Here is a 229,079-nt window from a genome sequence, read left to right as displayed (position 1 = left end):
TTTCAATAGGACATCTTATCTTAACCACAAAAATTTGTGGAATGCAGGCCTCTTCTCCCGGAGCTGTATTTTTCCAAGACGCAGCTCCCCGTGAACCAGTGAATCAATCAGTCTGCGTTCACACTTTTAGCCCGAAATGCAGCATACCTTGAACTCCGTTGCTTGGAAAACACATATTCTTTCCACCAGCTGTCTGTGGAGCCTCTGGCTTTTTTCAGACGCTTGCCTTCTCCCTTGGAGCAGAGGAGGACAATCCACCAGCCTCTCATGCAGATGTCCGATGAATCGCAACCATCCGAAGGCTGCCATATGTTGGTATCATCAGCCCACAGGCAGAGGTACCTGGCCTCCCCCGAGGCAATTGAGCGAGATACTGTTGTTTACCGTCCGTCTGCGACTCCCGGCAGGCTAGGTAAACAAACCCGGCGATCCTCCTCAAACGTGAGCAGGACACACCCTCTGCTTCCTCCCTCCCTGCATTCTCCCAGGGAGGGGAAATGAGACAGACAGGAGTCCTCTCTACATGTTTTATTCCTGTCATTCAACAGTACATAGAAATGTGACTGTTCCCTTCAGACTCCATCAGAAGAGTCACAACTCCTCCCCTGTACTTCCAGTACAGGTCATATGACACTCTGAGCTAACATCCGGTGCTCAGTACAGAGAATAGGCTCCACCTTTTCTCCAACAGTACATCTACAAAACACAATATGCTGTTTTGCATTCCAGCCATCTGGAGCTGGCTTTTGCCTTGGTGCTTCTGAGGCTTCTGAGGTCTGCTGGTGGTACCTGCTCCCGGAGGAATTTATGTTTATACGAAATACAAAGCAGAATCGTGTTGGGAGGAGTAGGTGCTTTTATCAGACAAAGCAGATTGTTCTTTCAAATCCCAGCCTCCAAAAATTAAAATGCAGGTTTCATTCCACTTCTACATATACATATGGGCAATACATTAGGTGCGCAGAACTACTTATATCTGTGATACAAAGCTGTGAGCTGACAGAAAAGTGATAGCAGTTGAATCTGCAAAGAAAGAGGGGAAGGAAGTTTTAATGAAGCCAGAAATCAAGGACATCTTCCATGTGCTAATTACCTGAAGAAATTAGAATGGTCTGCAGTGCTGGCCCTGCCCAGGAAGCACCACTGACTGTGCCTCTGGTGTCCACACAGCGAGGGTGGACATCTGCGAGTGGGAAGCCACTGCACTTACAGGTCTATGGTTGAGAGCAGTTTTGGGCACCAGGATTTTTTAAAGGTAGATTTTACAACTGCCCAAATTACTCAGACATTAAAACCCCCAAAACAATAACTAACAAATGCAAAGTGTGCTTGATGCTTCAGTGTATGCTTCTCCACAGCAATCAGTAGTTCTTATCTACCGTATAGTGACAACTGTATTTACAGAATAATTTACCACAATTTGCCTTCCCAGGTTACTGCGCCTCCCCACTCTGTGGCTAGCTGACTTCACAGCCATTCAGCAAGAGGCTCCAGCACTCTGGTGGAATTCTGAGGGGCTGCAGCACTAGACTCTGGTCTGACTCTGCTCACAGCAATAGTTTAGTAATAATAATAATAATATAATAACTTATTACGTATTTATACCCCGCCCATCAGGCTGGGTTTCCCCAGCAACTCTGGGCAGCTTCCAACTGAATATTAAAAACACAATACAGCATTAAACATTAAAAATGTCCCTAAGTTTAGGTTCTATACTAGGGATATTTTAAGGGTATTTATAAGGCTGTGATAAAGTATTACCTGCCTGGAGATGAAGGTGAAGAAGAGGAGGTTCCAGCCAAAGAAAATAAGGTGTTTTTACCATGCTTTGGGAGGTTTAAGTATGGAAACTGAGCACATCCAACTGAGCAACTGCTGTTCCTTACATTGCCTGTCTTTAAGTGCTTAATAACACATATGCCTAACAAGCCTAACACCCTCCCTCCATTTTTCAAACTTCACATTATCAGCTTTCCAATGAACCACTTACTCTAGTCCTTCCATCTTGTCTGGATTCAGCTGCAGTTTACTTGCATTCATCCAGTCTATTGTTGCAGCAAGGCTCTGGTTTAGCACTTCCACTTTAGTGCTTCATTTGAATTTGGTGAAAAGGAGGAATAGATCTGGGTGTCATCTGCATACTGATGGTACTTCATCACAAACCTCTGGATGATCTCAGTAGTTTTATGTAGATGTTCATTAAAATGGGGGACAAAATGGACTCCATGGGATCCATAGCATAACTGCCAAGTAGCAGTCTCCCAGAGCATGCTTCTGGAACTGGCCACCCAGGTAGGAACACAACCACTTGAACACAGTGCCCCCAATTCCCACTGTAGTCAGCCCATCCAGAGGGATAACATGGTTGAAGGTCCTGAAACTCCCTGAGAGGTCTAGAAGCATCAACATGGTCATACTGTCTCTGCCTTTCTTCTGCCAAAGCAATCTAGGGTGCCCAACACAGCCTGAATCCCAACTGAAATAGATATACAAACACACATCCAAAAAACATCCAGGATTGAATAGCAGACATGAGCTCAAGCATCCAGTGAAACAAGGAATTATTAGCAACTGGCCAACAATCATTGAAATCTGCTGGGTGCAGAGTAGGTTTTTTCAGGAGCAGTTAAAAAACTACTTGTACCTATTTTATAACAGATGGGACCACTCCTTCTTGCAAGGGTACATTTATCATCTCCTGAACCCAACCAGTCAATCCCTTCCTGTTTGATGTAATGAGCCATGAGGGAAAAGGGCTGATCATACACTAAATGGGCCACACTAGTCCAAGCAGTTTCGAGTACACATGAAATAGAAAGCAGTTATCCAAGAAGTCTTCAGGCCTCAAAAACGGATATCCATCAACAATATAGGACAAAATGGTGCTCTGGACACTTCCATAGACTGATCTGATCCAGTTCCTGCGCCTGAATCACTTAATTTTATCCTCAGATGCTTTGCGAACATGTCACAGCAGAATTCTGAGAGCTATCTGAACATCAGCAGATGATGCAGATTGCAGAAGTCCCAAACCCCTTGGGAAAGCTCTGCTGGAGACCACAGTGAAGATGTGATGGTATCAGACAAAAACTGCTTCTTTGTCAATAATGAGAGTGCTAAATAGGTGTGATGATAAGGAGTTTGAATGTCCCATATGGCTTTTGACTTTTACTTGTTAAAAGGTCTTCATTGGACCTGACAATGTACCCAATCTATTATTACTGTTTTTAAAATCCCTAAAAGGGTACACCACAGCTTATTAGTACAACATGTAAGAATGCCACTTTTCAACATTTTTAACCTGTGGTTTCATGCACTAATTAATAAATCATGCATATGAATTGCTTAATAGTTATCCTAATTGAGGTACATGGCTGAAATTACAGAAATGTTAGAAAACGTTCTGGGTGGCCCAGCTAAGTGCAGGGTATCAGGAGGAAGAGGAAAAGCACGAAAGACCATGGATTCTTGAAATTGAAATACAGATTCCACATCAAACGTACGTTTGTCATTTTCCAGGCTAAGTTGTCAGGTTATATAGTCAACTTTGATGTGGATTCTGTATTTCAATTGCAAAAACATAAAGCCTATGGCTTCTTCACAGAGTGGTTTCACATAGCAAATCTGCCCCATTCCAGTCTCTTTTTCTTTTTAGTGCTAATTGAAATAAACAAAGCCTTCTCAACAAAATACCAGCACGGAGAATGTGGCATTAAATTTATAGAGGAAGGAGAGAAATGGCTTAGTTGCCCTAAAGGGAATGTGAGGCTGACAGTAGGAACTGAGCAGCGTGTTCAAATTATGGCAATTAAATATAATTGTAGATTTGGTTAATCTGTATCAGGATGGCATCATTCCACTATGTTCCTAGGAGCTTCTTCTATAATTCTTTGAGCTATATGAATTTAGCGAAGTCTCCTGAAGAAGTTCAGTTCCAGGTCTTAATATCTACTCTAATTCTGCATGTCAATTATGCTGCAGCCAAGAGTTCAAATAAAGGTCTGGGGATCTAGAGGACGCAGCTATCTCCATTAAAGCGCCTCTACTGTAAGCATATAGATAGGTCAGTAGACGGTTGATGGTTTGGTCTTATTATTTTTTATGAGCCTGCTGCTCTTAGACAAGACCCCTGTGTATCATGATTTAGATGTGCAATGGAATCCTCTTTGGAAAGGGAATTGCAAAGTACTTTAGCAAAAACATTTGTCTCTCCCTCTTTTTGGCTGAATCCTTTTGACCTCTATAATGCATATATATATACACATGCCTTTAACAATAGTGTGCTATATCTCATCTATGGCTCCTCAATGTTAAATTTCCATGCCCGTTTTTGGAAGTCACACAATCTGATGTGGAATCCTATTTAACTTAGGGATAAACTGGACAATTGTTATGTATTTTGCCCTTGTATTGTGGATCTTTTTCTTTTCTTTTAAAGAAATATCCAGCTTTGTGGAGTGGGATAATTTTGATCAGAAAAATGGTGTGGGGTGGGGGCAAGGGGAGAGAAGCTTTAGCTTGGCCCCACCATAGTATTGAACAGTACTGCCCCACTCCTGTGGAGTTTGCTGTGGGAGGAAAGCTCCCTGTGGTGCTAATTCTTCCCCTGCGCTTGCATTTTTTAATTACAAAAATAGCAACTATGAAAGGGCAACCTACATGGCAAACATCAGATCTAGTTCAGCCCTAATTCCAGGAACATTCTGAAAAGTCATTCTGCACAGGCTCAGTTGCACTCTTTTTTATTGCCTCCTTTCCCTCTTGGATCACTTCCCCCTGCCTCCTGCTAATCCTGTATTCCTTGTTTTACAGAATCCTGGCCCAGAATATGGCAAGAATGCAGAATGAGATCAAAGTCTTGTCATGCCCTCCTATCAACAGGATATTTTTTTCTACAGACAGCACATGCTCTTTATTTTAGTGCTATACCTGTGACTGTCTATGTGTCCACAGAATCTGGGTCTTTGGGTGAAGAATGCTTGTTACAAGCCCTTATGAGATAAGAAGTAATTACTCCCCTTGCATTTCACATGGAGTCAACACAAAATACATGACTTTCCAGAATGATTGAGATTTAGTATCTCTTCTTCTCAGAAAGACCTAAGCAAAGTAAAGAATTTACTTACCTTGTTAGGTGCAAAGAATGAAATCCCATGGTCCATGGAAAGTTGTCCAGGGACAACGGGATAGACTAGATCCATTCCCCCAATGTGTGTGTGTGTGTGTGTGTGTGTGTGTGTGTGTGAGAGAGAGAGAGAGAGAGAGAGAGAGAGAGAGAGAGATCTAGTCTCAGTGAGGGGGATCCATAATTGAAGCTTCCCTCCCGACCCCATTCAAGTGGCGCCCTGGCTCAACCCACATCGCAACACCAATGTTACTTGGACCCAAAACAGGCTGTTCCAGGAAGTGGCTTGGATCCACTGGTCATGCTGTTGAGGATGTGTCTCATTGTTTTCAACAGGAAGGGTAATTTTTTTAAAAAAGTTTTTTAAAAAATCAAACCCCAGAAATGAATGGAAGAATACAGGGCATTCCGCTGCTCACATTTCTGTCCTGCCGTTGAGCAGTTAAATTCCCTTCGTAATTATCCCCCTATCAGTGATAGGACAGCACCCCAAAATCCAGCCTAGACATTCTCCCTTAAATGTGGTGATATTTGTCTTTTACAATCAAAAGTGATTTTCAGTACTCTTATTAATTTCTGTCTAACCATGTGCACAGTAACCTAATCATCTCAATGCATCACTTTATAGGATATAGTAGAGAAGACTATAGTTTTGCAATACATCTCAGAGCCATTTCCCCTCTCTAAACTTTACCAGACATTGTCTGGTTTAATTTATTTTTATGGCTGGTTCCTTAGCTTCTGGCAAAGCAAGTATTTAAAAAATGAACATATGTTGCATAAAACGACAATGCATTTAAATTAGGCAAAAGTTACTTAGTTTTGACACGTGTTGCCAGCATAACCCTGTTTGTGCAGAATAAAACTATGGGTTTTTTGTTTTTTTAAACCACATTATTTTATTAGGTTTGAGTTCTTCCAGCACTCTGTGTTATGTTTAAAGTTACATATTGGAGAAAAAGAAGAAGGGGGGAATCTACAAATCAGTCATATATAAGTTCCAAGGCACATTTTCCCTCCTTGCATGTAGAACTCATATATGTTTAGGGATAAGTGCAATAATTTGTACAACACATACATTTTTGCTTTGTACAAGAGAACAGTAATAAGAAACTGGCCTTTTACCTGCAGACTTAACATCTGAAAAGGGACAAGAAGGGAAAAAAAACACAGAAGAGGAAAGAAGAGGAAAAGTCTTGGCAAAAAGATAATTCTTCCAAATGTTGTTTAAACATAATAATACTTGATCTGAGCTTAAACTGAGTGAAAGTTATTGGACCATTTAGCTCAGAAGCATCTACACTCACTGATAAGCAGCTTGCCAGGGTTCCAGGCAGGGGTCTTTCCTTCAGAATTCTGGCAGTGCCAGAATTGAGCCTGGGACCTTCTGCATGTGAATCATGCCTTTTGTCACTGGTCAAAGGAATGGCTCTGGTGAGCTGTGGCTGCAAGTAGCAACCTTAAGTATTGATAGCTGGTTAGAGTAGATAGTGGTCATGGGTTAACACAGAGACACTCTGATTCTAGGCTAGACTGTGATGTAGTTGTTAGTACTGACAATGACTTTTATTTTACTTTATTTGTTCTACAGTGTGCCTGACTCTGCAGTTGCATACCAAGCCAAATCATTGTTTTCTTTCACGCTGAAATAATTTCCAAGAGATCTTGGACTCTTTTGGTGTTGTTCACATTGAGCTGTAGTACTGGGGAGCAAAGTATGACTTCATTATTTTATGCTTAACTGCACTCATTTAAGCAGAAAGGTATTTTTTTAAAAAATAGCAAAATCAAGAAACCTAGGTCCTTTCACAACTTAGCATACAGTGGTACCTCTGGTTACGTACTTAATTCATTCTGGAGGTCCATTCTTAACCTGAAACTGTTCTTAACCTGAAGCACCACTTTAGCCAATGGGCCTCCCGCTGCCGCCGTACCCCCGCCGTGCGATTTCTGTTCTCATCCTGAAGCAAAGTTCTTAACCTGAGGTACTATTTCTGGGTTAGCTGAGTCTGTAACCTGAAGCGTATGTAACCTGAGGTACCACTGTACTCCTCACACAGAGGTCTTATCTGGATATAACAGTTTACAGAGGTAGCTGTAGTTGTCTGTTGGAGGAAAACAAAGAACAACAGAGGGTAAGATTCAGACTTCACATCTGGCAGTGGAAGCATCTCTGCAGCAGAGTCTTCCGGAGATGCTGCTTCTGATGGACAGGGGAAGTGACTTTTGCTGATTCATCTTCCTCCCTGCAGCTCTTGGTGGCATTGTCTACCCTTCAATTGAGGGACCTTTCAGGACAATGAAGGAAAGTGGCACTGAAGGGGGAAGGCAAACAGGCAAATGTTGTTTCCTCCATCCACCATCATGATCCTTCTTGCTGGATCTTTCCATCCATGGATGATGGAGTAAGTAGCTGAAAGTGAACGAGGGAAAACAAGCTGCTTGAAAGAAGAGGAGCACATCTTGGAGATCTGACAGATGGACGTAACAAAATGGAGTAGCGTATGGAAGTACTGAAATGAGCCTGAGCAGCATGTTAGTCGAGAACAATCAGATTCAAATTTGTATTGTTGAAGCTTCCATGCTGGTAGTTAAACCTTACAACTTTGTGATTTGGTGGATGAGTCAGATGGCAGATGAGAGCCAGAAAGTAGAGCGTAAACCACAGATGCAGCATAAGGAAAAGTGAAACAACTCACAATGATGGTTTCACTTGTGATGTGACTGGGGAAATGATTGTGACATTAACCAATACTCCAAAATATGTAAGAGAAACCATAAATAGCACCAGAAGAATCACAGAGTATTTCATTAGTCATCATTGAACATAATTAAATTCTAATGAGATTAAGAAATCTCATGTATGATAAACATTAATTATAATTGTACTTGAAGTCCTAGAGTCCAGAGTGAATCTGATGTAAAATGTAGCAGCTCTGTGAGGGGAGGAGAGAATGAATGGATGTCCACTTTTTCTCTCTCGTAGTAGCATAATCTATGTCTTGCCACTGAATCACATTTCCAGCATCCTGACATTTAGGGAAAACCTGAGCTTGATAAGCATATAATGTACTAATCTTTCTTGCCATTATATAGTAAGAGAGATGAGGATGGTCTTGGGTTCAGATTCCACTGACGTTATTATTTATTAACTTCTTTTTAATGACAATGATCTTGAAAACAGTTTACAATGATAACAAATAAGTTATTATTTATTAAATTTCTATACTGCCATTTAGTTTAGGATTACAGGGCAATTTACTGCATAAAAAACAAAAATACATTACACAGTAGCAAACAAAAACATTACCTACCCACCCATCCACCCACACCCAGCAGTTTTAAAGGTCATAGATTGTTTAATTAATCAAAGGCCTTGGATAAGAGCAATGTTTTTGCCTGGTGCCTAAAAATATGTAATGAAGGTGCCAGGCGAGCCTCACTAGGGAGAGCATTCCACAAGCAGAAAAGGCCCATTCTTGTGTTGCCACCCTCTGGACCTCTGGTGGAGAAGGTGCATGAAGAAGGGCCTCAGAAGAAGAAGAAGAAGAAGAAGAAGAGGAGGAGGAGGAGGAGGAGGAGTTTGGATTTGATATCCTGCCTCTCACTCCCCTTAAGGAGTCTCAAGGCGGCTAACAATCTCCTTTCCCTTCCTCCCCCACAAAAAACACTCTGTGAGGTGAGTGAGGCTGAGAGACTTCAAAGAAGTGTGACTAGCCCAAGGTCACCCAGCAGCTGCATGTAGAGGAGCGGAGACGCGAACCCGGTTCCCCAGATTATAAGTCCACCGTTCTAAACCACTTAACCACTACACCATGCTTAACCACTACAATTTAAAGCTGCAGGCATCAGTTGTCCTGGGATGGGGCACGTCTCCTGCAGAATCATTGCTGGATGAGCAATATTGTATTCTAGAGTCCAGCTAGACCTGATGAGAATGTTTGACTAGAAGTGTTTTCTCTGGCTATGGTCTGAAGATATACTTTCATTTATTCCATAGCTATGGCCCATATCCAGTGCTCTAGCTCTGCTCAAGCAACAGACTTCAGTGCACACACCTGAACTTCCGGCTCCTCTCTTGGCCCAATGTGTCTCCTTAAAATCAGCTCCAGAGAACTGGTGAAGTGCTGTTGCGTGAGCAACCCAACATAAAAGCAGCAGGTACAACCAGATTCCTGTTACCCTTTGCTTTTCAAAGCCACCTTAAGATTGGACTTGCACTCTCTTCTGTTTCATTAAGAGACAGTGCAAAGGATAAAGTGGTCCATACTTAGTATTTATTTTTCTTTCAGCAGAATGTAAGAAAACACACTGCCAGTTTCATAATCAGCAACTTTGTAGAAAACTAACTGGATTGGATCCTGACAGTCATACTTAGAGTAGATCCATTGATATCAGTGGTACCTCCTCTATATTCATGGGACTAAGTCTGGTTCCAACTCACCCTCATCAATGCTTGCAAAATATTTTGAGTAACCGAGGCAGGCATGGCTCACCGGAAAATTATAATAATAGCTCCATTCAGCACAGAACACCCAGGAGAAATGCTGAGCTCTGTTGAAATGCTCCAGTTGCATTGCATAGTGTCTGGAATACACTAGGTTAAGCTGTTCCCTCTGATGTTATGTGGCCAACCATAGTCTTATGGCCTATAAAATAGCTTGTGAAACAAGCTTGCTTTAACCTAGGAATGCAGGTTGCTCAGTTAGGACTCGTTCCAGTCATTACAGGTCTCCTGCTAAGATAGCAGTGCAAGATGGCAGAGTGTATGGGAAGCATTTAAAAAGATCTTTTGGTAGTCTTACCACAGGCTGGCTAAAAAAGAAGCCATAAAAACAGGCTGTATTATATTGATGCTGAGGCCAACATTTCTAAGCATTAAAAAAGGCAAAGAAATGTGCATGTATCATTTACAACCTGTTAGTACCTCCCCACCCCCCACCCCACAAAGAACATATGTATACAGTGTTCTTCCATATGAAATACTGTTTTTAAAAAGTTTTTTTATTAACAAATTCAGCATAACAAACCAACAATACAAACCATCTTCATTGTTTTCCCCCTCCCACCTCCCCAACAAACCCTCCCTCCCCCGCAAGACTTCCCTCAGCTCCTCTCTCTAATTTCTCATCTCATATTGTTATCTGCATATTATAAAATTGTGTACATCCTTATATTATCTATCTATTTACTACAGTCTATTTAAAAAGACAACCAAATGAACTGGACTCCTTGACAGGTTTTGAATAAACACACACAAATTTATTGGGTTAATATGGTGGATAGATAATGAAATACTGTGTTTTTATGCATTTCCCCCTAAACCAGCTTCAATCTGAATTGAAGAAAAAAAACCAATCTAGCTGCGTTTTAAACTGGTAAAGTGCACACTGCCAGAGATGATGCAGTTTTTCATTCTACCTGGGGATTGCTAATTTGTGTACCAAAAAAGAGTAACATTTGAGATTTATGCAAAATTTGAGATTTGTAGGGGGGGGAAATAGAAAGGGGGGGAAGAACTAATACAGATGAAAGCTTTGCTTAATTAACTGATTCAATATATTTATAGCACTGTTCTTAAAAAGTTTTGCACTATGGTGCTGTAATTAATGCTGTGCAGGACACAAACTTTAGCCTTCATACTCCTTAAGAGAAATCTACTGGACTACTGGCTGCAGACTTTCCCAGTTCCCTTTGCAAACCTGGCTAGAACCAATAGCCAGACTATAAATCAAAAGCAGATATTGCTTATTAATATCTGGAGGCTACCCTGTGTAATTCCAAGTGATGTGTTATAATTAATGAAAAGAGTAGTCTAAATTCAAATGTGTATCTGCTACCTATTGGAGTAATATACCCATAGTTTTTTATGGCCTATTAGATTATCAGAAGGCATCTGTAAAAGATCTAATCCACTGGTGATCATATAAATCTTGAAGGTTAGACTAAAACTTTCACCATTGAAATTTATGTCTTTATTACTATTGATATTAAATATTCTTGTAATATGTGTTACTTTCCAAGGATGCCTTGTTGCGTCTTATCCCCACTTTCTATTTGCAGGTGCCTTCTTGAATTTCACCTTGGGGCAAATGTATTCTATAGTGGAACAAATGAGTAAGTTCCAGTGAGTTCCACTGAACATTCTAAAGGTAAAGGTAAAGGGACCCCTGATCATTAGGTCCAGTCGTGGCCGACTCTGGAGTTGCCGCGCTCATCTCGCTTTATTGGCTGAGGAAGCCGGCGTACAGCTTCCGGGTCATGTGGCCAGCATGACTAAGCCGCTTCTGGCGAACCAGAGCAGCGCACGGAAACACCGTTTACCTTCCTGCCGGAGCAGTACCTATTTATCTACTTGCACTTCGTGGTTTTGAACTGCTAGGTTGGCAGGAGCAGGGACCGAACAACCGGAGCTCACCCCATCGCGGGGATTCGAACTGCCGACCTTCTGATCAGCAAGTCCTAGGCTCTGTGGTTTAACCCACAGCGCCACCCATGTCTCTACTGAACTTTCTAACTAACTAACTAACTAACTAACTAACTAACTAACTAACTAGTAAGCATGCTTAAGGATTTCAGCCTTACAGAGCAGTCCAGGCCTCAAGTTATGACCACCGGAATAGACTTGCTACTAGAATTCTGACATTAGTTTAACACCAATCCAGCACACTTAGGACTGTATCTAACAACACCATCCCATTCCTACAAGGACTTCTGCTTGCACAGGAGAACCCTTCCCTCTTCTCTTGCTGTGCCTCCTCTCACCTGTTTGGGTGATGCACAGAGGCAGGGAAGGGAAGTTCTGTTGTGCAAGTGGAGGTCCTATAAATAGGTGGGGCAACTCTGTTGGATACAACCCTTTTGGACGTTACCCCAGAAAGACAGAAGAAGCATAATGTACTTGCTGACTCTTCCACAACTTTGCCCCCAAACGTGAAGCCACTCTTTAAATCTCTGATTTTTGGAATGAAGCAGTGAAGACAAATTGTCTCTTTTGGTTCTTCTCCAGTTTGTTGGGTCAAACCTGTCTTGTGGCCTGCCAGGTTTGTAAGATATGACTCTTGAGAATGCTACATTTATTCCAATGAATAGCTTCATTCTCTATAGATGTTTGAACACTGAATAAAATATCACTTGCTTTTCTTTTGCTGATCCAGGTATTTCTGAGCATTAAAAGGGATAACTAACTAGGTATGCATATGTCATTTACAACACATTAGTCCCGCCCCCCTTACAAATAAAAGAGAATCTCTTTCAGACAGTAGTCAGGACTAATAGTAAGATTCCTTGTTCAAATGAGGCTGTGTACACCCTCCTGTTTACTCTGCACCCAGTGTGCTCCCACCACTGGTGTGGAACAGGGTGTGTACATGATGCTGGCCACAATCTGTACCTATCCTGTTTCTTTCCTATTCTTTCTTATGAAATTTTGTGTTTTGATGCATCTCTCATCAAACGATCTCCAATCCAAATTGAAACTAGCTGTGTTTTCAGCCAGTGATGTGTACACAGTATGAGATGCTGCAATTTAGTATTCTACCCAGGAATTGTTAATTCTTGTACTGTATACGATTTGTTGAAGAAGAAGAAAAGACAGAGAAGGGGGGAAATTAGTCTAAATAAAAGCTTTGCTTAATTAACTCACTAGATATATTTCTAGCATTTTTTCTCTGCTACCTGCTTACACTTTCTTAAAACACACACACACACACACACACACACACACAACCTCACTACAAAAATATCCTGACCTCTGTGTGTAACTGTAGCACTCATCCTACGTTAAAACAATCCCAACACCTGTTCCTTTGTCAGGTTCCACAAAGCTATTTGACTAATAACGTGATGGGGCTGATGGTAAAATAATCCCTTTTGCTATGTGAATGTTTTTGATTGAGTAGGATGCACCATGGGACATGCTGCAGTTTTTGCGACAGCATGAAATGAAGGGGGAAACGTTGGATAGAAAAAGAATAGAAATGTGTGTTGGGTGCCAGCAACACAACCAAAGCAAGAGTGAAAAATAAATTATATGTTTTCAGGGTGGGATTCTGTTGGAATAGGTTTATACAGTTGCATCTCCCACAAATTTAGTTTCTACTACATTATGTGCTTATGTTGCTGTGATTGATCTACTGGGTCTGCCCCTTTTATTTTAATCTTATACATAAGAGGCTGTTCATCTTTTGTAAGAACTGGTATCAACTCTCTGATCAGAAAGCTGTAAAGTGCTATGCAATCTGGAACACCTTAGATCTGGGTCAAACCACGTCACAACTTTCCCCAACCCCAGATCACTGGCAAGGGTGACCATTTGAACTGGGAGCACTTTGCTCTGAACCTCCTGCTCAACATCAATATCAGTAGAAAATCAAACTAAACTAGAACTTGGAAGTAGAACTAAGAAACCTCTTCTTTTGCATATACCAGGCCATACACCTTCAGATCTTCCAGTCTGAACTCAGCCCAGCTCAGCTATGTAGTGTGTCCTGCCATTTGGACAATTCTGAAAGAGAATGGATTAAAAGACCTAGTAATAATGATATTGCTACCAAAAACTGAGAACTCTTGTCTATCTCAGAGCCATATGTACAATAAGATCCAAATCTTATGAAGACCGTGAGTCTTCCCAATCAATTTCTTTTCCTTTTGCAAATTGTGACACAAATGTGCATCCTTGGTCTATTCCTGAGTGTTCTTTTTTGATTTGGCCTTTGAAATGCTTCTGTTTACTTTTTCTCCCTTCCAGAACAAGAAACACAAGGAATTAGATTGCTTATAGCAGCAATCCCACGATGAATCTGTTGAGCTCTTCCAATTTTGAGAGACTGGTAATAGGTGTTGAGATGATAAATGTGGTGGAAAAGTTTGCCCACAAGGGGGGAAAAACCCACAAGGTATTGCTTGCTGACTTGTTAGTTCAATCAGTATCTAGCAATGAGGAGTTTCTTCTGCATCATAAAAGGGCTGAAATGGTGACTTGCAAGTTTCTTATGACCTGGCAACCCACTTTTTAAAGTAACAGGGCCTCTTCTAATAGAGGTTAATAACATTCCATTCTGTCCTCCTCCACCTACTCAAAGGCAAAAAAGAAAATGAAAAGAAAAGAAAGCTGCAGGAGAATGTCTTCCTCTGTCCTGAAATATAGTGAAAAGTGGTAGGGAGAAAGGAATGCTTGTTGGGATAGAAAATGGCATGGTTCAGAATTTCCAATTATGGCAACAGAGGACAGATAAGAGCACTGTGTTCATAAGTAGTGTTCAAACAGCTTCTCTGAAGAATGGCAATGCCTCAGGTAGGCCCTCAAAAGCAAGACCTCACAAAATTATTACCGCTATACTCCTTGAAGAGCCGTGGCAATCACAGCAAAGAAAGAATGATTGCAACTTGGTTATAGCCAGAACAAAATCATTTGTAAGTGATTCCATTAACCTGCAGCTTCTTCAATGCAGGGTTCTTCCTTCAGAATCATGGCATGGGACAGAAAAGTGTTGAGCACTGTATACTGTTGGAGGATATCCAGAAAGTGGCTGAAGGGATGTGCCAGTGACACTCCGGTGACGTCAGAGTGTGGGCATGGCTAAGAGAACGAAGCATCGCTGGGTATGTGTATGAAATGCTAGTTCTTTATAATGTGAGGTGCTCAAGGCCAAAGCAAAAAGTAACATGGCCTGCCTGGAAATTTGATAAACAACTATGAAGTATGTTCCATTGTATTCTTCTTGCAAAGTTTTATAGCGAAGCATTTCTAATTACTGGAAGGCACTCTAGGGCTCGGATAATCAAATAATTTACACCTAGATGCTTTGACAGCACTCGGCCTTTGGCCTTGTGCCTAACACCACAATAAAGCGTAAATCATTACAGGGTGATTCACACACTGTCATGTCTTATTGCTTAATTAATTTGTCTGAAATCACTTTCTCTAAGAAGTCAAGGCAAATGGGATGTGTTGTATGCATTTCTTTAACAAAAGGATCAACACATAGCCCCCACACTGTCATGTTAAATGAAAGACTCTTATTTCAGTCCTTCATTATTAATTTTGGAATAAAGAATCTGCATAGCTGAGTTGAAACACAGTTACAAGCACCCATCATGCATATTACTCATGATACGATTACAGTTTTATTAACAGTATTTTATTATTTACTGAGATGTAAGATCCACCTTCTTCAGTGGGACTGCCCTCTGTGCAGGTGCTATTAGGACCAAAATTTTAAATTCATCCTGCAGCCACTCAGTCCTCCCCCCTGGCCAATCTACCGATACTCATCTTTCCCCACTTTCCCATGTGTGGGGTGGTCATGTATGCCTTGCCAAAAAAATGAGAAAAAGTATCACCAAAAACATGATACAGGGGGATGCAGATTTGCACAAATTTTGTTCAGTCTGGACACTGAGGTTCAGCTTTGAGGGCCTTCTGGTAGTTCTCTCACTGCAAGAAATGAAACTACAGGGAACCAGGCAGAGAGCTTTCTTGGTAGTGACGCCTACCCTGTGGAAAATCCTCCCATCAGATGTCAAGGAGATAAAGAGCTATACAATATTTGAAGTCAGTCCTGTACCAGGAAGTTTTTAATGGTTGATATTTTATTATGTGTGTTGGAAGCCTACTGAGGGGAACAGAAGCAGTGATCTGTGGGCCTGACAAGATGTCTCGGGAAGTGTGCTGTCTCCCCGGGGCTAAGATCCAAGATGTAACTGAACGACTGCAAGGAATCATAAAACCCACTGACAAATACCCCTTCCTCTTGGTTCATGTGGGAACCAATGACACTGCAAGCAATAGCCTCCAGAAGATCAAAAGAGACTACGAGGCTCTGGGCAGGAAATTGAAGCAATTAAATGCACAAATTGTGATCTCATCTGTCCTCCCAGTTGAACGACGTGGCCCAGGGAGAGAGGGGGAAATAGTGGAAGTGAACAGCTGGCTTCGCAAATGGTGTAAACAGGAACGGTTTGGATTCTTAGATCACGGACTGCAGTTTCTTGAAGATGGACTTCTGGCAAGCGATGGGCTGCACCTCACAACGTATGGGAGAAATGTTTTTGCCAAAAATCTCAGAAACCTCATCAGGAGGGCTTTAAACTGACTAATGTGGGGGAGGGAGACAGTGCTCCTGAAGGTAGGAGTCTATCAATTGATGAAGATGATCATCCAAATGTCATAGACCAAATGGAGCAAACAGCACACAGACCTAGTGGTGGGAGGAAAAAATCCTTAAATAAGAGTCACGGGGGAATGATTAATGGACTTCAATGTCTGTACACTAATGCGCAAAGCATGGGAAATAAACAAGATGAGCTTGAGCTCTTGGTACAGCAAACTAAATATGACATAATAGGCATCACTGAAACCTGGTGGGATAAGTCCCACGATTGGAATGTAATAATGGGGGGATACAATCTATTTCAGAGAAACAGACCAGACAAGAAAGGAGGAGGAGTGGCGTTATATGTCAGGGATGTGTATACCTGTGAAGAGATCCAAGATTTAGAACCTCAAAGCCAAAGTGAGAGCATTTGGGTCAAAATTAAGGGAGAGAAGAATAACAGTGACCTCATTGTGGGAGTTTACTATAGATCCCCAAGCCAAACAGAGGACATAGATGATGCCTTCCTGGAACAGATGGCCAAGCATGCAAAAGGAAGGGAGATAGTAGTAATGGGGGACTTCAATTACCCGGATATTTGTTGGATGTCAAACTCAGCCAAGAGCATAAGGTCAAACAGATTCCTCACTGGCCTTGCAGACAACTTCATTGTCCAGAAAGTGGGAGAAGCAACAAGAGGAACAGCCATTTTAGATCTGGTCCTAACCAATGTTGATGACCTGGTTAGTGGGGTAGAAATGGAAGGATCATTAGGTGCGAGTGATCATGCTCTTCTGAAGTTTACTATACAGCGGAAAGGAGCAGCCAAGCATACTAGGACTCAATTTCTTGACTTTAAGAAAGCTGACTTCATAAAACTTAGGGAAGTGCTGGGTGAGATCCCATGGACAGTAATACTAAAAGGAAAGGGAGTTCATGATGGCTGGGAGTTTGTTAAGAGGGAGATAGTAAAAGCACAACGTCAGGCAATACCAATGAGACAGAAACATGGAAGGTGCCTAAAGAAGCCAGGGTGGCTATCTAAAGAACTTTTAACTGAGTTAAGATTAAAAAAGGATGTGTACAAAAAATGGAAAAGGGGGGAAACCACCAAAGAGAAATTCAAACAAATAGCCAGCACATGTAGACACAAAGTCAGAAAAGCTAAAGCACAGAATGAACTCAGGCTTGCTAGAGAGGTTAAAAGCAACAAAAAAGGCTTTTATGGGTATGTCCGTAGCAAAAGGAAGAACAAAGAAACAGTGGGGTCACTCAGAGGAGAAGATGGTGAAATGCAAACAGGGGACACAGAAAGAGCTGAACTCCTCAATGCCTTCTTTGCCTCAGTCTTCTCCGATAAAGAAAACAATGCCCGACCTGAAGAATTTGGAGCAAATGATTCAGCAAAGGAAACACAGCCCAGAATAACTAAGGAGATAGTACAAGAATACTTGGCTAGTTTAGATGTATTCAAGTCTCCAGGGCCAGACGAACTGCATCCAAGAGTATTAAAAGAACTGGCAGATGTGATCTCAGAACCACTGGCAGTCATCTTTGAGAATTCCTGGAGAACAGGCGAAGTCCCGGCAGACTGGAGGAGGGCAAATGTTGTCCCTATTTTCAAAAAGGGGAAAAGAGAGGACCCAAATAATTACCGCCCAGTCAGTCTGACATCAATACCAGGGAAGATTCTGGAGCAGATCATTAAGCAAACAGTCTGTGAGCACCTAGAAAGGAATGCTGTGATCACCTATAGTCAGCATGGATTTCTGAAAAATAAGTCATGTCAGACTAACCTGATCTCGTTTTTTGACAGAATTACAAGCCTGGTAGATGAAGGGAACGCAGTGGATGTAGCCTACCTTGATTTCAGCAAGGCATTTGACAAGGTGCCTCATGATATTCTTGTAAAGAAGCTGGTAAAATGTGGTCTTGACTATGCTACCACTCAGTGGATTTGTAACTGGCTGACTGACCGAACCCAAAGGGTGCTCATCAATGGTTCCTCTTCATCCTGGAGAAGAGTGACTAGTGGGGTGCCACAGGGTTCTGTCTTGGGCCCGGTCTTATTCAACATCTTTATCAACGACTTGGATGATGGACTCAAGGGCATCCTGATCAAATTTGCAGATGACACCAAATTGGGAGGGGTGGCTAACACCCCAGAGGACAGGATCACACTTCAAAACGACCTTGACAGATTAGAGAACTGGGCCAAAACAAACAAGATGAATTTTAACAGGGAGAAATGTAAAGTATTGCACTTGGGCAAAAAAAATGAGAGGCACAAATACAAGATGGGGGACACCTGGCTTGAGAGCAGTACATGTGAAAAGGATCTAGGAGTCTTGGTTGACCACAAACTTGACATGAGCCAACAGTGTGACGCGGCAGCTAAAAAAGCCAATGCAATTCTGGGCTGCATCAATAGGAGTATAGCATCTAGATCAAGGGAAGTAATAGTGCCACTGTATTCTGCTCTGGTCAGACCTCACCTGGAGTACTGTGTCCAGTTCTGGGCACCACACAGTTCAAGAAGGACATTGACAAACTGGAACGTGTCCAGAGGAGGGCAACCAAAATGGTCAAAGGCCTGGAAACGATGCCTTATGAGGAACAGCTAAGAGAGCTGGGCATGTTTAGCCTGGAGAAGAGGAGGTTAAGGGGTGATATGATAGCCATGTTCAAATATATAAAAGGATGTCACATAGAGGAGGGAGAAAGGTTGTTTTCTGCTGCTCCGGAGAAGCGGACACGGAGCAATGGATCCAAACTACAAGAAAGAAGATTCCACCTAAACATTAGGAAGAACTTCCTGACAGTAAGAGCTGTTCGACAGTGGAATTTGCTGCCAAGGAGTGTGGTGGAGTCTTCTTCTTTGGAGGTCTTTAAGCAGAGGCTTGACAACCATATGTCAGGAGTGCTCTGATGGTGTTTCCTGCTTGGCAGGGGGTTGGACTCGATGGCCCTTGTGGTCTCTTCCAACTCTATGATTCTATGATTCTATGATTCTATGATTCTAAGCCATTCAGAGTGACTGGGGCAACCAAGCCAGCTGAGCTATTATTATTATTATTATTATTAGTGTCGTTGTAAACATATGCATACCTACTATGATTTAAATGGAAATGCAGTACATCTCACCATAGTGGAGAAATGCACACCTGCCCAGTTTACCTGTACAGGTGTTAATTGTGGACAACTTCAAGGTTCCTGCTCTCCTTCCACATGGTTCTTTATCTTTCAACTTGACTGGATATTGAAATAGAGGACTGTCCTCTATTAGACCTTCAGATAATGACCTCAGTAAAGTAAGACACATGACCCTCCTCACGCGCTTGAATGCTGCACAAGCTGCTTTGTAGGTCACTGTGACTATTGTGGATCTATAATATTGAGGTACCTGGAAATAAGACCAAGTGCAAGTACATCCACTTGAATTACTTGAGGGTTGTCCTCATGAGATGCAAACTGTATGCTACACTCATCGTCCACAGTCCAGGATATATATTTTTTTACATGATATTTATTACTTTTTCAAAATTTCCAACACAGCATTACAAACACAAAGAAAGAGAGAGAAAAAAAGAGAGAAAACAATACAAATAACAAATCAAGCAAAAACAAACAAAAACAATTTAAAAACACCTCAAACATTTTCAATATCTTATATTTCATTCACTTATTTCCAGCAACTTCCTCACACCTCCCTTTTTGTATTCCACTTCTATTATTTATTTCAGCAATTCCTTTCCATCTTACTCTGTTTTCTGTTCTATAATTATCTTAACACATTCTTGCCATACTTTTCCTTTAATTTTCTATTAATCCATTTATACTTAATTCCTTATGACATTTCTACTAAAGCCATGTAATTTCATTCCAACAATTTTCTAACATCCCTTAATTTTACCATATTTCTATAAATAGTCTTTAAACTTTTTCCAATGTTCTTCCACCGACTCTTCACCCTGGTCTCGGATCTTGCCAGTCATTTCCACTAATTCCCTATAGTCCATCAACTTCGTCTGCCATTGTCCAACACTTCAGTATTTTCAAGAAGCAACCCTTCTCTCAACCAGCAAAAGGCAGATGGTTCACAACGAAGTTTAAAGGTCTGACAGGGCAGGTCCACCTCCTTCTTTAGCATCCATCAATATCTTAAGCTTAACTCGAGGCTTCCTGCCCTGCCAAACAACTCTAGGAGCATCCCTCTGCCACCTCCTGAGACCCTCCATCCCATCCAGAGCTTGCAATGTTTGAAACAAAAGCAACATCCCCAGCAACACACAGCCCTCATCCCCACCACAATGACTCGGCCCAACAGTAACAACTTCTGATTTGTCCATATTTCCAAATTCCCCTTCTCTTCAATCCAACATCCTTCCCAGTAGTCCTTAAGCAGATTCACATTTTTGGCGGTCATATTAACCCCCAAATACCTCTCTTTCTCAACCAATGTTAGTCCTGTCGCCTCCTGAAACTCTGTCAAGCTTTCCTTTTCCAATTCAGATAGGGCTCTGGTCCTCAAATTCATCCGTTCTTCTTTAAGTTCAATCATAACAAATGTCAGCTTATGTTCATCAAGTTGTCTTTGTATGGATGGGACTCTCCTCTCCAGTTGTACCACCTTAAGTTCAGCAGCAAGGGTTTTTTCCCTGACTTCATCTGCAGTTTGCCGTATCAGAGTAGATTCCTGTATCAGTTTCTGGGTGGTTTCTGAATTGGTATTCACTTTTTGTCCCAACTTATTCAAACTTTCTACAATTAAATCAGTCTCAATATTTGCAACATCCAATTTCACATTCCTCGCATCTGTTTTCTTATGGAGTTGTTCCAGCGAATCGTTTATTTTCAATAATGCAGCCACTAAGGCCTCCTCTGTCGACATCCCGTCTGTTTTTTCCCTTCCGTTTGCCATAACACTTTAGAGATTCAAGGTCAATTCCAAAGTCTCACACTTTTCTTATCTTGCAGCTGGAAATTCCCCTAGCCCAGCTCCTATAAAGTAACCAATTTCAAAAGCTTCCACTAGGCGAAAACAGGTTGTATTTGTATCGGTCAATATGTCCTCTTTTAAACACAGTTTCAATAATCCGAAGTTAGTTTCAATTTTCAGTTACTTTCCTCCTTTTTTAAAGGCAGCCGGGAACAATAGAAACAATGTATTTCTCTTATTTAGCTAGCTGTCAATGAACGTTCTAAGCGCTGTCAATGAACATTCCAAAAAAAGGAAAAAAACACATCAGTCTTACTAGCAGCCCGTTTCCAGGGTCAGAGCGGCGGTGTTTTAAGCCTCTTCGCTCTCTCCCGCAGGCATACTCAATCCACAACTTCCCCCTCTCTTCTCCTGCCTCCAAGAGGGGGTTTAATGTTCTTTACCGTTGGAAATTTGATTTTTTACAAAAGACCTTCCAGGACTCCAGCTTGCAACTTCATTGCCTCAGTCTATTTACAAAAAGGGAAGGCGGACTTCCTGTTTTGAACCTCCCCGTTACGATACCAAATTAAACTTTTAGAGATCCAATTCTTCCGTTTCAGCTCTACTCACGGGTAATTACTTTAAAGTCAAATTGTCCACAGGAAAAGGTCAGCGCTCTCCGGCAACAGCTATGCGGCTTTGCTCCGTGGAAGAAGCAGACGATTCGATGCACCGCGCCGCTCACCCCACGTCGCTCCGGAGCCCCAAAAACCGGGGTTCCCCGCGAGTGGGGGAGGCGCAAAAGGTGCCCGCCGAATCCCACGTTCACAGGCTTCTCCCGCCTGTGATTTTAACGGGTCTCCGCCTTCGCCGTGGCGGCCAGACCCAGATTTCCACGGAGCAGATTCCTCCCGGTCAGAGGAATTCTGCCATTACTGGAGGCGCCTCCCCCGGAAGTCCAGTCCAGGATAAAGGCTATATAGGGTATGGTCCAGAAAAATCCATAGATAAAGGGAAGAGAGGAGAAACAAAGGAACACTGGAAGCTTCCTTATACTGAGTGACACCACTGGTCCATCTAGAATAACATTGTCTGATCAAGTGCTGGTTCTTTGGGGTTTCAGGCAGAGAACCATTCCCAGCCCTACCTGCAGATGCTGGGGATTGAACTGAGCACCTTCTGCATGCAAACCAGATGCTCTTAGCTATGCATACTCCCCACGCAAAAGTTCTGTCAAAGGATGAAGTGGCCAGCAGTAAAAAGGAAGTAAGAAGTGACTGATCTTAAAAGCCTTTCAAAGCGAAACAGTTTATGGAGGCGCTTACAGTTCAGCTGTGCTTCAGGTCTAAAAAACATAGGGTGATAGCCAATTATACTCAGGAGAGACCCATTGAAATCAATGGGCTGAAGTGCATTTATTAGACCCCCTATTATGCTGCGAGATCTATGCAGACTTTGTTTTACTTTTACTACATTGAACCGTCAGAGGGTGATGATCAAAAAATGGCATAGAGATGGGGGCATTTATTCCTTTCTCCCTGTGCCAGTTTCCCTAAGCAAGCCAGATACTAAGGTGTTACCCTTGTTGAAGAAAGCAAGGAGTTATTTTGGGCTAATTCTTTTTTTTACTGTACCATTTGCAAATATTAGTATCTCCAACCACTGCATTTAGTAAAAGCAAACAAACCAAAATGACATATTTCTCTACATAGTGTACAGTTTGGCCCTTAGGAATTAGGTTTTTAAGACAGCGTTTACATAACAGTTGTGATTATATAGTTAAGGCCATTAACAGGAAGGTGGGAGGAATGTTTCATGTGAGAGTCCACTGTCAGAATAACAAGCTGATGTCATACAGAACTGCAAATAAACATCAGATGTGAACATCCTTCAGTGATTATCTTCCTGGGATAAATCTAAACCAGAGACCTAGAATTTGGAAGCTTTTTATCGCGCAATCAGCCCTTCAATTGCCCAGGCCTCTTGATATTTTTTATTAACAGCATTATGAATGCAAACAACATTTTGGAGTCAGTAATAAAAAGACACAAATGTGCTCTAAGCTTGCAAGAGTCTCATTTCTTTCTATTATTTTTTTTTTAACTATACAGGTCAGAGGTACTGAGCTTATATTTAAAAATAAACACCTGCAAAATGTAGATGTTGGCCTCTGTTTTCCCTCTGTTTCACATGTCAGCTAAAAATTGGACATCTGGTAATAGTAACCCAGAACATGCTAGTTGGAAGCTTGATTATTTTTATAACTGAATATAATTTTTTTCTTTAAAGACTGTTCCAAAGTATAACAAAATGTATAAAAGCTACTTTTTAGAGAAAATCTCTCCCTCTCCCTCTCTCCCTCTCTCTCTCTCTCTCTCTCTCTCACACACACACACACACGCCTTAAAAAATTAACTCATTGTTAAGACTTGTTTTCTTTATCTGGAATAACATACCATGGTACTAACTATGGTGTGGCTATAAGCAAAAGATCTAGGTCTCAGGACATTCTCCTGCCAAGTTTAACAGTACAGTGGTACTTTGGTTCTCAAATGCCTTGGTACTCAAACGCCTTGGTTCCCAGCACAACAGGAAGGTCTTCACCTGCCAGCAGCAGGACGACAAGGAGGGAGCCAGTTTAGTTTCTCCAGGGAGGGAGTTCCAAAGTCTGGGAACAGCCACCAATAAGGCCCTCTCCTGCATCCCCACTAACTGTGCCTGTGAGGGTCGTGGGACCAAGAGAAGGGCCTCTCCTGGAGATCTCAAAACTCGGGCAGGTTCATATGAGGGAATACGGCCTTTCAGATATCTTGGAACTTAGCTGCGTAGGGCTTTACAGATCATAACAATCACTTTGAAGTCTGCCCGGAAATACACCGGTAGCCAGCAGAGCTGTTCTAGCAAGGGACCCTAGGGCTGGCTATGTCTGCTTGCAGTATCTTTCTGTGGACCCCACCCCCGTCCCAATGCATTATAATGTACGTTACAATATTTTCAACAAGAGGTTAAGCCTTTTTGTTGTTGTTTTGTTTTCTGGAGCATTTTAAAGAAGTTACATTTGTGATTTGTTTTTAGCTTTTTTATTCTTTTATGATACAATATAATTGTAATGGTTCTAGGGATTGCTCGTGCGTAAATCGGCGCCACACCTGGCTGGGTTGCCTGAGTGAACCCTTTCTGTCCGGACAGCCACTCGCCCGTGGCTGTCTCAGTCGCTGGCAGAATCCGTCAGTGGGCGTTTCTTGAACTTCTTCCAGCAAAGAAATTCTTTGACGCCTAGTCTCCGCCTACTCTCCCTGCGCGGAAGCCTTCTGTGCAGGGAGGGTGTGGGCAGCGGAGGACCCGTGTTCTCCCTGCTGGTCCCCAGCGAGGAGTCATGGAGCCACCTCGCCGATTCCCCCATCTGCCCCCCTTCTCCACTGGTGCTACGCTGATTTCCTTCCCCAGAAGATATGCTGCTTCTCTCCCTCCCGGGACGCTCTCCGGAATCCCTTTGGAGCCCTCCCTCTCCCCCTGGCTCCGATGGCAATTCCCTGACAATAATGTTTTGCTTTTATTGTGTTTTATTGTTGTTGTATCCTGCACTTACATATGTCTGGATGATGGGTGGTTTATATTTTTTATATAAAATAAAAATACATACAAATAAAAAAAACTACATTTCCAGGGAAAGATGCATGGGAAAATGTAATAACATGACCATAGAGTTATTAAAATGTAACAATTGTCCAACAGTTAATAAAGTGCTGTTGCAATTAGACAAATTACTGTTGGTTATGCCTATATACTATGCTGTTCAGTCACATTTAACCTGCAGAGATAGACTGGAGCATACAAAGAGTACAGAATTTTTTTTTAAGGAGCTAAATTTTTGCTTGGATTTATTATATCATTTTGATGTTGTTGTTTTAGTTATGGATTGTAGTGTCCCCCAAAGTGTGCTACTTTTGTAGTAAACATTTCCCTACTAAACATATTTACCTTCCTCATAGCTGTCCTTAACTGTCTTTATCCATCATTCCTCAATAGCTCATTTAGTGTTACAAGAATAGAGTTCAGGATCAAACCAGCCTCTAACAGAAACAGTTTATATTCTCTATTGCTATAAACCATTGAGGGCAAGGAGTGTTCAGCTGACGATAGGCACATTATATTCTGCAATAACTGTCGCTGTGATTATGGTTCATCTGTAAAAATAAAAATAAAAAACAAATGTATGACCAAAAGAACTTTATAATACCATAAGAAGCACCAGGAAGGGGAAAAAGAGATTTAAACCAGTACTATAGCAATGGCTACAAAGATCAGTTTCTCCACACAGCTAATGCTTACAAATTTCAATGCTTGCTTATATTTGATCTCAGTCCTGAATTTCTTGAAAGACGACACCAACTGTATGTTCAGCTTCATGCTTTCTTTTCTTTTTCCCTGTAGAACTGGGAACCATATGGGTGCAGGCCTGGGTGCAGTGAGCCCTAGGGTGCCTTTAGCCAGTTCAGTTGAAATTTAGAGTCTGTCCCATCCTATCACCCAGCAGCAATAGAACATTTGTTCCCTGAAGGCCTGGCGCGCTGCCAGCAGCAGGTGTTAGGCTGTCCTCTGGGAAGGAGGCAGCAGGCACAGGCATTGATGTGTGCCTGCGACAAGATGTTGCGAATCTGCTCTGGTAGCGGCGGTGACAGCATCTGGGACAGTGTGCTGTGAGTCACTATTCTGTAACCATTAAAAACCAGTTGCCGTCTCCTTTCCAAGAAAGAAATTAAAATCACACTCCAAAACAGCGCTAGCTGAACACAAACGTGTGTGTGTGTGTGTGCGCGCGCGCACGTGCACTCAGATAAGAAAAAAGTTACTTTATGCTGTAAATCTGCAGTCTGAGAAAAGAAAGCCACTAGACCACATGGTATCAGAGAGAGGTTGTTCATAGGAACAGGAGAGTTGTTGCAGGAAATTGCTGAAAAGCTTTACGGCTGCATGTTAAGGCAGAGCATTGAATGCATGTTTTGGCTAGAAGACTCTGCATAGAAAAGAATGGCTGAAATAAAAGAATACAGACCTTGGCTGCAATTCTAGACAGCCAAGGAAAAGAATGGAAGAGGTCTGTGCATAGCTTGGGGCATATTGAAAATCTTTTATGGAAGCCAATCGCCTAGCTGAACAGGCAAGCTTGTTCAGTCTGGTAGGTGGCTGGTTGCAGCAAAAACCTTTTCAAACACTCTGGCTCCCTTGTCCACATTTAATGGTCTGGGATCATGGTGCAGATAGCATTCACGAAGATTTTTTAAACTACAGAATCTTTTTTATATATGACCAACACCTATTCATTCAAGCAGCTTGAGCTGATATCTCCCTTTATGGAGAAAGCAGAGCTTGCCATAGCCGTTCATGTTCCAGTTACCGTATGTTCCATCCAGACTGGACTACTACAATGCACTCTATGGGTGCCCGCCTTTGAAGGCAGTGTGGAAGTTGCACCTGTTTGGTTGCTTGTGAAGACCAAGCAACCTGAGCAGATAACAGTGATTCTGAACCTGTTGCCAGTGTGCTTCTAGGTCCCATTCAAAATGCTGGTTGTTGTCACAACTGAGTTTGTTTTAGATCTCTCACATTCATGCCACCCGAACTCAGTGATTTGTCGGTTTTTATTCAGTGTATTAGGCCCAGAACTTCATCCCCTATTCTCAGACTCACTTCCTGCAAAAGTTAATTCAGACACTGGGATCTGCTCTATATATTCTGCTGTGAAGACAGGTGCAAAAAATAGTAATTCAGTTTCTCTGCAAGCTCCTTATCCTCCTCTAGCATACCTTTGACTCCCTTGCCATCTAAGGGTCCAGCCTCACTCCTAGGTGGTGCTCTGCTACTGATGTGTTTAAAGAGCTTCTTGTGGATGCTGTGCCAGATTTACCTATAAGCTAAACAAGCTATGCCTGAGGAGACTCTTGAGAGTCCCATGGACTGCAAGGAGATCAAACGTATCCATTCTTAAGGAAATCAGCCCTGAGTGCTCACTGGAAGGACAGATCGTGAAGCTGAGGCTCCAATACTTTGGCCACCTCATGAGATGAGAAGACTCCCTGGAAAAGACCCTGATGTTGGGAAAGATTGAGGGCACAAGAAGAAGGGGACAACAGAGGAACGAGATGGTTGGACAGTGTTCTCAAAGCTACAAACATGAGTATGACCAAACTGCGGGAGGCAGTGGAAGACAGGAGTGCCTGGTGTGCTCTGGTCCATGGGGTCACGAAGAGTCGGACACGACTAAACGACTAAACAACAACAAACAAGCTATAGCTTAGGGTCCCGCTCTCTTGGGGCCCCCCAAAAAATTAAAGAAAAAAACCCCTGGATGTACATTTCCAAAATGTAAGATAAAAAACAAAACAAAACAAAACAAAACAAAACCTACATACGGCAACAGTGTTTCGTGTTGCGTAGGCTCCTATTTTGTTATGTGCAAATGGCTTTAGATACCTATTAGGTCCATAAATTACCTGTAATAAATATAGGGGTTGCTCGTGCATAAGTTGCCGCCACTCCTGGCTAGATTGCCTTGTTAAACCTTTTCTGTCTGGACAGCCCTTCACTTCGTGGCTGTTTCAGTCGCTAGCAGAATCCGTCAGTGGGCGTTTCTTAAACCTTTTCCAGCATAAAAGCTGTTTGACGCCAAGTCTCCTCCTACTCTCCCTGCGCGGAAGTCTTCTGCGCAGGGAGGGTGTGGGTAGCGGAGGACCCGTGCTCTCCCCGCTGGTCTCCGGCGAGGAGTCCTGGAGCCCCCTCGCTGATTCCCCCAGCTGCCCCCCTTTATCCCTGGTGTTACACTGATTTCCTTCCCCAGCTGATGAGCTGCCTCTCTCCCTGCTGGGCCCTTCTCCAGCATCGCTTGGGAGCCTTGCCTCCACCTCTGGCTCCGATGTCAGTTCCCTGACATTACCATATAGCATATATTCAACACAAAAAACAGTGACAATTTGTTGTTGACAAAGGACAGCTGGACATATAAAGGGCCCCATTACCTTCAGTAGCTTAGGGCCTCTTCAAACCTAAATCCAGCCCTGTGTGGATGGTCTGCATGGTGACTCAAGTTACCTACATTGTGTGCTGGAGGAAGCTCTGCATGTGCTGCCTAGTGATTGCTCTAGCAGCCATTATAGTTCAACTCTGAAAACACATTAAGTTGTCTTTCTGTAGATATATCTCTAGCTCTCTTTTCGCATATCGGCTTTGAATACCGACTAAGCCTGGGGTGGGGGGGAGAATAGATTGGAAATAAATTAGATTGTACCTTTTCAATTTAGTTGCACAGACAAGTTGGCAATCTAGTTTGTATTTCAGCAACCCACTTTTATGTATCTTAGCTTAAATTCCTTACATCTTGTTGAAAGGCTTTGTTACTTTGCTCCAAGATGGGTGTGTAGTCTGATCTGCGCAGCAAAACCAAATGGTTTTTAATCTAATGGACATAATATCTGTTTAAAACCACATTTGTTTTAGAAAGCAGGCCATTTTGCTGGGATAGTGGCAGGCTGGATGTATAACATATTTTTCTTTCTTTCTTTCTAACAGCAGATCTGAAGAAGACTTCTATGTAATCCAACTGTTTGCTGTGATCATTTTCTGGTTGTCCTGCTCCAGAATCTAGATTAAACACAAACCTCAAGGCATTTAGCATAGGTCATTGAGCCAGTTCACACATTCAGACATGCTCCTGAATTTCCTACATACAGACACCAAGTGGTTCTCGCTTGCTCATATTCCTGTAGAAGAACCTGCATATTATTGCTTTTATTGCTGTCATGTAACAACCCATTTTTATTCATTTCTATTTTATTCATCTAATTTCTTTACTGCCTCTGTGTTCAAAGAATACAGAAAGTGGTGTTCAACTACTTTTTGGATCTACCATAATCACAAGCAATCACAGTAATTGCCTGTAAATGTATATCTGTGTCCTTCTGTTTCACATGTTATTTCATTCAAGGTCCAGGGTCTTTTACATGTATGAAACTGAAGACTCCCTCCCGCAAAAAGTCCCATTTGCTTTAAATGGGGATGATAATTTCTTCATGCTAGGCCATTTTCCATTTAGAAACACAGCTTTCAAAAGCTGCAAATACCCAGAGGGGATTGATAGGCTGAGGGCAGAGTGATTTACTGTAGCAAGCCACTAGAATGCCTGTTTAATGTAGCAGCCATAGTACTACCCTTTAAAAACAATCTTTGCTGTAAATCTCGAAGCTCTGGAATGGGAATGAGTAAACGAATTAAACAAAAATATTATTCAAAACGTAAGCAGGGTGTCTGTGGGATCCTTGTCAAAATATCCACACTACACCGTAATACTGTCATATTACAAACTATTGCAGGGTTTTAATAAAATAAATAAATTGGGGGCAACATGCTTGAAGGATGTTTTCATGTATTATAGAGTCTTCCCACTGATATTCCAATGGTTATGTGAACTTCATATATCATGGTATGATTCGTGTTAAATTGGTAGCTACTCTCTGCATATCATAACTGTAGCTGCTACACTTGGATAGAATTCAGCAAACAGTTCTATCCCTCTCCTTAAGTCAGGACCAAGTGACACCAGTGGAGAATGACAATGTTCTTCTCACCACTCATTTTCTCCTTTCACAGTACAGTCCTGTGCAGGTTTACTGAGAAGCAGCGGCAGAGCAAGCCGATCGGACCCCTGGGGCGCGCGTGCATGCCCTGTGCCCAGGGGTGGGGCCAGCTGCCCGTGGGGCAGGGCCAGATGGGGCAGGATGTTTCGTGGGGCCTCTGTGGAGTCTGCCTGCCTCCTCCCACTCAGCTGCCCTACAGCTGAGGGGGAGGCGGCGGGTGGACCGTTTGGGGCAGCGCGGAGCCTGCAGGTGCCCAAGCCACTGCTTCACTCCCAGGACTGCACTCCCAGGCACGCTGCAGGCCTTGCCGTGAGTGCCGCCCGCCATTTTGACACCCCCTCAGTGGTGGCACACGGGACAGACCACCTCCACCGTACCCCCCTTCCTTCGTCCCTGCTGAAAAGTAAGTGTTCAATGTGTTTAGGATTACAGACTCAGTGGGCTCATGGGCTTCAGCCAGGAACCAAATGATATTTATTTATTTTTAAGATTTATAAGGTTTCTTACCCTTCCTTCACTGCCACATCCCAGGCCAGATTACAACCATAAAACATGCAATAATAAAGACATATAAAATCATTTCTAAAATGCAAAAGTTTTTCCAAATGGAACAGAACAATAATGGTTCATCAAAACAAGTGACATGTGATGAAATAATGGGAAATGTACTATGGGATTCCCCCCTCCCAATGCATGTCCTGCACCCTCCCTAAAATAGCTCTAGAGGGTTGGGAGAACCTCTGTAACAGATTTGGGGGTGTGGAAAGGAGAGGGGACGGGAGAATGCTGAGCATGCAGAAATCCTTGCACTGATAGGGTGGAATGCAGCTTAGCTCTGAATGAACATTCCTCTGTGATATGTGTTGCAGACTGTGGAACCCACTTCTGGTACAGAAGGAATCTTCAGCATTTGTGCCAGCAATCAGCAAGAAGTATGAAGCTTATGGAATAACCATGCCTGCTATACCTTACCTTCTTGTTTTGCTTATTCAGCAGATCTGACTACTGATTCATCTGAAGACTGATGAATGGATATCACAAGAATGTGTTCCCCTGTGACGGGCTCCTGCCCTGTAGGAATGTTTACATCAGAAATCTAGGATGCCTTGGAATCAACTTTTTACCCAGTACCACCTAACCTCAGCTGAAACCACATTCTGAAATGGGTTCTTAAGTGGTCCTGGCCCTCACAGCAACCTTCAGTGAGAGACAACATGTATACCATCGTCTCTTGACAGAACATGAAAAACAGTTTGGAAAAGAGGGTGCAATATTGGCTACTTTTGGTCAATATTGAAAGCAAATGCATTAATATCCCATGAAACAGGTTCTGGAGTTGAGCTCTGAGAGGTTGTAAATTCTTCCAATAGCCAGAGTGAAAGGCCAAAGGTAGCCTGGAATGGATTGCCCAAGAGTGCTCCCTGCTGCATGAAGGAAGCTGCCTTGACTCAAAGCCAAGACCAATGGGCTGTGTTTATTTTGCTGCTCTGTGGAAAACTGCAGAGGTTGTGTTTCTGGCACTGAAAACTGGAAGACTACAGGGGTGGAAAAAGAACCCCCCAAAGAAGGTGAAGAGATGAAAATGTAAATAAACAACAGAAGCTAGTATTAGCTTATTGCCCATGTTGTATGTTTTTCAAAGCTCTTTCTCCTTTAAAAAAAACCCCTCTTTAAGATCAATAAAAGCTACAATTTTCCAAAAGGCACCTATACATTTGACAGGCTAAAATTGCCTCTGGCTAATCTGACAATGATTCTAATAAGCTCTAGTGAAAGAAACCTCTTCCCACTGTTTTAAAGTAGATAAACTGCAGTGATACCTAATCTGACCCCATGTTCATATCAGAGGAAAACAACTTTAATGGTTTAAAAACCTCTATCCACAATCAAATTTGAAGTCATATAAAATCTGAGGAAGGGAATTAATTTGTCATTTGGAGTATCAGATGTAGTGATTTTGTTGTTTGTTTGTAGACTGGTTTAAACATTTAAAATATTCTGTGAAAGATCACATGAAATACTAGCTTTGTGCCTAAATGTCCAATATTTGCAAATAAAGGGGAGGCAGTTGTGACTGAAGGATGTGATATTCACTCTTTTATCAACCCTTCTCCCTTTGCTTCACAATCTGCTAGTTAGGCCCTATTCAGGGTGACATCTTTAGTAGAGTGAGCGTAGTTTTCACAAAGTGCAGAACCTTTTCAGTGGCTGCCTTCATACTGTGGCATTTCCTCCACTAGGAGATTGGTTTGGGCCTGATGTAGTCTTCTTTTCTGGAGACAGGTCAAAAGAAGACTTGAAGCCCTGTTTGCTGATAGATACTTGATCTTGTCCCTAGTTTTAATTCCATTAGGTTTTTTTTAAAAGTGGATTTCAGTTTGTTTTTAATGATGTAAACTGTTTGGCAATTGCACATTGATGATAAAAGTTAAAGCACTGGCCTTATGTACATAGCTCCCTTTAATTTAACTACCCTTCCCTTCTACAAATGCCAAGATAAGAATGATGTGTTGAAGAAAAGGTTAAAGCTGTTTTTCTCAAGTTGTATTTTAATGCCTTCTCACTTAAGCTACAAGAACACTTATTTATCAAGTAGTGTCAGCTATGGTTCCAGTTTCTCACTCAGATGTACCCCTTGTTCCTTTAACATCAGGGCAGTGAGGCTCACAGGGGTCTCACTTGCAAGAACTCAAGTCCTGCTTTATATGGGGAAGGTAGGAAAATATACCATTTATAGCAGGAACAATGTGTCACGGGTTGTGTTAAAGCAACAAACTATGTCTCCAGGCCTGGATTCCAACATCAATCATTTTCTTTGGTTAAGTAGGAACATAGGAAGTTGCCACACGCTGAATCAGACCATTGGTCCATCTTTCTCTGCACTGACTACATCACCTGGTAGTGGTTCTAAAGACAGGAGTCTTTGTCAGCCCCGCCTGTACTAGACATATAGTACTGTACTGTACTAGACATATAGTATATTCTATTTTTGTTTAGATGCAAGAGGTGGGGGAACTAAACCAAGACAGTGTGGCCTAAAATGCTCAGGAACTTAGTCCATTGTTTTTGTCACCGATGGCACATGAAGTGAACCTGACAGAAATATTTAAATAGATGAAGAACATCAGTGTATATCTAAATACACACAGGTACATGCAGTGACACGCATTATCTGTAAAACCTCACAGTAGCACACGAACCACATGCAAATACACGAACAGATGTCCCCCCATCTACCAATATGCAAGCATACAGATGGTCCACACAAATGCAGACCACTGCAGCCTGCTCATTTCAGCGGCAGCCATTTTCCTTTTGGGAAGCAGGTCTCAACAGTGAAGCAGCTATCTGCTTTTAAAATTGTATTCTGGTTTAGGTGCATGTGAAGATGATTGAGGGAACAGACAAATAGTGGATCAAGAAGGCTGTAACTGTAGAAGGAAATGAGGAGCAGATGGGGCTTGTCAGCCTGGGAAGGTAGCCCATCTAGGAGATGGAAAACCCTGATCCTAAACCTCCACTGCCTTGAGTCTATACTCATTTGTGAGAAAGGCTTTGGGAGTAAACCCTGAGGAAAAAATCTGTACTCGTTACCTTGTGGGAGTACAGACTTTTTCTTCGGGAGAAGACTACGGAGTAAACCCTATCCAAATCTGGCGTGGAGTACCTAAGACATCTTGTATGCCTCCTTCTGGCAACTCCTGCAACCAAGCTAGTGCCAGATGTATTCTTGTGGACTACATCAGTGAGGCTGAAGAGTTCATTTCGGTGCTGCTAACACAGCAAAAACAATGCGGGAGACAGCAGTTATGAGTTACCAGTTTCTGCACCCACAGCAGGTGCTGTGATTCTCCAGTGGCTTGTCTTCACCCCCAGAGGTGCACTTAATTGTCTCTCAAGACAGATGAATGCCAACAATATTGTTGTAAATGCCTTTATGCAACTTTTTGCCTGAAAAGCAACCAACACGTTTTTAAAGAATAAATTAATGAGAACCCGCTGAACAGATCTGAGTTTCACCACTTGGCCTTAGCAAAACGAGTGGTTTAAATGGGAACTTTAAAATGTTAAAAATGATAGGAATACATAATTGATTTTTTTTTGTATTTCAAAATAGATAGCATCACAATAAGAAATGCCACAGTTGTCTTCAAGTTAATAAAGTTATTTCCTTAATGCTATATGGTAATGACTTTCTGCAACTGATTACCATTTCACAATCCAGGATAGGTGCTCTGCTTGTTGTTTTAAAGTTTTTAGATCCCCAAACCCTTTAGTAATTCAGGACCAGTTTACTGAAAAGACATACAGTACTTATATGCATAAATTTGCTTTACTGAGAGATTTCCTTGCATTAATTGTTATTGAATAAGGACATGATTGTAGCCATAAATCATGTTTAAAAGGATAAAGTCAAGCCAAAGTAAATGGCTATGTCATTTGCTTGTGATAAAGTACATAATAATGCATATATCTACTGTAAAGAGCTTAATCTATATGTTGCTGAGGAGTTTAAACATAGATCCAGTGGTTTAGTGGAACTGGGGCTCAGTTTAACATATTATAAAGCATCCTGCACACTACACCTTAAGAGCAATATAATAATAATAATAATAATAATAATAATAATAATAATAATAATAATTTATTATTTATACCCCGCCCATCTGGCTGAGTTTCCCCAGCCACTCTGGGCGGCTCCCAATCAAGTGTTTAAAACAATACAGCGTTAAATATTAAAAACTTCCCTGAACAGGGCTGTCTTCAGATGTCTTTTAAAGATAGGATAGCTGCTTATTTCCTTCACATCTGAAGGAAGGCCCTCAGCGCTGGATCTCATGCAAAACCAGGGATGATTCCAGGTAAACATTCTGCTCCAACATTTGTGTTTTTTTTTTAATGATATCTATTAAGAATTTTAAAATTACAGAAAAAACAAAAAAGAAAAAGAAAGAGAAAAAACAAAAGAAAAACAAACCACAATCAAACAATACAAATTGATAAAAATCAAAATCAAAAAATAACAACGAAACACGTAACAGAACACAATCAAAAAAGAAAAATAAGCCACAAAAAATTAAAAACAGATCCAATATTCTCAAATCCTTAACTGTCATTGCCTTCTTTCATTGACCTCCTCACTCCTCCCTTTTTTTGTATCCTAGTTGTTAATTATCACAGCAAATCCTTTCCATTTTTCATAATATTCTGTCATAACATTACCTTAGTCTATTTTAACCTTATCTTACTATAAAAAACCCTAAAATTTAAAACTTACATCTTATTTATACCAATTTCTCATAACCATAACATATTCTTACATAATTCTTTTAACATTTTTGCTAAAGCCAAATAATTTCGTTCCAACATTTATCTAACATTCATCAATTTTATAAAGCAATCCTAATTTTTTTTTTCTTCAAATTTTCTTCCAATCTTCATCCAGCGTCTCTTCCTCCTGGTCCTGGGTTTTGTCAGTCCTTTCTATCCCATCAATCTGGCGCATTAACCTGGTAATCTTATGTCCGAGGCCCTTAAGTCTCTTCCATGTCCCTTCCGCGGCTCTTCTTCATATTTATACCTGTACTTTACTTTGTCTCCTGCTCCTTTCACTCGTGGGAACTCCAACTTGACAGTGTTTTTGACCCTTCTCGACAAATCAGCCCCTTTTCCATAGTCCACACTAAACTCCATGTGGTATTTAAAAACATGTTTCAAAGTCCCTCCAGAATTAAGAGCCCTCACAATCCCAAACATCTTGCGGCCCATTGCCAGACTTGGAAAGTCAAAACATCCCTGCATAGGGGGGTCTATCCAACCCCCCATTTCCAAACCAAGCAAAACTCTATCTCTCCAAATCTGGCTTTTTCCAAGTTCATTTATCAGATCCAACAACTCATGTTCCTGCTGGGCCACAACTCCCTCCATCTCTGGCACCCGAGGTTCAGCAACATCCTCTTCCCTCATCTGATCTGTCAGAGCACACTCCTGATTTGATTCCTGGGTGGGCTCTATATAGTTACCCACTACCTGTCCAAAATTTCTGATCGCAACAGTCATCAAGTCCGTCTTCTCATGTAGCTGTTCCAATAGGGCACTTGTTTTGCAGAAAGCACGCACCAGAGCTTCTGGATACATTGTTCTGCAAGGTCAGAAGTCTGTTCCCACGATCGTAATCTGTTGCAGCTGCAGAGCTCCCCGATTCAGATTTAGTAACAGTTTCACAGGCTCCCTCTAGGGGAAGAACTTCTATTTGTTGTTAAATCTGCCTTTAAAAGAAAAGAACAAAGTTTCCTTTTCAGATATTTTGTCAATATTTGTTCCTTTAAAATGAGAAGGAGAACAATGGAATCACTATGTTTCTCTTCTTTTAACTATCTGTCAAAGACGTTTGTCTATGGTCATTGAGCTTCCCAAAGAACGTCAATCCTGACACCTGACTCCCAGGTTCAAGATGGTGGAAAATTACTTTTCTTTACACTCTCTTCTGCAGGTTTAAACAGTCCGGAAAAAATCCCCCCTCTTCTCCTGCTTCCGAAGGGGGTTCAACAATTTTAAATGATGAAAGTTAATCCTTTACAAACGATTTTCTGAACTCTAGTTTGCCATGTCTTTGCTTTAATCTATCTACAAGAAACGGAAGGCTGACTTCCTGTTTAGACCTTCCTGTTTCAGTGCCAAATTGAGAATAATTTCTTAGTCCAATTTTCCTTTCTACTCACAGATCATTATTTAAAGTCCAATTGTCCGAAATTAAACTACTCACGGGTAATTGTTTTAAAAGCCAAATTGTCCCAGGAAAAAGGCAGCGCTCTCCGGCAACGGCTGAGCGGCTTCGCTCCACGGAAGAAGCAGTTGACTCTCAGCACCGCGCCACTTGCCCCTCTTCGCTCCGGAGCCCGTAACTAGGTTCCTTTACGAGTTGGGGGGGCGCGAAAGGTGCCCGCCGAGTCCCATGGTCACAGGCTTCATCCGCCTGTGATTTTTCAAAGGGTCCCCGCTTCGCCGTAGCGGGAAGACCCGTTTTCCGCAGCGCTAGTCCCTCCGGATCAGAGGGAGTCTGCCATTACCGATGGCGCCACCCCGGAAGTCAACATTTGGATTACCCCCTCTTTTGTTTGTATTTTCAATGCCCATTTCTATAGCAACTCCAGCTATATGACCTTATTTCTTTAGAGTTTAAAAGCCAAAAAGTCTTCTCAGTATTACGATGAAAGCCCTCATGAACACAGGAAAATCAGAACTCTGGGCAGACTGGTATACAGGGCTAGAGTGAACAATAGATGCAGGACGACTTAAGCTAATTTCATATTACTGAAGCTTAGCCTGCTAGGATTCCTCAAGAAGCTTTTTATAAAACAGGGCTGGGCACTGGATTTGGGTTAACCCTGAATGCCGAACAACACTGGGAAAATTTGTGACAATCTGGGCTTTGGCCAAGTAGAGGTAAGTAGCAGGGGAAAGTTCCATTCTCACAATACAGAAGACAGAATTAAGGCGATATACTCAGTTGTGCCTTACATATCTGAAAATTACTTTTAATATTCTGTAAGTATACACTACAGAATGCATCCTTATGTTCTGCTGATAGGATAAATAGCAATTAAAAATGAGTGCTCCTTCGATGAATAGGCCAGACGCATGTCAACATAAAGTCCTTTTCAGCTACCAAACATTTGTAATCCTTATAGACTTCATTATGAAAAATTCATAGCTTGAGTGGATATAAAACCCAATACAGACATCTGAGTAAATGAAGAAGTTGTAGGGTCCCTTGAGTTTGGGTTGGGCCTCATGGAGAATCACTGCCCAAGTCTGGGTTGAAGGCAGAGCAGTGCACAGTCCTACTATATAATCAGAGGACACAACCAGGCTGCAAGAAACAATAAGTGGAACTGAAGAAACCGGAAGTCTATGAGGTCCACAGCCATGAATACGAAGGACTCAGATCCAATGGCATATGCATTGTGAAAAACACAGGAAGTCACCTTCTTGCCTCCTTTCCTATTGTAATGACACAATTCTGTTTATAGATTTGGTAACACTCTGTTTCAGAAAATCCTGGTTGAAACAGACCTAAGTGATGCTTGAGGAAGAGAGCATGAAAGCAGGCAAACAGCATTATAACAGTAGGCATATGTGTGTGTTGTGTGTGCGTGTTTTATGGAACGTAACAAATGAATGGCGAAACAACAACAACACACTAGACTAGAGTTTTGATTTCAGTAATTTTTCTCCCTGCATCTTATACACAGGTGCACAAGCTACTTTTCTTGGGGAAAAATAAATATAAAGACCATGACATTACGGAGAATGTAGCAAAATTTCTAAGATATGCCATGAAACTACATCACTATAAGATTTGAGAGAGACGTTTTAACCTTATTGTTTCTGTTTTATCTGAAAGCATCTTCTTTTATGAACAGATACCAACTTTATGTTTTGATTTATATACTTTTGTACCTTCTGTATACCAATAAAGGAGACTGAATGATGATGATCGCCCAATTGACCATTGCATAAGAATTCAGAAAAGCCCTGCTGCATCAGACCCATCTACTTGAGCATCCTGTTCTCACAGCTAGGTGCCCCTGGGTAGCCTGTAAGCACACTCCATCACTTATGATTACCAGCCACTGGAGCAGTCACTGATAGCCTTCTCCTCCATCATTCTTAGGTTACTCTGTGCGAGAGATACTTTGCTACAGTCATTTGCCGTTCTTAATTGCAGACGGCATGTTTATTTATTGTCAGATATCTGAAAAATAAGCAAGAGCACTTCGGATGAAGCACAAGAGACCAGTAGCTAATGAGGATGCAAGAGAAATGAAAATATTTATCTTTATTTTGCTTCATTGTTGGTGAAATGACAAATTCCCAGTGATCTATGGTTAAAATGCTACAGTCAGATTTACCTAAAATGGCAATTATACGTCCTGGTTTTTGTTTTGTCATGTAGCAGTCTGTTGTTACATCATGCTGTCAAGGATTAACAGGCTAATAAAATCAATTATGGAGCTTACTTGTTTACTGTGTAGACAGTGTGTTTAGATAAAACTACTAATTCTTGTTCTGTGATGTGATATATTTTTTTTTAATGAATGCCTTTCTCAAAATAAGAAGCGGTTGACATTAAACACTCATTAGCTTGTGATGATGAGGAAAGTTCTTTTGGCAAAGATGCCCCCCCCCCCCCCCGCTATTTTAGTCACTTACTGTAATTCATTTAAAAAAGAGATGCAAAGGAGTATAACTAATTAGAAAAAATAAGCTAGTGATGTAGTTTTCCATTATTATATTATTTTGTTAAATAGGCGAAAAAATGCTGCTCCTTTGATGCAATTGTTATCGTTTCAAAACAAACAAAATCCATTTGTCTGCCTTACACATCATTGTCTAACAGGATGCAAAATTGGGAGAGAACTATATTGACCATGAATTGAAATAACAGAAGTAAATGCCTTTCATTAGTGAAAATATATTGTATATTAGGAGTGGAGGACCAATTGGTTATTTTTCTTTTTAAAAATCCTCATTAAAATTCTTCAATGCTAAAGTGCAAATTTTATTGAATAAACACAATTTGTATGCAGTTTTGACTAATGTAAACCTTTTCACAAGAAACTTCTCCTAATCGAATTTATGTTCACTTATATATTTATTTTATGTGGCATTTCCCTTTATATGCATTTTTGTAAATATTGGGTGGAGAAGTGCATTGCAAAATTCCAGGGAAGTCTGTCATAAGCCACACAGAAACCTTTTGGCTAGTGGGGGAGGAGGAATGTGACAAGAGTGGGCAACCTAATCTTGGGGTGAGACCCAGTGGTAGGGGAGGTCCTGATCTGGAGCTGGGGAATGGACCAAATGGGTTGCTGGGGAATATTTCCACCTCACTGACGGCAGATATCCCAAGTGCAGAGGAGGGAGTGTCTGATATGGCCCCGGTCTGAGCTCCTGATGGTGAGGGACTTCCCACCTCTGGGGAGGTGCCTGAGACTAGGTCAGACAGTGTCAACCCCTCCTTCATCGCCAAGGATGCAATTTCAGCTGACCCGGCATGACCAGACCCAGCCTAACCATAGAAGTGTGTGGTTGCTTGCCTAGTCCCCAGTATGGGAGTGTTGTGACTGACTGTACCCACCTTGCTCTTCAAAAGGAGAGGTGAGGAAGTGGATCAAGTGTTGGGACAACATCTTAGCTTGTTCCTAGCCATGGACCTCACAGCTTTGGTTTAACCATTAACTTTTGCACCTGATCCATGTTTGGGTCATGAGTCCCTGAGACAGGACAAAGTGCAAATTTGATAGATTTGGTTTTAAACTAAATTGAATTCCCTCCATCCCTCACTTAAAATGGCTTGGTTCACACATCACAGTAAGTCAAAGTGTGGTGTACTGGGACCATGGCAACAAACCTTGACTACAGATTGTGGTTTTATGAAGGACAGAGCTTAACTATGATCCTGAGTTCAGACCCACTAATCCAAGCCTTGGCATATAACTGCTATGTTACCTTGATATGGAGAGGAGCCAAGTGACTGTGATTTCCCTGGGGGTCAGCACATTTGTGCAGCATGTTGTTGCAACCCTTTCCCTTCACACATCGGTACTTTAAAGCCAATTAAAGATCCAGTTAAATGGAAAACCTCTGCTTCTTAATGGTAGTGTAGGAGGATTTTCACTAGACGAAGTGCTTTTGCACTCAGCGCCTCCCTGCCTCCCATAATCCATGCTGGAGTGAGAGCCACTCCCCTGGGGGGAATTTGCAAGGGTGTTTTACCCTCTGTCATCCTTGCTTTTCATTCGCTGACAATCCTCTGCTGTTGTGGGGGCTGCCTCCATTAAGGAATGTGGAACCGGAAACCCAGATGAGCAGATCTTTAAATCCAGTGTCTGATCTTCAGATATGGCAACCATGAACTTGAAAGAAGAGATAAAATCATAGAGTTGGAAAAGATCCAAAGGGTCATCTAGTCCCAGCTCCTGCAGTTCAGGATGTGGAAGTATTCTTGAAATAAAGCAATCTGATTTATGCATATAAACTCACTCATTCATGCTTAGTAACACATGCCTTGAATGTATGTCCATAGGTAAAGGTAAAGGTACCCCTGCCTGTACGGGCCAGTCGTGTCTGACTCTAGGGTTGTGCGCCCATCTCACTTAAGAGGCAGGGAGCCAGCGCTGTCCGGAGACACTTCCAGGTCATGTGGCCAGCGTGATGAAGCTGCTCTGGTGAGCCAGCACCAGCGCAGCACACGGAAACGCCGTTTACTTTCCCGCTATATAAAGCGGTACCTATTTATCTACTTGCACTTAGGAGTGCTTTCAAACTGCTAGGTGGGCAGGAGCTGGGACCGAAAGACGGGAGCTCACCCCGCCGCGGGGGTTCGAACCACTGACCATGCGATCGGCAAGTCCTAGGCACTGAGGTTTTACCCACAGCGCCACCCGCGTACAGTATAAATTAATATCAGGGCTGCTTTTCATGTTACAAAAAAGGTGTGCTTTTGTGGCTGTTCCTTTTTTTTTGCCTCCAGGCTGGTGCAAGAGAAGCATGGATAAGACCTGGCACTGGTAGTTGGACCAGTTTAGGATCCAGCATATCTTTAGCTAATCCAGTCCCCCCCCCAGCCCCAGAAACACTTGATTTCAGGGGTTCCACTGGCTACCACTGGCAGGGATACTGTCAACATTATCTTCCACAAGACTGTGCTTTCAACAGGTACAACAGAGACCTCCACAGTGATGAAGCCCACCACTGGCAGAGATGGGTAGACAGACATATCCATGAAATCCAAGCACTACCCAGCATGGGGTTTCCGGTTGTAAATCTGTGAACAAAATACTGTCGGCTATGTATTTAGTCCAGAAACTTCATTGCTGCCAACATTTTCTCTTTTAAAGTTGCTGCAACTTTTTCATAGTTTTTTGGGTTTGTTTGTTTTTTTTTTGCAGATTGAGTAATTAAATATATCCAGACATCATTTTAACCCAGCAGTAGTTTTTTGCTATAAATGAAGCAACCTTAGATTCAACAGCTGGCATTCCCTTCATGCCAAATACAGGATCTCAACAGATTACAACATTAATTTTGTTGTTGTTGCTTTACGCAGAGCAAGGGCGGTTAATTTACAGCCTGCAAGCTGCACATGTCTCCACTCCACAGGCACTTTCGTGCAATGAGTGGGCTCTTGTTAGGATGATAACTGCTTTGCCACTTTATTGCTTTCAGGCTGATCTATACAATCATTACATTTCACACGAAAGCATTAACATTAAATGTAAGTAACATTTGGTGAATGGTCCAACAAACGTCTACATCAGAATTCATTATATATCACTCAGTTCTCCCTTCTGCCCATTTTATGGTTTCATACTTTGATGACTTGTGGCTTTTCTTATGCTTATCCTCTCATGTTTTGTTTTGTTTTATATTGTGATGACATAAGGGAAGTGCAGGTGATTCAGCTATTAGTTGACTATCCAACAGTAATTTGTGTAGGTTTATACAAAAGGAGGCTTTTTCAAGATGGTGCTAATTAGTGGGAATCAGTGAAAGGATGGTACTCAGGACCAGCTATCCTTAATTTGAAGAATGCTTCATGAGTGTCCATGAGAAAAGGAATACAGTGTTCCTTACTAAAATCTTCATTTTTGTGAGGCAATATGGCTTTCTGAATTTGAGAGCCACCCCAGGGGATGTTATAATGGCTGATTATACACACTGAAGTGCTCTTAATCTTCATGAATTCTTTTGAGATATTTTTTCACTGATGTGGATATATTTAATTCCAAGCCCATGAGTTCTACTGTTATGAAACATGGAGCAAAACTTTTCTGTATCCATTTTCTCAATGCCATGAGTAATCTTATAAGCATCTATCATGTTACCTCTTACTTGCCTTGTCTCTAAACTAAAATGCCCCCAATGCTGTAACTGTTCTTCACAATGGATTCGCTCTTTTCCTTTGATCATTTTCTGAACCTTTTCCAACTCTACAATGTCCTTTTTGAGATGAGGTGAGACAGAACACCCCTGCCTCTCACAGTTCTGGGGTACAATTTCCTTTTCTTCTTATGAAGCTGTGAACACTTTTTCAAAACAACAACAACTTTATAAAAATTTGATGGTGCTTGAAGGGTCCGTGTAAAAGCATGCAGTAAATGCTCTGAGTTCCAGTATTTGCCTTTTCTGGAGCTAGCTGAATAACTATCTGATCCGCTATAATGTCCTCAGGCATATAAGCCAGCTCTTTATTTTACCTGTTGGCTTCTGTACCAAGGAACAACTGCTGATTTTACCCATACATAGCTGTTGGCTGCAATGCATTCAGAAGCACTTACTTCTGAGCAAAACATAGTTAGGATGGTGTTGTCCGTAGCAGTATTTGATTAAGGCAGCAAAAGTGAAAACATGACTCTACAAAATTTACAGGCTCTCAAAAGCACTAACAATACAATTGCCCTGATCCAGTGGCTCTTTGTATTCACAGGTGCTAGGATACACACACCTGGATTTTCACCATGGATACAGACCTCCATTTTCACATTGTGGAGGAAGCATGTCTGTGTTCTGATCTTGTTGTACATGTTGAAATGGAATATAAATCTTCCTCAAGTGAAAGATGCATAGACTGGGGCCCTGAGGATTACAAGAGCTGGATTTATTCCAATCCCTTCTCCTGGTTCGGTTGTACAATGTTCCTCCTCTCCCCCCCCCTTCATTATTTCCAATCCCACTGTGATTTTAAACCTAGATGTGAATTGCACATTATCATGTTCAAATGCATTGCTTTCCACAAAGCAACCCCAGTCACAGTTGGATTGTTGTTGTTGCTGTTTAACTGCTACTGCAATACAAACATGGACTAATAACAGTCATTGGGAAATTGGTGCAAACAGAAATAGGAGGGATGTTTTCCTTCATTCCTTCGGTGTTGTCCCATTTCCTTTTTCTCAGAAAGCATACAGTCCCGATTAATGAAAAATTTTCTGGCTTCCTTTCAGTGTCTGGCTTTGGAACATTTGCTATTTGATATCTGAGATACGTACAACATGTTCACAGTGAATTCTCCGACTGAAAACAGCAGAGTTCAAACCAAGTCAATTAATTCACAGAGTGAATGGATTCGAGCCCAGAATCTCATGCCTTGTGGAGGCCTCTTTGATACTCCTGCCAAAAGATATCTGTTTATAAATGCAGTAAATGTAACTATTTGATACTTATAGCTCTTGCAGTCTTATGTGATCCCCCCCCCCCTTGTTATGGCTGATCTCCGATAATTGAGTTACATTTTGCAGACATTTCAGGCATTTTTCTCTCCCTCTGTAGTCTGCTTCCCCCCCTTTCTCCCTCCCTCCCTCCCTCCCTCTCTCTGGCACTATAACTCAGCCAGTACCTTCAATGGTCTCACATTTCCTCCCCCTGCCCCCGCCCTCGTTGCCTTGGATATTCTGCTGAAGTCGGGCATAATAAAGTCCCATCCAGTATCCATACACCCAGCCAGGCTCCTTCTTGAACCTGTTTTTGTTGCTTTGGAATCTGAGAGAGCCTGGCTTATCTGGGAAAGCAGAACCATTTAGGCACATGACCTTGATGAAAGCTACCACGATAAATGCTCTAAAGCACCCATAAACTCATTCATTTACATGGTACACATTTATTCAATTTCTAGTATGCAGAGGAGCTGCCACTGAAATTCTGCCGCCTGTTGGGCAAATCAGATGCTTGGAAATGGCAATTTATTCCTGAAACCTGACATAGGCAGATGTTCGGGGTGGGGGTGTGGAGAGGTAGGAATTAGTTAGGGAGCGGGTGGCGCTGTGGTCTAAACCACTGAGCTTTTTGGGCTTGCTGATTGGAAGGTCAGCGGTTCAAATCTGTGCAATAGGGTGAGCTCCCATTGCTCTGTCCCAGCTTCTGCCAACCTAGCAGTTCGAAAGCATAGCAGTGCAAATAGATAAATAGGTGTTGGGAAGGTACATGGTGTTTCCGTGTGCTCTGGCTTCCGTCATGGTAATCTATTGTGCCAGAAGCGGTTTAGTCATGCTGGCCACATGACCCAGAAAGCTGTCTGTGGACAAACGCCGGCTCCCTTGGTCTGAAGTGAGATGAGCGTCGCACACCATCGTCACCTTTGACTGGACTTACCTTTTTTTCTACCTTTAGGGATTAGTCAAAGTGCAATATAGAGGAAATATTACCCTGCCCAAGTGCAATGGAAAAGAAAGAAACCATGTGCCACAATGGCAGGGGAACTAGAAGACATGAACCTGAACACTAGAAGACATGCTGTGGTACACTTTGAGGTCCCAAGGAAGCATCTCAAAAGAAGCAGAGAACTATGTAGCCAGCTACAAGTATGGTCATTGGTATGCAAATGGTGCTATGGTGACTGGAAAGATGATCTTTAGAGCTAATCTGCCTGCCAAGGGCAGTATGGGAGGAAGCAGCCCAAATGTTGCTCTTAAGAGTACAGTTAAAAGCAGTGACCCCTCAATTGTGTTTTCTTATCCTAAAATGAGACAGAGTTAAGTTCCCTCCTAAGAAGCCATGTCTGTTTTTGATGGAACATCTGAGTCTCTTTGACCTCAAGATAGAAGATCTCACACAAATTACATGGGAAAGGGGAAGTCCATGTTTCACTACTTGAAGGTGGGCATTTTGAGTTCTTGCTCCCATGCTGTGAAAGAGAAGAAGGAAAAAGTTGAAAGTAGGGATTTGAGCCTCTTCCGGCCCTTCTATTATTTAAATCCAGTGTACATGGGTCTCTAAAAAGCTGAAACTGGTAGCATCAGGAGACATTAGCTGCTAAGAAAATTGCTGTGAATGCCTAGGTCTTGTAAAATTCCACAATAAGGTGAAGTTGACTTAGGCTGTACTAAGGCTATGTATATAGAGTGGTACCTCAGGTTACATACGCTTCCGGTTACAGACTCCGTTAACCCAGAAATAGTACCTCGGGTGAAGAACTTTGCTTCAGGATGAGAACAGAAATCATGCTCCGGCGGCGCGGCAGCAGCAGGAGGCCCCATTAGCTAAAGTGGTGCTTCAGGTTAAGAACAGTTTCAGGTTAAGAACGGACCTCCGGAACAAATTAAGTACTTAACCCGAAGTACCACTGTACTAGTGGCTTAAAATGCAGTGAAGTTGTTTACTGCTGCTACATTTCAAGACACATTTGCACACTCCTGAAACCACCCAAGAGGGGGCAGGGATGTTTTGACCTGATGCACATTCCCTGTTTTATTTGCCGGTCTCTGCAACCTCCTCAACTCCCATTCAAGACACTGTCATCTGTGCTTGCGCTGTCAACTGTCCTTTCAGGTGGCAACTGGTTAGAGTGAAAATGCATCTAACAGCAGCATTTCTCAAGAAACCACAGGACAGCTGTGCACTGTGGGCAACATCGTTCAAAAGCCAGTGATGGGAGCGCACTGGAGCCAGAGTAAATGGCAATTGGTATACAGCCTAGCAGAGGTATCTTTCCCCTGCCTGCTTAAAGGAAGAGGAAAGCCTATTAGAATTCTTCTAGCATTCAGACACAGACAATGGGTGATAGATATCCAAGGAAGATCCTTGCCTGCAGCTTAATGCCTGGGAAGTCATGGTCACAGTTCTCCTAGGACACTCTATTGAACTGATCTCCACAACAACAAATTAGGAATCCATATTGTTTTAATTACAACAGAAAGGTTACTGTTTAAATAGATGAGAAAAAATACACTGGAGAATTTGTGTTATTTAGATGAACTCAATGCATCCAAGTCAGTCCATCTACATTCCATGCCCTTTGACCGTAAATGTTTGCTGGCTTGTGGCCATTCATTTTTGCATTTGGCCCAATAACTAAGTCCATTCAGCTCCTCATCATGATTGCATGCCTGGGTGTAATGCAACTATAATGGCAATTGCAACACACTCTGGTTATGATGATCCTTCATTAAACACCAAGGATTTATTTCTGGAAAAGATCTGAAAGACTATAACATTCAGCAAGTTGTCATCTCTTAGGCAGAAGGTCTAGGAATCTGACTGGCTGAAATCGCACAGCAGCTAACATGAATTTCTAATGCAAAATTGGGCATTCTGCAAAGAATCATGAGTCAGATTCATTTAGAACATGAAGTGAAGCTTCTAGTCTTTGTGATTGCCAAGTAAAGCCTGAAAACTTGTGGAAACTTTCTGCACATGCAATTGTTTTTTTTTGTAGAGAACACCCTTCAATGTGGATGATAGCATTGGATGGAAAGAAGAAAAGAGCTATTTTCAAACTGAATGGACAAGCTAGCCAATGCAGGCTCTTCATTTTGCTTAGAGATACAGAAACTGCAAAACCAATGTAACTTTCATGTATAAAAAGAGCCACACGCTCCATCTTCTTTCTTGATATAAAAGTATGATAACAGGGACTCTATAAAACATGACAGAACCTTGACCTGATGGCATTTACACATAAAGCTTTAGAAGCCAGTGGTCATCTTAGCTGATATCTAATTGCACAGCCAAGTCCCAAAGTTTTATATAGCATTGTCTCTAGCCCAACAATCCAGTTGCTCTTTCTACTCATTTTCTTGAGTTGCAAACCATCTCCCACCCAGTCCCTAATAAACTGGAAGAGAGGCTGTCCAAATGAGCATAAATCTCAAATAAATACAGTGTAAGACTTTGTCATATGACAAATGAGTCTGCAGCATTCAAGAATTGAAAATAGTAATCGGATGGAGGCACAGGTACAGTGGTACCTCGGGTTACAGACACTTCAGGTTACAGACTCCGCTAACCCAGAAATAGTACCTTGGGTTAAGAACTTTGCTTCAGGATGAGAACAGAAATCGTGCAGCGGCAGCGGGAGGCCCCATTAGCTAGAGTGGTACCTCAGGTTAAGAACAGTTTCAGGTTAAGAACGGACCTCCAGAAGGAATTAAGTTTTTTTTTTTTTTTAAATGATATTTATTAAGAATTTTAAAATTACAGAAAAAACAAAAAAGAAAAAGAAAGAGAAAAAACAAAAGAAAAACAAACCACAATCAAACAATACAAATTGATAAAAATCAAAATCAAAAAATAACAACAAAACACGTAACAGAACACAATCAAAAAACAAAAATAAGCCACAAAAATTTAAAAACAGATCCAATATTCTCAAATCCTTAACTGTCATTGCCTTCTTTCATTGACCTCCTCACTCCTCCCTTTTTTTGTATCCTAGTTGTTAATTATCACAGCAAAACCTTTCCATTTTTCATAATATTCTGTCATAACATTACCTTAGTCTATTTTAACCTTATCTTACTATAAAAAACCCTAAAACTTAAAACTTACATCTTATTTATACCAATTTCTCATAACCATAACATATTCTTACATAATTCTTTTAACATTTTTGCTAAAGCCAAATAATTTCGTTCCAACATTTTTCTAACATTCATCAATTTTATACAGAAGGAATTAAGTTCTTAACCCGAGGTACCACTGTATAATGTTCCAAATTAGTTATACAATTGAGAGCAGGCCACAAAACTGCACTAGTCTTCATCCCCCACCCCACAAGTCCATTAGGAGGTGTTGTGGTTAATGTTGTTAGCTTGGATCCCGACAAAGTTAATTGAATCTTGGCCAATGGGATTGAAGTTGAACTAATTCTGTCGGGGTCCAACCCAAAATGAATAACCACAATTAGACCCAATGACATGGGAATTGGAGAAGTGATGGGGGGGCAGCACCCACTCACAGTTGCTTGCCCATGATTAAACAATCAAGAATGTTTTATCTGCATCAGCCCTGTAGACACCATATTTCTTGAAATGCCTAATGGAATACAAGGCTCATAAACAGGATGCATTTCAAACAATGCCACAGATTGTATCATGGTAGCTGTGGAAGTCCCAGGATCTCAGTACCAAGTTAAAGGGTTCACTTTGAGGAAATAAAAGCTTAATTTCATTATCATAAGGATGATTATATGCAGCTTTGAACTGCACTGTTTCCTGTTTATCTTACTCATGGCCTTGATCTAAGCTGCATTTACTATTTAGAGATAATTACTTATTTTTATTTTTATTTTTTTTCACAGTTAAGTGGAGCATTTTAGCACAGCTGAATTGCTGTGAGCCTTGGTGGAACAAATCTATTAGCGGTATGGCTTGAAACAATACACAAAAGAGCCCTGTGTGTGGTCTGCTCAACATGCTTTTCACTTCCTTATGTTAAACAATAAATCTCTGAGTCAGCTAGAAGTTGGGAGCCCAGCATCCAAGGAGAGCTGCATTTTATCTTTTATTCATTGGCAGGAGCATAGCTGTAGGAGGTATTCAAATCACACTTTTATTTAAACAAACACAGCTGGATCACATCCTCTTAATATAGCAATTCTCTAATGAAAAATAACAACATAGTAGTTATCTCCTTTCTTTTGTGCAGCTCTCAATTTGCTAAAATTAGGCAGGCTTCAATCCCATATAAAAATTGGCATGTTTTCATGACCAGAGCTCATAGCAACTAACTGCAAAATTATAATGGGGATGCAATTATAATGAAGCATGTGAAATGCATGTCCTTGTGCTGCTGTATGCTATGCAAGGTTATACGATTATGTTGTAATAACAACCCTTCCTATAGGACTTCTTTGTCAGACAGCTCATTCCTTTTACTTAATGTTGAGTTCTCCAGTTATATGCGAAATTGATTTAATATTAACTATGAGCATGATGTAATCCAGTGCTAGAAATCTGGAGCTCCCCTAGTTGAAACACTCCTATATGCTACAAAAGCTGTACACTCTGCCGGCTAAATCTTTGAGCAGCATTTGATTAGCACAGTTATTAAGTAATTGCAGATTACTGTGTGTAGTTGGAGACTTGGACTCAGTGTGCTCATTCAGTGCATCAACTCTCTGGAAGGCTGCCTTTCCCACACCAGGGATGAGGAACGTATGGCTTCCAGATGTTGTTAGACTCCAAGTCTCATCAGCCAATGGTGAGGGATTGTGGACATTGTAGGCCAGCTATATCAGCATGGCCACACACTCCCCATCCCCGCTAAGAGGTTGACACTGGTTCTCTGCCCTGCATGACAAAAATGGATTAGCTTGTGGTGTGTGCATTTTTTCCAGCAATCCAGTGTGTGGTGTATAGAAATTTAATAAATAATAATAATAACAACACAAAAATACATAACATAGTTAGAAACAAAAACAACACCCCCCACAGTTTAAAAGACCATAGATTGTATTATTATAGAAGATATAGATATAGATATAGATGGTAAGCTAAAGGACCCCTGGACAGTTAAGTCCAGTCAAAGGTGACTATGGGGTTGCGGTGCGCATCTCACTTTTAAGCTGAAGGAGCTGGCGTTTGTTGACAGACAGTTTTCCAGGTCATGTGACCAGCATGACTAAACTGCTTCTGGTGCAACAGAACGCCATGACAGAAGCCAGAGCGCACGGAAATGCCATTTGCCTTCCTGCCACAGTGGTACCTATTTATCTACTTGCACTGGTGTGTTTTCGAACTGCTAGGCTGGCAGGAGCTGGGGCAGAGCAACAGGAGTTCACTCCGCCATGGGGATTTGAACTGTCGACCTTCCGATCGGCAAGCCCAAGAGGCTCAGTGGTTTAGACCACAGAGCCACCAGCGTCCCTATTATTATAGAAGATATATTGTTATGTCAACCACACTTTCCTGAACTGTGAGAAGTCCACGGAAACAGCTTTAGGGTTCGTATGGTAGAAGGAGAAACCAAGAGGCTTTATGTTAGAAGCAAAACATATTGGAAGCAAGGAAACTCCTAAAAACAAGTAGCAGATCTGCTAATCCCACTTCACATTCCAAACAAGGAACTACACCCAAGAATGCTTCAGGTTTTAGACAACCCCAGCTAAAAACTTTCAGTTCTGTCTCAATTTGTGTCCAAATCCAACTTGCTTTAGCTGCTTCTTTGTCTCTCCTGCTAGCTGAAGGGTGTCCTCTCCAAATAAGGGGAGAGAGTTTGCCATCCATCAATGAGCATTAATATTATTTTACTCAATCCATGACCATCAATTAGTTGTCCACTGATTTGCATGTTCACAGTAATCAATACAGTCAAATTTATAGCAGCAATACCAAAACCTATCAAAGCGAGATGGATCATTGTGATAACCTTATTCAATCAGTTTGTATCCTGTTCAATACCTTTAGTGCCCTGTGGAGATATAATGTCTATGTAAATGCAGAATTTGAATAACAGCAATCTAGGATAGCAAACATGTGGAATTGATTGATTGGTTTGGCGTGACCCCCGCTAATTGATTTACGATCCACAATTAGCTCTTTATGCCCGGCGCGCTTCCTCCGAGCTGCGCCACTCAGCTCCGTCTCCAGTAGCTCTCCAGTCACGCCTCAGCAGAGTTGAACACAGCGGTGAAAACTGTCACGTAGCTTCACTTAGCTTCAGACAAACACACACAGAGTCCAGGTTTGTCTAATATCAGTTCTTTATTCCGACATTCCCCAGGAATCTCCTGGGCTCACCGCAGCCATGCCAAACTGCGACCTTCTCTCTCAGAGACCAGAGAGGAACAGAAACGTAACTCCTCCCAGCTCCTCCCAGCTCCTCCCAGCTTCGAAAGCTGACGTCAGAATGCTGAGGCATCATGGGAACAACTTAACCAGTTAAGTTCCAAACCCAACACCCCCTCTTGCCGAACCATTCTGACAAGACCTTTTTGAGTTCAACACCTTCCCTTTTGCCTTATGCCACTTCCCGGCATCTTTCCCAGGCACCTGTTGAACCCCTTCAACACTCCCAGAATCACACTGTGCGACACTTTTCCACGCACTTGTGACCTGATACCCTACTGACCCATTTGGGCCAGCAGTTGTGTCTTCTCCGTCAGATCCTTCCCCCTCTGACTTGACACCCTGTTTGTGAGCTTTCTCCATTACGCTAACCGGAGATGAAGCCTCACACCTGGACACTCCTTTCACAACCTTTGGAGATGCCCAAACCTGCCCTGAACCCTGATCTTGGACCTGGTCCCCATCACCGGGTTCTGAACCCTGATCTTGGACCTGGTCCCCATCACCGGGATCAGCCTCTGGCTCCCTTTCCTCCTCAGAATCAGACAGACATTCTGAGAGAAAATCAGGACCATCCCTGAGCCTTGAACACCCATCCTGTTCACAGAACTCAGCCTGCTTACTGACCAGCAGCTTGGTTTGATCACCCTCTGGGTATGCAAACTTCCACCCATTGGTTGCAGGATCATATCCACAGAAGATCATTTCCTGAACCTTTGGACCACCTGCCTCAAAGAGCTCAAAGGGCTCTTTGGCTACCCTCCCAAACCCGGGAAAACCATGTACCTGTGCACCCTTGCATGCCCTGCACCCTAGGGACCTCCCACATTTCCGGAGTTTGTACCCTTTTGTGCACCTGTGCAACTTTTGCACATGACTGGGAACCTTAGCACACTGCGCCTGTGCTTTTCCAGCATTCCCACCACCCTCCAGAGGTGACTCCAGAACAAAGAGATTGTTCTGCCCCCTTTTCACGTTGGCCACTTGTTTCCCCCCTCTGAAAATGGAACAGGTGTCATTTTCAAAGCAAATTTTGTATCCCTGCTTCATTAGAGCTGATACAGATAACAAACAACAATTCAGTCCCGGCACAACGTAGACCTCTAGCTCCTCCTGTAAAGGAGAAAAAGACATGTTAGCCACAGCAGAAACCGACTTTCTCATTCCGTCTGCTAACATCACAGTTGTTCCTGTTGAAACAGCCCTGCAGTTCCGCATTTCGCCAGCAGGCTCGCTTAGCAGGTGCTGACCAACAGCAGTATTCAAAACCCAGCGTGTCACCGTGTCCTGGCTGGAGTTGTTCTTCACAGTTGCCATAGAAGCAGTGATAAGAAAACAACCCTCCCCAGCGTCTGAGCCACGTCTTTCCCTTGCGTTCCCACGCTGGCCTCCTCTCCGAGACTGACTCCCATGGGAACTCAGCTGGTTGACCTTGGGACCTCCTTCCTGCCCAGCTGTCTCCGCTCTCCATGGGCAGCAACGACGAACTCCAGTGGAAAAACACTGCCCGGGGCTCCTCCCAGCCGGCCTCCTTCTCCTTCTTCCGGAAAAGCACTCCTTGCCAGCTCCGCCCCCTCTGGCCTGGCTCCCACTGCGGCTTTCTGGGAACCTGCTTTGTTGACATTCCACTCCAGCACGCACAGTGGACAAGCCTTTACACTTGCCTTTGGAATCCTTCGCCCCCCCGATCTGCTCACTAGCACTCCTTGAGGCTAAAGCATCAGGAACAGGGGCACCAGCCATCTCTAGGCTTTTCTCAATACTTTCTCCAGGGCTCTGGCCTCCTGCTGAAGCTTCACAGCAAACGCAGCAGCACATTCCCAGACAGCCCTTGCTCAACTTCTTAGAGTGAGCATTTCAAACGCAATGTCCTCCAAGACCTGGCTGCCTGCCATTGTCTTCCGTTCTCCCAAGGGGCCCAAGCTTACTTACAGATTACAAGCTCCTCCGGCACCCATCCGTGGGGAAACGATTCCTTGCTGCTCTCAGCTCCGCAGCTCTGCAGCAACACAGGCAACCACTTTGTGTCTTTCAGCCAGCTGCTCTGAGCTCCGCAGCTACTCCTTTTGCCTCTTAGCAACAGGCAAAAACCTCACCACCTCCTGCCGCAACTTCAAACGCATTCCGGCACTTCAAAGCGTTCCTGTGACAGTTTTACGATCGGTGATTAAGGGTCCATAACCTGTGGAATTGATTGATTGGTTTGGCGTGACCCCCGCTAATTGATTTACGATCCACAATTAGCTCTTTATGCCCGGCGCGCTTCCTCCGAGCTGCGCCACTCAGCTCCGTCTCCAGTAGCTCTCCAGTCACGCCTCAGCAGAGTTGAACACAGCGGTGAAAACTGTCACGTAGCTTCACTTAGCTTCAGACAAACACACACAGAGTCCAGGTTTGTCTAATATCAGTTCTTTATTCCGACATTCCCCAGGAATCTCCTGGGCTCACCGCAGCCATGCCAAACTGCGACCTTCTCTCTCAGAGACCAGAGAGGAACAGAAACGTAACTCCTCCCAGCTCCTCCCAGCTCCTCCCAGCTTCGAAAGCTGACGTCAGAATGCTGAGGCATCATGGGAACAACTTAACCAGTTAAGTTCCAAACCCAACAAAACACATATAAGGGTTACTTTGATTGCTTGTTTTAAACAATGTACACACTATTTAACCATTTATATACCACTTAACTATATTAGTCTCTTGCAAGGATAGAACACAAAAATAAAAATCAGTTAAGCCTTAAAAAAACAAACATCAGTTAAAATGCCTGCTAGAAGTTAAGTACTTCAGGAGGTACTGGAAGTTCAGTAGGAAGGAGGGCCTATCAGACTCAAGTTCCATAAAATTGGGCCTAGAATACTAAACACATGGCTCCTGGTGAATGCAAGCCACTGGAGAAAACTATTACTAACAGTGACTCCCCCAAAGACCTCAGTGATCAGGCAGGAATATAATACATTTGGGTTCAAGCTCAGTTTATTAGATCTCATTCAGTCTACCACTGCACCCAGACAGCAGTCCAGCTCATGCACAGTCTTCCCTGACTCAGGTATTATGGGTAAGTAGAGCTGTGGTCAGACATGGTCTCAACCCCAGGAATAGATGTCCTAGAATTACCACCTCCTCTGCAGTCAGGTACAATTTGGAAAGTTTGCTTTTCTTTGGAAGCTATCTGTACCCCAGGCTTGCATTTTAGTCTAAAGAACCACAGTGTCCAGGACTGAGACACTGATTCAAATTGGCAAGACACAGAGAGGGGCATGGTGGAACTGATAAGAAAAAGAGTTAGAACTTAGCAAGGTTCTTCGAAAGAATGGACAGACTCTGTGTGGCTCAGAGGCCACCCATTGAAGAATAGGAATGTGCAGGATGGCACCATGCAGAAGATATTTGGCAAAGAAGACAAGTCTTCCAGCAATTGTCCACCCACGACTGATGGCGTAAAAACAAATAAGTAACCTTGGCATTGACCTTCAGGAATACAGCCCAGTCAAAATAATTTCCTTACAATGACAAGTAAAAAGTCTGGGCACAGTGACAACTTGTAGATTTTGCCTATTGATGTGCATCTTCTTTGGAGACAACACTCATGTCTGCCAGTATAGCCTGTCAGTAAGATCTGTGTCTAAAATTATCATGATTCTCGCCAATGGTATGCAAACAAAGAGGAAGCGATTTAAACAAAGATTAGCACCCAACAATTGTCATCTTTAAGCTCCAAAATATTTTAAATTAACAATTCCACCATTTAATTTTTTTACAGAATTTTTGTGAGCTCTATATTCTTGCTTAACTTCACAGGAATTCTGTGATGTGGGTTAGTAAGATTTTTATTTTACAGGTAAGCATAAAAGCCAAGAAATAATGACCACCCCAAGCTTACACAGTGAGGCTGCTACAGAGGGGTGACATCAATCCATCTTTTCAGCAACTGAGCCACACTATTTAGTTAACCCCATAGCATTGGCTATGTTAACTTGATCCTTGGAAAATCCCCAAGAGTCTCATAAACTCATGTGGTATTCCAACATAATCCACTGTGGTGGGCTTGATGGAGGGGCACCATAATTGGACTTTGTGCATCCTATTGGTGGCCAAAATGCTGGTGTTCTCGATATGGAAGGAACATACTCCTCAGTACCTACTCACAGTAGGCTCTGCTGGAGCCTATTCTTCTCCTTTCCTCTCTCCCTCCCTCACCAAATGCCTTCCCCACTTTAGTTTTGTTCTTTCATTGAACTGCATGAAACTGCTAATTTCCCCTTTCCCCTTTATTATTCTGATTCATTGATTGTATAGCTGAGGGAAAACCAAAACCAAAAATAAAAAGCATGTCAAAAATGCATTGCAGGAGCTGATTTTTCATGTAATCTAAGTTCATGTGCAGCTTTTCACATGGTAATCTGTCGCTTTGAAATTCCCAAACAGGAACCTCGCAAGCAGGTCACTGACTTGCAAGCTGTGCAAGAGATCAGCCCTTTGAAAACCTTACATGTGATAATGTGCAATTTTTTGCCAATAGATAGGACCAAGCCGTATATCTGGCATAAAAATGGTGTCCTTTAGATGGGACTATGTAGCAAATACTTTGGGACCATTCCATTGGATCAGAATTATTTTTTAAAAGAAGAAAGATATTATTAGGCAGGAAAGTGAAAATGTTGTAACGGACTCCCAAAGTGTGGATGACCACGGCAATTCTTGGGAAAGTCACCTAAGGTCTGTGTTTATGTGAGGGAGGCCAAACACCAGCGACACCAGCGACTTGTTAAACTCACTGGCAGGCCAATGTTGTCTTGGCTGATCTGCTTTCCAATGTCAGACAAAGAGGAAAAGCAATTGGCATCGCTTCTGCTGCAGTAAACACTCAGTGGAGCTTTGCCTGTAGATTTAGGTCATGCTTGACCAGCTTCAAAACCGCTGGAAGAATTTCTGATGTTGTTTTGCTGCGTGGATCTGAGAAATTAGATGTAGGCAAAAAGCACTGCCGTGTGTGTTCCCGGTTTTCAATGTTAACCTACCTTACTGCTAAGGCACAGAGGTGGATACAGTCATTCAGAAATGGTTTACTGGCGGAAGAGTTTATTTTGTATGGATTGTTGAAACTCCACAAGAAAAAGAGCATAGAAGAACCCCTAAACAGAAAAAAACAACAACCTTAAGAGTGTGTAAGTGAAAGTGTGCAGCTGAAACCTTCTTCCTTTCCCCACTGACTCAGACAAAGCTGGCTCAACATCATCCTCTTTGTATACAGAACTCTCTGTTCAAGTGCACCTTTGGAAAAAATATGTAGCTGTGTTACATTTTAAAATTATGAAGTCAACATGCACGTCCCCCTCTATGGTTTTGGCATGTTGACCAGTTTTGCGCTAGCTTCAAATGGCCTAAAATCCACTGGAAAAAATGCCCGTGGATACAAAGAGCGAATATGAAGCATTCTTAAGGCAAATTCAACACACCTAATCCCACAGCCTTGTGAATTCATGGCTGCGTAACAGATACTGCACCCAGTTGCATCTATTTTTTCAGATTGCATGCCAAAAAGCAACGAGTACAAAGAGTAAGAAAGAAGTGCTTTTTTAAAAATTGGGCTTCAGCAAGGCTAATGGGGTCAGCTTTGGCCAACTCACCATTATGTTTTATATTTCAAGGGCATACTTCAAAACATGGTGCCGTACATTAAAAAAGAGTATCAAAATTTATTGCAGAGCCCAGTGTAAGAATAAGGTTCAGATCTGACCTGGAGGGTTGCGCCCAGACTCTGGAATGGTATGGGAGGTGGTACTGGGGGCTGCAGGGGAAAGGAGAAATTGGCCAAAATCACATCCTTCCCTTTCTACTTCTGGTAGCATGCTGAGCTGAGCTCCATTCAGAGCATTCTACCACAGGCAGGAGCAAATTCTGGATCCAGTTCTATATAAGTTGATACTTTGGGTAGAAGTAGCTTAATTTTTGTCGCTAGCTCCTATCAAGACTGGGCATACATAGACCATTGAAATGAATATCCATGAAATCTGCATTATGCTCTGTAGATGTTTCCAAAGACTTCTATAGGGCTACAACCCATGTGATATCGACTATCCATTATTGAAATTCTTTTTAATCAATCTTTATAGCAGGAGAAAGGGGCTCCAAATTTGATCAGACTGGTGATATTAGGGGAGGGGTGTTCAACCATTTCAGAGCTATGTGGATGGATTTTGATAGGTAAAATGGAACAGTCCCTCTGCTACCACTATTGCTCCAGTTAAATTCAGAGTCCCCTGTACTTGCTTAGCACTTAAAACACACACACACACACACACACACACACACACACACACACACGTGTGCCTACCAAGAGATTTAATAATAGTTCTCTTGGATCTTATGTGGTTTGGCCCTCAGTCAGGCTTCCATTCTTGATCTACATCATTCAAGCATTCCCTTCTGTTTCAGGGTTGCACGTGGCACAGTGATATATCAGGTTTTTGAGGCTGCCAATCTAATATTTTGTCATAATTGAATAATACTTGCAATTTTGTTAAACACTCAGTTCATTCTGTTTTTGTTATGCTTTCAGAATTAATAGCCAATTCAGTTTGGGACATGATAAATGACCATGTCAAACACTAATCACTTCTAGTTTTTGTTCCAACATATTCTGGGGGCAGGTGGGGGAGCATTCTCACAGTCTACACATTTTTCAAAATTCAGGAATGAAAATGGCACTTACCCAGTCCATAGAATGATATTCGTTAATTTTTTTTTAAAAAAAAAATCATCAGTACTGTTGGTTCTCATATTACTCCACAGTTCCCACTGTTCCTCTTCATGATAAAAATGGAGACACTGGCCTCAGTTAATGAAAGTTAGTCATACTAAAGTCCCATTGAGAGGTGGTAAATAACTTGCTTTAGCTGGGTTGGTACATTAGAATGATTCCAGCCATTTCAATTTAGACATAATGGGCTGCATCCAACCCATCAACTCAAGAGCCTTTGAGCTAGTAGATTGGTGAGTTTTAATGTTGCACAGCAAAAGGGTTCCAATGTAACAGTTGTAATAGCAGAAACTTATAATATGCAACAGATTGCACAGTCTAGAGTCTAGACTCTATTGTTTAACAAAGTTACCAGCAGACCAAGCATACCCTGAAGTTACTTTAACATAGTGTTACATTGAATACAGCCATATTTCTCTATATATACACTTCCTTCCTAATTCAGGAACTTCATAAAATGTGGAACTGAATGCCTGTGTTATCTCTGGAGGATTAAAAGTGTACATTTCACACCATGTTACACAAGCATGAATAGATCCTTTTAATTTCCCCTTCATGACTATGGCCTATAACTATTCAAATAATCAATTATCTACAAATTCTAGTGCAAAATAAACTGATCCACATTTTCTGGACTACAGGGTTAATGGGAACTTCATTAGCCACTAGCTCTCACATTTCCTGCATCTTCCAGTGCAGAACTTGGTAAAAAAAAAAAAGTATCAAAAGGCATCTACTTCAAATGCATCCACTTCAAAGGACGGAATTGGGAGTGTGCTCCTGGTTCTTCCCTTTCTTCCTTTGCAGTTGTAGATTGGAATGAGCTGTGTCCTCAAAGGAAGAGTACAAGACCCACTTGTGGAAGGGATCAGCTCCACTTAGCAGCTCCAATCGTGAGCTCCCAAATGGAGTCAACCCCGTTTGGCTTGCAATCAATTCTGAATTTAAATCCCATGCTAAATGCAAGGCCCAGATGCAGCAGGGATTGGGAGTTATGGCTGAGAGCTCCCGAGTGGAGCTGAGCCAAGCTAAATTTAAAAGGTGCTTAATGCAAGCCCTGCTTGCAGAGGAACAATATTTTTGATCGCTCTTTTGCAGCCATTACTATACCTGTCCCACAGCTGAAATCAGTTGTGGGGCAGGTGAACATGGCTGAAGTAAAAGATCCCTGACCCAATTAGGACCCCTGGATGGCCTAATGTGGCCCTTGAATCAGAGGTTCCCCATGCCTGATCTATTATGTGACTGCCAATTGATCCTAATGAATGGGTTATTATGCAACAAACTTCTACTATTGGGTAGTGGCGGGGCATCACAATGAGTGCCTGCGCTTCAAAATGTACTGCTGCACTGCTGACTACATGAAAATTAGTTTATCAGTTTGTTTTCATGTATAGCCATGGATATAATTCAATGGAAGTCAACTAAGCATAACTCTCAGATAATGCAAAGATTAATTCAGTTTAAAACAGGTTGAAGAAGTTGCTTTACAACCTACCAGGTACTAACTGTTTGGGTTGGTGATGTTATATTTTCTATACTTTGGTTATAGAAAATAGAACCAAACTCTATACTTATTTGGTCATTGAAACACTTATATAATGACAATATAAGTGTAACTTTTACAAACGACAACAGCCAGGTACTGATATATTCTAGCATTCTAACTCTATACATCTCCAGCATTCTAACCCTACACTTTAGTTACTACTGACAGGTAGAGGGCAAATTTGCATAATGAACTGTTTAAATATTCAGTTTTATCAGGGCTTCAAGGCACTATTTGTCCTCAGCCTCTTCAATAGCTAGTGACCCTAATGAAATCAACATCATTGTCAAATCAAATTAGTCTTCTTGTTAATTTCAGACAGTGATGTTCATCTTTTTGATGCTTTCAAACAACTCTTTGGTAAATTCTTGCGACATCATGCTACTTAAATATGCTAAATGAGTCACTTGTTCAACGCTGCAATTGTCAGAAAAATATGAAACTTTGCTCTAAGGTAAATATTGTTGGGTCACTTGAAATATATGCAAATTTGACATTTCTTAACTGATTAGCATATCCACACATCAAAGATTCCTATATATCACATCAGATATGTTTGATTCAGGAGAGTTAAGGTCAGTGACACTTGGCATACTCTTTCTTTTCCATCAGGCAAGATAGAAAATGAAAGGCATTTTGAAGGAAATGTGAGGAATGAAATTGTTTTGCTTAGGAGGAGAACATTTTGTTGCAAGAGGATGAAAATATGGTACGTAGCAGAGGAAGGCTCAGACATGGTTTACAGCACTTAGTCATAAAGAAGGAAAAGGTACATTGTCCACTGGGCTTTGAAAATGTTCACACACATAAAGAGAGAAATTCCAAGTGAATGCAAGCAGAGCAATCCTTGGGTCCCGTTACGCTAGAGCAAATGGTGACGGAATCTAGTCACAATCTGACGAACGTCAGCATCGCAACAATAACTATAGAAACAAAATAGAACAAACACACCAACATCATCTTTAAAAACTGCCACACATACCAGTCTTGATAGCAAGGTGATGTTTCCATCTTGGCCACAAAGAGAAGGGACTAATCAGCATGCCGCACCATGCGGACTTCATTGCCCTACCCATTCTACACCCTCTCACACAATGCACACACAAGCAAAGACATGCAGAGCTCTTCATGCAAAGGAAGACAGGAAGCTGCCTTCTACTAAGTAAGATCACTGGTCAGTTTCATCTGCTGTTGACACTGGTTGCAAACTCTGGGCTCCACTCAGGTAGGATTCAGCTAGTGTGCAAGCCAACTCTTTTCTGATGACACCAGTGGTTTACTTCCAGTGTTTTCCTCTCTCTTCCTGAGCCATGACCTTCACAGAAAGGAGTGAAGAAAAAACCACCTGTGCCCCAAGGCCCTTCAGCTTCCTATCCAGAGTACCATAGTCCCTTGCTATATGTTGAAAGCTGTGTGTGGCAGTATTATTTGTACCCACCTGGATAAGAAGGAAGGGGTTGTGGTCAGTGGGTTTTGGCAACTTCTCTGTCACATCTTGAATCTTTGCACCTGGAAGACAACAAACCTCCTAGGACATCCTGTTTTCTCTGCATACTACCGCGGGACAGAGTTCAAGCAGCTGTCCCTCTGCTGCTGGGATGTCCAGCACTGTTGGGGCAGGGCTGTCTTCTGTCAGATTACTCAACCCTTTCCTAATGTCAAGTTCAACACTCTCATCCCCTCTCTCTCCCTCTCTCTGACCAACGCCGCCAAGAGGTCTCCATGTGCTCATGGTACCCATGGGTCATACTCATGACCCCTGGCTTGTCCTATCCCCATGCATGGGATAATTCAAGAACTGCAACATGGTCAAATCTAAATTTTCTAAGAAATGCTTTAGATATTTAAGAGAGTAACTAACTTCAAATGTCTCCAATAGAGATTAAAAAAAAAAGAATATGTCACATGACCAGTGGCTTAGGTTTATTTTAGTTTATGTCTTGCTAGATTGTCATTCTGTTCCAAAGTTGTGTCAATCTTTTTCGTCCTGAAACTAGAGTGGGTGTACTGGGCGGTGGAACAAAACTTATATAAATATATTTATTAGTTTGGGTGGGTGGGGGTATGCTGTATGCCTAAGACCTCTTCTAATTCCTGGATCCAGCAAGGTTAAAATCTAAGCCAGGATTCAAATTATTGAAATAGCCAGACAAGTTTCTTGGTAATGGCCCTGCAAGTATGGTCCATTAACATAACAAAGGATGTGGCTCTGGGCCAGGCAGTCAAAGCATGGGTCCTCTCCCTCAACTTGCTGGTAGTTAGAAATACAAAAGTCAGAGTTGAGGTGTGTGCAAAGTAGAAGCTAGAACAGGGGTCAGCAACCTTTTACAGCCGTGGGCCGGTCCACCGTCCCTCAGACCATATGGTGGGCCGGACTATATTTTGGGGAAAAGAGAAGAAGAATGAATTGCTATGCCCCACCAATAACCCAGAGATGCATTTTAAATAAAAGAACACATTCTACTCATGTAAAAACACCAGGCAGGCCCCACAAATAACCCAGAGATGCATTTGAAATAAAAGGACACATTCTACTCATGTAAAAACACCAGGCAGGCCCCACAAATAACCCAGAGATGCATTTGAAATAAAAGGACACATTCTACTCATGTAAAAACACCAGGCAGGCCCCACAAATAACCCAGAGATGCGTTTGAAATAAAAGGACACATTCTACTCATGTAAAAACACCAGGCAGGCCCCACAAATAACCCAGAGATGCGTTTGAAATAAAAGGACACATTCTACTCATGTAAAAACACCAGGCAGGCCCCACAAATAACCCAGAGATGCATTTGAAATAAAAGGACACATTCTACTCATGTAAAAACATGGTGATTCCCAGACCATCCACGGGCCAGATTCAGAAGGCGATTGGGCCGCATCCAGCCCACGGACCTTAGGTTGCCTACCCCTGAGCTAGAAGCAAGGCTGGGGAGCTGGGAGACAGAACCATGCCTGATTTCTGCTGGGATCCAAGGCTGTGGCTATGGAAGAAGAAAGACCTTCTTGGGGTGTTAATGCTGTGAGCCCCTCTATCATAGGCTCAGGCTGTATTTATATGCAAACAAACCATATATCATGAAGACACCGCAGTCTCTGCTGCTGCCCCTTATTCTGAGGAAACTGAACTCTGGGTAAGCACCTGGAATCCATGGAATCCATTGCTCCAAGACTGAAGTGGTGGAAGGGGGAAAGCAGAAGCAAATCATTGATTGTTTTGGAATTGATCTGATTGCTTGAAGCACAGTAGTTACACATTGAACACTTCTGTACCCAAAAATGCTCCATTTGGTGGGGATGAATCCAATCAAAATGCAACTCAAAACAATGGATTTTAATCAGGTGTGAATATATTAAGGAAATTAAAGAACACAATATATGATCTATTTAATTATCAATACTTTCAAATCCGAATTTTTATCATGGTGAAATAACTGCCACAGTAGCCATTTTAGTTTGAAAGTCAGGGTGTGCGTGGACTTTACAAGATGTTCCAAATGAAAATAACATATTTTTTTGTTTAAATGAAAAACATACATTTTTAGAAATTATTGGAGCAGAAAGAGTGTCAGACACCACTAACATATGTTTATTTTCCCTCTTGTAACTGAAATATAGGCAAACATTTCTCTACACGCTCTGCTCTCTCCCTGCTCCCCACAATCTACATTTTGTATAGATATATTTACTCACACCCTGTGACCTCGCATACTAAGTTCTAAGGTGAATTGAATGGTTGACTTACTAGACCCCAGAAAATTAAGGACAAGAATGCTGATGGATCCATTTTTACTGCAGGGCAAACAGAACCACTATAATAAATTAGTTGTTGATGTTTGACAATAAATCAATAACCACTTTTATCTTCCAAGTAAAATATATTTTATTTTTGCCTCCCCTCTCCCCAGACTTAGGGCACTGTATAAAATAAAGATATTGAATGCATATTCTTAAGGCAAGATTTCCAAATGGCATCGGTGCAAGATTCACATTTGCAAGCTGCCCATGCTTTCCCCATATTGGCAATGAGTTTGACAAATGAAAAAAGTCACTAATATTTTGACACCTTCACTGCCCAAGCATGATACCAGCTGGCTGCGAATTCGGGTGCTCATTGTTCTGCTGTATTTTAAAGACTGGTCTACAGCCAATGTACTGGACCAGCTCCATTCATTCATTTTGAAGAGTGGGGTTTCAGTAACAGCCATTAAAAAAAAAAAAAAGGTTTGGAAACTGCTTCAAATTTAACAGCATCCTACAGATTACTGGAACTCAAGTGTGTTTTCCGACTCAAAGCCACTTCCTCCAACGCGAAATATTATTTTTCCATCCAATATATCACTAGCTGAAGGATTTATGAATTCAGAGTTATTTAGGTTGTTTTTTTGGTTGCTTTGAAACATTCTGCTCAATAAGCACAAGAAATAAATAGTTCTTTATGTTGATTAGTTGCCTGTCATGTGAATTCAGTCCGGAGTTTTTTGTTTTGTTTTGTTTTACTTTAAAGATGGTTGGGGTGGGTTATGCAAATAAACTAAACATATATTGCACATGTGGCTTCAGGAAAGAAACTGTAAGTTTGAATGGAAGAGTTGAATTACCATCAATCCATATTGCAGTTCAGTTGGAACAAATTCTTTTTCAGAACTGTGCTTTTCTGCTTACCATGTGCTGGAGGAAGGTGAAAGCGCCTTACAGAAGGAACATTTTTTTTCTTTTTTTGAATCGCTTTCCAGAATTTAAAAGAAAATTATGCTTACCTTGCAAAGTCTTCCTTTACTGTGCCTGCAAAGAGTTTTATATACCCCCCCCCCAAGTCAATAACCATATTTAAACCCTCTGGCTTGCAAACTCGCTGATTAAAAAACAGATTGCCAGCAGTCATCTGCTATTGTCTGTCTTCTTAAATTCTGTTTCTGGTTTAATTTACTTGATTGTCCCATACACTATTCATGAGTTCTATAATATTCCAAACTTTAATTTCAACAGATTAATTCTTGCTAATTATTCAACATATGAACCTGCACACGAGAATTCTACTGTATGTACCATCCTGAGGCACAGGCTGCAATGTCGAATCGTTTTCTGATTTCAAGTGGAAAACAAACTAATTATGTGGAAATATGATAATATATTGTGCTGCAGGGACCAGCCCTTTGTCTGTTTAGAAATGTTTGCTTATGATCTGCTCCCTGTGTTATTTCTTCCAGGAGGAGATGCCCTTTCTTAATGCATAAACATTATTGACTGGTCCATGATTCTTTACTTCATGTAAAGCTGATTTACATAATTTTATATTACTTCCATCTGATGGAAGCAAGCAAGACATCTAAGAAATCTAATAGTTGAGCTAGCCCCAAGCACTGAAGTGCAGAGATAAGGGTGAAGCCAGTCCTCTTCTAAATCCGGTATATTTTCTCTCTTGTTTCATGTCTTTCCCCTCCTTTTACGTCAATTTGCTAAGCAGCAAATTCTAGCACCTCATCACAATACTCTGCTAAATCAAAATCAGCTATCAAAAATGAAGTAATTTGTCCCACAATGATAGCAATCACTCTAGTGAAATAAAATGCTGAGTTTGAGTCAGAGGGCCAAGGATTCCAATGTCAATTAGACTAGAAAACTGATGTTAATTGAACTTTGATGGTTTATACCATCTGAAGGTCTGAGACATTATGAGTTTGGTGCTCATACTTTGGTGCTGTAGTTCACAGATATATAATGAACTAGTTTTAGAAAGGCAGCCAATTCAGAAAAACAACAACAACAATACTGTATTGAAGTTCAGCAAAGCAGAAGAAAGCAGAATTCAGGATACAAATGTTTTAGACCATATGTACAGAAGGTGCTAAATCTTAAAATGGAGAGAGTAAAGGGCTTCCTCATGCAAAAAAGTTCTTTAAAATGGGTGATTAGATGATATAATAATTTTATTATTATTATCCTGCCTTTTTCTAAGAACCAGGACTCAAGTTGGCTCACAAAAATTAAAACACAAACAAAACACATATAACCAAAACCAATAGGTTATTGTTAAAAAGTAATTAAACTATCCATAAACAATGTAAAAAATGAATCTACTAAATTAGTACAGCACACTGTGAAGAGCTCTTTCCTTAAAAGCAGTTGGTTCCCCAAAAACTACAGATTTTTTTTTAAAAAGTCTTCAACTGCCAACAGAAAGACAAGGAGGGAGACTCTAACCCACTGAAATTTGCAGACATTATTCTAATTAAAAATGAATTTCATTATGGATTAATTTCTCTCTTCTGTGCCTATGCAGTCTAGGCAGTTGGCATGATGAACTCAGGGAAACTTGGGCAATGTTGCTGCGGCTACCACCTCTGACTGGATTCTTCATGCTGATCTACTCAGTTTATAAATAAAGCCTATCTGATAACTATATGAAGTGCAGGGATAGAAAAAGATAATCACACCAAGCACACCACATTCGCCATATGCATTTTGGTAATTTTATCTTCAAGGAACTGGCCTTACTCATTATATTTGAATGTTACAGATGTGTGCTTGTTTTTAGTTGTAAATACACGTTTTAAGTTGTATCAACCAATTACTGTGCCCTTTGCTTTAGAAAACTAGTGGTTTAATTTGGTGTTTTCCCTTGCTGATTTACAACAGTGATTTATATGGCCTTAATTTAAAACCAATCAAGCTTGCTGCGAGGAAAGAAAAATATGGTTGTGCTGCATTGAGGCCCACAAACAGCAAACCACCTCATTTAATGCTAAGGAATATTACCTCCTCTCTTGAGAAGAGAAAGCTTGGTCAACCATCTTCAATCCACATACTTATTGTTATTATTATTTTTAAAGCTAGCAGAGGAAAATCACAGAAATAACTTGCTTTTCCTTACAGACCTTGATTCACTATTGTAGATATAAAGGCCCAGGTCAGATGTAATAAAAAATGATGGTTCCTTGCTACAAGCATGGACTGGCACACTCCCCCTCCCCTTCATGCACGAGGGAGATCTGATTGGGGTTCAGTAACTTGGTTTGTTATCTTTGGTACAGACCAATGTTTCCTCAGCTTGGACAAAACTGGAAACTTTGATTTAAAACAAACAAGGTGTTTCCCTCAAGAGAGGGTGAAATGGGGTATAGCTTAATAAGGTGGCTTGGCCTGCTAAAAGTCCTGGGGACCTGAGAATTGTCTTGGAGGGCTACATTCAGCCTTCAGGCCTGATGTTCCTGACATGTTTTAGATGTGTGCGGTCTTTTTAAATGTAATTGTTCAGAAGCCAAACTCATAATGGCTGTTCCAGTGATGCTTTTCATAGCATTTAAATAATTGAAGTTTATATATCACTTCAACTTGAAAAAAACCTGTGTTTTCCCCCTCTCTCTGCATCGATGGTTAGCATGTTTAGAAATGCACTAAAAACACAGAGAAAGGAAACCATGTTTGTGGTCCCAGGACACTCCACTGATTCTGCTATGGCCTAAAGCCATACTGTTCATGGCATACTGAGATGTCTGCTGATTTTAATCCACATGTTGCTAAATTAGATTGCGATCTGAATATGAGATTTCCAAGGAAAATGTGGGTGTTGCTGAAAGTGGTATTGGAAAGTGTAAGCAATGCTGTCCACTCATCTCTGGAGGAGCCCCAGATAACAGCCCTGGTGACTCCCTGCAGCTGCGTAACACTAGTATCTATGATTCTGGTTGTTCCAAGTCCCAGAAATAATCTCAAAGGCCCAGGTGTACTGGGGAAAGTTTTTATCCAAAGCCTTGTAAAGACTCCCATTAGATTGGCCAGATATCAGAACTTGACCCAGACAATTTAGACTCTTAACACATTGCGTGTTGAGGTCCCCAAGCCATCCCCTAAATAAATCACAATTCACACAGAATTTTTGTTTAAGGTTTTTGGCATAATTTTGGCCACAACTTTATTAAAATACATAATGTGAGTGGTTGCTTAGGCATTGGTTACAACTATCTGCCCCCGCCCCGGGACAGAACTTGTTGGGTTGAAATCACGACAGACGAGTGGTAGGTGTCATATGAGAGGCGTCTCTCCGGGGCAAGCCCCGGGAACTCTCTTTTATTGAATATTACAAACATTGCCACAGGTGTGCTTGTGGCTGATTGGTTGATACAAACACAAAGCAACTTGTTGCTGATTGGTTAACATAGGTACAAGGCGGGAATTACATATTACATTAATCACTGATAGATTAAAGACTGGGAACGGAGCTGGAACTAGACAGGCATGAAACCTCCTAATTAAATTATAACTAAAGATTGATATTGAGAGAACATAACATGAAGGAATACAACAATCACGTTCCGTAGATGTGGTCAGCAATGCATTAAGAACAGGTCAGGATACACTGTTTCATGAACTCAATGGGAACTGTTCAGAACATTCTCAGACTCTTGTGCAGAAGCAGAGAAAAGATTATGAGCGAGACTTCCCAGAATGCAAGAGTTATGTGCAGTAAGAGAACTGCAGAAAGAGAACTTCCCTTCAGAACTGACTACCAGATTCCAGCGAAAGCCAGTAACGGAAAACAATATTGGGGAGAGAATGGGTCTGAGCACCATACCCTCCCCCCCCCCTACATGCTCCCAAGCCCCTTGCCAGGGATTCTTACAAAAGTATGGCAAACCCCTGGATTCCTTTAACGGAATTCCCTTGCAGCAGCAGCATTGAAGGGGCAGGCACAGCCAACCCTTACCCCTCCATCAACCAAATTTTAACCAATGCCTAACCACAACCTTACAAGTTGTGAAGATTTGCTATGCAGTAGGCAAAAACCAAATGGCACCAGCTAATCTGCCAAATGAACAAAATTCCTACCAGGTCCCTGCCCCAAAATCAGACGACCCCATGACAGGCATAGCAATATCAAACACAACAGCCCTACAATTAGGGAGGGCGGGCGATCTGATGCATGCAGCAAAAGAGACTATACCCAGCTGCGTGCCAAGAATATATAACCTTCAGGCCAACCCTCTAAATTGTAACATCAAAATTTCCCCAACAACTCAAATTAGCCCAATCACAGTCATGGCCATCCAAACGGTCCCGCCCAGAAACCAAGAGGGGGTGTCCTGCTAGACCCCACCGCAACATGTGCTCTCTATGAAGGAGAACACGCTTTCCCAGACCATGTGAACTAAAAACTACTGTCCTGGTTTGTGTCTAGTGACACCTAGTGAGTCTATTCTCCATTGTGATTTGCAACAAGCCATTTAGTTGTTGTTTGCACAGAACACAGCAAGGCAACGTCCAGTGTTGGGGTTTGGAAAGGGAGGGGGCATAGAGCGCAAATACATTATCCACATGCTGAAAGAATCTGAAATGAAAATACATTAAAAATTTAACAGGCTGCTGAAAATGGTCTCGTGGCAGGGGAAAGAGGTAAGGGGGGAAAGTGTATTATTTTAATATGCACCAGACAAAGGCAGCCCAATGTCACATCAGCAAAGTATGCTGCGATCTTGGCTCAGAACCATGTTTGGTTGTTGTTTTTCTCCCTCTGAACAAATATCATAGCTTTAAGTAGGCCAAGGAAGCCAAAGGAGATCTGCTTAGAGTCAGTGGGCATGTGTAATGCCAGCATGCAGCGACTGTTCGTGACCTGAGTTTATGCAGCTGCTTGAAATAAGCAAGAATAACAAGTGAGAGACCACAAACATTGATGGAAAGGTTCATTCAAAATGCGGGCCTCTTCTCATTTCTTCCCACCTACAGATGCATGTGCTCCTGTACGACTCTTCTACGGAATTAGAAGGCACATAGGGGCTACCAGGGTGTGAAACAAAATTCGCTACAGTGAATACTGGGTTCAGTTCAGGTATAACAACCAGTGTCCCCCAAGCATCTGGAATGCTATTGGAGATGATGCTGGGATGTGTGCAAGGCAGGGGAACACCAAAAGTTGGAGCATCCCTTGATATAACCTATATATTTGCGTGGTTCAAAAAGCTTTGAACTGTGCATTCATTTTGTATTTTCTTTAAAGGTTTTTCCTGTATTGCGTTGCCTTGCTTTTTCAATTCCCAGACCTCATACTCATCATATTCTCAGGAGCAATTTACAGAAGTCTCATCATCACAGTCTCTTAGCTCCTTCTACAACTGAGAATGGGTTCAGCCAGCTGACATTCTTAATATGGCTTTCCCTGTTAACACCTGTTATGCAATCAAGTGATGTGTAATGCTAATAGATAAAAGTTGCAAGTTGATATAAATATGAAATACGTATTCAATGCTGGGATGAAAAAGCCTCTCTCACATGCACAACAAAGCCCAAGCTCATTTTCCTAATGGAAGGTATGCGAGGAAGAGAATCCCCAGTCCATCAAAGACATCTATTTGCACAGGGTTTCATGTACCTGTTTTTAAGGCAACAGCAAATGCTTCCCACAGTGGAAGCTGCATCACACAGTACATATGCTACTCCTGACATTCATAACACCTCTTTAAGGAAACACATGGCCCCATATGTCCCAGGAACTTGTTTGCATTTTGTAATGCTGGAAGAGGAAATATGTTTCATGATAAATGTTTTCCTCCTTTTTGTATGTGCAGAGAATTTGGTCTGCTTTATCCATACTGTGGCACCTCGGTTTAAGAACAGTCTGGTTTAAGAAGGATTTGTGTGCGCGTGTCAATTCTTGTACAAATGTTTGCTTATTCTTTCATTTTCATTTGCTCCAGTGACATCATTAAAATGTGATGAACTATACCGAACACTGATGTCATCCTTTTCTCCAAAAGGAGAAAGAAACAACCAGCGCAGAAGAATGGGATTGTTACTAAAGTAGTAGCAACCACCAGGGAACCAAGGATGCCAAACAAGGCAAATATTATTGTTGTTGTTATTCTGTTCTGGCCTTCCTCCCAAAGGAACCCAGTGCATGTTATGTATGTGTTGGTTCTCTAACTGAGTTCTGGTGTGAGAAGCTGGCTGTTGGCTTGTGAGATGTCAAAGGCAGAAAGGGAGGTGGGGCCAGGTATCCTAGTTGGATCCTGCCCAAAGATGGTGCAAAGAAAGAGGGAGGGAGCAGAGAGAAGGAAGTAGATGGGAGAGAAGTGAACCCCGTGGGGACTGTTTCCCATTCAGAGAAAATGTGTCAAGTGGCAGATGGAACTTGGTAGAGGGAAAAGGCATCTAGAAGACCCAGAGTCTGTTTTTCCAGTAAATCATAGATGGAAGAGCCTGGAACCAGGAGAAGGACTGAACTAGGGAGCAAGAAAGAGAGAACATCTGGAGACTGAAGAACTGAGCAGCAGCTGTCAGGCACCTTCCTCCTTAGACTAATACTAACCTGCCGTGCCATCAGTTGGTCTCTGATCTCGAGAATTGACACACACACACACACACACACACACACACACACACTTATTTGTTACATTACTATACTATCTCATCTATCCACCAAAGAGCTCAAGATGGTTTACATGGTTCTCTGTGACCCCGTTTTATCCTCTCAAGAACCCTGCTGAGAGGCAGTGACTGGCCTGAGGTCACCCAGTGAGCTTCATGGCTGAGTGAGGATTTGGACCAGGGTCGTTCAGGTCCTAGTTCAGCACTCTAACCACTGCACCACAGTATACGTCCCCCAACAGAGGGAGATGCCATCAATGAGATCCTCTAATCTTCCTGGAAATTGAGGTCCGACTAGGGGCATGCTTTCTTCCATCCTGAGATCCAGAAGGGGATTTCTGTCTTGATGCTCGCTGAAAAGAGGATCTCTCCTTTATGTTAAATTCACTGGTGAGTAGAATTTTTAACTGGGACTTCCCACTCCTATCACAAATACACAATCCACTGATGGGTCCAAATCATGGGTGCATTTTCCCTGGAACCAATGCATCTAGTAAAACAGCTAGTATCTTTCCAAAGGACCACTTCATAGATAAATGAAATTTATTTAACTTTCTTCATTTCAGTATTTTTGAGCACAATAAAGAAATGGACGAACCCCAAAGGGTGCAAACTAGTATCGATTGGGAAATCTCCAAAGCCATGCCTGAGAAATGTCTCACTAAGATTCTTTTTCATTGCCCAAAATGATACTCCAAGGAAGAGATTCAGTCTTAAAACATGCCAGAAATATGTACATTTTCTAATAAATATTGGTTTGTAGAATTCTGGGATCTTCTCACCTTGGCACTGTTGACATCATGCTCCCATGTTATCTAAACAATATCATTTTTAACACCATGAGATCATTCTCTTTGAGCAGAGAAAAACCATGAACATATTTCTTTTCGTTAAATATCCTCTATGTTCATAAACTATCCTGATATAGGTTCTCCTTATCCCTGCCCCACCCCTAGAATAGGTTTGCTTGTGTTGAAAAGACCTGGCCCTAGGGTACCATTTATTTTTAATTTAAAAAAAAAAGTATGAGAAAAACACAGTTCCCACATTTCATTTGGAATTGTGATTCATGAGCAGACATCTTTTAGTTTAACCGCACACTTGACATGATTGTATTATTCATTAAGGGTCCATGAATAGAGTCCTTTATGTCTTATTTTATTGTCAGTGGGACAAATATTTTATTACATAATAGGCTAGTGTATCTCATTTCCTTTGAAAACTGGGTGAAGTTTTCAGTGCCTTCAACTACAAAGGAAAAGAAGGTGTGGGGGGTATTCCACCAGGTGCCATTTAAAATAGTATTTATCGTTACTACATCATGACTACTAAATGTGCTACTGAAAGTAAAATGAAGTCACATATTAATTTCTTCTATGAACTGTATAAACAGAACTAATGGCAAATTACTTAGTCTTTGCTTTGAACAGTGGGGTTTATGAGTGGGAGAATGGCATAATTTGAAAAGAAAAGAGTCCACCAAAACCAAGGTTTACTCGCTAAGGAGGAGGAACATTGCAGCCTGGCCAGAGGAGCATACATTGTTCCTTCATTCTGAAGCCAACTTTGCTTGATTTATGCTTTTCCTAAAGGGAAAAATCAGGAACAATATGGTAAACACTTATGGAGACCTGGCACGGTATGAAGATAATCGTTTGTCCAGCAACATCTGAACAGGTCATATAACACAAATCAAATGAAAGGATTAAAAATAATAAGAAGAAAGACAGGAGTATTTTTGTTTTCCTTTTCAGGTGCTGCAAGGGATTTCTGGGAAATATTGTTTCTTCGCTGCCTTGAAGTTCTTAATACCAAAGCCAAGTAAAAATTTTGAAAATTGTTTTTGTAATGTTTACTCAGTGAGATCATTTTTTTTTGTCCTGATGAAATACAGGTGCAAAGACTAAACACAATGGTCCCAGTAGTCCTATTTCCCAACCATTTCCCTTCCCAGCAGATTTAGCAGCAATAGCAAACTCAGCCAGACAAGCATTAAAAAAAAAAAGGGAGGAGGGGAGAGCTGCAAAAATAGAGAAATCTTCCTGTTCTATATAATTTAAAACAAAACAAAAACAAAACTGGTCATATTTTATTTTCAAAGTCCACTTTCAGCCACCATGCAGGCATCATCTGGGTCCTAAGTGAGGCAGCAGACTCGAAGAGCGATTGTCAGTGTATGTGCCTATGTCAGCTTGCAGACCAGATGGTAAAAATGCCTGATTTTCATAGGGCTAGGAGGAGGTTCTCTTGTGCTCAAAAGAAAGGAGGCAGCACCCTCTAGCACTGAGACTTTGCTACCACTCTGGTGTCAGCAACTGCCAAGCACAAATCAAGAGCGGCAAAAGCCCTTGCTGAGGATTTTCAGACCCTACTTCTTCCCCCACCCCTCCAGCCCTGAAAAGGAAATCTTTCCCGGTTTCTTAATTCAATCACACATCCAACTGGCAACCTGACGTATCAAAATAGGAATCCAGGGAAGCTGCTCAAGGATGCAGATCAACAGAAGCTAATTAGCATTTAGTCACAGCCATCCTTAACTGATTGGCAGAACAGCTGTGGGGACCAAACAAAACATGCTGAGTTGCATATTTCTGAGGCCACCTGCCACTTGGCAGAAGCCAAAATAGGGTAAACTACCATTTCATAGTAGCTCAGTGCCGACCTTAGTTTTGAAGCAATTCTGAACAGACGTATTTGGCTAAGTGTATAATTAGTACTTGTTTCACCTGACACACAGTTCAACAATAGACCGTACAGCCTGCCGTACCTGTTAGTTTGACATGCTGATGTCTTAATTGAGATTGACAACTTGCTAAAGTGAGCATTTTTTTCTAGCCGTACAGGCAGGATCAGCCCCTCTTGAAATAAGGCACATTTATGCTGCATTCAAAATTGAGCAAGTATATGTTAACGGGTTCCTTTTGATGCAGGGTGAAAAAACTCGTTCTCAGAAAATACTGTTGGGGGCTCGTGTGGATAAATTGGGTAGAAATCAAAAAATTTAAAAGTGTGAAGAAGCAAGGACTGAAAATAAAGAACAGAGATATGGGAGGATGTATTTGGGAAAGCAGCTATAGGAAAAAGAATACCACCATTTTGGATACTGTAGGGATATGGTGGCATAGCAAAATTTAATAATCATGATTTACAGTTCAAGAGAGAGAAAATATGTCTGCGTTCCAAATCTCTAAACCAGGGATCTGGTTCACACATGTGCATAAATTATCAGGGTGCACACCAGCCACAAGATTTGATTAATATTTGCATCTGTAGCTTTGGGATTCAATTCAGTCTGTTTTGGAACCACTCTGTATTGTTCCAATTCAGCTCATTATGTCAGACCAAATGAGCTCTGTTAAAAACTTAGCACTGTTTTCTCCCCATTAACTATGAAGAGGGAACTAAAACTGATGTATTTACCCCCTTTTTTTTACAGAAGTGAATGGAATTTGCAGACATAAGAGCTTCTTCAGAATGGATTAATCCTAGAAAATTGTAGGCAGATACATTTAGGGATTTTCATAAAGGGCATATTTAAAATCTGATGTCTTGGTCACTCCATTTGAGGGTTTGAAGCCTGTACAATTTCATAATGATAACTGTTGTGGCTCACCCACAATGACAGATGTTACTGTTTAGGTGTGGGTAGAAATCATAAGGGGGCAGGAAGTGGAGGTTGGTGGGGGAGACACATGGGTTCCCTGGAAAGACTGGGGTGGGGAGAAATGTCAACACCTAGCAACAATGCTGTTACACCAAGGGTCACTAATGGAGGGTGGGCTTCTTCTTCCCCCTTATATTTGGGGGGATATAATCGATACTCCCCAAGGAAGAAAGACTTGAAATGGTTGGTAGAGGAAAAATAGTTTAGATTCCAGGAAAGACTAGGGGTAGGGAATGGACTTCCACAGATCCATGTGAGAAACAATCATATTTCAACATCCTTCCCCTAGATCAGTGTGTTTGGAGTTCATTGTAATGCCTGAGTCAATCTGGAGTTACAGCTGATTGTCCATTAAACCTCTTTATTTATCCCAACATCTGTTTTGTTCCTATACCATGAAATCTGAAATGGTGTCGCTAGGACTGAGCTTTTGCATAAGTTTTATTTATTTTCTCACATTTATACCCCACTTAAATCCAATATGTAACCCAAGGCAGCATGCATGTGGCTCCCATATAGGCACTGATGAGATCCAGACCTGCTTAGCTTCAGCAAGGCAATGGCTTCATATGCCATCAGATCATATCCCATGAGAAAGTTTTGTTTTTCATTCAGAATGAATATAATGCATCATTTGGTTTTAAATATCATTGCATTGACCCTCATGTTTGCTTCTGCCTATGTTACAAAGTATATGCAGTTGTGAGATCACAAGATATTGAAATTTACAAAGGTATGGACTTTCAGGTCACTGGGTGGCATGCAATGTGCTTGTTCTGTTAGCACACGGATTTATGTTTGCTCAATGGAAGTTTTCCCCGCTCTCCTCCCCACTGGAGGAGGAAGAGGGGGGCGGGGGGAGTGCCCCGCCCCTGGCAGCTGATCCCAGTGGGGTTCCATTGCGGCTGCCCCCCTGCCCGTGCTGGGTGCCCCGCCCTCGCAGGCGGCGTGCCCCGCCCCCAGATCGCACGCCACACCCCTGCGGGTGACACACCTTCCCCGCCCTGCCCCCTGCCCCCAGAGCCGGAGCATGAAGCTCCTCCCCCTGTGTGTGCCCCTTGCCCGCTCCCAATCTGCTCTGGAGGTTGTGGGAGCCCCCAGATCAAATGTAGTGGGCAAGTGAGGGAAGGGGAGGGGAAAGTCCCATTGCATAAGCAGAAATCCTTGCGCAGACAGAATGAGTCACTTAGCACTATATTGGATGCAACCCATTTGGTTAACAATAACTGTGGGCTTCTCTGGCCTTAAAGATGCTTAGTTCACAAAACCAAAACAGCTCACACAGGCAGAGGATTTTCTGTTACTGGCACATATTTTCCTATTGTATAATACAGTTCAAATATGAATCCCATTATCAGCAGCTTCTTCATTATGATTCAGTCTGAGCTTTGTTGAGGCTGCGACTTGGCAGTACAAGGGCTCCCTTGGAATGGATGGCACTCTAGCAATTAACCTAAGTGGGTCCACCATATAGAATTTTATTTAACCACTTAAAAAGCGTTGGTCTTATTATTGTAGCCTGCAAAATGAAAAGGCTAATCTTTGGAATGATCTTAATGAATGTAAACCTAGTTATTAGCAGCGGTAAACAAGAATCCATTTACTCATAACTTGTCATATCAGTGTAATAAATTAGCCAGGAACACATTACCAGTTGACAGTTTAAACAATGCAGGAGAACAGAAAAATCCAACCCTCTCAGGGCCCATGTGAAGCCTGCTGGCAGTTTAACAGACATTTGGAGATGGAAAGACATAGATCAACCTTCCTCAGTACAGTCTTGATAACTCTTTTTTCCAGCATGCACCAAAACACGACTTCCCGAAGGCTAATGAGTTCCAGATTTGTTTATCTTTGGTGGCTCAGGCAGATTCACAATCCCCCTGACCCCACTTTGCAGAGGTCATGTGATACTATTGTAAAACAGCAGAGGCAGGAATTTATCTCTTAAGTTGATGAATAAATATATTAGGTTATTTTAGAAAGTAACTAAAGGTCTTCAACCAATATTTGCTCCTGCAAATTCCCTTTCCCCAACTACTGAGTAAGTGTACTACAGGAAAAAAATCTCTCTCCTTCCATGTTTGAAGTAGACGTCACTCCTCTCTTTTTCTCCATTCCAGTTGCCATGGCTGTCACTGAGGATGCTGTGGTCCTGCCTTCATTCTGCTTCTACTTTGGTTTTGGCGTGTTTGCTTTCATATTCTTCCTAAGTAAGTATTGGATTACTCCTCTCTGCCTCAGTCATAAGACCTGACGTAGCTGCGGCCATTTCCCCCCAACCATAGAATCAGTCAATAGATTAGAATGTCCTTCTTTCCCACTTCAGTTTTGCCGGAAAAGAATAGACACGGGGCTGTGTTTCAAAGCTGTTTAATTTTGGTTATATCTCTTCCGTATTCCTGTCCCACACAGCACTTTTGCACAGCAGTAAAAACAACTGCCACCGCCATCTCCAATTACCACTACCCATAAACATTTAATTCCTAAACACGGCCTTGTGTTTCTTTAACAGCCCTCACTGCATCCTATGCATTTGAATGTCTTTCCTTTGCTGTCCTGACTCAATGGAGATTGATGATTTATATTCAGCGTTGCCCCAGTTCCACTACAGTGTGCCTTTCCCTCCTCATTGCTTCAACAAAGCCCCCTTTATAAAAGTTAATCACTTTCTGTATAAGCAATTCCATACTAGTTTATATTCTGTTGTTAATGGGGAGTGATGCTCTGAAAGTTGGTATCCATTGCAACAGCAGGTGTTAAGACAGAGGAGCAGGAAACAAAAGCATTTACTGCATGAAAAAGCCTAATAATAGACAATTTATTCACCTGGCTCAGGCTGCATTTGCATTTGAGATGAGTTCATTGTTATTTGGCAATCAGCTTATTGTGGGTCCCAGAAGAAGTACATGGAAAAATCCAAGTTGAGGCAATAAGGTTTTGCTGATATTAGAGTTACATTATACGGAATAGAAACGAAAAGCTCTGTTCTGGATTAAATACGTGATTTGCTGGTAAAACTTTCAATGGTTTTGAAAGAGGCTTTAGGACTCACCCATTGCCTTTTGAAAAAAGTAGAAATATTCCAAGGTGGTAGTTAGGGGAGCAATCAGGGAAGACTGAATCATATCATCATTTCTTGCAAGAGTGCGCACAAAGTACATCTGAGATCTCACTTTAGAGTTTGGGAAGCTCTCCAGTGCAGTTCTGCAGTGTGCAGCAAAATATGAGTTGGTTAAGTGTGTGGTGATTAGACAAGTAAACTCCATACAAAAAAGCAAAAGAAATCAATGAATTCTAAATGGAATCATTAAGCATGGTGGTCCACACTCTTCTAAGTATCAGAACTACCAGATGAATGCAGGCACCATATTTATTTCATTTCATATTTTTATCCTTTTTTTCCAAAAGGAGAGCCAGTCTAGCTGATAAAAGCCATGAAATCAGCATACAGTTATCACAGATAACCAACATAAAGAGAGTCTGGATCAGGCCAATGACCCTCCCAAATCAGCATCCTGTTCTCACGGAGACCAACCAGATACCAGTGAGACACCCACAAGCGGGAGCCAAGCACAAGAGCACTTGTCAACCTCTCCTGCAGTTTACAGCAGTTGATATTCAGGAGCACTGTAGCCTCTGATCATGGAGACAGTGCGAAGCTAGGACCACGGATAGCCTTATCCTCCATGAATTTGTCCAATCCTCTTCCAAAGTTGGTGGCCATCACCGTCTCCAGTGGGAGGGAGTTCCATAGCTTAACTGTGCTAAGTGATACTAACCAGTATCAGAGCAACAAGTCATAGTCCTAGAACCATAAGTATCTGGGAATTTATTTATTTAATGTTTTTAATCAAGTAGGAGAGCCAACATTTATTGTTCATCATGTCTTCCATTCTGCTTTGACATCCGCACTTTGCTAACACCAACAGTGCTGCTGCCTGAATCATTGTGGTATTGAATTCAATTCAATATTTTAATACTGGAAGCTAGCTTTCTAGTCCTCTCCTGGCTATTTAATAGAGTCTCTAGCTGCATTATTCCTGCATGGCAGGGGGCTGGACTAGATGACCCTTGGGGTCACTTCCAGCTTCTACAATTCTATGTTTCTACCTCTAAACAAGTTCTAATATCAAAGAGTGCATTTTCTTTTTGCTTTTTTGCATATTTGTACTTCTGTTATGTTTATTGTTCTGATTTGTTTGATTTACTTTAATAAAAAAAACCACCCCTAGTGGATTAAATGTCTACCCTTCTCTTCATAGTTGCACAAAATGTGTTACATCTATGCAATTTGACCTGCTTTGGAAACACTAGTTTTATTAAACGATGCCTACCTACTTGAATATTGTCCTTATTCCATGGTTATTGCTATGATTTATGAGAGAAATTCAGCATTGCACTGTTATGATCCTTCTGTCAGTGCAAGCATTTCTGCCAGACAGAATAATCTCCCCTCCCTGCTGTGTTGTTCTGTTTCCCCCCCAAACCTCACCCCAAGCTGACTTGGGGGGGGCATGGGGGGAGGAGAAAAGGGAAGGCCCTGTTGCACTAGCAGGACTTGTTGTGCTGGCTTCTGCTAGCACAACTGTTGGAGTTTAACCCAGCCCGGGAAGTATTGATCTGTCTTTCCTTTCCAAGAAGTTCCGTTTGCACCGCTTAAAGAAACTTTTACAAAAGTATTTTCCAGCGTATATATATATATATTCCTTCAATTCATTAAGGATCAGCCTCCAAACAATACATTCTTTAAGCCCTTTGGGTTCTTACCTTTGAAACTTGATATTGGAATTCGCACAATCCCTAACGCTTACGGCTTTCTCGCCATGTACAGAAATGCATTCCCATTAATCAAAAGAAAAGCTGAGTAAAGCGGTACAAGCGGTAGTCTCATTCAAGCAAATTAAAAGGCAGAATCATTATTAAATGGCAGTTCTGCTAAACATCTTCTGATGGAAGGAGTAATGGGGCACACTACACAGCATTGGGTGACTTTGCCAAAAATGTGACACCGAGCGACACAATAAATGAATGCATAAATAGTTATTGTTCAGAAGGGATAGTCATAAATCACCAAGCGAGCCACAGGACGTTTCCCCCCACCCTTTTTTCGGTCAGGCTTCAAATGTGATCAACCTTCAGCTATAATATTAGTAAGAGCAACACCCGCCTTTCTTGTTGCATTAAAAATGAGGCTGCCATGGAGAACATGCCATCTCCCCACAGTAGTATATGGTATGTGAAACCTGAAGCTCAGCAGTAAACTTTAGACCAGCCAACAGAATCTGCAGACAGGAGAGAATTTTTGAGGAATACAAGCAAGTATTTGGTTGTTCTAAGAGGCTATTAATCATAAAATATTTAACAACCCGTGAGATGGCAGTGTCACCATTGTGAAATTAGCTGAGCATTGTGATAAATAGGTATGTATGGACAAAATAAGTTGATCAATATAACTTTTCTGCAAACCCTTCATATCTTCAGTACATGAGCTCCTCGCAGTTGATCCTACTGATTTATATTGAAATCCTGTTCATGTATACTCAGAAATAAGCCCCACTGAGTACGACTTACTCCCCCCCCGTCCTGTTTTGGGGGCCAAGTGCCTCAGGTATTGTGTTCATAGGTGCCAACTCTGAGGGGCCCTGGGTTCTTTGCCACCCACAAAATTTCCACTGTGGGTGCCTAAGCACGTCCACAGCTGCAGTGGGCCCCAACAGAGGCCCCACCGGGGAGGGGGAGGCCCTGGCCCAGTTGCTGCCACCGGAGAGCCACCGGAGACAAGGTAGCGGGTGGGAGGCAGAACATGCATGCACATGATGGCGTGAGTGATGTCATGACATCACATCATGTGCGCGCGCCATTGGGCACCCACAATCTGGGGCCCAGGTCGGCGCCACTGGTCCTGTTGATGGCTACAAGGCTCCCACAATGTTCACGTAACCCCCTATCATGGTCTGTTTAGGTCATGCTGGCTGGAGCTGATAGGAGTTGGAGTCCAATAAGTCTTGAAGGCCACAGGTTCCCCACTTTTGCATAAGCAGTATAGTGGGAGACAAACATGATACATTCGAGGACTGTTTGGAGCTAAAGCCGAGAGGTATGGAGAGATCACTCAGCAAAGCACATTTCACAATGCACCCTAAGCTCCCACCAATACAAAAAGAAATACTTGTTTTGTAATGGTCTTGCGTGTATATGATAGTGGCTGTGGGTCGTCCAGCTTGGCTTGCCTCAGTCTGACTCCTGAATTGTTCTTAACTAATAGGATTCACACCAATTATTTTGGCAGCTGTTGCTTACTCAGAAAGCAGAGTCCCTCCTTTGTGTAGTTCTTTTGGAGAGAGGCTGTTTTTAATCCTCCAGACATGGATCCACTCCACTGCATCAACAGATGAAAGTAGCGATTCAGCTTTCACAAGAATGCCACTGCCTTGGAGTTCAAGGGACCAAAGGTGACTGGCGGTCTTTGTTTGAGAGCAATGACAGGAAGCCACCTGAAAAAATAATGGCATAGCTCTTTGTTCTAAGAGAGATTTTAAGGAAATGACTTTTTTCTCTCAGGATAGCGTTTATATTTTCCCCAAGTGTATATTTCTTCCTCAGTTACTCTAAACTAAAATTTAGTTATGTAGAAATTATATATGTGCTCTGCTTCATAATTTAGAATAAAAAAAGGGTGGGGGAGAATGACCTATGGATTTTGTGCATGATTCATTCAAAGTTGAGTACTTTATGTCCCCTTTGTTTTCAGTGGAAAGGTTAAGAGCATGCTTAACTTTGACTTCAAAAAAGTTTCACTTTAACTGTGATGCGCATTCTGTCTGTTTTAGGATTTGCTTTCTTGCTGCTGAAAATTTGGTATGATGATGAAAGATTCTCCTGCTTTCACTGCTGTTCTAAAGACTGCATGGCATGTTAAGGTACTCCCTGATGGAGGTTTTTCTTGTGGCACCCACTGCCTCAAATCTGCCTTTGAGATGCCCACCGCTCCTAGTTCAAATGGTAAACTTGGGACAAGCAGGTCAGTGAAGATCAGCTGGCTCAGGCCCTTAAAGCAAGTGGTACAAAACCCCCGGCTGCTTTCTATCTTGCATGCAATTCTTTTTCTGGGAGAGCACTTGCGTTTTCAATAGCAGAACGACAAAAGACATTCTGCAAGTGACATTTCTGTGCAATGTGGGTGCATTGATAGAAAAGCTGCCACCTGCCCGTACACATTAAAAATTGCCCAGGCTTGTGAAAGAGTGTTTTTTTTTTAAGCATGCCCTGATAATTTCAAATGCATAAATTCATATTTAAATATGTATAGGCTAAAATTCAGAACTGGAAGGCTAGGGCAAAATGTCTTACTCATCTACTACATGGAACATTTGAAGCATGGAGTATTAAAAAAATTGACTAAGAGTGCTTTGTTGTTTATTTCCATGTTTAATGGTTTTAAAAATGCACGTTAAGCTCAGTTACTAAGTTGCCGCTGCACTTCTTCAGGTAGTTAGCCTGAAACTAGGTAGTTTAGCTTGGATCATTCTCCGTGATACAGCTGGTCCCCCACCTCAGCTGCCTTGCGTGCTCCCTCAGGCAAAGTTAATTCTTTATCTGCCATGGGAATTGTCTGTGGTAGGGGGAGTGTCAGCCTTACTGAAGTTTTTTATGATGAGTCATGACATGCTGACACTCCAGTTCAGTACACAACAGTCAGAGAAGTGTATAAATTAGCTGTTGCCTTCTGGAGAGTAGCTTCTGGTACACAATTCTTTGAAGACTGTTCACTTCATCCTTTAATATTAACTCTCTCTATGATTAGGACATTATCATGATTAGCTCGCTGGTGTATTATGTGTATCATGCCACCTATTTACACATTGGTTGATAACTATTGTACATGTTTTTGGAGCGTCATTCAGTCACATGGGTTGTTCTGTTTTATCAAGTTCCACCACTTTGCTTCTGATAAGGTTTCTGATAAGGACTCATCCCATTGGTCCCTCTATGTCTATGACCTAGAGGTAGCTCTTTTTGACAAACTGGTTTTTTTAAAAAATGGACCAAGAAATTAGCAGAATTGCACCTCGTCCAAGCTGGGTGCATTTTTAAAAACAGGTATAAAGTTCTAAAAATAAACAATCCTAGCGAAAATCTAAATGTGTGTTTAGAGAGACACTGCATTGTACTACTGCCTGTGAAAATACTGGTTGAGTGTGCAAAGCCGCTATGTGTGAACAGGCATTTCATAAGTCAGCAGACAAGAATATTATTGGATGCTTTGTATAACTTGTTCTGAGCTCTTTATTGCACTGCAATGTAACTTTCTGCACTTGTTATGAACTAATTACTGTATTAAACACATATCCATTGTGTTCCTAGTGAACTTTTTTCTCCAAATGTGAAATCCTATGTGACCAAAATGGCTATATCTACACACAAGAGGGAGGGATCAACAGGCTTGGGAAAATCTCAAGTTTGATAAAGTAGGAAAAGTTTTTAGGGAGAGAAAACCACCACCACTACCACCACCAGAGGGGGGGAAAGTCATCTCTCCAAACATCCCAAGGAAGAGTGATCATACTCAAGAGTGTAAAGAATGTCAACTGACCATGGTGAAGGGGAGAACATAAAACGTGGGAGACAGTAGAATGGAATATTCTAAAAAAGGCTTTGGGTGGTTGGTTGGAGACCTGAACCAGAGCTCCTCACATTTTGTTGCAGATCTCCCTCCCTCCCTCTCATCTATAATAGCCTGGTGCTATTTGGACTGATAGTGACTAGTCCTCCTTGCAACAGTGGGGGATCAATTACAACGTTCAGCCCTTGAGGAAATGTGGAACCTGAATGAATTCTGACAGCTGTGATGGGGCAATCAGCCTGCTCAATTGTTTGGGCCACCAGAAGCAAAATGGCTAAGTTGTGCTAGGCAGGGAACAAAGAGAGGTAGGAGTGCAGCGATAGAAACCACCTACCAAAATGTCTGCACGCAAGCAAACAAGCACTTATGACTTGTAGTGATGGTTAGGTGTTTTTGAATGGATTTTCCAGAGTGAGGTGATTAAATGCTTTTAAAAGTACAGAATGGAATTCTGAAAACATCCTTGTCGAGTAGATGCTGTGAAAAACCTGTGTGTGAGAGCAGCACTGATTCCACAACAAGCTCCCACATGGAAGCAACCTTGCAGAATTAGGCTCAGATCCAGAGTGACTTCAGTGGACCCAGCAGTGCTTTCAGAAGTAGGCTCTCCTCTCATGGCTTGACATTCTGCTTCCAAAAGGAACTTCAGAATTGGCTTCTAACACAGCTAAACTTGCTGCCAAAAGGGTAAAAATAAAAATAAAAATACCATTAGTATTCTCAAACAGGGAGTGGACTTTGGATACATAAAGATTCCTTAAATTGGGTCTCAATAAACTATCCTGGTAAGTTTAAGATCTGCTACAAAATTACAATGGAGGCAGGGAAAAGAGAACATGAAGGCAATTTAATAATATCACACTGTTTCCCTTCATGTTGGCCTTGTTTTCTTAATGGTTCAAGCCCCATTAAGCCCTCAAAAGCATTCTGAAATACTTCTAACACATTCTAGGACTGAAGTTAGAATTTGTGCTGTGTGGCTCTTAAGCATATTTACTCAGAAGTTGGCCCCCCTGAGGTTAAGGTGGCTTCATGACTAGTAGGCAGGTTTTGGATTTCAGCCTTCACTTCTTGTATCTTTTCTGCAAAAGAGGTCAGCTGAATCCCTATTTGTCACGATTCCTTAATTATCATGGAGCCTCTAATCCAGGCCACAAATTCCTCACTGCCCATTCTCTCTGAGTCTGTCTGTCTCTCTCTCTTTTCCCCCCTTCAGAATGCGTATCTAATAGCAACCAATGACTTTTCCTATTTTCTCACTTGGAATCTGTTTTGGAGCTTGGAATTGCAATCTCACTTGAATCAGTAACATCTGTGAGTAGTGGGCCAGCTTGACTTAGACAGATTTCCTGCATTTTAAGGTTTTGTTTTTTTTCTTCCCCCTCTGAGGAGATTGCTCTGGGACAATTACATTTAATGCCTCTTATTTCTTTCCCTTGCTCTGGGTTAGCTTGACTTGAAGGATTTGAAAGTGACTTTGAGGAACATTACCACCATTTTGAAAAAAAGTTCCACTTTCAAAGCACTTGAAAAGAAAAAGTTTGAGGGGGATTCCTAAAGCTGTATTGCAGCTTGCAGGTATGGCTTTGATTTTTCCTTTTCTTGGCAGGCTTGCTAGCTTTCCATTCCCTTTCAGAAACATTATTGGGTGACTAGAGGACAGGCATTTAAAAAAGGAAGAAAGAAAAACTGTTATATTAGACAAGAGCAGACAGAAAAGGCGCTGCAATTTCACGCTCAGAATTAAGTAGGCACTTTGACTTAAAATGCCCGTTAGAAAATATGCTTTTCAGTACCAATAGCATGATTGTGTATTTTTAAAATATATACTGTATCTGGTGTTTACAAAAGACAGAAGAGCATTATTTTATTAAATTCAAAATATGTTGAGATGTCTCCTCTCTCTGCCATAGGAATATCCTCTAGCAACGTACTGCCCCCCCCCCGAAATTAAATGATTGTGCCTTGGCAGACTAAAGAAGGGTGTGTTTGCTGCTATCCAAACTGCAGCTTTTCTGTTTTGAAGACTTCTTTGTCGTGGCAAGTGATCTTCTTGTTGCTGGTTCAGCAGACAACAAAGGTGTCACTCTCCCTTTCTAGATGGCTGTTAATAAATTATTCATGCAACTAGCTAGGAATCTGGATTTTCATGTGAATTGCAGTGGCATTTTTTTCTTCTTCTCCTGCAGACTCCCACCATTTAAATAGACTTTTTTTTTTTTTACACACCTGCATGCTTCAGGCAATCAGGTGTTTAAAATCACAGATGGGCTGTTCTGCTCTGTCTCTCTCCCCCTCCCCTCCAGTCAGTTGCTTATCAAAGGAGTCCTGTGGATACTTTTGTCTTTTTATCCATTCTTGTGTGGGAATTCTACCCACCCCCCTAAACTAATTAGCATGAGGGGAAAGGGGACTCTAACGGGACTCTGCTAATTAGCATTGGGGATCCTGTAACTTGGCTTATTAATTTTAAACTTAAAAGATGCAGGTGCATTTTCAGCCTTGCTCTGTAGGAGAGGGAAGCTTTAGAACTCCTGTATTGCCCCTTGCAATTGAGAATAACTGGTGTGTGTGTGTAAAGTCTGTCAGCAAATTGTCTAACTGCTACTGGAACTGAGAACTGTGTACAGTGAAAGGACTGATTATGTTCATACTACTCTGTTTTCCCATGGCAAAAAAAGAGTGAGCCCTGCAGCTAACAACAAAAGGTGGGTTACTAGCAGCCTCAGTGTCTTGAGGAAACAGATATTTTGCATAAGAGGATTTTTAAAAATCCAGATTTGTGAAAGACACGTAACTGCTGTTTGAGTTGTTGTTGTTTTAAGTTGGAAGGTGAAAAGTGAACATTAGAAAGCATAACCAGTTTCCTAGATGTGGTAATGAAGTAAAATAACTGTATGATAAAGGTGGATAAGATGTTATGTTGTTTTACAGCAGCAACAATATATAGCAATTAGAGATGTCCATATCAGCAGGGAGCTGCACTGCACCTCATAAACGAGCAAGGCTTCTCTGACCCCTTTTGTACTGTAACAGGAATCATCAGTGTGTTGTACTTCCTGTTTTGGTGCTTCATCTGTAACATTCAAAAATGGAAAGTTGCCATCTTGTTCCCCCATATGAAGATACGTGTAATGTCTTAATGGAGGAGACTCATTGACTCTGTTTTTGAACTTTACAGAAGCAGTGGTATGCTTCCTGTTTTTAGCACTTAATGGAATGTGTGCAATCACCAGCCACACTCAGTTGATTTCCTGAAGGCACAAAGGCTTAAAGAGGTGGTGGGAATACACATGCAACTATTACCCACAACCTTCCCTTGTCTGGTGGACTGCTTTTCACACCTTCACGTGTTCAGCATTAAGATCTGCAGCGGGTTTAAAAATATGTTCAGTTCAGAAGCATCCCTGCAATTGAGAACTTTGCCTTATCAGAGTTTCCAAATGTGGGGAGGTTTCTGCATGTGTTCTGCTGAACACATGTGGAAACTCCCTTTGGGTGTGTGGAGATCTGAACAGTTGGCTGTATGTGGGGATGTTGGAACAACTACAGTTTTACTTCAACTCAAACACAGCAGGGACCTACCCATTCCTGACATCAGGCTTGGGAAAAGGTAGACTTGGTTTGCCAGAAATGGCCTGGGCAGGCAAATCTCCAAGCCCTCTTGGGCCTAATTTGGCTCCTCACTGCTGACTTAGGCAATCTATGATTGTCATAGATGACAACCTGTGTGTTCTTTGCCTTTTAAATGAACTTATGTGTTTTATATTTGGTCACTTTAAAAAATTGTGATACTTGGAGTTTATGCATTTGTATGTACATAGTTGTGTTTTGGAATCAAGATGCATTCATGCCAAACTCGGAGACTTATCTTCTGAAAACTAGGGGGATGGCCTAAAGGCCTGAAGGAAACAGATACATATATACACCAAAACTGTTTTCTCAAAATGTATTCTCAAACTCTCCCTGAAAGCCGAACAATGGGGGAAATAATTGACAAGGGATAAGTGCAAGATAGTAGGAACTCCCCACACTTATTTCTTTTAAGAAAAGATTGGGATTGGGGAGGATTTCAATTTGCTCCATAATTTGGAGTGAACTCCGCTGATATACATCTGACAGGCCATTCTTGGATCATAATATAGACATGTGCAGTGCTTTTTTTCTAAAAAAAATGTTTAGGGGTATTCTCATTTTGACTCAGGAAAGTCACCCTTTTATAGTTCAAATTGGGAAAAATAAATACAGTAAATGGACAAAAGTACAAAGATTCACAAAATGTTTAGGGGTATGCATACCTCTGCGTCTCCCCAGAAAAAGAGCACTGGACATGTCTATTGGATCACACCTAGCATGGTCAGCTCCTACACAGAATTAATTTTCTCAACACTCCTAGTCCATAAAGAATAGGAGAGCAATTAAATGGTTTTCATTTTTTGGGGTCTTGGTAGCATGTAAATTAGTTCTCAGAGTGGGAGGAAATGGGAGGATTCTACAAATTAATTATACTATAAAGTAGTTACAATTTAATACTCTCTTTTACCATTAAATCTTATGGAATTGTAACAACCTGTCTGCATATTATTTATTGTGGCAGTAAAATAAATGTTGAACAAAATAATCTCTTATATTGTCTCATAAATGGTAAAAGGAGGAAGTATTTTTTAAATATTACACCAATGTGTCTTGTCATTTATTTATGATAGTCGGGGAAGAATGGCTTGAGGAGCACACTACAGTGAAAACACCTCAGAAGGAGAAGGGCCTGCTGGGCTTGTCTTCATTCCTGCTCTTGTTATCAAATGGCGTGATAATGGAAAGAGGAAGAAATAAAGTCACCACCTATACAGGCACATCCTGGGCTTCCAGAAATAGTTGACAATATTTAAGCACAATCAAATAAAAATAGTCAATTGATGGGTCAGTTTAGTTCAGCCTCTCATTTTTCTCACCCTTTGTTAGGACCAGATAAGCACAAGCTATATCCTGGGTGGAATATAGCGAGGAACTGTGTCAGAGACAAACTGTGGTTCTAGTTGACTCCCAAGCAATGGACACCAGCAGATTGGGATGGTTGCCAGCCTTGCTGAATGTGGAATAATATTTGAAAGGCATTTAGCTGTTTGTTTTTTACCGATAAGCAAGTGTTAAAACAGATGCAATAATAAAGCTGAAGGACATAATGGAATTCATGTTGTCAAATAGCTTTAAACATGTTTTGAATTGCAGACACTGGACTAGCTCTAAATTAAGTCGGTTGACCTTGGGTCGCATTGATTTCAAGTTGATCATGACTTAAGTCCCATTAATTTTAATGGGAACTGAAAGTAGTTAGTTTAGTCTGGATTATATGAGTTCTTCCATCTTCCATTGTATTTTAATAAAGCTTTCCTATGCAGATTGGCCACTTTGAAAGGGGAAGAGTTTCCTCTGCTATTTGTTTTTGGTTTTGCTTTTGCCTTCTTTGTTGGAGGGCCTTTTACAGTGGCCTAGGAATATGCATGTTGCATCTGCCTTCCAAACCTATTTCCCTCAGTATGTTCTTTCATGAAAAGAGGCAATGACATTTCCCACTAGGTAGAGTGAGGGAAAACATTGCAAGTATAATGGAAACCAACTTTCTCTGCCTTCTTGAGTGTGATTGCATCCTCATTGTAACTGAGTATTCATTTCATTATTATTATTTAAACATCCTTAATAAGATTACCTTGCTGTTCACCCCACCGCAAATGACATTGTGTGTCTGCTGCATTCTGTGAGTTTTAGGGCACAATCTCAACCCACAACCCAGCAGAGGCAGGCGGGTAGAGCTGCTGTGCCCCAGAGACTTGAAGCTTTCTTCTGTGCCTCCTCTGTCCAAAGTCTATGAGAAATAAAATCCTCATTCCCCAAGTCGATAGGGAACAACAGCACGGGCAGAAGTCTTAAAAAAGGAATGATGTTGGCAGAGTGGAAGCAGAGAAACGTTGCATGGAAATTGGACCCAACTCATAGTAAACTTTCTCGTCGCGTGTCTTCTAAGCTACTGTTCTGCATTTGCGTTACCTCTTCTTGTTCAAGTAGAGTAACTCTGATTTCTTTGAATAACAGGGGAGCGTTTGCTGTCCGCTGAACACTGTCAATTGGCACATGTGAATCACTCCATTGTAACATCCTAGCTCCTGAACTGCCTTAGAGAAAAGCATTACTGCTAAGTAACTTCGTTTTATTTCTTGAAGATAAAATGAGCCAAAGCACATTTAATCCAAGGGATAGCGAAAGTTCTATTTCTTGAGCAAAAGAGAACAGTAGTCCCAAAATACTATTGTAGCAATTCTTGCTTTGAATGACTTAAAGGAAGCAGCAGCACCGAGAAGATGGAAATTATGAATGCTTTCGTAGCATTGACTATTTTTATTGTCCTTGAGAATCTTGAACCTCTAAGAGGAGCCAAGCTGGTCCTGGTGAATAAAGAAATCCACGTTGAAAGAGGACGTGCTGCGTACATAACTGAAAATGAACTACAGTTCAATATTTCTAACGAGAGAGATTCTTGCAAGGTAGAGGTGGTTTTAAATGAGCCTGTAACACAAAGAGTTGGGAAACTTACACCTCAGGTAAGTATCATTAGTCCAGTTTCTTATTGGCTTAATTTTTAATTAGATATGAAATGCAAGTCAGTTTGAATGGAACAGCCATGTTAGCTTAGCCGTTCTCATGTTTATGGCTCCATTGTCTCAGTTCGAATCAAGTCATGTCACAAATCTCAGTTTGAATCAAGTCACGTCCTTGCCCAACATTTACACACCATAAAATTGCCTCCTGAATATGAGCAAATTGTGAATGCCAATGTGTGGGCATGGAAAAACAGCTCGCACATGAGTGGTCTCACCCTGTTCTCCTTGGGTTGGCTCAGAAACGAGCAGAACCCCCCCCCCCACATCATAAATAACCCATCTCCAGTTCACAAGCCAATTCAACATTTGCAAATAACCTTCACGTTCACCCAATCTCCTTCTCTCACAACCCGCCTATTCCTTTCAACACAACTTTCCCATCTTGGACAGCAGAAGTGGTGCTCCAGGAACAGCAGAAGGTAACTCTATACCCTCCCTTCCCCTCTTCTGCTCAGCATCTTTTTTATGACCTTGGGGGGGGGGAACCCCAGTTGCACTTGGGAAACCTATTATTCAAGAGTAATAGGGTTTTGTAGGGTTTGAGGAATTGAGAAGCTGGAGCCCAGGGGCACTAAGAGTAAGGGGTTTAAGGGCTGCTGGAGGGTAAATGAATAACTCTCTGCCTTGGCTTTTCATTTGTGGTCCTGTACAGCTTGCCTCACTTTTGAATAGGGCTTTTACAAGCTTCATTCACTAGGCCTGAGCACTGAATTTTTGTGGAACAAGTCTATTTTGCTCATTATTTGTTTCTGTTTCTCCTGTTAGGTATTTGATTGCCATTTCTTACCCAATGAAGTGAAATACATCCACAATGGTTGTCCACTGCTAAATGAAGACCGTGTGATGTTGAGAGTATACAGGTTTTGCCTCATTTTCCTTGAATGCAGTTCTGCATATATAATTATTTTAGGAGGATACATATATTTGTTAGCATTCCAGGCTCTTAAACAAAGGGGTGCATATTGGCTTGCTATAGATAGCCCCCCCCAGGGCAAAAAGCAGCTTCAGGGGGCCATTCTAGTGGAATAATTGCATTAAAGCAAAGGGTTAAGGGCAGTCTCTTGTACTAGTTTTCTGCTTTAGATTGTAACCTCCAAAGCTTCATTCTGACAAACAAACAAAAACAAAAAACACACCACTATTACAAAGGAATGAACCTTTGACTATTTTTGTTGTTGTAAATTTTTGTCTGCAGTTCTATGTCATTTATCCATCCATAGCATTTTCTTCTGTCATTTCAGGAGTGGCTGCTGAGCCTATAAATAATTCTGTCAAAGGGGGTGGGGAGTTATTCCCCATAACAGTAATGGAGCTTTGCTTTTCTGGATTGGAATTTTGACCCAAACCAAATAAGGCAACCTCCAAAGCCAGGCATCCCCAAACTTGGCCCTCCAGCTGTTTTGGGACTACAACTCCCATCATCCCTGACCACTGGTCTTGTTAGCTAGGGATGATGGGAATTGTAGTCCCAAAACAGCTGGAGGGCTGAGTTTGGGGGTGCCTGTCCAAAGCACTTCAAGATCAAATCAGACTTGTTTCCAATATGCTGAACTGGGATCCGGACTGCAGCTTGTGTCCAATGCACACCCCTACTATCAATGGCTACTAGCTATGTTGGATATGTGCTGTCTCTAGTACCAGAGGCTGTTATGCCTCTGGTCTGATCCAGCAGAGCTCTTTCTGTATCATTATGTTTGTAATTTATTAACTGGTATTCTGTTGGAAAAAATCAAAGTATATATTCTCTGTGCAGAATAATAAAAACAGTCAAAAAGCTGATTCCTAGAATCAAGCAACCCTTAAAACTTTGTATATGGGACCCCTAAAATGTTAGGAGGGAAAGTTTTGTACTTACAGTCTTCTAAATTTCCATGCAAAGATTGTCACTGCTCACCAGGAAGTATTTGCCGCCTCTCTTTTACAGGTTTACAGAACTGGAGACCGCTGTAGAGATGTTTACTCTTCATATAGTGATAAGAAGCCCAAAACCAAGTCTTGTTCAGTTTGGACAAGCGTCTCTAGAAGTTCCAGAATTCTTTGGGATTTCTCAGCCAATTGACAGAAACATTTTGACTTTCAAGTACAACGGTTTAGGTAAAGCCTGCACAGTGAGGATCTTGTCGTCTGAATTACTGTTTCCTGCTGTTGGGCAAGTAGTTGTTGAGGACTCTAAAACACAAAAAAGTGAAGATGTGTCAACATACACCAAACAAAAAAAAGGTGATTTTTAATCTTATTTAACTCTCTCTCCCCTCCCCAGCTGTAAGCTCTTTCCCCAGAATTGCCTCCCTCTTTCTCACACTCAAAAATGTATTTCATCTTGAAACAGCTTAGCGTTGGCTTAGATGGAAGGCTTATTTCAAGCATCTGAGGGGACAGGGTGGCAGGATGGGACTCTACAGGCACCCTGTTGGGATATGTGAGCTTGTAGACACTGAACTGGCATTACATGGCCTGCGCTATGTACAGCAGATCTGGGGGGGGGGGGATCCCTGATCCCTCACCATTGTCAAGCATGCACGATTCAATCCTTTAGACCAACTGTCTAGTTAAAAGGGGACAGTAAGATGCTGGGAGACAACATTAATTGGGTTCTCTTTCAGTTGGAAGGAGAATGAAGAAGAATACATTCCCACTGTCCTGGTGGGAATATCTACCCATGAATTATGAAAGTTTTGATCCAGATTAAAGCAAGGATGTATTAAATAGATAGTGTTTTATTTTATCTAGAGATCTTCTGTTAACCCAGTCATTTAGATAAAAGAGGTTCTGCTGAATATGCAAATACTGTAGGTCATCACTACTGAGCTAGAAGTTAAGTCTTGTGGCACTTCAGGGCATCAGAATTGCCACTGGATTGGCCATGGTTCTCTGGCATGCAGATCTGTGTCTTTAGTGTGCACAACCCCCTGTTTCAAAGATTGTGTAGCTTAAATTAGAAGATTGTGTAGTTTAAATTACAAGGTCATCCAAAGTCTTCATTCAATATTCAGAATATGCAAATCCCTTAAAGGTTGCTTGTGTTGTTACATAAAAGAAAGATCATTTAGAAGGTTAGAAATAGTTTGTTCTAAAGTTCTGTTTCCCCCTCAGCTGGACAATCCAAACCGCCTTGTCCCAGCAATGGTGCCTGCCATTCAGGGTTAAAAGAAATACACCTTCTAAAGATGAGCTGTGAAGACTTTCTGGAGATGAGACTTAGGTACCAACACCTCAGTCCCCCATCACCTGATAAGGATTATATATCCATACAAGTAGAAATCAGAGACAAAAAGAGCAGATTTCAGCTACAGGTAAGGACAATGCAGCAAATCATATTTTCCACAAAACTTTCTGTTGTTTTTCCATACTCCCAACCTCCCTCCAAACAACTCTAGGATAGAATTACTTGCATGTTAATTTCCCTGGCTATGTATCAGATTCAGTACATGCTGATTGTGTGGCAAGATGGACACTTTATTGAACCCAGGAGGAGGAGGAACTAAATATAGCATCTCTCTCTCAGCGCAGCTGATGAAGTGACCCTGCTTCCCATTCTGCCCCCTACCTCACCCACTGCTGCACCTTAATGGGATGTAATATTACTATTACAATAGTATTTGGAAATTCAGTATAGTTCACGGATTCATTGCATTAGTCATGTATCCGTCACAAAATTTGTACTGAGAAGTGCAAATTTCAAAGGATGTCTGTTTTTTTCAGTTTGCATATTGGGAATTGGGTATTTTTGCCTTTTAATGCCAAGCTGAATTCAATTTCTCCCTAGTCCTACTTGGAGCATATTATTCCAGACAAATGACTACCAGATACCACAAAATATATGCCTTAGTACTTGCTCCAAATGTTCTAAAACAGACCCTATTGATCATTTCCTCCTCCTCTGAAAACCAGCCTTTTGAATCTGATAACTAATAGTTGTTTTCAGTAGTTATCTTTTTTTTTTTGTAATAATACCCAGTTGAACCCAAATAAAGTTCCTTGAACTACATTTAAAAGCAATATATTAATGCCCCTCTTCTGCACTGACTGTGAAGAGACATTTGGTTTCCTTGTTTGTAGGCAGAAAATGTGTGGATTCCTGTAAGGATAAAAGGGGCCATTCCAAACAGACAACCTCAAGCTGCATTCATGTCCATGTTCATCTTGGAGATAGATGAGTTCATTCTTACTCCTCTCACGACAGTGACTTTGGATGCCGAAGATGAAGAAACCCCGAGGGAAAGATTGCTATTCAACATTACTAAACCTCCTCCTCAGGGATATGTTACCCACCTGGATGACCACTCCAAGGCCATTACGTCTTTCACTTGGCAGGATTTGTATGATACAAAAGTTGCTTTCCAGCCATCTAATATCTCTCATTCTGAGAGACAGAACTATGAGGTGAGAGATGGGATGTAGCTGCTCCCCTCCCCTGGTGCTCACCAGCTAGTCTATGCCTACAGCTCAGCAGTCACAAAGGGACTGAATTAATCTTTTCTCTCTCGCTCGCTAGGTTGAGTTTCAAGCAATTGATAGCCTCTTCATGAACAGCTTCCCTATCATGGTCCATTTTTCAATTCGAAGTGCAGTAACAAATGCTCCTAGAGTTGCATGGAACACAGGTAAGGAAAATCCCCTTTAAGATTTTCTTCACAGATGTGGTTTTGCAGCAGATTCACCTTCCATGTGCTGTGATAACGCAGACATAGGATGGTACAAATAAATTTGATTTCAAAGAAAAAATCATTCTACAGTGGTAACTGGGCATATTTATCATCCATATGAAAGATGTGCTTTATATTTACGGTATAGTGGCCCCATCTGAACTATACATCTGAACTATACCACAACTTTAGTTCATTTGGGTTGCTGAGAGTTGTTTGGCCGTCCCCTATTCCCTTCAAACAGCTACAGTTCCGACAGTGAACAATCAATTCCCCTACCCAGGGAACTCTGGGAATCTTAGCTCTCAGGAGGGGGAAAAATGTGAGTTCCCAGGAATATTTGGGTGAAGTAATGACGCGGGTGGCGCTGTGGGTAAAACCTCAGCGCCTAGGACTTGCCGATCGCATGGTCGGCGGTTCGAATCCCCGCGGCGGGGTGCGCTCCCGCTGCTCGGTCCCAGCGCCTGCCAACCTAGCAGTTCAAAAGCACCCCCAGGTGCAAGTAGATAAATAGGGACCACTTACTAGCGGGAAGGTAAACGGCGTTTCCGTGTGCTGCGCTGGCTTGCCAGATGCAGCTTGTCACGCTGGCCACGTGACCCGGAAGTGTCTTCGGACAGCGCTGGCTCCCGGCCTCTAGAGTGAGATGAACGCACAACCCTAGAGTCTGTTAAGACTGGCCCGTACGGGCAGGGGTACCTTTACCTTTTTAATGACTGTTTAAAGTGGTATGATACTGCTTGAATTGTGATGGGGCCAGTGACAGGATTACAGTAACAACCCTATTATCCAAATATGACAAACCCATGTTACTATCAGTACTTCCAGATGGGTCTTTAGTGTGGAATTGGTGTTAATCATGCATGCAAGTTTTTCCAGTGCGTACACAAAATGCCAGCCCATATTTCCCTCCCAATTTAAGCTGGATTTACCTTTTCCAGGGAATATCTGACATCTAAAAAAAGATAACCCACAAACCTATTGGCAGTGACCCATTTGCAATATCTCAACAACCTGCTTGCAAATTAAACATCCCTGAATAGAATTCTGCCTCTTGCTTTTGTCTCACCATGTTCTTTTAACCGTACTCCTAAGTATCAAACCAGTTAACTTTTCTGAATTTCCCCCACAATTGCATTACTTTTCCACCTAGTGCAATTGCTTACGCTGAAAGCAAAGCTCACGGTGCCTTTAATGCTGAATTGCTCTATGAGCTCATTCAGAGCCACATGACTTCATTGTGTTTGAAATACCTGCTTATATAGGGCTTGACTTGTTGGAAGGACAGTCTCGTCCAATTACCTGGGAGTCTCTTCAGATTGTAGATAATGATAACCTTAATGCTGTTCAGCTTCTTGTGGTGGAAGGCTTATATCATGGCTGGCTCACAATCAGAGGTATGTAGCTTCTTGGTCTCAAATTTGTGGAATTTAAAATTGAAAGTTCCCATGTGTGTCTCCACCCCCCCCCCCCCCAGTAATGAGAGTACAAAATAAAAATTAGAACTTTTCAACCAGACCTTTGCTTGAAGCAAAATAGATGGTTTTATTGTGGTGGAAAGTGCATCCTTTTTTTGGATGTGGAGGAAAACATTATGAAGTTACTGCTAGAAACCAAGTTGAGCTTTAACTTGCCTAAGTGGCAAGACAGATGGCAATATTTTCATCTGTAATAATGTTCAGTTATTGATCTATTTCCTTCATTTGTAAAGGCACTCCACGGTGTCAGTATTTTGCAGAAGGCATTTAAGCACATACCAGGAAATTTAGGTTTGTGCAATTAAAGTGCTTTGTTATTCTAGCACAAAAAACCCACTTTAAAAAGGGAACAGACTTTTTGAGTTTAGGAAAGTGACAGGGAAATGCATTGAAAAGTGTGGAGTGAGTTAACGATTCATGCAAAGATGTATAGACATCCTGCAAACAAACCAGAACAAATGCTCAATAAAGACAAGATACAAACTAACCTCTGTGTAACCTTTGTGCAAGTAAGTCAGGGCTCCTACATGTAAGTAAATGTGACCTGGATTCAGTGGGTTGTCAAATCAAATTCTCCCACTACTTTTTCAACATGGGTATTAATATTATGTCAGCTAATATATCCATGCTACAAGCGTGTTATCCTAGGGTTATCAGATGTCCCCACCCCCAGATTTGCAAATCTGTCCCTGGACAAACTCCATCCCTGGAATGTCCCCAGATTTGCAAATCTGTCCTTGGGAAACGTGGCAGCTTCAGCAGCCTGGTGCCAGCTTGGTAGCGCAGTTGGCTCTGGCTGGCTTCAAGAGCTGCTCGCTGCCTGCTGCCATGGCACCCGCCATTTTTTCTTGCTGGAACTTCCGGCGAGGAAAAATGGCGGGTGTCACGGAGGCGAGCAGCTCCTGAAGCTAGCCAGAGCCAACTGCGCTACCAGGTTGACTCTGGGCTGCTGACTGCTGCTGCTGCCGTCACTGCTGAAGGGGAACCAGGGACGTCTGGCAGTACAGATATCCTGCCCCCTTCCCCCTTTGTTTTGTCTGATCAGGGGAGGCTTGGGAGTTGCAGGTGGGCGGCTGTTGCCCAGTTTTTAAAAAACTCTGTGCATTTATGTTTCACAGGTGCGAAAGAAGGGTGTTGCACCTTTATACAACATGCATGTGTGCTTGGGCCCAGGGTCTTTTGCCCCACCAACCCCACTACTGACTCCCTGTTGCTACTCAGCTTCAAAAAATAAAAAATAAATGTGTCCCCGGATTCACTGAAAAAAATCTGGTAACCATATGCTATCCAATCCATCCAATTTTGCTGCATAAAGACAGCATAGTACCAGGCTCCCATTCATTGGAGAATATGTGCATAGGCATCAAATTATATGTATCCAATCTATTAAATTGACTCGTCTTTAGGGAAAGAAACTATATCTAAACATAGGTAACTACAGCCATGCTGCTCCACTGTATTAAATAGATGTGTGTTAACCAGTAGCGAGAAGAACTGCTGTTTTTCTTCTTTCGTCTTGTGTAGGGAACAAAGGCTTCAGGTTTGCAGTGAAAGATCTCAGGGATGGAGTTGTCCGTTACCATCATGATGACAGTGATGCAACCAAGGATGACATAGTCTTCAGAATTTTTGATGAAAAGCACAGTGCTAGACACAGATTTCCTATTAACATTCTTCCAAAAGACGACACCCCTCCATTCCTAGTGAACAATCTTGTCATTGAGCTGGAAGAAGGCAGCACAGTTCTTATTGAAAACCATATGCTTATGGCTACTGATTTTGATTCGAGTGATGATTATATCCTCTACAAAATATCCAAGCCACCCAGTGCTGGAGAACTTATTAAGCAACACTTCCCAGATGGACCAGGTAGTGCTGGGGTTGGGAACCTCAGACCTGGGATCAAATGTTTCTCTTTTCAGCTCTTGAGTCCCTGACCAGGCCATATCCTGGGGAGACTCAGCCAGATGGGTGGGGTATAAATAATAAATTATTATTATTATTATTATTATTATTATTATTATTATTATATCCTCTCCCAAGACCACATCCCTCACTAGTCTTTCTCTATGCTCTCCTTGATTGCTTTTGTCTGGCTGAATATGCACTTGGACTGTAATGACCTTTTGCTTATATGGATGGAGGATGAGAATATGTGGGTGGGAATCTGTAGAAATCTGTCTTCTGATTGGCTGGAATGCACCCTAATATACATAGTAAGAATCTCATCCATTGCTCTGCCTACTTTTGCCACTGGCATTCAGTCCCCTTGATAGTTGCTGGTAAGGGAATGTGGCCCTCATTCTGAAAAAAGGTAGAGTAACTATGTCTATTAAAATGAAGATGCCATTATTAACCAGAACAATAGCAATATGTTAACAGCATATGTTAAGCCAGATAGCTGGTTGTTGAACCAGTCATGCAATATTTCTAGGGTGAGATTAGAAGGTATGGAAGGAGGAGACCCAGCTGAGGGCAAATCACATTGTTTATATTCAAAAGATGAGTTTAAAAGGACAGAACATGCCTCAAACATAGAAGTTCTGCTGATAATCAGTGCAGATGGCATTAGGGATACAAGAGCCAATGGTCTGGTTCCAATATAACACCTTAATGTGAAGGAGAAAAATGAATTTTCTGAAACTGGTTTTTGTGCTTTGTTGGATTCTCAAGGTATCCCTGTGTTTAGCTTCTACCAAAGAGATCTTTTCCACGGGCTTATTTGCTACCGTCATTTTGGAGGGGAAATTTTTCAAGACTCGTTTGAGTTTAACTTAGCTGACAGCCAGGAACCACCGAATCTCTCAGATCCTCAGGTAATTTGTTTCACAATTTCTCTTGAAAAACCAAGTTGCAGCAGAGGAGAATCCTAGAGTAAAGATCTAAATAACTTGATTTGAGCTCCATGGAAACATCTCCATGGATGTTTCTTCTAATTCTCATCTTGTTCCTTAACTTGGATGAGAAGTCAGCTCCCCACCCTGGGTCCAATTAAAAATATGGATGATCCTCTCATATTATAGTGCATACATGACTATGCATAAAGTATCAATATGCATACTATTTATTTTATTTTTAAAAGAAATTTATATACTGTCCTTTGTCAAGCAATATAATGTAAATACATATACAAAAATTAAGAAGCAGCGCTGTATAAGGTCAGAACCCAAAAAATCTCCATCCTTAGCACTGGACAAAAGTTTAGGGTTCTATGACAAATGTGTGTATCCTTTCACTACAAGAAGAGGTCCAGCCTGAAACATGCATGAACTTGTGATCTTTACATCTGTAGCAGGAATAATGAGTGCCTACCTTTTTAGATATTTGACATTTCTTCCATTCAGCTATTTCCCTGCAGGAAAACAGAACGAATTGTATCTTTCTCTCCTTGCCCTCTCCAGAAGCTCCAAAGCTCTGCAGGCAATGTGGTCAACAGCAAACGCTCTGGTTCTGTTGCCTCTGCTTAATTCAGATACCATCTATGTCAGGGGTCAGCAACCTTTTTCAGCCGTGGGCCGGTCCACAGTCCCACAGACCATGTGGGCAGCCAGACTATATTTTTTTTGGGGGGGGGGGGGAAATGAACAAATTCCTATGCCCCACAAATAACCCAGAGATGCATTTTAAATAAAAGCACACATTCTACTCATGTAAAAACACCAGGTAGGACCCACAAATAACCCAGAGATGCATTTTAAATAAAAGAACACATTCTACTCATCTAAAAACACGCTGATTCCCGGACTGTCTGTGGGCCGGATTGAGAAGGCGATTGGGCCGCATCTGGCCCCCGGGCCTTAGGTTGCCTACCCCTGATCTATGTCATGCACAGTCTTCCTGGTACTCCTCAGCCTGTATATCTGACAGTACCCTAGAAGAAGGTTTGAACAAAGATGTAGCCTCTTTACAGGGCCTTGTGTGTGTGTGTGTTAGGGTGCAAACACTGTGAAGCTTATGACACACAAAGTGAAGCTTGCAGAGAAGATGATTTCTAGGAGAACCATCTTTGCTCAAAGAAATGTTATAATTCATACCCTTTCTTCTCTTTTTATATTACTAACTGCAGTAGCACTGTTGGCTTCCTGAATTATTAATCAAAACAATTTGGAACTGACACTAAAGACTAAAGGTTATTTGGTTATTCTTCACGTTGGATAGACCACAAAAACAAACTATATGAGTACCTGATGTTACACTTAGGCAATCTTTGTGATTTATATGGTGGTGCAAGATGTTCTCAAGCAGTAAATGCTGTTTTTAAGGCATACATCCATGTTCTCCCAAGCCCTTTAATTACAATCTAAGCGCTTCAGGTTTTTGTACTAAGCTCTCCTTGCTGGGTTTCATGCTGCTTTTGTTTTAATTATGTTTTGTGCTTTTTTTTCTAACTGAGCTTTCTGCTTTGAGACATTTGTTTGTTTTACGGGTTTTGATTGCAAATTATATTTTCCATTACATTGTCTACGCAAACATCCCAGAGAACTTTATTGAATGGGTGGTATACAAACGAAACAGATCAATAAACAGGGTTTTGCGATTGTCTTATAGATTGTGATGATGCTCATCATGCCAGTGAAAGACCATTTGCCAGAAGAAGTCCCTGGGACAATAAGGCACCTTGTGGTCAAAGAAACAGAGATAGTACACATCACAAAGGACCACCTCCATTTTACAGATGCTGAATCGCCAGACAGCCAACTTATGTATACAGTTACAAAGCCATGTTTCTCTCCCGTTTCCCCTGGGTATGTAAGTCTCTATGCATCAACGAAGGAAGAAACTCTCAAAGGATGTATCTAAGCGAAAAGGCATTTGTGTGTACATTAACACTATACAGGTGTTCCTATCCTCAGGTGAATGTTAATTGTAAAACAAGTAGTCTCAGTCTCCATCAGGACGGATACCTACGCTGGGTAAATTTCACCTCTCCTTTCGCTTAACTAACCCATTTTGTAGCAAAAGCTCACCTACTCCCAGGGAGTGGAAATAATTCTTCTGTGGTACAGCTCCTGCCTGCAGCCACTGTTGAGGGAACTCTTGAGTACTCTGCTCTCTAAAGGAAGAATGACAAATATAGTCAATTTCGCTTCCTTTCTTCTCTCTCCCACTCCCGCCCCCCAGGCCTCACCCCTAAATAATAGCAGAACTGATTTCAGAAGTGAATTGGGGGTGGGGGCAATATCAACTTTCCCCATCAAAAGCAGTGTCTCTCTGCGTGACATGGTACATACTAAATGTTTTTTCTTTAGGAGAGATTTATGAACTTCCCACTTCTTAATCTCTGGAGGCTAGTTCAAGGCAAGTGACACTGGCAAAATGTGTTGTCAATGTCACTTCAGTTTGGCCTGAAGCTGTAGCAAGACTCGCTATCCTTTGTACTTAGTGCAGGGATAGCTTTTTAGGTAAGGTAATAGGAGAGGGTCCTCAGGAAAGGGAAACTGTATTCCACCAGGCTACACCTCCAAACCAACTGGGACAGGGGGACTACATCACACACCTGCAAAGGCTGGCTGAACTAAAATGATGATAGAAGCTTCAAAAATCACTACATACATATTCTTCTTAAAAAAAAAGAAAAAAAAGAGGAGACCTGGAAGATGCAATGGTTTAGGAGGAACAAAATTTGGATTCTGAGGAATAAATGGGTGTCATAGGGGTTCCCATACGAGAGAAAAAGTCTAGTGTGCAAATGTCCAAGAAGTCTTGCAACATGAACTTCCATGAGATGTGAAGCCCACTTTATTAGTTACATGGTAGAATTTTAACACTTTCGGCCCATATATTATATCTCTAGCAATTCATTTCAATTTGCTCTGAAAAACTGCTTTTCCACTATTGTATTTAATATACTCGCCCCAACCGTTGAGACTAATTCATACAGATGCGTCAATTGTCTTAGCCTAAAAGTTCATGTACCAATAAGTGTGTTTTAAGATGCTGTTGCAGTCCGTGTCAATTTTAGACATGTCTACTCTTTTAAATATATATTAAAATTTGTAATTCTCCCCTTTCCCTCCTGTTCTATAGGGTGTATGATGCAGGAAAGCTTATTTTCACAGACAGCATGAAAAATGTTGTGAAAAATTCTTCTATTCCTTTCCTGTCATCTTTCACACAGGTAAGTGGACCTAACAATGTCTTGCAACAACAGAAAGATTGCTTCAAGTGCCTTGCGATCTGTCATTCTCAAAGACCCCAATGGCTACAGTTATACAGAGCGTGCTTGGCGAAGTGTCCTGGGTACAATGATTCTTCAGAAATGTAATGAGGATGCAGACCTTCTTGGGAACTACGATGCAGCAGTAGGTTACAGCAGCCCTCTCCCTTTAGGAAGCAGGACAGGATAGCTATGAAAGGGCTGGGCCCAAGGCCAAACCAATGAGCTGAGTCCAAACTTCAGAGAGGTTTAGCCTAGAAGTTTCAGGTTGGACTCTGAACTCATCATGTCCCAACTTTGCTTAGATCATTGATCATCACCACTACAGGGGAAATTAAAGAATTCTACTTCCCAAACCTAGAACATGATAAGACTACTCACCTCACAGTGGGTCTGTGTAACTAAGGTAGAAGGGGAGTATCTGGAGGTGTTGCTGGACTCCAAGTCCTATCAGCCCCGGAAAACAACTGAAAATCACCAGGGCAATCCGGTTTTGATACGCTATGGAACCTAATTTACTGCTGCATTGTTTAACATGCTGTTGATGACATCTCTCAGCTGATGCACTAAGGGAGTGATATATGATTAAAAGACAAAATGAATTGGGTGGTTGCAGTAGCTGCAAAGTGGAGAATTAAATTTATGAGACTCACGCAATGCAATCACTTCCATTTCCTACAACCAGCATGCCATAACGCATATGAAAGTGGCATACATGCCCCCATTGATGGAGATGGGCCCTGACCCATTGTTTGTACAGTTTGAATTCTCTGTCAGTGACCAGCAGGAAGGAGTGATGACTGGTCTCCTCTTTAACATCACAGTGATGCCTGTGGATGATGAAGCACCTGAGGTATTTATCAAGAATCTTAATTAACTGCTTGCCTGTGATGCCATCTTAATGATTGTTAAGCTTGTAAAGCAGAGGTAGGGAACCTGTGACTCTCCTGAGTTTGTTATAGTCCAACTGCCATCAGCCTCAGCCAGCAGGACTGATGGTCAGGGATAATGGGAGTTGTAGTCCTGGAATATCTTGAGGAACACAAATTCCCCATCCATGCTGTAGAGCAGGGATGTCCAACAGGTTGATCATGATCTACTGGTCGATCCCTGCAAGGTTTTGGTCAATTGCGGTTGATCGCTGCCCCCCTTGCAGCCCTGGCCCCTCGCCCTGCCCTCCATTGTTGGAGAATGGAAGACAGAGTTTACAAACCGAGGCTGTCCCCCCCCCCCAGCGATCCTTTGGTGAGTTGCTGTTTCTCTTTGACCCCAAAATAATGCAAAAATTGGGTTTTCCCCCTCCCTAAAAAAAGCTGAACAACTTTGACCTGAACCCTAATAAAACGGGGCCTTTCCCCTCCCTTTAAAAAACTCCTTTCATAGAACTACTAAAATGGTATTAAAAGAACAAGAGGCTTCTCTGTTCTTGATCCTTCAGATTATTTTTGTTTGGATGGCAGACTTCAAATTTCCTAATTGTCGTGGTATTAGAAACTTTGTAGATCTGCTACAAGGGTACACTTAAACTATTTAAAACAACAACAACAATCTATTATTTCTGATAACTGTGAGACCAAAGATTGCCATCCATGCAGAAGCCAATGTAATTCCAAGTTCAAATTGTTAAAGACAACAACAACAACAAACAATCATGCGCAGATTGTGCAGAGTACTTGCCCCATGCTCATTCCTTGGTCACCCTGCTCTCCTGGTACTATCACTGCATTATTTGCTTTCCCTATTCACAAATATTTCATTTGGAAATACATAAACAGAGCAAGAGGCAGAGTTCATTGGGTTATGTGTTGTGATTTCTTCAGGCAGCTGTAGGAAGTAGAAAGATTTATAGTGTTAAATTATTTACTCTATTCCCCGAATAATACTTAAGGGTTCGTTCAAATGGAAAACGGTGTGTTCAACTTTCCTCCTTTTCTCCTTCCCCTTCCCCCTGCTCCTTTTTATATATATAAAAAAAAACCCCACCACCACAACAAACCCTATAAAATGCTTTAAGTACCTCGGAAGCCATTCTGTGAGCTGGTTTTCTCAAAGTCACCCTTCTAACTGTGCCCTTTTCGGCTTCAGTCACAATAATTGCTCGTTATGTAGGTTAGCTTATTTCCACAAATCCATAAGCTTCCAGACTTTAAAAACCACCACACGGGAAGAGAGCATTTCATATGAAATAGAAAAGCTTCTTTGCTGGAGTTTTAGGACAGAACTTAAAGGAGCTTCAGTTCTGAATTCAAGATAACTGGACCTACGTATCTAGTGTCTCTGCTTATTTTCTTTTTTTTTTTAATTCCTGGGAGGTAGCAATCTTTCCCCTTTTTAAAGAGAAAGCACCTTTCCACACAGTCTTCCTTGAGCATCACTGGGTAGCCCATGGCTTTCTTTTGCCTTCTAGTTGCCTCGGTACCTGTTAGGAGACAATAATATAAGGACTGAAAGATACCAAATCTTCTGTAACGAGTAAAACAAACTAGGAAAATGTTCTATCCTTCTGAGTTGGAGGCCAAGAGGAAGACGGGCAGCTCTGTATTTTAAATTATCAGTATATGAGATTGCTCTGTAAGAACAGCATTCCACGAGCAGCACGACGAAAACAAGTGCATCTTAAATGGTTTTCTCCTACCTGCTGTTTGATTAATGACTCAAGGTCAGACATATTATGGCTCACCTGCCAGTGTTAAATGCCTTTCCTAAAAGGATTGTCCTCCTGAGAGAGCTAGCATCCTTTTTAGCACAGGTTTTCCAGCTACATTCTGAAGGTAATGGTTAGACTTGCCAGCTGGCTTTTGGGAAATGCTGTAAAGTTCCAAGAAATGGACTCATAGCTTTTTGGACACAAACTATAAGCCAGCTCGAAGAATACTTGTTATGCAGTTACTCAATCCTTCCTAAGTTTTCTAGAAGCCTGAGAAGTGGGTTTGGCATAAGGTAAGGATTATGGAGGGGAGAGAAATTCACGTTGGTTCACATTTTAATATGAACCTAGCTAATTTCCACTTCCTAAGGCAATACAGAAACCCAAACACAGCTATCTTTTGAAATGTACAGATTTCTGAATTTTGCAATCCAGTTCTTCAACTGAAAAATGTGTAGAAAGTGCCCTTAAAAATACATATCAGTTAATATAACACACAAAAATGTAGTATATTAGGAAAATTGCCTGCAATGTGTATATTAGGCAAAAGAGCATACAAGTCTTGCTATTCACTCACAATGTGTTCTTAAGAAATCATCTGTGAGGCAAGTGTTCACATAACGAATCAACACTTTCTATTGATTCCTATGGGAGAATTTATAATGCATTTCCAAACATGGAATTTTGACCCCAAACGATGATAAAACAAGGGGAAACCCAGTAAAACCCTCTGAAACCTCGCAAAAGGCAAACAAAGGAGGAGATAATGCTATATTTGTCCAATCTTTGTGCCTCCCCCCATGGTTTCTGGCAAAATGGCTGCTATGGACTAGTAACACTGAAACAAGTAAGGCTTGTTGAAGACTGCTTATTTACAGTACTACATGCAGGTCTGGCTGAATCTGAATCTGTGGTGCAAGGTTTGGGTACTACTTTGTGTATAGCAAGGTTTGGGTACTACTTCGTCTTGTTTGGATAAGTGAATTTTCATATAACAAGCATTTGTATAGTGGGAACTGTGTGTATATTATGAGAAATGCACTCTAAAATGTTGACTTTTTGAGGACTTTTTTTTTTTTAAAAAGCACACTCATGCAGAAATACAGTGAAATGAGCTTACAGTTGGAAAAATGGAGACAAACCAAATTGACAGTTCCATCCATCCTTAGTAAGGATTGAATTCAGGATGAAATGAGTAATCTTGAGTTCTTCACCATGAATCCCAGCTAAAGGCCTAGCACACAGCAGTTTTTGGGTGGCTTCATTTACCATTTCCCCAGCTATAGTTGCCTTTACATTGCTATGCACACTTCAGTCTTTTGGGAAGGCTCATTAGTGGAACATAGGGTTTCATGTGTAAGAGATGAAGTCCAGAACCCAGCATGATTATAAAAGGATTTATAATATAACGGCTAGAAATAACTCAGAAGTCCTTGAAGTCTCTGGAGAGGCTGCCAGCTGTAGTAGGCTGTAGCAGCACCAGGTTAGATGGTCCAGTAGTCTGACTTAATATTACAGACTCCAGATTCTCATTGTTCTATAGTTGTATTGTGATTTTATCCCGTGTATATTGGCATGCTGTGTCTTGAAGTACTTGAGTGCATTTCGTGAGCTTATGACTGTTTTAGATTTTCACCAATCATCTGAAAATAGAGGAAGGTACCAGCGCATTCATCACTGGAGAGCATCTAATGGTAACAGACGTGGACACTAAGAACAGTGATATCCAAATTGAATTGAAGAAATTGCCTTTACATGGACACGTTGAGCTACATGGACTTGTTATGTCAGAAGGGGATAAATTTACCCTTTGGGATTTACACTCTTCCAAAGTTCGGTAATTTTAATCTTTTTATGTATTGTATATAATGGCTCGAGCCAGTAACATGATCCACTCTTCTTTTAGCTGTTGTTTTTTTAAGGATTACAACAGAGATGGGAAAATTATGGTCCATGGGCCAAATTAGGCCCACCAGGCCTCCCCATTTGATCTACAAGGCCATTTTGGGCAAGCCACACACACCAACCTACACGTGATGTCATACATGATGTCATCTGTGAGGCTGGTAAGGGTGGACCTTCAGAGGAACAATTGGGAGCTTAAAGTGAGCTCCCGATGGCTCCTTTGCACCTGCAGGGGGAAGTATTTTCAATTGAAATCTCTGTTAAATGAAGGAAAATCTCCATTTTAGCAGCAATTTCAATGGAAACCTCTCCTCCCTCCCAGTGCTGCTCCTTGAAGCTCTGAGGTTTATAGTGCAGGGGAGCTTTCAAACTGCCCCACATTGCTTACAAAAAAGGCTTTCGAACAGTGCAGTGCTGCTCTTTGACGTTCTATCAGTCGGGGCTTCAAAGCACAGCATCACCTGGCATTGTGGTGATGTCAGGTGATTGGCAGGTGGGCGATGCTGCTCACCTGTGAAATTTGCCCCAGCATGGGTGAGGAGATAAGGATCTAGCCCAGAGCCGGCCCACCAATGTGGCGGGGTGAAGCAGCTGCCTTGGGTGGCAGAAGCCCATGAGTCTGCATCTCCTTGGGCACCCCACCCACCCCAGCACCAGCAGAGAAGCAGCACCAGCATTGGTACCAATTTCCAGTGAGATCTCAATGGAATCTGCTGCCATCCTTGCCAAGTCATGCCACCACAGTGCAAACTAGGTAAGGGATGCTTCAGCAGGGGCAGGGCAGGGTGGCATTTCCTGTTTTGCCTCAAGCGACAAAATGGGACGTGCCGCCACGATCTAACACATCGGTCAGAAAAGGAATGCAGCATTTTGGTTTTAGAACTTAGCTTAAATGTAGAGGGTTTTTAAAGGGATGCTTACCTGCCACGACTGATCTTCCCACTGAGGAAGGAATCTCAAGGCTGCCCAGAATATAGTTTGAACACTGCCACTCTGGTCCTCAGTAATCAAATTAAAGAAGGCAAAGTCCTCTAACTCGGTGGCAGAACATCTGCTTAGCATGCCAAAAGTCCAAAATTCAATCCCCAGAATCTCCAGGTAAGGCTAGAAATGTCTGAAATCCTGGAAAGCCCTTGTCAGCCAGAGCATACCAGGCATAAGAAACCTTTTCAAGAAAAGGTTTTCTTTTCTAGCCCCATTCCCTTCTGGGCAACCTCTGGGGTGGGGTGGTGGTGGTCACATGCCGGGGGAGGAGGGCAGATGCAAAAGTTAATAGAGTAATGCTCTGTGCAGTAGGTTGGCTTCTGCACACTCTTGTCACCTGAGTTGAAGGGCAAATGCCAGCCAGGTGCAAAAGCAGAGCTTGGGGGAGATGTGGCCTGGGGGTGGGGGTGGGATATCTGTGGGGGGTAGTCTGGGGAGAAATTCGCACCCCTGTTTTAGACAATGGACCAATGGTCTAGCTCAGTATAGAGCAGATTCTCATGTCCCAAATCTTTCCTGTTACCTGGGTTTGTTTATATAGCTCCCATGTAGATGCATGTCAGAGTAAGCCAACAGCTGTTCCTTATCTCTGAATTCTCTCCAAGAAAAAAAAATGCATTGTGGTCATTGCCATATTCCCATATCGCCAGCTGATGTAACTCATTTAGCATCACTGAATCCTGCTAGAGCCGAGGAGATTCTCTCAAGTGGAGATGTGGCCAAGACCCAAGTGTGTCAAGGCTATGAGCTGTAAATATGGAAGTTGATGGCCCTTGTTCTTTCCCAGCTTGCTTGTTCCAGCCTCTAATGAATGAATGCCCAACTCCTCTGTAATTGTGTTTAAAAGGTATCAGCATGACAGTTCAGAAACCCTTGAAGACAGAATAATATTTTCAGCAACAGATGGATTTAACACTGCAGATGGAACACTGAGAGTAAAGGTAATAACCAACTCAGCAATGAACTTTACCAGCGTATAATTGAAAGGTATTAATCACGTACTGGCTTATTCAGCTTCACCAAGTAGGTTTTTAACTTTCATTAATCTTCCCTTTAGATTCACACCAAGTTCTCCATTTAGATTAGGTTTTATGCCTGGATTAAATAGGTTCATGATGCCTCTAGATTACCAAGTCAAGGCCAATTTAGTTGTGGTTGCAGTAGACCTACATATTTAAAACCAGGACTGTTGCCAGATATATAAAGGGGGGAGAAAGGAGAGGACAGGGAATGACTGAAGTTGCATTGCAATGGGGAGTCATGAGCTGAATGCTTCTCTAATGCATGCTGCCCCACCCTATGCCGAATCCCAGATGTTTGGGGTTTTTGTCTCAGTGGGGCTCCATATCATGCACAATGAGGATGCATTTTCTTGAAATTGGCATCCATACTTTCAGACATGAGTACACTTATGTGTGTAGAGAGGCAATTTTAATATAATTTGGGTCAATTATTTGTGGAATTCTGTTCCCTAAAAATCACACACATGTTTACATGGTAGATAGACAGTTCCAGGGCCAGCATGAGCTATGCTATGCGTTAACCATGTTGATTTATTTATTTAACAAATTTGTATACTGTTCGATTGTAAAAGAAGAAGAACCGCCTGTAAGCGGTTTACATCCACATAAATAAAACATGTTGTCAGGGACTGGACTGAACAGGAGGAATGGGAAATGTGCCCTCAGTCTGATCGGCTCCTCTCAGAAGAGGAGGGGGGTGGGAAGTTTCTCCCTGCTTGTCTCCAGCAGTTTCAGGAGGAGAGGGAGACAGGGATGATGTACAGCTGAATGAGGAAATGCCTAGTTGTGAGATAGTTGAGGAAGAGAGAGAAGTGAGAGAACAGCCAGCAGAGACCTCCCTGGAGAGTATGGGAGACCCTCCTAGTCCAAGGGCTTGCGGGTCCCTCCGCATTCAAGAACAGAATGTGGAGGGATGTGCCTCCTGTCACTTTCCGTAGGGTTTCAGAATGATGTTGGGGATGGAAGAAGAGGGACTCAGAGCAGCCAATGTCTTCTATGCGTGGAGACATGGATCTTTTGTCTTGCAACCAGATGACTAAATAAAAAACCATGAAATACAAACTGTTTGTTCTTCTTGTCTCTGAGGCTACTGGGGGAGGAGAGGATACTCAACGCCTGACACATGTACACTGACAGTTGAAAACGGTTGAAAAGATGGTTAAAGTAAACAGTAGCACTGAAGCGTATGCTGAAGGTGTCTGTAGGCAGGGGGTTCCAAAGTGTAGGTGCTGCCACAGTAAAAGATGGATTTCTTAAATGTGTGGAATGAGTATTAGGTGGCACCTGTAGCAGTGCCGGTTCCACAGACCAAAGAGCAAATAGGCAACCAGTCCAGGTCTCTGAGGAGGGTTGTTATATGTGACAGGGTCTCACTCCTGTCAGTGGCCGTGCTGCAGCATTTTGCACCAATTCCATCTTCTGGATCAAGTGCAAGGGAAGCCCTGTATCGAGTGCATTGCAGTAATTCCTCCTTGAAGTCAACCATGCCTGAACTATGATGGTCAAACTCCCCTGATTGCAACTGGTCAAAGGTGCTTCTAGCCATTGAGGTGACCTGGACCTCCAGTGACAGGGCTGGATCCAGAAGCACCATACCTGCAACCTCATCCAGCCAACAAGAGGCCAGTTTCTTAGGCACGAGAACCACTTGGCCAGAATGCCTACATCTAGTCAGGATTCAAGCTCAGTTTATTTTCCTTCTTCCTCAACTTTTGGTTTAAGACAAACTTCAGTTCCCCGCTGGTACAAATATGGGGAATTGTGCCCCCTGCCTGTGGCTACTGTGACAAACAGTGGCCAATAAAATGTTTGTTGGGGATCCATGCTACCACTGGCCTGGAAGAGACTTGACTCTTCAGAATAAAATATTGATGTTGATCAAAGAACTAGCGCAGTTGTAGATCAGCTGGCCAACATGAATGATGTACCAATCTAGCAAAAGCAAGCGCCTGGCAGATTGCAGTTTTTGCAAGACACAACTATGGAATTTTTGGATATGCCATCTTAATTGAGGGCACTAGTTTAAGACATTCAAACAGTCTCTTGGCCTTCCTTCCAGCCATGTGTTATGTCTCCTCTTTCTCCCTCATTCAAGATCATACCAGTAAATGATGAGCCACCAGAGCTGCAATCTGGTTTAAGATCAAGTCTGGAGTGCCTGGAAGGAGAGCGAGTCTTCATCACGGCTGAATACCTCTATGCAACAGATGCTGACAGTGAAGATTCCAGACTCATCTATATGATTGCCAGGGCTCCAAAGCATGGGGTTATTCAAAAGGATGGTTTTGTGGTGGAGAAGTTCTCTCAACATGACATCACTCAAGGATCCATCTCCTATGTGCACACAGGTAATTAGCAGCAGCAGCTGTGTTTACTTTCAACAGTCTCTTCCAGGTGTCCATGCACTTTACTAGGTATACCCTCTTATATTCCTTAATGAGTGCCTTTTGCAGACTAATCTTTGCTTTAAGCTTTATTATTTTGTACAGAGAGGTTTTCCACGTTGTGTTTTCATTCATGATCAATAATTTTATTTCCCACGAGAACATGCCATACTAGGAAACTCGGGCTGCTGCTTCTGCTCCCAAGTCTCTCATGCGGCTCAGCTGTCCACTTAATCACAGTGGTATACAGAAGACAAAGACTAGAAATGAGCTAAAACTATAAAATCAGAATTCATTGAGAAAGTCTGCTCGAATAAAAAAAAAAATGTATTCAGTAGGCTCTGGAAATTCAACAGGGTGGAGGCTTGTCTGACTTCAACTCGAAGGCAGTTTCATAAAATTGGGCCCACAATACTGAATGAAGGGGTCCTTGTGGATACATGCCATAAAACCAGTCATTGTGGATAGAAGCTGGGCATCTGAGTCACTAACAGTTATTCCCCTGAAGATATCAGTGTTTGTGCAGGAATATAAGGGATCCCTGAGGTATCCTTGACCCAAGTTGTTAAGGGACCTGTAAATTAATGCCAGAACCTTGAACCTGGCCTACTACGCAACTTCCCAAACACTAGCCTTATGTTTAGTGTGATGAATTTACTTATCTCTTTTATTCACTCTTCTATTTTGAGCATTTCCCCCCTAGTGGCGACAAGGTCTTTTTTTTAAAAAAATAGGTGCAACCCGCAAGCAACTTTAAAGGAACCTGCCTATGAAAATGCCACCTTGGTTTTTTTTAAATATCTTTTTCTTCAAAATCATCTGGTCAGCATATTTAGTTACTGATTAACTTTTTATTAAAATATGTGCGCAATTTAGCCAGAGGTAAGCATTTTAAATCTCATTAATTTTAGTTTCAAGAATTAAGTATGCCTTTAAATCTTTCTCAGGAAAATTAGTGGGCCATTGGAGCTCCTTCAGAATGGATGCGATTCCTTCTTAAGTCTGCCAGCACTCCGTAATGTATGGGGTGTACTGTGACCATAAGGATGGGTTGTAGCTGAGTGGCTCAGTTTCCTTTCTTGGTTGTCTTTACCCCACCTTTCTGCCTCCTCCTCTCTTGACCTCCTTCCCCTCTTCTGCCTAGTCCTGTTGAATTTGTAGCTTGTCCCTCTGGCAAGTAGCAAGATAATCGCCACATGGTGGTTTCATATATGGAAATGCAGGCTTGAGGTGGGATATCTATGCATAATGAGCACAAATCGTTTTTGTTTTTCATTTGTCTCTCTGCAGTCAGCACAGACGTTGTGTGTGTGCTTCCCCGAGTCTTGCACTACCATGCATTTCTATTTACAGATGCCGCATTTGTATATCATGCTGAGCCAGACCACGGCTTACAGTTGCCACACAAATGTGCTGACTCCCAGGGTGGAGCTTTCACCTTCTTAGCTCCTCCCTGATCCTCGTAGCTCAGTGTGGTGCAGGTTTTGCTAAACCAGGTTTTGACTTAACCAAGATCCCAGGTTAGGCTGATATGCTGATTTCTGCCCTCCTCAACCATGACCTGTAGCCAAGGTTTGCTCTTGGATACAGAATGCGCTTAAGGAGGAGACTGCTTAACCCTAGCTATAGCTTAGCTGCCACGCTGTGCTGAGCTAAAAGGGCCAGGGAAGAGGAACGTGAGTGCAAGCTCCTCTCTGGAAGCCAGTATGTATGTGCAGTCATGGTAAACCATAGTTTGGCTTAATGTGATGTGCAAAGCAGGTCAGAGAATAGTTGTGCTGAAAATACATGGATTTGTCCCTCTCCCCTCAAGCCGTAATAGCCAGCAGGACTGGGATTTCTCTGCCCCCTTGCTTACTCAACTATACTTTTGATTTTTACATACCGTATTTTTTGCTCTATAAGACTCACTTTTTCCCTCCTGAAAAGTAAGGGGAAATGTGTGTGTGTCTTATGGAGCGAATGCAGGCTGCGCAGCTATCCCAGAAGCCAGAACAGCAAGAGGGATTGCTGCTTTCACTGCACAGCGATCCCTCTTGCTGTTCTGGTTTCTGAGATTCAGAATATTTTTTTCTTGTTTTCCTCCTCCAAAAACTAGGTGCGTCTTATATAGCGAAAAATACGGTAAATAACTTTTGATTTTTTACATAAATATTCAGCCTGGTGATTTCTTTCTTTTCTTTTCAAGCTGTTGTAAAATAACGTATGTCTATCCTGAAAGCCACAGCCTAGTGCTACAGACGACTACAAGGTCCTTAATCTGCTCTTATGCGTTCTGAACTGTACTGTACAAGATGCCTGGTGGTGGTGTCATTTCCTAGACTTGTTTTGTTTTTCTTAAGCAGAAACCTGTGTGAGAAGGTGGGGCATGTCTGACCACTGTTTTTGTTTTTTTTTTAAAGAAATGAGAGAAAAAAGAAAACTGCTTAAATTATAAAGTCTAGCACTCTGTAGAACATAATTTATAGTGAATTAGATTTTGGTTTTCTGCTTGTATTGTAATGTATGCACAATGCATGTTAAACAAAGTGATAATTCTCATTGTTCGTCTCCTGATGCACTGTCTGCCATAAATATGATTTATTTAAAATTGTGCATTACAATAGAGAGCTTGCTAAGTGCAACTAGGCTTTATTTACTTTGTGCTGTGTGCTGTGCAGACTCTGCACCTTTTACTATAGGGTAACCTTCTGACAAGATGGGCATCTGTGTGATGTTAACCAGTGGCTGCTTTAACATAAATGGTGGCAACACATTTTATTACATATGTGAACCACCAGTTGAGGCTGCTTAAGACAATGACTCCATTTCCTGTGTGCAAATGTCTTAAACCCAAACCCATCCCCTTACCGCTCTCTTATTGTCCGCCATGGGGTGGGGTTGGGGAAAGTTACTACCTCATGCTTATTTTAAAGCTGGTAGCTTATTTAAAGCACCTTAATTTGTGTGTATGTGTTTTCCAGGAGGAGAAATAGGTCATAGTTATCTCACGGACAGCGTAACTTTGATAATCTCAGATGGAGAAGCTGGAACAGTGGATGGTTGTTGTGCCGAAGCAAATTTCCCACCACCTGTACCACTTCATCCCAGTTTTCCAGTGTATGATCTAAACATCTCTGTGGTGCCCATTAACAACCAGAGGCCAACCATTCAAACTGGTATGTATTTACTAAACCGCTTCTTCTCTTCAAAGCACTGAGGTTAAAATCTTGACTTTATCCTTTTGGGGTTCAGATTGCACAGTTTGCTCTTCACTGAGTAACCTAGAGCTGTTTAAATCAGCGGGAAGGTTGCTTTACGAGTTCTGTGGAATGTGGATTGCAAGCTGAGCCTTTCCGGTGCACAGCTGCATAAGTTAAACAGAACTAGTAGCTATCTGCTATGTGTGACCTGAACCTAGGTTCAAGCATGAGATTTTACAAACCTCGTCAACTTGTAGAATCAGTTTCCAATTGATTTATTTTTTAATAGAAAAGCACACACAGAGACAGACAGAAATGTTAGGTATTGCTTGCCACCACCTCAAACAGAGCCTGAAGAGAACAGCATTCCTCCATTCCATGCCCCTAAAATCTGGTATTTAGGGAGACACTAGCTCCAAGCTGTGGTTCCTTATTCTATCATCGTTACAGCTATTGACAGATTAATCTTTGGATCTGACTTAATCTTATGGCATTAAATTGAATAAACTAATTCTAATGTCCATGTGTTGCTCACTTGTAGGGTATTACTCATGTAAGGTGTTAATCTGGTGGTGCAGGTATAGCCCCTATGTGTGAGTAGGAGCTCGTTTGTTGGACTTCTACTTCAGACAAATGTGGGCGATGCATGGTTCTTTGAGGAAGTAGATGTGGCATTGAGGATGGGGCTAAGGGCATGTGACCATGTTGGTATAAATTTTTGGAGGGCCTCCCCAAATACCCCATACACAATATTCCAACTTCATCTTCATCACAGATGAATGTCATTCCTGCTACACACTAAGCCAGTGATTTCAGCTTGCTGGTCTATTATGACCCTAGATTTCTTTCCTGAGTAGTTTCAATAAATTCTGAGTCAAGTTAGAATTTTTGCCTTACTTTGCATTTAACACTTGATCTGATTTGCTTCTTTTTATTCTCTCTCTGCTCATTCACCCAATTTGCAGTTTGTTTATTTGTTTTAGATATTTCTAGGCTGCCTTTCAAGTCGATGGCCTTCCCAATGCGGCTTACATTAATAACAAATACACAGTTCCAATAAAAACAGACAGTAAAACATGCAATTTAATTTGCAATAAAACAGTCAGTTAATAAAATTAAAGGCCCACAGAAACCTCACAGCAGTTTACACAATCAAACCTTTCAATTAAAAGCCAAGGAAAACAGTTTGAGGTGTGTGTGTAACTCACTCTCAAAACCTAAACTGAAGAAATCAGCTGTACCTCTCTTAAAGGTAAATGTATAGGGAAGAAGCCACTGAGGACACTGTTGGGAGTTTAACCAACCAAAAGAAAGAACACAAAAGAGGTCTTGGGCACACCTAGGTAAAGGGTAAAGGGACCCCTGACCATTAGGTCCAGTCGTGACCGACTCTGGGGTTGCGGCGCTCATCTCGCTTTATTGGCCAAGGGAGCCAGCGTACAGCTTCCAGGTCATGTGGCCAGCATGACTAAGCCGCTTCTGGCAAACCAGAGCAGCACACGGAAACGCCGTTTACCTTCCCGCCAGAGCGGTACCTATTTATCTGCTTGCACTTTGACGTGCTTTCAAACTGCTAGGTTGGCAGGAGCAGGGACTGAGCAACGGGAGCTCACCCCGTCACGTGGATTCAAACTACCGACCTTCTGATCGGCAAGTCCTAGGCTCTGTGGTTTAACCCACACCGCCACCTATCTAAAAGTAAAATAAAAATCGAAACCCTTCAGGATTTCCCACCCACTCCTGGTGATGTGGACCAATCAATAATGTACAAGAGCAAGAGGCAGGTCTTGTGTAAAAGCCAGTCAGGAAGTATAAGAGGTTCTATTCCTCATGCTATGCTAATGAAGGGTTATTGGTTTCTACATAGTAGCAAACGTTTAAGCAGCCCCCACAACATTTCCCATGAAGGGGCTGGGCACCCACAAATTTTTGTGCTGGGGCCGTGCATACCCCCGCAGGGGCATGTTTGACCAATGTCAGCACACCCACCAGCACGCATGGCCCTGGGCACCCACGGTCCCAGGACCAAGCTGACGGGCCTAATGAGCACTTTCCAAAACAATACGCAAACTGAAACACACACAAATTTCAAAATTCAGGCTTCTCTAAATTTTGCAATGCAGCTCTGCAGTCAAGTAATGTGTACAAATATACATTTATTGGACAAAATGCATATATTAGTGAAAATAACACACAAAAATACATATATATATTTACTTTGCAAAACTTGTATATTGAGCAAAACCGCATACAAAATTGCATATTGGGAGAAATTCACTATGCAATGCTGGTGAATTTCCTGGATGACATCTTTTCCCCCAATGCAAATGGATATGGAAATGTGGATAACGGAAGATTAGGAAAAAGGGACATTAAGAGTAATTGAAAATGACAGATTTACCTATCTCTGTTCCCTGGTGTGTAGAACACAGTCTTGGGAGCTGACTAGTTTTTCTGGTTTCTGTCTGGGTGGCAATGGAATCCACAAAACTCTTGGGACTGGATGCAATGCTGCCTGCCAAAGTGGGGTTTTGCCACGTTGGCTAAACCTTAGAAAATCAGGATAAATGCAGCCCAAGATCATCATAGTGAGAATGACTCTGAGATGGTCTTAATGCAGTCTCAATATAATACTAAGTGAAATTAATTTTCACAATTAATTTATGCCCCGTGTTATATGAATGCACATTTTTTTTTCCAGTGCAGGCTGGTGTGGGATTTTTGTACTTTGAATCCTAATCCATAACTAGATCTCCATCTGGATCCATTGCTAAACACAGATGTACAAAAAAAAAAATGTTTGGCATAGGGTTTGCCTCTGAAAATCCAAGTACAAAATATTAGGGTCAGCATTTTACTGCGAAAGATGGATTTGGAGCACCCGAGTCTCTTTTGGACTACCAAAATGGAGTGTCACTGAAATTTCAGTATTTTAACCATCCATTTGAAGCTTCAGAAATCGAACATGAAGCTGGCTAATAAATTAGCAGAAAAAGATTCTTGTTTGCAGACAGTGCTGTTTTGCTGTGACTTCATTTGTTGCTCAACATCTTGGATGGTTTAGTTCCTAGTATTTGAAAACAGACAGCATCTAAACCAAGTTTTTCCAGTTAGTAGTGGATGTATTATTCACAGATAAAAAACAATATTTCATTCAACTAAGTATTTTGGCTTGCATTAAATTTAGCTTGATGTCTGGAATATTTAAGTTCTTTGGGGTTGGGGAGGGAAGGAAGGAGCAGTCTATTTCTGCTCCATTTCCCTTCTACATGTGTTCTCCCATCACATTTCTGCATTATTCTGTGAATTTTTAGAAATCTGGAAAAATGCAGTTAAATGCATTTAGCTGTGCTATGATTGTGGCAGGTCTCTGGTGAGGGTGATTCTGAGAAAAGTCAGTGACTTCAGCTCTGAACTAACTCATGATTTTATGTTGCTTTGCCCACCTCTGTCAAATGGACAATGATTGTTAGCACAGTATGCTGGAAAACGGGTCTCAAACTCAGCTCACAAGAATCTTGGTCAGAAGCTTTCTCACCTGGGATCTCTAACTAGATCAAGCTAGGGTCTTGCATGTTTGTACACTCGTACCTACACAATATGATATCTAGGAGTAAAAAAAGAACGAAGAAGAGGCATTTCTAGGTTACGATATAGTAATGTTGTTTTTTCCTGAGCTTCACACTGGTAAGGCACAATACAACTGAGATTGGAAATTCCATAGTTCCAATAGAAGGCTAGAACTTGGAAAAATTCAACTGGTGCGGAAGAGTGAGCAAGGTCACTGGTGACACAGCTCCATTCCATCTGTGCAGGCTCCCTCTTAGCAGAAGGAATTCAGCAACATGATATTTGTAGCTTTATTCATTGACTCATTGCTTCCCAATTTTGTAGTTCTGGGTTGTTACTATCACTATTTTAAAAAGCAGGTTATTTACACTTGCTTAGCAATGAAATAAAGCTGTTCTTTCTTAACTAATTAAGTGCAACAGTCATTTAATAAAGAAATTAAATGCAATCCTGCCTCTATGACAGCAAGGCATGTAGCTATCATGCCTGTCTCCAGGGCGAGGCATTGTTTATTGTCTGTAGCAGAAGCTACTAGTGCTTAGCATGTGTCAAAAAATTATGTATCCCAATAGTGGGCATGCAACTATAACTATTTATTTATTTATTTATTTATTTATTTATTTATTTATTGGTAAATGAGCAAACTGAGGTGAGGTTGGTGTTAGTTGATAGTACTGAGGTCACATTGGTTCGTTGAATGAAATCTAGAAATGAAACCTTGCTACAATCTATATAGGCAAATCCGGAGTTATGATTCACTGTGTGTATGTAGGTGCCAGGGCAGGAGTCTGGTGCAGATCATCAATAACTCAAAAGGCATCAATGAACTTAACTCCTTATTCAAAGGAATAAAAGCAGATCATGCCTAATAAGCACAGCAAATCTGTTCCCAGGAGGTCTTGCCCCAATGAGGAAGTTGCAAGAACTGAAGATTCTTGCCTTCCCACAGTTCCCAAAGTCTCCTCCTCTCCTGGGTCCTTCCCAAGCAACCTGAGGCTTCTTTGCATAGTCTGTCTTTGCTCTATCCTCTTCATACCTCTGCAAGTTCTGGGAGACCAGGGCGGAGGGGAGCTGGTCAAAGCAGGAGGGGGAGACTCCCTGGCTTCTTCAGCAGTGTGCCTCATCTCTGCCTCTTGGCCCCACTCCTCTCCAGCCTCTGCTTCCGCCTCTGCCACAGCCTCTTCCTGCTCACTAAACCATGTTATCTCTTCAGCTTCCCGCACCTCTTCCTCCCAGTCTGCTCCCTCTTCTCTCTGACCATGCATCATCATCCCACCACCAATCCCCTGGATTTGAGCCTTCTTCCCCTGGGGGTTCCCTTGTTTTCCACAAGCAACTAACTTGCCTATGGACAGTGTTGGAGAATTTGGTTCAGTTGCTAGCCCTAGAATGTACATACAAGCTGCCATCTTTAAATGTCAATTCAATCTCTGTTAAATAGATTTGATGCTTCCCTTTCTGACAGGGTGGTTGAGAGGGTGAATGATCTAAGAAAGTGTTATTCATCCCGAGACTATCAGGGACTGGACAGAGGAGGAATGGTGGAGGCCGCCTCCCCAGCCTTACCATTCCAGAGAAGAGGAAGACAGTATAGATTTACAACAGTGCTTTGTTGTAACAGTTCAGAGGCAGAAGAGGGGGAAAGCTGGGAAATGATGGGAGAGGAGCAAGAAGAAGAAGCAGCACCAGGGGAGAGACAGCTGACAGACTCAGTGTCTTTATAAAGCCTTCTCCCAGAACCTGGTGGGCACTGAAAGTAGGAGAGCAGAGAGCTCAGAGGCAGAAGGCACAGATCAACCACTGTAGGGATGACGTATAATGGGAGAGACGGAGGAGGTGGGGTGTCACTTGGAGCAACACCATTACTCTAGGAGGCTGCATTTTCAAGCCTCTCTCTGTGAATATTGAATAAACAACATTGGTAAGAACTTCCTTGTCTTATCCATTCCTGGCAACCTGCTGTGGGTGGGTGGGGTGGATTCTTTGAAGCCTTACAGAGTCTTACATATACTTTGCACATTACTTTATAATGTGCATTACTTTGCACATTATGAAAGCAATATGAATTTGTAAGAAATATTATGCTTCAAAAGGATTTATTTTGCGTATCATTAATTCTTAAATTACAAAATGTTGCTAACCTCCAACTTGACATTCCCTACTCATGGCTCTTCACAACATCTTGACCCCTCACTGCATTCCAATATTCTATTTGCGGTTGTTCATTTTGTGCAAATTGTTTCTGTGACTTGTCCAAGACTTTTACCACTGTCTTTTCTGCACTCCGGTGCATTCCTTATAAGAAGCATTGTATCTTCCTTGTGCAGAAAGCCTGGACAGGTGACTTGTCAGATTCTGTTCTGCCTGTGGAGCTGTGTGTGGGGTGAGGTCATGGAAATTATAACATTGCCCCATACCTCCAACCCTGTGGTATAGTCAAATTTTACAAAGGGGAGTTTAAAGCAATTTAGCTACATCATTGATTGCATCTATTTTGAACACCAAGCTATATAAACATCATAGAAATTGATTAGAGGAGAATAGTTTGGATTATGCAAATATCAATTGAACCCATGCTTTATAGCTTTCCACACCTGTCAGGCACTGTGAGAAGAATGACTGCTTAATGTTTGCTACCATCTAGAGATACACAGCAGCCCAATACTGCTGAGTAAGTTATCTTGAGCTGAAACTAGTGCTTTTCTCAGCAGCTACTGACTGGATCAATAGCCGATTATGTTGAGGTGCTAGACAGGCAGGCTGTGATGACTTAGCAGCCTCTTAGTTATGAACAAAGTAGAGTTGGGATTATTGTGGATAACATTCTTCTTCTGCCCTTTTCTCAAGGGGAGATGTTTGTGGTGGAAGAGGGGTCGTCAGCATGCATCAGTTTAAAATATCTGGATGCCTCAGATGAAGACACAACTCCAGAGGAGCTAACTTTCTTCTTGGAAACCAGTCCTCAGTATGGATACTTGGAGAACATTCTTCCTACACCTGGACATGAGAAGAGCAATGCTGGAGTTAATATAAGTGAGTTACAGACTTGTTGCTCTACTTCTGCCCCCCCCCCCGGCCTCAACACTCACGGGCAACAATTATGAAGGAGAAACTGATAAGTACAAGGTTAGACTCTCCCCCAGGCCCAAACACAAATATTGGGCCAAAATATGGTTTTGGTGTTTTTCATTATCCCTGTAGATACATTCCAAAGAACTAAGGTTGCTTTGAAATGATTTCTAGGCTGTCATCGCCTTTCTCTACATTTTCTTAAGCTTTTTTGGGGGGTGGGGGGGAGTATATATTTTAAGTGACTCTGGATCTAAGGAAGGAAAAAGCTTACGTGACTCTGGATCTGAAGGAGCCTTTCAAGAAACACACCCCACTCCCTCCCACAAAAGATTTATATTCAAATGCTTCCCACCCCCATCTGTGCTACACTGATTCAGAAAGTAGACCCATGCTTAACTTATGAGCACAAAATGCTCATATACAGGGTTAGGTAATGTATCAGAGAACTTGCCACTTCCCTAGAATCTCCTATGTTTCCACAGAAAGTTGGACAACGGATTTCCCCTGGAGTCCCCCGCTTCCATGTATAGGTTCCAGGTGTAAGCAGAGCAAGACTGTGTGTTTGGTTCCACCTTCCCCTCTCCTCTCTCTCTACTTTAGGGAAGATGGAGAGGGCAGTAGGCGGCAGAAGACTGCTACAGTGGCAGACTTGGGTGCTATGGTGCCCTGTGTGAAGCCAAAATGTGGTACCTTCCCAAAGGATGGGTAAGGAGGGAGCCTGCTTTGGGAAGGGGGTGTGAGGGCTCTGGTAGGGTCCTAGAGCCCCACTCACCTCCTTCCCAAAGCTGGTAAAGCGCCAACTAGGCTAACTTATGCTTTGAGAAAACATCTCCTCAGCTCAGCCCTAAATCTGCCCCTCACTGCAATCAGCACAGTGGAACCTTTCTGCAGGGACATTTCCTGCCCAAGAGTTTGGGTTTTGATTAGCAGAAGGAAATCATGCTCTGTGCACCGTTTTCAGTTTTCACAAAACCCTTTGCTGCCTGTTTCTCATTTCTGCAAAGTAAGGCATTTTATTTATTTGCTCATTTATAAATGCATTTATATACTGTTAAATCACAACACATTTTAAAGCAGTTTGCAACATTAAGAAGATAAAAATCATACAATAAAAGCATAAGAAGTTAGAAACAATTTAAAAAACTAATTTTAAAAATAAGCATCAATATTCTATTGTGGAGGGTGGACTCTTAATTACCTGCAATAGGCCTGGCAGAATAAAAAAACCTTTCGGCAGGCTTTTAAAAACTGGAATGGAAGGAGCCTGCTGGGAAAGGCAAGGAACTGGCAAGAACAGCTGATGTGTGAGCCCCAATTTGAGTTGGGCTTTGCCTGAAGGAGATTTGTATCCAAATCAAATTTGGCATATTGTATTATTTGTTTGTTACATTTATACCCAGCTTGCCTCCAAGGACCTGAAGTTGATGTGCATAGTTTTCTGCCTCCTCTCCATATTTTCCTCATAACAACCCTGTGTGGTAGGTTAGGCTAAGAGGGAAGTGAGTGGCCCAAGGCCAAGCTTCATGAGCTAGTGGGTATTTGAACACTGGTCTCCCAGGTCCTAGAGGGACGCGGGTGGCGCTGTGGGTTAAACCACAGAGCTTAGGACTCACCGATCAGAAGGTTGGCGGTTCGAATCAAAGCGACAGGGTGAGGTCCCGTTGCTTGGTCCCAGCTCCTGCCAACCAAGCAGTTCGAAAGCACGTCAAAGTGCAAGTAGATAAATAGGTACCGCTCTGGCGGGAAGGTAAACGGCATTTCCGTGTGCTGCTCTAGTTCACCAGAAGCGGCTTAGTCATGCTGGCCACATGATCCAGAAGCTGTACACCGGCTCCCTTGGCCAATAAAGCGAGATGAGCACCGCAACCCCAGAGTCAGCCACGACTGGACCTAACGGTCAGGGGTCCCTTTACCTTTACCTCCCAGGTCCTGGTCTGACACTCTAACCACCGCAGAAGAAACTTGAGAAGCCCCTTTCAAAATCCACTCCATCTGCACATGTCTCTTCAGATGCTTCTGGGCTGTTAATATTTTGTGGGAGCAATTCAGTCGCATACCAAAATGTTAGGTTTGTGTGCGTTTGAAGTAGATTGAAGTGCTCTTTTACCCAACAAATCCACTTAGAAAACAAAAACAAAACTGGACTGAATAATCAGGTTGTCCAACGGTGCCCTCCCTTCTTCCCAGTCTTAATGGACAGGAAGATTATATATGGCAAAAGCTGTTTTCTTATGGACACCAGCTATATGCAGTAGAGTTCTTCGCTGTATATGCAAGATGATTTACGTGTATACTTAAAATATGAAATACGAGTCTCGGCAAGGAATCAAGACTGGCCTTCACTTCTGTTGCATACACTCTCAGCAGTAAATGTGAAAAATAATAGAATGGATTTAATTCTCTGCTTTTAACACTTTGACTCTCTCCAAAGGTGTGTTCACTTTTCAGAGTCTCCAGGCTGGTTATATCAATTACGTTCAGTCAAAGCACGAGCATTTAGAACCCTCCTCTGATCACTTCATGGTGTCTGTTAGTGATGGCTTTCATAAATCTTTGGCAATGCCTTTCTACATCATCATTGATTCGGTAAATGATGAAATCCCAAGCCTGCAACTTAGGAACTTAACAGTAAGTCTGAGAACTTCTGCCACGGCAATTCTTTGCTTTCTGTAATCTATTTGCACAAAATGAAAGCCAGGTATAAAAACATGAGAGATATCGGACAGTGTTATAATAGGTGGACCATGGTAGACAGCAATTCATTGGATGTGCCAGGTATATCACCTCTGTGCAGATGTACTCTGCCATCTGTCTTAAATGTATGTTTCATGAAAGCTATTGGAAGAAATGTAGAAAATACCATAGAATATGCCAAAAGGTTTCCAATGTATTTGTCATTTACTGGGGAAGGGGCTCTGCTCTCCAACCCCTCCACAATACACTTTATTTGCTGAATTGTCTGTCTAGTCAAGAAAACTCCCAGTTTCTCCCATTTGTTTTGTAGCCTCGTTTTGCACCCGTTTTCACATTCACTCCCATGTCTGTGCCTTCTTCCTCCCTCCTTTTCTGCAACCCTCCTTTAGCACAGACCATCTCCTGTATCCTCCTCTTCTGATACATTGTAACTGCTAAGCACTCTTTTTACCTTCCACCCAATTATGTGTGGAATGTAATCCACTGAGAGCAGTCAAGTACAACATTCCTTGTTTTCCTAGAGTGGACATGCAAGGGAATGTTTGGTCCACCAGTCGAAACTTCCTGTTCCTCCTGGCCTGGAGCATCCTTCCTTGCATGTTACTAGTGGGTGGGTGTGACCTTTCCAGACCTGGTAAAAGGACAAGGCATGTTGCTACTCTTTCCTTTTCCACCACATTTTCGTCCTGCAAACTTCCTGGAATGAACTGCTGGCTGCCAGCTAAGCAGTCCCTCAGGTCATCTCCCTTATGGGGTAAACCTGTTTTGTAACTTTAAGCCTAAAGCCTGCCTTCTGGGATCACACTGTGCTCTGCCTGATCGTGTATGAATTTTAACAGGGAGAAATGTAAAGTATTGCACTTGGGCAAAAAAAATGAGAGGCACAAATACAAGATGGGGGACACCTGGCTTGAGAGCAGTACATGTGAAAAGGATCTAGGAGTCTTGGTTGACCACAAACTTGACATGAGCCAACAGTGTGACGCGGCAGCTAAAAAAGCCAATGCAATTCTGGGCTGCATCAATAGGAGTATAGCATCTAGATCAAGGGAAGTAATAGTGCCACTGTATTCTGCTCTGGTCAGACCTCACCTGGAGTACTGTGTCCAGTTCTGGGCACCACAGTTCAAGAAGGACACTGACAAACTGGAACGTGTCCAGAGGAGGGCAACCAAAATGGTCAAAGGCCTGGAAACGATGCCTTATGAGGAACGGCTAAGAGAGCTGGGCATGTTTAGCCTGGAGAAGAGGAGGTTAAGGGGTGATATGATAGCCATGTTCAAATATATAAAAGGATGTCACATAGAGGAGGGAGAAAGGTTGTTTTCTGCTGCTCCGGAGAAGCGGACACGGAGCAATGGATCCAAACTACAAGAAAGAAGATTCCACCTAAACATTAGGAAGAACTTCCTGACAGTAAGAGCTGTTCGACAGTGGAATTTGCTGCCAAGGAGTGTGGTGGAGTCTCCTTCTTTGGAGGTCTTTAAGCAGAGGCTTGACAACCATATGTCAGGAGTGCTCTGATGGTGTTTCCTGCTTGGCAGGGGGTTGGACTCGATGGCCCTTGTGGTCTCTTCCAACTCTATGATTCTATGATTCTATGTGTGTAAAGTTTCTTTTTATTGCTTATGAATAAGACTGTGGTGTCCCTGAAGATTCCCAGATTATGAAGCCTCCATCCCCTCCTATTCAGCAACCCCTTCCATACCCTTGCTTTCATCTTCACCCCACTCCTTCCTGGTTTACAACCCCCCTTTGCATTCCCCCATTTTCACCTTCACTCCCTTTTCCCTTCTTCCTTTCCCCAACTACTCCTTGCATACAGGCCACACTCTCCACTCCGTTTTCTTCACTCTCCTATTCTCAGCCCGCTTTGCACACTCCCTACCTTTTCCTTTCGTCCATCCATACACCCATCCTCCTTTTTTCAGATCCCCTTCGCACAGAGACTGTCTCAACCTCCTTGCCTCCCCCTCCTCTGTGTCTTCCTTCTGCAGATATATGTTACTGCATCTTTAAGAAAAATAGGATCTTAAGAGTAATCCTGTACATATATTGGTGTTTGCTTGTTAATAAAATAACTTCTTGAAATTACTACATTGGGAAGAATTCTGCACCATGCTATGGTGAAGGTGGGTGAATCTACACACAGGGGGGAAATGCTATAAATAAATCAGAAATTACATTGTTACAACAATAATGCAGTCAAACATGTTTTTTGACTAATGTAGCTGAGTCCGGTCTCATCAGCTTGCCAGACAGAGTGACCCACTGCTCTTGCCCCTGGGGCATGCTGTTTCTCACCTGGTCATCATGGTTTTTTAAATGAGGAGGCGGCCATGGGAGGGGTGGGAGGGAGGGAATTATTGCACTCAAACTGGTAACTTGTTTAACTACCAGTGTCCAATAGGAGTACATGCAGCTCAGACTTGAGTAGGAAATGGAATGGAAAGGAAGAATTAAATGATTAATGACAAATTAGACAGGAAACATGCGGGGTGAGGGGAAGAATTAGGATAATGAAATCCTTGAAACGAAGCAGATTTATTTTTGATAGTGCAGCTGCAGATGCGATTTCTTAATCCTCTGTCTCCAGTAAGCATGGACACCACCATAAACACTCCATATTTGCAGTGTGTGTGTGTGTGTGTGTTTCTTGTCGACTTCCATGGCACAAAATAAAAGCTCAGTAAATATGGGCCTCCATATGTGGTTCTCAGCTGGTGTAAGTCCCTGAATGAGAAACATGTGAAGGGAGGAATTAATGCTGCACACATGGTGGCTGAACTTGAAAGCAATAGAAATTGCACCTGAGAATATTTTACACTGGGTTATGGAACGTTTGAAGATGAATGGGAGCTTGAACCCTCCTTAATGTATTGCATCATTGGTGTTTCCAGGGGGGCAAGGGATTATAAATGTGTGAGCTTGACACATGAGAGAGATAGCACTTCCTTCAAGTGAACAGCAAACTGCATCAGGCTTAAATAAAACCACTCACAGGAAGATGAAAAGAATTTGAAGAGAACGTATCTGGACAAACTCCTCCTGTCTCAGTGGTTGGACTGTTGTTTGGCTTTGACCTGGATCCAAAAAGAGCTTAGTACCTGCTACCTTGCAGCCTTTGTAAAACTCAAAAGAGACCTACCTCACAGTTTATTGTAAGGATGATTGGGGACAGAATTATTTTTTTAAAAACCAGTTAATTTATTGTAATTGAAAATTGATTTATGTATAGCATAAACATTACAGTATATCATATTGTAATAATGGGGGGGGGGGGGGAAATGACCCTGAGTATCATTCTAAAATTGTTCGAAACATCTCATTTATCCACAAACCTTTTTTGGGGGTAAATTTTAGTATTAGTATTTCATTTTATAATGTATCTAAAACAGAGAGAACAATTATAACAACAGACAAACATTAAAAGATGAAAGGCAAAACTATGAAATAGGCATGTAGAATGAGTAGTTGCACATGAGTTAAAATAAAACACAAAGGCTATCAGCTTGAGTGTCTGATAAAAGATAGTTCCAGATTCTTCAGGCTTTTTATGAGGGTTGTCTTGGAACAGATGGTTCTACAGTGGTACCTCAGGTTAAGTACTTAATTCGTTCTGGAGGTCTGTTCTTAACCTGAAACTGTTCTTAACCTGAAGCACCACTTTAGCTAATGGGGCCTGCCGCTGCCGCATGATTTCTGTTCTCAACCTGAAGCAAAGTTCTTAACCCGAGGTACTATTTCTGGGTTGGCAGAGTCTGTAACCTGAAGCGTATGTAACCCGAGGTACCACTGTACTATATGTGTCATAATAGAATGCCAAATCATATAAAAAGTATATGGAGGCTCTAGTCATTATTAGGTGCGGTTTTCTTCATTATACTCCACAAACCTTAGGTGCATTCGTAATTCATGGTTGGCTTAAACAACCCACATCATTTTTTCTCTTTTCAGAAAAGCAAGTGTGTCCCAGAGCTTTATCATGTCTCATATTTTGGATTTGTTTAAACTTCCAGTATTTATTGTATACAATTGTAGGTTCAATCTTCAAGTGGAAAAGTAACACTCTTTAGCCTTCTTCATGTTCTAAACCAATTTTCTTTCCTGGAATATTTATTTATTGCTTTCAGGATCTGTTTTCGACATTTCTTTATTTCAAGAAAGGGGAATTTGTAGCCATCCATATGTTGAGGGCCTCCAACTCCCATCACCCTCAGCCGACTTGGCCAATGGTCAGGGGTGATAGAAGCCCTCTCCCCTCGGGAGGCCCACAGATTTCCCAGCCTGTTTTTCTTCTTCACAATCCTAGCAACAAAGGGAAAAGACTCCCCCTTGCTTTAGAACATTTCCAAATCTGGGATCAATCTGGTTGGCTCATTATAGACAACTTCACTGGGGTCCTATACCAATGAGCCGTCATTTTAACATGATTTAATATCATAGCAGTGTGAGTCTGTTGCAACAAAAGCAGCGAAGAGTCCAGTAGCATCTTAAAGATTAAGGTAGCAGCATCCAGTCATGTTCTCTCTGCCAATGGAAGGCACCCGCCAAGGCAGCAGTGAGATAGGAAAAAATTGTGACTCATCTTCCTTTCTGCAGTTGTCTATACACCCCAAATTTATTCCAGAGGGACCTAAAACCCTCCCGATCAGTTTTAGTGGTGAGAGGACTGTGGGGAGGATTGCTAAAAATGGCCTCCCTACCCACTTTCCTAAGGGTAATAATAATAATAATTTATTCTTTGTACCCCGCCCATCTGGCTGGGTTTCCCGAGCCACTCTGGGTGGCTTCCAACAAAGATTAAAAATACTTCAAAATGTCACTCATTAAAAACTTCCCTGAACAGGGCTGCTTTCAGATGTTTTCTAAATGGTTGTCTTCCAGGGAACAGAACTGAACACAGCCTAATGGATATATTATGGCATAAACCTTTGATCCAGTTATTATTATTTTTTAAAATCAAAGCAGACATGTATTTGTCTAAATGGCTCCCAGTACATTTCCGAGCACAATTCAAAGTGTTGGTGCTGACCTTTAAAGCCCTAAACGGCCTCGGTCCAGTATACCTGAAGGAGCATCTCCACCTCCATCGTTCTGCCCGGACACTGAGGTCCAGCGCCGAGGGCCTTCTGGTGGTTCCCTCGCTGCGAGAAGCCAAGTTACAGAGAACCAGTCAGAGGGCCTTCTCGGTAGTGGCACCCACCCTGTGGAACGCCCTCCCACCAGATCTCAAAGAGAAAAAACTTTTCTCTCCCCCCCTCTAAAAAGTCTTTTAGAAGATGTCTGTAGGCAGCCCTGTTTACGGAAGCTTTTAATGTTTAATAGATTATTGTATTTTAATATTCTGTTGAAAGCCGGCCAGAGTGGCTGGGGAAACCCAGCCAGATGGGTGGGGTATAAATAATAAATTATTATTATTGTTATTTTTATTATAAATTGTTCCACATGTAATGCCATGCATGTACATTGAACTGTAAACCTGAGCTCCATGTTCAGCCATACTTCAGAAAAACCTTCAGCTGTGTGTGCACATGTAGATTTCTAGGATTGTAACCCCAATGAGCACTGGGCCAATGCTTGCAATCTATAGTGTAAAGTCCTAGTAAAAGAATTTGTTTTCTTTGGCTAGGTTTTTAGAAAAGCAAACTAGTTTGGGATCACCCGTACGTGCTGCTCTTCCCAATTAGAGTTGCTGAAAGAAAGGAAGAAAAGCTCTACTTTCTAATGGAATTGAACCAACATACCAGATGAGCCATGTAACTAGGTATCTGAATTGTTTAGACACATTGGTTTGCTTCTTCATGACATGAAAGTAAACAATCTACAAATAGAGAAAAGAGACAGCTCCACACTCTGTATTATATGTTAGTTGAAGTGCAAAAAAACTGTGGTGGGACATATGCAGTATGGCTTCTTTTTAAACAAATATGTGTGCATATGTTGGGAAGCAGGCAAGGTAATGCTTTGCCAGAAGTTTTCTTGTTTATCCTACAACTCTTAGGCGAAAGCAGAACTGGTGCAAACTAATAGGGGGTATTCCTATGGAGCCGTCCATTTGCAGAGTGAAAACATTAGAACTGAAATGAATGTGGGATGGCGATGATGAGATTCTAAGTAATTTTCCCTAACTTGAATTTCCTTGGATATATTCAAAACTGATAACTGTTATGCATGCACTGAGGTGTTGTTTTTGAGGCAGGTGGAACTACAGTGCCCTAGTACTGCACTTGGATAGCTGATACCTTAGCATCCATCAAGAGAACTTCATTTAAGCAAATTCAAGATAAATCTCAAATGTGGACATTCAGTTGACACTTCATTTTCACATGGAACTGGAATGTTGATTGTCCGTTCAGATTCAGGTGTTGTATGATACTTTCCTTTCATCTTGAAAACAGAGCCTCCTTATTTGTGATGCAAGTAATCTGCCAATGGGCAGGACTGCCAGTTAGCAAGTCTGGATGAAACAGTTCCTCTTAGGGTCCTCCTGTCTGCATGCAGACATTCACTAAAGCCACTATATTAACAGGGTTATTGCAGGGCAATAAGCCTAAAAGATATATGTCCAGATAAAAGAAATAACCAGTCTAGAAGCTAACTTCTTTTGGGGCACATTGACTGTTCTACATCTGAATACTAGTTGCTGCTTGCTCCCCGTGATATATTTGGTGTTGTATTAGAACTGAAATGCTTTAAAAAGTAGGTTCGCTTAGCAAAGATTCTCTTGTTTCTTAATTCTGTAATTTTCAATTCTTTTTTCTTCTTTGAAATTCATGTTTTCCCCTAGGTAATGGAAGGTGACATTAAGGAAATGGGTCCTGGCACCATCAATGTTGAAGATTTTGACATCCCTCAAGGTGTGCTGAGATTCTACATTGCTACTCCACCTCGCCATGGTGTGATACTAAATGGAATTTACGGCAGAGATACTGGACGTTACAAACAACTAAGCCCAGCGGTACTCCATAAAGATTTAGAAATCCACAGCTTTACACTGGAAGAACTTAAACAAGGTTGGGGCATCATTTTATTGCCTGTCTTTGGAGAATATGAAATGCACTTTCATAGTTTATACAGGGATGTGTGTGTGTGTGTGTGTGTGTGTGTGTGTGTGTTGTACAGCTTGAAACTGACCTTGAGAGGGACAATGTATCTTTGTGAACTGTGAACAAGAGAACAAATGATATTCACATATGGAAACAGCCTGTAGAACTACGTTATAGGTCTACAGTTATAGGACAGTATCTGAGCAAGGTAATATCTAAACATAGTTTGCTCCATCATAAGGCAAAGTCCGTGACTGCCTGCCCCTGCCCCTTTCCACTCCCAGTTTAAAAAGCACTTACAGTCCTCCTCAAACAGAACCCAAATGTAGCCTTTTTATTGGGTAATAAAAATAGCACATGATATTGTGTGTCAATGGTCACTTTTTTCTTGTTTGCAGTCCACGCCACAGGGCTCACTCCTAACTGACACTGGTCAACTCCAACTGTCCATCAACCAGCAGGCGGGCTGATTGAATTTTGGGTACATGCCCAATGCTTATGCCAAACCTGCTTCATTTGTAATCATTATAGTTGTGGCCTAGCTTGATCCCAATACTTGTCTCCTATATTATATGTACTATTTTGCACACACATCCCACAACCTTCACTGTGCCTATGTTTCACAACCGTGAGATGAAGATGATGGGTGCTCCAAACGTAGCAATGGGGTGCTCTGAGCACAGCAGCAGACAGAACAGTTCTTCCAGGATAAAGAACTGTTTCAGTGATAAATTTTCACCAGCAAATTAATAGTCCTAAAGGTACATCAAATGGCCATGGATCAGCTATCACTCTAAAGTGTAGTAAGAGAAAGGGCTTTACAATGCAGCATCTTTGTCTCCTGGCTTATTGTTGCTTCCTATTCTTTTCCTTGGGGCATAGGGTCATAGCTTGGCAGCAGAGGATCTGCTTTGCTTGCAGAAGACCCCATGTTCAGTCCCCAGCATGTCTAGGCAGGGCTGGAGAGTCCCCTGCCTGAAATCCTTCATAATCAATTCCAGTCAGAGCAAATCATGCTAAGCTAGAATAAACCAATGGTCTGACTCAGTATAAGACAGCTTCCCATGTATTGCAGGGATAACTGGAACTTTCTCAGTGGGCAAGTCCAGCTAAAATTGGAAGAACTCTAATAGAACTGTGGTTGCAGATAATACAAGTAGATGCAAAATTAAAAGTAAATTTCTTGTAAGTGAATATGGAACAGATGCAGTTGCGAAAATATCAGTATGACATATTCCGGTATGCTACTTCTCACATGATGAATGGGGGCTCACATGGCTATTTGCCGAGAACAGCAAAAAAATAAAATCTTGAGTGGGAACAAGGACAAATAATTTATCAGGTGTTATGTAAGCATGGATGAGACTTGTAAATCTTTGAAGGAGAAAGAAATGAAATTATTTGTTTTGAATGTTTCACAATGATTACTTATAAGCTTCTCAGTTTGCTTTAGCAAGAAACTAGATTTATGTTGTATGAGCAACGGATGGCCTCTACTGGAAACCACAGTTCATTGCAGCACGTTGCTCTGAAAGAAAGAGATATAAAAATACTTGCACCCTCTAGTCCTCTGTGATACTTAAAAAACAAAAACAAAATGCAGAAGGCTCCTCCAGATGACCTGTTCAATGAGCATACATCCTCATTTGCTTATGGGTTTAGACTATGCCCAGTCTGCATTGATCATTTTTTCTGATTTATTTACAATGAGCATACATCCTGATTTGCTCGTGGGGTCTTTATAAATATGCAGGTTAATCATTTGTTCATTCCCCACTTTTCAATGTATTTGCCTGTCACTTCCCTAACTGCAAAAGGCTTTAAAAAAGAAGAAGTGGATTTGTTTTAGGGCAACAGAATGCTTCAATCCTCTTTAATTATGCAAACCTAAATTTCTGGTACATGCTTGAAACACCCCAGCAAAACCCCGACAGTCTAGAGGTGACCACAGAGAGATGTTTGTCCTTTACCAAGAGTAACACTGACCGAAATTCTTGCCATGGCAAAAATTATATAAGACTTGAACCTTGATTTCCTCAGCACTAATATTCTATTTTCCTCCTTGCTTACTTTAAGTTCTACAAACATTTCTGTGCAGATTGCACAGTATAACAATAACAATAACAATAACAATAACAATAACAATAACAATAACAATACCCTGCCTTTTTCCCTAGCAGGGACTCGGCTTACAGATAAAAATAATGACAGCTAAAAACATAGGGGGGGGGGAATAATTAAACATAAAAACCTCAATCAAAGATAAATAGAATAACTTACCGCAACTCTTAAAACGTAATGTTTTATGCAACATATTGTTTAATATGAAAACAAATGTGAAATCCCAGCACGTTGTGTGTTCCCATAATATTTCATCTTGAGCTGCGTCACACTGGCCAGTGACCAAAGCAAGTTGTGGCTCAAGTTTTCCCTGGCCAAGAGAGCTTTCTGAATAAAAGAAAGTTCATAGTATATTTGCTTGTCCTTTTGTGGTTAAAGATATCATCCTTTCTCTTGAAAAACAACAACAGAAAAGCACCCGTGAGCAAGAGACCCTGGCAGAGAGCTGGCAGTTGAATGTTGCACTCAGTGGCACCTCTGCTGCTAACACAACTGCTCACAGAATCAGCTTAGGAACTAGAAACAGCAGATCACATATCTCCTCAAGGTTGGCATCTGTGCCATGAGCTTACCAAGTATAGCAACGGAGCAGTGCAGAGTGGATGGGCAGAACAGAGCTAGAGGCAATCTGGCATTCCAGAAAATCTGGCATTCTTGTGGTCTTACATTGATATCATGTAGAAGGCCTAGGCTAGGCTTTAAAGAAGTTCAGCTAAGCATTAGCATTTGAACCAATGGTTATATAGAGATGGCACTTGAAATGGTATGCAGCATGGTAAAAACAATATTGAAAACATCTCTTCTAGCAATATAAAAAATTAAAGCCTCAGCTTTAACAGGTGCTCTGTCTGAGAACATCATTAAAAATAAATCCAGGTCCAGTTGTCTTCAGCCAGCCTCAAAGACCTTCTGATAAAGCCAAGTTCTAGGCAGCTAACAGAATCCCTATCAATACCGTGATAGCTAAGTATGTGCCTGCAGTTAGAGTGCATTCAACAGTTATGGGGTCACCAAACCCTGCCCTGAACTGTGTTTTCTTGAGCCCAGAAAATCCATCTCATCCCAGAATCCTGAGTGTCTCACTGCTACCTGCTCTATGTGCTTGTCAAAAGAAGATGGGAAAGTTTTAAACTGATCTATGGTGGATAAAAGCTACCATGTCAAGTGAGTGTCTCTTCAAAAGCTAAGAAACATCACTCTTTCAGAATCTTGAAAAAACAGGCTGTCCCCCAATGATCTATATACCACAGCTTCTATTTCTTAGTGTACAAAAACATACAAACTTACAAGTGGAGATCCAGAGTGCATGGGGAGTACAGTCTAGAAATAAAAACCATTAAAACAAAAATACAACATGGAAGTCTTCACAAGTGCAGGAAACAATTGTGCAAGCTCTCCCCACCTCATGGGTTTACTTTAGCCCTATTCATAATACTTGTATAGGGCTTACACACCCTCCCTCTTCCCCACTATATCACACTGGCTCTAATATTGAGCCATAGGAATAAGCAGGATATGAATTGTCCCAGGCACTCATAGTATGGCTTCATGGTATCTGTATTTCAAATGCCCATGCATTTGATAAATGACAGCATTTAAACCAGCATTTTCCCTTTCTTTCTTGGCAGTGCTTTGACAGTCTTCTGTGATGGAAGGAATGAAAGCACTTAAAACATTTTAGTTCTGCATCAAGGAAAAACATTAGTTATTCAGCTGACCTGATTGCTCCTAAAATATCTATATTTTAATACTCTTCCTTCAAATTCCACCTTATTTGCATTTTCTGAACATCTGTTCATACATTCAAGCTGCTTTGAAGTCATCCAGGATGCTCTGCAATTCTGTGACTCTCTTAATCGAAATGATGTCCTTTTCCATAAAAAGTCTGGTTTTGTTTTCTGTATGAGCCCAAGTGGGAAAGTTGAGTTGAATAGACCTTTTCAAAGAAACAAATGAGCCTCAAATGTTCATTTCACTTCCCACTGGTTGAGAATCTTGACCAACTCTGAGTGATTCACGGCTTTGCAGTACATAATTCATCCATTCATAACTTGGCAATTCATTATATTGATGTTTACACAACTAACTAGCTATGTAAACAGTGCCCAGTACCTTAGACACTTAAATATTCAATTAAAATAAAATAAAAATTGCAAACTGCAAATTTTGAATTAAGTGACCATATGTAAGCAGACTGATAGCTGAATGCTGGAAATTTGGCAGACAGGACAGGCTCATAAATGCATGCTAGCAGCATTCTAAATAATTTAATACAAGAAATATTTTGACATATTCATAACTGTATGGCATTTATTAAAAATAGGCCAACTTCTCTTTTGCATGATGCACTAATATTGCTAAGAGGATATAGTGAGTGTCCTGAAATAAGAATTAGAACTGTGTGTGGCTAAGCCTGGTCTAGATGTGCATCAGAATGAGATGGTAGAATACTGAAAGTAGTAGAACGGGCTATTGGCTGCAGGTGGGGAGTGCTGTTTCCCCCTCTAATTCTTTTTGTTTTGGACTAGCATCTAGAGTTAAGCAAGAGGGAGACTTTTTATTTTAATTTTTTTAAAAAAATACAACTGTGTTTTATACTCTGCATTTTCATCCCCCCCCCCCAATGCAGTTGTATCTCCTGATGTTGGAATAGAGTAACATATTGTTCTAACTCTATTAAACACAAATAACTTTTCACATTTAGGACTGTAGCCCAAGCACATTTTCCAGATATGTTCTGTTATTGTTTTTGGACTCAGTAGGCTTTCATTGTTCATCTGTAAAATCATTCATGCTATATACTCTGTACAAGGGGCCGAATTTAACCAAGTTGTTGCACTAGCAGAAGCCAGCACAACTCATCCCACTAGTGCAATGGGGCATCCCCTCCTCCTAACCCCCATGAGCCCTCCATGCCCTCCCCGGTCTTCTTTGGGAGGGTCAGGAGAACCCCTAGAATACGTGGAGGAGGTAGATGATGGTTCCACCTGGCAAGCAGAAATCATTGGGCTGATGGAATGATCTCCTTACTGCAACATTGAATTCCACCCAAGAACTGTACAAGAAAATGTTAAAACTTGGTTAAAGGAGGGAGCTGGGAAGCTGTCATAGCTTGCTGTAAGTATTTAGCTGAAAGACCTTTGTATCCAAACTTGCACTAAAATGTAGACACTTGCGTCCATCAGAGTTTTCCTAAACCAGTCCCTAACTAAAACTTTAAAAGCCATGTGAGTTAGTTTTTGCATTTTCAAGAACTCTTCCCTCAATGACCTCAGTGTTTAAAAGGACAGGAGGGAGCAGGATTTGTTATCAATAGAGGGCATGAGGTAACATAAACTCATGAAGTCCCATCTTCAAGTGGTGATTAAGGGTCACTTTACAGACTTATAGGGGTGGAAATGCACCCCATAGTTTACATACATCAAAATGTATTGGTCAACTGCCCGATTAATTCTGGGTTCTGTCCACTTCAAATTCTGATAATCCCAGCTGGCTAGCAATTCAGGGATTAAATGGGAAATAAATGATCTTAATGCCTCAAAAAGGCCATTTGGTGATATCAAGTTGTTCTTGGCAGTTCTGAAGTACCTTAATGGTATCCTGCTATGATTGTTTTGTTTGAAAGGAAAGAACATGTGCAAGCTGCAGGATAACTTAATCAGTTCCTTTGAGTTTATGTAGCTTTGATACCCTAAATTCCATTTGGATGTTGCTTGTCTTTAGAATGTGGCACTTGACTGCTGTGTTCAAAATACTCCGTTGTCTCCGGTACTTTCTCCGATAGGACTGATGCTTATGTACATGCATGATGACACAGAAAGCCTAGAGGATAGTTTCACCATTCAGCTGACAGATGGCAAGCACACAGTCCAAGGGACACTTTACATCTTCATCCTGCCAGTCAACGATGAAATCCCTCATCTTTCCAGGTTAGCTGTTGAAGTGACATTCTATGCAAAGTGACTTTAGGAGAGACAGGGGGGAAACATTTTATTTCTCTTTAATTGTTAACATGTTTGATGAATTGTTTATTGGCAAGAAGATGGATGCGTTGCTTGTCTCTTGGCAATTGTTAATTCTTTTCATTCTCGTTTCTTATGAAATTATGATCTTTTAATATAAATATTAAGGTCAGGATGCTGACATTAATTAATCCTCAACAAGTAGAACAAATAGGAAAAATCAAAGCTGTGTTTCATGGATAGTAGGCTGGCTAGACACAACTACAGAGTGGAATTATGATGTCAGAATGGTTTGGAAGGAAGAGGCCCGTTACGATTTCTAAAAATCACTTTATGCTATGGCAGGTGAATCTCTGTGATGTAATGTGTAAGGGCAATGCGTGCACAAAACAGATATGGACCCATAGGGAGGACATTGAGTGTTGTGGCTAGAGTGTCACACTAGGACCTGGGAGACCAGGGTTCAAATCGCACTTGGCCATGAAGCTCACTAGGTAACTCTCAGCCTAAGCTACCTCACAGGGTTGTTGTAGGGATTAAATGAGCAAAGAAAGAACCATGTATGCCACCTTGAGCTGCTCGGGGAAATAGGTGGGATATAAATGCAATAAAATATATTTAAGTAAATTAATAAATCAAACATTTCAAAGAAAGCTGCCTTTACATCAGATCCAGCATATTATTTGTAGTGAATTAGTACTGGCACATTTCGTTCATTTAAAAATGGCTAGGTATTTCAATGTCAGTACCGTAAAAAAAGTGTGTTGTTGTAAAAGTAAGTCTGGGGTGTTTTTTTGTTACCCAGAGTGACTTAACCACACCTGCCAACCCTATGGAGTAGGTGGAAAGGACCAAAGGCTGATTAAGTTGTCCTTCAGGAATGACTAATTAAACCCCAAACTGACAGTAGGAACAGGTGGGGTGGGGATGGGGTTGCAGTGCCAAAGAGAGGAAGCAGTGGGTGCCGCTGCCACCACCTTTCTCACTTGAAGAGAGCATGTTGTCACCTAACCAATGAGACACTCACCCAGTGGTGGAGGAGGCAGCAGCTCTGCTATATTAGGTGGGGCCTTATTTTTGGCTTTACAAATGCCTCTACCCTGCTGAATGAGGTGGAGAGGACTTCCTGCTTTTAATAGTAGGGGACATCTGAAATGGAGTGTACCAGGGATCTGCCAGACTTCCATTTGTCTCAAGTAAGGGCAGTGTTATACGTGAGGCAGAAAATACATTTGTACTGCGTTTGAAAGATGATGTTGGATTCTGAATCTGTGTGTCTCCTCCCCCGCCCCATGCAATATTTATTTCTCGCCCCTCAGGAACACAGGCTTGGAAGTTGAAGTTCACGAGAACAAAGTTATTTCCAGTGTGTCATTAGAAGTTGAAGACAAAGATTCTTTGAGGAATCAGCTGCATTATGTCATAAACAACAAGCCAAGATATGGACACCTGAAATTAAAGGTAATAATGATTCTCAGCGTTTTCTTCACATACAGCCCTGTCAACATGTGGTTGCGAAGCATAGGCAGAGCGAAGGTTGTGGGATGTGTGTGCAAAATAGTACATACAATATAGGAGACAAGTATTGGGATCAAGCTAGGCCGCAACTATAATGATTACAGATGAAGCAGGTTTGGCATAGGCATTGGGCATGTACCCAAAATTCAATCAGCCCGCCTGCTGGTTGATGGACAGTTGGAGTTGACCAGTGTCAGTTAGGAGTGAGCCCTGTGGCGTGGACTGCAAACAAGAAAAAAGTGACCATTTGACACACAATATCATGTGCTATTTTTATGAATTTTATTTCCACGCAAAACATCTTATATGTACTCATATGTGACACATGTGCATTTCTCTGTGCTGAGGAGCCAAACTTGTCAGTGCTTCTGTGTCAAATATACATTACGGTGATAAATATTCTTGCTGCTATGTTGAAGATGCTTAAACTAAAGATAGACATGGCAGAACAGGATGGAAGTGTAGAAGTGTGAGACTTCCACTCCTCTCCCCTTTTTAGTATGAAAGGCAAAAAGAAACTGTACGCACATGGCGTCTTTTAAGTTAACATATAATAATAGTGTCTGATAGCATAAAAGCAGTTAGCCTTGTCTCTTTCTCTCCTTTGCATTTGTTTTCTGTCCTCAAAAAGGTCCTATATATTAATGTCCTGTTCCGTTGCTCTTTGAGCCAACGCTCTGCAGCTATAGCAAAACGTTTTAACTGGCTTGTATATTGGCGTGCTAAACCACTAGGCTATAGTCTTCCTTTTATAATTAAGTAACTTGAGAAATCTGTTGGGATCAATAAATTTTGAGAACGCTTACATAAAACAGAATATAAAGTGGATAGTCTTGCCATCAGAAGCCCATAAAAGTCAGTCCCTTTATGTGACACCTCTACAAATGGCATTATGTCATTGCATAATATTAGTAGGAAACTAAGATTTTTGTGCAAAACCATAAAATGTAATGAGTTTCACATAATCTACTCATATAAACGGAAAAAAGAGTGAGAGCGGGGCTTTTTTGAAAGTGGACTTCCAGCTTTTTGGCATCCTGAAAACATAAGGAAATTTGGAAACTAGCTCAAAATAGAGATATGTTTCAGTAGCGGGCGGTTGATGTGATCTTTTTGCTTGGTGGGAACATGCACCTTGGCTGTTTTAACTGTTCAACTAGTGGTCTTAACTGGGGAAAGGGAATACCAAAAAGATCTGAAAATGGAAAATGGAAATAGTGCCAAAAGGGTTTTATTCCTAACTGAGCTAAAGTACTGTGTGTTGGTTTTTTGTGATCTCTAATAATGGAAGCTGGAGAATCCTTGCAGATTCCTGCCCCCACCCCTACTTTGGCATGAAGACTTGCAACCAGGAATGGGAGATAAATTCAATTTGGCTCCTTTCGTAATGCAAACCTGCGTAATTTGCAGTCCCCGAATCACACATACATCATTTTATTTGTAAGCTGCCTTTCCACAGCCAAAACCATGCTCAAGGTAGCTTACAACATAAAGAATTACATTATTACAAACATAGAAAGTAGTATAAACCACAAATAAAACAAAAAAGTGCATGGCTGAATTGAACTATTTCCACATAAATCATAAGATACAAAACAAAGATACAAGAAGTTAACATCTTAATAGCAAAAACCCACTACCAACAAACCCCCCAAACAATACCCCAACTTAAGATTCTGTTCAGCAGCCTCAGCTTTTGTAGCTGGAGTCAGTCAGAGCCCCACTCTCCCAGGTCAGTTGGGAAAAGGCCTGCAAGGCAGGGAGTACGTCTTCCGGGACTCAAAGCAATACATAAACTGAAATGTAGCTAACTTTTGAAATATACATTTCTTCAAATTTAGTGATGCAATTCTCCAGGCAACTATTGTGTACAAAAATTGCACATATTGAGAGAAAATGTGCTTAAAATGCATGTATTAGTGAAAATAACATTTTTTAAATGAAAACTTTCTTTTTAAAAAAATGCAAACTGATGCAGGAATGTGGAGAACTAGACTTAAAACTAGAAAAATGAAAGAAATGTAAATTTGCATTTTTGTCTATTCCCGCTCAGGTTATGTCACATGCATTTAGTGTAAAGGTAAGAACTTTGTTAAAAGATGCTAAAAGATTTGTAGCAAAGCATAGCCATTAACTGTGGCTTGGAATATGCTCAGAGCATAAAGTTCATGCCAATGCACTTATTTCTGGTCTTGGACAACAGCACTCAGCTTGAACTCTACACTTGTAGAGGGGCCCCTGTTAATTTATTTTATTTTATTTTATTTTATTTATGTACCCATCTGTTTGGGTTGGTATTTTATTTTATGTACCCATCTGGTTGGGTTTTCCCAGCCACTCTGGGTGGCTCCCAACAGATTAAAACAGAATAAAACATCAAACATCAAAAACTTCCCTAAATAGGGCTGCCTTCAGATGTCTTCCAAAAGTCAGATAGTTGTTTATTTCCTTGACATCTGATGGGAGGGCATTTCCACAGGGCAGGTGCCACCACCCTTTGCCTGGTTCCCTGCAACCTCACATATTGCAGTGAGGGAACCGCCAGAAGGCCCTCAGAGCTGGACCTCAGTGCCCAGGCAGAACGATGGGGGTGGAGACGTTCCTTCACCCACTGTCCAGTGTTTAGAAGGGTGCTTCCTTCAGGTCCCAAGAACATCTGACTAGGCAGCTCCTCAATCTGGACAGCAATGTTAGGTAGTTAGTCAGATACCATTCACTCAAGGGTGACTCAGGGAGCATAAAAAAAGGTAAAGGGACTCCTGACCATTAAGCGCCCAGTACAATGAGCCACCTTGAGCTTGGCTAGGTGGCCTCCTATCATCTCCCAATCACAAGGTCAAATAAATCTTGCTGCTGATCCTACAACAAAATGTCTGACCTCTCAATAGACCAGCAGGACACTGGTCACACCAGAAGCCATCTCTTGATCTAATGGCCAATGCACCATCTGGTTCTGTCAATCCAGCATCTCCTATCACATCAAGACATCCAGTCCACCATCTTCTCCAAGTCCTGCCCAATGGGCATGAATCAAAGATGATGAATAAATAGGATGCAGGGAATGGGGGTTAGTGGACACAAGGTGACATAGGGTGCACAGCAATTTGCCCCCATACCATTCCCCCTTTCTCCACCCAGCAGACAGAAGCCCATCTGAAGCTGGGTTTCAGACCTGCCAAAGAAGAAGAAAATAATTAAACACCAAACTTAGCAACAGCTAACCTCAAAGAAGTGAGACATTATCAATGCCCACCGGGGCTGCAGCTGTTGCTGTTCCAATGTAGAATGAAACTATGCCATTCCCAGAATGATCGTGCTCAGAGTCCAAGGCACTGTGAACAATAACCCCAAATTGGAATTCTGTAAAAGGAGCACCATTAGCATGACAAAATAAACGTCTCAGATTTTTAGAGCACATTGCACAGTCAGTTTTAGACCTCCTGGTGCCCCTATCAAAGAACACTACATCCTCAATGGCGAGGGCCTAACCTGATGTATTATTTGTTGGATGTGCCAGGGACTCAGTAGTGTTCAGGGCTCTGGAAAATGCCACCCAGGCAACTGCTGCAAATAAAGAAACCTCAAAAGGTGAGAAATGCCACCAAAAGGACCTGAAAATGGAAAAGAGTAATAGTGCCAAAGAAGGCTTATGCTTGACTGAGCTAAAGTACTGCATGTTGCTTGTTATATTTTTGTTGATCCCAAATAAAGGAAGCTAAAATATCCTTGTAAATTCTTTAGCAATGATGAACGTGTTTTGCAGTACTTGTTTTTTGCTTCTTTTAAACATATAAACTTTTAATGTGTCCGATCGGAAGAAATCCTGTTGGGTTTAGTGCTGAAATGTCACTAATTTAGCAAGAGGAAGGAAAGGGTCATCACAGTGAGGTGTGTTTACACTTCTGAATACCTTGGATAGGTGTCAGAATTAAATATGGTCTGTGAAGTGGAGGGAAATGAGTTCACAGCTTCTCCATCATTTCAGTTCACGTACATAAACTTGTTTAAATCATGCAGTCAGTGAAAGGGTAATCCAAGTAAACATTTCCATGAGCTGGGACTGCATCACAAGAGCACTTGGTGAATGGCTGCATGTGTCTGTTCACAGTAGCACAGTTCTGCAGTAATAGAAAGCTGTGTGTTGCCCCTCTGTCAAGTAGCCTGGAGGAGTCTAAGGTTCCCGAGGTTCCTCCCCCTGCTTAAGTAATTGGGCTCTTCTGCAGCTCTCCCCACACCTCATCCCTCCACTGGCAGAGATGCTCAGCTTTGAGACTGTAAACGAGCACAAATGACAGTCCCCACCAATCATTGCTGGACTGGCAGCTTATATAAGAGCTGGAGATTCCACCCTCTGCTCTCAACCAGGTCCTGATCCTGGCAGGTTCTTCTTAGTTTCTTCCCTTCCCAGCTAACCTCACATACAGCTAGCTAGAAGGTAGTTCTTGAGCTTGTGTCTGGCTCACCAGCTCCTCTCCTGTGGCCTTTGGGGGAAGATGAGGGTGGGGCAGTCTGAGAGCCAGCCAGGATCCCTGGCATCTGGTGTGATGACCTGCAGACCTCGGGCAGGAATGTCTGGACAATACTCCTTTCATGGTGGGGAAACACCATTTTGTGGTTCACCTTAGGTGCCAAAATGTGCTGGGCTGGCCCTAGCACAGACTGAAGAAGATCTCTTTGTTTTTGTATGAAAAAGCCCTTCAGTTCTCCACAGGGATTATATTTACTCATAAACCTTAAATCTGTCTGATATTACAAGACTGATTCATCTTTCTGGGTCTATAATGAATCCCACTTGGAAGAGATGGAGACACTATATGAATATAGGGCCACAACATTCGAGTGAGGAAAATGAATGTTTATCCATTCTGAAAGTCTTTCAAAAATTGCTTGCTTTTGGATAGAGAAACTAACAGCCATTAAAAAACAAAACAAAAAACTGAGCTAGTCACATAGCTTCAAGGGACAGACTTACTGCGGGACAACCATGCTGGGTTGCTTTGTTGCATGTATTATTTCCATGCTTTGTTCCTTTCAGTTTTGGAATACAGTAATTGCAATAATGCACAACTCTAGTCCTGAGTCATATGATTAGTCAGATCATAGATCATAGATGCTGCATTGAAATGAAATGTTTATAATATACTTAACTACTTGGAAAGCAACCTTGCCCAGGTTGTTATATACGAAGATGTATTTTCTTTTTTTACATAAATGTATTTTTATGTAACAAACTCTATATAAAAATGAACCTAAACGAACAGGGAGGTAGAAGTCCTGAATGTTCTATTTTCAAGTGGCAAGCACACTACTACTAAATGTGTGAATTGGGCCTTTGTTTTGTAGTCATTGAATGGGCAGCAGATTAAGTGGCCTTGATACAAAGTGAGCTGGTTTTTACATCACACCTACTCTGCTCAGAAATGACTGAGGCATAAAGCTTTTTAGCCTTATGGAACCTGGCTCATGCCTCATGTAGATGGTTGATTGCAATGTTAGCAGTATCAAACCCTGGCTGGAAAACATGCAATGTGTATGCAGATTGCATGTAGAACCCCTACATCAATGCCTGTTGTTGGAGAGAGTCTTTTATCTGCTTTCTAAGTGCTGCATTAATAAAAACCTTCTGGCTTATATTATGATGGCATCTAATTGTCTTGAACCTTCTCTTGGAATAAAACCAGCTTCTAGCTAGGTAAGCAAGCACAAGTTGAAACACCTGGGCATCAGCTATGAACATCAGGGTGTGCTACAATGGATCCATCTGCATCTCTTGGCATGCACCAGGGCTCCCCCCCCCCCCCGTGTGACAGGTTGGAGAGCAGGATCCAAGAAGAGACAGGTTGATGATGCTTCTCTAAAAGGCACACAGAAAAACACTGTTTTTTGGCGCACATGCTAATGGGTTAGGCAGGTCTGTGTGTATTTTCACAAATGTTAATGGTCAATAAATAACTAATGGCTAATTACCCAAATAATTTTGAGCAAAAGGGGTATAATGAAGTGTCCGTTTTATAGTAGTGTGGCAAGTCTTCAGAAGACTCAATGAGCCAATACACTGTGATGGGCTTGGAGAGGGAAGTCCTGGGTTCAAATCCCTACTCGACCATGAAGCTTCTTAGGTTACCATGATTTCATGAGGATAAAAACTGGAAACAAACCCACACAAACCACGAAATGTTAAGTACTGGATACAAATGTCGTGGAGAAACTAATGTTATTTCTCTCAAATAAAGTCAATCTGAAACGACTTGCAACACCTGTAGATGGTTTAAGTATATGCAACAAGGTCAGTCACAAGTAACTAAATACCACGCTAAAGGGTGGCTTCCTTTAGAAGGGTCAAAAAGTAGCTCAACACCCTATTCCACCAGTGAAAGGCCATAGCTCAGGGGTAGAGCATTGGCTTTGTACACAGAAGGTTCTGGGTTCAATCTCCGGTATATTCACATAGGACTGGGAATGTCCCCTGTCTGAAGTCCAGGAGAACTCCTGCCAGCCAGAGCTAGATTGACCAATGGTCCAGTTCTGTGTAAAGCAGCTTCTACACTGTATTCCTCACACTGACTCCTGCCACAGCCTTCAGACTTCTGTCTAGGCCCGTATTGTGGTAGCTAATGATGGACTGGCAGCTCCATCCCATTGGCTTCAGGCCTTGATGTCGGTGAGTGAGACCTTAGACGGTACCACCTGCTGCTGCTTTTTCTGTCTTTTACCATTCTGGGTTCCAAGTGTATGTAGGGGCATTAAACCTTGGTCAGCCCCAGCTGTTCAGTAGCTCTTAAAAGATAGCCATCTTCACAGCTGTTCAATATGTATATCTCTATAGCATGTGCAGCTTATGTGTGTGTGCATGCATTTGTTTCACCCACCCATTCCATGATGTTTTTCAGACCGCATCAGCTTGGAGCACTCTGCATCCTGGAATGAATTTCACTCAAGACGATGTGGACATGAACCGCCTCTGGTATTTCCATACGAGCGTACTGAGTCCAGAAAGTCACGACAGCTTCCGATTTTTTGTGACAGATGGGAAGAACAGATCTCCACCAGAAAGCTTCTATATTTTCATTAAAAGTGTGGCTAAAGGTAGGAAACGAGGGTTGGAGAGTTTGGGGTTTTTACTTTCAGTGTATTATTAGTTCTTTTGGGGGACCAAGCTGTGTTGCATAACTACAGAGGGGGGCGGTAGAAGGCCCTGTGTCTCCTTATGTGACACTGATGTGCTTTTAAATGCATGGGTGAAGTTTGTACGCCAGCAATCTCTAAAGGATGCCATCTCTTTCCAGGATTCTGATGAACCAGCTAATTAGAATCCAATCCATTATGCGCATAACTAATGGCACAAGTTTACAGATCTGTCAACTATTATGACTGCATTCCCCGGTGTCTGTTCGTGACTAGTGACCAAAAGGAAGAGTTCAGTTCTGAAACCTCTGAATGTGCAGAGAGCCAGGATTATATCCCAGTTGAATTTCAAAGCTATCAGGAGTCTAGGCAGTTCAAGGCTCAACGTTCTGAGGAGGTGTCCTTAGGAGATCTTGGAATCTTTTGCAGATGGGAGGAGGGATATGTTACAAGCCAAGCTGACTCCTCTCACTATTCTGTCTTGAGGTGGCAGGGTGAAAGCCCACAGAATCACATGAGGCCTGTTCCAACTATTGTTGCCGAGGCTTTTGGAAGTGAATAGAAATCACGTGGAGACACACAGGAGTCCTCTGAGTGTTAAATATTTCTAAATTTGTGCCAGGTGGCTTTAATTTATTGAACATAGGTTTTTGTGAAGTAGTGCTCCTGTCAGGAAGAAGATTGGCATAAGAGAAATGGAAGCAGCAAAATCTCAGGGGGTCTTCTTTGGCGAAAAACCTCTATTGAGTCCTCCTGTGGCTTGTGCTCATAACTGCTGAGGAAAACAGGGATGCCATCTGTAAACTGTGATTCATAAACACTCTGTCAATCTGCCACGTTACCCTGACATCATAAAATAACAAGGAGCAGTATTGTAATAAAGAGGGGAGGTTTGCAATCAACCAATTAAATACATCTAATTTATTTTGGTTACAGCTGAGGCTTTATTTATTAGTAAACAGCTGCATTTATTATAGAGATTTTTATTTTTATTTAATCCGGACAAGTCAGTGCCAACTGGCACTTTTGATAATCTATTAATCCTAAATAATCTTCTGGGCTTTTCATGTATTTTTTTAGGGGGTAGGCGGAAATAAAAATAATTCAAAATTAGACTACAGTATTTTAGCATTTCTTTTCAAGTCTTTCCATCAAAGCTGCTAGAATCAGTCAATGAGTTGTTGACATTTTATTAATTCATATTTACAAGGAAAGTGGGGTTTGAATCTATAAATGCTGTTCCTCCTTCCAACCCATGCCAATAGGAGCCTTAATCGAGCTCCACTTTTGTTTTTGTTGATGAGAGATCTATATGTGGGCTTAACAGAGCAACCCTGTAGTCACATTATACCTGGCCAGCAGATCCAGTCCTGTTGCACTGGTGGAACGGCCGCCATATCCAATTCAAGGAACAAAGAAAATGTACAACCCAAAGAAAATACAAAAATGGCATAAAAACGACAAGACATCCAAGCTTCCCTGGAAGCACTGTGAAAGCCTACCATCCAGGGATTGTGCCACAAACATTAAGCGGCAACACTGCAAGAGATGGTGTCTGTGTTTTCTTTCAATGATGTGAATCTCTGATGACTTCTCACTCCTATGAAAGCTTCCCCAAGGGGCATTTTGAACAGTACTTTAAAGCTATACAGTCATACCTCGGGTTGAATACACTTTGAGTTGAGCGTGTTCGAGTTACGCTCTGCGGCAGCCCGGAAGTAACGGAGCACGTTACTTCTGAGTTTCACTGCTTGCGCATGCGCAGACGCTCAAAATGACGTCATGTGCATGTGCAGAAGCAGTGAAAAGCGACGCGTGCATGCGCAGACGTGCCGTCGCTGGTTATGTTTACCTCTAGATGCGAACGGGGCTCCGGAACGGATCCCGTTCGTATCTAGAGGTACCACTGTAGTTTATAAGCACTGCACAGCAGCCCAGGTGCTCTCTGGGCAAACTCACCCACAAAACGGTGAGTCACTCCCAAGAAGACCTCCTTTCCCAGAGTGAAGCTGGAAGCACCTGCCCCACAGCCACTGAAAGTGGGTGGGTGGGCGGGCGGGCAGGCAGGCAGGCAGGCAAGGAAGGAGGTATGGCAGCCTTGGGAGGGGCAGGAAGGAGCAGAATGGCAGGCAGTGGGATCACTGTAAAATTAAATCTGGATCTCACATGCCAATCAAATTCAAAATATAAAGTTATAAATGTGACAAGCCCAGCTCTACCTAGCACAGAGTCAAATAAAGGAAATGCAAACTGAAATCTAGGAATCTTCCTGCAAACAGAGGATTTAAGATTGCAAACATTTGCATTTCACTATTAATCTAATTTTTCTTGCCGCTAGGTCTTTTTTTATGGTGCTATGTGTCAAACGTAACAGGAAGCAAGGAGTGCAATTCATTCTGAAGTTGTCCCACTGAATTCTCATTAAGCATTGTAAGCCAGAGCTAACCGTACCCTATAGATAGCACAGGGAGTCAAGACAATTGGAGTGATGCAGTTGCAGAGATGGCTGCTAGTCTGCTTCTTTCTCATTATCTTCGGCACACTATGTAATGTAAAGCTTCAGACTCTAGAATGTGTATCTCTCTCCCCTCACCCCACAAGAGCCTTTCACATTGGCCCTAGCTAAACCCATGGGGCAAGTCTGTTAGGAAACTGACCTGATACTGAGGTTACAGATGGAACACTCTATCATCAGGCTTACACTGTTTACCAAGATGGTGCAGAAGGTTTAATCTTTTCACCACCACAGTTTTGGGAAAACTGTTGGAGACTGCAACAAAAGGTTGCAGAAGAACAAGAAAAAGTGGTGTTTTTTTTTGCCAGGGCCACAGCATTCTAAAGCCTGTTGCTTTATGCTGAAAAAAGTAATGCAAACTAATTAAATGGTGAAAAATACAAAGATGACTGACTGACTTTAGGCTCATCAGCTCCAAATCAGCCTCAAAGATATCCGTATAGTTTAAAAAAATGAAAATTTCAGAACATTTTTCTTTGTATACTATCATAAGGTGATGTACAAATGAGTTTTTCCGATTTGTAAGCTGTTGGCCATCACCCATTTTTGCTACTGTGCTTTCTCACCCAGCCTTTTGTGCTCTCATTTTTTAAAAAACAACAACAACGCTTTCATTTTTTAAAAAAATACTCTTGTTTGCCATCCTAGGTACACTTATTCGTAGTTGGAAATGGTGTTTCAATGCAAACAATTTCAACTCCTGATCCTAGTGGGCCAGTGATCCAAACGTGGACTGCTTAGACTTGTTTGGCTGCCCTTTGGCATATAACATAAGCACAGAGGGAGATGATATGTAAGAAACGGGGACTGGGCTCTGCACTCATGCACAACTGCCTCCTCTCCCCTCCTCTCTGGTAGTAATTACCGTATCCCTTCTCTTAAGTTATCATGGCATAGTGTTGCTTATGCAGCAGTGCTAATCGAGCCTAGATTACCTATTAGGGCCAAACTAGGGAAGACAGTATTCGTGAAATCCATAAAGAACTGTCCAGATTGAGATGCTGGTGGGCATGGAAGAGTGTTTTAACCCCTTTCCCCCTTCAATCTGGGTCTCCGCAAGCACAAATAGCAGGTGCAATGGGGTCTGATCCTGATTGGGAACACAGCAAGGGGCAAAGGGGTTAAAGGCTTCCTACTTCCCTATCAGGAGCCTATACAGCTTGGGGTCAGGATACCGAAAAGATTGTATCAACCATTATATAGCCAACCAATCACTGAAGGAAGAGGGTCTTCTGCAGATACCATCTCATTTGGATCAGTTCCATAGGATGTAGGAGTTGGACTTTTTCTGTTGTTGCACCTACCCTCTGAAACTCCTTCCTGTTATATCTTATTTATTTTTTAATTCATTAAATTTATATTCTGCCTTTCCTTCCAAAAGAATCTATTGTCTTTTGGTCACCTATTGAAGAACTTCCTTTTCCAGCAAGCCTTTAACCTGGGTATTCTTATCTCTGTCTATATCTATATTAGATTTTAAATTGCTTTATATTGATGGGGTTTTTTTTGTTAATTGCATTGGAGTGTTTCATGCGATGCAATTTATAAATCACATAAATATATACATACATTAAATCTGGATTTGGCCCTCCACATCTGCTATTTACTTTAAAGTCTAGTTTGGATCTTAGCCAGGATTTGCAAACCACTTTAAAACTAATTTCTTTCAGATCCAAACTTGACAGGGGCATATTTCATGTGTCCTTGTCTTTCACCTATAAAGTGGGAGGCTGAACAAGTCTTTCTTTTAGAATAAAAAGAGCATGTGAGAAAGGGATGCTGAAGTTTTCCCTTCCAGTCCCCTCCCAACCTCCTGATCCTTTCCTCTTCAGGCCACTGCCTTGAGCACTTGTCTCTTTACCTGGCTCTGATACTGAGAATGGAGACAAGTGGCTGGTGCAACCACCTGAGAGGACCGAAGGCGTGAGAGAAGGAGGTTCAATGCTACCCGGGTGATCTCAAGACATTTTGCTGCCTGAGGCAAAAGGACAAGATGGCATCTTCCTCCCATGCCACATACAGAATCTGAAAGTACTGGCAGTTGAATTTTATTTTAACATTGGCAACAGAGCAACATTTCCCACTGTACTCGCTGCAGCAAACTAGTTTAAGAGGTGCAGAGCAAGTAAGCTTAAAGAACTCAGGGGATATGGCAAGGGGACTGCTGCTGCCCCTTGACTTCCCTCTCCTGAGACAGCTCCCTCACTCTGCCTAATGGTAGGGACGGCCCTGAGTGCCATTCTCCATGTTCTCCCTTTATTGTAAAAGTATGACACCCACCCACACCAATCTCCACTTTATGTGCGAATGCAGTAGACATGCAAAACAAAAATCCTGCCTACCACTGTCCAGTCAAGTTTGCCCCCCCCCCCCGATAAGATGAGAGCCCTTCTGAGGATTCGCTAGGCCCAATTTCCATCTCTGGTGCATCAATAATGTTAAATCCTGGTTGAGAGGAGGCAGAAATTGGTGCCAGAGAAAAGGGTGGTGGAGGAGAAGGAAGTACATGCGTGTATGGTCCCCTTTGAATCTCTTAACCAGTGTTATGTCTGCCAATTTTTCATGCACTTTGGGGACTTTAAGGACTGCAACAAATCCAGTAGCAGGAGAATCACCCTTGGCAAGGTTACAGCATCACATAACCCCATCAGCTTAAAGTGTCACGCTGTGCTTAGCACATTAGGGCATTTTGTCCATCAGCCCATGTGGGCCTATTAACTTAATTGTTCTTTGTTGAAAGTGACCCATTTGTGTGCGAAGAGACAGTTTGTAATAATAATTCTTCATGAAGGGGAGAATATGTGGCCAAATTGTGCCTGTACCTGTGTGTTAACCTCCCCCCCCCTTTGTGTACTCATGTGCATTGCTGAGCGTGCCCCCATGGGTGCTTATATACATTCTTCCCTAAACACAGAATCCCTAAGGAGGAAGGTACGTTCTGAAATCCCTTCCTTTACTCGTGTAAGTCTCATACCGCACAAATGAAGATAAAGATTTTCTTCAATAGCTTTTAGTTCTTATTTGGCACAGAGATCTTTACAGGCACCAAAGGAATCCTTTCCCAGCCTGGTTTGGCCAAAGTCTCTTTTGTTAATCCCCACAAAAAGCTTCGTCGCTGTGTTGCTCTTAACCACTTCTCTTAATGTCTGTTTCTCTGTGAGCTGATTTCACTGCCTCCCCCCCCAACCCAGTTCCCCCTATGGAATATTGAAGGACTGAGCCACCCCCCCCTCCGCAAACACATCCTATAATTTCTCTTCCTCCCCCCATGCCTGATGCTTTTCTCTTTCTCTCCCTGTTCCCTCTCCCCCCTCCCTTTTATTTTAGGTGACATTGTTCTATCCACCAAACCTGTAACTTTAACAGAGGGTGACAGGGTGACCTTGACGACAGATGTTCTTATGGCAACAGATGGCACTGGCAAACCCGGGAAGCTGCTGTATGCCATTTCTGTGCCACCTGTGCATGGTCAGATTGAGTACATCAATTATCCCGGCATGCCCATTTCCCGCTACAGCCAGTTGGATGTCGTGGCCCAGAAGGTTTGCTACGTTCACGACAATAGCCATGAGGCTAGTAAGGACTCATTCAGGTGAGAAGGCCTCCCCAATTATCTTCTCTTCTCCCTGCGCTCTCCGCTTGCAAAACCTGATTTTAAAACATGGGGAAACATATTTCAGGGGGCTAAATGTTAACATAACTTCTGCACGGCTCTTGGTGACCATATTACAATGCTGAAATGCCTGGCATGAAAATGCAGAAAGTGTAATATGTCCTCTCCTAAGTTCAGCAGCACATACCAGCCATTTATTATTATGTAATGTTTTAAGGCCCCCAGTCAAGAGTAGTGGAAGATGCGCACACATGGCATTGCAAGATTTTCGTATTGACTTTTTAATGAATTAGCATATGAATTCAGATCCATACGTTGCAGTGCCCCTCCCAGCCGGGGGGGGGGGGCAGCAAAGAGAGACTGCTAATTCTGTTACTGTTATGCTCCATCTGAAACTGTATCTGGGGTAGGGTTTTTCTTTTTTTCCAGTCGGCAGGGGGGGGAAATCCACAATATTGTCTGAAATCATTGGTAGAAGTTAATCCAGATGGTGGTGTCGTTACTAAAGAAAAGCATATGTTGGCTATTATGGTACTTAAATGTAATGGTTTTATATACCTCGAGTGGGCAGAAGATTGGGGGGGGGGGAATACAGCAGAATTTCTCTCTCTTTCTCTCTCTCTCTTTATACCAAGTACAGCAGAAAATAGATTTCATCTTCCCTTTCTGCTGAATTTCCCAACAGATGTGGCAAGTTTAATGGATTAGAAGCTCATTAATACCATCCTCCTGTAGGAAAGAAGCACCCATATTGCTTAAATCAGGAACAGGATAAGGACTTAATTTATAGCTCACTTGGGTATCGTCCTCTTCTAGGTACTTTGCTCTTTTTCACATACATAGGCGCTAAGCATAAATTATATGCAAACATGAATATTAGGGTCCTGACACCATTTTTTTTGTTAGAAAAGCAGTTTTGGAAGATGATGACAGAGAGCAAGGGAGCGGGGGTGGGGTGAAGATTTGGGGTGCTTAACTCTTTCCCTTCCTTTGCTGAAAGTTAGCAGCTGAAACCCTGCGGATGTGGAAAGCTGCCTGGGACGATTTAGGAAACAAGAGGCAGGGAAGGTGTTTTACTCTCTTCCCACGGCTTCCTCCCCCTCCTTTTCAATCACTGTCTCCTGTTGCTGCTTTTCTAAAAATAAAAATGGTGCTGGTCCCCTTAACTTGTTTCTTCTTCCCAGTTTAAAATCGAAAATTATTTATACTTCCTTTGCTACTAAATGGGCACTCTAACTAATTTTATTCTTGCAGTGATTAAGTGTGTATAATTTCCTAAGAAATGAGTTAAATTAACAAGGGGAAGAAGCAATCGGTAAATCATGTAAACGGTCTTTTTCTAAGTGAGGTTAAGACCATCATTAAATAAATCACAGGCCCTAAAGCATGGCCATTTTTTTCTTTTTCGTTTTTGGTATGTGGAAAATATTTTCTTCTCTTCTTCCTTACTCATTAAACCTTCTCTCTCTCTCTGCTATGTGTGTGTGGGGTGGGGTGGGTCAGCTTCATTAGTGTGCTGGCCAATCCTGGTTTGTGGCTTAAAAGGGTGCAGGTACTCTTCCTAAACTCTTAGGGAAGTTCTCCTCTGATCTCTCTCTCTCTCTCTCTCTCTCTCTCTCTCTCTCTCTCTCTCTCTCTCTCAGCTCTTCACCCCATTTCTTTCCTGCTTACCAACTTATCTTTCCATTCTTTTCCTGTCCCTAAACTAGCCACTATCATTGTTGCAAGGTTGCCTTGTGGGGCAGGTGTGACCATTGTGCAATCATAATGGTTTTGTGCTCATGATGGTATCAGGGTGATTATATGCAATCCTGTTTTCAGGGCTCCCCACCCCCCACCGCCATCTGCAAAAGCTTTGATTGTCTTCGAGTTAGTCCATGTCCTGTAACTTCCTATTGAGATCCTGTAACTTTTTAGACCACAAATGTTCTGGGCTGGGTTGTCCCTCTTTGGTGCATGAGTGCTTCAGGTGGCAGTAATGTGGTATCTTTGAGGAACCATCACAAAACAGCTGTTGTTGTTGCTTAGTCATTTAGTCGTGTCTGACTCTTCGTGACCCCATGGACCAGAGCACGCCAGGCACTCCTGTCTTCCACTGCCTCCCGCAGTTTCGTCAAACTCATGCTGGTAGCTTCGAGAACACTGTCTAACCATCTCGTCCTCTGTCGTCCCCTTCTCCTTGTGCCCTCCATCTTTCCAAACATCAGGGTCTTTTCCAGGGAGTCTTCTCTTCTCATGAGGTGGCCAAAATATTGGAGCCTCAGCTTCAGGATCTGTCCTTCCAGTGAGCACTCAGGGCTGATTTCCTTAAGAATGGATACGTTTGATCTTCTTGCAGTCCATGGGTCTCTCAAGAGTCTCCTCCAGCACCATAATTCAAAAGCATCCATTCTTGGGCGATCAGCCTTCTTTATGGTCCAGCTCTCACTTCCATACATCACTACTGGGAAAACCATAGCTTTAACTATACGGACCTTTGTTGGCAAGGTGACGTCTCTGCTTTTTAAGATGCTGTCTAAACAGCTAATAAAGCAGAATTGTTTGTAGACTGTCCACCCGAGCAGCTAGTTATGCTGCTGCACTAATGCACAAATATTGTGTCACTGGCATATTGCAGAATACACTAGCAACCACTCACCACAACCAATATGGAGGGGCCTATGGTTACTTATTGCCCTGTTCCATACAGGACTATGTCTCCCCAATCACTGAAATTAGACTTCAAAGAAGAGTTACATTGTAGTCGACATCTGAATTCATGCTGGCACTGAGTTAATCTCAACTCCTGCTTTAACTTTTGCTCTCTAACATGTGTTTGAGAAACATGTAGGCAAAGAGGCCTGGGTGAGTGACTGTTGAGGTGGAAAACAATTCAAGTCTAATTTCAGTGAGTGGGGAGAGATGGGAGGAGACCTTTGTGGGCAACAGGTGTGCCTACAGGTGGTTTCTTGGCAACTTCGGCCTTATAGGTGATCAGTAATGTAACTTGATTGAGACTGAGCTCGACCACCATCATGTCTAGATATGGCCCGCTGAGGTCAACTCTGGATCCAATGGGGAAATGGCGGCTGATATTTTATTTTGTCTGAGATACAATAGAATTCATTTTTAATCTCCCGGGAGCTTCCAAAGCAATTGGGCAAGCAAACCCCTGTATTTTAGAATACAGTGCAATTTCATTTACTTGGATATAATACTGATGGCCTACACAGATATGAAGTGTGAGTTTCTGAATGGAGCTGTGATACTGAGGAAGAGGGTGTTGAACTAGGGTTCATTCATGGGACTTTTGCCTTTGCACAAATTTGGAACGTATTAGAATTGCCTGTCTCCAGAGACAGACAGATCCAAATGCTCCTCTGATGACTCTTGGGGATTTCCCTCTCATATCTACAATAAAACCTGTGAAAACCTTGGTTGACTTTTGGAATGCAGAAATGGTGTGAGTGATGGACGCTATCCCTCTTGTGCTTAGTAGACCCAATCTACTCTCCACATCACACCTGATTTTGGCTCTTGGTATTTCAAAAGAGAGGTGTCCATACTCATATCACCCCACTTGCACTGGGAATTTCACATCTTAATGTTAGCTGGATGGGGGGCGGGGTGCAGTGGGAAAAGAAAAGGATTCTGAACACAATCTCAGCCACTCTTCTTATTGTATATTCCAAGACTCATTCCTTCTGCTGAAAACCATTCCTGAGGCTGAGCTCCACCTCTGACACAAAACAAGCCCTATCCTGATGGCCTCTTTTATTCAGATGTCCTTCTGCCTATTCAGAAAGTGAGGGTTTCATTGACATTGGATGATGTGGAAGGACACCCATGGAATTCAGACAGTTGTGAGATTTGGATAATTGAGGTTCAGATAATGGGAGACTTCATTTTGTCTACACATCTGTTCAGCGTAAAACTTACGCTCTCTCCCATTTTAAGATTAAAAAATAAATAAATTCCCAATTGCTCTCTCTTGGTAGCTTGGAAGCAAGCTGCTGCCATAATGTTGTCAGCTCTCAACCATGTAACTGGATCCAATATCCTTTCCTGAAATGGAGGTTGAGCACATGAAAGAGATTACGTGCTAAGTATTTGTAGGAGAGGACACCATCTGTATGGTCCTTCCAGTGCTCTGCATTAGATGATTTAACCAGGTACACAGGGAGGTCACTGTGGGGGTGGGGGTGGATATAGAAACATCTTTCCAGTGCCTACAAAGGGTTAAAAGGAGAGGGATTAAAATATCCTTTTATTTTTAATTTTTTATATATAAAAAAATGTGCACTCTAAATTAATTTCTGCTGGTAATCCTGATCGGGTTAAATAACTCCTCATTATTCTGCTACGCAGCTGAGGCTTCTCAAAATGTTTATCTTGTTTTGTAACTGGTACCTTCTGGCATATTCCAGTGCCAACTCTCGTAGCTCCTGCTATATTTCATTCTCACTATTTTTGGAATGGAGCTGCTGGTTCCAGGTGATTTAATAAATTGCTTTTTTTTTTTTTTTGGTGTGTTCCTTTTAACTTACCCATCTGCGCAACACATGCGTAACTTGCAATCTGTTGGCAGTTTGCAGAAAGACAAACTGTCAGAGCTGCGTGCATTTGACAACTTTGTTCCCAATTAGATTAGTGGTAATTTTAACAGATTTCAGGCCAGTCGGGAGAGTGGAGAGGGGGAGGGGAAAAAGAGAGAGAGAGAGAGAGGGAATGACACGTTATTAAAGCATCAATTTTGACAGACCTTGAGCACATAGAGCATCAGTGTAAATTATATTAAATGCTTTAATTAAAGCTATGAAAGATTTACCCTTTTAAGCAGTAAGTGATTGCACGGCAAATATAAAGGGAAAGTGGATAACAGTTTCCTAAATGGCTTATGCTGTTCGAGACAGTGCACCAGTCGCTTCCTCCACCGTAATCTATGAGTGTAATGTTGGAGGCATCGTTAATTATTCATAGCCACATCTATGTAGCAGATGTGATTAAAAACATGAAGAGTAGCAGTTGGAGACTGGAGCACTGCCTATTTCTTTTTAAAAAAAAAAAAAGCAAAAGAAAACGCCGTGGTTCAAGCTCCCTTTCAATACAAAGCTGCTTAAAAATTTCCAGAGAATATTTGGTGCTGCGGTTAGATATCTCTGGTTTCGTGTGCACGCACATGCGCACCCCATAATAAAGAAACTCTTATTGCCGCAGTACAGTGAATTCTTACTGAGGCTGTATGAGCTCCAGGGCTCACTTGAAGTTGCCCTATTCATTTCAGCATAGGTAGCAGATCTTACTTACATGTCTGTCCCTGTGATAAATGGATTGGCTCCTCTGTTGAAAGGAAGGTATCATTCCCTACACCCAAGAGCATAGACCAGGGCATATTGGGCTTGCAGCACTGAACCTTGGACTCCTCTGCATATTTGTTTGTTTAAGGTATTCATATACAGTGGTACCTCGGGTTAAGTACTTAATTCATTCCGGAGGTCTGTTCTTAACCTGAAACTGTTCTTAACCTGAAGCACCACTTTAGCTAATGAGGCCTCCCGCTGCCGCCGCACCGCCGGAGCATGATTTCTGTTCTCATCCTGAAGCAAAGTTCTTAACCTGAAGCACTATTTCTGGGTTAGCGGAGTCTGTAACCTAAAGTGTATGTAACCTGAAGCATATGTAACCCGAGGCACCACTGTACTGCGGAATTGTCAGAATTTGTTGCTTGGACTGAAGAGCAGAAGAGAAACTGGGTATCTAGATGTGTGCATCTTTGGGCACAGGGGCAAGCCGGGGCAGGACGCCCCGCAGGGCCTCTGAGGAGTCTGCCTGCCTCTTCCCACTCAACCACCCTAGAGCTGAGGGGGAGGCAGCAGGCGGACTGTTTGGGGCAGCACGGAGCCTGCGGGCGGCTAAGCCACTGCGTCACTCCCAGGAGAGACGTGTGGCTCGGGCACACTGCAGGCCCTGCAGTGAGTGCTGTCCAGCATTTTGTCACCCCCCTCAGTGGCCTGCCTCCACTGCACACCCCCTTCCTCTGCCCCTCTTTGGGCATTGGCTTTTAATCTATAGAGTGGTACCTCAGGTTACATACGCTTCAGGTTACAGACTCCGCTAACCCAGAAATATTACCTCGGGTTAAGAACTTTGCTTCAGGATGAGAACAGAAATCATGCTCCGGCGGTGCGGCGGCAGCAGGAGGCCCCATTAGCTAAAGTGGTGCTTCAGGTTAAGAACAATTTCAGGTTAAGAATGGACCTCCAGAATGAATTAAGTACTTAACCTGAGGTACCACTGTATTCCATTACCTTCTGTTTCGTTCAGTATAATAGTCACAAACATTATGTGACCGTACAAGAGCTCAGCCTATTATCAGGGGTGGGATAGGGACTCGACAGACAGACAACAGACAGACAGAAAACAAATGACCGAAAGATTCTGGGATATGGGGTATGTGCATGATGTATACGGCATACCATAGTGATGCATCGGAGCAAAGAAGGGCCAAGTAGAATTAGTTGGATATAATATGGGGGTACTGGGATGAGTGATTTATTTTGAGAGCATAATTTGGATTTCTACAGTTATAGACTACGGGTGGGGTGCAGCTCTCAAATCAATAGCCTAAGAACCAATGCACATAAAAGTGCATCAGAGCATCATGACAATGTGCCAACTTCACTCAAGGATGTTCCTTGATTTTACAAACATGGACATTTGTGCACAACAACTTTTGGTTTAGAAAAAGTTCTATTTTTATTTGTTTGTTTAAATATACTGCTTATTTATTGAAGTTGCTAAGCTGTCTTATTGTGAGAAGGTACAGTAGCCAGAAGTCTGAGCCTTCTGGTCTTTTGTAAAATAGTGAGCCCCTCATATCTCGAAGCAGGTCATGGATCTAGTCAGCCCTGCATTCTGGGTGGGGCTAATGGGTGCACTGCCATGCTTCACACACACCCTGGATTTTTTTTCCCCGGGGGGGGGGGGGTTGTCTTTTTAATTGGTGGCATGACAGACAGTGACAGCCTGCATTTTAAAAATGACAGCTTGTTTGAAGAAGAGGAACAATATAAGAATAGGACCCAGTTATTATGAAGAGTAGAGCAGGATTGGGAGTCTATTTGGCTAAAGGGTGAAAGAAAGAGATAACTTACAGTGAACTGAAAAATATGTACCCTAGATTACTAGGGATTTTTTTTCTTCAGGTAAAAGAGGACTGTAGCTACAGGTAGTCAAGCTTTTGAGCCTGGTATTCCTGTGACTCTCTCAAAAAAGTTCATTCACACCTGAAGAACAGCAAGGGCATTAATTTTCAAGCAGAAGGGTTCTAGAAATATGAATGGTTAGAGTATTCTCTATAAGCTGATGCCACATTCTGCTATGCTTTAGCATTTGATTCCTGTCATTTAATTCCTCGTGTTCATACTAAATTTTCTAGTAACTTGACCTTTACACAGCCTGCTATGTAAGTTAGCACATTCTCTGCATGGAGGAAGAGGGAGGGGGAGGGGGAGGGGGAGGGGGAGGAGAGCAGGCAGTGCAGACACACTCCTGTGGTGCTGCTCAGAAGTGGTGGAAAGGAGGTGTGGCGAGCAAAGGAGGCCCAATCATGCTCTTTTTCACTGTTGTGTTATGATTACGATTGCAATGAAAGCTATTACATATAAGAAAATTAATGTGTAGGTAACAGATCAGATGTCCATTCAAATCCCTTAGGCTGCAGTCCCAACCCTACTTACTTGGGAGAAAGCCCCATTGAATTCAATAGGTATACCTACTGAGTAGGCATGGTTAGGATTGTGCTGTTTGTTAGCCTTTTTTTTGTTTGTTTGTTTTTTGCTATAGAACCAGAGGAAACTCCAGGTTCTTCAAAGGCTCAGGTGAATATTTGTTTGCACCACACAAGAGTCAGAAGCTGTAATTGTAGAACACTACACTACACTATCAGCTCACTTTATTTTCTTACAGTAGCCCCTGGAAATGATGGTGTGTGTGTGTGTGTACTAAAGTAGCACTGATAGCAGACAACATTTCTCTTAATTAGCGCTAATGTGTGAGAAGTATCCAGAGAAGCGGCAGATAGTGACATACAGAGAAACCTGAAAGCAACTATAAGGAAATTAACCAGTGTGCCTGAAGATATGACATCTCCCAAGCTTTGTGTCCGAATAAATTCTTGGTTATTCGTTGAAAAGAACATAGTGAGAAAACTTAAATGGTGTTTCTGAAGACTAGCCAAATGAAACGTATACTGAGGGCAACAGAACAAAATGAGAATATCTACTGACAAAATGCTAAGAACCTATATTAAATCGTCGTCCTGTGGGGCACAGTTCTGTGTTTGGGTGCTGTATATAAATAATGGATAACAAGTAGCATTTAGAGTTTGACAGTAATATCCTGTCTACTCAGGGGAAAAGCTCTACTGAGGTCAATGGGGTTTACTCCCAAATAGGTGGGTATAGGATTACAGCCTTAGAAGATTCAAATCATTCCTTGCTTATTGCCAGAACAATAATTGCAACAACCCTGTTAGGTAGGTCACAGTTCCCTTCTTGCTGATGGTGAGTTGTGACTGAGAGATTGTGGTTCCCAGCTATGGCTGCCTAATGAGTTTATGGTAGAAGGAAGACTTGAACTGGGAACATCCTGAACTACAGTTCAGTGGAAAGGGGTGTGACTTGGGACCAGAGCACATGATCTGCATGCAGAACAGCTGAGGTTGGATCCTAGTCATCTCCAGGTAGAGGATCCTGTCTGAAACCCTGTAGAGCCTGTGCCAGTCAGAAAGAACTGCACTGAGGTAGACAGAATAGTGAACCTGACCCTTGGGATAATGTTGCTTCCTACATTGTGCTTCACAAACTTATTGATCAGTTTCCAAAGCTGTTTGCAGGATGCAAAAATAGAAACTATTTAATAGAACCTATTAACTCTGCAAATTCTGTAGCTTTCCTGCAGTTATATAAAGAGCAGTACAGTGGTACCTCGGGTTACATACGCTTCAGGTTACATACGCTTCAGGTTATAGACTCCACTAACCCAGAAATAGTGCTTCAGGTTAAGAACTTTGCTTCAGGATGAAAACAGAAATCTTGCTCCGGCGGCGCAGCAGCAGCAGGAGGCCCCATTAGCTAAAGTGGTGCTTCAGGTTAAGAACAGTTTCAGGTTAAGTACGGACCTCCGGAACAAATTAAGTACTTAACCTGAGGTACCACTGTATTGAAACTTATAGGCACTAAGGGATTTTTTTGGTGGTGAATCCATTGACACTGAACATTTACTGTGGTGGTGTGGAACATTCATAAATATTCGATCTGTTGCAAGAATGGAGCTCTACTCAGCAGGTTGCTTGAAACAGTCCCATGACACACACACGAGTCTTTACTTTTGTTGCCTTCCTCCTTCCATCCATAATAGCAGCATTGTTCTGCTGCCTTTTAGACACTGCTGCCAACACCAAGAGAGGCAAGTGAACTGAAGAGCTCCAAGCCACTGTGGGTTAGGCCTAACCCCACTCAAGCCTACAGGCCATGGATGAGAGACAACAGTTCTCTTAGGCCTTTGGTTTCAGTTGAGCCAAGTAAACATGCAACTTCATTCATTCATAGCTTTGCTGCCTCTCCTCCCCTGGCTTCTGACTCAATCTATTTATTTATCTAACAGATTTATATGTTGACCTTCTGTCAAGGGACCACAGGCAGTTTACAATTTTAAAATATTAAACACAAATTTCAAAATATAGAACAGCAGAGATCTCATGGGCTGACTGATTGTCCCTTCAGGAGCTGACAACATGAGCAATTTGGCTGGGCTGCTTTTACTTCCTCTTCTTTTCATTCAGTTCAAGCTTTTCAAAGTCTATTCACAGGACTGACATTGGAAGTTGGCATAACTGGGCACCTGCCAAGGTCCATTCACCAAGAATCCTCAGAGCCGCCTGACCTTCCTCTTCCCTACCACCAGTCCCCAAGACCCCTTGAACTTGCTCCTTTGTTGTTACTGCCCGTTCCCCTACCTGCTCCAAGGAGTAACTATTGGGAGGAGAAAAGGGAAGGACAAGTAACGTTTTGTCCTCCCCTTCTATGAAGTGGTACAAGTTGGCCCAGAGAGCAAAGCAAATGAACGAGCACACAGATACCTGAGTCAACTGAGAGCATCATGCCCAAGGGTGTCCTGAAACCAGGATCAGGGCACTGCCATTCAACTCTGTCTAATGCCATGTGTAACAATGGAACCATCTTTTAATAAATAAATAATCTTCCTCTCTTCTCTTTTTTTCTGAAATAGTTTTACCATCAGTAATGGTCATATGGAGAAAAAAGGCCTCCTAGAATTGAATATTGAGCACAACGACCAGATTCCGCCTACACTGCTCACAAACAAAGGACTCCATATTGTGGAGGGGAGTATAGGTTTTTTAACTTCCGATATTCTTAAGCTTACAGATGTAGACAGTCCAGTGAAAAACCTCACCTATATCATCACACAGTATCCACAATACGGACATTTATACATGGGGGAAACTGTCATCTACCCTGGCCAGTTTACACAGCTGGATGTGGATAACGCAAAAGTGTACTACAAGCACAATAGAGGAGGTGGACACATTGATAAATTCTCATTTATAGCTACGGACAAAGTCAACCATGGATTTTTGGTTAATGGACAACTGACAGATGCCTCCATAGAATTTACAATACAGGTGTGTATGGAAATTAAATATATTTCTTCTTTTTTCTAAACATGGTAAATGCACTCACATGAGGCAAGACAGTATTTTACCACCTGAGAGGGAAAAGTTGATGAATTTATCATATCAAACGTTATGGTGGGAATTGTGCCCAAACCATTGACTTGGGTCCAGAATATATCTTCTATCCATAAACATAATAAGAGTCTTCTGGATCAGGCCATCGACTCTTCTTCAGCATCTGTTCTCACAGTGGCCAACAAAATAAATGCCAATAGTAAGTCCAAAAGAAGGACCTGAGCATCTGGGAGGTGTTCAAAGGCATACAGCCTCCAACAGTGGAGATAGAAACTAGCCATTGTTCATGGAAGGTTTGAGAGTCAACAAAAGCTCCCACTGGAGGAAGAGGGAGAGAGCCAATTTTTGCAAATATTTTTTTACTCTAGCAGACACAAGCATTGCCTCCCACACTGTTATGTAGGGTCCCCTAACCCTCCAGAACAAATTTTCAGGGGCGCAGGAAAGGAGAAATCAGCTATTGTCACCTCCCTTTTCTTCCTCCAGCTGGAGTGTCCTGTGATTCGAGTTCATCTCATGGGAAGTCTCAATCTGAGCCATTCTATTCTAACTGTGCCTGTAGCTAGGAGGGCATGACCTTGGATGGAAATGGCCATGTAAGCTCAACAGTGTGAGCCAAAGTACAAAGGAGAAAGGGTTCATAATAATCACACAGAATGGGGGAAGGGGGAGCAGGTTTGGTTTCCTCTTCCTCATAAGATATGTGCCAAAATTCCATCTCCCGTGCAGCTGTTAAAGGTATAGGAGCTGTCTTTTGTGTCTGGTTAATCAAACCACAAATAACCTTTTGGGAGTATTACTGTTATAATCATCAGAATCCAGATCTGTGGGGTGGTCAGAGATGGACAGGAACATTCAAAACAAGCCTCTAAACTGGTTGCATGATTTTGTCCCAAGACCCACTGATTTCCATGGATTAAACATCTAAGTGTTGCTGTTTACCTGTGAAATTTAGCTCTGTGCCTTTAAACCTGCTGCTTGACATTGGGTACACATTTAACTGCTTATTCAAGACTGAGAAGCTTAACATGTCTGGTAAATCAGCCTCAGTGGCCACCAGAGAGAGACACCTGGCAAAAGTTCAGAAATCAGTGTTTCGGAAAGATTGGTTTGACCAGCTCTCATGTGAGAACATGTTCCTGACCAAATGCAGTGAAATAGTGAAATTCTAAATGACATTTAACTGATCCCTTGCTGCTCTTAACTATCGTCAAACCCTCCAAAACCTCACAGGGTGATCAGGTTCAGTCTATTTAGGTCTTTGCTTTTTGTGGCTTGCTGTTCCTGTTTTAAGGGTGCATTTTTGAGTAACCCAGTTTTGTCATGGTTTATTGAACAGTCTTGGGAGACACTTGCATTTTAAAATATGCTTTTATATGTTAAAACGTGGAGTGGGGGAGGTTTCCTCTTTACTGTGAACAGCTGCAATGTGTACACCCCGATCCTGTGCTTTTTCTTTTATTACTTTGTAGTAAACACCACTGAGTTCAATGGAACTTACTCCAAAGTAAGTGTGTAGCCTTCAAGTTATAGGTTACCTTATAAATTCAAAACCTACCTTAATCTCTTATTGTTATAACTCATGGTGCAGTTTTAGGGAGACTTGCAGGTTTCGGAACACAAGGAGTTAATGGGAAGTAGCTCCTAAATCGCATGTTTCTTAAATCTCATGGCCTAGTTTACTAATCAGTTGTCATAAGATGTCAGATAGGGAACCATCACTTAAGGACTGCAGAATGCAGTCAGTCAAGCAACTAATTGGTTGGACAGTGGCATGAAGGTGTATCTCCCAGAGGATGGCGAATTATCAGAACAGGTGAAAAAAGTTTGGATAGATGAGCATCTCAGTGGTGTAAAACTCAACACTTGGCCGAATTACAATGATGTCAACAGGGAAAGTAGGGTTGTTCCTTCTTTGGGGACCACACATCACCACAGTGGACTGAAATGCCGTCATTCCCCTTCTCTGGTCTAATTTCAGGTTGAAACTGCCAGTCAGCTGAATGCTTGAAGGAGCATGACCCAAGCTGTAGGGGGATGGCATACTTGGATGTTTTTTTTAAAGCTGAAAAAGCTTGTGCTTTCTATTCCATGTCCCTTTTGCAACTTATCCCAGCCCTTGCATCCTTTTCCCCAGTCAACAAATCTAGCGATCCATCTTAATTCAGCCTCTGGCTGTAACCCACTTCCCTTTTTCTGGTTTTCCCCAAAACATCACCACCAGGAGTTACAGTACTGTGCCCTGTGAAATCTTTCCGTAATTTCTCCTGCTTTCCAGCCATTCCCAAACATAGAGCCTATTAATCCCTCCTTTTCTCTTTTAGCACCTGTCCACCATTTTTAAGATGCTGTTCCTTCTTTTCAGAATAACCACATCAAATCTATACAATCTGTACTTAATTTTTGCATTTTATCACTAGATGATTTATTTTGCCAATGCATCAGAATCCACATGCCCTTTGAAGCCATTCCCCAGTGTCCTGGTACATAAATAATAGCTCATTTGAAACCCCAGAATTCTTACAGCTATTAAAAATAAAAGTGGGAAATGGAGGGAGTACTGGGAACCTACTGCTGTGTGGTATGTCATGCTGGTTTTTGTGTTTTTCCAACTGTAGTAATACTACTACTAATAATAATATATTTATTTATACCCTGCCCATCTTATTGGGTTTCCCCAGCCACTCTGGGCGGTTTCCAACAAAATATTAAAATACTGTAATGCATCAAACATTACAAGCTTCCCTAAACAGGGCTGCCTTCAGATGTCTTCTAAAAGTCTGGTAGTTGTTGTTCTCTTTGACATCTGGTGGGAGGGCGTTCCACAGGGCGGGTGCCACTACTGAGAAGGCCCTCTGCCTGGTTCCCTGTAACTTGGCTTCTCGCAGTGAGGGAACCGCCAGAAGGCCCTTGGCGCTGGACCTCAGTGTCCAGGCAGAACGATGGAAGTGGAGATGCTCCGTCAGGTATACTGGACCAAGCCCGTTTAGGGCTTTAGAGGTCAGCATCAACACTTGGAATTGTGCTTGGAAACATAGCAGACAATGTATTGTAGCAGACAATGGCAAGGGTGTCTGTATTTTCATGCAACTAACTTAATTATTAAGTGGAGCAAAATGCAATTTCACGTTTCATGTGTAATATTCAAGTTGAATATATTGTATAGATCAGGAGGTGGGAATCCTCTGGCTCTCCAGATATTCTCCCTAGGCCATTGGCCATGGCTTTAGAATTAACAAACAATACAAGTTCTCCTTTTCACCTTAATTTTATTCCAAATGTGTTCTCTTAACAGGTAGAATGTCAAGATAAAATGGTTCCAAAACTCATTGTAAAGGCAAGCCCAACCACTATACAAAACCTGAAAGACGGGAGGTTTGCAGTACCGATCACTGTTCACAACTTGAAAGTCACAGATGCCAATAGCAGAGATGAGGAACTCGTCTTCAGTGTTCGGAGACATCCTTTCTTTGGACATCTTGAAAATTCTGGAACAGGTATTTTATTTCTTTAAACTCTGATTTAGGGGCTGGACCTATGAAGGTGAACAAAAAGGTCAGGACAGCGTTCTGGGATTAGGCCACAACTTTGTTTCCAGATGTAGGTTGATTTTGGCTTAGGCCAGCATAGGCAAACTTGGTCCTCCAGGTGTTTTGGGACTACAATTCCCATCATCTCTGACCACTGGTCCTGTTAGCTGGGGATGATGGGAGTTGTAGTCTCAAAACAGCTGGAGGGCCGGGTTTGCCTATGCCCCGCTTAGGCATTGGGTGTATATCCCTCTCAGCCCTGTAGTGGAAGGCTGACACGTGACAGGGTCAAGCCTAGGTTCAAAGGGTCCTCAGCAAGACTCAGGTCTACATGGATGGTGCTCCCAAGCTGCTGAAGGAAGCTCTTTGGCCCATTTGCCACATGTCTTGGCTTTGGGATAGAGACCTCCAACTAGACCCCTCTAATAGGGTGCCATATTATCACACAGTTCTGTGGGGGAGGTGATGTACCACATCACACCCACCCGCCTGATGTTAGACTTAAAGGATTCCACCCAATGCCTTATCTGCTACCCAAGAGAGCCACTTGCTCCTCACACTGTTACATAGATCAATTCTAGTAGGAGAACGAAATAGTAAACTATGCCAATTCTTTCACGACCCAGGGCTATTTCTTGACTACAGTGGTACCTCAGGTTAAGAACTTATTTCGTGCTGGAGGTCCGTTCTTAACCTGAAACTGTTCTTAACCTGAAGCACCACTTTAGCTAATGGGGCCTCCCGCTGCCACCGCGCCACTGCTGCGCAATTTCTGTTCTCATCCTGAAGTGGTACCTCAGGTTAAGATCTTACTTCGTTCTGGAGGTCCGTTCTTAACCTGAAGCTGTTCTTAACCTGAAGCACCACTTTAGCTAATGGGGCCTCCAGCTGCTGCCGCACCGCCGCTGCGCAATTTCTGTTCTCATCCTGAAGCAAAGTTATTAACCCGAGGTACTATTTCTGGGTTAGCGGAGTCTGTAACCTGAAGCGTCTGTAGCCCGAGGTACCACTGTACTTGTTTTGTGTGCTTCTCTTTTCATTTGTGCACATGGAGAGCGGATTCTGTGACTCTTTCATTATGAGCACAAATCACCAGTATTAATGCCATAGATGTGGAAAGGACCACATGATGTATGGATTGCATGCTTGCCCTTCATGTGTTTTAATCATGTGCATAATCAGCCTTTGCAGAGGCGGAAAGGTTGCACATATTAAAATAAGCAAAATTGTTACCATGTCAAGGATATGGGGGGACTTGTAGCCCTCCACATATTGTTGGACTCCAAATCCAGTCAGCATAGTTAGTGATGATAAGAGCTGTAATCCCAACACCTTCTGAAGGGTCATAGATTGTCCATCTCCCTCTTCAGTCGCATCTGTTTCCTGCCAGTTCTGGTAAGGCAGGTTCAGGCACAACGAGAGTTTAAAGAAAGAAAGAAATTATCTCACTCTATTTCTCTTCTGTACTGGATTAGTAAAGATTTGTGTGCACTCTTTACATGTGTTCAGGCTTTATTATGTGAGGAAAAATGGTTTGAATTGGCAATTTTACGGACCTCACCTGTGAAATTCAACCTATTATTGTTGTATAAAAACATAATTCACATATGAATTAGAGGGCCATTTACATTTAAGTTAAATGCATAAGAGTCTATTTTGTTTCCAACAAGCATGGCAATTATGTGACTCACTGGTTATCTAATAAAGTAATTAACATTTGCCAGCCTCTGAAGCCTCTGAAACACTGTCTTAAAACATTTGTTTGAAAAGTTGCCTTGTCTCAGCTGTCATTTTTAACATGATGGAAATAATTATCTGGAATAAGGTTAGACAGCTTTAAAATAATTTGAGTTTCAAAGGGTTTGGAGCTATAACTGAATATCGTAATGTGAAGGCAAAAATTAAAGTTACTGTTGAACATCCTGTATAGAAAAATATATATTTACTTTATGCTGTTGCACACACTCTCTCTTTCACTCTACAACAGGCCGTCTTCTGCAAAACTCTTTTACACAACATGACTTAAACCAGCATAATATTCGGTACATCTTAAATCCTACCACTGAGGTAACTTCAGATACCTTTGAATTTGAAGCTTCAGACAGAGCAGGCAACACTATAGCTCCAGAAATGTAAGTATGAATATGCTTAATAAGAAAATGTTTACTTACTTACTTACTTACTTACTCCTTTTATATCCCATCTTTCCTACAAGCAGCTCATGTGGTGTACTCTGTTCTTTCCCCTGCCCCACAAGCTATGAAAAGATGGACACTTCATAGCTTGCATGGAAAAATGGTTCAAGGTACATACAACTCTGAATATTAGCATTGTACTAAAAGGAACTGGTCTGCTCCATTGAGAAGGTTTAGTGCCTTTGGTTTGTGGTCCCCCCATAGGATTCAGATCATATTTCAATATAAATCTAGGGAAGTTATGTGAAAAGCATTATAAAGTGTTTTGTGCCCTTTTGTTCCTTATACCAGCAAGAGGCTAGACTGTAATAAAGTGCTGCTCATATTTATTTTATCTGGGCTGGTGTGTTTGTGCGGCATGGAGTAGTGTGAGGAACTACAGATATGAAGTGACAACAAAGTTCACCAATCCTATATGTAGTAGAGCTGGTGAAGGAAAGAACTGCAAGAAAGAAAGAAAGAAAGAAAGAAAGAAAGAAAGAAAGAAAGAAAGAAAGACCACCCAGCCTGTTTCCCATTCCCCCGTCATTTCGGGTACTTCCAGGCAGGGGCTTAATGTCGTAAATGCATAATTTGAATACTGGAAACAGGGCATTGGCAGAGTCCCTCCCTCCTACTCAAATATGGGATTTTCCATGGAAAAGCTAAATCTGGATTAAGTGGTTGGAGAGGAAATACAGCCTGGCATATCAGGTCTCAACAATGGAATGAGGGGTACCTGTCTTAAATACCCAGAACTGGGTCTGAGAATCCTAGCTATAGCAAGGAATAGCAGAGTGGGAAAGTGGAACGAGTTTGAGCTTCCTCCACCTGCTCATATGATACTATTTGCTTACAATGCTCTGCTGGAGGCTGTGCTAGGTGGGAGCATATGCAAGTCTCCTTGACAATCATACCTCTTATTAGGGGGAGCATAATGTGTGAGCTGTCTCTATCAGAATGTCTAGATGAATTAATTTTAATTAATTGCAACTTTCGGATGTATTTTTTTGCTGCAGTGCAGATGTAGCACAATAAGTGCTACAGTTCAGGACAGGCCTTTTTTTTTTTGTCTACAGTGGTACCTCGGGTTAAGTACTTAATTCGTTCCGGAGGTCCGTTCTTAACCTGAAACTGTTCTTACTCTGAAGCACCAGTTTAGCTAATGGGGCCTCCTGCTCCTGCCGCGCCATCAGAGCACAATTTCTATTCTCATCCTGAAGCAAAGTTCTTAACCTGGGGTATTATTTCTGGGTTAGCGGAGTCTGTAACCTGAAGTGTATGTAACCTGAAGCGTCTGTAACCCGAGGTACCACTGTAATCAGTTGGTAAGGAGTGGTCAGCAGAGGATATGTAGTCTGTGTCACAGCGGTTCTCCCTGCAGTGAGGGCAAAACAATCTTTACCAGGGACATTTCAAAAACTCACAATTCTGCAGTACAATATGCAACCAGGAGCCTAAGAAAATACTGCCTGGGCCTGCCCTTTATCCCAGTCTCCTCCCATTTGCAACCCAATACATTTTAACTTCTCTGTTGCTCAAAAAATCATTGCTGCAGAACAATGATTTTAAATCCTTGCAAGGTACAGTTTTACTGCTTCTAAAGCAACTCAGAAATGACTATGAAGCTGTATATCATGTGGACAGAACACACTTTGCATTATGAAATGAAGCCTGGAAGCCAAACTTTTCAGGCTGTTTGTTGCTTGCCTCTGTTGTTATTTATTAAAGTCTCAAAGAATAAGTAAACCATTACCATGGCGTCTTAAATCTGCACTTGTTCATATATCAGTGGGTGAATATATGATGGGAAGAAATTCAGAGAGAGGAATGCATAAATACTGAAAATAAATAAAGAGCTCCTCAGCCCTAGGAGGAAGGAAATAGTTCACGCACCTAAAAAGATGTTTTAGGTCCTTAAAATATAATCCCACTTCTTATATCCCCAATGGATCACTCTGCTCTGCAGGAGAAGGCTTTCTTCATATACCAACATGTCAAGAACTCTGTCTTTAGTGTGGCCATCTCTGTTGTCTTTTCGGCAGCTATTGAAGACCTTCCTATTCCCACCAGGCTTTTGAGCAGAGATTTTTTTATTATTATTAAAAAAACTCAGTCTATATCTGAAATTGATTTGATGGTTTTTTATAGGTGAAATTGTTTTATTATTTAAATATTTACAGGTCACACTTTTCCTAAAATATATAGCAAGGCAGCATACAACATGCAAAATTACAGCAACATTGAGAAAATGTCAATAAAAGTTTGTTGAGGGGGCGGGGAGGAAGGAATACATATTTCAAAGGCCTATCTGGATCACACTTCAGTATGTTTTTGTTGGTGATGATGTTTTTATGATAATCCTATGATGTTTCATTCATTCATGAATGGGAGTGAAATGAAATGAATGACATGCACCATTTCGGCAGAATCACACTGGAAACAGAGCAGCACCGGCTTTTTCTCCTGAGACATTGGAACTGATCTGCAGTCTCAGGGGGGGCAGGGACTTTCAAGCTGCTGCCAAGGGGTGACATCATGTGGGACTTTGTTTTCGAACAGTACTTCAGAGCCCAAAAGTAAAGTTGTTTGCCTTATTTTAATTAATGTTTGTTATAAGAGGAATACTGTATTTTTCCGTGTATAAGACTAGGTTTCCCCCGGAAAAAAGAATGTCAAAAATTTGGGGGTGTCTTATACACAAATACATCTCTCCCCATTTTCTTAAATTGGAATCCCCCCAAATAGGGGGAGTCTTATACATGGGGGCATCTTATAGATGGAAAAATACGGTATGTTGTATGTTAACAGGGTGGAATGAGCTGCTGAGAATCATGCTCCACAGCAAAGGTTAAGGAATCAGGGGGAAGGGTGTAAGATGAAGCAAAATTTATAAACAGCTTTGAGGATCCAATGAGTAGGATATAAATCTCATTTAAAAATTAGCAATTGTTTAAAAAGCAACCATTAAAAAGTAAACATTATTAAAATTATAATATATAGTAAAGGTAAAGGTCCAGTCGTGACCGACTCTGGGGTTGCGGCGCTCATCTCGCTTTACTGGTTGAGGGAGCCGGCGTACAGCTTCCGGGTCATGTGGCCAGCATGACTAAGCCGCTTCTGGCGAACCAGAGCAGCGCACAGAAATGCCGTTTACCTTCCTGCCGGAGCGGTACCTATTTATCTACTTGCACTTTGATGTGCTTTCGAACTGCTAGGTTGGCAGGAGCAGGGACCGAGCAACGGGAGCTCACCCCGTCGCAGGGATTCGAACCACCCACCTTCTGATCGGCAAGTCCTACGCTCTGTGGTTTAACCCACAGCGCCACCTGCGTCCCTAATATAATATATATATGCATATAAAAGATCACACACCAATTGTTGCAAGGAAAACATCGCAGCACCAGCCCTTTTTGTAAAATCAGCCAGTTCCTATTGGAACAAGAAAGTCTTTTGCTGAAAGGAAGACAACCAGGAGGGAGCCAGTCTAGGCGGGGAGTTCCAAATTCTGGGAGAAGCCACCAATAAGACCCTTTCCCATGTACCTACAAAGTACACCTGTGAAGGCTGCAGAACCAAAAGAAGGGCCTCCCCGGAAGATCTCAAAGCCTGGGCAAATTCATATGAGGGAATATGGTCTTTGAAGTTTGTACTTCTCTGAATTTTGCAATATAAGTTAAAATGCATATATTAGCTAAAATAGCATGCAAAATTCATTATATAAGGGGAAATTTGCTTTGCAAAAATATGTATACTAGTCGGCATTATATACAAAGATGTATATATTAAAAGAAATGCAAACTAAAACGCTGCTGAATTTTCACAAGGACTTTTTTGTTTGTTTTGAGATTGTATATGCTTCATATCTTTGCAGGAAGGTCTTGAGTTTGGAAAGAAGTGTCCATCTTTTCATAGCTTGTGAGGATGGGGAAAGAACAGAGTACACCACATTGAGTTGCTTGTAGGAAATATGGGAGCTATTGGCCCTTAGCAATCCTCAGCACAAACCAGAATACATTTTAAGAAATATGATTGCTATAGAGAAAATGTTCATGGCTTTTCCCTTGAGAATGCACTCTGTTCTAGCAATTTAGAGCTGTGGGTATATTCTTCAAATCAATTTAAGTCGATAAGTTATCCCATAACACACTTTTGACTATCCATTTATACACATGCTTAATGCAGTAAAGGAGTAGTAAGAGTATGAATGTTTGTTTTTCTAATTGCTTACTCTATGGGTGACAGAGAGATTCAAATCTATTTTATGTTGAATCTATAAGTTCAAGCTCTGGAGTATAGACTAATTTTGAAGTAATACATTTTGAGGGCCATGTTCCCCCAAAATGTTTAAGGAAACAGTATAATGCAGGTAAGTGTTATGGGCACGACTACATGCATGCTGGCTTCAGTAATTCCATGTCTCTGGGAAGATAGCTTTATGAGGCGGCAAAGCTTTTTTATTCTTCCAACATTCAGTGCTAACGTCAGTTCCTACACACATTTCTACAAGTAGTAAATGGGATTCATTATTCTTTACTGTGCCTTTAATTACAGCAACAGAGATCATTGTGGCTCCAATATAATGTTTTCCTTTTAATATTGTTTCACCATCAGTCTTGAACTAAAATGGTCCCGTATAGAACTGGCAGAAACATGCTATCGAGTCTGTGAAAACATTGGGTCTCTTCCTATTAAGCTTCAACGAAGAGGAGAGAGTGCAGAGCCCTCATTTGTTGGAATAAAGGTAAGAAAAGAGTCCCTAAAACTTTTATTAAAAAATGTTCTATTAAGAGCATTTCATCTGTTCGGTGAGAAGGCTGCTTAATTGTGTGTTGTTATTTTTAAGGTCCAAGAAGTATCAGCAAGAGTTGGCTTGGACTTCAAACACAGTACAGCGAGATTAGTGCAGTTTGATCCTGGTAAGGCAATAATTTTAAACTTGTCTATTATGGCTTTTTACATTGAGAAGTGCATCCAACATTGTGAGTGGTAGGTAGTTTGTACAACAGATCTTTCCCATTACCTCTTCTTTTCTGCATTCCCTTCAGAGGGTCTGGGAAGAAAAGCCAGGTGGTCTTGGGAACCTGCTAAGCATTGTGGCTGTGTTATAAAAATCCTGAAGTGTGTTAGGGAACCATTCCCAAACAGGTGGAGAAATATTGTGCCAGTGGAGACGAACCCTGCCAGGTAACAGCAAGAAAAATTATGACGTCTAGTTGGCTGTCAGCCATGTTCAATTAAGGATTGGCTGCTGAAATCAAAGTTTGCTCATATTCTTCAGCAACCCACCCTCCCCAAAGTCTCACAACTACTGGTGTATCTGAGCAAAAGATGTGTGAAATGAAAGATGGTCTGGTGGGCATGAGTGGAACCATCTTGGTTACCTTCTATGATCAATGGAATGTTATATTCATTTAGCCTTCTAGCTTCCATTTGTTTGAAACCCCAGGTTAGAAGAAAGTCACCAATGCTATTCTTTTTGTTCTTCTGATGTGGGTCATTTTTGCTGTCTTTTGTGATTTGCTCAAAGTGCAATCTAATGCATGTCTACCGAGAATTAATTCTGCAACCTTAGTGGATATGATCAACTCCAGATCATGCAGAATTAGGTGATGAGGCTGATGGCTTGCTAAGGCTCTTGAAAGGCACTGACAGTTGGATAGTTGAATTGGCACTGGAAATTTCACTTTCAATTGTGGTCCACCTGATTTATTGTGAATAAAGGCATGAAAGCAGCCAAGAGATTTAGGGTAATTCTGTAGTGACCAATGAGGCATTTGTAAGCTTCTATCAGGAGAACAGGCAATCCTTCTTAGCACTGGACTCAGGAAAACAATTGGGTGAGCCAACAAGCTCTCTGTAGGGAGCTCTCATGTGTGCTCAAACTCAGCACTGAAAAAGGAAGTGGGGGAGTCTCTTCTGTTACTTTTTAAAACTAGCTTAAATGTTGTACATGACAACATATTCTAAATTAGTTGCATCGTTGTGCTGTTCCATTGATCCCAATAAATGTTGCATGTAAAACACATTTTAGTTAATATCTCACCACATTTTCTTAATTCTAAGAACCTCAAAGAAGAGAATATTGTTAAAACATAAAGACTTTTCATTTCATTTTGTTGAGGGGAGGAGTTTTGTGACTAATGTAGCATGCTCTACTAATGTAAGTTTTTTTGTCCTAAGCTCACCTGATTTTGTTCCTAACATAAAATTTCTTGTCATTTCACCAAATGAGAAAGCAAAACTATCACTACAATAAAGAGTTATTAACCTCTTCTCTATTTTCTTAGAGAGGTCTGAACTTTAGGAAAAATGGGAAATTCTGAGTCACCTTTCATGTCATGCTTCTGGCTGTTTTACTCATGTGTAAAATGCCCTTTTGAAAACCTGCTGCCAGATAATGAAACTTTGGGAAATTATCTTCAACATGATATAGAACATGGTAACTATATATGAAGATGAAAAATGAGTCTGTAGGTTGACATTTTCATAGTGCTGCTGGAAGCCACACTTCTAAGTGTTCTACAGCTGATACGCAAATCATCCCATGTGCCAGAATCCAATTTTATTGGCTTCGTATAATAGTTACCACACTAGTTTAACTTTATTGCTTATTTACAGAAAAAACCATTGTTTTTCCATGGAATCTGTTGGCTAATTGCTATGTTACTTCACAGGAAAGGGTGTAATTAGACACTTACTAGTGTTACTGTTACCAAGTTAGCACTTGAAAACTGTAATTTCTTGACACCACCATTTTATAGATTGTTAGGTGGGCCTCACTGCCTCCACCATTAGCTGATTTTTAACTTTTCACCTTCCTGGCACAGGCTGCTCAGAAGACAGGTGTGTGTTTCTGTCTATTTCATCAGTGATACTTTTGGCCTAGAGCAGGCTTTAGCACTATTAATTAAATTGGCATTTGAATGAGGAAGATTTTTCCTCTAGTGTCATTAACACCTCAATCTAAAATTCTTTGGCCATGATCCATAAATACTCAAGCACAAGAACTTGTGTGAACATCCAGGTTTGTCTGTCCTTTTATTACCTCAGAATTTTTTTTAAGGGGGGCTGGCACGTGGAAGTGCTATGGGGGAGCTATGGGGAGAAGCCTGGATATTTCCACGTGCCTTATTAATCTCTGTGGGTCAGACCCACTAGATGGACATAAAATGGCGGCAGTGAAATATATTTATCTATTCCAGTCATAGGAGCGAATTCCTAGGGGCTGAGGTCCCCTTGGCCCTCCAATAAAATATTTGAGGGGGCTGGACCCCCCCCCAAAGTTGATGGACATTGCCATTCAAATGGTGTGCGTGTGAATGATTATGTGGGGGACCTTACTTGCCCCCCATATTTTATTCAAGTTGGCACCCCCTGATTCCACTTATTTATAAGACTGTGGAGATGCCTCTCTGACACGAGTATCGCTGCAGCTTACCTGTATGCTGATGAGGAGAGCAGGGGAGCAGCAGAGGCAGGGCTGTGTGAATGGACAAAGGGAGCCAGTCCGGTGCTCCTGCTTGTGTATGCATTCAGCCTCACACCCACATAAGCCAGTGTCACTGGTATAGGGAGCCTGGTTTTGCAGATCTGCACCTCCACACCGGTCACTACTGTTGTACTCTGAAAGTGAGAACATAGCACAGGAATAGCTAACATCATGCCTTCCATAATTTGTTGAACTACAGACCCCATCATTCTTGACCATTGGCCATGCTGATGGGATTTGTAGTCTAGCAACATTTGAAGGGCTACCCCTGGTTTAGCAATACACCCCCTTTTCTTGCCAGATATGGGTGTGCAGGAGAGACACTTCCTCCTTAGAAGAAGAAGAATAAGAATTTGGATTTGATATCCCGCTTTATCACTCCCCTTCAGGAGTCTCAAAGCGGCTAACAATCTCCTTTCCCTTCCTCCCCCACAACAAACACTCTGTGAGGTGAGTGAGGCTGAGAGACTTCAGAGAAGTGTGACTGGCCCAAGGTCACCCAGCAGCTGCATGTGGAGGAGCGGAGACGCGAACTCAGTTCACCAGATTACAAGTCCACCGCTCTTAACCACTACACCAAACTGGCTCTCTTAGAGAGAAAAAACTAAAAACCTAAAAACTCTCCTTAGAGTTCTCTTTCTTTCAGATGTTTGTCTCTGCCCATAACAATGTCGAAAACCTTTCTTAATGAGTTTGCTTTCAAATATAATTTCATCATTGTTAGAGGATTCAGGTTACTCTTCTCTATTTACTGTAAGGAAAGGAATATATATTCTGCAGTGCTTGGTGCTACAAAATCCTGATAGGTCTTAAGCATGTGGTTAAGTACTTTGTTGAACGGGAGCCCAGGGTAGGAATAAAACTTCATCTGGATCCTGAAATCCTAAAATTGCTCCCGCTGTACTTGCCTGATTCTATTCAGTGGGACTGGTGCCAGCATTGTGCTTTGAAAATTAGGCTGTAAGGCTCCTTTGTGGCACTAGCATATTAGAACATGGGTTTAAGGATATATCACAAAATCATCTGCTGGGTTTGCATGCTGTTTCCCATAACGTGGTCGGCTCCTGCTCTGAAAATCCTGGAGCTCCAGGTGTAGAAATGTGTTTGTGGGACAGGATAAAGGAACAAGGATGGGCAGGCAGGGGTGGAATGTAAAAATCTGGGCACCCTTGATATTCAGAAGTCGTCTTGCTCTCCTTTTCTGCCAAGTTACTGCCAATAAGAATTGAGTTAGATGCTCCTTTGTGGCTTATTCATTCATAAGTCCGTGCTCAACACTTTCACCCAAAATACAGGATTATACGAAAATGATCTGATTGGGAAAATGTCTGCTTAACCTTAGTAAATGTAAGAAAAATAAACAAATCACTGCTAGCACTGTAGATTTTGAAGGTTGCTGAAACCCTTAATATTCCTTGAGATAATAGCCCATAATTGCTTCATGAGAAAGTAAGCTGTGACTTTTGGCTTCTAATTGTGTAAAGCTGGGGTTGATGTGGCAGGAAGCAGGTGCCTGGTGGATGTGAAAGGAGGAAGAACTAGGCCTTGTACTGTTAATGAGCCAGCATATGCTACTCCTTGTTTGAAGACCTGCAAAAGAAGACACCAAAGAGATAGCTATTTGGTAGAAACTTCCTAGACTTGATGCATTCTTCTGTTGAGGCTTTACAGTGGTAACCCTGCAATTTTTTGTGGTGGAAATGGTTCATGTATAGAGCAAGTGTCTAGGGCCACAACCTCTAGTTGGCTCGGAAGTGTTGCTGCAGACTCTGACAGTTCTTATGTGCCTATGGTAAAACAATACAAAAGCTACTTTCAAATGTAACATAGGACTTGTAGATTTAGATCTTATGCTTTTGACAGGTGTTTCCATCAAGATCTGGAATATCCTCCTTCAGGATGATGGCCTTGAAGAAAACACTGAAGTGTTTAAAATAACACTGAACAAGCCTAAAAATGCAATACTGGGACACAAGAGGGAACTGACTGTTGAAATTCTCGATCCAAAGGCTGGTAAGACAAGTTGTTGAATACATCTTCAGGAAGAACCAACCAAGTCCTTGCCTTTCTGGTCCATCCAATTTCCAAGCGCCACTTTAGTGTGCTGAGGGTTTCTTCTCATTTCAGTCCTCTGATCAGCATCTTTGAGGATAGCCAATGAGATAAATTGAGGTAGGAAACATTCACCCTGAGGGCCACATTTCCTTCTAAGGCAGAGACTTTCAACCTGCTTGGGTCCACAGCTGCCTTGACTAACTCCATTATTTCTGCGGCACCCCTGTGGGGCTCAGGAGTCCAGTTATGTCACCCCTTGCCTTTAGAGCTGGCAGGCCCTCACAGCTTTTCGAACAGCCTCCCTTGTGGAATGTTCCCTCAGCCTCCTCTCCTCTCCCCTCTCCTTGGGAGTCCTCTGGGCAGCCATTGCTGCCACCCCTGGTCTCTGAGCTGCCCCCTCTGCCCCCCAAAGAAGTGCCTCTTCACACTGCCCCACAGGGGCCTGGGAAGCACCCCCAGTCTCAGATGCACCATTCACCTGCTGAACTTGTAGCCAGGGTTGCTGCAACAAACAGCTGTACTAGCTTTTGCATGAGTTTTCACTGCCAGTTTTTCTTCTTCACTCGGGCTTTGGACTGAATGTTCCTACTTCTATCTTGCATTTTGTACTTGTTTGGTTTGAAACCATTCCACTGCTGTGAATTTTAATTTGGGTAGTGTGTGTTTTTTTTAACCTGTTTTGCTTTGGTAGGCATATTGCCTCAGAAGTGGCATATAAACCAAAGAAACAGATAAAATAAACAAATAGGGGAGAGAGAAAAGAAAGTTTGTAACTGAATTTTTAAAAAAGCTTTTCATCCAAAGTTTGCACGTTCCTGTCTCAACTCACTTCTTTTATACAGCTGTGATAGAATTTTGAAACCTTAAACTTCATTTAGAGTTTCCCCTTCTTCATGCAGCTGCTCTTCTGCTGAATCAACTTTTACTTAAACAATCCTTGACATTTTCCAATTTCTTTAAAAAAAATAAAAAAGTCTTCCTGCTAGAGGCACTCTGCACCTTCAATTACAGCCCGGGTAACAATTATTCTCCTTTGGCTTCAAACCACCTGAGTTCCCTCCTTAAAGTCACTTCCCTTCCTCTTCTCTCTCCTCCTCCTTCTGGCCCCATATGTTTGTTTTCAGCTGAAATTTCTTGAAGGCTGCTGATCCAGGTGTTTCTGTTAATACAGATCACTTATAATTGAATCAAGAAGAAAGAGCAACACAGCACCAGCCCTCCGACTCTCAAGACGCCTGAGGTCAAAACATGTTCTGGGACAGCACTACCTTTCTTTAAAATGTCTGTCTTCCTTTTTATACTTTCAGCTGCTGGTCACCATTATCTTTAGCTGAATTGTAATGCCTTAAGAGTTTGCCACGCAGGCTAACAAGAAGCGGGCAGTATATTTCATGTTTGGATATATAAATTCTCATGCTGAGATGAACTACCCACTGTTTTACTCTAGGAGACCCAGAGCGCCTGGTAATTCTGATGCTAAACCAAATTTCCAGCTGCCAGAAACAAAGGCATGGACGGACCCAATTTTGGGTCAAGAGTGACACCGTGTGGCCAACAGATTCCCTTCCCTGTTCCTTTCTTGCGTGCACACTGGAACCACTTTCTTCAGTTGTCTTCCAGATTTTATATTTATGCATTTCTTTCACGTTGCTTGATTTAAAAAAGAGAAAAGAAAAGAAAAGAAAAGAAAAGAAAGAAACTCTTGACAGTGTAGATTTTTTGCATGACCCCTTCAATCCTAATCTTCGGCAACCTTCTTGGTCTGTCCTTGAAGGTTCCTAAAGTGACAATTGTAACCCGAGCTGACGTTGCAGTGGTGAATTTGAAAGCAAGACACTGTCCTGGCACAAAAAGCAGCACTGTTGTTTTGGGCTTTTGTCTGCAGCATCTGGCTTTGGGCCCTCTCAGAAATGAGTTCTCTGAAGATTAAGCTGAGATTGCAAAATTAATCTCATTTGTGGTTTATTTTAGATTTTGACCTTGAATTGCAAAGATTCAAAGACCACCATGTAGCAGCCTCTCAAGGGGTGCTGTTGTGGGGTCTCAACTCCTAAGTTTTCCACTCTTAAAATTTATTATCCAAAGAAAAGAAATCACTTGCAGAGGCTTCATGGCCTTTCATTTTCTTCACAGTTCAGCTCTCCTGTAACACAAACCCCAAAACCCTTCAGTCATTAATTTTGCTCACTTGTGCTTCTAAACTCTGCTTTCCTCCTTGTTCATAATTAATTATTAGGCGACTGTGATTCTTCCACAACATTCCAAGATGGAGGCACTCAAAAGATGTTGGAAAGGACTAGTAGCAATTCAGGAAGTCTGCTGTCTGCTGGCCGTTCCCATAAAGCAAGCGAAAGAGCAGATGTCCTTCGTGAAGAACATCTGAACAATAGGAATCTTCCCCATAATCATCATGGTTCTTTGGCCAGAGGATATATTCCACAGACAGGACACCTGCCTGATCATGTAAAGATGGATTTCCAAGTTCTTGCTGATTCTAAGCATCAAGCAGTTCAACACAATCCTCCAATGGTATGTACAGCTAATATCTAAATATATACAAAGTGTAGCAATGACTTATGTAAGCTGGAAGCAAGTAAGCTGTAGGATAGTTATAGGTGTCTGTATTCTTGAATTTTAATAGCTGAAGGGCAGGAGTCAGCAGTATACCTGCTGACTCAAATGGAAGCTCCATTCAGTTCAGTGGGACTTACTTCTAGGTAACTGAGAATAGGATTTCAGCCACAGTCTACTTTAGTAAATGTATAAATCTGGAAACCTGATTTTAGGCTCTTGATAGATCCAAAGTGATATAGCCCCATTGATTTAAGTGAGCCTCTTTTAATTTACACCAGCGAACAATGGAGCCAAATACATTTCCTCTACATTTTTCTTTTTCAGAAGCAAAATGGCCAGGATAATGATCCTTCAGTAGGAACAAATGTTATTACATAGCCTTCTCTACTACACGAGGGCAAAGAACGAAAAGATATCCTATTAATAACACTCCGTTTTCTTGCTGATGTTGCAAAATAGGCCGCCATAAAATTATGAATATCATTGCCTTTCTGGGCGAATTAACTACTTAGAAAAGTTGTAATGGGGGAACATGGAAGGATCTGCTAATGAAAGAGCGGAATGAAAAGGACGTACTCGGTGTTGTCCATTGCATGTACCTGCCAAAGTGGAGCCATTCCATCCAGTATATATGATTAGTAATTACATTTTATGACTAAAAATTTACCAATGCTCTTAATGCCGTTCTGAAAATGTCATTAAGAGCCATGCCAACCCAAGAAAATATTTGTAGCCCAAGAGGCTGCTTCACATTTATCTGAGATGTCACTAAACCAAAGATCAGAATAGGCAGGGCTGCAGGTTCGTAAATCATCCATTTATCTCTTTGAACAGGGAAAGTGAGGCGGCATGGAGGAGAGGAGGTACCATAAAGCACCATTTTGTTCTCCTTTTTCTACTGCTTTTCACTGCTTGTTTCCCTGCTCTATTACGTCACTGACGCCTTCTTCCATGTGACACAATCCTAGCCAATCAGAGCCCAGACATTACAGTGGTACCTCGGGTTAAGTACTTAATTTGTTCCGGAAGTCCGTACTTAACCTGAAACTGTTCTTTACCTGAAGCATCACTTTAGCTAATGGGGCCTCCTGCTGCCGCCGCGCTGCCGGAGCCCAATTTCTGTTCTTATCCTGAAGCAAAGTTCTTAACCTGAAGCACTATTTCTGGGTTAGCAGAGTCTGTAACCTGAAGCGTATGTAATCCGAGGTACCACTGTATGTAGTTAGCATGATGACACCATGAATCAAATTATCTAGCCACAGCAGCTATGTGACCAGTAAGCTAATTCAATTTTACCAGAATGCTTTCCTCCCTGTGAACAGACTTTGTGATAATGTCATGACCAGAGCAGGGCTGCAGCTGCCTTGTTATGAATACAGCCTATGGCCTGGAAGATTGCCAAAATGGGGCAGCACTTTTCAGAGGTGCTGAAAATGTTTGAGCTCCTCCCTCTAGCTCAGCCTAAAGTACAATGTTTGTATGTTTTTCACCTGCAAGGTCTTCTCAAAGCTAGCAACAAGCTGAAATGTTGAAGCAATACCAGTCTCCAGGGCCCATGTGTCACAGTCATTATGTTCCCTCCAAACCTACTGATTAGGTAACAGTTTTGCACTTGACACTTGCAAGCTCTGGCAGTCCTATATTGAACTGAACAAGGATTAAGCGCAACCCTCAATCATGTGTAAGGGGGGGATGTAAATTGAGTGCTCAATATGCACCATAATTGGCCATTGTGCCCATTCACCATTCGCCTCATGGAGAATGTACATGCAGTTTATCCATGTGCACATTTCTTCATCAGTATATATGTACAGTGGCACCTCGGGTTTGTTCGGGTTCGTTCCGGAGGTCCGTTCTTAACCTGAAACTGTTCTTAACCTGAAGCACCACTTTAGCTAATGGGGCCTCCTGCTGCCGCCGCGCCGCCGGAGCACGATTTCTGTTCTCATCCTGAAGCAAAGTTCTTAACCTGAAGCACTATTTCTGGGTTAGCGGAATCTGTAACCTGAAGCGTATGTAACCTGAAGCGTATGTAACCTGAGGTACCACTGTAATCTCAACAGGCCTTGGAGAATGTGCCCATATGGACTGAATTTTTTACATTCTCTGGCTATTATGCATAATCTCCAACAGGCCTTTGGGGCATGTGCTTAACTTACATTTCCCATAGCAGATATACTGAAGTGCAGTGTTATGAAATATCCCTGCAAAAATAAGTAGCACAATGCCACAGAAAAGTGAAGCTACTTGGCCAAAACATATTAACTTGTTGGGTCAAAAACTGAACCCAGGTCCAGAATTCCAGGCCATGCCGAAACTTTTACAATAATTGTTCAGCAGCAGTTCTTAGTGTTGGTGAAGTGGAATCCAGAGTTCCCAGCTGCCATATACATAGAGTTGTCCTTGGGGGCAGCAGGGGGAATCGGGAGGGAGATGTACTTGCTCTTTATTTTTTCTTGATCATTTTCAGTACCAAGGAATTACACCAACAGGAGCTGGTGGACAATTCATCTTGCCATCTGCCGTCAGGGCAGCTGCTAGAGAGCCTGTGCCTGTTTTACCTTTTCACCTACAACACCAAAGTGACCTTCCTCAGAGAGATTTGGGCATGAAGAATGAACCTGTCCCATTACAGCCGAGTACAAAGCAGGTAGAATTAGCTTCCCAGGTTGTACGGGAGCAGGCGGGGATGGAATCCTGGGTGACAAGGGAAGGAGAGAGATATATTCTCTAGAGTGCAGTGCATATTATAAATCATTATATTCCTTGCTATATTTGAAATTATATAAAGGCTATAAATCCACAGCAGAATGTTTTCAGGGCAATCTGATGGTAGTGCCTTGGAGTCTCCCAACTAATTTTATTGCCTCTGCTAGAGACAAAGGATGGATTATCAATTAATCAGAACCCACTTTTTAATCCGCAATCAAGGTTTTCTTTTAACTACAGTGCGGTATTGATTTAATGCTTCAAGAACTGATTTCATGTTCTGTTCCTCCTGCCCTGAACTTTAATAACACTCATAGAAATACTTGTGTAAGTATGCAACAGGAATAAGGAACTTCCCTTCTGCTTCAGATGTTTGTATTATTGCAAACTGAAATGATTCCTTATTGCCATTTAGTTGGATAGCGTATAAGGTAAAGGGACTCCTGACTATTAGGTCCAGTCGTGACCGACTCTGGGGTTGCGGCGCTCATCTCACTTTATTGGCCGAGAGAGCCGGCGTATAGCTTCCGGGACATGTGGCCAGCATGACTAAGCCGCTTCTGGCGAACCAGAGCAGTGCACGGAAACGCCGTTTACCTTCCCGCCGGAGCGGTACCTATTTATCTACTTGCACTTTGACGTGCTTTCGAACTGCTGGTTTGGCAGGAGCAGGGACCAAGCAATGGGTGCTCACCCCGTCACAGGGATTCGAACTGCCCACCTTCTGATCAGCAAGTCCTAGGCTCTGTGGTTTAACCCACAGCGCCACCCGCGTCCCTTGGATAGTGTATAGGCTTGAATTAAAATAGGTCATTGCAAAAGTAGATTTAAGATCCTTTGACATGCCCAAGGCTACTTTTGAGCTTTGTGGCTGGCCAGAAATTTAGCCTTGCAGGTCCCCACATTTGTTTTTTTTTTTTTTTAAGTAATTTTTATTAAAGTTTTAAACAACAAAGAAGTAAAAGAAAAACATACACAATACATATAACAAAAACACAAAGAACAAAAAAAACAAAAGCAAGGTTCAACAATAAAAATACAAGAAACATAACAATTTAAAAACAATATCTCTGTTTCATTTCCGTTTTTTAATTGCTTATTTTCTGGACTTCCTCATACCTCCCTCTCTTGTATTCCAATCCAAATTATTTGTCCAGCAGTTTCTTTTCCACTTTTTTAATCCCAATCTTTAATTTGATAAGATATTAAAATATATAACTTCAACTTCTTTAAACCTAATCCTTGGTCTTAATATCATATACCATTAAAATTTTCCCTCTTAATATCAAATTTCTATTTCTTTAAACATCTTTAATCTTAATCTTTAATCTTAGTCTATCATTAACTTTAACCTGTACAGCTGGAAACCCCTTGTTTTCAGTCCAACATCACTCTAACATTCCTTAATTTTACAGTGTTTCTGAAGGTAGTCTTTGAATTTCTTCCAATCTTCCTCCATCAACTCTTCTCCCTGGTCACGGATTCTACCAGTCATTTCCGCCAATTCCATATAGTCCATAAGTTTCATCTGCCATTCCTCCAGCGTGGGAAGTTCTTGTGTCTTCCAGTACTTTGCGATGAGTATTCTTGCTGCTGTTGTTGCATACATAAAGAAAGTTCTATCCTTTTTTAACACCATTTGGCCGACTATGCCCAGGAGAAAGGCCTCTGGTTTCTTAGGGAAGGTATACTTAAATACCTTTTTTAATTCATTATATATCATTTCCCAGAAAGCCTTAATCTTTGGGCACATCCACCAAAGGTGAAAAAAATGTACCTTCAGTTTCTTTACATTTCCAACATTTGTTATCGGGCAAGTGATAGATTTTCGCAAGCTTGACTGGGGTTATGTACCACCTGTATATCATTTTCATAATATTCTCTCTTAAGGCATTACATGCCGTAAATTTCATACCTGTGGTCCATAACTGTTCCCAGTCAGCAAACATAATGTTATGTCCAACGTCCTGTGCCCATTTAATCATAGCCGATTTTACCGTTTCAGCAGGTCCCCACATTTGAACCTGACTGCATCATGTTGACTTTCAATTGTAGCCTACTTAACTACTAGATTTTGCTAGAGTTGCTTGGGACTTGTTAGCAACTTCATTGTTCTGCTTCAAAGACCAACTAAAAGCACATTTGTATGAGTCTTTTGTAGGTCACGTTAGGGGTGAGTGGTACACAATTGGACTTGACATTTCTGTGGACATCTGTGATATCTGCAAATCCAGGTCTGGTGTCTCGGGGTCAGGATAGCCAACAAGTCCTATTAGACTCCAGATCCCATTATCTCTAATCATAATCCATTCTGGCTGGGGTTCATGAAAATTGTAGCCCATCAACATCTGAGGGGCACCACAATGGCTACCCCTGCTATAGGTCCTTGAGCAATATTTTTCTTCTTTTGCTGGGGAGGCAGCTTCTGAGCAGACCTCTTTTCCACCCTCAATTCCCTAAATGAAAACTTGTCCTCTCAAATGCTATTATGGGACAATTGCATACTCAGCTCCCTACCAATCAGATCAAAATATAGCTTGATTATTTTAACAGAGATGGGATATTAATTAGGATTTCTAGTCCTGGTATCCTGGCTATAAAAATTTAACAAGCTGTCAGAACTGAGTGCAGCTTTTATCCACACCATTTCACAACTTTAAAAGCTTGTTTAAGGTTTAAAAGAATCTTAACCCTCCAGTTCACTCATCCCTACTTATAAATGGCTCTATTAAATCAAAATCTCATGAGGAATAGAGCAGCACTGAATCAAATTAAAGCCAAAAGTTCCCATATCTTTATCGCCAAATGCTTATGAACAATTGCAACCCAAAAGCTAAGAAATATCACATCACTACATCTGCATTTCTGCTCAGTGTTAGGCTCCTTATTCAATAAGATTTAGGCAACCTTTAAGCCCAAATGAGAATTTCAACTGTGTCGCCCAATCCTACACATGTTCACTTGGAAGCAAGTACAACTGAGTTTAATGGGTCTGCTTTCAAATAAATCCACAAAGGATGCTGCAACTATGGACCAAACTAGACAATACATGGGAGACCTGCGACTCAGCCATACTGTTTTTAATTTAAATATAGCCCGAAAATGTGATCACAGCAATGGTAGGGCAGGAGGTGCTTGATCCTTTCCCTGTTAACGTTCCCCCCCCCCCAGCAAAATAACCCCCTTGTTTGCTCTTCTCCCTTTAGGGAAAAAATTCAGGGGCTTACAGGAAAAGTAGCTGAAGAGATTGTGATGGGGAGATGTTGCTGAACTGATCAAGTCTGTACCCTATAGAGCTGAGGTCAATGAAACTAACTGGGTAAAGAGTGGGGTAGATCTCACTCTGGAGCTGATTGAGCATGTGTTCAGGCTCATAGTCAGGCCTGACACACAGCTGTGAGGGAAATAAAGAGAGCCTACTTCACTGCCTCAGTTGCATCCTTGAGGAACTGCCCAGCAAAGTTGTTCCCTACAGTCCAGAGATTGGTTATTCCTGACCTCTGGAGTACATGGTAACCGAATGGCTAAATGCTTTGAGGACGAGCTTAGTTGGCTCCACAGTGACTTAGACACTGCTACTGCAGTAGTGCTAGTTGAGGTATCCAATGCAATGTTAAGCCAATGTTGTGGGACCAGCTCCAGTTAATGCGACCTGATGATAGGGACAGGTTACTTGCAGTGATGCACCCAGCCAACAACTCAGTAGATGTTTGCCTATCCTGTCATATCTATCTACTCAGCTTCCCACCCATATGTTTTTTTATTGTTATTGTTCTTTGTATGATTCTTGTAAACCACTCTGCTATTTTTCTTTTATGAAAAGTGGTTTATAAATATGTTTATAAATGAATGAAAATAAAACATTTCAATGTGCTGTCTCTCCTTATGCACATGCACATCTAAATGTTGCATCTTTATTTTTCACGTAGACATGCCAGCCAACTTGTGCTTTTCACACGTCTGTAAACTGCTTCCATACCTATCTTAAGAGGCATGAAATGGGAAGCATAATCTGAGAAGCCATATGTGCCCATTTATGCTCCTCAAAAGAGCAAGGGTATTTTTTTGTGGGAGAGAGCTCAGGCATGAAGTTCATCAGCGATGTATAATCATACTGTTTTGGGTCTATTTTTCCCCTTCTTAGAGAACTAAATCCAGGAAGTGCCCTTCCAGTTGGACGCTCAGAGACAAGCACTGCTACATTTTGAGCTCCATTAGAAATGCATCCTGGGACAGTGCTGAAAAGGCCTGCAGGAAATGGTATGGGAATCTTCAAAAGAAAAGGGTTGTCACTGATCACTCATTTGTTGAGGTTTGGCCATCTGTGAATGGATTGGAGCACCAATGGTGACAGATCTTTTTTGGACTCAGGGCTGCAATGAGGGCTGCAATAGTTGGCATCCCTCACAAAAAAAAAAATATTCTATTTAAAGAACACGTTTGGGAGTCTTGAGTGGGAGTGGTTACAAAAACATTTGGCCTCAGAGAATTATATACAGTGGTACCTCCATTTTCGAATGTAATCCGTTCCGGAAGACCATTCGAGTTCTGAAACGTTCGGAAACCAAAAACTCAATATGGAAGCCTCAAAAGGGAAAACTCAATACAGAGGCCATGTGGCATGTTCGACTTGTTTGAAAACCAAGCATTTCGTCAACGGAGAAGTTCGAAAACTGAGGTACCACTGTATGGGCGGAGTAGAGCTTTTGCATCATAATATTATAGCAGTGAACCTATGGGGAAAGTCAATAATAAGTAATCGTTAGTATTTTTAACAAATATGAATACTTGAAGAAAACATAGGAGGAACAAAATAATTTTTGGGCATCATAACATGGGACCCATGTGAGTACAAAACAAAAATGTGGGCTCAAAACCCTATTGAAGAGGTAGATACTATTTTAGAGTATGTTTGCTGATATCTAACAGAGGGACAGAATGGGTCGGAATGTTGGGATTTCCAAAGGAATCAATCAAATACAACAGGACCACCAAAAGTACTGCTTTCTTTCACCACATAAGTCTATGGTGGAATACATGCTTTCAAAGCAGGAAGATTATGGCTTCATTCGTATTCCTGAGACCCTGGAGAGAATAGGCAAAAGTGGTCTAGTTGGACAATTAGTATGGCCTACTGTTAAGCAGTGTTTCTGTGTTGCTGCTGAAAGGAAACAAAGAAATCTGATTGAAAATCGTATTGGTATATCTCCCTAGGAACAGTAACACCATTTGATTAAAATTCAGGTTTAACACATTCTTATTTTATTTATTGAATTTATATGTCGCCCTATACCAGGCACCCCCAAACTTGGCCCTCCAGTTGTTTTGGGACTACAGTTCCCATCATCCCTGACCACTGGTCCTGTTAGCTAGGGATGATGGGAGTTGTAGTCCCAAAACAGCTAGAGAGCCTAGTTTGGGAATGCCTGCCCTATACCCTATAAGGGCCCCTCCAGATGTCGTTTTGTGTGTGTGCATGATTATTTGTGCTTATGATGGTATTGGGGCAGTTATAGGTGATTCCCCTTTCATAACTGTTTGTGCCCATTCAGGACACAACTTCATTTCTAATCAGCGTGTGTCCTGTAACTTCTTGCTGAAATCCTGTAAAATTTTATACTGCAAATGTTCTGGTAGAGTTTTTATGTTCCACTTTCTTGTGCCACTCCAGACCACAATAATGCAGTAACATTGCACAGGAACCACAGAACAGCTTTAAAAAGCAGAGTGATGTGCAGTTTAAAAACATACCCAGCAAACCATTTCCAATGCAATGAAAATAATAACACAAAGTAATTTTGTTTTCCCATATGTGATGAGTCCCCCCCCCCCCCAAGGCAGCCCACTATTTAATTGACTTTGTTTTAATCCACTTTCCTGAAGGTGTTGAGCTTTTTGCCCTATAACAGGCATCATAATATTCCGTGTAACTGGTTAAAAATCCCATGAGCATTTATGGTCTGTAGTTTTCATGCTTGCTGACAAACTGGAAATTGAAGTGGACAACAAGGGAATGGTTTAGTCACACTTGTTAATAAACTCCCCACTCCAGCATGAGGCTGGTCTGACCTTGCATTGAAAGCCTTTGAGGATAGTTATGAAAATAGTTCCACTAAACTGAAACAAAATATGTTGGTAAATCTGTTGCCCGGAAAGAACTGGAAGCAAATGAAGGCCTGAAACTGTATATTTCCGTAGTTAGAATGTTGTGCTGTTTACAGTACCTCACAAGAACTGAAGAACATTTTTCTTGTTTTGTTTCCTTCAAATGTTTTCCATAAAGAGAAATATCTGTGAAACTTTAACTTTTTTATTAGATTCAAGCAGGAAAGGGAGAGGATGTGAGGTTTAAAACAACAACAACAACTGGACACTGCTTTATTCCATCTCTTAAGAAAAAAATGCCTTAAGAAAAAGAGTAATAAGTGAAGTAAATTGGGGACTTCTAAAGAGGAGAGAAGGACTAATCATAATTGCTTGATGGATAAATTACAGCAATGTGGTCTACATTAAATTGAAAAGTAAACAGCAAGAGCAAGCTGTTTGGGTTTCTTTTTTTGCTGGGAAATGCATTCACAGGAACAGTGCAACCCTAAGCAGGTCTATTCAGAAGTAAGTCTTGTTGAAATTCAATGGTGCTTAATCCCAGGTAAGTGGGGTAATGATTGCTGTCATGATATACCGGTATATAAACAATGCAAAATACCTTTTTCCAATGACTATTTAAAACAGGGGGGAAAAACCTGTTTGGAAGGTTCAGGGTCCCTTTTTAAATTTCTCTTACACTTTCTCCACTAGAATAGCAACAGTACAGTGTAGTAGCTTAAAGTTGAACAATGTTGTAGTTTGTAATTCTATGTGCATCAGGAATTATCATGCTACATTAGACGGTTGGGAAAGTTAATTTTTTTGTACTATGAAGCATTGCCCATAAAGTTGAGATGATTCAGCAATGCCAGATATATTTCTTATGAATTGGAATAATGTGGTCAGATCTGTCTGTCTGTCTACTGGAGATGACTAGAAAATCAACAGCAATTCTAAATTATGAAAGTGTATCACATTATCTTTCTTAGAATTCCAGTGAGAAAATGTATTTTCAAATTAAAGTTAAAAGACTGGGCAAAAAACTTACACAATGTGTAGTATACCTTTTATGGAATAAGTTTTACAATCTGTGACCTTCAGAATTACAGAATATGTTGTCCTTCTGATGATTCCTACAGAAGTAAGGCCTATTTGAATGATATGTTATGCAAATAAGATTCATTATTAAAAAGCCATACTAACAAATGTTCTGCTCACCAAAGGTCAAACAGGTAAGGCACAAGATGAATGTATTACCTTTCCTGTGACATGAGTGAAGATGGGATTGGAAATGTTATTCTCTACAATCAGCCATTTAAAACACATTACAGTACCTTTTGATTGCATAAATAATCACACTGAAAGTTAGTATCCCACACCTTGAAAGTTAGTATCCCACACTGAAAGTTAGTATCCCACACATTGAATGACTGCTATAAAAGACAATACACATTCCTTGAATGAACTGAAGTGCCAGCCCAAGCCTATATTTTCTATTGTTTTCTCTTTTGTTTAAAGCTATGACAAGATAGCTCCCATTTGTCAGCGCCCATGTAACATTGTTATCAGATTTCCCCACCCACCCTCAAACAAACCGAGTAGTGACTGGGTATCATTGTTATGCTTTGTTGTCTCATATACAGGTCCCAGGGCCATTTAGCTAGTGTTCATTCCCCAAGGGAGATGGCATGGCTTTGGAAATTTGCCAATAAGCAGCCATTTTGGGTTGGTAAGTATAAAAAAAAAAAACTATTCAGGATACCGTGGCATATGCCTTTGCTGTACTTCATTCAATAAATCTAAAAACTTGAGACATGGGAAACTTGTGCTTTCATCCTGTAAAGACGGTAGTGCTGCAGATCTAGCAGACCATCATATTCGGTCGCAAAATAACTTTATACATCTTTATTGAATCTTTGTACAGAAGCAGGGTGTTTTGATTTCACAACTAATCAAAAGGGGGGGAAATTCTCCCCGGCTAAACCTGCCACTTCATTCCCTTTCAGATTTGGCAGCTGTTCAACTTCTCTTAAGGCTTATCCTATCCATGTTTACTTAGAATTAAATCCCTTGGTATCAGCAGGGCTTGTTCCCAAATGTATATGCACAAGATTTCCCCAAAGATTCCAGCTGTAATCCTATATGCACTTACCTACTGATTTTAATTGGACTTCCATCTGGGTGGATATGTATACCATTGATCTGTCGATATTGCAGCAAACTGAAGTGATTTGGAATGCCATGCAAATACACTTTACTATATTGAATCTGACCAGTGCTCAATTCCATATAGCCCAGAGACCTTCCTTTTCTGACTGGCAATAGTTCCATCATTTCAGGCAGAGAATCTTTGACAGTCCTGTTATCTGAGATCGTTTTAACTGGAAGGGCCAGGTATTGACCTTTGACCTTATACATGTAAGGCTTGAGCTCTGTTTCTGAGCTAGATTTCATTTCTTTTCCTAACTAAAGTTGACCTATTTTTTGGAAGCATGAATCTGCCACCAGCAGGGAGGTCATTTGCATCTGCTGTTGGGTAAAATAATGCTGAAATCAAAGAGTCTGTCCTATGAATAATTGTATTGATGGGGCTTAATACAATTCCTGTAGCATTGCTTTATAGGCTGTGAATTTCACAATTGCCGGGTCTCCAATTTCAGGATTAAACGAAGGTAAAACGGGCAGCTGGATGTGGAGTAATGGCCGACCAGTGACTTTCCATAACGTCAAAAGCAGGCCGGAACTAAGCAAGACTGCTGAACAGAAATGTGCTTTTGTGAAAAAGCAGAAGAAATGGGTTGCAAGGCTATGCAGACAAAGGCTGAAAGGAAGATATATTTGTTCCCTTCCTTCATTAACTGACACTTCTCTTGAAAATACAAAAACGGTTTAGCTGGTATGCAAAGTTGGCAAGAAAATTGCACAAGATTATTACCAGGAGATGAGGAGAAACAAGGCTACGACAAATTCTAGCCATGAAGTCATGCAAGACACTCATTGTAAAAGTGCTTTGGAAAACATCTCAAAGGAGAAACATAAAGATTCTCAGTACATCAGTACTCATTTCTCGCCAGATTCTGCATATTCAAAGATTTACATGTTGCTGAAGACAGCAAACATCTTTGCAATGAGCAGTATTGGAAAGGGTTGTTTTGTGTTTCTTTGTTTTTGAGAACATCAGTTTACATCTGTGTAGATCCAGATTGCAGTGGGCCAGAAATTAGGCTTAGTGTTAGTCTTGCTGGTGGCGGTATCTCACAAAAAAATGAAAGTTATGCTGATATTCATGCTTCAGTGAAACAGAAGAGCATGAGGCCACAGGACAGAAAAAATAATGCTATTCAAATATAAAAGAAAAAAAATGTTCTGTAAGTTAAGAATGGGAAATACTGAAACTAATATTTTAGTTAATTATTAGCCTTGAGGTTTACCTGCTATTTTGGATAACTGTTAGCTTGGTGGTTTATATTTCCATGAAACATGCATAGAAGGGGGAATAAGATCTTGCCCACCCATGTCTTCTGACCACACCTCCAATCCCTTGCTTTTATCATAACCTGTGAAACAGCCTACAGCCATAAACACTGTGAATTCAAGAGTCTCATAGTATGTATAAATACCCCCCCCCATTTTTTACAAACTTAATATGTGCATAGGCTGTCTTTTTATATACTTATTTCAAATAGAAATGCCAGCTAAAGTAAAAGGGATATCTAGAATGGAACATTGCAGAACAAATTTCCATACCAAATAAAGTATAACAGATCAACATCACAAGGTCCCAAGCACCACAAATGGGTTTATATTATCCTGCACCTTGTTGCTCCAGAAATGGCACGGTTTCTCTCTAAAAACATTACCTTGCTGTCTACCTTCTCTGGTTCTAACCAAAGATTATTGCAGGAAGGCAAGATCTCCCTTTACATAATTTATTTTTCTTTCTCGTTGGAAGTCAGCATTGTACACAAGCAGTTTGGCTTCTGGTTAATCATAAGAGTGGTGGGGCTCTGCATTTTAATCCTAAACCAATCAGGATTTGCTAGTGCACCATTAGATTCCAAGGAATAAAACTCAAGGGCAACACAAAGGTCTCAGAGAGGAGCTCAAAGCTCAGTCTGGGTCTTGCTGAAGGTGAAATCCCAGACTTTGCAATTTGGTAGTTTTAAAAAATAAACACACGACTGCCTGCCCCATCCCAAACACACAAGTTTTGGAGGCAAGGAGCTCAGTTTAATTTCAATTTTAATTGGCCATATGGCATTCTTTCCTTTTAATAAATAGGCACAATTAGTGAGATTTTAGGGCTTCAAAATACCAGAAGAACATAAGAGCCGTGCTGGATCAGACCAAAGTCCAGCATCTTTGAGTGCAATTTGATCATAGTGTCAGCTTCCATATTATTGGCTCCTGATACACGGAAATGAAACTGCTAAAATTTAAGACACCTGAAATTTAAGTCCAAATCAACTTTGAAATAGGCTGAGGATCAAAATTGAAACACCACCCAATAATGCTTTATAGCTGCCTATTATATACAAACATAACTGCAGTGCCTTTCCCCCTGGGGAATGGGGACCCAGTACTCAATGGTACCCAGTACCGGGCCCTTTTCCTGCATATCTGCATACACCGAGGTAGTGGATTATTCTGCCCTTTATCATCAATAAGAAATGAAACTCAGGTTAGGTCATGAGATAAAAGGAATTAGGCTATGAGGTTATGAAAACAGGTTTTGCTCTTAGTGGGCTTCCAATTAGTTCGGTGGAACAAAGTAAATAACCTTTAATCTATCACACATTGTACGGCATTGGCGTGGGGAACCTGCCTTTGGCACTGGAGTCACAAGGGAGAGGTTGCAAGTTCAGCTCCAACCCCCATGGTGTCCCCAAATGAATCTCTCTGGGGGGGTTTCCTATTTAAAGAAAGAGCTACAATTTATCCTATGTAGGCTGTAGTGAATGGAGGGCCCTGGATTTGCCTTCAAGGGCAGCCATGTCTGTAGTAGGGTTCAGTCCCTCTGGCCTACCTGCAAAAATCACAGCAACATTCAAACTGAATGAACGATTTATGGCAGTCCTTTTAATGGGTTCTGTGATACCAATTATATGGCTGAAAGGGACTTGCAACACATGAAACAGGCAAAGTTACTTGATTTCAGATTCAGTTATTAGTGAGGTAGGTGATAGTGACTTTAGCAAACTACAATGATAAAATAATGGAAATTTGAAAATCAGTAATGAATTCACCACATATATTTGGCCAATGCACCATGCATTTAAATTCAATTTCATAGCTATGGACTGTGAAGACAATTTAGTTAAAAGTCTTACGTCTACCCTTTTCTTCCAAATATTCTATTCAACATGTTATACACTTACCAGTAGACAGATGTGGTGTCAATTTTATACTTACCAGCAGATGTGCTGTTAACTGCCTATTCTGGTAATACAATATGCAATGTAAAGCCCCTCAGATGGAAATTTATATAAGAGTTGAAATTGCCCCCCCCCCCTTAAAGCTGCAAATCACCAGAAGATACAGTAGAATTAACATATCATCTCTATTATTATTTTATGGGACTTTTCATCTTGTTGAATTGCAGTTTTGAAGCTGAAAAAAAGTCTGATCCTGCAACTATTAAATAACTGCATCAAATTACTTGTGTCTACTCATGCTAGGAAGATGACTCCACTTTCTATAACATAATTTGGAGGGGAGGAACTGCCAAGGTGGTCTTTGAAACAAAACATATTCAGATTCAGATTCAGTTTCTTCACAGGTTCTAGGTTCATGAGGCTTAGCCTGAAAATGGCTACTCTAAAAAGTAAAGCAGAGGTATGCATATGATGTGGGTTAGAACTCATGAATTTCACCATAGGGGAGATGTAAGAGGTACCACTATGTACAAGAACCAGGGAAGAAAATGTGGGTAACACTCTTGTATACCTCACATCTCTGTAAAGTTAACTTGAAAGTTATATGGTAAAGAAAACAAGAAACAACCATTGATTTGAGCACTGGATGCTGAAATGCACCTCTAAACCTAAAAAAATGCTAAATATAGTATGGATGGGATTGCATTCAATATGCGTACATATGCATATATGCATACATATTTTTTCAGATCTGTGGCACTGAAGCAATAATCAGAGTTCTGATTTGTGCTCATGTCCATTAGCAACATGGATTGCAAATCCCTATTTGTTCTTTACCACATGTTGAAAATTTACAGGACCACAATCAGCTCAGGAGGAGTTGAGTGTAATGCTTATTTTGACTTTATGCTGGCCAGCGTGAATCAGATCATGTGAATTGGATGCTATATTATCTTTGGCGATGCAATATGATTCTTCTTTACACATGAATGACTGTTTAATTTCCAGTACTTCTACAGGGTCTGATAGTAAAGAATATAGTATTTTAACATGTTTATCATCTCCAATGAATGAGAATCCTGTGGGTCCTGTAAAGCTGAATCTGCTTCCAGATTTCTGAGCCCCCAAGGTGTATCAGATAATTTATCTGGTAGGATTATGTTGATGTTTTTTTCAATCTTTAAAAATGAACGCAGACATATGAAATGACACCTGTTGACAACTAAGTTGCAATGTGAAGCCTGGGTTAAATATTCTCCATTTAGGTTATTTGCATGAGAATGTACGGGGCTGCTAGGTCAGACCAATAGTTCATCTAGCTCTGCATACTGCAAGCATAGGCAAACTCGGCCCTCCAGATGTTTAGAGGCTACAATTCCCATCATCCCTGACCACTGGTCCTGTTAGTTAGGGATGATGGGAGTTGTAGTCCCAAAACAGCTGGAGGGCCAAGTTTGCCTATGCCTGGCATACTGTTTCCAACGGTGGTCAGCCAAATACGTCTGGGAATCGTACAGGTACAGTATGGTGGAAATGACGTTCCACTTTTGCTTCCTGTCTAACAGCTTTTGACAGATTCACCTTCCATGAATTCACCTAATACCGGGAATTGGGGAACAGATATAGGGTTGAGAAAACAACTCCCGTCAAGCCCCAGCAAATATGGCCAGTGGTCAGGGATGATAGACATTTCAGTCCAGCAACATCTGGACAGCCATATCTGTCCTAATCTTTTTTTTTTTTAAGAAGTCATTTAAGATATTAAGAATTCAGGTGCTCCCTGTCCTGTGCATCTTGCAAAATGCATCATAGCTCCAGGGGTGTAGTTCTAATTTTGGAAGCTCATCATTTGCTCCCAGTGGCAAGAGTGCCACCAAGCCTGTGTACCTCAGGCTGCTAATCCCATCAGCATTATAAAAGAATCATTAATATCCCATATTCATAATCACACTAATGGATGGCATGCATAAGGAGCATGCATTATTAAAGGGAAAGTTCTGAATGTGTTGTAGGAGGGGAATTCTTTTTTGACTGACAGTCATGTAAACCAAACATCCATATCCTTCACGGTTTCAATTTGGCAGAATGATCTTGGTGTTATAGCCCAGAGCGAAAACTCTACCGAACAGGTTTAGACTATTACATTTTAATCTCCCTTGCTACATTTCATTCACTTTCATAATTTTCTTTTCTGCCACCCTCTGAAAGGAAATCTTCTCGTGGTTCTTTCCTTTCATTAGTGAAATCATAAAATAATAATAATACATTGCACTTAACATCTATCAACAGTGCCCATCACTCTGATATATGTACAGTTCCCCCCACCTCACACAGAAATGACCAGTCAGTAAAGTTTCCGAATATTGAAAAGGTCAAAGTACTACAAGGCTCTATTATTTTCACTTAGAAATATATGAGACATAAAAATGGTAGTGGTGGGAAGGATGTAAAATGGAACATATTCCCTTGATGGCCCAGCACTGTCACCACACAATTTTTTTTACCCCTCAATCTATTTTTATTTTTTAAACACCCTATTTTAAGAGAATTATAATTAAATAGGCATATAGGCCCTCAGCAAAATGCATATTGGTAGTAACATAAAAATGAGAATATTCTTAGAGAAGGAGTCCAATATAATACTCAACCATGAGAATATCAAATACAAAAGTTAACATTAAAAAGAGCTCTAGAAAGCCTAGGCTGTATTTCACTAATAATGGATGTTACACGACACTTCTATTACACTACTTGCACTTGCTGTATTAACTGTTTACTTGTAGTCTAACTCAGGGTTCTTCAACCTTGGGTGTCCAGATGTTGTTTGACTATACGTCCCGTCATTCCTGACCATTGGCTAAACTAGTCATGGGTGTTGTAGTCCAACAGTCCCGAACTCAGGCACAGCCAGGCCCTCTGGCTACCTAAAGACTGTTCTGTGGAGCCAAGGGCCTGCCATGAGGGGCCGCAACTGCCACCTACCCAAAGACTGGGTAAGCAGCCATTATCGTCTAACAGCATCTGGGAGACCCAAGGTCAAGGAACAATGGTCTACACAACCTTTCTTCCTTTCTATTAATGGTAGCCATGCTTGCACAACACATATTTTCCCACCTGATGCTCTGTGTTACTTTCCTGTGAGAAGCTATTTGCCACACTTTTGCACTTCACCGCATCAGACTCAATGATATGCTTTCCTGCTGCCTTATATAATAAATGTTCTTCACATCAAGATAATGCAGTGTTGCTTTGGTCTCTGCTTTTATACAGTGTCAAGTTATAGTGTGAATAAGCTTGCTGTACAGAAGTCCAAAACCCTGTTAATTAAGCCACAATAATATCTACTGTTGCCTTGAGACAGACCCAATTTATTTTTTCAGCAAAAGAATGTTTTGTGTTTGTATTTTTTCCTTTGTACATCCATTAGTGCTGGAAGCATTTGCAACATTAATTGGTGACCTGTGTCTTGAACATTATTTTTTTTATGCTGTGAAAAGAAATATAAAGGAATTAAGGCATTCTCTGGACTTAAAGAACAACTCTGTGCGTCCTTAAGTGGCTCTCTTTATTAATATGATATGGCAAATGTTTGTTCCTGTTTATTAAATCACATGAAAGGTTAATTATGCTAAGCGACTCTGGGTAGAAAACAATTCTTGGAAGAGGCTTTTTAAACAACAGGTTGGCAGCTTGCAGGAGCCATCTGTTTCCCACAAATGTTAAGGTACAATCTTAAACTTGTGAGGTTAAAAATTACAGTAGTTTGGGAGAAGGAAAATCCATGCTGCGATGATGATATGAAAATTCTGATTCTCCTTGACATGCAGCCTGGCAGGAATGCCAAGTTTCCTAAACATGGTGTTTGGTTGCTAATAACCATGAAAACTACAGGGGAACAAAGCAGCAAGGGGGCTCCTGTTATCCGTTTCCTTTCTAATATAAGGGCATTGGTGTCCTGGAATGATGTTGCCTGAAGCTTTTGCAAAACAGATCCATGCCTGATACTGTCATTTGCCTCTAATGGGTTCATATCATGATTTGAAGATGCACTCCTAAATTCTGCCTTGTGAGTCAACTGAGTTGGGCCAATGGCTTAAAAGTTCTCAACATATCTCTGTGTGGCAAAATTGTCCATGCAATGAGATGGGTCTACACTTTAAACTAATTATCCAGCACTGCCATTCCAATGGAGTATTTAAAAGCAAATTATAAAATTTGTAATTGAAGTGAAATACACCCATGCCTAGAAATAGGGTGGTAGTGACATGTTTCTTGGAGACTATGCATTCTGACTGGAGAATGTGCATACGGCCCAGAGAATGTACAAAATTCAGTTGAGATATGAACATTCCAGGCCTGTTGAGGATTATGTATATGACCAGGAATGTGCACAATTCCCTTTTCAGGGAAGGCGTTTGTGTACATTCTCCTTAAGGCTTGGTGAATGTGCCCAATGTGTGGTTATTATGTACATTAACTCCCCTTAACACACACACATGTATTTTGAAGGACAGGTAAGAAATATAAAATAATAATTATGATAATGTTATAAGGTGTTAATTTATAATACAGCCTTTTCACATTCTTCTCATATGTCATTCTTTTTTTATTTATATTGGCCTGGTTTGCATATCATACTAAGTCATAGTTTGGTTTACAATGAATGTGCAAGCATTCTCAGACAGGAGTTCCCAGCTGCTGCACTCCTCCCCAATTGTCTTGCTGTTTCACCACAACAAACCATAGCCTAAACCAAACCAAAACCTGGCTCAGGGGTGTAGCAAGGGGGTGCAGTCCGCCCCGGGTGTCCCCACTGAGGGGGGTGTCAAAATGGTGGGCAGCACTCACCATGGGGCCTGCAGCACGCCCAAACCACGTGTCTCTCCTGGGAGTGACGCGGTGGCTTGGGCGCCCGCAGGCTCCGCGCCACCCCAGACAGTCTGCCCGTTGCCTCCCCCTCAGCTGTAGGGCGGATGCATGGGAGGAGGCAGACAGACTCCTTGGAGGCCCCGTGATGCCCCTGTGGGTGACTGGCCCCGGCCCCAGGCACCCGATCAGCTTGCTCTGCCGCTGACCTGACTTAGAGTGTCATCTGAACCTAGACTCATGCTTTAGATCTCCTGGACAAACCATGAGCTGTAAACCATGGAACAAACCTTGGTTACAGCTTGTGGTTAGTCTGTGGTGACTTTAAACAATGATCCTGGGTTCTGACAACACACTGAACCAAACCATGGCAGAACAGCAGCAGAACATCTGAGGAGGAGCAAGGTGGATGTGGTCTCCTATTCAGGAGCCTCCCCACTTCTGCATTTTTTCTGAGGCGTAGAATGGCCTGATTTGCGCATTACGCTATCTGCTGCTTCCCCAGGCCAGTCCCTCTATTTAACATTGCATGTGGTTCCCAGAGGGTTGCCCACAAGGGAATGAAACCCTTGGGCTGAAAAAGAATCCCACAACTCTGTTCAAATCCATTATCACAAATTTATCCTCTAGTATGAGGATGTGCATACAGCCCTGGCTAAATTCAGCATCATCAACCCATTGTGAAATAGTGCCAATGTACTAAATAATTTGTCCTGTATAAAAGAGGCATTAGCAATAATACTACATTCAGTGGCAAATAGTTTTCCTTCTTGCTCTTTGTTCCTGTTCTCAAAATTGTGGTTTTAGGTAATGAACCGAGACCCTAAAGTCAACTTTTGCTGAAGCTCTGATAGCCAACTTTCTTTTCTTTTTCATTTTTCTTTTTCTGATAGGCTCACTTGAATGGCTAATTCCTGTTCTTGTACACTTGGACAAAGTCAGCTGTCTTCTAAATGCTCTAAATGCTCAGTCTGCTAGTTTTGCAGGAAAGGCTTTGTTGCCACCACTTGGGTAGCCAAACCCACAGGACTTCGGAGAATTTGGCATTTCAGAAACCAGGCAAACAATCTGCCAGCCCGATCAGTTGCAAGCTAACACATGCCTCCTGTGGCGCCGATTGTGAAGTGACAAGCTTAGCCCAGCCCAGCCCAGCAACAGCACTGCGTCCTTAGAAACAGCAGATTTGTCATCAGACTGAATGTGAAAAGCAGCTCACTCATTTGGGTGGTGGCTGCTGCTGCTACAGCTGGAAATCTTTTGCCTTCATCTTTATAAAAGGGCAAAGCTACACAGAGAATACACCAGAGGTGGGTGATATCGGACCGTGATGCAGGGATGTAGGAAAAGAAAAGTTGAAGAGCCTAATGCAATTGTTTTTCCTGAGAGTGATCTTGAGTATATGAGTGAAAGTTGAAGCTGCTCTGGCAGTGAGGACAATAAGTTGTTAGATCAGAGATGAGAAATCTGTGGCTCTCATGATGTTGTTGAACTCCCATCATCCCTGACCATTGGCTATGCTGGCTGGAGCTGATGGAAGTTGGAGACTGATAACATCTGGAGGTCCACAGGTTCCCCACCTCTGTGTTAGATAGCGTGCCAATGGCACAATCCAGTGGTTCAGAATAAGACAATCTGATTCCTGCAGTAGATACCAGCTGCCTGTCTCATTCAGCAATGGCCCTTGATAGAAAACAATTTATATGTGATTGTTGAATTGAGCACAAGAGGGTCATGGGGGAAATTGTATCTTCCTATTCCCTAGACACTTCTTGCAGGGCTACAGAATCAAACTAGGAGTTCTGAATTATGCTGGCTTGTCTTTTCAGGGATTTCCCAGTAAACAGTTGGGGAGAGATGCTGCCATGCCATTTTGATTGGGGCAGTTTGGGGCTCTGATGATTTTCCCACCACAAAGGTCTACAGCTCTCTTCATTTTGCCATGACTGGTTCAAGCTGTTACATTACTAAGTGCAGACTGTGCTGTTCTGAGGAAGAAAGAGCCATCTTGTTCTCAACTTGTTAACTACTTCGTGCAACAGCAACAACAAGAAGAATGGGGAGGGAGGGGTGTTAGAATTAACTGTCCATGCCAAATATACACAATATCAAGAGGTGAATGATCCTCCTGAAGGTGTTTTAACTGTTCAAAATATATAATTTAGCCTTCTAAAAGTGCAGGGTTTGAGGCAGAAACTGAACAACTGTTTTATATTGAATAGTATCCATAATTGAATCAGAATGTGCTGGCTTTGGGTCAATCATTGTAGTGGAAGACAGCTCCTACAGAAAGATATAGTTCTTTGAGGACAAATAGCATTGTTGTGCCTTGTCTGTTTGTGTTTCATCCAGTCTCTCACATGAAATTTAAATTGTAATTTCCTTGGGGTGTCGGCTCTCCCTCTCATACCATATTGTTAACCCAATAGGTTACATGGAAAGATAGCCATGTGAAAATTAAGACCAACAGCATGAATAGATCCTTGCCCAAAAATATATATGTGAATCCTAACTATGAATTTTCAGTTCTCTTTTTAAAGAAAAAGGGATGATAGTGAGCCTCTAAATTCTTGCTTTTTGAAGTTACAGGGAAGTAGCCTTCCATAGCGAACAGGTGCTGGCAATGGCTTCAGTCAGAAACATTCCATATGGGTTCAATGCAAATTATGAGACTGTCATAAAAATCATTGGGAGCAAATATGTCCGGTGCCTTGTAGAAAAGACTGATGGGTAAGTATGCTATCTGGAAGAAACATTTTTGATATATATTAGTGGGGTTATATAATTTTATGTTGGATTCCCTCCTCACCACATTAGTTGTGGATAGGGAAAATCCAAATGAAATGGGGTGAGTATGTTGCTACCTGTATGAGGACAATGTCATGTGAACGACCCAAAAAATATGCTCCCATGGGATGTATCAAATAGACTTTAAACTGTCAAGCATACACAGCCCTAGTCTACATCTTAAACAGCATATTACAAGAAAACCCTGTTCCTTTGGCTGTACCATTTCACTGAGGGGTTAAGACCCATTGGCTACCCTCACCTGGTTTAGCCAGCCAGTTGAAACCACTTCTTGGGGTGTGGCTGCTGTCACATGCTGACAGCTTCTAGGTGAGAGCTGAGTGCAGGGTAGGGACCAAAGGTGAACAAATTATCTCAGAAAGAGCACAACGTGTCCCCCACTAGTGGCACTACCCCTCTCTTAACACTACATACACCCTGATCCAGTCTCAGAATAGTTTTTCAGCACAGGGTCTGCTGCTTGTGTACCAGCCGCCAGGGGAAAGATATATATTGCATTATAGCTAGTATAACAGAAGGCAATATTCAACAACATAGTTGTGTTGGTGCAAGGATTAGCACTACCGCAACAGGATTCCCCCACTCTCCTTGTGGAGATACACACTCCTCACCACCCCTCAATCTGCTCGTGAGAGTTGTGGGGGGACCCATGAGAGGAGAGAAGATAGAAATAGCTTTCCACTGCACAAAGAAAAAACCCTTGTGCTGACAAGAGAGCTTTGCTTAGTGCTACCTCGAACACAACCCAAACACTCTCAAGTTAATAGAAAGGAGAAAATTGTTCTGGAATTGTTATTCTCACACATCCCTGACACTGATTTATAAAAAACAAAGGTCTTTGGGCAAGTGTTTTTCAGACTGAGAAAGGCCAAATGGGAACGCGGTGATATTTGTTAATATAAATGGCTTACCACCCCTGAACTTTCTTTTCTGGTTGATAAAGTATCAAAAGGTTTAATTGCACAGCTTGGTTTTATGCTTTAAAGAGAATGGCATTAATAATGGCCAGGATCCAAAGAGTTACTTAAGGTATGCCCAAGAGGTCCTGTTAGAATATGTCTCTTCCTCTGAGTGATAGGCCATAATGTAACCTGCTTTTGGAATTCCTCTCCATTTCAAAAGAGCTTGGTCATACAATGCGAGGAAGTATTTTTTAACAGTGCAGCACTATGCATATCTACTCAAAATAAGTCCTACTGAATAAGTGCTGAATCTGGGGGTGGTGCTGAAATAATAAAGACTGTTGTGGGACCTCTACCTGAAGGAGCGTCTCCACCCCCATCATTCAGCCTGGACACTGAGGTCCAAGCTCCAAGGGCCTTCTGGCTGTTTCCTCCCTGCGAGAAGTGAAGCTGCAGGGAACCAGGCAGAGGGCCTTCTTGGTAGTGGCGCCCGCCCTGTGGAACGCCCTCCCATCAGATGTCGAGGAAATAAACAGCTATCTGACTTTTAGAAGACATCTGAAGGCAGCCCTGTTTAGGGAAGTTTTTAATGACTGATGTTTTAATGTATTTTTAATCTTTTGTTGGAAGCCGCCCAGAGTGGCTGGGGAAACCCCACCAGATGGGTGGGGTATGTATATATAAATAAATAAATAGCCGGCTGTAAGAGCCACGACTATCAACCAAGCACCTGATTACATGGAGGCCAGCCTCACACAATTATTTGCCACTTTCTTGTACAGAGGAGTAATTTCTTGCAGGGGGAAAAATGTGAACACCTGTGGTTTGCAGGCAATTTGGAGCTCCCCAGGCCTTACTTCCACCTTGCCCTCACCCATCCCTTTTTTGGTGACTGGTTGGTGGTTGCTGCTGGAAATTACACTAACTGGCCTCTGCACAATTTTCGCTGGAGGCTGTGTGACAATGGGATGGGACTTTCCTACTTCTTCACCATGTTATTTTGATCCTCCACAGGCTGAACAAATGTGCTGAGACTCGATTTCTATCATATTTGTTGTCTTGACTTGATTTTAGCAAGTCTTCTGCAAATCCCTCTTATGTCACACTGGGAAATTGTTTGTCTGCCATTTTGCACACAGCTCTGAGAAAAGTGAAATTCATAAACTGGTACCATTTTGTTGAAATTTGCATATAAACAAGGTTTAGTGGAACTGTATTAAGTTTCTTCCTTGAGATTATAGTATTCAGAACTGAACATAAAGTGATTATAACTATTATAGCACATACCTCCTTTATACTACATTTCTTTCTGACCAGCAAATGTTCCAGGAAACAAATATTTTTGGTGTTGCTCCACAACGCAAGTACGTATTTGCCTCTGTATACTGTAAATATACTGTATGCTTGTTTCCTGACAGCAAAGCAAAGGAGGGTGTAAAAACTGAGACACAGTCCATGCTCAGGACACTAGCTCCACACAACGCAAGACAGGCACATGGAAACCCTCCAGGGCTCAATAGGCCTCCTTGTCAACAGATCCATTATGGTCTCAGGGATGAACAACAGAACAAAGGTGAAAAGGAAGAACAAAAGTCTAAACAAGGAGAGAGAAGTGATAGCAGATCTGTAGACAACAAAGTGAGTCGCTGCAACTGTACTGGTTGCTTATTATAGGTTTCCTACTCAGCATCAGACTTTACTCTTTAACTAACAACAACATAAATGATTAATAGGTATCTTTTCTACTACTGTGGCTATTGTTATGACAGCTACTACTAATGATGATGATGATAAATAATGACAGTGGTGTCCAGTTAAAAGAACATTCTGCTGCTACCAAATTCTGATGAGAGAACTCCTGTATCAAAAAACAATTGTCATCACAAAACTTTCAACACCCCCAAACAGAATTGCCTTATATTAAAATTTTGACTGCTTATGCTTCCAGTTCATACCTGTTGCTTTTTTTTTACTTGGATCTTTCTCTTACTTTCCCATTCTGTAAACATCTCTTCTCATTCTTCGGTGTTTTGGCTCATAGACATCTGGATTTTACATTGGTTATAATATAAGGCCTGTATTATATTATAACTAACAGACTATTATAACATGGATGGGGAACCTGTGGTTAGCCCAGATGTTGCTGGTCTCCAATTCCCATCAACCCCAGTTGGCATGACCAATGGTCAGTGATGATGGGAATTGGAGTCTAGCAATGTCTGGAGTCTATAATCTAATATTGGCAGCCATGATCATATGGAATCACCATTTCTTTAGAGAGGGGACTGTATATTATCCAGTAGATCCAAACAGTGGACCTCTTCATATTAAGTTATAGTCTGATCTGACTGGGATCCTGTATCTCCCCACCATCTTAATATATACATGCTCACAAATTAAAGCAAAAACTATCAGTCAATACAAATCAGAGCTGCAGCAAAAATAAAAAATAAAAAATAAATACTGTATGTAACAGTGTTGGAATATTTGCAACATGTGGCAGTAAAATAATTGGCATTGTTAGTATTTTGGTATTATGTGTTTGGTAAACTTCCTTCCTTCCTTCCTTCTGCAGAACAGGAGGAGAACCAATGGATGGGCATTTATTTATTATTTACATGTATTAGTCACCAGTTAAGCTAGCCCCTGGGTTAGTTGCAAGGAAGGATATTTCAGGTAGGCATTAGGAAAACATTCCTAACCATAGTAGACATTTGACCGTGGGGCAGCCTGCATCAGGAAGATGTGAGCTCTCCTTCACTGGAGATATTTAAGCTGAAGCTGGGTGGCTACCTGTCAAGCATGGGAGACTCCTTAGGCTGCCTTGAGACTCCTTAGGGTAGTGAAAAAGTAGGATATCAAATCCAAACTCCTCCTCCTCCTCCTCCTCCTCCTCCTCCTCCTCCTCCTCTTCTAGTTTCAGGATTACTGCATTGATCCGGGATGAGGAACATATTGGAATCCGAGAACAGATGAAGGGTCACAGGTTCCTCATCCCTGGACTAGATTATCTCCAAGGTGTATTTCAGCTCTATAATTCTATTATATATTCTTATATCATGAATTCTCACCTTCAAGGATTGATTTATACTGACAGCTTGGTAGTTCTGTATCTGGTCCTTTTAGTAAGCAAAATATTAACTTTGAAAAATGAGCCATGGTTCATTGAGAGGGATAATTTCTGGATCAATCCTGGGTTCAATCCCAGGCAGTGCTTTTTTTTCTAAAAAAATATTTAGGGGTACTCTCCTTTTCCTAATCATATTGAAATACTGCCCCTCAATGAGGCCAAACTTAGATTCACAAAATGTTTAGGGGTATGCGTCTCCCTGCAACCCCCCACCCAAAAGCACTGATCCCAAGTAACTTAAAGAATGCTTGAAAGAAAGGATGGGGGTATACCTCTTTCTGAGTAACTGCCACCAGTTAAGTTACATATATGAAGCAGTGGAGAGTGTCATATTTGTACAAGAAAGTCCTAGGAAATCTGCAAAGCTACAAAACAAAGCATTTATCTTTGGAGCAGTCACTATCATTTAGCCTAGAGAGATCTGAGGCTTCCCTGAGTTCCTTGGCTAAGCCTATAGTGGCTGGCCAAAGGTGAGTTTTATGACTGAACTGGTATTTAAACCCAGATCGCTCCAGTCCATGCATAACTCCTGTTTGTTTATAAAGAATATAATATTTGATATGCGAGAGGTTTTCTGAACTTTAGGGCTCTTTTTCCTCATGCAAAGTGTTTTCAATACCTACAGTTACTTTACAGAATGAATGTGTTTCTTGGATTGCTTCTTTTCTAACTGCTTGTTTGTTATCCAAGGGTTTAAAACCACTGAATACACATTGTGTCACTGCTCCCTCTGGTGACAAGTCTTTGTCCTACATTCATACTCTTCAAAAACCATCTATGGAAACTCACATCTTAAAGCAACTTGAAAGACAACAGGTAACTGAATTTAAGTATAATCAAAGCAATTTGCAGTTTCAGGTGCTTGGCTTGTGACTATTGGGCATTTTTCATATTAGAGTGTTTTAAAATACTTAAGGCCAAATTTCGACAGTGGAATTTGCTGCCAAGGAGTGTGGTGGAGTCTCCTTCTTTGGAGGTCTTTAAACAGAGGCTTGACAACCATATGTCAGGAGTGCTCTGATGGTGTTTCCTGCTTGGCAGGGGGTTGGACTCAATGGCCCTTGTGGTCTCTTCCAACTCTATGATTCTATGATTCTATGAAATCAAGGGTTTGATCCAAAACAGACATTATCTGGAAAAAAGTTACACTAAATTTTTTTGACTTACTTGCAAGTAAATGCTATTAGGATCAGGGTGGTTGGCTGTTTTCAGATGCTTACAGCATAATCTGATGCATGTCACTCAGAAGTGGGCCCTAGGGAGACTGCATACCTCACACATCTTAACTGTCCTTACATACTTTCAATCAGGGAGGCTGAAGAGAATTAAAAGCGGGGGAGGGAAATTTCCAAAATTTCAGTGAAGAAAGTGAGGACTCAACTCTACAGGAGTTGACTACAGAAACTGTGGGTAACAGCTAGCTGCCTTGCAGGAAACTGGTATGGTGTTACTGTGCATGTGTAATGTCCCCCTCATCACCCTACCACACATGTAGGAATGCAAAACTTCATGGCTTTGCTATTTTGTCCCCAATTTCTGCCCAGAGAGTTTATAAAGCAGTTCAGGTAAATGTAAATGCATTAAAAGTATGGAACCTTGGGGTAAATGAGAGATATGAAATCAAATAATAAATTTATTGCTAGACCTTACACATACTTTAAAGCATTCCTTTTCTCAGGATATTGCTCAAAAACCAATGGATGAAGAGAATGATTCTCTTCTGGGTATCCTCAGAAAAGAACTTGAGCAGTGCCCTTTGAACCTGACTACATTAGAAAAACTTCAGGAAGAATGTAAGGTTTTGGATCCCAGAGTTTCAAGACTTCTGTCTCAGGCACAGCTGAGCCACCTGCTTTTAAAGTACGAAGTCCCTCTGCAATTACCCACTGTCAAACTCCTTTTCAAGAGATTTTCAAAAGCAAATGACCAAGAACTGGTATGTTAATACAACATTTTAAACAAAAATAATGTTGAGCTCAATAGATTGGATTTCTTAAGACCTGCCTGTACTTTTGGAATATTGATGTTATAGGTCAGGGGAGATTCTAACTCTGAAATAAAGGTGGGCTATTTATTTTTTGGGTCAAAAACTATTTTCTCAGCCATTGTAAACCATTATATCCATGCAACCTTTTTAATTATGTACAGCAGAACTGAGCAACACTGTTTAAACTTAGAATGCTAATAGTGTTGTTATTAAAGATTTTCTTGGGTTACAGAAGTACATACATCGTTTCTATTTTCAGATCATAGAGTCATTCTCACAGATCAGTTACATTTCATGTGAGACTTTGATGTTGTATACAGTATAGGGTTGGGGGAGAAGATAGGTGAGGAAAGAATGTTCTGCATAGTTGAACAGGAACAGACCTTGGTAATATGGCACCGTATGTGAGGCCAAAATTTGACACTCCTCCTCCAGCCCTTTTGCCACCTCCCCAAAGCTGGGTAAAGGAGACAGTAGGCTTTGGCAAGAAGGTGCAATGCTCAGGTAGGGTCCTAGAGTCCTCCTTCCTCCTTTCCAAAACTGGGAAAGGGCTAATTGGGCTTTGGGAAAGAGGTAGGAGGCCTCTAGGACCCTGTCAGATCCCTCACACCTCCTTCCCAAAGCTCAGCACTTACTAGGGTTTGGGAAGGGGACAGAAGGGTGCTTTTATTGGTTATAGTCACAAATATCTCAAAAATGTGATCAGTGAAGTTAATTCAATGAATGTTATCAGTCTTTTCCTACACCACTAGTTTTGTCTTTTCTTGACAGTTTCTTTTAAAATCCTGTTTTCAAGCTGTGTTTTGAAAATAAACCTTTTTGTCTTTCATGCAGGTAAATTATGAAAAATTGCTCCAGTTTTTAATGCCAGTGGCAGCAAGCAAGACACAGCAAACACAAGCCCTTCCAAGGAAGAGTCAAAATATGGAGAATCATTGCAAAAGGTTCTATTTTAAATTTCACTATACTCCTTACAGTTAATAAATGAGCAATGTATCCGAACTCCTTCACCCTTCCGACAATCTTCCTGTCTTACTTTCCATCTGGTCAGGATCTAATAGGTGCAGTAATTATAAGCCACTCAAAAGGATTCCAAATGAAAAATTGGCTCACTTGTGACATTTACAAAAAACAACAACATGTAGTACTCAAGAGGACAGATTTTATCTTGCAGCCATCCAAAATCTCTGCTAACGAAACATATTTGGAGTCTGTGAACACCTACGTTGCAGCCTGCTGGGATGCATCAGTGGAGATTATACAGACTTCCCTTAATTAACCTTGGCAAAGAAGACTGGCAAGGAGTTGTGTGCATTTATGTGAGATATATATATTGCTGCTTTGGCAGCTGAGCTCTGGAGCGTCTCTTAAAACATAAGTATAGCCAGGATGCTGGTCAGAGTCTGCGTATAAGTATTCATCCATCATAAACTGGCGTACCTCATCTGGATGGGAATGACCTTAGGGACATATTTGCTATATCACATACTTTCCTGGTCTCTGCTCTCATCATTAAGCATTGGCTGTAATATTTGCAGTACTGTCAACTGTTGTTATAAACCCACCATTTCACTAAATCAGTGATGGGGTTCCTGCATCCCCCTAGGTTCTACTCAGAGTAAATAATGTCTCTTGCTTGTTTGCAAAGAGATGGGTGTATAGAATCTTCTGGTTTGTGTTCAGCTGAGGGAATGCAGCCTGCTGTACAAAAGTACCGTAAGTGTTACACCTATTGTTCTGCCCACACTTTTGCCTCTGGCCCTGCAGCCCCCAGAAGGTGGATTGTGAGGCTGAAAAAAGCTTCTCCAACTCTGGATTAAAGATTGTAGCTTCCAGGAAGCTTTGACCAGGCTTAGCCCTTCTCCTGTTCACAAGGAACTTCCTGCAGCTCCATGAGTGAATTGTAAGCTATGATGTCATAGCTGTCTGGAAGCCTAGATTTCTCGGCTGTTTTGTTTCACATCTAATCCTTCTTCACCTTGTGGTAATACTCTCTGGCTTTATTACCAGGTGCTCTACATTACTGAGTAAGTTGCCCCATTGGCCTCTCAGATGGAGGTCTTTCGGAAAGCACTCATACAACTTCTGAAAATGTCAAAAGTGAGCTATAGGGCTGTAACAGCAATTACCATTTTAATTGCCCCTTCGTTACATGCGTTATCATTCCACAGCTCTTGGACTCCGGAAGATGCCTTCCAGGCCTTGAAGCAGACCCTGAAGGAACATAAAGGAGAGCTGAGCCTACAAGATAAGACTTGCTCAGGTCTTCTTTCACCCTCTGAGGTAAAAAGGGATTCTGTGGCTTACAAGCCTAGTTGTATATTCAGGAAGTGCTTTCCCAATATAAAGGAATGGAATGGATTATCAGTAACAAAATGGTTTTTTTCTGCCATACACCTTGTAGGGTTGCCATATTTCATATTTTTAGGGGTGTGTGCTGTTAACTCCCCTTTTATGCAAAATCTAAAAAAAAATATGAAGTTTTAAAACTTTTTTTAAAGGAAATTCAACAAAAACTAAACTTCTGACATGGGTTGCCATATGTCCAGATTTTCCCGGACACTTAAGCAATTTCCACCTGAATGCTGTTACAGATGGCAGAATCCTAGCTATGTCAAGGATATTCCAGACATATGCCAACCCTACCTTCTTGCCGGTAGATAATGTTGATCGAAGAAATAACTGAGGAACAGACCAATTCTCTCTTACCAGGTGAGGGAGAATTGAAGGTAGGTGATCTGTCAAGTATACACGTCTGCCTGGCTCACAAAGGAGGGCAGAAAGTTTTTCTTCCTTTCTTTGCCTCCATCACCTGGGGGTTCTATCCTCCTTCAGGTTCTTATGGAGGGAAATTCAGTGGAACAAAGGTCTCCCTTCCATATCCACAGCAAGCTACAGGGAACCAGGCAGAGGGCCTTCTCGGTAGTGGCGCCCGCCCTCCCATCAGATGTCAAAGCGATAAATAACTACCTGACATTTAGAAGACATCTTAAGGCAGCCCTGTTCAGGGAAGTTTTTAATCTGTGATATTTTACTGTATTTTTGGTTTCTATGGAAGCCGCCCAGAGTGGCTGGGGAGACCCAGCCAGATGGGCGGGGTACAAATAATAAATTATTATTATTATTATTATTATTATTATTATTTCCCCATCAGAGCACCTCCGATGAAGGGGGAGGTCCATTCTTATCCCATGAGAACACACTTGGCTGATACCAAATATCACGAGAGCAGGATATAGACAAGACAACATGTACATACTCTACATAAAACAAAATGTCCAACCTGAAGGAGAGAACTCAGAAGCTGGTCTGAACAAGCAATTAAGTCCCTGTTCTACGCAATACTGCGTTAAATAGACCATTGTTCTGATTTGGTATTAAGTAGTTCCATGTGTTGCTGGTCCCAGTGTGAAAGGTGGGTTTAGCCTACCTAAAAAATGTTACCGACTGTAGTCCCTTTATTGTATTTATTTTACTTTGCACATAAAATCATAAACTTTTATGGAAAAACACACAGTATATAATCCTTTTACCAGGAGGCATTTTGCTAGTCTAACTAATATATATTTACAGGGGCAATTCATAGTTATACACAGCATATGTAGAAGGTCTTAGTTTGGAGGTGGATGAAGTCAACAAGAGGTTCTTCAGGTTCTCTTGATTTCTGTCAGTCTCCATAGTTCAAAAGCACCAGCTTGGATTGGGACTATGCTTTTCACATGACAGTTGCTTGAAAAAAAATACAATTTTCCCCAAACAATATTTTGTTATGCATTGCCATAGTTTGCTCTTCTTCATTGTGTATGCCCATTGACTATAGTACTTCATAGGAGCCTTATTTCTTAAAACTTGTTTTTATCTTGTGATGTGCTAGCAGTGTTCAGTAACAAAACTTATCTTATTTGCAGACAGAGATCATTTGCAAAAAGCACGGACTGACTCTGCCCACTGGGATCTTGGAAGCTTTGGTTAGCACCTGTGAGTTTGGCAAAAGAGGCAAAATAGAGTGAGTTTTTATTGAGATGCTTCCTTCCTTTCAGTACGTTATGTGTGCATCTTGATCCTACAGACCCGGAATGTGGCAATACAATTATAGAGTTGGGCTTCTGGAGAGAAAGCATAAGCCCATGTATTGCTGGACTGAGAGCAGCTGGGTGGTTCTGTCCAAATGCCCCCAATTGTTATTCCTTTCCTTGTTATTTCAGTCAGAGTGCGCAAAAGTTTGACTCCTACAAGGCCAAGAAGACATCCCATGCAAAGGGTGGTGGGATGAGTTTTGTCTTGTCTGTCCACCAAACTTGTAGTCTGGTCCTTGTTGAGTGCAGCTGTGCCGCACAGTGATGGAGAAAGAAGGAATGGCAAAAATGCAACGAGGAAGGGCCATAGCTCAGTGGTAGAGCATCTGCTTTCCATGCAGAAGATCCCAGTTTCAATCCCAGGTAGGGTTAGGAATGTCCCCAATCACTGAGGACAATATTGAGCTAGAACAGATGAACAAGTGGTTCTTTTTAATAGAGGGTTCCACTGATACCCACCACTTAAACATTTTCAAAGATTTAGATCTGAAGGTTATCACACTTGTCATTGCCATGCATATCTGCAAAAGACTCCATCACATTTTTGCCCTTTTTCGAGGAGTCTGAAGGTGCAGTATAAGAGCTTAGTCCTGTGAGGTTCAAGGTTTTAGTTCTCTCTGTACCACTTGGTTGGCACCCATATAGAGTGGCTATGAATCCTTAGTACAGTATCAACCATTAATACTCCCTGCTAGTACTGGGTTGTAGTCAATGTTAGTTCTATTCAGAGCAGACCCAATGAAATTAATTGTCATGACTAACTCATGTCCATTCATTTCAATGGGTCTACTCTGAGTAGAACCTACTTGGATGTGATCCACTGCCTATAACTTGGCTCATGCTAAATTAGAGGAATAAATCGTGTTTTAACCATATAGTATGACTGTGCCCTTCTGCTTAGTTTGTATTGCTGATTTTTTCAAGGGAAACTGTGGCTTCTTGAATGCTACTGTCCATAATGCACAGATCTTACTATAGCTCTGTGTTAATGCCTATGTCTTCCTTTGCTAAATTAAACATATAATAGATAAGTTGCAAATGCACACTAGCTTGCCAAAGCTCCCCCCCCATCGCAACCCCCCCCCCAATATATTTAGCTCTGTATGTCAAGGACCCCCAGGACCCGCTCAAATAAAGACACAGTTCACACAAAAGTTTTGTTTTGGTTTTTTGGCATAATTTTGGCCACAACTTTATTGATTACAGTATGTGAGTGGTTGCCTAGGCATTGGTTAGCAACTATCTGTTCCCACTTAGAGGTAGGAACAGAACTGACAACTGCAGGCCTGCGAAAGTCAGTAAGGGTAAACATTTTTGAGGAGAGAATAGAGTTGGGCACCAGGCTCTCGTTGTTGTTGTTGTTGTTGTTTAGTCGTTTAGTCGTGTCCAACTCTTTGTGACCCCATGGACCAGAGCACGCCAGGCACTTCTGTCTTCCACTGCCTCCCGCAGCTTGGTCAAACTCATGCTGGCCAGGCTCTCACCTCTCCCCAAATGCTCCCAGGGGCTTGTGTGGCCCTAGCCCCTTGCCAGGGGTTTGGACGAAAGCATGGCGAGCCTCTGGACTCCTTTACTGGAATACCCTTGCAGCAGCATCATTGGAGGCACTGGCACAGCCAACCATGCCCCCTCCACCAACCAAAATTAACCAATGCCTAACCGCAACCTTACAAGTTGTGACAATTTGCTATGCAGTAGGCAAAAACCAAATGGCACCAGCCAATCAGCCAAATGGACAAAATTCCTACCAGGCCCCTGCCCCAAAGCAGACAACCCCATGACAGGCATAGCAAGGCCACCGCGAACAACCCTAAATATAGGGAGGGTGGGCGGGTAATCTGATGCACGCAGCGAAAAGAGGAAGCTCAACGTTGCGCGCAGGGAATAAATAGCACCCCAACAGTCAATCAACTTTGCAACATTAAATTCTCCCCAGCAACATTTGGAGGTGCCCTATCAGATTCTTGGACATCCATACTAACCCGCCCAGCAACAAGGGATGTCATGGTTGCCCCCACCACAACATGTGCTCTCCATGAAGGAGAACCCACTTTGCTAAATGATTTTTCTTATAAGAAAAATCATTTAGCAAAGCCAAATATAAGAAAAATCATTTAGCAAAGCAATACCCAGAATTACATTTTTAAAGATTTTAAATCCAATATAAACAAAATAAACCTATGGGGTGTGCCAGAGTCACTGGTTTAGTTATGCATTACCCATTTTAATCTCTGCTTCCACTGTGAATGAAACTCTTCAGTAATTAGCAAGAATCTAGCTCTGAGCCATTTTGTGATTAAATGTGCGTAAGATCAATACACCACCATGACTGATAGCAGTCATGTGAGATTAATCTCATTGCACAAAGTAATGCTCTCTCTTTAACCTGTCGTGGAAAGTGAATACGATGTGAAAAAATAAGCTGAGAAACAACTCCAGGAGGAAGTCCATAGATTTCTTGACTGCATTAAATAGAATAACCAAAGGATTAACTTCTTAAGCACCATTGCTTCCTTTGTTATGGAGTCTGCCCTTGACTCCCTAGAAGGTTCTCCCATAAGGATCCTAGCTCAGTAACAGATTACCTGCCTTGTGCAAAAGAGATTCTAGGTATGAATCATTTCTCTGTGTCCCTTGGGTCAGTTTCCAGGTAGCATAACTGGGAAAGACCATTACTTGAACCTAGACAACACACCATCTGCTAAGAACAATGGGCAACACACTTCCTGATAATCATTACTGACGGACTAAATGAGCTACTGGTTTGACTAAAAGAGATATTTCAGCTTCTGGCAAAAATCAGGGGAACATCATATGTGTGCATGTTAGAGTAAATGCCAGACATGTAATCAAAGTTGACAAAGTAATTCCTTGTATTTTAGTAGGCTTGTTCATTAACCTATGACCCCAAAATTCAGGAACAGCCCCCCTCCAAAACTGATGCCAAAGTCTTGTGCTGCAAATCCCACTTTTCCTGCCCTCCCAAACTGAGTAATCAACACTCACCCAGGGAGGCCATAAGGACACACCAAAACCCAACCTCATCCAATTGACTCCAAACTGGTTCCAAAGTGGAGTGCTGGCTTTATGCCTTCGGGGTCAAAGGTTAATGAAGCTGTAGGAGACCAGTGGCAAACAGCAGAATTTCCCAACAATTACCAATTTATAAAGAACAAGTGTAGTAGAATGAAGCACAGGGAAGAGATTAGAAAAACATTACTAAATAGATAAATAAATAAATAAAGGATTAATAAGAAAATCTGCATAAGAAAGGACTTGCAGAAGAAGGAAAATTCAAAGTGTTGGTTTGGGACCAGAGGGCCTGTTTAGGTGTCTACCAGTGAATATAATCAGATTTACAGGTACTTGTAACAGAGCCTTCGTAATGGTTGCCCCACAACTATGGAATCTGATCTATTTCAATGTAGGCAGCCTCATCTTTCCCATCCTTTCACCAGGGTTTGTAGGCTTACATTTTTTGTCTGTGATCTTTACTAGCTAACTCAGGCTATAAATTGGGACTGGTATGCCAATGTCTGGCTGAATTTATTTTATTGTTTTATCTCTGCTGGTTTTTAATATTGCTATAACATGTATATTAAAAAGATTTATTTTGTATTTAAATAAGTTGTGAGCCACTTTGTAGAATATGTTCTCAAAAAATTCCCTTAAATAAATATCTGCACATAAATAGGAGAATGAGAAAAAGGTGAACATTTGAGAATGATAGAAGATTCACATACCGTATTTTTTGCACCATAACACTCACTTTTTTCCTCTTAAAAAGTAAGGGGAAATGTCTGTGTGTGTTATGGAGGGAATGCCTATGGGTGGCATGCCTACGGATTTTCCTCCTCTAAAAACTATGTGCGTGTTATGGTCGGGTGCGTGTTATAGAGCGAAAAATACGGTAATGCAAAAACAAGAGAGCTAATCACAGAGCAAAGCAGGACAATTTATATTACTGTATATCATATTATGTATATTATAATGGACATTACATTAATGTCTGGATTTTGCTTACATATAATCTCCCTCTATAACTATAATATGGAAAGATGTGAAGGAAAACCTAATGAACAGGAAATACGCTTTCAAATATTGCATTTATCTTGAGATGTTTCCTCATGTAGATGGAAAACGTTTGTGGAGTTTCTGAAGAAAGTCCAGGCTGGGATCAACCCTGCTCTGCTCGTCTGCAGAAGTAAGCTATGCAGTTGCTGTTATTCTGGTCATACCTAAATATTACAAGGTGGCAACAACATTTTACATTTCTGGAGAAGGCTGTTGAAATATATCATTTGTAGCAAGTAGAAGAACCCATCAGGCCCCTTTCAGAGGGGTTGGAGAAACTTTGGATCCAGTTGATCCAGAGCTCTGTTCTGCCCTGCCATCACAGCACCCTCATTTCAGGCACCTGTGCTTGATACTACCAGTAGGAAGACAGCTGGTGACAGGTTCTCAATCACCATGGTTTCATCAGAGCAGCAAGGTCCTCTGCAATGGTGGATGATCACTTCCGCTATCTCCTAATAGCCTCCTGCAGCAAAAATCAAAGTGTTAGGAAGATGAATAGTACAATCCTAACAGCCAACAGTTTTCCTTGACTTGAGTTCAGATTCAATATATTAACAAAAATTAGCAATAGCTCTGCTAATCAGCTCTGAAGATGGAACATCTTCACTGAGAAGATAGTATGAATCTTGACAGTTTGCTGCTCCTTCAAACCACAGAAGCTCACTTTGGAATTTAACATCACAGTCCAGAACTTGCCTCAGACAGAATTAACAAATTATTGGGGATTTCCTACACCTACATCACTTTCTGCAAGAATCACATGGTATAATGACTAAGGAAATTTCATTGGGCTTTCTTAGAGGAGTTCCAGTTAGGGTACCACTCCCTGAAATTATCAGTAATTAAATGGGCAAGTTATTTTCACTAAACTGAAGCACTTCAACATGCACTGAGGAGTGTACTTGGAATCCATGTACTTGGAATCCACTTGGAATGTACCTGGGAAGTCTCACCCAAGGAGGTGAAAGGTTTGCTTGAGGTGAAAGAATCCAGATGAGTTGTTAGTAATATAATACATTCATGCTACTAACATAATTAACAAATGAAAAATACTAACTTAGAGTGAGTCATCCTTGATAAATACTTCAGAAAGAGAGGCTATCATGTGAGAACTATGAACATCCTGTAAACATAATAATAGCCTTGTTCCTATGCATTACTTTGGGAGCAATCCAGAGAACATTTTGCCTATAAATAGCATTTTAAATATTAACCTGGATCAGGACAAAGATCTATCTGGGCCAGATTCATTTCCCAATATATTCAGCAAAGCTTTTCAGCAGGGAATGATGGTGACAACAATTCTCTCTCTACACCATCTGGCCATTCAAAGTGCTTCTCAACATGAAGAATCCATATAGGTCTATCTTCCATTAGCTTTCACATCTGAATCTAAACTTAGGTATTAAAAAGTAGAAGACAATTTTCAGACTTTGTTCTGGAATTGCTGGGTACTTCATGTTGCACTCTTAGAAAGATGACAGAGGTGGTATTATAAAACACTTCCACAAGATCTATGAAATAGGTAGTATAATACTGCTCCTCAAGGCACTACAATGCACCTGTTAAAACAATTATAATGTTGGGCATGTGATTTACAGAGTGCTAGCTAATTGTGGGTTTTTGGTTCTTTTTAAAGAAAATGGTGAAAGGAGTGATGGATGTGAGACATTGACTTAGGCAGTGAATTAATCTAATCATCTTTAGAAAGCTCTCTGGGATACTTAATATTCAGGAGGTGACTAAGCACGGAGTTGAGCCAATAGCCATCATTGCTACAGAGACTGATCAGCATGCAACAGTTGGGCTTGAACTTTAACCATCTGGCTGCAGGCAAACCAGCTGTCTTCTCAACTAGAAATGCTATTCATTCCTGGGAATTGATTCATCTTTCCCACAATTTAATTTTATGCCTCACAATCTGGCCTACCATCCATAACTTACTACATTGTCCAATCAGTGCAGATGAGAAATTACAGGTCTTTGCTCAAGGATCAAGCACCACAGGGCTTTAAATATAAGCTGAAGGTTATGGAACTGAGTGCTACTAAACATTATAAGTGAAAGAGACAGATGTAGGTGAGGGTGACAGTTTAATAGGTAAAAAATGAACTAATCTCCTTAAGAAGTCACAACAAGCTGCACTTGCAGAAGGCTAGAGGAGGAGGTTGGAGGAGGCCCATGTACATGTGCAGAAGCTATTTCCGGTGCTCCTCTGACCCGGAAGTGCACTGGAAATAGCGTGTGCACACCCGTATGGGCATGCGCTCCCCCACCCTCTGGCCCACCGCGCAGTTGGCGCTGGAGACACCGGCCCAAGACGCGGTAAGTTTGCTGACCCCTGTCATAGAACAAGAAGCAACTTAGTGTGGTTCAGCCACTGGAGAGCACAGTTTGCTCATTGAAGTATGGTGATGATTAACACATTTCCCCAACATTTTTCTAGAAAGGTAACTCAAGGTCAAGGTGGCTGAAAACCAAATCAAAGTTGAGCTTATCCAATCATATTAGTGTTAAGAGTTCACAGGACTAGTTTTCATGTCATATCTGAGAGTGGCCTGTTCCAAATAAATGGAAATCATACAACTTCAACTACTAATAAACAATAAAATACCTCACCATTGTTTTCATCTTAGGAGGAAACAAGGAGAAAAGCGAAGATGACTCTCAGGTATTTTCAAAACTATATTGTTTCATCCACAAATTGTTAAGAAAGTCTGGTTTGTAAAATGGGACTGTGAAATTGTACTTGAAAGCTTTAATACTGCTTAGAACCTTGTCTAGCAAAAGAACTCAGAAATTATTAATAGTAGTAGTAGTAGTAATTAAATTTGTATCACTCTTCTTTCCAAAGGAGTTTATCACATTCATCTGCTCCCATCCTGAATGCAACTATGTAAAGAGACCATTGTTGTCTGCCTTGTTTCTCTGAAGAGGGAAATGAGGTTGATAGCAATTTGCCCAGTACTGTCTAGGGCTACATTCATATGACAATTTCCCTGAGGTTTCTGCATTACAATGTAAAAGCCACTTCTTGAAAACTAATGGAATGTAGTGCACATTTAGTATTTATTCCCAAGTTATTTGATTCCAGGAGAAAAGAAATATGTTTGCTGCCCCTTTAACCAAGAAAATTGCAGGAGTAAAGCAATGAAATTTGGGGCAGCATACTGGCATAATAGGGACATGGGTGGCGCTGTGGCTTAAACCACTGTGCTGTTCGGACTTGCCGATCGGAAGGTTGGCAGTTTGAGGCCCCGTGATGGGATGAGCTCCCGTTGTTCAGTCCCAGTTCCTGCCAACCTAGCAGTTCAAAAGCACGCAGTGCAAGTAGATAAATAGGTACTGCTCCGGCGGGAAGGTAAACGGAGTTTCTGTGCACTGCTCTGGTTTCACCAGACACGGCTTAGTCACGCTGGCTACATGACTTGGAAAAACTGTCTGCGGACAAACGCCAGCTCCCTCGGCCTGTAAAGCAAGAAGAGCGCCGCAACCTTAGAGTAGTTAGCAGCTGGACTTAACTGTCAGGGGTCCCTTTACCTTTACCGGCATAATGTTCCTCTCTGCTGTTTTCATGAGGGAACAGAAGCATGCAGGTGTGGAAAGGCTGAGAGGAATATCAATTAGGTTCAATGGCATTCATTGTTCTGTCAACCACACCTACAGTGTGAATGAAATTTGGTGCAACAAGCCAGTATTTAGGTCAACAAGTCATGATTCCACAACACAACAGTTAGTGCTGTGTGAAAGGAACATTATAAAATCTGACAGAACCACAGCATTATAATCAGGAAAACTAACAATATTCCCCACATCTGAACGCACTCTTAGAGAAAGATGGGAAATCTCATGGCCCTCCAGATATTTTTATTGGATTCTAACTCCCATAACCTGTGTCTGGACTCCAATTTCCAAATCACACAAATGACTGTGTCATAGAAGCAAAACATAATGTAATCTCCCAATTTTTAACCAATAAATTGACCCAAATATTCTAGTGAGGATCTGAAGGAGCCAATACTTTAAACAGAATGCTATCCCCTCCTCCATCTTCATAGAAAGTTGACAACTACTAAACTTTTGAAAATTTGATGTAATTTGGACAAAGGACAAAGAGTGGTCCAACCGTTGTGCTGGCAAGACTTGGGAGCAAATGAAGGAGGTCACATACGACTCCATTGATGCTGAGGAACAAGATGCCTGGATAGACCGGTTCAGAAAACTGGAGAGGGCTCTTTATTTGTGTGATGTGAAAAACACAGGTAAGAATAGTTGTGGTTGGAGAAGGGGCTGCTGCACTAAGGAGATGGCTTTTGTATTTGGCTTGTATTTCATGTCAACCTCATATTTATCCATTAATGTCTGAAGGGAAGAAAATAGGCAGTAGCACATTATCGGCCTATAATTATGAGCACAGTTGATCAACTCACTCCTTGGTAGTATTTAGGATGACACAATAAATATTTTTGTTCCAAATTGCTTTTAATGAGGGGTCCAACAGCAGCCTGTTTTTAATCTTCAACTGGCTGTGATGTAAAGAATTGAAATATAGCACAAGGGTAGCCATGTGATGCCCTCCAGATGTTATTGGGACTAAAACTCCCATCACCCCTGTCCATTGGCCATGTTGGCTGGGGCTGATGGGAGCTTTAGTCTAACATCAGGAGTGCACCACATTGGCTAACCCTGTGCTTTGATATTATGGGTGAACAGACCACCAGGGTTGCATTTGCTCAATAGTCAAGTCTGATTTTGTCCAAAGGGGAAGATAATATTTTCTCTTTCTTTTCCTCTTTCTTTTCCTCTTTCTCTCTTTTCCTCTCTAATACATACAGGCAAGTTGGAAAAAGAAAAAGCCAAGCGTCTAATCCATAACTACAACCAAATTTATGATCTGTGCCTTAGTCCACTGAAAATTGATAAAGCTTTTCGACCTTTCCGTCCTGGACAAGACATACCTCTGGAACCTTTGCTGGATTACTTAAAGGAGCTGTAACTGTTGCTAGTAATACAGTGCTCATGAGTGTACATGCCTAATAATGTTCATTCACCCACTGGTGTTCTTACTGAGTCAGTATCTGAAAAGTTTATACTTCTAATTAATTCTTCATTTCCAAATGAGCTGAAAGTACTTACTCCATCTTCCACTTGTGCTCTTTTAATAAAGCTTTCTGTCTGAAATATTAGTGAATATGATGATTGTTCTCTAGATCTTGTACATCAAATATGCAATTTGTTCTCTGTTTCTCATAATGGTGTTATGTTGAGAAGTCGATTATCAATGAAATTTTGTACCCAAGAAGTCGCAGGGCAAGCAAAGAGTTACTGGAACTTGTAAAAATGCATCTTCAAAATTACACATTCTTGTGGTGGAGTTTTTCATATTCAGATTTAAAATCTTACTAAGAGTCACTGTGCTTGCAAACAGTGCAAAACATTCATTAGAATGTACACACACAAACATTGTGATCAAGTACTAATTTTGGTACACTTATGCCATCAAAAAACTAGAGAAAGTCATTCCCTTGAAATGACCCAATTGTAGTTTAAGTGTGCAAAACAAACTTAACATTCCCAGGATTCTTTGGGGAAAGTAATGCACTTTAAATGTGTATTGGGTGCACTTTAAATTTATCATGTGGATCTGCACATAGTTCACTGCACTTGGAGTCCCAATTACAGAAAGAAGATTCTGTTAACATGGGCTAACAGTAATCCCTGCAGGGGCTTTGGTAGTGTGGCACCCTGAGCAAGGACAAAATTTGGCACCACTCACTTAATATTTCATATTTTCACAATAATTCCTTTTGGAATAGTTGCTTTGGTATGGATATTCTCAGTAGGTATCTGTATAAATACAAATTTATTATTATCATTATTACTACTGCTACTACGACTAATACTAATTTGCACCCCCTCAGCTTGGCACCTGTGGTGGGGAATCACCTGCACCACCCTAAATTTGGTGCTGGTCCCAGTGTGCTGTAAATGTGTTGTTTAGAGTGGCAGGGGGCAGATGGACACAAGAAAAACTACTAAGTGGTTGTAGTTCTGGTGATATAAAATATATTCAACTGAGAAACAAATATAGCTTCCCTATCTCATACGCTTCACACTTTACAATTCTTTAAAATTGTATTTTGCACAGTATATATAGCACTGTTAGGGATTTAGGATTTTATAGCTACTGATGCAGTATCTATTCAAAGTACCTTAAATTTTACATACCACCCCCGCTTTTTTGGAAGCAAAGTTTTTTTTCCATCTGTTTGTCCCACTTTCCCATCTGTTCTTGAGGTCTCACAGTTTTGTTCAATATGTTTACAAGTGCTGATTTTTAAAAGGAAATCTAATAGTGTAGTGCTTTTCTACTTGAATTAGAAAAAGATTTTGAAATGAATGGACCCAAATTGTGAACCAAATCAGAATTCATAGAAAACGGCAGGTATAGCTATAGGGACAATATCAGAGAAGCAAAGGAAGGGAAGTTGCCTTCACATTAAAAAACTAAATCAGAGCAATTCCATAAACAATAATTCTGTACAGTACTGAGTCCACTCTCTTGTTACCATATAACAAATTACAGATTTTTCTACACTAGTTACTCAGGATATAAAGGCCTGGGATGGGGGGCAGGGATGGAAAGCTTCAGGGGGGAGGGAGAATTTCCACAAAATTTCCAGAAAAAAACATTCCGGGGTTGGGGTAAAGATCCCCCCATACCTGGAGGTAGGTTCCTCTGGTATGCACAATCCCAAGGGCAACACTAGAGAGTAGTTATTCTAAAAAGTCAACAAACAGTCCAAAGTCAAACAGGGCAGGTTCTCATCTTTGCGGAAGCTCCAGGATCAAAAATACCTGGGGTCAGTCTCAAAGTCACACTCCAGTGGAGCTCCCGAAGCAGCCAAGCCATGGTCCATCAATGGAGAAAGTTGAGCAGACCCAGAGCTTCTGCCTTGCTTCCCTTTCAGCCTTCCAATTTGGATTGGCATATCTAGGTTTGCTCCAGCTGAGCAGCTGTGTGTCTCCACTTAATGGGCACGTAACCCTCACCTGCCCTAAACCTCATTCAGCTGCACAACCACAAACTCCTCCCAGACCTAATGAGCCCCATGATCTCCACCTGGTCAACTAGTGAGCTGGGCTGTGTTCCCTTGCCTGCCTCAGTTTCCTGGAGTGCACTTCCTGCTGTTCCCGGTGCCTTGTGCCTCTGCTGTGTCTGCAGAGATGTGTCACCTCACCAGGCTCCTGTGAACTGTCAGCTGCCCCTTCACTGTTCTCTGATGTTCTGTGATTGCCTAAGTCCCCAACCTCCCTTTCCCCATCGTCAGCTTGCCCTGGTGTGTTCCAGTCATGGCTACACCCCTTGCCAGGATCCTCTTCCTTGGTGTTCTGCTGGTTCATGACATTGAGCAATAATTCAGATTTGTTTGTGGTGAGCTTATATGACAATGAGCATTCAGCCTGATTTCATCTGGATTTGTTTGACCATCAACTGATCATTATCCTATACCAGACATCCCCAACCTGCAGCCCTCCAGATATTTTGGCCTACAACTCCCATGATCCCTAGCTAACAGGACCAGTGGTCAGGGATGATGGGAACTGTAGTCCAAAACATCTGGAGAGCCGAAGGTTGGGGATGCCTGTCCTATACTTTTTAATGCATTTCATCACTTTGCTAACCATAAAATGTCTGGGAGGGGTTCAAGTGGATTTGTTGCACCACACTAAATTTTCAGTTGAATGTTTCAGTCTTGAGGTGACCTGATTTAACTGTGATGGCTTTGCCCATCTATGGAACTGTGGGGACTGTTTGTGAATGGACTCAGACATTCCATCAAGTACTTTTTTTACATATACACAGTTCTCAAAAGGTCCTCATGGAGGAGCCATGATAATCTTTAGAAGGGTCAACAAAGGTATGGATACATATGTGTTATTTGGATGACAACTGGACTCAGGACACACTAGGCTCTGTAGTTCTCTATAGTTCTCAGCCCTGCCATCTGCTTAAATATGAGGGTAGTTCATCCCTGGCCGTATGCTGTAATAATAAGGGTACCTATCTTCACACATTAGTAATAATCAGCCTTCACACATTTGGGATTAGCGGGGAAAGGTTGCAGATCACATGCCAGCCTAGAATCAGACCTTTTTGATATACGTATCACTTTTGACCATTAATCCCATTCAGTAGCACAACAAATTGGGGTTTAAACTCTTTATGTTGCCTGTATGCAAAGCCTGAAATAATTGTTTTAGGATTCTGTATGCTAGGATGGGCTGGTGGCACTAGGCACCGCAGAGGCCTCATGGCCAACCCTCAACCTGCATTGTTGTTGCTGTTCTTTAATTTAATTTAAAGTATTTATAATCCTACATTTCTATCCCCTCGTGGTCCTTTGCAACTCTATGGTTCCATGATTCTATCTCAGGCAGAGGCAGCTGAAGCAGCTACTCCTCACCATCCTCACTGACTTGCCCTTTGGGGCAGGCAGAGGAGAAAGCAGGAAAGTAGGGATAATGGCAGGAAGCCACCATCTACCCTGTTCACCTGCCATTTCCCTCTGGGCAGGGATGAATGTTGGGTCTCCATCATGCTGCCACCAGTTTGCTTGCCTCCCCCTTGCCTGGTTGAGTGAGTGCATGGAAGGAAAAGCAGCTGCCACCACCAAAAGCAGCAACACTATTTGTATACAAATAGAAATTGTCTCCTCTAGAGGGAGCTTGCTAAATTGTTGCTGCAGCCACAGCTGTGAGATTAAGATCGTGGGATTAGTCCTTTTGACCTTGACTAAATATGAGCTGGAAGGAAGTTTTGGTGCTTGCTCTATGCAAGACAAGTGCTTTGTTGGAACAGATGCATGAGAAGATGGATTTGATGAATGAGAAAATGGATTTGATGACTGTTGTGGCCAATAATTGTGGACAATTAGTGAATAGTGATACAGAAATCATCCAGGGTCCAACTCAGGAACCTGTATTGATTGGGCAAGTGCAGAAGACAATGGAGGAGGCTGTGGTTGCACCTCAAATAATACAAATGGAGAGGCCCAAGGCCCCACAGGAGCATAAGCCGTTGTTTTTGAAGACTGAAGTTGGAGTGGGCCAGGGGAAGTCTGGAGCTGAGGAGGCTTTTAACTTTGGAGAGACTTTGAAATATGCTCGCAAATATTTTTTGGATTATATTGATGACTGTGGGGAGTGGGACTGTGGGGAATGGGCTGATTTGATGAAGGGAGACGGAGATAACTTTGGGTTGGAACCCCCCAGAGACCTACTCCTCAACGAGAAAGGAAAGAAATTAAGAAAGAGACCAACAAAAGACAAGGAAAAGTGCAAGTATAAACAACAAGAAGAAGATCTGCAGAAGGGACATGGAAGAGACTTAAGGGCCTCGGACATAAGGCTTCCAGGTTGATGGACTAGAGGGAATGGACAGTAAGGACTGATACGACCCGAGACCAGGAAGAAGAGACGTTGGATGAAGATTGGAAGAAAATTTATAAAGAAAACTTTTTATTTAGGGAATTAGCCTAAAATTAATGAATATTAGGGAAAATGTTGGAATGAAACTATATGACTCTAGCAGAAATGATATCAGGGGTTATGTATAAATGAGTATTAAGTTTCAAACTTTAAGGTATTTTATGGTAAGATAAGGTTAAATAATTAAGGTAATTTGAATAACAGAATATGGGGAAAGATGGAAAGGATCTGTCGAGTTAATTAATAGGTTAAATTGTTAAGATAAATTATTTAATAAAAATTGAGAAAGATGGAAAGAATTTGCTGAAATAACTAACTAAACTAGAATACAAAAAGGGAGGTGCGAGGAGGTCAACGAAAGCAAATGGAAGTTATATGGGATTTGTGTCTCCCCCCCCCTTTTTATATTTTTATTTTTTTTATTGTATTATTGTCTATGTTTTGCGTTTTTTCTTCTTTTTATGTATGGTAGTGTTGTTGTTTTTCTTTTTTTTCTGTAATTCTGAAATTATTAATAAATATTATTTTAAAAAAACAAACAAACAAAAGCAGCAACACTGAGGGATGGGGGCAATGAGGACATTGCCAAAGCTCCCCAAAACCTCATTTTGTCATTGCCCAGCAAGCAACAACTGCTCTGCCAAGGTTTCTAGGCAACCGTGAGAAACAACAGCACAGTGCTAGGGCAGATTTAACTGATTCGGGCCTAAGTCAAGCCACACTAAAGCCATGTTTTTATTCAGTCAGCCATTTTGATTCAAAATGGCATCTAACTATAACCAAACATAGACAAAAACCTGCTCCAGGGGTCACCATGTAAAATTTGGTTATGATATTTATGATTTGGTTATGATTCTAGGTGTCCAAATGCACAGAGAACAGACAAACTACTTTCCAAAACATATACAATATGAAAATTGTGGTGGTGGTTGAGCTCACCCTGACTCACGTCAAATTGACTCAAATAAGATAGGAAGCTTTCTCTGAAATGGGGGGCAGGGGACAGACCTTCTATGTGTCATATTTTCCGGGGACAGTCTCGGATTTATAGAAGTCTTCCCAGTTTCTAATTTGATCCTGGAATGTCCCATTTTCCCATAGGACATCCCTATTTTCATCAGAGAAATGTTGGAGGGCATGGAATTATCCAATCCCCGAGCCATCTGAAGGCAGCTCTGTACAGGGCAGGTTTTTAATGCTTTATTATGTTTTTATATGTGTTGGAAACTGCCCAGAGTGGCTGAGGCAACCCAGTCAGATGGGCAGGGTATAAATAGTGAAATTATTATTATGGAATAGGATGTCTGTATTTTCATGGGCTAAATCTTGGAGCTTATGGGGATCAGAATGCTTGCCTTGTATTTCAGGTGATCCCTAGGTACAATTATTTATTTTCAAGCCCAGAAATAGAAGTTGTGTTGCTATCAATAGCCATAAGTCTGCATCTTAAGGCCTTTGTCCTTAAAAAAAATATGTCGAATGTAGCACTTTAAATGGTTCTCAAGATTTGGATCGCAAGCTGCTGTGGATGGGGGGGGGGGAGTGTAAGAGTAATACATGCCGCGTCTCTGTGCCAAATCAATTGAATATTCCACTCCACATTGAGAATATTCAGAATTCATGCTGTTTAAATAGGCCAAACATCTGCTCCGGCTCTTTAGAGTTCCTCAGCAGCAGTCACACTCTTGTACGTCACCATCACCAGGGTTTGGAATAATCATGGTGCCAAAAACACCCCTTCCAAAATCTGTGAAAAATCCAGTTGCATTTCAGACTCCCATTCAGGCGTCCACAGATGCTGGCGTTATCATAACATCCTCTCCCTCCCTTTTTTGCAATTCAAAGGTAGCTTTAAAACATGCTGTTCCCAAAAGCCGCACTTTCTGCCCCCCCTTTTTCCCCAGTGCATATTATTCATTAGGAGCCTAATGTGAGTTTCAGACTGCACCATGCGTCTTTGACAGAAGGGCATATGTGCCTGGCCATGTGCTTGAGACAGATAAGTACATAAACAGCATATTGGCACCAGACAGACATCTGTGCCTGGGGGCGGGGGCGGGAAATGCTTGTGATATGTACATGAATGACATTTTAGCTTTAATTAAATCCACGTAACACTGAAATGAAGGCTTGATTCCCCCCCCCCCTTACATGTAAATATCAGGAAGAAGGGGTTGGTTTTTGTTTTGAGGTTTTGCAATATTTTCATGCCTCTGTCACAATATAACCTTAGGCCTTGCAATAAAGTACTAATTAAGTGCCTGCCATGACATGTCATGTAGGGACTGTACTGTCAAGTATATTGCAAGGACAGTTGGGGGCTAACAGGTGGGATCCATGTTAGAAGGCACAGGCTAGAATGCACAGTTTTAAGGGATGTAATGGGATCCAGCACCCTCCTGGAGCTAGTCCTGTCACAATTAAAATGTGCTTTGTACTTTTAAACAAAAGTTGGCAACCCTGAAAAGCAGAAGCACTATGACCAGCTTGTACATTTGGCAACCTAGCAAAAAATAATAATTCTTAGACATTTATGCATATGATATATTTATATACAAGGCTTTTAAAGCATGTATCAAATCCCTTTATTCTGTTCTATCCTTTAATTATTAGTAAAGCCGTGTTTGTAAACTGGTTAGAAGTTTAACTTTAAGCAGTTTTGCAATCTTAGTTACTTCCCGAGAAAAAGGATGAAGCTTTAGTAGTTGCTTGGTAACCGCATTCCAGATGTATGAGTGAAGTTGGTGCATGTAAGGGAGAAAGTCCTTGGAGTTGGGTGGGTATGTACTCTATTCTCTTAGTGTATTAATTAAGGATTAGTCTGTTTAGGATAATTCCTTTACTCCAACTTCTATTCCCCATTTCCAGGGCTATTCTTCATCCTTGCTGTGACATATGGTTAGCAAATAGACATTTCAACCTTCATTTTTGGTTTGTTTGTCCTGGTTGTTTGTCCTGGTGTCCCCGCATTCACCTTTTGCAAAGAAAAGATCTATGTCTCATATTTGATCAAGTTGGCATACATTACACAATTGTTGTTTGAAGTTCACAGTCAAGTTCTATCCCAAACTGGGTTTGCATGCTCTTCAAGTGTCCTGATTTTCCCAGGACATTCCCAGAGTTACAGAAGCCACCCCAGCTTCTGATTTGATCACGGAATGTCCTGTTTCCCCCCTCCAAGCAGTGCCACTGCTCAGCTCGGAGGAGAATTTCCCCAAACTACCAGCATCTCTGGTAACTTAACACAATCCTTTAACCTAGGGCTCAGCTTCCCTCATCATTATAACTGCACTGTAAACATGAGACACCAGATAGCACTGTAGAGCAGTGATCCATCACCAATGGGATTTTCCATTAAGAGCATTTATAACGTGTTTTTCTGCAGCTTTTTTTA

At 41.7% G+C, this 229,079-nt stretch overlaps 3 protein-coding genes across 8 annotated transcripts; 2 read left to right on the top strand and 1 right to left on the bottom strand.

Moving 5' to 3' along the window:
* Positions 1 to 51,385: 51,385 nt before the first annotated feature.
* Positions 51,386 to 52,769, bottom strand: LOC308479491 (uncharacterized protein). The gene is made up of 2 exons (XM_081010204.1): positions 51,831 to 52,769; positions 51,386 to 51,791 (listed from the first exon to the last, which is right to left on the bottom strand). Exons 1-2 carry the CDS (start codon positions 52,653 to 52,655, stop codon positions 51,432 to 51,434), a joined length of 1,185 nt encoding a protein of 394 aa, XP_080866330.1. The 5' UTR covers positions 52,656 to 52,769; the 3' UTR covers positions 51,386 to 51,431.
* A 31,816-nt stretch (positions 52,770 to 84,585) lies between these two features.
* On the top strand, positions 84,586 to 192,561 carry LOC308480348 (FRAS1-related extracellular matrix protein 1-like). Of its 3 annotated transcripts, none has more exons than XM_081011710.1 (35): positions 84,586 to 84,618; positions 89,395 to 89,900; positions 90,726 to 90,820; positions 91,885 to 92,180; positions 93,054 to 93,253; positions 94,020 to 94,343; positions 94,456 to 94,564; positions 95,872 to 96,003; positions 97,609 to 97,953; positions 98,758 to 98,900; positions 100,633 to 100,829; positions 102,112 to 102,202; positions 102,927 to 103,094; positions 106,517 to 106,725; positions 108,625 to 108,718; positions 110,895 to 111,147; positions 114,147 to 114,341; positions 120,783 to 120,968; positions 123,439 to 123,635; positions 130,492 to 130,717; positions 136,656 to 136,800; positions 138,153 to 138,294; positions 145,242 to 145,437; positions 151,319 to 151,583; positions 161,874 to 162,288; positions 165,650 to 165,851; positions 167,872 to 168,016; positions 172,673 to 172,802; positions 172,905 to 172,977; positions 177,414 to 177,563; positions 179,842 to 180,134; positions 182,650 to 182,829; positions 187,033 to 187,148; positions 190,619 to 190,704; positions 191,636 to 192,561. In XM_081011710.1, exons 2-35 carry the CDS (start codon positions 89,661 to 89,663, stop codon positions 191,866 to 191,868), a joined length of 6,471 nt encoding a protein of 2,156 aa, XP_080867836.1. In that variant the 5' UTR covers positions 84,586 to 84,618; positions 89,395 to 89,660; the 3' UTR covers positions 191,869 to 192,561. The 3 variants fall into 3 exon arrangements, with proteins under 3 accessions (XP_080867836.1, XP_080867835.1, XP_080867837.1); XM_081011709.1 differs by having other exon boundaries at positions 84,591 to 84,882; XM_081011711.1 differs by lacking the exons at positions 182,650 to 182,829; positions 187,033 to 187,148; positions 190,619 to 190,704; positions 191,636 to 192,561 and adding an exon at positions 181,677 to 181,961 and having other exon boundaries at positions 84,591 to 84,882.
* A 6,122-nt stretch (positions 192,562 to 198,683) lies between these two features.
* LOC308480387 (uncharacterized protein C1orf87) lies at positions 198,684 to 221,550 on the top strand. 4 transcript variants are annotated; one of them, XM_081011843.1, is made up of 13 exons: positions 198,688 to 198,864; positions 200,110 to 200,523; positions 201,803 to 201,943; positions 204,342 to 204,561; positions 206,744 to 206,869; positions 207,732 to 207,989; positions 208,875 to 208,984; positions 210,212 to 210,323; positions 211,949 to 212,046; positions 216,250 to 216,320; positions 218,830 to 218,864; positions 220,302 to 220,455; positions 221,029 to 221,550. In XM_081011843.1, the coding sequence occupies exons 3-13, from the start codon at positions 201,837 to 201,839 to the stop codon at positions 221,187 to 221,189; spliced, it is 1,452 nt and encodes a 483-aa protein (XP_080867969.1). In that variant the 5' UTR covers positions 198,688 to 198,864; positions 200,110 to 200,523; positions 201,803 to 201,836; the 3' UTR covers positions 221,190 to 221,550. The 4 variants fall into 4 exon arrangements, with proteins under 4 accessions (XP_080867970.1, XP_080867969.1, XP_080867968.1 ...); XM_081011842.1 differs by having other exon boundaries at positions 201,797 to 201,943; XM_081011844.1 differs by lacking the exons at positions 220,302 to 220,455; positions 221,029 to 221,550 and adding an exon at positions 219,048 to 220,295 and having other exon boundaries at positions 198,684 to 198,864; positions 201,797 to 201,943.
* The last annotated feature ends 7,529 nt before the right edge of the window (positions 221,551 to 229,079 follow it).

Source organism: Podarcis pityusensis (genome assembly GCF_964106645.2).
Source record: "Podarcis pityusensis genome assembly, chromosome: 6".
NCBI classification, from domain to species: domain Eukaryota; kingdom Metazoa; phylum Chordata; class Lepidosauria; order Squamata; family Lacertidae; genus Podarcis; species Podarcis pityusensis.
Note: the sequence above shows the minus strand (reverse complement) of the source record. Positions and strands in the feature narration are given on the sequence as shown.

Excerpts from the sequence above, each read along its gene's own strand:
- LOC308480348 (XM_081011710.1), top strand. The coding sequence starts at position 89,661 with ATGGAAATTATGAATGCTTTCGTAGCATTGACTATTTTTATTGTCCTT. Across the intron at positions 90,821-91,884 it reads GTGATGTTGAGAGTATACAG|GTTTACAGAACTGGAGACCG; the intron begins GTTTTGCCTCAT and ends TCTCTTTTACAG. Across the intron at positions 130,718-136,655 it reads ACTGGAAGAACTTAAACAAG|GACTGATGCTTATGTACATG; the intron begins GTTGGGGCATCA and ends TTTCTCCGATAG.
- LOC308479491 (XM_081010204.1), bottom strand. The coding sequence starts at position 52,655 with ATGGCAACTGTGAAGAACAACTCCAGCCAGGACACGGTGACACGCTGG. Across the intron at positions 51,792-51,830 it reads ATCCCGGTGATGGGGACCAG|GTCCAAGATCAGGGTTCAGG; the intron begins GTCCAAGATCAG and ends GATGGGGACCAG.
- LOC308480387 (XM_081011843.1), top strand. The coding sequence starts at position 201,837 with ATGGCTTCAGTCAGAAACATTCCATATGGGTTCAATGCAAATTATGAG. Across the intron at positions 208,985-210,211 it reads ATGGAGAATCATTGCAAAAG|CTCTTGGACTCCGGAAGATG; the intron begins GTTCTATTTTAA and ends ATCATTCCACAG. Across the intron at positions 218,865-220,301 it reads AAAGCGAAGATGACTCTCAG|GACAAAGAGTGGTCCAACCG; the intron begins GTATTTTCAAAA and ends ATTTGGACAAAG.